The 274,263-nt window shown below is 47.6% G+C and overlaps 3 protein-coding genes, 2 long non-coding RNA genes and 3 pseudogenes across 8 annotated transcripts; 4 read left to right on the forward strand and 4 right to left on the reverse strand.

Annotated features, from left to right (window-relative positions):
- Positions 1-52,652: 52,652 nt before the first annotated feature.
- Positions 52,653-105,348, forward strand: UNC5A (unc-5 netrin receptor A). Of its 2 annotated transcripts, XM_036014129.1 has the most exons (16): positions 52,653-52,934; positions 92,274-92,495; positions 95,752-95,895; positions 96,131-96,234; positions 96,354-96,534; positions 97,112-97,279; positions 97,693-97,857; positions 98,851-99,039; positions 99,142-99,444; positions 101,915-102,002; positions 102,255-102,423; positions 102,527-102,760; positions 102,843-102,992; positions 103,078-103,242; positions 103,813-103,991; positions 104,227-105,348. In XM_036014129.1, the coding sequence occupies exons 1-16, from the start codon at positions 52,865-52,867 to the stop codon at positions 104,390-104,392; spliced, it is 2,697 nt and encodes an 898-aa protein (XP_035870022.1). In that variant the 5' UTR covers positions 52,653-52,864; the 3' UTR covers positions 104,393-105,348. The 2 variants fall into 2 exon arrangements, with proteins under 2 accessions (XP_035870022.1, XP_028384302.1); XM_028528501.2 differs by lacking the exon at positions 97,112-97,279.
- Positions 105,321-121,573, reverse strand: HK3 (hexokinase 3). Of its 3 annotated transcripts, none has more exons than XM_036014127.1 (19): positions 121,470-121,573; positions 118,448-118,568; positions 114,554-114,716; positions 114,194-114,348; positions 113,978-114,097; positions 113,790-113,885; positions 112,819-112,918; positions 112,558-112,741; positions 111,938-112,093; positions 111,552-111,785; positions 110,913-111,208; positions 110,664-110,803; positions 110,444-110,563; positions 108,423-108,518; positions 108,154-108,253; positions 106,398-106,581; positions 106,129-106,284; positions 105,729-105,962; positions 105,506-105,650 (listed from the first exon to the last, which is right to left on the reverse strand). In XM_036014127.1, exons 2-19 carry the CDS (start codon positions 118,541-118,543, stop codon positions 105,506-105,508), a joined length of 2,775 nt encoding a protein of 924 aa, XP_035870020.1. In that variant the 5' UTR covers positions 118,544-118,568; positions 121,470-121,573. The 3 variants fall into 3 exon arrangements, with proteins under 3 accessions (XP_028383828.1, XP_035870020.1, XP_035870021.1); XM_036014128.1 differs by lacking the exon at positions 121,470-121,573 and adding an exon at positions 121,261-121,428 and having other exon boundaries at positions 118,448-118,581; XM_028528027.2 differs by lacking the exon at positions 121,470-121,573 and having other exon boundaries at positions 105,321-105,650; positions 118,448-118,543.
- On the forward strand, positions 111,497-131,215 carry LOC118497915. Its single transcript, XR_004900430.1, has 3 exons — positions 111,497-111,507; positions 124,593-124,596; positions 130,809-131,215. It is a non-coding gene; the product is annotated as an uncharacterized LOC118497915 (long non-coding RNA).
- On the reverse strand, positions 127,987-239,809 carry UIMC1 (ubiquitin interaction motif containing 1). Its single transcript, XM_028527312.2, is given in 16 exon segments — positions 127,987-128,565; positions 129,084-129,126; positions 130,109-130,172; positions 131,438-131,609; positions 134,256-134,334; positions 174,813-174,966; positions 184,021-184,124; positions 187,790-187,866; positions 189,870-189,934; positions 197,326-197,721; positions 197,723-198,069; positions 198,380-198,485; positions 199,201-199,325; positions 215,015-215,102; positions 234,552-234,706; positions 239,433-239,809. Coding segments are annotated over 15 exon segments (2,178 nt in total). The 5' UTR covers positions 234,699-234,706; positions 239,433-239,809; the 3' UTR covers positions 127,987-128,354.
- Positions 194,150-194,638, reverse strand: LOC118497916. The gene is made up of 2 exons (XR_004900431.1): positions 194,278-194,638; positions 194,150-194,197 (listed from the first exon to the last, which is right to left on the reverse strand). It is a non-coding gene; the product is annotated as an uncharacterized LOC118497916 (long non-coding RNA).
- On the forward strand, positions 194,207-194,292 carry LOC114510517 (annotated as a pseudogene).
- Positions 239,810-246,776: 6,967 nt separating the features above from the next.
- Positions 246,777-247,245, reverse strand: LOC114509163 (annotated as a pseudogene).
- Positions 247,246-256,553: 9,308 nt separating this feature from the next.
- On the forward strand, positions 256,554-257,789 carry LOC114510366 (annotated as a pseudogene).
- The last annotated feature ends 16,474 nt before the right edge of the window (positions 257,790-274,263 follow it).

The following is a 274,263-nucleotide window of genomic DNA, read 5'->3' on the forward strand; positions in this document are numbered from 1 at the left end:
AATGTTTCGCTGTGGAAACTATTCGGATGATTCGGAAGACCGCAGTTATGGGCAACTGGTGACTGGCAGCTTCATCATGACAGCATGTCTGCTCATGCACCATGTCTTGTACAGAGTTTTCTGGCAAAACATCAAATCACCCAGGTGACTCAGCCCCTCTACAGCCCAGCTTTGGTGCCCTGTGACTTCTGGCTTTTCCCAAAATTAAAATCACCTTTGAAAGGGAAGACATTTCAGACTGTTGATGAGATTCAGGAAAATACAGCGGGGCAGCTGATGGAGATTGGGAGAACTGTGTGAGGTCCCAATGTGCCTACTTTGAAGGTGACTGAGGTGTCATTGTCCTATGTACAGTGTTTCTTGTATCTTATATCTTCTTCAACAAATATTTCTGTTTTTCATAGTACATGGCTAGATACTTTCTGGACACACCTTGTATTATTCATCCTTAAAAAGGAAGGAAATTCTGACATATGATACAATGTGGATAAACCTCGAGGACATTATGCTGAGTGAAATAGCCAGTCACAGATGACAAATAGTGTATGATTCCATTTATATGATATACTTAGAGTGGGAAAATTTACAGAGACAGAAAGGAGAGTGGTGGTTGCCAGGGCTGAGGGGAGGGGAGAGTGGGGTGTCATTTAATGCGGAGAGAGTTTCAGTTTTGCAAGTTGGAAAGAGCTCTGTGGATGGGTGGAGGGGGTGGTTGCACAATAATGTGAATGAAGTTAATGCCACTGAACTGCACATTTAACAGTGATTAAGATGAGGACTTCTGGTCAAGATGGCAGTGTGGACAGACATGGCTTGCCTCATTACACAACCATGTCAAAATCACAATTAAAATATAGAACAACCATTGTGCATAACTGTCAGAAATCAAGTTGAATGGAAGTCTGATAACTACAGAATTAAAGAAATCTCATCTATCTAGACTGGTAAGAGGGGCACAGTCAAGGAACAGGCTGGTCCCTCACACACGTGTGGTGGATAAAAATTAAAGAAAATTATCTCAGAAGCAAGGAGTCCCAGCCCCACACCAGGCCCTCCAGCCCAGGGCCCCAGGGCCAGGTAGAGAAGTCCCCACAACTTCTGGCTGCAGAGACCGGCAGGGATTGAGTCGGCAGAAAAACTGCTGGAGGCCCAAGCAGTTCCTCTTAAAGAACACACACATGGTCTTATCTACTCAGACTCACTCCCTCTGAGCTCCAGCACCAGGGTAGTAGCTAGAAAGACACCACTGGTACACAGGGAAGGACTGAAGTGTCTGGTATCGAGGTGAGCAGAGGACATTGTCCCTTTTCTAAACCGTCCCCACATAAAACCAACAAGCTGGTGCCATATCTGAGACTCCATCAGCTTGGCTAATACTGTTTGACTCTCCTTGAAGATCCCCAGAGACTCTGCCCTACCCAACTTATGGGCCCACCCGAGCTGTTTTTCCTTATGAATGGCTGATCTGGGCTCATGCTTCACACCTTCCTAAATCCTGTCAAACAAGCAACAGCTGGCCTCAGTGAGCCCCAGGCCTGGCACTAAAACCAGCCATCTTACAGTCACAGATTGGCTTTGCCTGGGAACCTCCAAGCCCAGCACAAGAAGCAGCCATCTCAGATTGCTTTATAGCTCAGGCAGGGTGACCTTAGGCAGAAAATAGGTGGGGGATGACCTTGGCCTGCACCACCCAGGAAACCCCAGAGCCAGCACACTCAGTGGACAGCTACAGACCACACTAGAGCACCAGCACCCTGCCCCTGCACAGCTGATCCTCCACAGAGGGTGGAGGTTCCTGGTTAGTGGCCACAGCCAGCCTTTGCAGCTGACTGGCCTGGGTTAATCCCTCCCATTGATCTGACAACAGCAACCAAGGCCAACTACAAAAGAATGGTATACTCATCCCACACAAAGGGTGCATCTAAAGTACCCAGCTTGGGTGATAGGGAGGCTGTGCCAGCAGACCCTATAGGACACCTACTACATCAGGCCCTGCTACCAAGACACGGAGTCAAAGCAGCTCTACCTAATACATAGAAACAAACACAGAGAGGCTGGCAAAATGAGGAGACAAAGAAATGTGGCCCAAATGAAAGAATAGATCAAAACCCCAGAAAAAGAGCTAAACAAAATGGAGATTAGCAATCTATCAGATGCAGAGTTCAAAACACTGGTTAGAAGGATGCTCAAGGAACTTAGTGAGGACCTCAGTAGCATAAAAAAAAATCCAGTCAGAAAGGAAGGATACACTAATTGAAATAAAAAACAATGTACAGGGAAACAATAGTAGGGTGGATAAAGCCTAGAATCAAATCAGTTATTTGCAATATAAAAAAGCAAAAACCAACCAATCCAAATAACAAGAAGAAAAAAGAATCCAAAAAAACAAGGATAGTATAAGCAGCCTCTGGGACAACTTCAAATATTCCAACACTGGCATCATAGGGATGCCAGAGGAAGAAGAGAAAGAGCAAGAAATTGGAACTCTATTTTAAACAATAATGAAAGAAAACTTGCCTAATTTGGTGAAAGAAATAGACATGGGAGTCAGGAAGCACAGAGAGTCCCAAACAAGATGGATGCAAAAAGGCCCACTCCAAGACACATCATAATTAAAATACCAAAGGCTACAGAGAAAGAGAGAATCTTAAAAGCAGCAAGAGAAAAGTAGTTAGTTAAATGCAGGGGATTTCCCATAAAACTTAGCTAATTTCTCTAAAGAAACTGCAGGCTAGAAGGGATTGGCAAGAAATATTCAAAGTCATGAAAAGCAGGGACCTACAGCCAAGATTGCTCTACCCAACAAGGCTATCATTTAGAACTGAAGGGCAGATAAAGAACTTCCAAGACAAGAAAAAACGAAAGCTCATCATCACCAAAGCATTATTATAGGAAATGATAAAAGCACTTATTTTAGAAAAATAAAAAGATCAAAACTATGAACAATAACTTGGGGAAAAATACAAATCTATCAACAATTGAATCTGAAAAAACAAACTAAGCAACAAGAAGAAGAGAGACAGAATCACGAATACAGGGAGTGTTTTGATGGCTGCCATATGGGAGGAAGGTGTGGGGGAATGGGTGAGGAGGCGAGGGGAATCAGAAGTACAAATAGGTAGTTACAGACTAGCCATGAGGATGTAAAGTACAGGAAATGGAGTAGCCAAAGAAATTATATGCATGACCCATGAACATAGACAATGGCAGTGGTATTTTCTGAGGGAGTCGGGGGTGCTGCTTGGAGGAGGGGGGAAGGGACAAAAATTAGAAGAACTGTAACAGCATAGTCAATAAAATATAATTTTTAAAAATAGTTAAGATGAATTTTTTGTATATATTTCACCATGATTTAAGAAATACAGAAACATTGGTAAATAACTTAGGCATTTCATTTTAGACCCCAAAGGGCAATGCCCCACTGGTAAGTGACCCAGAACTAAACCAGCCCTGCTCTCAGGGACAGCAGGCTCCCTTCAAATCATCTCGGCTCCTGATTGGATAAATGCAGCCTGTGAGGGCTGGTGCTCCCCGGTTAGGCAGAAGTCTAAGTCAATTCTCCTGGAGGAAGATAACAACATCCAGAGCCTCAGATGATCTATTCCATGTTCCTCTATCATGTCTGACATGCAATGAAAAACAAGAATACAAAAAGAATGGCACAGAGTTGAGAGAAAAATCACACATTAGAAACATGTCTGTGGGCATGCAGATATTCGAGGCGTCAGGGCTGGACTCAGGCATAAGTGTGATTAATAGAGTCAACACATTAGATGAGGAGATGGAGAATTTCAACAAGGAACTGGGAACTATCAGAAATAATCAAATGAAAGTTCTAAAAATGATAAAAGGGGATGAGATGTGCAAGACCCACACGTTGCTGAGAGAGTCAAGGAGCTATAAATACACAGAAATACATTGTGTTCACGGATGAGAAGACTCAGCGTGGCTCAGACGTCAGCTCTCCCCAAATGGATTTATAAATTCAATGCAGTATTTTTTGTAGAACTTGACAAGTGGATTCTAAAATTTATATGGAAATACAAAGGACCTAGAACAACCAAACATTCTGAGAAAAAAGAGTAATTTGGGGAACTTACACTACCTTATTTTAAGACTTATAAAGACATTGTAGTATTGAAGTAAAGATAAACGTAGACATCAATGGAGCAAGAGTCCAGAAGTAGAATTAATGAATAAAGGACATTATTTTCAACAAATGGTGCTGGAACACTTGGATAACCACATGCAAACAACAACAACAGCAACAAACCCCACTTCATTTTAACCTTACACTGTACACAAAAATTAACTTGAAATGTATAATAGATTTAAATGGAAAAACTAAAACTACAAAGCTTCTAGAAGAAAAATATTAGTGGTCTTGAGTTTGGTAAAGATTTCTAAATATGTCACAAAAATGAAATATAAAAGAAAAAAATCTATAAATTGGATTTCATCAAGATTAAAGCTCTTCAAAAGACAGTGTTCTGTCCACCAGGGTCTTAAGTTCAATGCCATATGACCCAGCAATTCTATGTCTGCAGAAAGTCCATGTGAAGGCTGGCATGCGAATAGTCATAGCAGCATCACACATAATCTGCCCGGCAACTGGAGACAATGCAAATGCCCATCAAATGGCGAGTCCATACAATGGCGCAGCACTCAGCAATACAACAGGAGGCAGTTATGGATAAATGCAACACGATTCAGGCACCTCCACAGCATTTTACCAAGTGAAAGAAACCAGATAGCAAAGAATGTATGTTGATGTTTTTATGTTTATGAAATTGCTGGAAAAGGCAAAAAACACAGATAGAATAAAGATACCAGTGACTGGCTGGGGCCCATGCTGGGGTGGGGAGAGTGTGAACAGGCGCAAGGGGATCTCAGGGTGGGGAAAGAGCTCTGAAACTGGACTGCGGTCACAGTTTGAAAACTCTACTACATACTAGAAATTATTGACCTGTACGCTTACAGTGAGTGAATTGTACAATATGTAAATCACACTTTCATAAAACTGTTCAGAGTGGGAGGGAAACACAGTGTTACAAACATTAAAGGCAAGCCACAGACCAGGAGAAAATTTATATATATATATATATATATATATATATACACACACACACACACACGCACACACATATCCTATTTTTTATTTACGTGTGTATATATAGTCCTATACATATAATAATCCTATTTTTATACATAATAGGATTATTATATATAGGATTATTGTTATATAAGATTCTGTTGTTTTTATTATATAAGATCATATATAATTATATAATTATTATATAGGATTGTATATAAGATTATTATATATAGGATTATTGTATATAATAGGATTATTATATATACATATATATAACTTGTATCTAAAATATACTAAAAACTATTACCACTTTATAATAACACAACCGAATTTTAAGAATGGGCAAGATATTTATTCAGACACTTCACCATAGAAGACACATGGTTGTCAAAGAAGCACATGAGAAGATGCTCAACAACATTAGTCATTAAGGAAATGCACATTAAAACCACAGTGAGACCCCACCACACACCCACCAGAGTGGCAAAAATGAAGAACCCTGATCCTACCAAGTGCTGGTGAGGGTGTGCAGCGGGCAGCACTTTCATGTGCTGCTGGTGGGCATAGAGGTCGGTACACTTATCTTGGACAATGATTTTTCCATTTCTTAAAAACTGAAACACACAACTACCATAAAATCCAGCCATTCCCCTGCAAAGGGTTTGTCAGGAGAAGTGAAAGCATGTATCTGCACCAAGACTCGCGCATGAATATTCGTAGTGACTTTATTTGTAGTAGCCTGCAACTATAAAAATCTGAAGGCCAGCAATGAATAAACGCACTGAAGCATCTCCACACAATAGAATACTTCTCAGCACCATAAAGGCATAAACTATTGATAAAGGGGGATGATGCATGTTAATACAACAACATGGATGAATCTCCAAATAATCATGCTGGGTTAAAAATAAGCCAGACCAAAAATAAACATATACTATATGATTCCATTTCTGTAAAATTCTAGAAAATGTAAATTTCTTGACAATGATAGAAAACCGACCAGTTATTGTCCAGAAGAGGGGGTGGGAGGGCACAGACAAGGGTGCAAGGAAACCCTGGGGGGTGGCTGAGCTCATTACACAGAGCAGGGGAAGTAGGCGTTCAGGTGTGAGCGTGAGAAACAGGGTTTATTTTTGTATTATCATCTATTAATTAATCATTGTATTTATTATTATTAGCCTGCTTTTGTCCACCCCGTGTTCCTTACGGTTATGGCTCCACCGGTGTGCACATATGTCAGACCTGATCAACCTGCCCACTTTGAACATATGCCATTCTTTATCCATCAGCCATGACCCAATCCAGCTGTGTAAAATGGAAAAGATTATTTTAAAACACAGTAACTAAACTCAAGAACTAAATAATTGGGTTTACAGACTGCCAAAGGGAAGACCGTGAAACTGTAAGATAGACCAGAATGAAATATCCCAGATCAAAGTACGACAAAAAAAAAAAATACAGAATGGAAAATGCGGGAAAGACCCTAATTAGGAGACATGCACTAGTCATGGTGAAGGGGGCCAGCGTGGGAAGTACTTGGAATCCAGGAGGGAGAGGAAAGAAGGCAGAAGAAGAGCAGGCAGAAACAATACTTGAAAATGCAGTGGCTGGAAACTTTCCGAAAAGAACATACAGGAGATAACATGTCAAAGCTGCAAGCAGAGCTGGGAAAAACCACACCTCGGCGTGTCAGTGTAAACCCCTGACAGTCAGAGACAAAGCAAAATCTTAAAAGCAGACGGATAAAATGCCAACTACTTTCAAAGGGCAGAAGTTAAGACTGATAACTGACTTCTCAAGAGCAGACCCTGAAATCAATAAGATTTGATTTCAAATCCTGAAAAGTGCTGGAAGAAAATAACGGCCAACCTCAAATTCCACTGAAAATATTCTCCAGGTAATGAAAAGGCATTTTCAGCAAAAAGTGAGATAATTCATTACCAGCAGACATGCCCTGAAGCAAATACTGGAGTTTTTCAGGTAGAAAGAAAATGACGCTGAGATGTAGGAAGGAAAGAAGGGCAACAGAAAAGGTAAATATTAAGGAAAATTAAATTATTATCGATTCTATAAAACAATAAAAATGTCTTTTAGGGTTTAAAATAGAAAATCACATTGGAAACGGTAACAGCATAAAGGTGGGAGGGAAGTGATTCAATTAAATGTCCTGTGGGGAGGGCTGGAGTCGGGGGGAGGGGAAGGGGGAACACAGAAAACTGTACTTGAGCAACAGTAAAAAAAAGTAAAAAGAAAACCCCACAAACATTAAGTGTCCTAAGCCCCTAAAAACTCCGGGAAGTGACAAAATTAATGTACATTAGACTTGATTACATCAAGGATGAGATTTTAAGCTGATTGCTAAAGCTAACAAGGTAATAGAGAAAGGAAAGGAAAATTAAATAAAATAACTATTTAATTAATGCAAAGGAAGGGACAGATGGGGCACACACAAAAAATGTAGGAAGGCAGATTTAGACCCAATTGTATAAACAATCACATTAAATGTAAATGAGCTAAATATTCCAATGAAAATGAAATATTTCAATCATTCCAATTAAAATCCAACAAATACTGTTGAATTGGATTTTTAAAAAGTGTGTTATTTACAAGAGACAAACCTTGACTATGGAATGAAAAGGACATGCCAGGGCAATTCCGACAACAATAGCGAGTCAAGTGGTTGCGTCAGGGTCAGAAAAAGGAAGTTTTTAAAAAATATTTTATTTATTTATTTTTATAGAGGGAAGGGAGGAAGAAAGAGAGAGAGAGAGAGAAACATCAATATGTGGTTGCTGGGGGCCGCGGCCTGCAACCCAGGCATGTGCCCCGACCGGGAACCGAACCTGCGATGCTTTGGTTTGCAGCCTGTGCTCAATCCACCGAGCCATACCAGCCAGGGCAGAAAAAGGAAGCTTTAAAGCTAATATTTAGCTAAGTATAATGACATACAACTCATAATGATACAGGTTAAATCTACTAGGAAAGAATAATAATCACATATTTTATGCACCTGATTATTAAGCCTCAAACTATATAAAGCAAAAATAAACAGAGGTGAATGGGGAAATGGCTGAACTCACAGCTATCACTGGGGTGAGGAGTGATTTGAACAAACCACTCTCACTAACGCTGAAGACAAACAGGCCAAAATGTCAGTGAGGACAGAGAATGTTCGGTTAACAAAGTTCACAAATTTGACCTAACTGACCTACGAAATACACCGAGCCCTGAGACTGCAGAACACACATACTTTTCACGCACACACGGGGCATTTAGCAAAGTGAACCACATGTCACGCCTCAAAGCAAGTCTCAACCAAGTTCATGATATTGAAATGCCTGGCCATATTGGACTTAAGCTAAAAACAATGAAAATTGGAATTTTAAAAGAAAATGTCTAAATTTTGGAAATTATATTCTTCTAAATGTCCTGGGCTCAAAACTGAAATAATCAGGAAAATTTAAAAACATTCTAAATAAAATGATAATAAAACACAATATAGTAAAACCTATAGCCATGCTTAGGGGAAATGTACAGCCTTAGGTGAGGAAAAGTTTAAAAGGAAGAAAGGTTGAAAATATTAATGTAAGAGTAAAAAGAACAGCATATTTCTCTTTTAAAGAAATGTAGAAGGAAAGAAATAAAAGTAGAATTAATGAAAATGTAAAACAAATTTAGAATAGAGAGGATCAATAAAGTAAATTTTTTAAGGACTAAGAAAATGATATACCCTAAGGAAGCCTGATTTTTAGAAGAGAGCAAGATAAGACACAAATAATTAATATCAAACATGAAAAGGGGATACCATTACAGCTGCTCTTGTGAATAATGATAAAAAGTTCTGTATACTGATAGAGTTGAAAATACATATGACATGGAAGAATTGCTAGATAAACACAACTTACCAAAACTGACACAAGAAGAGACAGAAAATCTGAAAATTCTTATGTCCGTTAAAGAAATTGTATCTGTAACTACAATCCTTCCCAGAAAGAAAACTCCTGGCTGATATGTTTTCACTGAATAATTGTTCCAAACATGTAAGGGACAGATATTACCAATCTTACATAACGTCTTCTAGAAGCTAGGAGCCAGCATAATCTTCATACAAAAACTTGATTAGGAAAAGCATAAGAAATGAAAATCTCTTTTAGGAACACGCCAATCTCTTTCATGGACATATGCTCCTAAATCAATTATTAGTTAACCAAATCCAGAAATACAGAATAATACATCACTATTAAGTTAGATTTTTCAGGGAAGGCAAGGTTGGCTTTAAAAAATCAATATAATTTCCCATACTAGCAGAATAGCAAGAGGATAAAAATTGTGTGATCATCTTAATAAATGCAGAAAAAGCAACTGATAAAATTCAACATCCACTTGTAATTTTAAAAAATGTCTCAGCACACCAGGAAAAGATGGAAACGTCCTTACTATGATAAAGTGTACAAGAAACATATAGGAAGTACCATAATTAATGATGAATGTCAAATATGCCTGAGATAATAAGATGAGACAAGAACACCCCCTCTCTCCATTTCTCTTCCACATTGTATTGGAGGTACTAGTTAGTGCAGTGAGGCCAGGAGAGGACATGAAAAGTAGAATTGAAAGGGATAACTAAAGCTGTTATTATTCACAGATAACACAATTGTGTCTGGAGAAAATCCACAAGAATCTATAGATGAGCCACAGGAATTAATAATTGAATTTAGCAAGGCTACTTGATACAAGGTTGATATTTTTATATACCAGTAAAAATTTTAAATGAAAATTTAACAAGTGGTAACATTTATAATATAATAATATTGAAATTTCTAGGATAAATTTAACAAAAGAGGAATAAAATGTCTATGCTAAGATCTATTAAACATTATTGAGAGAAATTAAAGGTGACCCAACTAAACAGAGATTATGTTTATGGAGTGAAAGACTCAATACTATTAAGGTGTCAATTTCCCTAGAATTGACTTATAGATTCAATAAGATTTCTCTTAAACCTCAGTAGGTTTTGACTGAAATCGATAGGCTAGTACTAAATGTTACATTGAAAGGCAAAGGGTGAAAAATAGCCTGCAAGAAAAAAATCTTAAAGATTTTTTTTCTTAAAGAAAAATAAAGAGGGAAGATTTATACTATCAGATACCAAAACTTAAAATATAAAGTACTGCCATTAAAAAAGTATAATATTGGGACTTTCAGCTAAGATAGAGGTATAGGTAGATACACTTTGCCTCCTCACACAACTAAAAGAAGGACAACAAGTTTAAAAATAACCACAACTGCCAGAAAATAAAACTGTATGGAAGTCTAACAACCAAGGAGTCAAAGAAGAAACATTCATTCAGACCTGTGGGAGGGGCAGAGATGGGCAGATAGTACGGAGAGGAGGCCTGGCAAGCAGCAGCTGGTGGACCAGACAGGCAAGACAGCGGCTGGTAGACCAGGTAGTCGCACATTTGCATGTGGATAAACCAGGAGGAACAAATGGGGAACAAAACAGACGGTACAACCCAGGGTTTCAGTGCAGGAAAAGAAAATCTCAAAACCTTAGGCTGCAAAAATCTGTGCAGTTAGAATGGTGGGGGAAACTCCTAGACTCACAGGAGAGTTTGTTAAAGAGACTCATGGGGTCTTAGAATGCACACAAGACCACCCACGTGGGAATCAGCACTAGAAGGGCCCAATTGGCTTGTGGGTAGCAGGGGAAGTGACTGAAAGCCCATCAAGAGCCCAGCAAGTGGCACTGTTCCCTCTGTGATCCCTCCCCCACATAGGGTGCCACAACACAGCAAGGTGGGTTGCCCCGCCCTGGTGAACACCTAAGGCTCCACCCCTGTTATGTTGTAACAGGTGTGCTGAGAAAAAGAAATATAGCCCAAATGAAAGAACAGATCAAAGCTCCAAAAAGAGAACTTAATGATGAAGAGATAGCCACCTATCAGATGCAGAGTTCAAAACACTGGTGGTCAGGATGCTCACAGAAATGGTTGAGTATGGTTGCAAAATAGAGGAAGAAGTGAAGTCCATGAAAAGTGAAATAAAGGAAAATGTAAAGGGAACCAACAGTGGCGGGAAGGAAACTGGGACTCAAATCAACGGTTTGGAGCAGGAGGAAGAAATAAACATTCAACAAGAACAGAATGAAGAAACAAGAATTCAGAAAAATGAGGAGAGGCTTAGGAACCTTCGGGACAACTTTAAATGTTCCAACATCCTAATCATAGGGGTGCCAGAAGGAGAAGAGGAAGAGCAACAAATTGAAAACTTGTTTGAAAACATAATGAAGGAGAACTTCCCCAATCTGACAAAGGGAATAGACTTCCAGGAAGTCCAGGAAGATCAGAGAGTCCCAAAGAAGTTGGACCCAAGTAAGCACACATGAAGGCACATCATAAATAAATTAGCCAAGATTAAAGATAAGGAGAGGATCTTAAAAGCAGCCAGAGAAAATGAAAGAGTTACTTACAAAGGAGTTCTCATAAGACTATCAGCTGATTTCTCAAAAGAAACCTTACAGGCAAGAAGGGGTTGGAGAGAAGTATTCAAAGTCATGAAAGGCAAGGACCTACACCCAAGATTACTCTACCCAGCAAAGCTATCATTTAGAATGAAAGGGCAGATAAAGTGCTTCCAGATAAGGTCAAGTTAAAGGAGTTCATCATCACCAAGCCCTTATTATATGAAATGTTAAAGGGACTTATCTAAGAAATAAGAAGATGATCAAAACTATGAACAGTAAAATGACAACAAACTCAAAACTATCAACAAATGAACCTAAAAACAAACAAACAAACAAAAGCAAAAACAAACTAAGCAAAGAACTAGAACAGGAACAGAATTACAGAAATGGAGATCACTTGGAGCATTGTCAGCAGGGAGGGGTAGGGGGGAAATGGGGGGAAAGTACAGGGAATAAGAAGCACAAATGGTAGGTAGAAAATAGACAGGGGGAGGTTAAGAATAGTGTAGGAAATGGACAACCCAAGGACATGCCCTAAGGGCGGGGGGAATGCTGGTGGGAGGGGAGGCACAGAGTGGAGGAGAATAAAGGGGAGAAAAAAATGGGATAACTGTAATAGCATAATCAATAAAATATATCAAAAATAAAAAAAAAGAAAGTGTAATATTGGCATTTGGGTAAACAATAAACCAGTGGGACAGCATAAAGTCCAGAAACAGATATACACATATTTAGAGGGATTTGTATTTTTACAAAGGTTCTATCACAGAGCAGTGAGAAAATGATGGCCATTCAATAAATGGAGCAGTGTCGGCAAGATATCCAGATGGAAAGAAAATGAAGCTCTTAGAAGAAAGCACGGGAGAATATCTGTGTAACTTTGGGGAAGACAAAGGTTTATTGAATAGGATACAATGGCACTAACATCAAGGGAAACACGATAAGTTCAACTACATTCACATCAAGTGCTTCTGTTCATTCAAAAAACACTATCAAGACTGGAAAATCAACTCACAGTGGGGAAGAGGGTATTTTCTGACATATTACTGGAAAAGGATTTCTGTCTAGTATTTAGGAAGAATTCCAACACCTCTAGGAAAAGAAATAAGACAATAGAAAAATGAGCAAAAGACTTGAACAGGCATTTCACAAAAGGGAGTATCTAATTGGTCTAATTAGTCATCTTGGAAATATAACTTAAAACCACAGTAAGAAAACTATTATAAAAATTAAAAAGATTGGCATTAACAAGTATTCATAAGGACAAGGATCTGCTGGAATTCTCATCACAGTGAGAGTGTAAATTAGGAAACCCACTTTGGGAAACCAGGGGGCATTATCTACTAAAACTGAATATGCATATTGTATGATCAGCAACTGCACTTCTAGCCATACTAGGGGGTACCCAAGACCCCTGGAATTTATTTATAAAAAAATTGTGCATTCGCCCTGGCTGGCGTAGCTCAGTGGATTGAGCGCGGGCTGGGAACCAAAGTGTCCCAGGTTCGATTCCCAGCCAGGGTACATTCCTGGGTTGCAGGCCATAACCCCCAGCAACCGCACATTGATGTCTCTCTCTCTCTCTCTCTCTCTCTCTCTCTCTCTCTCTCTCTCTCTCTCTCTCTCTCCTCTCTCTCTCTCTCTCTCTCCCTCTCTCTCTCTCCCTCTCTCTGTCTCTGTCTCTATCTCTATCTCCCTCCCTTCCCTCCCTAAAAATAAATAAATAAAATCTTTTAAAAAATTGTGCATTCATTCTTACATGTTTAAATTTCAGTCACCTTCCAAGTACTCTCCATTTGATGCCATACACCTTCCAAGACATTCTTTCCACTGCTCAAAAACAATTTTTGAACTTGTCGATTTTGATGCCTTTTAGTGCTTCTGCTGTTTTTTGCTTCACCTCTTCCACATCAGCAAAACATTTCCCTTTGAGGACTTTGTTTCACCTTGGGAAGCAAACAAAGAAATAAGTTGCCTGGGGAGAGGTCAGGTGCATAGGGAGGGTTCAGCATGGGAGTCATACTGTTTTTGGTCAGAAACTGCTGACCACTCAGTGCAGTGTGGGCAGGTGCACTCGTAAATCACCCATCATGATATGGGCAAATGTGTTGAAAGAGCCTTCCAAAAAAATTCACTGAAGCCAGACACAGCCTCTCACAACAACGCCAGCTGGTGAACTAATATAAATGGGTTCCTAGAACACTCACACAGAGGGGGAAGCCTGTCTACAAGGGGCCTGCTCTCCAGAAGATACTTCCAGTTTTTTGGGTCCCCTCACATACCCAAGAGTTACAAGTGCATATTGCACCAGGGTCATGTACAAGAATGTTCATTGCATCACTATTTGTAATAGCTCCAAACAGGAAATGACCCAAATGACCATCAAAGGTAGAATGAATAAATAAATTGCAGAATAGTCCCTCAGTGGAATATTATACACTAATGAAAACAAATGAACTACAGCTACACACAACATGAATGAGTCTCCCAAACGGTGTGTTGAGTGAAAGCAGCTGGACACAAGAGCAGATACTATAAGATGCCATTTCTATAAATGGCAAAAATAGGCAAACTGATCTACAGCAACAGGAGTCAGGTTCCACACTACCACACGGAGGGGAGACAGGGACCAGAAAGGGGACAAGGAAGGTCTGGGTGCTCTGGTAATGCTCTATAACCTTGATCTTGTGCTGTTTACTATACGCATTCACTTTGTGAAAATTTATCAAAGTGTTCACTTATGATATGTGCTTTTTTTTTTGGCATGTCGGACTTCAAGAAAAACTTCTTTCTTAAGAAATGACACCCAGACACTGAAAACCAGCTGAAATCCTGACGTGGATGGCGCCCTCAGCCGGCGCGTGGAAACGGCATCTTGCTGGTGTGCACAATGCCTGTGAGGACGATCCTCCAGTGTATGTTCGTATCTTCTTTTGAAATTAATAGACTTTGTTTCTTAAAGCAGTTTTAGGTTCCTGGCAAAATTGAGTGGAAAACACAGAGTTCCCTGATACCACTGCCCTGGCCTTCCCCACCATCCACGCTTGGCCTCAATGGGGAGGGCGGGGGGGCCATTTGCTGAGTCCGCTCCGGCACTGTGCTGTCAACTGGAGTCCACCCTTTACAGTAGGCTCACTCTCGGTGTTGTGCTTCTGCGGACTGTGGCCGATGCGTGGTGACGCCTCTCCACCACCACAGCATCGTCCAGTCTCCCTGCCCCCAAACAGTCCCACCCCACCTGTCCACCCCACCCTCCCCTGGCCACCACTGACCTCCCTTTCCCAATTGTGGTGAAATCATAGAACAAAACTCACCATCTCAACCATTTCTAAATGTGCAGTTCAGTGGCATCCAGTTCACTCACACTGTTGGATGCCACCACCACCGTCCACCCCAGAAATCTTTTCACCTTGCAAAGCTGAAACTGTACCCATAAAACATAAAACTGCCCATTATTCCCTCCCCAGCCCCTGGCAGCCACCGTCCTGCTTTCTGTCTCCATAAATCTGACCCCTGCAAGTACCTCCCATAAGTGGAGCCATAGCACATGTGTCCTTTAGTGTCTGGCTTATTTCACTAAACATAATGTCCTCAAGGTTCATCCATATTGTACCATGTGTCAAAATTTCCTTCCCTTTTCAGAATGAATAATAGTCCATTGTACTTATAAACCATACTTTTTCTGTCGATGGACACTTGTTTCCAAGGTGAGGATGTTGTGAATAACGGTGCTGTGAACACGGGTGTGCAACTATTTCTTTCAGGACTTTTAACTCTTTTGGAAACAAACCCAATGGTGGCATCGCTGAGAAATCACCGCACTATTCTCCATCGTGGCTGCACCACGACCCATTCCCACCAACAGTGTGTGACAGTCCCAATTTCTCCACATCCTCGCCAACAGTTATTATTTTCTGTTTTTTTAATAGTAGCCAACCTGATGGTGTTAGGTGTTATCTTATGGTGGTTCTGATTTGCTTTTTCCTAATGATGAATGATTTCGTGTATCTTTCCATGTATTTATTGGCTATCTGTATCTCTTTGGAGAAAGGTCTATTCAAATCTAAAGGAAGACCGTTTCTCTACAACACTCTGACACCAAATGTGTGCGAGTCTTTTTTTTCTCCCATACCAAACAATTTTGCAAATCTCTGGATACCAGATGATTGCCCCATCATTTAATTCAATTCTGACACCAACCGCCCGGCATCAGTGGCAGACCCCGCAGGTTAAGGTTCAGTCCCACAAGGCTTCCCTCCCGTCAGAATGCCAGTCGTAAGCAATGGGTCCTCAGGGGACCCACTCTTTGGCTGACGTGGTGACAAAATCAAGTGCTCCCAAGACCCACCCACCCCAACCCTTACGTTCCAAATTCACTGGAGCAGCTCACAAGACCCAGGAAAACATTTACTGGTTTGTTATTAAGGATATTGTGAAGGATACAGATGAACACCCAGAGGGAGAGGCACCTGGACAAGGTCTGGAAGGGTCCTGAGTGCAGGAGCTTCTGTCCCCAAGGAGTTGGGGTGCCCCACCCCCACCCTGGTCCATGGATGTGTTCCACTCACAAGCTTTCTGAACCCTGTTAATTTAAGGGTTTTGGAGGTTCCATTATCAAGGCAAGGTTGATTAAATTATTGGCCATTGAAGATTAACTGACTCTCCAGACCTTCTTCCCACACTACAGGTTGGCGGTGAGGCTGAAAGTTTGGTTCCTCAGGTCACCAGCCCCTGCCCTGCAGCTGTCAAGCCCCCTAATCTCCTCCCAGCAGCGTAGAAAAGACACTGTATCCTGCAGAGCACAAGGTCTTTGAAACTCTTCTGTCAGGACCAGAGATGAAGACCAAATAGAAAATATTTCCTAGCATATCACGACGTCACAAAGTCCTTTGCCTGTTTTTGATCAAGTTGTTTGTTGTGGTTGAGTTGTAGGAGTTCTTTATACATTCTTGCTGTTAACACTTTATCAGACGTATGGATTGCAAATATTTCCTGGCTTTCACTCTGTTGATTGTGTCCTTTGATGCACAGAAGGTTTTCATTCTGATATAGTCCAATTCACTTACTTTTTGTTTTATCATCTGTGCTTTTAGTGTTATATCCAAGAAGTTAATGCCAAACACAATGCCGTGAGTCTTTCTTTAAAGAATTTTATAATTTTAGCTCTTACGTTTATTTATGTAAAGATTATATTTCTTTTATTCTTAGAGAGAGGGGAAGAGAGGGAGAAAGGAAGAGAAACATGAATGTGTGGTTGCCTCTCACACGCCCCCAACCGGGGACCTGGCCTGAAACCTGGGCATGTGTCCTGACTGGGAATTGAACCAGAGACCTTTTGGTTCTCAGGCATGCGCTCAATCCACTGAGCCACACCAGCCAGGACAGCTCTTACATTTAGATCTTTAATCCATTTTGAGTTAATTTTTAAACATGTAAGGTATAAAGTAAGGCTCCAATTTCATTCTTTCGCATGTGAATATCCAGTTTTCCCAGCACCATTTGTTGAAAAAACTATCTTTTCCCCATTGAGTGGTCGTGACATCCATGTCAAAAATTATTTGACATATATGTGAGGGTTTATTTCTGGACTCTCTATTCCCTTCCATTGGTCCGCATGTCTGTCTTTATGCAGGTACCACATTATTTTGATACCATAGCTTTGTAGTAACTTTGGAAATGAGGTGGCGTGAGATCTCCAACTTTGCCCTCCAATCACTGATTTTATTTACTGTCTCCGTGGTTTTGCCTTTCCAGAATCATACGGTATATATGCAGTCTTTTCATGTTGACTTCCTGTTTTTAAAGCATATTTTATTGATTATGTTATTACAGTTGTCCCAATTTTTACCCCAATCCCTCTCTGCCCAGTACCACCATCCCTCTAGCCCTACTGTAGTTCATGTCCATGGGTTGTACATATAAGTTCTTTGATTCTCCATTTCCTATACTACTCTTAACTTCCCCCTATCTATTTTCTACCTACCAATTGTGCTTTTTAATCCCTGCACCTTTTCCTTCATTCTCCCCACTTCTCCTCCCAGCTGATAACCCTCCAAGTGATCTCCATACTTATGATTCTGTTACTGTTGTTCTAGTTGTTTTCTTAGTTTGTTGTTGTTTTTAGATCCAGTTGTTCATAGTTATGAATTTATTGCCTTTTTAATGTTCATAGTTTTGATATTTTTTCTTAAATAAGTCCCTCTAACATTTCATATAATAATGGCTTGATGATAATGAACTCCTTTAGTTTTGCCTTGTCTGGGAAGCACTTTGTCTGCCCTCACATTCTAAATGATAGCTTTGCTGGATAGAGTAATCTAGGTTGTAGGTCCTTGCTTTTCATCACTTTAAATACTTCTTGCCAGTTGCTTCTTGCCTGCAAAATTTCTTTTGAGAAATCAAAAGGTGATAGATCTATAGGAACTCCTTTGTAGGTAACTTCTGCTTCTCTCATTGCTTTTAAGATTCTCTCTTTATCTTTAGCCTTTTGCATTTTAATTATGATGTCTTAGTGTGGTCCTTTTTGGGTCCAACTTGTTTGGGACTCTCTGTGCTTCCTAGCTTGTATGTCTATTTCCTTTGCCAAATTCGGGAAGTTTTTTTCATTTTTTTTTTCAATTAAGTTTTCAATTTCTTGCTTTTCCTCTTCTCTTTCTGGCATCAGATGTTGATGTTTGGAGCTGTCCCAAAGTCTTCTTATACTATCCTCATTTAAAAAAAAATTCTTATTTCTTCTTTCTGTTCTGGTTGAATGTTTATTTCTTCCTTATGTTCCAAATGATTGATTTGAATCCTGACTTCCTTCCCTTCACTGTTGTTTCCCTGTAGATTTTTTTTATTTCACTTAGTGTCAACTTCATTTCTTCCTTTATGTTGTTGCCATACTCAAGGAGTTCTTTGAGCAACCTGATCACCAGTGTTTTGAACTCTGCATCTGATAGGTTGGCTATCTCTATTTCATTTAGTTCTATTTCTGGGGTTTTGTTCTGTTCTTTTATTTGGCCCATATTTCTTTGTCTCCTCAATTTGGTAGCCTCCTTGTGTTTGTTTCTGTGTGTTAGGTAGAGCTGTTTTGACACCCTGTAAAAGGCACCTGTAAATTGTATGGATGCAGCCTTAGATAATCACCAGGGTGAGGCAGTCTGCTTCACTGCTCTTTGGCTCTGTGTGGGGGAAGGGCTTGGAGAGGGAACTGTGCTGCTACCTGGGTGGTGGGGGTTTGCCTGGCACTCACTCCATTTCCATTCACTTCACCCACTCCCTGTATGTGATTGGTGCCCTTCCAGCTATTGCCCTTGTGGGTTTGCATATGTTTTAAGACCACATGGGTCCCTTAAGTGGAGTTTCCTGAAAATCTGGCAGTTTCTTCTGCTGCCCAAACCCCCACTGGTTTTTACAGCCAGAAGTTATGGGGCTTTATCCTGCTAGCACTGGAACCCTGGGCTGTGCGCTCTGGCCTGGGGCTGGGATGGCTCTCTTCCAAGGTAATCCTCCCAATTTTTATCCACCACATGTGCATGTGGGACTGCCTGTGCCCATTCTGCCCCCACTGCCTGTCTGCACTACCCTGCATTTCCTCACCTCTCTGCCCCTCCTACCTGTCTAGATGAATGTGGCTTCTTTAAATTCTTGGTTGTCGGACTTACATACAGTTTGATTTTCTGACAGTTCTGGGTGCTATTTGTTTTGAGATTGGTTGTAATTCTTTTTGTGGTTGCACGAGGAGGTGACGTGTGTCTACCTATGCCTCCATCTTGCCCAGAAGTCTCCATATTGGCTTCTTTAACTTAGCAATATACATTTAAGTTTCCTCCATGTCTTTTCATGGCTTGATAGCTTATTCCTTTTTAATGCTGAATAGTATTCCATCATCTAGAGGTACTGAGGAACATTTTGGTTGCTCCCAAGTTTTGGCAATTATGAATAAAGCTACTATACCACAGACATTTGAAATGGTAATTGATAGAGTTGGATTAATATCTACTATATTTGTTGCTGTTTTCTATTCATTGTCCTCATTCTTTACTCCTACTTTTGTCTTCTTTTTTTTTAAATGGTTCCTTTTTTAAAGATTTTATTTATTTATTTTTAGAGAGGAAAGGGAGGTAGAAAGAGAGAGGGAGAGAAACATCAATGTGCGGTTGCTGGGGGTCATGGCCTACAACCCAGGCATATACCCTGACTGGGAATCGAACTTGCGACACTTACTTTTGTCTTCTAATATTTTTTTGTCTTCTGTGGTTTTAGTTGAGCATTTTATTTAATTCTATTTTCTCTCCTTTTTAGCATATAAATTCTTTTTCTCTCTTTAACTTTAGAACTAATCAGAGTCCACTTTCAAATAACATTATACCATTTCACCAGTAGTAATTCTTGCTTTCATCCCTTTATTTTTGGCTTCCATTTCACTTACCCATAAGCTATAATCATCATATACATTGTCCCTATTACTATTTTTAACAAATCTGTTAGACCAATTATAAATTAAAGGAGTTAAAGTTTTTCTTTTACTATCACTCATTTTTCTCTAGTACTTTTTCTTTATGTAGATCCATATTTCTGGTTTATATCATTTTTCTTCTCTCTGAAGAAGTGCTTTTAACATTTTTTATAATGTAGGTTTGATGATGACAAATTCCCTCAATTTTTGTTTCTCCTTATTTCTCCTTTACTTCTAAAGGAAAATTTCCAAGTTAGTGGAAGGGGGGATGGTTTCTCTCAACACTCTAAATATTTCATTTCACTAGCTTCTTGCTTGAAATGTTTCTGAGCAGTTGGATGTAATTCTTAACTTTATTCCTCTATAAGTAAGATGCTTTCTTCCCTCTGGCTGTTTTCAGGATTTTTTCCTTGTCTTTGACTTTCTGAAGTGTAAGGTAATATGTCTAGGTGTAACTGGGGGACATTTATTTTGCTTGGTGTTCCCTGAGGTCTCCAACTCTGTGGCTTGGTGTCAGGCATTAATTTAGAGAGATCCTCAGACATTATTGCCTCCAACCTGTTTCCTGTTTCTTTCCTGCCTCTCTTCTCCTCAGGTATGCCCACTACGTATACAGGCATCACACCTTCTGCCTTAGCCCACAGTTCTTAGATGATCTGTTCTATTGTTTTGGGTCATTTACTTGCATTTTAGTCTGGGCAATTTCCATTGACATGTCTTCAAGCTCATCCATTCTCTCCTCAGCTGTGTCCACTCTACTGATGAGACCAGGCAAAGCCGTCTTCATTTCCGCTGCAGTGCTTTCAATTCGTAGCATTTCTGTTTGTTTCTCTCTGAGAATTTCCATGTCTTTGCTTATATTACCCATCTGTCCTTGAATGTTGCCTAATTTTCCTTCATCATCCCGTAGCATGTTAACCACAGTTAGTTTAAATTCCTGATCTGGTAATTCCCAACGTCTCTGCCAGGTCTGAGTCTGGTCTGATGCTTGTTCTGTCTCTTGTGTTCTTTACCATTCAGTGTGGCTTCTGATTGTTTCTGTTGTGGAAAGCTGGGCACGGTGTACTGAATAAAGGGAATTGTGGTCGATAGAACTTTAGTGATGTGCTGGTAAGGGGTAGGGTGAGAAGAAACATTCTATAGTCTCAGGATTAGTCCTGTCTTGTTGGAACATGAAGAGGTTGGAAACAAAGTACATGTCCATCAAGAGGGGACGAATTAAATACACCAGGAAACATCCTTGTATTGGAGAACTACCCAGATGCAGAAATGACTAAGAAACCATGTTAATGCACCACTATGGATTATTCTCCAAAATACAGTGCTAAATGGGGGAGAAATCCACCAAAATAAAGCAAAAGGAAAGGATGCACCTCGTACACTGCCCTTTGCATAAAAAAGGGGAGGGATGACACGAACATAGTTTTTTTCATGGGTGCCTAAAGTATCTCTGGAAAGATAAACAAGACACAGATGACACTGGCTACCTTTGCAGATAGGAACAGGATTCTGGGGACAATGATGCCAGGGAGATTCTCACAGTATGTTTTCTACTTTTTGATTTTACATTATGGAAATACATTGCCCAAATGAATTAATGAATAGATGAAATCTAAAAGGAAGGCAGGAAACCCTTTCTCCTGCAGCTTGGAGGATAAGGAGCTTGTGCATGGAGAGACCCACACATTGTGAAATACCCACGTCACTGGGTCAATCTACTCATCACATACGAGTAACGCCCCCAGTGCCTCTGGAAGGTATGTGGTTTACGCCCATGTGACAGATGAGGAAGCTGGGTCTCAGGGAGAGAAGAAACTTGCCTGAGACTGGCTGCCCCAAGTAAGTTGCTAAACTGTCCTGGAGCCCAGGTCTGACTCTGGCTGATCTAGCTCATTTCCTCGTGGGGAGTAGACAAGGCAGCTTGACTTCCTGTACTACAGTGAAGAGGGCAGGGCAGAACTGCCAGATCTCCAACACGGGCTCAAGTGGCTCCCAGGGGAGCCAAGTCTACTGTGCAGGCAGAGCCCCCGTGACTTCCTTCGTGTTCGCCCAATCCCCAGGCAGAGTCACGTGCTTCCTTCCCCAGAGACATCAGCTGCTGGATTAATCCCAATGTTCTCACTTCCTCCACCTCTGAACACAAGATCCAATTTAATTTAGGGAGGAAAAAATTCACAAAAGCCATAACACTCAGTTTATCCCTTGAAATGCAATCAGCTGAAGGAAAAAATTAATTTTTAATTCCATCTTAATTGCTCAGAGAAATAATTTAGCCCTGGCTGAGAACCGGGGGTCGCCAATTCAGTTCCCAGTTGGGCACGTGCCTGGGTGCGGGCTTGGTCCCCGGTTAGGGGAGTATGACAGGCAGCCACACATTAATATTTCTTTCCCTCCCTTTCTTCCTCCCTTCTCCTCTGTCTGAAAATGAATAAATAAAATCTTTTAAAAAAAAAAAGGAAGAAAGAATTTATTGGCCGAGCCTGGTCCTGAGATGCCCTCCTGACCACTGCCTGCTGCCATGGGCCTGAGCTCCTTCCAGGCACTGACCAGTGGGGACAGCCCCCGGGCCAGGCTGGTGCTCCTGCACAGGTGTCCTTTGCTGAGAGAATCGTGAACTGAAGAAAATTACGTTATCTTTTCTCCTTCCACCTCTCAGATTTCTTTAATAAAGCCATGAGATTTTTTAAATTAAAAAAAATTATTTAATTTTAGAGAGAGGGGAAGGGAAGGAGAAAGAGAGGGAGAGAAACATCAGTTGGTTGCTTTTTGCATGTGCCCAGACCGGGGACCAAACACACAACCCAGGCATGTGCCCTGACCAGGAATTGAACTCACGACCCTTGGCTTTGCAGGATGACAGCCAAACTGAGTCATGTCAGTCAGGGTAAAGCCATGAGATTTATTCCTTGGAAGGGCATAACGAAGGGGTCGACAGACTCTGGGCTGAGGAGATGGGGGCTGTGTCTTCCTTATTATCCTCTTTTGTTAAGCAAATATTAATTGAACACCTACTATATGCCAGCATCTTGTGGGAGCTGGGAACCCAAAGAACAGGTCCCAGCACTCCTGGAGCTGACATTCTAGGGAGAGGAGACACAGACAGTAAACCGTAAGCAAACAAATACGATCATCTCAACTGGTAAAAAGTACTACGTGGTACAGAAATGAGGCAGTGGGTTGGAGAGTGATGGGCGAGGGTCTGCAACAGCAGATGGGGCATCAGAGGAAAATCTTCCAGAAATGGGTGTTGGGGGCTGAGGGCTGGGTGGAGCAGCCAAGCAGGGGAGCCAGCAAGTGCAAAGGCCCTCAGGCGGGGACAAGACCGTGCTGAGTAGAAAGGTTGGTGTGGTGGGATTGGCTGAGCCAGGCAAGGGAGAGAGTTGCAGGCTTGTCCCAGGGAAAGCCACTGGATGCAGGCGCACACACACAGTAGGTGCTCAGTAAGCGCTTCCTACAGAAACAGCACCTGCTGCTCCAACAGCATTTGGGAATGGATTTGTTTCCAGTTGGTCCCTTCCCTGCTGCCAGGGAAATCCGGATAACCATCGATGTCCAGGAAGCCGCCTTCACTGACACTGTTGTGATGTGTTAACAACTCTTAATGAGGATCCTAATGAGTCACTAAAAATGGCATCATTAGGATGAGAACAGAACAGTCTACACAAGCAATCTCCAAAACAACCCGGCAATTAGTCAGGGGCAGACACTGCCCTAGCCAGCCTGTGCTGGGCAGCTGCCCCCCGAAAATGAGCAGGGAGCCCGGAGCCCTCGGTTCTGCTGGCCTCTCCCTGGGCTGTGAGCCCCCAGCCCGAGTGCAGTCACGTGCTGTTTGTCACTACCACATGAAGCTATTAGTCTAAGAACTGAGAAAAATGCAAAAAAAAAAAAAAAAAGAGAGAGAGAGAGAGAGACTGTACAGGGGTGAGGGCTGCAGGCTACATTTGACGCCCAGAGTTTTATTTGGCCTACACAGCAGTTACAAAAATTTAAATCACTTGCCTACTTTCAATTAACGGGAGAATTTCCATTAAAATGTGGATGTTCAGCTTCCCCTGAAAAGCTGGGTGCTGTGGCAGCCCTGGACCCCCATGCTGCCCTGGGGTGGGTAATGGGGGGTCCCTTAGAGCTCTGCCCTTTTTGGCACAGCCCCAGGTGGCCTCCAAGGTCTCCCCACCCTGAGGTCAAGGGTCAGGTACCATTTATCAATAAGTTTTCCCGGTTGATTTTCCCTTTGAAGATTTAAGAAGAAAGGAGTATATTTCTCAAATCTCTTCTTTATCAAAAGTAGGCAAACAAACCACAGATCAAGAGAGAGAAAAGAGGAAGGAGAGATTTCTTGAGGAAATGGAGTCAATTTCAATTGTCACAGGTTTAATATGTTAACAGGGGACCCACTGAAAGCATCCCTGGAGGACCCGCCACACCCAGAGCTGGCCCCCAAGGGACCCGGGGACTACTGCTAGGGCACGGGCAGCCCTGGGAACTGAGTTTCCACTACTGGGACGTTAAGTGTGTAACTTGCCTTAAGTCCACTGTAATATTATGAGTATCATGAGTTGTATTCTTAGTGAAACTGGGAGCCACCATTTTTCACTTGAATATGAATGTCACACTTCATCAGGGGTCCTGCCTGACCCCTGCTATGGGTCCAGCTGTGGAACCCACTGAAGACATTCACAGCCAACCCCTGCCTGGGGAGCAGATCTTTGACCAGGGCCTCACGTCAGGACAGTTGGGGAGACGGCACGTGCAAAAGACCTTTGGATGGTGCCCAGAAAATTGGCTTGCTGGATTACGTGTTGCTTGAAGCTTGTAAAGATAGATAAGGCTCAGGCAGTTGGAGTGCCATCCCATGCACCAAAGGTTTCAGGTTTGGTTAGCAGTCAGGGTACATATCTGGATTGCAGGTTCGATCCCTAGTCATGATGGGTGCAGGAGGCAACCAATTGATGCTTCTTTTTCACGTCGATGTTTTTCTCTCTCTTTCTCTCTTTCAAATTGATAAACATATCCCTGGGTGAGGAATTATTTAAAAAATAGGTAAGACGTGCTCTTGGGAAAGAAGGCAAACAATACAGAAAGGGTTGCCATGAAAAGCAAGTCTTCACTCACCCAGATCCGGGTCTCTTGGTTTCTCTTCCCAGAGGCCTCTGCTCTCCCATGGAGCTGGAATCTGACATGGAAATTGATGTCATTTTACTATTGATGATGTTATGTTAGAAAAGAGTTTTATTAAAGGGTATAATCAAATCACACTTACGAATTCTACCAAAAGATTATTTTTATAATGAGAAAAAAATTATGGTCCCCCCCAAAATATGCCCTGATCCCTGGTACCCGCGAGTGTGGCCTTGTGTGGTGGAGAAAGCTCTTTGCAGACATGGACTAACTAAGGATCTGGAGATCAGGAAATTAGCCTGGATAATCCAGATTTGGCCCTAAATCTAATGAAAATATCTTACAAAATAGACTCGGGGGCGAGGAGGAGGCAGTGTGGTCCTGGAGACAGAGGCTGGAGTGAAGGAGGCACAGCTGAGGCAGGCTGGCAGCCACCAGACCCTGCGAGGCGAGCAACCGAGTCTCTCCCGTGACCTCGGGAGGGAGTGCGGCCCAGCTGGCCCCCGCATTTGACTTCAGCCTCCAGAACAGCGAAACTAAATCCCCAGTTTGTGATCATTTTTCTTGGCGGCCACAGGAAACTAATCCAGTTACCATCCATCTCTCTGTATTTCTCTCTCTTGTTTTCAAGCTCAGTTACCTCTTCCGCCTTCTTTCATTTAAGTGGTGTTTGACAATCTCACTGACAGCTGCCACGGCCTTCTTTGTGCTCGGGTAGCATTCCACCCTCCCCCCAACCCCACCACTTGGCCTCGCCCCTCCCTTACTGATGACACTGAGCTTGTCCCCAATCTCTTACCACCACCGTCAGTGCCGGTGATGGGTATCGGTTCCCCCACAGTGGTGTGTGTGTGTGTGTGTGTGTGTGTGTGTGTGTGTGCGCGCGCAAAGGCTGGCAAGCCCGGGTCCCACAGGCGAAACTGCCTCCAAGAGCGCGCGCCTTTGCTGGTTTCATGGGTAACTATTTATTACCAGACCGCCTTCTAAGGAGGCCGCACCAGAGGTTCCTTTTTTAAAGTGCACTTTTCTCGTTATAAAAGTAATCTTTTAGGAGAATTCTTAAGTGTGATTTGATTACACCCTGTAACCAAAATCTTTTCGATCAGAACATAGTCAATGGGGAAAAAAACATCAATTCCCTGACATTTTTTTCTGGCTGGGTTGGCTCCCTCTGTTAAACAAGGATGCTCCAGTTAGGTGTCTGTCTGTCCCCTCCATGGCCGCTCCATCTGGGGCTCTGGAGCAAGGCCTAAGGATGAGGCTCTTTGAGCCTGGGTGGTGGTCTGAAAGGCCCACTCCCCTCTGGTGATTGACTAATCCCCACCACAGTCCCCCAGCCCCTTGCACTCTCTGTGACAGGAGAAGGAAGGCAAACAGGAAGTCACTTTCCCCATCCTGAAGCTCCCATGCTGAGGGTTGAATGTCCAGCTTGTCCATGGTTTTTGTGTCCCCAGACCAGCTTTTGGCACAGAGGACAGTTCAGGGCCTGGCTCCCTGAGGCACCGCCCAATGCCTCCCGGGGCAGGCGCTGGGGGCCTCTCTCCTCTGCTCTTGGCCCCAATCAGCCACCAGGACAGATGGCCTCCTCTGTGGCTTCCCTCCCTGCTCAACACCCTGCAGTGGTTTCAGAGCTGAAGAAACCCTAAAAGACTTTCTTGTTCAGTCTCTCCCTTAAGGGATCGGCCAAGGCTCTGGGGACGAGTTGACTGGTTCCCGGCCACACCCAGAAGGCCCCCAGTCACCTGTTGGTGAAAGAGGTGAGTTCTTTCCCTGCAATCAAGGGCCCAGATGTGGCTCCTACCTTCACCTCCAGCCTCATCCCCTGCCACTCACGGTGGCACCTGAAATCACTGGAATAGTCAAAGGCGTTGAAAGTCCAGCAGCTGCTGCCCTCCCTCCACTGGGTGCCCCAGGCTGTGCCTCACCTCCAGCCCACTTTCATACCAACGCTGTCCCTCCTCAGCTTTTCCTGGTCAATGCCTTCTCATTTTTTATGACTCAACTCAGAGATCCCCTTCTCCAGGAAGCCTGCCCTGATTTTCCCTTGCTGGGTTGGGTACTTGTTCTTGGTGCCTTAGCACTTAACCCATTCATCACGGTCTGGCCTGGACTCTGTCTCCCCATCGCTCATGCACTGAGGTCTTGGAGGGCTAAGAAAAAACTGAGGTCTCCTGTGTGTCGCCAGTAACACCTTTGTGGGATGAATGAATGACCAAACTGGAAGTCAGGGGACAGGCACTGCAGCGGAGTAGGAAGAAGGAATCTCGGATTAGGTACCAAGACACCTTTGCTATTTACTATTTATACATTATTGGGCAAGTCTATTCTTGAAGCCTCAGTTTCTTCATCAGCAAAATGGTGTTCCTCCGTCAGCTGTTGCTAAGCAACAGATAATGATTAGACTGGATGATGCTCGGCAGTAAGCTCTATTTGGCTTGTGGCTTTGTGGTTGTTGGGGCATTGATGGATTCAGCCTGGGCTCCACAAGGTGGCCAGGTGGCTGAGTCTGCCTCTGCTCCGTGGGGGGCCAGGTCGTGTCTTTAAGCAGTGGTGGCACAGGCACAGGAGCCCGAGTGGAAACATGAAGAGGCCTCTGAAAGTCCGGGCTGCCCACATGCCGCTGGGCAAAACTGGCATACGGTGGAATCACAAGTTCAAAGATGGGGGGCCTTCGGCTTCAGGGGGTGGGAGCAGGAACTGCGAAGTCACATGCAAAAGGGTGTGGATACACAGATGCTGAGAGATGGGCACCCACAAACCGGTCTGTCCAGGCACCGTGGTCCCTACGGCCGTGCGAGGCCTGGCAGGCGGCAGCCCTGGGAGAACCCAACCCCTCCGCTGTGCCCCTGGTGTCCTGCTGCCTGTGGGACTGCCCCCTGCTTCTTGCTGCCCGGGTCTCTTCCAGTGAAAGTTCGTGCGTACCTTTCAGAAGAAGACTTCTGTCTTCTCCCCTCCTCGGCCTGCTGTTTTCACCCTGTTTGAAACGTCTGCTGAAATCTGCCCCTCCTTCGGCAAAAGCACAACGGCCCACCCGTCCTCTCTAACCAGAAACCTGGCGTTCGCCTCCCTCTTGCCAAGCCTCTGACTGTCACCTCCTTGGTGCCCCCTGACCTGCCACCTCCTCCAGTCCCACCTGCTATGCCTTGGCCCAGGACACCTCATGGCCCCTGCGTCCTGGCTGGGCTCCCTCCAGAGGCACCCTCCTTGCGCTCACCTGCAAACTCTTTGTAGTAGGTGGATCTAACCAAGCTACAAACGCTCTGTTGGGTGCTCACTGCCGAGGACAGGGACAGCCAGCCAGGATGTGTCTGGCTTTGAAGGCACAGGGTGGGTTCGATTGTTTCTCCTCCCCCAAAATATGTTGGAGTCCCAACCCCCAGCACTTCAGATGTGACCTTATTTGGAGACAGGGTCTTTCCAGAGGTAATCAAGTTGCAATGAGGTCCTCAGGGTGGGTCCTAATTCAATATGACTGGTGTCCTTATAAAAGAGAGAAGTTGGGATGCAGACAGACATGCACGGAAGGCACAGAATCTGAAGATGGAAGGAGCCCCATCTGTGGGCACACCCAGGGCCCCCAGAAGTGAGGAGGGCAGGGGACAGACTCTCCCTCACAGCTCTCGGGAGGAACCAACCTGCTGGCATCTTGATCTTGGGCTTCAGGCCTCCAGAGCTGTGAGACAGTAAGTATGACATGTTCACATCACTCAGCTCACGGTACTTTGCTACTAGGCAGCCCTAGGAAACTAGCACAGTGTGGGAACAAAGCCCCAAAATATTAGTGAAGCGGTGGGTAAGTGATACTGGGAGGCACACAGGGTCCTTAAATTGGGGATAAACAAGCAGAAGAGTCAGAACCAGAGAGATGGCAATGGAGGCTGGACTCACCCCTGCTGCCTGGGAAGGTGGAGGAAGGGTTCACAAGCCGAGGAGTGTGGACGGCCTCTGGAAGCCAGGGAAGGCAGGAAAAGGGATTCTCCCTGAAAGACTCCAGAAAAGAACGCAGCCCAGGTGACACCTCAGTTTCAGCCAGTGAGACTCATTTTGGACTTCGGACATCTGGACCTATAAAAGAATAAATATGTGTGTTCTAAGACACTGAGTTGGTGATAATTTATTACAGCAGCAACCAGGAACCGTTTTAGCACCCTTCCCCACCCCCACCCACTCTGCCGCTCTGCCCCTGCTCTGTCAGCCCTGGGCCTGGGAGGCTGGCCTCCTGGCTGCACGCCCAGGCCCCTAGGTCTCCTGCTTACAGCTGGGTGCAGCTGCGGGAGCTCTGGGGCCAGAGGTGGGGAGTGGCACCGGCTCAACAGGCACCCAGCGGATGCGCTCAGGGAGCAGCAAGCAGACGGGGTGCCTGGAAGGTACTGGGTAGCATGGCCCAGAGGCATCTAGAACCAGGGCAAAAAACTTTGGATTTAATTCAATAGGCTGCTCTGTGAGGGGTTTTGAGCAGGGGGTGGGGGGAGAGGATTAAGAGGATCATCCCTGGCAACTTCCTTTGGAGAATTTTTCAAAGCCGTCTGTGCCTGTTTTCCTTATTCAAAAAGGGGAGATAGAGGTAGGTAGAACTCCCGAAGCACTTTATTGGCAGCTCATGTCCTGAGAGCAGTTCTTTCCTGGGTGATATGCCCCCAGGTAGACTGGAGGCTCTGATAACGTGGTGTCCAGCAGTGGGCTGGGACCAGGCAGGGTCGCTGCACCAAGTGCTCTGGGGGAGGGCGCTCTACCCAGTGCTGTGCAGGCAGCACAGCTCCTGGGAGACCCAGAAGGAGGATTCATGAGGGCTCTGACTCATGGGGCACCTGACTCACAGCCCCTGCTCCTCAGCCCCTGCCCTCTGGGCACAGAGCTGTGTGGCCAGCCAGCCTCAGGCTCCTGCTAACGCCTGGTGCTTCATGCATTCCCTTCAACAGGAAAGGCAGGCAGAACCTTGGTGCAGTTTTGTTGACTAGCTGCCACTGGGTAAATGAGGTGGTGGACACCCACCCATCACGTCAGGGTCAGGGCGTGTGCCAAACTCGAAGATAAAAGCACCATTCTGTGCTACTCAGGGTCTGGCCTGCACAGACGGGCCAGTCTCCCCTCAGTCATCAATCCTGCTAATTATCTTGTCTGCTATACCAGTCATATATATACCACATAGGCATCTTATAAATTATTGTCATTGTAATTTCCTTAAAATGATTTATTTGGGATATTTACTCTATTAATCAGTACCCTTTTTGTGTGTCTGAGTCAGTACCCCAACTCAAATAGGCTCAACAAAACAAGGGAACTGAGCAGTCAGAGTATGAGTTGCAGCTTCAGGCATGGCTGGATCCAGGTGTAAAACACTCTCATCAGAGTTTTCTTCCCTCTCCCCACCCAGGTTGGCTTCTACTGTGTTGGTTTCATTCTTTGGCAGCCTCTTTCTCCACAGTGGTCTCCAGTAGCTCCAGGTTTATATTCTACAGGCTGAGTATCTCAGAGGAAAGAGAGGACTTCATTTCTAATGGATGTGTTAAATTCTCCAGAACAGAACTCTTTGGGCTCATCCAGGGTCATGTGTCCACCTTAACATCATTGTGTCAGGGTCCGAAGCTCTGGGTTGGCAAGGCTTGGCCAGATGCCTGTCCCAGGTGCCCATCTCCTGAGAGGGACAGTTCCAGGGGAAAGTATTGGGGCACAGAGAGTGAGGAGAAGGGGGAATGCTGGGCGGAGCAGTAGTGCAGGAGCCCTCTACTCATTCCTAATTTCCTTTTTCACTTTCAGCAGCCCAGTGTGCCTTCTTATGCAAGAACATCTGCACTGACAGACCTACATGTAACCATGACTCACCAGAGAAAACACCAAACTCCGGGCCTGGCTAACCTGGCTGTCTTCCTGCTAACCGCTGCGGCAGCAGGGTCTGGGAAAGCAAGTACGGACCTTAAGAGGCATGGACAGTAACAGCTGGAGCCTTCTGCTCAAGGCTGTTGTCCCAGAGAGACAGACTCTCTGGGCACCCCTGAAAGCCCCACCGTTTACTTCAGAGGGTAGAAGGGACAGAGCCAAAGGCTGCGGCTCAGGCAGGAACTGAGGCTGCTCTGTGCAAAGGGGCTGGGAGGGACCTCCAGCTTCAGCTGGTCTCAGAACTGCTGTATCATTCAGAATCCGTTGGTTGCAAGTGAGAGAAGCAAAATTCAGACTGGCTGAAGCAAAATAGTAATAGTAAAATTACTATTCACAATATGTAAATCACAATAATTATATAATCAGAAACAATTATATATAATATATGATTTTACATAATATAATTTACATAATGACATACTACTACTAGTAATTACTATAAACAATAGTATTTCCTGGATCGTGGAACTTCCGGCATGGCTGGACCCAGGTGCTCAGAAAACTCTCAGGAAGCTGTAAGTCCCCACTCAGGTCACTTCCCTCTGTGCTGGCTTCATCTGCACGGCTCAGCGGTCCCCGCAGAAAGAGAGGACCCGTCCCACAACCCCCTGATTCACCCAGATTACAGTTCTAGTACCCTCCCTATCTCCAAACCATTCTCTGTAACCGGGGTGATGAGATACACACCCGCACCCCTCCCTACGTGATCGGCTTCCTCTGAACCCCGAGAACTGAACAAGGGGGAGGGATGGTCCCACAGAGGGGGACTGGCGCCTGCAGAAAACAACAGCAGCTGTCCCTCACTCTGGGAGCGGAGTGGGGAGAGTGTTTGAAGGCAGCCTGCCAAGCCCGAGAGGGAAACTGTTGCTGGGGGAGGAGTCTGAGTGAGGAATGGGCTAAGGAGCAGGTGCGGGGTCGTAGCTGGCAGGGGTCTCTGCAGCGGAGCCGACGGGCAGCCCTGAAGGCTGGACAGAGACAGAAGCTGGGGTCAAAGGCCCAGAGAGCGGTGTGGAGCCGCCGAGAGAAGCCCTGCCCTCTGTGGCTGCAGTCTGGCCTGCCCGCTCAGGGCCCCTGAGGCTCTTTGCTGCTGGGAAGCCCCTAGTAGGCAGCCAGTCTTCCTGGGGTCTCCCCGGATGGCCTTGGGTGAGAACACGTGTCCTCTCCCGGAGAGGGGGGTGGGTCAAGGCTGCTGCTCAGAACAGACACGGTCCCGGCCTGCGGACGTTCACTGTCTAATTGGGGCCAAGGACACGCCCTCGCCCTTTCGCCCGGCTCCGCCCCCAGGGTCTGGCTCCGGGAGGAGGGGCTTTAGGAACTGTTTGCGGAATCAGGGCAGCAAGCTCGCTGCCTCGGAGAGAAGCTGCTTTCAGTCCCCCCGACTCCAACTGCCTGGGTGACCTTCACTTAGCCCAGTCCTTCTCTGGGCCCCCAGGCTTCTCATCTGTCGAAGGAGGGGGTTGGAGCGGTCGGTCCCCAAGTCCCTGTCCAGCTCCGACCTTCTCTGGCTCTCTGGCCCGCCCCCCTGCAGAGAGGACCCTGCCCTGGCAGCCACAGTCGCTCCATCCCTTCTGCCGAGAGCCAGCTCCTGCCCCGCACCGCCCGGCGGCGGGGACAGGCATCCGAGGCCCTGTGATTATTGTAAAGAGGAGAGTTTAAGTGTTTAGTTTTACGAGGTAGCCGGCCCTCTCTGTCAGCAGAAAGCCGCGCGGCTCCCTGGGTGTGAGTTAATTTCCTCCGTGGCTCGTTTCCTCGCCCGCTGTCATTTTTCCTTGGCTGCTTTATGGCTTTCAGGGCCTTCGGAGCAGAGTGTGGCTGCGGTGGCTGCGCGCACTGGAGCCAGGAGCCTCCTGCATCACCCCCACACTGAGCCTGTGGGCATCAGGCGCTGCAGTGGGTGTTGCGGCCGGTGACCTCTGGGCTGGATGAGACTCCCAGTGGCAGGCTGAGGGCAAGAGAGGAGCCAGAGGCTGGGCCAGGCTGGCCCCAACCAGGCCATGGCCCCTGGTACCTCCTTGTCCAGCTTGCAAGGAACAAGTCTAAATTAAATGCCAGTCAGTCCAGCCTTGGAGCCATGTCCAGTGCTTCCTTTAAACGGCAAAAGACTTTGCCCTCTGGTTCACAGTGGGCCACAGAGGGGGAAACACATGGCCTGTGGCCTCAGACAGACATGGATTCAAATCCTAGCCCTGCCAATGCTGTCACCCCGACCAAGTGACTCCATCCCGAGCTACCATTTCCTGGGCTGCAGAGTGGGGTTGCCTGAGGCACTCATCTGGTGGAGCTAAGGGGATGAAAGGTGGTCATATATGCAAAGCATCTGAGATAGGGGCTGGCTTTCTGAGCCACACTGACACTCGGGACCGTCTCCCAACTCCTTTGTGGGCCATGGGGAAATCTTCCCTACACTGGGGAGAGGCAGGGTCTTGATGAGCAACCTCTCAAAGACGCTGCAGATCTGCCAAGACCAAAAGCAGCCTCTTACCTGTATCAGGCCTGGCCCCCCACGGAACTGTCACAACAAGGACCCGTGAGGATCTGCTAAACAGCCTTGCAAAGGAAGGATTGCTAGTCCCATTTCAGGTTGAGGGTCCTAAGCCCTGAGAGGTGACACCGCATACTGAGAACCAGCGGGCTCACAGGACGCCAAGCCCGGCGCCTGGCAGTGCCCGGGAGAGCATCCTTATTGGCACACAAAAAAACAGGCTCCCTTTTCAAGGCCACAAACTGGCAGTGTCATGACCCTGTCGGCTGAAGCCAAGTACCTGGGTAGTTCTAAGTAAGGAGTGGTGGTGATTAAATAGAGGGAAGCAGCTTCTTGTTCTGCGAAGAAGGGCTGTGTGGAGTCAGAGTGGACTTTGAGCCCACCATGCCACTTGTGACCTTGAGCCAATCATGGATTCTGTCATCTGCCAAGCGGGGCTGGCAGCTGCATCCCAGGGCACACGGGAGGCTCCTGTTGAATGAGAATAGGCATGTGGACTGGCTTGCACGCAATGGGAACGTGGGTGGTGCCAGCCCTCCAAGGCGCAGAGGGGCAGGGGGGGTGAGAGACCAGGTTCTCTTCTGGATTCTGCTTCCAGCTCTTGTTCGCCCTTGAGCATGTAGCTGCCCCTGTCGGAGAACCTTTTAGGCCACAGACCCTGTGAGACTTCATCAAGTTGTGGATCCTTTGCCCAACAAAGTGCACACGCAGGGCCCCATGGACCTGACAGGGTCCTGAAATCTGTCCACGGGTCTTTCGTTGAGGCCCCTGAGCTGATGGCTCCTCCATCCCTTCTGTGGTCCCAACCTTCTATGTCTTTGTAGGGGCCTGGAGGTGGGCCCCACACGGTTAATTGTGTCCTTTCTGGACCCAGCATCACGCCGATCCCCAGATTGGGCCAGTCTGTAGTCCCACTCGACCGCACCCAGGGGAGGAAAAGAAGCTGTTATAAAAGTCCAACCAGCCTCACAGTGCCTGCTTGACTCACCTGCCCCACACTCAGGACGTCTGTGGCTTGCCGCCAGCATCCATCCCTCTGCCTCTGGAAACAGATCTCCCAAACTCACCTTGGGAACACACCTCCATGTCTCAGCCTATGATTGGTGAGCTTCCTCCACAATCGCCTTTAGGGGCAGATCCTGATTGGCTACTCAGCATATCCCCGCCCCCTGGCAGTAGCTTCTCATAACCAAATCACACCCAAATCAGCAGCTTCTCACCTCCTCCCCATCTCCAACTCCAGGTGGTTAGGTAACCCAATCAGGACCAATAAGACATTACAATATTCCCAAAGTGTCTGGGAAAGCAAGGTCTCCTTCTCTTATGTGGACATCCAGAAGAGATCTTCATTGTCCTCCTAAGTGATGCGGCATAAGATCAGGACGAAGGCAGCTATTTTGCTACCAGGAAGCAGTAGCCTGGAGACGCTCACGGTGGGGGTGAGGGTAGGCTCTGGGAGGAGCCTGAGGTGAACCTCACAACATGGAAGTCAGACCAGAGAGATGGAGAGAAGACAGGACTGGTGGCACCTTTGGAGCTGCTGGACCAAGCCTCGCCTGATGCTGATGCCACCTGCAGACTAAAGCTGTATAGCTCAACAAACTCCCCCGTGATGTGATCAAGTAGACCTGTGTTTTCCCATCACTTGCAGCATGGAGCAGCCTTGCTAAAACTCCCTGTGGGCTGGACCAGACAGAGAGAAGATCAGGAGGGAGCTCTGGGGAGTCAGGAAGAGGAAATTCTTCTGGAGGAGGTGGGAGGTTGGAGTATCCACCCCTCACCCCACCTGGCACTGGAAAAACTTCAGGAAAAAGCCCAAGCTGAGTGGGCAGGTGAGTTTTTTGGTAGTAGTAGTCTAGACAGGAGCAAATGTTGGCTGTTTGGAGTTGGATCAATGACCAACTCCATTCAAGTCCACAAACATTTCCTGAAAGCCAGTCATACTGGGACGCTCTGCCGAGCGATGGAAGACACATGTCCAATCAGGACAGTCCCACAGCGGGGAGCCCCCCAATCAGGTGAGGACGGCAGGCTGGAACAAAACTCACCGCGATACAAACAGAACAGACTAAATACTGAGGTTGAGATATGACCCACAGGCCCGGGAGCCTGAGGGCAGGATGACGCAGGAAGACAGGATCCAGGGAAGAGAGTGTCACCTCCACCCAGAGAGCACCTGTGCCCAGTCTTCACAAGGACACCTTAGGTGCCAGAGCAGCCCCAAGCACCAGGGGCACTGTGGTGGAGGTGGTCTCTCCACACCTACCCCTACGGAGTTCTCCAGATTCTGAGTTCCTAGGAAGAGGACTGTGGCAGGGTTGGATTTTAGGTGGGCCTGAAAAGGGAGCCAAGTCTCACTATCTCACTCAGACGCTGAGAAAGTGAGTCCCTATGCAGTCTCTCCGAAACCTTCCACCAAGGACAAAGTCTCGGTTTAGTGCCTCTCCCGCCCTTGCTGACCGCTCCTTCCAACAGAGAGAGGGAGAGTGAGAGAGAGAGAGAGAGAGAGAGAGAGAGAGAAAGAGGGAGAGAGCGCCTCAGCCTCTTGCCTTCTACAGGCAACAGGCTTTTGCTCAGATTTTTTCACACTGTTTTATTTTTGTGGCATTTATTTTAACAGTTGTCTTCTATTTATGGCAAGTAATATTGGCTTTCCATCTATGACAGTGATAAAAAGCTTCCTTTCATATTTCATTTCTTAAGTTGTTTAAAGGTGGCTGGTTGAAAGACAAATATTAGACAGGACCAGCGGGACACAGGCATGACCACAACTGTGAGGGCGGGGCGTGAACAGTCCCAGGTCGAGGAACATGCACAGGCGACGCTGGCTGCCTGCTGTGTGCAGATGCGGTGACACAGCCCCGGACCACGCAGGCAGAACCCCTGCCCTCAGGGAGCTTCCTGTCTCATGGGGACAGGAAGAGGAGAGACAAACGCCAGGGAAGTGTTAGCTGGTGGTCGGTGGCCTGCATGCCCATGAATCGGGAAGGGGATGCAAACCCCCTGAAACCTGGCAGCCAGGGAGGCTGGGAGGCGAGGCCGTGGCTTCAAAGACACCCCAGGAGGGACCGCAGCAGGAGGAAGACAGAAGAACCCCGCCTTGCTGCCAGCGTTCCTGGATGAGGCTGGTTTTGGAGACTCATGCTGGTCACGATGACACACTGAAGGAAACCCATGTCAGGGCAGAGACCAGAGGTGTAGCCTAGCAGGAAGCCCCAGGGCTCAGCAGAGCCACTGCGGCTTTGTCCCGGCCCCACACTCTGCACAGGAGTGGCCCCATGCATACGAGCGATCAGGACCCAGCATGAAAGGACTCGGAGAGTCTCTGAAATCATCACCTTCTGAGTCATCCGATTGCCATTGACTTGCAGTCAATGACAGTATGGGGTGCAAAGTGGACTGTTATCCCACTTGTTTGAAAATTGGTCATCCATGGCCCATCTGCAGCCTGGTGGGCAGCAAAGCCGCGAGGCAGATCTGAACCATGGCCTCCCCGCTTGTGAGCCGTCTGCTCCTGGCCAGTGCCCTTCACTCACTCGAGTGTCTATTTCCCTGCCTGTGCAATTGGGTAACGCGTTGAGTGAGGTCCTCGTACAGCTCTCGGCATGAGTGGCCGGTCAGTAACTGTCCTGTTCTTCCACATACCTGACTCTGAGTTTCCGGACACCCCAAGTCCCTTCCACAAATGGGAGCCGGCAGGAGGAGATGGGCAGGAAACCCATTCACTCCCTCAACGAGCACACGGCAGTGCACACCAGATTCTGTCCCGGCCCGAGCAAGTAAAGCAGCAAAAGAAACGAAGACAAGTCGTCTCCTAATCCTGTGGGAACGTGCCATCAGAGCGACGTGGGAGATTCCAGCTTGTCACAAGGAGCCCACGCAGACTGGACATCCAACAGGCCTCCACCTGAGAGGCCCTGAGAGCGGACACTGGGGTGAGCAGGAGGACCTTGGCAGGGTTTGGAGGAGAGCGCCCCAGGCAGAGGGCAGAGCCGCCTTCCCTGCGAGTTGTCTTCAAGGCAGAAAGAAGGTCCGTTGCTGTAGGAAGTGTGTGCTGGGAGTTTAGTGGGAGAAAGTGGGGGCCATCAGCCCCTGTTGGAGAGGCCTGGGGGGTGGCTGCCTGGGCTGGGGTACATGAGGAAGCCTGCAGTTCCCATCGGGGGCCAAGGTCCCTTTGACAGCGTCTTTAGAAAACCCCCACCCATTTGAGCGACACCCTGGTCTCCCACCTGCTGCCCACGCCACCCCCACCCCCTCCCTCTGGGGTCAGGGTCCTCTCTGAGCAGACACCTGGGCACCCACATGCTGGCTGATTCCCCTCCCTGAACTCCAGCCCCCCCACCCCACCCCGGGGCTGGGAGAAATCTCTGTGGTGCTGACAAAGGGAGGGGCGAGGCGTGGGGGAAGCAGCGTGTGTCTGCTGGCACGAGAATCACAGCACAAGCCAGTGCTGGAAGCCATCCCGAGTAGTTAGAAATTAAAATAACAAAAGAAAACTGAGCATATGGAGTTTGTAAAGTGCAGTCCATCTTCAAGACGGGACCGGCTTGCTCAGAACGCACGGGAGAGCTGGCATCCGGGAGGACGCGTCCATGGGGTGGGGGCAGACATCCGCCTGGGGGGAGCAGGGGCACAGTGTGGGAATCCCCTTTGGGTTGTATTTTTGGAAGAGAAGACATCCCCAGTCCAGGGAATGGCCCCTCCCCAGGGCTCAACCCCAAGCTTGTCTTTAAGTCTTCCCTTTCTGTCTACAACCCCAGAGCAGTTGTGCACGCTGACCTCTGAAAGGCACCCACCCGAGTCAGCGCTTCTCCCCTCCTCCCCACCTGCACTCCAGTCCAGGAGCTGCCTCGGCCTGGTGGCCCGACGCCTCTCCCGCCTGGTCTAGTGTGTCCTCCCCACAGCCACCAGGTGGGCCTCTCCTCCAAGGCTCATCCTCCCAGTTAGGCTAAACTCTCAGCTCTTCCGCCATGGCCTTCAGGTCCTGCACGATCCAGGCCTCACCACCCCCCGCACCACTGCCCTTCCTTCTGTCTCCCAAACAGGCCAAGGTCATCCACCTCAGGGCCTTCGTACATGCAGGTCCCTCAGCTGCGAACACCCTCCTTCTCCTTTTTATGATCAGCTCCTCACTCAGGTTCCATCCCCAGTGCCACCTCCTCAGGGCAGCCCTCCTCAGGCAGCCCTCCCTAGCCGCCTCACGTAGAAGGCCCCCTCTCCCATTCCCTTTGACATCACTGTGTCCCTGCTCAGTCGGTCCCACCTGAAACTGCCGTGTTTGTTTGACTTGCCCCCTACCAGGTAAGCACCGTCAGCCCCGGACTCCGTCCTCTTTCCTGCGGTGCCCTCACACCGGGAGCGGTGCCGGGCCCAGAGCAGACCCTGCAGAGGTGCCTACGCAATGGGAAACCAGTGCATGCCGCAGGTGCCTGCTTTATTTGGCCGTCCCCTGGGCACGCAGGCGACACGACGCACAGCCTTGCGATGGCTGCATGGCAAACCTTGCCTCGCTCAGGCCGAACTTCATAGTTCTGGTGGAGCCCACGTGAACACTGCGGAATGAGCCTGCCCTCAGCTAAATCGCCAGACACCCCAGCGGGTGTCCAGGGCTTCCGTCCAGACAGAGCACGAAGCCAGGCAAGGAAACTTGGACTGCTGCCCAGGGGCTGGGAGCCGACCTGGGGGCCCAGGTGCCTCCCTCCACCCTAGGTGCTCAGGTGTCCCCTCTGCCAGGAAGCCCAGCTGGCACAAGCCGGAGAGGTGAGCTGGCTAGGAGACATGGGCAAGCAAGACGAAAGGGGCAGGCAGGTATCTGGTGAGCACCTTCGGGGTGGGAGCCCTGGCCAGCCTGTGGGCTCAGAGGGCCTGGGTGTGCGGAGGTGGTTCCGTGGGCACGTGCAGATGCCCATGGGGGAAGAGCAAAGGGGCCTGTCCTGGGGTGGCTGAGCCTGTGGAGCCAAGGGGAGGGCCCCCCTTCTCTCCCTCTCCACCCCCCTCCCCGTCTGGCTGCTCCTCTCCCGCTCTGCTGCTCGCTGGCCCCTGCAAGATGAATGTTCCTGGCTGTGCCAATCTTGCTGCCACCTGTTCGCGCTGTGCCTGAGCCAGCACCATGGCTCCGCTTCAGACCCAGAGCAGCTGGGAGAGCGGTTGCCAAGCCTCGTTCCCCTCGCTCTTCTCCTTTGTGGCGGCGGCAGCGGCCTGGGCTCTGTCACCTGCTGTCAGCTGGGCAGCCCCTTCTCTCCCTGCCACACCCACTGGGCCCCTCCAGACCGCCTCAGGCCTCAGCCCCCCCCGTCCCCCCGCCACGCATCAGGCTGCAGAGCAGGGCACGGGCAGGATGTTCACAGACACACTCGCCACCTGCCTGCCCGCCCCCATCCCACCCAGGCTCTCAGTCCCCTTCCCTTCCCCTGCTTCCTGTGGGGTCCCCCAACTTCCTGCTCCAGGGAGCCTCCCACAGGAACTCCAGACGAGACTGAGGGCTGATGCTGGGCTCGGGGCCTGAGAGAGCCAGGACGTGTCCCGCTGAGCCCGCTGAGCCCGTGACGGAGCATGTGCCAGCGGCAGGCAGAGAAGTTCTGAACCCCCGGGAGCTGGAGATTCCTGTAGCAGTGGTCCAGCCCATGCTGAGGCCAAGTCCCAGCCCTGCCCCTAGAGCTGGCCCCAGGCTGCACCCCTTGGTGAAGCCCCTTTGAACTGCAGCGTCCTCAGCTGCACTGCCCCGCAGTGTCACCACGAAGACACACAGAGGACTGGTGCCTTGAACTCCTCTGGGTACCAGGCAGGGGTATGATTAAATAGGCATGGGACAGAGAAATGCACATTGTGAAGTGGGGTGCTGCTGAGGCATGCATGTCACTCTTCCCCTTGGGGTGTGGACCAGCGTGGCCGTGGCCATGGCCTCGGCCGCAGCAGGAGTGTGCCCAGCCTCTGCAGGTGGCGTCTGTTTCCAGAACTGCAGCTCCCACGGAGGGGGCCTCTGTGGGCTGAGAGAGAGACACGTCGGAAGACGTGTGGACAAGGCAGGGGCTCGGGCTGGCGGCCCTGCTCCCCCTGTGCCCCTGCCGTGGGTCCTCCCACAACTGCCAGGCTGCTCTTCCGAGAACGGCCCTCAGGTCAGTCACTTTCCGGCTGCCCTCCCCTGCCCCAGGGCTTCCCCTTGCCCACGCACGTCGTGAAGCTTGAACTGCACCCGTGGTTTCGGAGGGCCAGGGCCTGCCCTGCCAACCTCTCCTACCCATGCCCCGGCTCCCCCTCACTCACCACCCTCCTTCTGCACCGGCCTCATTGGTCCTTCAACCAGGTCCCACCTCAGGGCCTTTGCACTGGCTGAGCTGTCTGCCTGGGACACTCAATCGCCAGCTCCTGCCTTAGTTACGTCTTCTCTTTATTTAGGTCTCAGCAGAGAGGGCTTGCCACCTGCTGACCAGCGCCCCCTCCTTCACCTGGCGCTATTGCATCTCCCTGGGGTTTTGCTCATTTGTTTTTTGATTAGCACGTAACCCCTACGTGAGACTATCTCCTTCGCATATTTTTAATCTGCCTTTTCCCTCTAAAATTAAACTGCTGTCTTGTTTGCTGCTGTTTCCCACGGTCTGGGGCAGAGCCTGGAGCACACAAGACATTGGACACGTTCTTCTGTGGCCCTGGCCAGTGTGGCTCAGATGTTGGAACGCTGTCCCCCAAATCCCAGTGTCACGGGCTTGACGCCCAGTCAGGGCACACGCCTGGGCCGAGGGTTCAGGTGCAAGCAAGAGGCTGCCGATCAATGTTTTCCCCTCACACCAATGTTTTCCTCCTTGTCTCTCTCCCTCCTCATCCCCTCCTTTGAAATCAATAAGCATGCCCTTGGGTGAGGATAGATAAATAAATAAGTAAATTCCTCCATGAACGAGTAAATTGTGGAGGAAGTGTCGAGTGGCCTGGGACCGGGGACAACAAGCCCAAGAAACGGAGGCTGCGCCGGGACCGGAGAGACCACCAAGAGGTTCGTGATGCCGGTGCCCGTTCCACCACGGGTTCCCTCCGTTTGCCTCACGCAGTGCTCACCGTCGCCCGAAGCTGGGACACTTTCAGCCCATCTCCCCTCGGGGGCAGCTGAGGCTCCCAGGGTGCAGAGCCCCCCAGCTTCTGGAGCCGAGTGGGCTTGTGCCTCCGCATGCCTCATGCTCCCCTCCGTGGTGCACGACCTCCTGGCTGGTTAGAGGAAGGTCCTGGGGGCCCCTTCTGTCTCCCTGGAGTCACTCACAGTCACACTCCTTAAAGGGCATTGCCTGCTTGAGGGGGCAGTAGACAGGGGTTGTGGGTGGAAGCCTTACGAGGACCCTGGGCAGAAGTGGGCAGCAGCCGGGAAAGAGAAACCAGAAAAGTGAGTCCAGGCCCCTGGGGGGCAAAGGAAGGGTGAATAGGGAGGGGGTGGCTGTGACTGGGGAGAAGTCTCTGGAGGTGACCAAGGTCCTGAATCAGAGTCCCAGCCTGCTCGGGCAGCGCGTCTCCTCTGTGGAATGCAGATTAACATGTACCTCCCACCCAGAAGTGAGCCGAGCCCTATGTGTGAGAGTGTTTTCACAACCAATCCTCCAAGGGTCGTACCAGGTGAACTGACGAGGCCCCCTTGGCTTCAAGGGTCAGAAATCCACCTCAAACTGGCTCATATTCCAAAGGGTGTTCATTGGCTCTTATACCTGAAAAGCCCCCAAGGCAGGGTCAGTGTGGTCTCAGGCATGGCTGGATCAAGGTGCTCCAGCAGAATGAGTCTCCTCTATGGGGCTCCCTTCTCCGGCAGGCTTTTCATCCATGGGTGGTCATTTGCCACCACAGGCCCCTGGGCTGACAGATGACCAATCCCACCTGGAAGGGAGCATCTCTCGTATAAGGCCCAGCGTAAGTCCCAGGATTGATCCTTGTTTGTACAAATTGCAGCCCCACCCTGAGCCAACCACTGTGGAAACCAGGAGCCTGGGAAGCTCTGACTGGCCGCACCTGGAGCCAGGGGCAGGAGTGGTTTTCTCTGAACCACGGAGCCACCGAGCAGTGGCGGGGAAGGCTCTCCAAAGGAAAAGGGAGCCCCACTGCCAGACCAGAGGGTCTGGAGTCTGGCTGGCAAACAACATTTGATGACAAGATCCATGGTGCACCCTCCCCTTGCAGCTGGCACCGCCCCCCAAGGCTCCAACCTATGCTGCCCCATGGGGCTTGGAGGAGGCTGCTTCCCTGGGACCATATTGACTGGGGCCGCTGTGAGACTTACATAGAACCGGTCCACAAACGTGATTTGAAAACGGTGAAAATATCCTTCACATGCTACAGATCATCCTTAATGTTGTTGTAGAATAGGAGCAGGGTGGGGACTTCAGGGTTTTGAAAGGGGCTTAGAAATCACTGGCCGCACACCCTCTCACAGTCATCACCACAAGGCAGCCGGAGGAAGGAGTTTCAGACAGAGATCCCCGCCTCGCCCTGGGCCTGAACCTCCACTGGCTTCCCTTTGCTCTTGGAATGGTGGCGATTCCCCTGCTGGCTCAAGGGTGCCTGCTATCTGGTCTCCTTCCACAGTCAGACACCTCCCCCTGACACCCCACCCCACCCCCGGCCTTGTCCCCTCCTGCTTCCTTAGGGGCTCCAGCTGCACTGCCCTTCCTCTGGTCACACAACACCAAGATCCTTTCCTTCGTGGATGCTTCACACTTGCTGCCCCCTCTGCCCAAAACACTTTCCCCCCAGTAGCTGCCACCTTCTCATCACTCCGCTGAAACATCACCTCCTCAGAGACTTTCCTAGCCGCTGCAGAACGCACGCCCCCCACACCTTCTCCCTCTACTGTCTCACTTTACCCATTTTAGATCCTCCACCAGCTGGAATTATCTCCTTGGTTTGTTTGTTGGCTTATTTATTGCTAGTTCCTCTCCTGCTTGCCACCTGCACTGGGAGAACCAGGCCCAGGAAATGGGCTCTACATGCAGCAGCACAGGCCCTGGCCCGTATCCGGGGACCAAGACGTACTTGGTGTGTGAATGAGTGTGTGGCTGGATGGGTGGAGGGTGGAGTGGGGGGTGCATGGCTGGGTGGGTGGGTGGGTAAACGGGTGGCTGGGTGAGTGGACGAGGGAATGGATGGATGCACGGCTGAGCTGAGCTCATCTCTAACCTGTTTCTTGTCCCTAAAACACTGTGCCCTGTTACCCCTTTAGAACAGGAATTGACTTGGAGCTCCGGCTGCGAAAGACCCTACCTCACAGCCACTCACGCACGGCAGCCTCAATGCCGCCTGCTCAGGTCCTGATTCACCTGAGGTCGAAGCCCATTCAACCGGCTGGTCGCCAGGAGGTTGATGAAACCCCTTCCCTTGCGTGGGCTCACACCCGCCTTCGCCAGAGGCCTGCTGCCCACTGGCTGGGTACTGGCTGGGTGCTGTCACTGTCCCCAGGAGCAGGAAAGAGCTTGCCACCCCCTTTCCTGGCAGCCACGCAGGTGAGTTCAGCCCTCACGACAGCCTCCAAGGAGCTGTGTTGGGCAGGCCCTGTCCCCCAGGGCTGTTTTGGGAGGTGGGTAGTAGAAGGTGGCCTGTCCCTTTGAGGATCTCTCACCTAAGCTCAGGGGCCTGCAGGGTTGGTGGGGTGGCTGTGAAGTGGTGTGTGGTTCCCCCCCGCCGCCCCCGCACACAACCCACTGCGGGCTGCCCTGGAGCTGGAGTCTCTGGGACAGAGGTTGGGGGAGAGAGGGGGTGCCACTGTCACCCTAGCTTGTTCCAGTCCCTGAGGAGAGACAGGGTCCGGAAAGCGTTCCAGCAGGCAGGGCCATGAGCAGTGGCCCTGTGGGGGACAGGAAGGACCCACTGGGCTGAGACCAGTCAGGAGCGCCGTGCTTCGGGTCCCAGGCATTCTGAGCATGAGGCCCCAAGTACAAAGGAGGCTCCTCTCCCTATCTGGAAAACCCCGTCTCGGTGGATGAAGAAATCACCAGCTGTTGAGTGGCGGGCTTGCGGGGAGCGCACCGAGGAGACATGTGTGCAGTAAGGCGCCACACTGTAAAACTCTAAAACTAAGCAAAACTCTGTCCAGTTACATCAACATATATTCTTGTGAATATGCAGAGAAAGGCCCAGACTACATGCCAGCCTTCCACCAGAGAAAAGCCTGAGGTTTAAAGCCCAGTTATTTGTAGGCATTTTTTTTGTTTCACAAAAACAAGGTATTCATGTTTAATATGTGAAATTTCAAATTAATTTTAAAAGATCCCTCCCCCCCCAACCGCGGATGTCATTTGCAGTGTGAGGGTCAGACCTAGCTGCAGAGGAGTGGCAGAAAGAGTCATGAAAGAGCAGGAGAGCGGACCCCCTGGTACGAGAGCCCCGCCCCCACCTCCACTTGGGCCCCGCCCTGCACACAGCCCTCCGAGCTTCCCTGGGACGAGTGCCTCCAGCTGCCCTCCCAGACCTAGCCACCTAGCAGCTGCCTCCTAGGGAGGCTGAGGCAGGCCCAGAGTCAGTTCCAGGACTTGGGGAGCAGGGAGAGCCGGGAGCCAGGCCCGGAGGAATCGGGAGCGTTCTGCTCCACCGATCTCGCAGCGCCCGGGCCGCCGCATTTGTGCTTCCTCCCGCCGGAGTGACAGCGTCCACGTGCTCCTGCAAAGGGGGTTATTTTATTAACCAGCTAGATTAAGCATCTCTCCTTCTAATTACCAGTTTAATTAACCTTGGCACACAGTATATACCAACCCCCGAGGGACTGAGTCAGAATCGCTGCACTGGGTGAGCATCGCCTGTCTGCAGTTCGCTACCCTCAGCTGGCCCTGGGGGTCAGGGCTGTGGGCTCTGGGTGCAGGGGGTGGAGCAGAGGAAAAAGTGGGTGCGGGTTGTCAGAGCCTTTTAGGAGAGTGTTGCCGTGGGTTCTGGATTCCAACATAGCTGCCTCTTCGGCAGCCTTTCTGCATGTGACCCTGCGCAAGGTGGCTGCAGAGAACTCAGCCTGGGCCTCCCCACTTGGGTCTCCCAAGTTCCTGCAACGTGCGCTGGGCAAAGCCTGGAACCGACTAGAAGACATTGTCTGACTACCACTTACTGGGCGCCGGTGCCACAGATGCTGCCTCGATTGCCCCGAGCCTCAGTTTTCTCATCTGTAAAATGAGTGCAGTTGTTTGTAGGGCATGGGACCATTTATGAGGTTTCGTTAAGAGAACAGAGGTCGGGATGCCTGGTAAATAACATCCATTTATTCATTCGTTCATCCGCTCATTCACTCAGCACACACTGCTGGAGTGTGCCTGCATGGCACGTTGACGCAGAAAGCAACGATGACCGGGGAGAGTTTGGAGACCCAGTGTCTGGCAAAGACCTGAGAGTCACCCCCACACGCACACGCTTTTGCAAGCACACACACTCCTTCCTGACCAGCCCCCACCCCACACTCACCACGCACTTCCCAGATGAGTGCACACCAGCTGCAGGTACACCATTGACCCTCACAGCCACGAGGAGAGCACACGGCACCGCAGAAACACGCCTGCATGTGGAAGACGCCACGGGGCTCCTCTGCTCTCAAGAAGCGTGAAGGCGGGGATGTCACATTACTAAGAAGTGAGAAGGCCCAGGAAGGGGTTTTTCTATATTTATTTATCTGAAAGCTTATTAAATCCTCACCTAATCTCCTGTTCATGAACGCAGTGTTACTGGAGCCTCCTGATGCCCGTGTGGGGGGAGGGGGAGGCTGGGTGTGCGTGCACCTGCATGTGCGTGACAGAGAAGCCTGCCCGTGCCTTTGCGTGTATAGGGCACATGCAGGTGGGCATCTGTGTGTGTGTGCGGGTGTGTGTCCGCGTGTGGAGCGGGGTGTGCATTATGCACTTGTTTTTTAGGACCTTTCTCAACCTGTTGTGTTTCTCTACCTATTTTTCACCATCACCTCACGAGGAGCCTTGTGGCCATTTTTTCTCTGCCACCTTCCTCTCTGAAGTTGTAATGCCACAGATACACTGCAGGTCTGTTTATGTACCACAAATAGATCTGTGCTTTATAAGGAAAAAGATGTTTTTCTCCCACCTCCATCCCCAAAGAACCAATTTCTGCCCCTTTAGGGGCAATATTGTCCCTGTTGAGAATCCATGGTGCAGAGCAAGAGATTCTGTGACCCCAAGGGCCTGGGACCCTGCCAACGTGCACCGTGATTCCCAGCCTCATGGGCCCAGCTGGACCCCTCTGAAAATGCAGATTCCTTCCCCTCCCTTTTGCAGATCCTGCAGTAGTACTGGGAGGGAGTCCAGAAATCCAGGTTTTAGCAACCTCCCTGGGGATTCTGGTGCCCTGGCTGGGGCAGGACTCTGGGGCAGAAGGGAGTTTAGGACAATCAGGGGCCACCTAGTCTGTGGGGGAGAGGGTCTGTCTGGAGCCCCGCCCAGTCCTGAGAGCTCGGAATCAACCCACAAAGGCTGGGGTCTTGGCCATCAAGGGCTTCCTGTGTCAGAGATACCCCAGGGCTCCCCAAAGGAGATTTGGCAGCTGGACCAGAGTCCACCCCACTGACCAGGACTCACAGAAGACACAGATGGAGTCTGCAGTCTGAAACACTCACCCAGGGTGCCCGCACCTCATTCTCCATCTGTTGGGTAGGGCCACACATGCCCTTCTCCGCTGTCCTGCGCCTCCCTCTTGGAAGCCCCAGCCTCCTGCCTAGTCCTGGGGTCCCAGTGGACCAGACACTGGGAGAGGAGGCAGGTTTCCAAGCCCTGCCCACTGGACCAGCCCTGGGATTGGAATGAACCCCATCTAGAAGTTGCCATGGAGCTGGTAGCAAAATCAACCAAAATCAGAGACCCCCTACCTGGCCCTGCCCTTCATGGGTGCCAGAGAAAGGCCCTGCCTCTCTGGAGGGCTGGACCAGTGCTAAGCCCCAGACCTGGGTGTCCAAGTGGTCAGAACACAGGGGACCAATCGACTCTCTGTGGCCAGTGGTCCAGCAAGAGCAAAGGAGGGGACATTGTGGTGGCTGAGGGGGGTGGGCTGAGGGTAGAAGTGAGCAGGAGAGGGGGAGGTGAGGTGCAAGGGAGGAGAGATAGAGATGGAGGGAACCTGGAGAAAGAGCATTGGGGGTCTTGGGGGGGGGGTGCTGCAGTCTGGTAGGGAAGCCAGGAGGGCGTCCCTCTCCCTTTCTTATGCTTTTAAAGGCATCAGAGCATCTTGCTAATTGTTCATCTCCCAGAGATGCTAATGAAATTAACTCTGCAAAATGCTCATCAGGTCATCTGCGGAGGGCACAGTGCCAGATTTCCCCTTGGCCCAACCCCAGCCTCCTCCTCTTCTCCTCCTCCTCGGCTCCTGCCCCCTTCCTGACAAGTTTCTGCCCCCTTCTTTGCACAGGCCCCTCAACAGGGCTCGCCTCGCCCCCAGACCTGCCTGAGCACCCAGGAGGGACACTAGAAAGGGGCTGTGCAGCCAGGGAGACCTGAGAGTCCCAGGTGCTGCAGAGCTCATGGAGCTGCAAGGGTTGTCTCTGGGTGTATTTCTGTGTGTGTGTTTCTGAGTATGTGTATGTATATGTGTGTGTGTGTGTGTGTGTGTGTGTGTGAGAGAGAGAGAGAGAGAGAGAGAGGGAGAGATAGCACATACACCACAGGAGCACGTATCTCTAATAAAACCATTTGTTAGAACATTCTTGCGATCATTCAGCAAATGACAATCTAGAGCAGCCTTTACACTTAAATCCTTGTTCCATTCCTGACCACGTGGGTAAATTTAGGCAAGTTACATCCCCTCTCCGGGCCTCAGTTGTTGTGTCAGTGCAGTGAGCACGATCACAGCATCTACTTCATAAGAGGCTGTGAGAATCGAAAGACATACACCAGGCAAGGAGCTCAGTCCTGTGCTGGGCACGCGGGAAAGGCTCAAGACGTTCCAGGTGCTGTCCTTGGTCCTGAAGGCTACAAGGCGTGGTCTCAGTTTCTGGGCGTAGGCACCAGGGAGGCACAGGTGCGAAGTTCTCAGCAGCACGAGGCGCCGTAGAGAATGGGCAGGTGAGTGGCCTCTGCAGGAAAGAAGCAGGGTCTGTGGACATGTTTTCACATGTATGTTGCAGGCATGCACCTGTGCGAGTTGGGTGTGGGAAGTGCATCTATGTGAGGAGCAGAGACTTGGTGGGTGTTGGCATGCTATGTGAGTGTGCGTGTATGTGTTCGTCTCAGGGTATAGGGATTGGGTGATGGTGTTCAGTGTGCAAAAAGCACTGGTCCAGACGATGCTGGGGGTCCTCTGAAGGGGGGTTGTTCCCAGTTTCATTCTCCCACGCAACCCCACACGTGTTCGCCTGCCTCAAGGCCAGGCTGTTGCCCCACCCTGACCCACACCTGTGTGCACACGTGTATTCTCCCACGGGTGGCAGCTTCCCCCAGTGGGTAGCACTGAGCCTTGCAAACAGTGTGCACTAACAAGTGCCTGAGCCTGCCCTACCCTAGGAAAAGCTCTAGAACAGGCATCAAGAAAGGATAATTCTGTATCATTTTTTCAAATGCAAAGGAAAGAAAGTCAAATGGGCTTAGACAACAAAAGAGGGGAATGTATTGGCTCATGTAACTGAAAAAGCAGGGACATATCTGACAGCTTCAGGAGTAGCTGGACCCAGGGGTCTGGACTGATGAAGCAGGGTCCGGCACCTCCCTCCTCTCCAGCCTCTGCTCTCCTCTGCCCAGTCTCAGACGGGCGCTCCTCACATTATGGCAGCTCCAGGATTTCCTCTTCCTGCAAGAAAAAATGTCTTTCTCTCATCACTTCCAACAAAAGTTCTAGAAGTGAGCTTGTGCACCAGGCCACATGGGCAGGTGATGCTCCAGCCCTCTTCAAGAGATGCCTTCCGAGGGGCAGCCCTGCAGGACAGCAGCCACGCGGGCCCCGGAGCCCTGCTGCCATGCCGGTGACAGCAGCAGAAATGTTTGGCCCGGGAGAGGGAAACTTCAGGGTAGACCCAGACGTTGTGTTCTGAAGTAAAAGAAGAAAGAGTCTTCTGAAATAACAGAAGCAAAAGAGGGCTCACACATGCTTGGTGTGGCCCCAGAAAGTAAACCCAGTGAGAGGCAGATCCTTGCTCCCTGGAGAGACTCCTGGCCAGGACAACGGCAGGAGGTGACAACTATGCCCTGTCACTGGGATATTGCAAGGAGCCTATAGACATGCGGTGACAGGTACCACCTAGTTGTGGTTTGGCCCCTCCCTCCCCTGGAGTCTGGAGGTCAAGGGCAAAGGAAGTTGGGGATGTCAGGGACCTTCCTCCCATTTAGCCGTTTACCTCCAGGTCTGAGACAAGGCCTTCCTGGCAGCCCTCCTGATTCTTAAGCAGAATTCAGGTGAAACACGCACCCCCCCATCTCTGCAAGGGCACTCTGCCCCTTTCCTGGACACCCCCTGAGGACTACTTGGGAGGGGACAGCTGAGCTCAGATCTGTGTGACAACACGGAGCCAGGGTGTGATGTTCTGGGGACAGAGTGTTCCCAGAAGTGAAGCAAATGGGAAATCCCAAATGTGGAGATGAGCTTGGATGCCGGGAAAACACAAGGAACGCCACGTGGCCGGGACAGAGCCAGGCAGGGGCAGGGCTTGAACACCGTCTGTCACGAACACTATAGTTCATGCATTTCCATGGCTGCCTTCGGGGCATGTGGCAGGATTGCTCTTTCTGACCCTCTTGCAGTAGGGCTGGGCGTGGGGGTCAATGAATTGTGGGTGAAAGCGATATGTGTCATTTGTGGTCTGAGCCTTTGATTGCTGGTGGGTGTGTTTCTAGAGCTCCCTTTTCCTCTCCCGCACTGACCAGAGGATGACTGCTTCATCAGCCTGGGTAGGCGAGGAAGGATGATCGGGAGCAGCAGACCCATATTGGACAAATGAGAAATAAACCTTTACTGATCTGAGCCACTGAGACTGGAGGACCAATTTGTTACCACAGCATAACCTAGTCTATCCTGACTGCTACAGGGCTGAAGAGAGAGAACCAGAGAAGGGAAGAGATCAGTCAAACTGAACAAAGGAGAACCTTTCCTTTCCAGTACCCCAAACCTTATTCCCAAATTTTAATCCCAGAGCAGAAATTGTGGCAGGAGGAAATGGAAAGAGAGTGGACATTGAAATTGAACTTCCCAGGGAGCCATCTGGGCTAGCCCTGCAATCACGGAGTAAGACAGGGCTGGCCATGGGCATTAGGCACTGCCCTCCAGGTCAGCCTGAGTCACCTGTACAATGGGGATAGAATGTTTACTCACCAGGACTGAGTGTGAGGAACAAACCAGATTACAGATGTCGGAAAGGACCTAGTGGAGCCCCGCAGACACCGTTATGCTATCATATCACAGTCCGGCCCCCAAACTCAGTTTTCCATCCTCAGCCCCGCCCCGCCAGTGCCAGCACCCCAGTTCCTAACCCTGCCCTCCTCTTAGAGGCCCCAAGGCAGGTGCTGCTACTGTGCCACCTTACCTACCCAGCTCTTCCCTGGGACAGGGTGGGGCTGGGCACACACTGACCCCCCTGAGGCGGCGCACAAGCACACGTGCACAGTCCAGTTGGCTAGATCAGGCCCTCCTGACAGAGCACGTGCAAGCAACCCCCAAAGCAGAGCTGAAAAACCAGAAGCTGGTGCATATTTGTGGACATTTTGACAAGTTTAAATATCCTTTTATTTTTCAGTTAAAGATTTTAAATCAAAAGATTTCACACACAATGGTTTTGTGTTGAAATCTGTAGGGAAATTGGAAGGTGTGGCCTGTCCTGGGTTATAGTCCACTCCCCCCAACTGGCACGTGGAGCAAGAAAAGCCAGCTGTCCCTTTAGATGAGATCCTGTCCGCAGTCCCCAGAGCTGGTGTTGTCCCCCCCTGGCACTGAAGCCCTGAGCCTGCAGATGTGTATCTGGACATTGGCTGATGTTTTTTACAGGAGAGTTAAGAGGAAGGCAAAAACATTTCTCATAACCCTTTTCTATCAATAGTGGGAAACAAAAGACCGAGAGAGGGCCTCGTGTATCAAGAAATATAGAAGACCGCATATCTCTGTGGAAGCGAAGACCATTCTTACATCGCCCAGCGTGCAGCTCCAATTCACATTATCGCCTGGCCGCTGCAGGCGTTTCCGTCTGCGAGCCTGCCCTCGACCTTCTCATACCCCTCCCGACCCAGAGCAGGACTAGATTTTTCTGACCACTCGCCTGGTGCACTTGGTGCGCGTTTGTCATTTCCTTTCTCTTTCAAGGCAACCCTCTTGTTTATTTTAACACGGTTAGGGGATGGGGGTGGGGAACAGGAAATTCCAGCGGTGGTCACTATTGGAGGCTTTGGTAAATGACTCGACTTGCCCAAGGTCAAAGAGCTGGAAGGCGGAAGCGCCTAGAACCTACTCCAGGTCTCTCTAGTTCCCAAAATCCAGCCGGTTCCTTCACGCCCACGTCTCCAGCCTGTGCGCGCTCAGGGCGCAAATACCGCGCGCCGTCAGTTGTGCTGCGCCCTGGGGTTGTTTTCCTTTGGCAAACGTCGCCGCGGGTTTAGGAAAACCTTGGGTAACGCTGGGGTCCACCAGGCTACGTGCTTGGGACTGCCGGTGGCCGCAAGTCTGGCCTGCCAGGGCACCTCTGCGGGCTGGCCGGGAATCCGGGTGCTCTCCCGCAGTCCCTTATCCAAGCAGCGGGCTGGTGGCGTACCGCAGCGCGCTGACGGCCTCCGAGCGCGGCCGGGAGGCGGAAGTCGTGTGGGGTGGAGGGAGAGGACTGCAGCGGAACCTGCCCCGCGCACCCCTGCCCTGAGCTGCTCTCTGCAGGCTGGCGCTGCGCGGGGGTCGCCGCAGCCCCCGGCCCCTCCCGAGCCACCTGTGCGCAGGCTGACTGGCCCGGGAGAGCCCGGATCCGAGAACTGATCCACCCCGGGTTTCAGACTTCTGGCTCGGTCCCTGGAGACCGCGAGGGGCGGTGGGAGGCCTCCCCGCCCACTACCCCAAACCCTCCCCGGAGAGCCCAGGGCATTGCCGAGAGGGATCCCCGGAGCCGGAGGTGGCCCGCGAACGCAGCTCGGGGCGGCCCGGCCCCTCCTTCCTCCCCCCTCCGCCCCGCCCTGTCACTGCCCGCTCCGTGACTCCAGTCCTGGTTTTCCGGCGCCCGCCGGCCGGCTCCCCGGCTGCGGGGTCCGCGCGGCGGCTGGTCTGTGCGCGGCGCGGCTGGCGCTGCGCTCCGCCCCGGCTGCATTGCTGAGCTCCAGGTGCCCAGGGGAGCCACGCGCCGCGTGCGCCCCGTAGCCGGCCGCCCAGAGGCAGCTCAGTCCGCTGGCATGGGCCCGAGGGCGCCCCGGGCTGGGGCTCTGGGCTGAGGCTCTGAAAGCCGCACTACCGCCCGCGGGGCGCCGTGCCCGGCCGGCCCGCTCGCCCGCGGCCATGGCCGTCCGGCCCGGCCTGTGGCCAGCGCTTCTGGGCATAGTCCTCGCCGCCTGGCTCCGCGGTTCGGGTGAGTCACGTGCACGGAGGCTTGCGGGGGACCGTCCGTGCGAACGCTTGGTTCTGGGGGTGGGAGGTGTCCCTGAGTCGCGTTGCTGAACCAGGTTGGAAGCCCCCCGAGGCCAAACTTTACGAGGAGGGACGCGGGGGCCGCCTCTCGTTGCTGCGCAGCTTCGCCGCGCGCTTCCCCAGAATCCTGGGTTCTGCCAAGTCCGGGAGCTGCTGTCAGCACGCGAGGCTGGCGAGTGTAGGTGCCCCACGCCCCCGGGCGGGGGAAGTTTGCTGGCCGCAGGGCCCCAGAGCAGGGTCAGGGGTTTGAATCAACGCCGGGGGAAGCCTGACTTGGAGGGTCTCATATTAGAGGGTTTTGACCACATCCTAGTCCCCAGGAAATCGAGGAGGGTGGTTAAGATACCTCTTCCCGGTAGCATCTGCCTCAGCTACTCACAGTTCCCAGCTTGGCACCTGGCCTCTGCCCACGTCCAGAACACAGTGTCCTCCTCTGTCCCCACCACACACGCTCGCACACGTCCACACTCCTGCGTGGAGGCGCATACACTAGCCCCCAGCTCTTGCAGCCCTTACAGAGAGAGCACTGTGAGGCCGGGCTGGGGCTCCTCGCCCCCTTGGTGGGAGGAGGCGGAGTTTTGTTCCGTGGGGCCACTGCTGCTTCCCCTTCTCCCTTTTACTACACAGCCCTCTCTCCTGCCGTCTGTCCTGTTGATCGGCCACCCAAACCTGATCCACAGCTCAGCAGCCCAACTCCTCTGTGGGGTGGGGGCGAGTCCCCAGCACCCTTTGTCTGCTCACCCTGAGCTTGCACCCAGGCTGAGCTGTGGGTGCCTCCTGATCTCTGCCCCCACCCATGCACTCAGCAGAGCTGAACTTATTTATGTGTATGGGGGGGAGGGGTCACTGATGTGAAGGAGAGGGCATGGGGCTTGCCCTAGCAATTCCTGATTCTTGCTGCCCCAAGAACCTGGGAGATGCCCCTCTGCCTGGCCAGGCCATTTTAATCCCAGGGGAGTCAGGAGGGAGTGTTGGGGTTCCTGGGATTCGAAGCCAGGCTGATCAGAGATCAGTGAGTGATCACTCAGAGACCAGCCCGGTGATCGAGGCGGGTAGCTGTTTTCTTAAAGGGACTCCACGCAGCGCATCCTGCACCCACCAGTGCCTGGCCACCCTCCCAGCCTGCCTCCTCAGTCCTCCCTCTGCCCTATCACATCCCCTCTGTCTCCCTTCTCTGTCACCCCATCATCCCCCCCCAAATCCACCGAGCAAACCTTGCTGCCCCATGACCTCCCCTTCTAATCCTGACCGAGCCAGAGGCTGCACTGCCGCTGGGCGTGTGTTCATATTGCACACATGTGCGTGTTAGGAGTGTGTGCGCCACACGCAGGGGGTGCAGATTGCACCATTGACCATGGTGAGCTGGGGGTGTTCATGCTCTTCACCCAGGGAAGGCGTTGCCAGGTACTGAGCAGGTGCCCAGGGAAGGCTTACTGAGTCGGATGTGGGAAAGGGCTGTGTGGCCATGTCTGCATGTTGCCCACGTGAGCAGCGTGAGGACTGTGGGTTGGCATGTGTGCCCACTGATGACGGGGCCTGTCAGGATGTGCAGCGCTGGTGCAGATAAGGGGGTGGGGGTGCTGGCAAGACCGAGAACCACAGCCATGGTGGGGGGCTGCCACATGGGAACCTCAGGAGGCTGCAGAGTCAGGGAGCTGCATTCCTGGTTGGTGGGGCACCTGTTGGCCTGGCCCGAGGTTGTCCGGGCAGCTGGCAGGTGGGCCCCTGTGCCGCAGGACTGCCCTGGAGCATAGCTGGCCTCCTGGTACCCACTCACAGGCCTGTGGGAGGGGACCCCTTCTCTCCCGGGCCCCTTATTGTTGTTCCCCACAAGCTCCGGGCATACGTGCCCAGAAAGGCTGGCCCTGTGGTGACCCGGCCCCTCCTGCACCATCATCAGCTCCTCGTCAATGTCAGCCGGGGAATTCTAGTGGCCGAGGGAGGGACAGCCAGCCAGGCGGCAGGGGGTGCCCGGGGCCAGCACAATGGCAGCCTCCTGCTCCCCAGGCTGAGTGTCCACCCTGGATCACACAAAAGCCCGTGCCTTCTCCACACTCTCCCTCTGGGCCCCTCTGTGCCACCTGTGTCACAGGATTTTCCCATTCACATCCAGTCACACAGCTGGCACCTGCCTCCCAGTCCCTGTGGGCCCTGCACACCTGTGGGTTTCCCTGCACTCAGACCTCCATGGTCCAGGGGGAGGGGCCATGGGGAGCTGGCCCATCCTGACCCCGAAAACTTGTCCAGGTGGCCTTTTTCTCAGACCCCACCTCCATTCTCAGGGCTGGTCCTGGACCCCTCTGTCCACTCCTCACCCCAAGACTGGAACAGTTAGCAGGGGGGGGGGGTGTCTTAGTTCTTTAAGGCTATGAGATACGCTGCTCTTATTCTGCCTTGGGGACAGGACGGACGAGGCTTTGCCCCACCCGCCTCCAGGGGTCTCCAGAAGAGGGCTGCTTTTCTGACTCCCCTTTGCCTGTGTAGTGAGGGCCTTCCCTCAGGAGCCCAGGGACTGGCAGTGATGCTGGTACCAATCCCCCAACCAGAGGTGCTGGCCTGGTGTCCAGGAGCAGCCAACTTTGGCCTCAGCCAGGAGCCAGCCCTCCCCCCGCACCACACACCCTCGGACTTGCATCCCTTCCCCTGACCAGCACTGCTCTGGGCCACAGATCTGCAGACTCAGGGTGTTCAGTCTTGAAGGCGGGAGCTGCCCTGGGCCCCAGGCAGCAGACCCCTTCTCCAGGCGCAGGCCCCAGTGCTGGCTTGGCTGCCACCTGGGGACACATGTCCACATGCATGCATGCCTGGGCCTGCCCATCTCAGGCCCAGCGTCGTCTGCCGCTCCTCCCTCCCTCCCGAGGGCCCTGCCATCCCACCCCCATTCCCCAAGCCCAGGGCTGGAGACCTTAGAGTCTCCCTCAGCTCTCCCTTCTCCTTCATGCTTCACTTCTAATTTGTCACCAAGTCCTCCAGCTCAGGCCTACTTGTGACATTGCTCATGCCCCTCCCCTCCTGTGTCACTCCCCTCAAGCCCTTTTGTCCCTCGCCCGTCTCACCTAGACCAGCGCCGTGGCCACCCCCATTCATCCAGCTCCTGAGTCCCCTCCACTCACACGGATGCCCCTGGTGCTCAGGCTGGGAGCTGTTTCTCCCTGTGCCTGCCTCCAGCCCTGAGCCTGGGGGCCCTAGGGAAGCCTCCGAGTCACCACACTTCACTGGGTGTCCTCCTGGCCCTGCCTCCTGGCGGCTGTGCCTCCACACCCCCAGGCAAGGTCCAGCTCCCTCACTGTAGCTCCCCCATGTTGCAGAGCCTTGTACCCCTGGCCCTGCCAGCCACACTCCCCCCCTACACCTCAGCATCCTCTGCTCTGCCTGGGCCGTTCTGCTTATCTCAGCCCCCAGCTTCCATCCAGTCCCTCCAGAAGGCCTCCCCCACTCCTCGCAGGGTCCATGCAGGGGCCAGAGTGCAGCAATGAGCTCCAAGGGGCTACAGGACAGAGGCACTGGTTCCTCAGCCATGCAGGGGTGGGCTGCACAGCCTGGGGCCTGAGCCCCCCACTCACTCCAGTGCCTCCCACGGGTATGGCCCTTGTCTGTGGCGCCAAGACCCCGCTCTCAGCCCCCAACATGCCCCCCATCCCGGCCAATCAAGTGCTTTTCTCTGTTTCCTCCACTTGGGTTTGGGTTCTCTGGCCGGGCATGGGGTGGGGCAGGGAGGGACATGGGGGAGACTGCTGCAGCTGGGGGAGTTGCTTTGCCCCCGCAGCATCCCTCCCCACGCCTGTCCCCAAACACAGACTGCCCTGCTCCAGGGGACTAGAAATGGCACCCGTCCGGGGCAGGGGGGAGCAAGGTGAGACCCCACCATGGGGTGGTTTTGCCCTGGCCCCGCACACAAATGGCGAGCCAGCTATCATGAGTGTCCGTGTCTGTGGGTCCCTCACACAGATGGTATGTCCGTGTCTGTTGACTAGGAACCTGTCTGCCCACTGCCACCCCTCCCAGGCACACACGTCCCCAGATGTGTGTCTTCCTGTGTGAATAATGTCACTGGGTCCCAGAGCTGCAGACCCAGGTCCCTGGAAGGTGGAGCCGAGGGCCCGTGCTGAACAAACACCCCCTGCTGGTGGCCTCCTCAGGCCCGCCCTCACGCTCAGGGCTGGGTCAGCTCCAAGACTTGGGCTGCCTTGCGCACCACCTGCTTGGGGCTCCTGGTGAAGAATAGCCCCACACAGCCCAGCCCGACCCCAAGCGTCCTTGCCACCCAGACGGGTGCTCAGCTTCTGTGACCTGTCCTGCCAGCCCACCCCTTTGTTCCTCTGGTCCGCTCCCATGAGAGTGGCATTGGCAGGCCTTCCTGCCTTTTGGGGAGCATCAACCCCCCTCTTCCTATCAGGTGGGGTAGAAAGGGCGGGGACTGTGGAGGCAGGGCAGCTGGGGTTTCAGGCTAAGCCTCCTGACAAGGAACTTTTACGTCCACCCAGACGGTTCTCCGTCTGCTGAACGGGGCCACGCCTGCTGCCTGGGGTTGTGATAAGTCAATGGGCAACGCAGGGAGCACCTCAGGGTGGGCCCTGATGGGGAGCAAGCACCTATGACTTGTTGCCGCCTTCTTCCATTTTTCCAGCATTTGAAGGGACACAGTTTAGGGCAGGTGGGGCCTTAAGCTTCGTCAGGACCCGAGCCCAGAGGTGGGAGAGAAGGTCCCTTGTGCATGAGCTGCTTCACCTCTAACTGCTCCAGCCCCCTGCAGGAGCCACCCCCCTCGGGAGTTGCTGCCACCCCCACCCTGTGCCGCCCCCCCCCCCATCCCCCGCAGGGGCTCAGGCTATTTAGACTCAGAAGCCTCCAGTGTGAACAGATGAACAGAGCTTGTTTGGGGTCTGTGAAGAGGGTGTTTGGGCTCAGCTTGTCCCGGAACGTGGTGGCCAAGGGGGGTGGGAACCCTGGATGGAACTCTGTTCTAGTCTTGCTCTGCCATTTGATGGCTTTGTGATCTTGGATTAATCACTTAACCTCTCTGGGCTGCTCACCTCTTTGTATGGGAAAGGACTGGACTTGGTGACTCCGTCAGGGCAGAGGCTGGTGCCCATGGAGGCTGCCTTGGGATTCTGGGTTGGCCCGTGCACTCAGCAGCAGGTTCCCCCAGGAACTGCTCACACCTGCCCAGCACCTGCCAAAGCCACCAACCCCCCTGGCAGCTGCTGCCTGCATCGCCTCGGAGCCAGGTGGCTGCTGCTGCAGGGCTGAAGGGGGCTGTGCGGCCTGCCCAGGAAGCAAGGTTCTGTTTCAGTGGGTGAGCACTCCCAGGGCATGCACAAACAGCCCTTCTCAGGGCCCTAGGAGGTCAGAGCACCCGCTCCCGAGGCCCACTCTCTCAGGCACCCACCTCAGAGGCAGCAAGGAGCCTTAGGCCCCAGGGGCCAGACCTCCAAGCATGCGGAGGAGGTGGTGAATTGAGCTGGCAGGTTCTAGGGTGAGGCCCAGGGAGGTGCCTTGGATGCAAACTTTAAGTCATGCCAGTACGGGTCAGCCCCTGAGCATGTGGGTCAGCCCTGGGCCCCACCCAGTCCTGGCTGTGGGCCCACTCCTCCCTCGTACTTCTCCAGCTTTCCTGTCAGTCAGACAGAGTCATGAAAGGACTGGCCTCGTGGGTAGTTGTGCAGATGAGACAGCCTGACCCCTGTCAATCCTAGCACCCGCTGGGTACTCAGTAAGCGTTTGAGATTGGTGCTGATGGATACGGCAGAGGGCACTGTTCCATCCTGGCCTTGGAGGAGTGGGGTGGTCCTTGGTGGCCCCTTTGTAGGAGAGAGTGCAGCTAGGGGTCCAGGCGGGAGGGAAGAGGCCTGAGGGAAGGTCTCCATTTTGGGATGAGGCCAGGCCTGGCCTCTTTTCTCTGCCCCTTTGATGCTCAGGGCCAGGGCATATAGAAGTGGTAGAGTCGCACCTCCCAGGCGTGGTTGTTGCTGGCCCACTCCAGCCCTGTCTGAGGCAGAGAGAGGGGGACACTGCAGGCATCAGGAGTGGCAGCTGCTCACTCCCGAGTAGGTCACAAAGGGACAAGTTTTAGGTCCCAGGCAGGTGGGGGAGGGACCCTGCCATCCCTGCCTATGAGTGGGGCCATGGTGAGAGCGTGGGGTGCCAGCATCCTAGTGGGTGAGTCCCCAGACCAGGCCCTCCCCATGCCTACATGTCAGCGCTGTGTCCGTCTGGAAGGCTCAGGGTCACCTTGAGCTCCAAGCAAACATGTGGCTGGGACTTGGGGAGGAGTAGACAGTCTAGACGGACTGAGCCTGAAGGAGAGCTGCGGGGCTCCTGGGGAGGCCTGGACGCCATGTCCCACCTCTGTCCCACACCTCTCCGGCCAGGGCGGCAGGTGGCATTCCCGGCTTCCCACCCCAGCATGTCCAGCTGGCAGTCTGCAGGAAGGTACACCCCGAATTAGGCCCTGCCCCCTCCTAATTGAGGTGGAGACCAGATGGAGTTGAGGGGCTGTTGGTTTTTTCCATGTCTGCATCTTTCCAGCCCCTCTTTCACCACTATCCCCCCCCCCACCCCCCAAAAAAAGGGTGCCAGACGCAGGCATGTAGGAGTGCTAACTTAGCGTCCCTGGCGTGACCAGAACTCACCCCCTCCCCAAAACAACCCGACCTGGTCTTCTGCGTACTTGGCGGGCGGGGTCTTGGGCTAGAGGCCGAGGCCTGGCGGGCTGCGGGACGCGCGAGCAGCCCTAGGGCGGCGGCGCCTGGGCCAATGAGAGCTCGGGTCCCGGTGGGGACCTGCGCATCATGCCCGTCGCCCCCGCCTTCGCCCCCGCGCCGCGCGGGTCAAGAAGGCGCAGCGAACTCGGCGGCGGCGCGGAGCAGGGGCGGGTCCCTCCGCCCGCCTGCAAGCCCGCCCGCAGCCGCCCGCCGGATTAGTGGCTCTTTGTTCGGGGCCTGTTAACAAGTTCCTGGCTGAGCGCTCGGCTGCCGCAGGGGGAGCAGGCGTCCAGCCTCGGGGCAGGCGGCTGGCGGCCTCCGCCTCCCCCGGTTCTCGCACCAGCTGCAGCCCCCGCTGGCGCCGCGCCCCCGCCGCCTTCGCTGCCCCAGGACGGGGCTGGACGGCGCCCCCCGCCCCCGCCTCGGTTCTGCTCCCCGCAGTGTGGGGTGTACGGGGCTTGCGGAGCCCTAGCTGACTTCTCTGAGGAAGGGAGGCGAGCGGCCTGCCTCCAGCACCTGCTGGAGGTCCCGGGCCTCGAGTGCACCGCGGCGGTCCTCCCAGTTCACAGAAGCGGGAGGGCGAGGTGCTCCAGCTCCTGGCCGCCCCGGGGTTCCAGTCCAGCTCTTTCACACCCAAATGCGCTCTCCTGCTGAGAGGAGAGAGGACTGGGTCAGTCAGAGCAGAAGCCTTTTGGCTGTCACGTGTTTTATCTTAACTAATTTAGGAGTAACCGAGGTGGGGTTGGTCTCCGCCCGTGGCATCTGACAACAGACGGATAGGTGAGATTGGTCCCATTTTTCAGGTGAGGACACTGAGGCTCAGAGAAGTGACAGAGCTGAGACCCTGTTACTGCTCTGCAGGACTCTTGGCCCACTCTGCCCCTACGGTCATTTTCTGTCAGGGCCTTGTCTGGTGCCCATGGATTTGAAAGACCCCAGGAGAAAGTCAAGGCACCTTGATTCCTAGTCCACTTCCTCCCTACACCCCCGCCCCCTCATTTCCTCAACCTGGGCAGGGCTGTTGTCCAGATCACTGGGTTTTTATTACAGACCCGCCTGGGGGTTGGCTTTCTGACTTGCCCAGGGCCACAAATCTTCAGATGCAAAGCCACTGTCTTATAATGAGGGGGAATCCTCTCCCGTAAGCTCCCCAAATGGCTCTTCCTCCTGGGGCCACTCAGGATGGCTTCCCCCTTTTCATGCGTTTAAGACAGAGCTCCTGCTTGGCGCCTTCAGCCCCCTCAGCAGCTCCGCAGTAGCCAGGCTCTGAGCCCCTCCCAGCCTTCCACATCCTTGTCACCTGCCTCTGGGTAGCAGTCCCAGGCACTCACCCCACTGTGACACAGTGCCCAGCATGGACCAATAGCCCAGCACAGGATGCTAAATGTATCTGCTGCAAACATTGGAGATCCCAGCCTGAACTGGCTTAAGCCAAAAAAAAGAAAAGAGAAAAAGAAAAAGAAAACCCAAGATTTACTGGTGCATATAACTGAAATGGCAGGGGTAGCGGCTCTGGCTTCAGGCATGGTTGGATTCAGGGAGACCACTGTGATCGAGATCCATCTCATTTCTGCTCTTGGGGTGCTGGTACCACTCTCCAACAGCCTGCCCTGGGAAGTCCTAAGGTGGCTGCCAAGAGTTACCAGAGCTACATCCTTGCAGGCCAGTGTGGGCTGCAGGGTGAGGGGACGGAGACCATGCCTTCCCTCAGCCGCCAGCAGATGTCCAGGCCCTTCCTCACTGGCCCAACCCGAGTTCTGAGCCGGGTGTGAGCCAGCCTCGCAGCCCGGGGTCATCGTTATGCAGTTGAGCTTGGGCCTGAGCCACCCATGCCCCTGTCCTGCTGCTTAGGACATTTGCCACCACTCACAGCTTCCCGTCCACTGCAGAGGGATGGGCACAGTGGCCACAGCTGTGGCCAGTGTGCCATCGGTACATCCGGCCCAAGTATTCAGTGCAGAGGTTGGCCGGCACCAGGGGCACAGCCTGAGGCTCAAGGCAAAGACCCGAGTCAGGATCCACATCGGCTGCACCAGAAAACAGCAGTGGGCGTTCGACAGGTTTTGCGTCCCCTCACGCGTGCTGTCCCCGGCTCCACGGACCCCCTCCCCCCGGTGGTCCTGAGATGTTGTTGTACCAGGCGCCTGGCTGAAACCCAGCCTGGCCCAGACCTGCCGGAACAGGAACCCTGGAATAAGGGGAGCTGGCCTGGCGTGCCGCGTCCAGGGAGGTCCCAGCGACTCCCTCGGTGTTCCCTCTTCCCTTGGTCACCTGCAGCTGGCTGAGAAGCCCTGCCAGAATATCGCCTGAGGTTTGCATCAGGTTCACCAAATTCCAGTTGGTGGGTTTTGTATCTGTTCAGCTTTCAGCCCCAGTCCCCTCAGAACGTGGCCTTCGCGGGCATTTGGGGGCCCCTTCAGCTCAGCAGCAGGGCCCAAGCCAGACAAGCAGGTCACCCCCTGCCCCAGGACCTTTTCTGTTTCAGGGCCCCCCTTAAAGCCTCTTTTTCCTCCTCTTAACAACCCAACTTCCCGCCGGTACTTTCCCTTTTTTGCTTCAGTTTATGAGCATCGGTTTCCGTTGCTTGCACTCAGTGAGTCCACCTAACTGCCGCCTTCGCCGAATCCGACTTTCTTTTTTGAAAACTACACCACAGCCCGTATATCTCCTGCTCCATGGCCACCCCACCCCCACTTTCCCAGAGGTCAGTGGCGGGCTCTGCAGGCCCTCTGCCAGGACCTGGAGACTTACCGGACCGGACCAAGAGGCCTGACCACACTCGGGACAACCACTCAGCCCATGCAGACCCCACCTTCCTCCTGGAATTTGCCCTCGCTCTCCACTCAGTGCCCTGGCTGCCCAGTGCCCCCAGTCAGCAGGCCCACCCTTCTCTGGTCCCCCTCCTCCAAGCCCCCTCTGCTCTCACACAGTTTTTGCATTTCCCAGAAGCCTCAGCCCCCCTTGCTCAGTTCTCTGCCCCCTGCCTCTCATTGGCCCCTCTGTGCTGGTTTCAGGCCACCCTCCCGTGCTGGGCACATCTGGCCAGGCCCTGAGCCTGCCTCCGTGCCGGCAGCTGCCCTGACACTTTTCTGGACTCCTGCTCCCTCCAGACCCCTTGGGTGCACACAGCCAGGGGTCCCTCTACGGGGCACCCACCCTGCCCTCTCAAGACCCCTCTCCTTTCAGAGCCCTGGCCCCACTGGGGGCCTTGTCTTGGTGTGAACTGGCCGAAGCCCACCCCCCAGGAGCCAGGACGAACCCTTCTGAGGGTGCTCAGCATCTCCCGGCACAGACATGCTGGTGATTTCAGCAGTGGCTCTCTGGGGGGCTGGGGACTGCTCTGCCAATTTCCTTGGTGTAAACACTCCCACCACAGCCTATTTTAAGCTACCAGTGTAATGTCAACCGGCTCGCAAACTTCCAGAAATTTTAATGATGGGATCTCCTAAGCCAGGCTGAGCTGGTTCCAGCACATTGCTATTCCCTGGTCACAGGAAGGGAGTGACAAAGGCTCCTCAGGCCTCTACCTCCCACAGGCCCCCCCAGGCTTGGAGGGGCTACTCCGTCCAGGCGCAGGCCTGCCAGCGGACCGAGGGGTGGGGAGTCAGCTAGGTGCCCAAGGGTGGTGGTTGAGAGCCCGAGCTCCAGGGCTGACGGTGACTTCTGCTCTCAGTGCCTCGGTTTCCTCGTCTGGAAAGTGCAGGAAAGAAAGGCCGCTACCTCAGCGGGCTGCGAGGATGAGAGGGGCTGCTCCGTGCGGAACCCTTAGCCCAATGCCAGGCCCTCAGTGCGGCTCTGGAAATGGGAGCTGCCACCCCTGCTGGGTGGAGGACAGGGCGGAGCTCACACTTGACCTCCCTCTGTGACCACCCCTGAAGTGTGTGTGGGGTGTGGCGGGGTGGGGGCACAGGGTCCTGGGCTGATTGCACGGTGGAGCATCACCAGCAGGGCCTCTAATATCTCGTGAAGTGCTCATTTGAGGGGACAAGCTTTCAGGAGGGGGCTTGAGAAGGAAGCCTGATGCAGTAAAGGGTGACTCAGCCAGGGTGACTTGTCCTCGGCCAGGTGTGACTCCTGACAGCCTGGGGGCCAGGGCGTCCCCGGGACATGCAGGGGTCACAGTGACATTGGAAAGCCCCAGTAGGCCAGGCAAGGAGAGCCCAGCTGCTGGCCTGCAGGTGGCCTGTGGCTTTGGGGCTGGGCCCTGGCCAACCGCCTCATCCTCTAATCCCACATGGCAGGGGCCCCAAGGCCAGAGGTGGAGAGGGACTCTGCCCGGGACTCGGCATGTGGTGGGGTTGGGCCAGACAGTAAGGGGACAAGGACGAGCGCACAGGCACTCCCTGGTGACGGCGCATGTCCAGGGGAGCAGGAGGTGCAGCCCAGCTGCAGCAAACAGGGCCTATGGGGGACCAGCGAGTGACAGCGCTGGCTCCGCTGTTGAGCTGGGCAGCGGCAGGCAGTGAGCGGTGTTTAAGGAATATTAATCTGGCAGTGCGTGGACGATGGATGGGAGCAGGGAGAGGCTGGAGGCAAGGAGACCAGCCAGGAAGCCCAGCGTCATCCAGGCAAGAAATGACAAGGGCTCGGTTCCCAGGGAGCAGGAGGCAGGGATGAGCAGGAGAGAGGGAAGTGGGAGACCCTGGAGAGGAGGAGCCTCTGGGTCTGCGTGAGGGGGACAGGAGAGGCAGACACGATTCGGGCCTTTCGAGCCTGGGAGTCGATGTCAGGAGTGGAAAATGCACAGGGAGCCATCAGGAGGGAGAGGCCAAAAGAGCAAGAGGGCTCCTTGGGGTGGGGCCCCACCCCGAGCAGGGCTGTCAGGCAGGGCGCTTTGCCCACAAGCAATGGAAGCTCCCTGCAGCCAGGTTAAGTCAAGGGAACGTAACGGTGTGACAGCTGGCGAATTTGGTGGGTGACAGAGGGACAGGTGTGAAGTCCTGTCCCAGGAGAGAGGTCCTCAAAAGGTCTAATGGGCAATGGGCCGTCCTGTTTGATTCAGGACACTGGAGGCAGGAGAGATGCGGGTTGGCTCTGTCCTGTGCGGCCCCGAGGGCAGGGCCGGGACAGCAGGTGAGACCCGGGGGCTGAGAAAGTCCTTCCTGACTAGCAGTGAGCGGTGGGAGCCAGGAGGAGCTCCAACTTTGAGAGGAGGGGAGGCCGCTGCGAGGAAGGCTGTGGGGAGAAGCCACTCAGAGGAGGCCTGGAGGAAATTGCGCCAGTCCCCGGAGGAAACCTGTGCCATTCGGAAGCAAGAGGAGTCGCTTGAGGGCCAGTGCTCAGAGCCCAAAGCCACCATTAGAGCGCTGGGGAAGAGGGGGGCAGGCAGGACACAGAGGCACCTTGGGATTTGTGGGACTGGGACCGAAGTCTTCTCTGGAGCCAGAGAAGGCAGGGGTCCTGCAAGGCTTCAGAGGGGCAGGGGCAGGAGCAGAACAGGCAGGCTGAGTGCTTACCGTGTGCAAAGCTCCCTGCAGGAAGGCTCGGAGGCTGAGTGAGCAGAGTGACGTGCTCAGGTCCCAGGGAGGCCACCGAAAGTCCAGCCAGCCTGGTCCCTCTGAGCATCCATCTGGGTGAGGGGGCCGGGTGGCAGGCCCAGGGCCCATGAGCTCTCGAGGGAAGTGAAGAGGATGGATGGTGGGGGGCGGGAGGCAGGGTGAAGTGAAGACAGGCCTTGTGGGCAGGTTAGCAGCATCAATGGAGCCCCAACCGTGTGCCTGGCCTGTGCCAGGTGCTACGATGCACAGCAGACAAGGCGGGCACGGTCCCCACCCTTGGGGAGCTCATATTCCAGTGGGGGGTTGTGGCCAAACAGGACAGTCAGAGCCGGAGAATGCGGGCCTCACCTCAACAGTTGGAAGGCAGCGAAAAGGGCCTCGTGGCCAAGCGGCCACAGCCAAGCCAGATGTGGGCGTGGTGGGCGGCAAGTCGGGCTGGCCAGAATGGTCAGGCCGCCCCGAGGCAGCCCTATGTGAGCTGAGACCTGAGTGCCTGGAAGGAGCTGGCTGTGGGTGACGCTGCGGGGATGGAAGGACTCCGTTCCTGGAGGGTCCACAGGGCAGCGTGGCACTGGGGGAGGAGAGCAGCGTGCCTAACCCATGTTCACTCAGGCTGCACTCAGCCCCTCCACTGCCAGTAAGGCACAGAGTGGCCAAGGCAGGTCTGGTCAGGCCAGCCGGGTGAGGGAGGTGGCTCAGAGGTGGGGGTGCTGCACGAGAGCCCAGGTCTGGGGACGCTGGCCTCAGCCCTGGACTAGGGGTTGGGAGGCCCTGCCCCAGGTCTGCTGTGTGTTCAGAGTGTGAGCCCTGAGCCAGACACGCTCTCTGGCCTCATTTGTGAAATGGGGAGAATGATCCAGAATGACTGGGTCTGGGCTATTGTGGAGCTGATCCTGAGGTGGAGGCGTGGGGGGTGGGGGGGGGGACAGGGACAGGGAGTCTGTGGAAAGAGGCAGGGCAGGCCCCTCCACCCGTCTGCAGTCCCAGTGCCTCTGTCCCCATTGCCTGCCAATGCCAGCCGCCAGTGCGATGAGCTGAGGTCCGATGAAGGGGAGTCTCACCCCCTGCTTGAGCACTTTGATATATCTGTTTGATATATAAATATATGTATGTTTAAGGCAAAATTTGTACAATATAAAAGTAACCATCTTAAAGCTCCCAGGGTAGTGGCATCTGGTACATTCAATCACCACTTCGATCTGTTCCAAAACACTTCCATCACCCCTGAGGGGACCCCATTAGCCGTTCGTTACTCCCCATTCGCCCCGCGCACCAGCCCCCCGGGACACTAGCCTGCTTCCTGTTGCTGTGGGTTTGCCCACTCTGGGTATGTCACGTAAATGGAGGCCTGCACTGGGTGGCCTTCTGTGGCTGGCGTCGCTCACTTGGCGCACTACAGCCGCAGTGCATCCGTGGCGCATCCGCGGCGCGGCGCAGCGTGTCAGCACCGTGCTCCTTTTCAGGCCGGATAACGCTCCGCGGCATGGACGGACCACCTCTGGTTTATCCGCTGTCACCCACTCGGGTCGTTTCTACCTTTTGGCGATCGTGATTGATGCTGCTTTAGACACTGGTGTGCAAGGACCTGTTTAGACACCCGTGTCCGGTTCTCCCAGGCTCATGGCTGGGAGTGGAATTGCCGGGTCACATGGACTGGCCAGACTGTCTCCCTCGGGAACCGCACCCATCCATGCTCCCACCAGCAGCGTACGAGGTTCCAGCTTCTCCCCAGGCTTATTGCTGATATAGTACATTCTTTAAGGAGTCTTTTTTAAATTGACTTTTGAGAAAGAGAGAGACATCGATTCGTTGTTCCATGTATTGATGCCCTCATCGGTTGCTTCTTGCATGTATCCTGACCAGGGATCAAACCTGCAACCTTGGAGCAGGGCAAGACGCTCTAACCACCCAAGCTGCCTGGGCAGGGCTCAATGTGTTAAATCCTTGTGGAAGTTATTTTTTCTCCTTTCTTGGTGCTCACGCTTCTCAAGTGCTTGCGTCTGGGTGGAGCCTGGCACTAGGCCGCGCAACCCGGCCTGGTGCGGGTCTCGTGGTCCAGGGTGGGCATCTAAGGGCAGGCTGGGGGACATAAGCCCCCTCTAACTCTCCCTGGCTCTCAAACCTCCAGTAGTGGGCCAGGCTGACTGTCAGGGGCCTCACTGTGACCCGCCCACCCTCAGGACCCCTGCTTCCTCCTCCACTTCCCTCTTCCTCGAACGCCTGGCCTGGAGCTGCTAGGCTGCTCCCTGCTCCACTTGGTGTGTGAGGCTGGTCACCAGGACAAATGCGGCTACAAACAGTGCGGCAGGCTGGGTGCTAATTTGTCAGACGCAGTGTGTGGCTGTGATTCCGAATACATTAACATTTTCACATGAAATCATTTCAATTTTTAGTGATTAAGAAGTATTTGTTTTAAAGCATCAGGGTGATTTACTGCAGGCCTGGGGGACAGTGGGGGCAGGGGAGCCCCAAGTGTGATGTCATTCGTGGGCACCAGCGCCAGCCGAACGCTCGCCCGTCACCAGCCTGTGCCCGCTGTGGGCTTCCCAGGCGTGGGGCTGCAGGAGGCAGGAGTGGGCGAGTTTCAGGCCCTGGGGTGGGGGGAGAGCGTAGGGCCTGAGGGTCCCTGGAGGGCTCAGGGCCCAGATGTCTCAGCCCCTGCCTTCTCTCCTCTTCACCATGTCACTCCAGCCTCACTGAAAGTCACCTCCTCAGAGAGGCGCCCCTCAAGCAGCAGCCTGATGCTGTGTGTGTTGGCCTCTCTGAGGCACTAGCTGACATCGGGAATGACTTCTTTATTGACGGGCGTCTTTGTTCTCTACTTCCCCACCCCCTGATTAGAGCATAAGCTTCTTGAGTGACTGTAGGCTGCTCACTATTGAGTCCCCCCGTGCCTAGAACAATGCCTGGCACTAGAAGCTCAGTATTTGTTGGCTGGACACAGATGGGTGGATGATGGATGGATGGATGGGTGGGTCAATGGGTGGGGTGGACGGATGTATAGGTGGGTGGGTGGATGGATGGGTGGGTGTATGGATAGGCAAGTGAGTGGGAGGGTGGGTGGGTGGGAGGGGGGGAGGCTGATTGTTCGGGGGACACAGCAGACCCTCACCGTACCATGTGTCCTATCATCCTAGAGTCAAGCTCCCTCTGGGACCGGAGGAGCCCCAGCCCACCCCAGGCCAGCACCCTCTGGTGTGCCAGGCTTCCAGGCAGCTGGGAAGTCCAAGCTCGTTAACACTAGGGCCGGAACTCACAAGCCTGCACCCCTCCCTCTCCCTCCTCACCCCTGCTCTTTAAGGTCTGTCTGTGCCTCCCTCTTGAGGAACCTGGGAGCCACTGAGGCTTCCCTAGGACTTTGGACGGACCAGCTCCCCCAGGTCCCAGCCTCTGCCAGCCTTCTTGGCCAGGACCCCTCTCCTCCCCTCCCGGGGGCTCTCCAGTAGGGCGGCCCTCTCCAGAACAGCTCTCAGGACAGCTAAGGACTGGGCATGAAGGACAAGCCTGCAGGGACCGGTGTGTGTGCATCTCTGCCCGGCGCAGTGGTGCCAGGACGAGCTCAGGGCTTAGGCGAGCGAGCCTCGGCTCCTGCAGGCCTCTCTCTGTCAGGGCCAGACAAGAGACCCTTCCTCACCCTTTTGCACCCCCAACTTCTGTAGCCCTGCACCCCACCCTGGAACAGACCCCCCCCACCACCTACCCCAGTGAAAGGAAAATAACTGGAAGCTTTTATTGTTCAACAGAAGCAACATCGGAAAACAATGATTGTTTCCTTTACCTGCTGTCTCCTACAAGAGAGCCGGGCTGCAAAGTACGATGAACCCTTCTGTGTGAGCGGGCTGCACCTGGTCCAGGGTGCGAGCCACAGCACTGCAGCGGGCCCCTCTGGTCAGCTGGGGTGGGAGTCCCTGGGGCCCACTCCCTGTCCCTGGGGCCAGGTCTCCCAGGCCAGGGCTGGGGCCCCTCCCGTGCACCCCACTTGTACCTACACAGGCACACCTTCTCAGGCTGGGACTGCTTGGCACAGCTCACACACAGGTGTGTCCCGCAGGCCCTGCCCTGCAGGGCAGGCCTTGGATCGGCCCTTCCATCTGCTCCTCGGAAGACTTGTCGGTGTTGGGGTGCATGGGCTTGTCTTCCGGAATAGGGGCCCTCTCCCCACGGCCCTGTTCCACTGTGGCCCCCGTGCAGCCTCAGCCACTCGGGACCAGGGCCCTAGCACTGTCCGGGACTCCTGTTCTGCCCTGGGCCTGGTAACCTTGAACCTGTCTCCTCCCCGCCACCCCCCTTTACCTCTTAGAGCCTGACCCCTGGCCACTGCCTTCCTCATCTGTCATCCCGTCCCCACTCACTGTGCCTGTGTCTCTCTGAAGCTCAGGGACTGCCCTGTGTTGTCCTTAGCACTTGCACATGTGGCCTCTTACAACAGAGCCCTGGGGGGCGCCCTACTCCTGTTTCACAGCCTCCTCAGACGCTGGCCGGGGGTGGAACAGGCGGCAGTCTGACTCAGGGGGGCGCTCTGAGCACCACATGGGGCAAGTGTCGGGAGGTGCTTGTGGCCAGGACTGGAGTTCGTGCCGAGTGCACTTTCTTGGGGTCGTTCCTGCTGTTCAGCTTGGAGCAAATCACTCTGCTTCTCCCGCTGCACTTCACTTCCTTCATCTGTGACATGGGGTGGCGCTCGCCTGCCCGGTAGGGGGAGAACATCTGTGGTCAGCTGGCGACAGCGGCTGGGGTGAGGGCCGGGGGTGGGTAAGGAGGAAGACCTGTTAGCTGCTAGCCTTGCTGCTGCCACGGTGACCGGGGCTGGAAGTTGAGGCTGAGAAGACAAGTGGAGTCCGAGGCCCTCCATGCCGCACCAAAGAGCCTCACGCCGCTGCGGAGAGTGGGACTCTGCGGAAGATGTCAGATCGGGCAGCCCGCGTGCTCAGGTCCAGGTTGCAGAGGGAGCTTGGTGGCATGTCCGTCAGTGCGTGAGAGAGCCAAGTCAAGACCGGAATGACCCAGATGAGGGCTGGCAGGGCCAGGACTGTCCAGCCGTGCTGAAGGTGGGCAGGCAGGGCTCAGGGTCACCCCTCAGGCAGAGGCAGATTGAGGGGACAGTCACAGTCTGCATGGGGCTGGCCTCCGCCTGGACACTCCTCTCTTCCCTGTCTGGTGCCAAGGACAGAACTGGAGCACGTGGAGGCCACTCTGGCCTCCGGGACATGGGTGAGTGGCTAAGCCCAGGGCCCAGCAGGAACCCCTGGGGCTGAGGCCAAGTCAGAGTTGAGGGGAACTCATCTCAAGAGGATCTTTATTTTAGGCCCCTGCCCAGCACTGGGGTGCAGTCCCTCTGAGTGAGCTCTGGAGCCTGGCTTTGTCTTCTGGCCAGGCTTGGGCGCAGCAGGCTGGAAGGAGGCGGGTGACAAGCCAGGGGGTGAAGAAGAAATGAAACCACTGCACACTGCCGGGAGGGCAGGAGGGAACCAAGGAGGGGCTGAGATGGCCCCCCATCTCTCCTCCTCTCAGTCCCTGTCCTGTCTGCCTGTGAGAGGTGGCTGGCACTCCCCGACCCTGCCGAGGTGCGTGCCCCACCTGCCTCCTGTCTCCCCAGGTAGCTGCCCCAGCTGGGCCACCACTCAGCTGTCTGATGCATTCCCCAGGGCCCAGGGAGGGACCATTTATGTAAAGATCTTCTGTGGACCTTATTCTCTGGGGACCCTGAGAGGAAGAAAATTGCTGGAGGGGGGGACCAAAAAGAGCAAAAACCACCTGCTTTCAGAGCTCTGGAGCAGCAGCACTGGTGCAGAAGGGAGCAGGGCCCTGCTTGCTTGGAGACGGATCTGTCCGGAGATCTGTCCGGAGGTGTCAGTGCCTCCCGCCCTCTGTCTTGCCCTCTGCCTGTGTCCCCACAGGCATCTGAGCCCGCCAACCCCTCCCCCTGCCCCACCAAGGTGCTGGGAGATGGTGTTCCTGATTGTCCTCTAGTTGGCTGGTGTTCCTCCCCCATTGCTTCCAGTTCTGTGTGGGGCCACAGCATGCTGCGAGGGTTCCTGTGGGGACCGGCCTCATGTGCACCATCCTCTGTGGCTGGGCCAGAGGGGCTGGCAGGCTAGGCCCACCCTGTGCCAGGTGGCTAGGGGAGAGACAGGTGCTGGTGTGCCTACCCCGAGCAGTGTGGAGTGTGAGTGGCTGACTCGAGTGCTACGGGCCCTGGCGGGTGCTCCTGTGTCTCTCTAGGCTGGGAAGCATCACCCGTTTGGGATTCCAGAGGCAACTGCTTCTCACGGAAGCATTTGGACACTCCAGGCCCCCACCTTGCACCATGGGCAACCCCTGTGTTCTGTAGGCAGTGTGGCCAGGGAGAGAGGGGGTCTCAGGGTGGCCTGGTGGGATGACAATGTTCTCATGCATTCCATGAACCTAGGAATGGGGCCTCCGGCCTGCAGCTGGTGTGTGCACCTGGAGGGGGACATTGGCATTTTTGTGATGGAGGAAGTGTGCACCCGTGGGTGAAGGTGACCTCCCTGCAGGCTCAGAAAGCATGAATGCCCACCCCTCGAGGCTGGCCCCTGGGAGCACAGGACCACCCGCCAGGCCTGCCTCTTTCCTCTTCCTGCCTGGTCTGGCGTGAGCTCAGTGTGTGACTCTCACATGAATGTTCCCAGGTGGGCGCCCTGCCCACTGCTGAGAGGAGCCCCCTTCCAGGACTCTAACCACCCAGTCCAAGTTCCAGGGGAATCCTTGATCCTCTCCCAACAGTTCCAGATGCTCTGGAGCCTCCGATCCTTTTCTCCCACATGCTGGCACCCCTACCCGGCCGCGCCCCCTTCCCTCCTGTCGAATGTGAAGTCACTGGGCTGCTCAAAGGGCAGCGTGACCGCCTGCTCCGCATGCAGGCATGTGAGCAAGGGGGGCGTGGGCGTGGGGACAACCTATGCCTGAGCTCAGGTGCCGAGGCACCCGCATCGGTACCCGTGGGTACATTGATAAAGGGTGTGTGTGTGTGTGTGTGTGTCCTCCTGTGTTTATCTACCGTGTTCTGGGTGTGGATTTCCCAGAAAATGGATTCTTTGGGAACTCAGAGCACCTGTTCCCTCATCGATGAGGGGCTGACAAAGCAAGGAAACAAAGGTCTGAATGAATAAGTATCTTCAGGATGGAGAAGTGTGAGATGTGAGCTCAGCCAAGAATTGGAGCTGATCTTTTTTTATTTTAACATTTAAATAAAAGATCTGGAAGAGGATGTGTACAGTGAAATCACCAAGTTTGCAGTGAAGTCTAAACTCTTCTGGGGAGGGGGTGTGCCAAAATGCCACACCTTTGAGGGGTTCGCTTCAGGAAAATCTCGTCCTGAAAGGCAGCAGGCTGGGCAGAGGATGGCCAGCAAGTTTTAGTTTGGGGAAAAGATGGGGAAGGTGTCTAGGGGAGGGTGTTTGGAGCTTCCTTCCTAAAGAGGGACCCAGGCAGGTGACAAAAGGTGGCGCACGGCCGGGAAGGGAGTTTGACACCAGCCATCCCCTTCTGTGTCGGACACATGAGTGAGGGGCTCCTGCATCCAGCCGTCTAGTGTGCTTGTGGTTGTGCCTTTTTAGGGGAGCAGCAGGCTGAGACTGGGGGAACCTGGGTTTTCATACAGACTCACATGAGGTGGATGATTCACTTTCCTCCCTTGACCCTCGGTCTGTGTGCCTGTGAAATGGAGACAGAGATCCCCGGGGCCCGCTCCCCCGGATGTGAGAGAGACGGGGCTCACGCAGAAGACCGTGTGTGGTGCCCCTGTGAGTGGTTGTCGTCAGGAAGAGTTGTGATGAGCAGGGAGCTGTCATATAAAGCCACTAGCCCGTCTGGGACAACTTCAGTGTACGGAGAGAGGCTAAGGAGGAACGTGGCTGAAACCTATAAAACCAGAAAGGGCGCAGAGCAGGGGACGGGGGTTGGTGAAGGACCAAAGGAAGCCTCCCCGCTCCTGGGTCCCCCAGGCGAGGTGAGTTTAAACCCGGTAACAGGAAACCCCACAGCACTCAGCAGGGAATAAACTTGGAAAATAATTTCCCCAGAGGTGATACAAGCTGGAACTATAAATTGCTTCCAGAAAGGTTTAGATAAGTTCATGGATAGCAGTTCTTGGGCAAAATTAGACTGTCGGGAGGCCTCACCCTGTGAGGATGGTGTTGTGGGGAAAGTCCCCAGCAGAGCCACACGCCCAGCTTGTCTCTGTCCCACGAGGATGGCTGCCCGCTCACCCCTGCCTTTACTTCTTTCCCAGTCCCTCACCCCATTGCCAGGCCCTCACCTCTTAAACTCCATCCCACAGAGCTCCCTAGTCCCCCTCCCAGGTCCCCTCCCTCACAGTGCCCACCTGCACTCCTGCTCGCCTGTCCCCCCGGAGCAGCCACCCCCCTCTGCGTGCTGTCTTCCAGTGCAGGCACCTTGCCTGGGGGTGCCTGGGGGCCGGTGAGGCCTGGAAGCTCCTGCCAGGCCGTCCAGTTAATGCTCTTGGCATGTAGCCTGTCTCTCCGGCTGCCTGCCCAGAGCTTGTCTCTGACTGGCTGCCTCGCCAGGGACCCCTGCAGAGGCTGGCTGAATCAAGGCTGGCGTCCAAGCCCCTCAGAGACCCACAATCTTGGAGAGGGTGGGCACCTGAGGATACACAGGGTCACCACCAGGTAACAGGACTGCTCGGGTCTATGCCAGGTTATCTGTCTCGTGCAGAAGGTCCTGGGGGACTGGACTTAGCAGGGGGCGCAAGGTTATGGAGCCTGCTTCCCCGCCGTGGTTGCTGAGGTGCCTTGAGCCCTTCCCACGTGGCCGCGGACGGGCTGTGCAGCTTGCCGAGAGCTCTGTTTCAGCACCGCGGAGAGCGTCCTGGGACGCGGCGGGCGCGCTTTCAGCACAGCGGACAGCTCCGCTCGGTTGCACCGCCAGTGTCTGGGCCTGCGCCTCTGCCGGCTCCCCCGGGGAGATCCCCACCGCCACCCCCAGAGAAATCACTTTTCCACTAGCCAGGATTTACTGAGCACCTGCCTACTCTGAGCCAGTCCCCGTTTTAGACGCCGGGAGCCTCCATTCTCCGGGTCGTGGACCCCCACCCCACAGACCTCCACTGACATCCCTAGAGCTTACTGCAGGCACGGTGGCCTGGCAGGCCCGCGCAGGGCGAACAGATCATGCTTTTCTGTATATCTGCTTCTCTGCCCAGCTCTCGAGAAGGGGCTGGAGAGGTAGGGAGCAGGGTTGGTGAGGCCAATTCCGATGGTATTTTAGGATGCTCGTGTGATCCAGCCATGACCTTGCCGAAGAGGCTTGCAGGTTCCCGAGTGCCCATGGAAATAAACAGCGGTGCCCGCCACGCAAACCCTTGGGTAGAATGTTCCTGCTCCGTCTGGCCAGCTCTAGTTTCTTACCTCTCTTCTCCATCTCTTACACTCCAGCCGAACTGGATTCTCAGTCAAGAATATTTTGGTTGTAATATGACAGAAGGACAGACTTAAACAGCCAGTGGACGTTACTGAGTCTTGTCACTGGGGAGCCCCCAGGTGTGGCTGACGTCAGGCGAGGCTGGGTCCACCAGCCGCAACGCTGTTGCTCTGGACTGCTCTCTCCAAGCCTCTGCTCTGCCTTCTCCGGTGCTGGCCTCGTCCTCAGCCTCTTCGTGGAGGCCCCTGGCAATTCCAAACCTGCCCTGTCTTGGAAGCAAAATGACTATAGCAGCCCAGACCTCACACCCTCACCCCTCACCCTTCAGGGGAGCAAGTGTCCTCATGGACTGGTTCCCATGCTTCTCCCAAACCAATCACACAGCCAGGGCAAAAAATACAACTAGTTTAAGCCAATTAGGGCCCACTCCTGGAGCTAGGGGGGAAGGGAGGTCATGTCCATCCAATCACACAACTAAAATGGGAAAACAGGGGATCCCAGACGGACACAGCTGCTGTTTGGAGGGATGGGAGAGCTGGAGGCTAGGGAGGAGGCAACAGGTGTCCTGGCACTGTGTGTGCTCTTTGTTCTCTGCTTCTGCGATTTTTCACCTGCTGGTCCCCTGTCACCCCGCCTCCTGATAACCCTGTGTCACCTTCAAAGCTCTTCTCAGATGCTGCCGACTTCCCGACACCACCCTGTCACTCACTCCCTCCGGGAGTCGCGTCTGCCTGCTCTGATCCCTGCCTGTACTTGGCTCACTCTCTCCCTCCTGTCTCCTCACCAGTCCCTCTTGGCAGGCAGTGAGGGGAGGAGGGGACATGCTCCCCAGGGCACGTGCACTGGAGCTGGGTGACGGATGGGTGCTGTCAGGTTGGCTCAGTGGGGCGGGATAACCACCTCGCTGAGCTGCAGGCAGGTTTGGGGCTGTCCCCGGCTGTCGCCCCCAGTGAGAGTGTGGACCTGCCCGGTCTGTGGGTTGAGTCTTTGCCCCTGAAGCTGCCCTGGCAGAGCCAGTCTAAATGTGACAGGGTGACAGAGGATGCACGTGGAGGAGGTGGCCTAGCCTCAGTGAGCGCTGAGGCACTTGGGGGCAGGTCTGTGGGGGCCCAGAGCAGATGCTAAGATGCAGGGTCCCTCCTTCTCCTCAGCGTGGTAACCTTCTTCAGGCCCTTCTGGCAGTGGCCAGGGGTGGGGGAGTTGGTGAGAGAGGAAGGACTTGTAAGGACCTGCTAGTCTCAGGGAGGGGACACTGGAGCTGAGTGTCAGGGGGAGGAGGGAAGGAACTCAGAGGCACTGGGAGGGGCAGATGTGAGAGTGTGCAGTGATGGGCCGGGCCAGGGGCTGGGGAGGGGCCAGAACCATTTCGTTCATTCCCCACCAAGCCTTGTAGCTTCCCTCCACACAGTCACAGTCACAGTCACATCAGCACCTTCCCTTCTGGGCTCCAGTTCCAGTGACAGGGCAGGCTCAGCCCCGGGCGACCACATCTCCTGATCTTCTCTGTTTGACAGGGGACCTGCACCCAGTCTAAGGGCCCTGGTCTGCAGCAGAGCCCAGGGTGGCCGAGGGCTCATGTGAGTGACAAGTGGGGGTTCTCTGTCCCTCCTGAGCCCTGTGAGCACTGCCTAGAGGGAGCTTGTGGATAGGACAAGAGAGAGGCTCCTCCCCAGCCTGGCCCCAGGCCTCCCCACCGACCACCTTCTCAGTCACTCACTGAGGGTGTTTAGTGTGTCCAGGCCAACTCCGTTCTACAGTGGACCAGATGGGACCAGGTGGAGGAGACCTGCCCCGGTGACCCCACTCTGATGACCTTACAGAGGTGGAAGAGGGCTGGGGCTGGGAGAACACCCTGCTTGCCCCGCTGCCGCTGGGTGGCCTGGCCAGGGTGGGGAGTGTTGCCGCCCTCTAACCCCCTCATTCTGGGTATCTGGGCCTTGGTTCCCTCACTGGGAAACTTCGTCCTCCAGACAGAGGGCGCCTCAGTCCGTTCCCACTGCCGTAACAGAAGTGCCACAGGCCTGGAGGCTTAGGAACGGGCATTTACTGTATTTCTCACAGTTCTGGAGGCCGGGAAGTCCAAGATCGGGGTGCCAGCAGGTTGGGTGCCTGCTGAGAGCTGCTTCCAGGCTCGTAGCCAGGCCTCTTGTCCCTGTGTCCTTGGTGGTGGGGGCGAGGGAGCTCCCAGGACCCCTGTGACTGGTTATAGGGGCACTGATCCCGTTCAAGAGGGCTGCTCCCTCAGGACCTAGTCACCTCCCAAAGGCCCCACCTCCCAATACTGTCACCTTGGGGGTTAGGATTTCAACATAGGAATTTGGGGGTGGGGGACATAGACATTCAGTCTATAGCAGAGATAGCAGAGGCGTTGAATGGACGCAGTGTGACTCAGTCGTGCGTGGAAAGCCATGGCAGGCAAGGTCGGGAACCATTCCTGTCTCTTCTGCTGAACTCGTGAGGTCCTGGGGCCGGGGCAGCGTGGTGATGCTCTCGGAGCTAGAGTTCCAGGGAGCAGCAATGGTCCTCGAGCCCTGGGGCTGCTCCATGATGCAGATGGTCGTGGGCGACGTTTGCGGGCGGGGTGTTCCAGAGGCTGAGGCATCTGTGCGGGACTGTCACCGACTCCAGCCTCCAGCTCCAGGTCAGGGCTCCCGAGCCTTACCCCGGGCGGAGTGGCAGCATAGCCGGAGCCTTAGAACACAGCCTAGAGCCAGGCTGCCAGCTCTGCCACATCCAGTTGTGTGACCTTGGGCGAGGTACTGCCTCTCTCTGAGCCTCCGATTGTCACCTGTAAGGTGGGATGAAGATAGTACCTGACTCACAAAGTTGAGAGAACTCAACTTCTGTACAAACGCATCTGGTACAGGAAACAAAGACAGAATCTCTAATCAAGTTAAATGTGTGCTGCGCCCAGGGTAAGGCTCGGGAGCCCTGACCGTATGCCCTCGCCATCCCTCCCCTACAAGAAGGAAGATGTGCCCACCCGAGGCCGCTGCATGAGGGTTTGCAGCAGCGTGAGGTTCCCAGCGCCTGCACACAGCACCGGCGGGCGGGCAGGGCAGCTGTGGCACGGTGGGACCCACTCAGCAGTCACAGGGGCCGGGGCCCGGACCCGACTTAGGCGACGTCATGGCCCTCAGACGCAGGGTGCGAAGTGAAAGAAGCCAGACACAAAAGACTGCACGCTCTGATTTCGTTTCTGGGACATTCTAGGCAAGGCAAAGTGGCGGCCACAGAAGGGCCCGCAGAGGCCGGGGCTGGGAGAGGGGCTTCTCGGCACGGGGCCCGAGGGGCTGTGTCTACGGGGACAGAACGGTTCTCCACCTTGACTGTGGTGGTGATAATATTGGCGGAAACTCACCAAACCATAGATGTGAAGGGGGTGAGTTTTACTTTATTTGGCAAAAAAAAAAAGGCAATCCTGATTTTTAAAAGCAGAGCCACCCTGGCCCTGGGGCTCAGTTGGTTGGAGCATCATTCCGTGCACAGAAAAGTGGCCAGTTCGATTCCCAGTCAGGGCATATGCGCAGGTTGCAGGTTTGATCCCTGCTTCGGGAGCTTACAGGAGGCAACCCGATAGATGTTTCTCTTTCATCTCTGTCTCAAATCAGTCGAAACATGTCCCCAGGTGAGGATTTAAAAAAATAGGCAGAGTCGGACAGAGTAAATACTGCATGTCAGCTGTTACTAACACTCTTGTCACTGGCACTGCTGTGACAAGGCTCTGGGTTGGTCACTCACCCCTGGCCCTGCCCTGGCACCCGCCCTCCACGCACTTTGCCAGAGGAAGGTCTTCTCGTTCTCGTGGCCCCTGGGTGTGGGCAGACAGGAGGGGCGGCGCAGTCGGGGTGGGGGGTGGCGCACTCGGGCTGGTGCTGGGGGTGCTCGGCTGGTTCCCCAGCCCGGCTTCCCTCCTGCTGATCCTGTGAGGCTCTCAGCAGTGTGTTATCAAGAAAGACGCCAGGAGAAATAAAGTTTGTTACGAATTATTCTACTTAGGGCTAATTATAGGCACAGAGGACAGGATTATTTACAAGCAGGAGGCAGCAGGGAGGTAGAGGGGCCCAGAGGCATGGGAACCAGATGGAGGGCTGGAGGGAGCTGAGCTGTGTTTGGAGGAGTGCAGCTCTTCTAAAATAAAAGCTGTAGCTAACCTCAGGTCCAGGCTGATGCAAGCATCTTGGCAGACGGAAAGCTGGATGCTAGATGGCGAATTGGGAGGACAGTGGCCTGTGACACCTGCAGGGAGAGGAGAAACAAAGACAGAAGAGGCAGGTCCAGCAGGTGTCTAGCAGGGCAGTCTGCACGGGGGCTGGCCATTTGGGGTGGCCACGTAGCAGAGCTGAGGGGAGGCATCCTGAGGGGATGGGCCCAAATGTCCTGCAAGTGGGGTTTGGGAGCCTTCGGCCCCGGGGTTCTCGTGGAACCCTGCCATTCCCCAGGAGCCAGGGACCAGCAGGTCAGAGGGTGGTGGGCAGGGAGAAGCCTCTGCAGAGCCCTGAGGGCAAGGGTCCTTGGCAAATGGGCAAAAGGGTTTCATTGAGGAGCTGGAGGGGAAAGCCGGACTGTAAGAGCTGATCTGGAACCAGGTGAAGGGCGGAACTGGAACCCAGCAGGCGAGAGACAGGACCCAGTCTGGAGGGAGGCAGTGTCAAGTGCAGTTTTCCTGTCCTTGATGGAAGAGAGTCAAGCACCCTTGGAGACCCTCGGATCATCCTGGCATCTCCAGGATGCCTCAGATCAGGCCCCCGCCGGGTGCTCTCGCTGCCACCGGGGCCTCTCGGGACCGCTCGAGGGTGAGTCCTGAGCCTACTGCTCTGGCCCGCAGTCAGCGTCTGTCTCCCACAGGTGGGAGAGCTCCAGAGAGGGGCCGAAGCCCAGGGCTTGTCAGGGAGGGCGCAAGGGCAAACAGGCACAGTCCTGGTGACAGGTGCAGAGGGGGCCGAGGCTGCTGGGGAGCGAACTCGCTCAGGAGGAGGTCATGCCGACCTTGCAGCGAGCTGGCCTGTGGCCTGAAAGTGCATCTTGGCAGGGGGTGGACGCAGCCGCTCTGCAAATGCTCTGCCTGCCTGGAGCTTCCCCAAGGGCACCCTTCTCCCACCCCCGCCCCCACCCAGCTGCCCACCCAGCCCGACCCCACTCCACATGTGCTGCTCCGACCGCAGCACCCCCGCTCTGGTCTGGGGGCAAATGGAGGTCCACCTTGTCCACGTCCTGCCAAAGTTGGGCTCTGGCCGATGGTCCACACACAGCAGCTGGGAGGCCCACTGCCCCCCAGCGCCCCCTCTGGGGCAGGGCTTCAGGAGAGGGTCAGGGCTGGCTCGGGCAGGACAGCTGGTGTGCGTGGGCCGAACACTGACCTGTGAGCCCTCCTCCAGGGCCACCTTTGGGTGGAGACCCCCACCAGGAAACGGGGCCGAGGTGGGAGGCCCTCAGCAATCTCAGCTTCCCTCAATTCTTTAAGACCTGCAAGTTTCTCACTGACATACTTCAAGTTCGTTTTAAGGGGAGCAAGCGCAGAGATAATGGATAATGAACCCTCAGTTAATGCCCTGGGTTTACTGCGTGTGATTTACACCCGCTGATAGCGTCACTCACTCCCAATTACCCGTTTAGCTGCAGCAGTAACAGCAGTTCAGTCAGACCGATACCAACTTTTACATATTCCAGCCCCATAGTAATAACTACCCACACAGAGACTCCCTGTGCCCAGTGTATTTTTTATTAAGATTTAAATATTCATGCAATTATTAGTGATTTATTAAGAGCTAATGACTCCTTCAAGAGGCTCTAAATGTCTGCCCAAAGAGACCCTGGCGCTCCCTTCCCTCTTTGTCCCCATCTCTCCTTACCGCCCCACCCCCCCAGATCGGGAGGGCTGCTTTTCTGTAGCCCGTGACAGCAAAGCATCACCCACGTTTCCATGGTGATGGCCAGCAGATGCGGCAGAGGCCAAGGGTGAAGGTCAGGTCCAGGGAGGGTCTGGGCTTCATGAGGGTGCTCCTACTCCCTCTCCACCAGACCTGGGGGAAATGGGGACAAGGAGGCCCCGCCATGTCTCAACCAAGCAGCAGCCCCCACAGGGCAGTCTCCTCCGAGCTGGTCTCCAGGAGTGTCCCCTCTCTCCCTCGTTCTGCCATTAATGTTGCCCCAGCACCCTCCCCTCACCCACCCCTCCCACCCTCATGCCTTTTTTTAATATATTTTTAATTTTTTATCCCCTCCCCCACATCCCCTCATGCCTTTCTGAGCCTGCCTGTCCCTTTAGGGGCCCTCGGGGGGTGGGGGGCACCAGCGTCTCTCTCCTCTGCTGCCCTCTCCCTCCTTGTGTTCATTTTGAAACCTCCCACCCCGGTGGCATCAAGGTACAAGAAGGTGTGCAGGGATCTGAGGCTCTGGGATTCAAGGCCCAGAGAGGGCAGCAGCTGGCCTTGGGCTGCACAGCAAGGCCAAGGCTGCCTCCCTTTCCTCTGTGTCCCCTCTCGTGCCTCCTGCCCCCAGTCCCCTCTTCCTCCAGCCCCCCTCCTCTACCACAAGACCTCAGGCCCCATTAAGGGGGCAGGAAAGATAATGAACAAGCCAAGAAAACATGAAATCAATATCAGGAGAAAAACTATGGCTGCCATTAAGTGAAATAAACAAGGTAGTAATTATTTGGACAGTAGGTAATTAAAATGGGGTGAGGACTCATTACTGTCTTGCAGGGGTGTTTTGGGTGCAGCCAAACACCCTCTTCCCAGCTGGAAGGCCGAAGCCAGGCCTGGGCTCCTGCATTTTGGGGGTGTCCCTGTGGAGTGCCTCCCCCACCACGCACACCTGCCTGCCTGCGTCCCCAGCTCTGGCAGCGTCCCCCTGGTCAGGGCCTCAGGCCCCACGCACAGGCAGGCAAAGCGAGCCAGGCCTCGGTTTGTCTCCCTCTCCCGACGCCACACTTTGTCAAACAGGGATGCTCCAGGTCCCGGCCGAGGGTATAACATGCGCTGAGGACTAAATGCCGACCCCCTGGGGTGATGGACAGTGGGCCCCTCCACCCTCTGCCAGGTGCCAGGGGGCTTCCTCCAGCAGGTTGTGACGAGGCGGGTCCCGGGGAGAGGAATGGATGGCTGGGCGCTGGCAAGGACGGGAAGGGTGAGGGAGGGCGGGAGACCAGAGCTTCGTCCTGCTGTGCATGACCCCGCTCCTCGGGCCTGTGAAGTCAGAGGAGACCTTGGACATTGTCCAGTCTGGCTTTGGCCTGCCAGCTTGTTTGGCCCACAGTGTCTAAATGTTTAAATTAGTTGTCAACATTTTAAACAAGAAGTTTCTCATAAAAATGGATTTCCAGCTTCTCCTGAAAGGAAAAAATCTGGCACCTCTTGGCTGGCCGGCCTCGGGTGGCAGCAAATGGCCTAGCTGAGCTGACCCCTTGGACGGCCATTCTACTCTCCACTTTTCTCAGCCCCTCCCAGCCCCCAAGGGCACCTGAATTGGCCTGAGGCCCAGCGAGGACAAGGGCTTGCCCACAGCCACACAGCCCGGCAGAGGCAGAGTGCACAGGGACTGGAGACCCAGTCTCCTGATCCCCTCAGTGAGTGCATGCCGTGGGCCAGTTGCTGACAGGGACAGACCGGACACAGTGTCCACCCCTGGAGCTTGCAGAAAACGGGGTGGACACCAACTCAACCGTAGTCACTGCCCCCCGGCTTACCAGTCGCTGAGTCGGACACCGCTGAGCAGAGAGGGCTCGGGCTTGCCGCACACACCTGACGGTGCCCAGTCTGCTGGAGGAGGCAGCCCCCGCCCGCCCCGCCCCACAGAACCAGCCCACACCAGGCAGACAGCGGTCTCGCAGCCACAGCCAGGGCAGCAAGCTGTGTGTAGAGGGACTGGGAGGGCGTCTGGGGGAGGTGACACCTTGCATTACAAATTAACAGGTGGGGGCATTGGAAGTGAGCAGGGTTCCCTGCAGGTGCCCAGTGAGCAGGGAGTGGGGGATGAGAGGCTGCGCCGAGCTGGCTGCCAGGTGTGGGCCAGCGCCCAGGGTGAGGCTGCTGTGTCGGGTGTGGGGAGTGGGAAGCTGACCTTCACCCTGTAGTCAGTGAATCCCTTGCAGGGGTTTGAAGTATGGGATCAGATTTTCTTTCTAGAAATAGCTCTGTGGCAGCATAGCTGACAATGGCACTGAAGCCAGCAGGTGGTCACAGGAAGGCCCACTGGGGGGCACGCTGAGTGAGTTGGGCACCCATGAAGTGAGAGAGGACGGAGTGGGTAGGGAGGCTTGGGGGTACTCGGGGGCTGCAGTAGGGGACGTTCCAGGGAGCACGGAGGTTGGTGAGATGCACCCTGAGGCGGCACGGGGTGTGGCCCTGCTGACAGCACCGACCCGGGCGCAAGTGACGGCAGGTGGGAGGTCCTTGGGGACATCCAGAGACCAGAAAAGCGTCGGGATGGAGTTCAGCAGAGCAGAGCCAAGGGTCCCAGGTGGGGAGCCATGTGCAGGAAGCTGGCATGGCGGGGGGCAGGGGGTGCAGAGGCAAGGTCCCCAGGAGAGGGAAGGGCACAGCCAGGCAGCGGCAGTAGCAAGGGGTGGGGGGAGGCTGGGGTGTGTGCCTGCCGCTGCTGCCGCCACCAGCAGAGGCTGGACCCGTGACAGGCTTTCCCTGCAGGCCCCTGTAAGAGGAGGAGCCAGATGGGCTGGCTGCTGAGAATGGGTTCCAGGGTGACCAGTGACCAGTGGCTGCAGGGTCGCTGTCCTGGAAAGGGAAGCAGCCATCCCAGCCAGATTCAGCCTGGAGGACAGCGGGCAGTGGCGGTATGCATGGCGTGTACATGGAGGCATGGTGCACGTACCCAGCCCTGGGGAGGTGATTCTGGCATGCCATGTGCCCAGGGCTTGCTGGGTGGGGCTGGACACCCCATGAGGTGGGGACTGGAGCCACCTTGGTCACTGTTGTTTGGCCTGGGCCTTGCACAGCCCCTGGCACATTGTATCCATCACACTTGGGCTGACCGCCTGTGTCCTGGTCAGGAGCATGGGGGCCCTGTAGCCAGGCTGCCTGGGTGGGAATCCATCCCTCCCTGCTGACTCCACCCCTCTGTGCCTCGGTTTCATTGCCTGCAAGTTGGAGATTTAAAATAGTTCTTTGGCTCCTAGAATAGTCGTGAGAGTTAAGTGAGAAAATCCTTGTGGATTCCGTTGTGGTGGTGCAACTGTGTGTGCACGTGCTGGCCGGGGGTGTGGGCAGGGCCTCCCAGAGGCAGGTCGCCATGTGGCCTCCCTGCCGTCTGGGCTCCATCGGGCTGCTGCTGTCCTAGCCTGTGGATGCTGGGCGGAGCCAGGCTGCTGGGGAGCAGGGCAGCTGCTCCTGGGCCACCCCCACCCCTGCCTCTGCTCTGGCCAGGCTCCCATTAAACCACTGAGATATGAAATGCCGCCATATCTGGGACAGGGTCTTTAATTAAATTAATTGCTAGCAACATTGTAAAAATGCTGATGGGTCATAAATGGCAAGTTGGCGGTGCCATTCATCATCCCCTTGGACTCACTGGGGCTGGGGCAGCGGCAGTGTGCTGGGCTGAAGCCGCCAGGAGGTCTGCACCCACCAGGGCCTCGGGTGGGAGGGCTGGCCTCAGAGGAGGGGATGGCAGGTGGGGTGGGAGCACCTCGTCTTCGGGGTGCGTGTGTGGGACAGTCACCCATCCTTACTTAGCTTGTATTTTGACCTGGGGAAGGACATGAATGGAAATGGGGGAAGATGCCTGGGGGCCTGGTGGGATGGGGGGCATCCTCCAGCTTCCTGGCCAGTCAGAATCACCTTCGATCCATGCGCAACCTGCGGATCTGGCCTGGCCTGGCCACTGATTGCTGTGTGACCTTGAGCAAGTCCTTCCCATCTCGGAGCTGTCTTCTCATTAGAAAGACAGGAAGGCCACCCTCCTGCAGGGAGCTGTGCCGGAATCCTTTTATGTCTCTTTCAGCTCGGGCTGCCACAGACCCTGGTGGGGCTCAGAGCCTGGGTGCCCACCTCGCCCCTCGCAGTGGTGAGGGGGTGGGGCCAGTCCCCCCCAACCCTGGCTACCGCTGCCAGGTGGAGGAGGCCGGTCGCGCACAGCACCGGCACGCATGCGCAACGCACCGGGACCAGAAACACGCCCCCAGCAGCGCACTGCACCAGTAGAAGATTCCAAAGCAGGAGAAAGCCTTCCTTCCCAGTTCTCGCTGGGCTCTGCGACCACATAATTACCCTGGATTCCATTCTATTTAATTGCAGCTTATTAAATCCTAACCAGCCAATTATCAGCCACAATTATAGCTTAATTCGGGGACACAATAGCTATTTTATCGTTTGTTAATCAAATGCTTATTTAGGCCTCAGCTTTATTAACTGTTTCTCTGGTCTGAAGTAAGGCCCCCGGGCAGGCAGGAGCCCCGGGAGGCGTCCCCGGGACAGTCCCTCATCACAGCACACGCTCCCGGGCATCGCATCCCGGGGGGTTTCAAAGTCCCCTTCACTGCAGGCATGGGACTCTGAGCGAGGCAGAGGCGCGGCACCGGCGTGGGCACTGGCGTGGGCTCCGCTCACAGTAGGGAGGCTGTGGGTTCCTCCGAGCTTCCAGCGCGTTTACGAAGCGTCTGCTGTGGGCCAGGGCCTGGGCCGGGTTCTGGCACTGCAGCAGTGAGGACAGCAAGCGTGGTCCCCATCATGGTGACCCATTTCAGGGGATGGGACACGGACAGTAAGGAGATGAGGTGAGACGGTGGTGAGTGCTCTGAGGAAAATGGACTGAAGAGGTGGGAACACAGCAGTCAGGGAGGACTTCTGGGAGGGGGCAGCATGAGAGCCGAGACCTGGGGTTGGAGGGAGCACCCACAGGAGAGCAGGGGGAGGTGGGAAGAGCACGTGCAAAGGCCCAGTGCTGGGCTCGGCTTGGAAGGTTTGAGAAACAGGGGTGGGCAGTACAGGGAGTGAGTAGGGGTGGTGTGGTGGGAAGGCCAGACGTTGGTCTGGGAAACCCCAGACCCCTGCCCACACTTTGCCCTCCTTGCCCTGGGAGGCAGGGAGAGCCCCCGCTGCCCTCTGTGGCTGTGCGACCCCAGGCAAGTCCTGAGCGTCATGGTCATTATGCACAGCTGCCTGCTCGGTGGCAGCTGGGGGTGGGCACCGACCCGATGTGAGTCTCCTGAGCTGGTGAGGTGGTGCCTCCTCCATGCCCCCCACCTCCTTTGTCCCTTGCCGTTTAGCGTGCGCACATCCTCCTCGTGGTGCTCGTCTGTCCCCGTGACACGGCAGGGCCCCGGAGCCCGCTGGCAAAGAGGGTGACTTTCCTCTGATGGGGAGGTGGTGGCTGCTGCTGACACTTTCACACACACACATTACCATGGAAACCAGAGTGCCACACACTCGCGTGTGTGAGCACGGGTCAGGAGAGCAGCCCTCCCTTCATACGCACACCCGGTCACCTTCACCCCTGCATGCTCCTCAGCAGCCAGAGTCCGCAGTCACCCCTCCCTTGTCCCCTGAACACCCCCCACCCCGGGCAAAAGAGCCTGCACTCGGACCTGCCCCTGCCTGCCCTCCAGGAAGTCCTTGCTGTTGGCACTGACGGCCAGAGAGAGAGAGAACTAAGAGACAGACCCAAAGGCTAGGAAGGGTGGGTGCCACGAGACCCCGGGCAGGGTGCCCTGTCCTGGTGCAGGGTGAGCCCCACACGAGGAAACGAGGCTTGAGAAACAGGCATCTCGCTCAGGCGCAGGAGCGGGCTGTGAGCATCAGGAAGCTGCTGGCGGCCAGTGCGGGGGTTTTATGTGCTGGCTGTGGCGGAATTCTGGGGTGTGCACCCCAGCTTGCTCTGGTCCCAGTGCGTCCTGCCTTCACCTCCAGGTAGGCCCTGGAGCTGCCGGGTATTTTATGATCTGTAGTCTTGGGGCCTCCCCACAGCTGTCTGTCTGTCTGTCTACCTGCCTGTCTAGCTGACAGCAAGTGCAGATCCCGCCTCTGCCCCGCAGAGCCCCTGAGGGAAGCTCCTCCATCATGGACTGTCCCGAGTTTAAAAAACAACTCAGGAGACCAGCTCGGGCCACCAGGGTACAGGAGACGCAGCTCCCCACCCCCGCGCTTCTGCTTGCGTCCCCAATCACTCCCACCACCGGGAGCACCATCTGCCTCCCCTGGGTCCCGCACAGGTTTCTGATTGATTGGTCGATTGGAATCTGAATGTGTGTCCTCCATGTCTGACCCTCCTTTCTGGGCTCTGGTCCCCAGTGAGGAATGCTGTCCAACATTCATCCAACAAACGTGCTGGGCCCTCCCTGTGTGGGACCCTGGCCAGGGTATACAAAGGGTGGGCAATGTCACCACTCAGCCCCTGCTCTTAGGTGCTGACAGAGTTGTAAACAGTGACAAATAGGAGTAATGCGAGTTTGCCCAGGGGCTGTGAGAGCTCAGGGGACTGTGGCCAGCCGCTCTGTCTGGAGTCAGGGAAGCTTCTGGGGAGGGGGCGTTAGAGCAGGACTTGAAGGGCAGAAGAAGTGGGCCAGGCAGGGAACAGATGGGCAGGTGAATCCATGCGATGCAAGGTCTCTCTGCAGCCAGCTGTGGCCAGAGAGGGGTCCAGGCTCAGTGGGAGCCCAGGCCCAAGGCCACGGCCCCTCTCTTCCCTGGTGGCCTCTGCACGTCAGGTCCGGCCGGCCCTCCCCTTCTACCAGGCCTCCCTGGGACCCACAGCACTAGCCCTGCAGAATGAGGTTCTCTCTTCCAGCAGCCCAGCCCAAATCCCAGAACCCCACCTGCTGGGACGGAGTGACCTGCTCTGGGAACCAGTCAGTGTTGTGTGCTCACCTCTGGAGCCAGAGACAGAGTCAGCCCGCCTGCACTGAGTGACTGGATGACCTGGACAGCGTGGGGGTGGGCACTTCTGCTGAAAGTCCAGTGCTGTTAACTGAAGGGGGCGGATCTGGGACCAGAATGAACACAGCCCTTAAGGACTGCAGACAGTCTTGAGGCCTCCCCAGAGGGCATGTGGCGTGCATTCCAGGCGAGGCCAGGTGGCAGGTCAGGCCCCTGGTCAGCAGGGCCTCCAACCCCAGGGGAAGGGTGAGGTGCATGGCCCTGGGCTTGGGCACTCTGCTCCACCTGCCTGGGCCTGTGGAGCACAACACCCAGGCCCCAAGTGCACCTACCAAATGCATGTCTGCAGGCAAGGCTGGCTGGGAGTCCAGGCCCCCGGAACGGGTGTTCAGTGCTGCAGGACGGTGGGTGTTGGCGGTTGGACTGGTGTAGGACAGAGGCTGCTGGGCCCCAGCCCCCTCCTCCAACCCACTGCAGAACATTCTCAGGGAAGTAGAATAAGTGGGGGCTTGCCACCCCATCCCCTTGCTTGTCCCTGAGGTGGGGGGCTTGGAGGATGAAAGGGGCCCCCTGCCCCTAGCCAGCCTGCCCCTCTCGCTCCCAGGGACTGAGTCCCTCACAGCAAACACGAGCTGGCTAATAGCTTGATTAATCACACCTCATATTTTCATGGTGCCTTTAAAAATAAAACATTTGAAAGCACTTTCACACCCACCCTGGGCCTCCGAGTTGCAGGGGAGGTCTTATCATCCCAACTGCAGGCTAGAAGAGGGGACTCAACTCAGCGTCGGAGCAGCAGCACAGTGGGTGGGTGGGCAGCCTGCGGTGCAGATCCCTCTCCTGGCCCGCCCGCAGCTCTGCTCTGGGCTGTTCCGCACCCCCTTGGGGCTCCCTGCAGAGTAAAAGGGCCACTCGTGGGCAGACCTTCTGAAATTCAAGGGAGAAGAAAGGGTGGTCATTCAGTCACTCAGCAAATACTCCATCAGTATCCAGGTCAGACCAGGCTTCCTTCCCCAAGCAGGGGCAAAGGCAAATAAATCCATCCCGGTCCTGAATGTGGTGTGCACCCTGGAGGGAAGTTCAGAGGACAGGTAGGCACTCGGGCAGGTAACTAAGAGTATAGATTCAAGAAGGCCTCCTGGAGGAGGTGACACATTTGCTGAAAGTGGAAGGCTGGGTGGACGTTCCACATGAGGTAGGCCCACCATTGTCCACCCCGCTGGTCTCTCATCCCTCCACAGCCCCAGCCTCCCTTCACACATGGGCACACACTCAGACTGGCCTTCCCAGGGCCAGCAGCGGGCCACGGCTGGGATCATGCCTGCCACCCTGAATGGAGCTGCCAGAGCAGAGGCGCCAATGCCTCCTGAGACAGGTGGGGGCCAGCAGACCAGCCCCAGGGCTCACTGAAAGTGGGGTTCCCACTGCAGGGGCTGAGCCATCTGCAAAGTCCCAGTGACCAAGAGCCCATCAGGATGGCTAAGTGAGCAAGGGAGATCTCCTAAATCGCTGGGCCCTGTTCTGTGACAGTGGGAAAACTTTGGGGGGGGTGGAGCCTCTGGACAACTGGGGGGTGGGGTTTGGGAGGTGGTGGGGCCACATAGCCAGTGGGTCCTGCCCCCTGCAGCCCTGGGGTGTCTACCAGGGACAGCATTTCTTCCATGTTGTCACCTCAGCAGCCCCCCCAAAAAGTGGGGACAGGCACCCCAATCTAAGTCCCCAGTCACCGACATGAGACTAGGCAGCCTTGGACTGGGTGGCAGGGACCACGGGTGGACAGGCTGGAAGTGGGGATGGAGGCCGAAGCCCCTCGCTTGCCCTTCCTGTGGTAGGAGCTGCAGCACAGTGAGGGCTGGCCCCGAATGCAGGGAGGGCTGAGTGGCCCCAGGACACTGGGGGGTGATGTGGGGGCCCCCTCTTCCCAGAGGTAGTGGCCATGGAGTTGGGCCCGGAGGAGAAGGTGGGAGAGCGTTGGCAGAGGCGGAGGGAAGGGGTTTCAGACAGATAGCAGACCATGAGCAGAGAGTGTGCAGGGGGGGGGGGCAGGGGGGGGCAGTGGGCGTCTGCACGGGAAGGCAAGAGAGTTGACTGGGCTGGAGCAGGGGGTTGGTTCAGTGATACCAGCCAGAGGCACTTGGCATCATCCCGAAATGCCTGTGGAAGCCAGTCAGTCAACAGAAATAGAAGAAGCAAACCCAGAGCGGGGCAATAGGGAGGGGTAGGGACTGCGATGAACTACCCAGCCTGCCCTGTTGAAAGGATCGTCGATCATTTCGCAGTGAGCATGCACTGCCTTGTATTATCTTTGATAGGCAAGTGCAGGATTCCCCTCAAAAAGTACTCCCTCTGGTAGCCCAAAGTGTGGAGGGGAGAGGCCTCATTGGGACAATGAGGTATCAGTCAGGCTAACAGTGCTAACCGCCGGGCAGAGGTCATGAGTGGGCTCAGGGCCCAGAGGGAGGTAAGGTGGTCCTGGCTGCCCAGGCAGCTTCTGTAGCCCCAGGAGGACACCAGGGGGCTGGGATTGGCCCGAGCCCGTGTCCTTGGAGTGCCCTTGCTGCAGAGCATTGCAGTCACCCAGAGGGTCCCCCTCAGGTTCCACCCAACAAGTGCGGCCCCAGGGTAAGAAGGGGAGGCTACACCAGTGTGGCCTGACAGAGGCCCCGGAGAAGTGAGCTATGTCACTTATTGGTCACAGTACATTTATTTTTCATTAGCAGTTAAATGCAGACACGAGGGATGGTGCTGGGTTCAGTGGGCAGCCACCGTGAGTGGCGCTGTGATGGACAGAGGGGCCAGAGGGCCACTTGCCCCTCCCCACCTGTGCCCCCAGCCAGGACCCCTGCCCACCCAGGCCCAGCCAGCAGGCAGGTGCAGGCCACCCTGCGTCTCCGCACAGGGCAGTCCCAGGTAGGCTGGCATTGCCACTGTGAGCTCCCACACCCTTCCCAAGCCTTCGGCCCCTGCCCCCGAGCCCCTGCAGGCCCCACTCAGGGGTCCGTCTTGGCCCAGAGTCTGCTGAGCTGCTGTGGCTTCCCCGAGAAATGTCTCAAGAGGCCACTTCCAGCTCCCCACTGCAGGTCCACACTCAGGAGCTTGTCCATTCTCTGGACCTTGCAGCCTGAGCCTTCACCCTGAACCCCCCGCCCGGGTCAGGGGCGCACAAGCAGCTGCTGAGTGATGGTGAAGAGCAAGTGGAGGGCACGAGGCTGCCCCGAATGCTTTCTGAGTCCAGGGCTGGAGCCAGGGTGTCCAGGGTGACTGCTCTCAGACCTCAGAGTCCCCATTAGTAAGGTACCTAAATGGCTTCTCCCCTCTGCCTGCATCCCCACTGCCCTCATCTTGTGGGCAAGGCACCGTCAGCTCTGTGCCTCAGTTCTCCTCATCGGTTCTCCTCATCAGCCCACACCCCCAAAGAGACACTATGAGGGCTCCTGAGCCAAGGAAGAGGCAGCCCTTTGCCATCATCACACAAGAGCCCTGGGTGTTGACAGCGGCCGGCGCTCCCCAGCCCGCACTGACACCTGGTTCCGCATCAGCCTCTCAGCAGCCCTCGGAACCGGGTGCTCTCTCCCCATTCCTCGGAGGAGCAAAGTGGCTGTGGGGTCGGGGGGCTTTCCTGAAGTTGCACCAGGCTTCTCAGCCTCACAGTGGGCTTTCCCAGCCCACCTGCCTGGCCCAGGACACCCACACGACCCCACACAGGTCCCATCCCCAAAACTAACACTATAGTCTTAGGGTGGAGGGGGCCAATTCCCACCTTAGAAAGGTGGCAGGGGAGGGCCGTGTGGATGCCTCCGAGGGTGGGCACAAGCCCTCCGGGAGTTAGGGCTGCCCGTGGGAAGGGTGTGGAGCCGGAGACTGACCTGGCGAGGCACCTCCAGATCCCCCCGGGGCAAACGGCACCTCAGCCCAGGTCACCACTAGCAGGGGACACAAGTGGCCTCTGAAGCCTTTTTCCCATCTTGGCGTAGAGGCCGCTGTGGACAGAGTGGGTGCTCATGGGGACATCCCTGCAGCTCTGAGGGAGGCCAGCCATCCGGGACCTGTCTGGTGGGCAGCTGGGTGGAGAGACTGAGGGTGCCCCCCTCCTCCCACCACCTCCTTCACCCCACTCCAGCCCTGCCCTCAGGGGCCCTGCTGGTCCAGCGGCCTGTCAGACTTCGGGGCTTTACCTCCACCAAAGCCTCAGAGCCAATTACCTGTGTAATTAGCAACAAATGACTTGTGGGATGCTTGTGGTTTTCGGTTAAAATTAGAAGGAAGCCCATATTCAGGTCTCCTTGAAGGGTGGGATGTGGCCCAGGTCCCTCAGGCTCCCAGACACCGTCCTGGCTCCCATACCGTGCCAGCCCAGGCCACCAGCCCTCCCTGGGGCCTCTCCTCTAAGCTCTGCCCACTCCCCGCCTTCATTCACTTGGTATTTTCTGAGCACCTACTGTGTGAGGGGCCAGGAATGGGGATCAACCCAGAAGCTGCCCAGAGGCAGCTGGTGCAGAGGAAGGGACTGGCACCCCTGCTGGGGTCCTCTTCCCCCACCCCCAACCCTAGCTTTCTCCTGAATATCGTTGACTCGCCCGATCCCCGAACTTCTACCAGGGCCTTGACAAGCCTGACTACTGCATCGCCCCACAGTCTTCAGAAGTGGGGGGTTGCTCTTCCCCTACTTTACATAGGGGGACTCTGAGGTGGCGGCAGGACACTTAGCAGCCCAGCCTCACTCCTCCCTCTGTCCCCGGTGGGCTCCCTTTGGCCCAGCCCTACCCTTGAATGGCAGGGAGTCCCCAGAGGGTCCCCCAGCCCAGCAGAGTCCTGGCTCACCCCCGCCCCCCACTCTGCCCTGCTGCAGGTGCCCAGCAGAGCGCCACAGCGGCCAACCCGGTGCCCGGCGCCAGCCCGGACCTGTTCCCCCACTTCCTGGTGGAGCCCGAGGACGTGTACATCGTCAAGAACAAGCCCGTGCTGCTGGTGTGCAAGGCCAGGCCCGCCACGCAGATCTTCTTCAAGTGCAACGGCGAGTGGGTGCGCCAGGCGGACCACGCGATCGAGCACAGCACGGACGGGGGCAGCGGTGAGGCCCGCTGCGCGGCAGGCAGGCCGCAGGAAGGGGGGCTCAGCCAGGGGCCTGCAGGGCACCACCACCGAGGGCAGTGTGGGGTCAGGGTGTTGCCAGCTCTGTCTCCACCACCCAGATCCCCAGGAGAAACTGGACTCCACTGAGGTCTTCTGTGCATCCCCCAAGACCTGCCCCAGAAGCACCCCACCAGTCCACACAGCTTGGTGGGGGAGAGGAGGGAAGGCTCCCAGAACCCCCGGGGGCCCTGGATGGAGGAGTGGGTCCCCACTGCCGTGTCAGCCCAGGCAGCTGTGCCCACAGAGAAAAGGGGTTCAGAGGGAGTGGGCCCCAGATGACGGAAGGGCTCACAGACCCCACACTCTGTGATTCCTTTGTTTTTGTGTCCACTCATTTATTCACCCTTTCCACACTCCCTGAGCACTTGCTCCATGCTGCGGACACAGCCCCCACGGAGAGGTGGGCAGCTCAGCAACCTGGGAGCGAGGGCTGGGGACTGTGGCAGCCAGAGGAGAGCAGGCCTGCGGCTGCCTGGGGAGGTGACATGGAAACGGAGTGGGGTGAGCACCTCGTCAGGGAGAGAAGAGGGGCGGGGTGTGCCAGGCTGAGAACAGAGTCCTCCCACTGCTGTGTCAGGTCCTCCAGGGAAAGGACAGGTGAGGAAGAGGAAGCAACAGAAGAGAGACCTGCCTTTCTGCAGCCTTGAGGGTCTGTCCTGGACCCTCTAGAAGGCCCCAGGCCAGCCCCCCCGGGGCTCCCCGCCTCCCCTTCCTTGTCTCCTGCTGTCGGGAGGTGGGGGATCCCTGGCTCTGCTGAGTCCCAGGCCCAGCCCGCACACCATGGCCCCGCTGGGCTCTGTTGGCCTTGCTCCCTTCCAGCTCAACAGTGCGCAGAGCTCACGGGGACATGTCCCACCCGTACGACCAGGACCCTCCTGCCCGGAGCACCCCACCTTAGGTCTCCCCTGGCCAAGAGCCTCTGAGTTTTTATTGATCTTGATTTCTCAAACCAAAGCCACCGAGTGCTTTGGAGGTCGAAGAGAGGCTTCCCTTACTTACCCGCAAATACATCTCATCCACAGCGCCATGCAGACACGCAGACACACAGCCCCCGACCCAGAGACGGCCTGTGGTCAGGCAGATGTGGTGGCGATCAGAGGTCAGCTCGCATGGGTGGGGCTGTAGGGGTGGCTGAATGGCACCCCATCCCCCCTCACTTGCCCCCATTCCCTAACCAGGAGACCAGGGGTTAGGGACCCGAACCTACGGTACTGGAAAAGCATGAAATCTGCAAAGTCAAGCACTGGAGTCCAGCCTGGGGGTATCATTTACTGTGTCCCACAAACTAATTGGTCATTAGATACAGGTTGGCGAGAAGGGAGAGCCTGAGCCCCCACCCCACCAATCCTCTAGACCCCAAAGCACTCAGCAGCCCCTTGGGCCTTCCCACATGACCCCACTCCCACCCACCACTCCTGGACCTGCAGGGACCCCTCCCCGACCTGGCATCTGCTCACAGTACAAGACATAGCTGTGCCCTCAAATCCTCCCAGGGCTCAGGCTGCTCAGTGACCCACAGGGAGGCAGGCACAGCCCCACACCTCCTGGACCGGTCACACAGGGCCTGAGTCTTCCCTGGGTCCACCCCGCCACTGGAGCTCCTGGGGCTCCAAGGTGCAGCCTGGAGGCGGTACACACTGGACATACTTGGCCGTCATTCCTGGCAGCAGGAAGGAGGCGAGGAGGTGGCAGGACAAGGCAGCACAGGAGTGGGAGGAGTGGGGAGAAAGAAATAGGCACACTTAAATTTAGCCCGGCTTCCCCAGCTGACTTGCTGGGCGGTGCGTGCGCTCCCCCACCCCCGACGGGGATGGATTGGCCCGTCCTAGACAGTCCGAGACTTGTCCTCCAGGGAGGAAGACTTCCCAGCTCAGAAGGTTCTGGAGGCCTGCGTCTCTGGGTGCGTGCATGTGGCTTGCCCTCAGATGCCTCAAGATTCAGTGTGTTTGACAGGTGGCCGGTGCCCAGGGCCCCTCCTGTACACAGGCCCGGGGAGGGTCCCTCATTTCTCAGCCCTCCCCCCACCCCCAGAGAACCCCAGGTAACTACCTTGTCCAGAGGCACCACCCGCCTCCCAGTCTCCTGTGATAACTAGCCAAGGGCAGGGCAAGCGAGCGTGGGAGCCGGGGTGGGGGGAGGCGGAGGAGGGCCGTGGGCAGGGGTCAGGGAAGACGCGGCGGGAGAAATTAAGAGAGAAGCCGGCCTCCCTGCTCAGCTGGGCTGCTGCTCCTCCTGCAACACAGCCCTAATTGAATTTCTCTGTTAACAATGGAAACACGTTGCTTCAGGCCTCTCTCCCTCTTTCTGATAAACCAATGACCCGAGGGAAATTGGGGTCAGAAGGAGGAGAAATTGGAAACAGTCTTTTCTCACTCTCGGGACACTGTTTTTGGCCAGGAGGCTGGAGGAAAGGGCTGCTGTCCTCATCTGGGTCCTCGGAAGGTCTGGGCCCTCCTGGTGCCCCCGCCCCTGGGTCCCAGTGTGTTCTAGGGCAAGGGCCTGAGCCCGTGCTGGAGAGGGGTCCCCTGGCCAGGTGGCACAGAGTGGGTCCCAACACCCGTCACAGCCCGGGCCTCCCCAGGGGGACCCCAGGGCACCCTGAGCATGCTCCACAGTAGGGGGACCTCTGGCAGGCCCCTGCTCCTGTGAGCCTCCACCCACTCATCCAGGAGGGAGGGAGCGTGTGGTCCAGGGACGGGTCAGCGGACATAACAAGCCAGCATGTGGGAATTGCTTGCTAAGCCCAGGGGTCTATTATCACACTAGGCAATGGCGTAATTATATTGTTAATAGCCGCTATTACATTATCACTGTCAGGAGCCACCTGCTAACCCCCAGGGAGCTGAGCCAGATCCTTCCTCACCCTTTTATACCCTTTTATACCCACAAAGCCCTCAGGACTGGCCAGTCTGCTCCACCCGCTCTCCCTAGGGTCCGGGAGGCCAGCCCCTGCTGCCCAAAGCCCTGCTAGGGACGTTTCTGTAAGCAACTGCAGGGAGACAGGCCCCTGGGTAATGAAATGTGAAGAGTGGAAGTGCTCAGAATCTACTCCCGGCCATCAGGGGAAATAAACTGGGCTCCCCGTGGGTCCCCCAGAGCTCCCTGCAGGCTAGGAACCACCCCAGTGCCCGCTCTCTGGACTGGAGCGGGAGGCTTGGCTCAGCTGGGCCCTAGCTGCGCCCCCTCCCTCCCAGGCCTGCCCACCATGGAGGTCCGCATCAATGTCTCGAGGCAGCAGGTGGAGAAGGTGTTTGGGCTGGAGGAGTACTGGTGCCAGTGCGTGGCCTGGAGCTCCTCGGGCACCACCAAGAGCCAGAAGGCCTACATCCGCATCGCCTGTGAGTGCAGGCCCACCCTCAGGGGGTGGCACGGGGGAGGGTCCCTTTCAGAAAGCCTCAGGTCCTGCCTCGATGGTGGGAGTGTCTGTGGGCACTGCCCAGCCGCCCCCCTGACCCCCGGGTACTTGGCACATCCTCCCGCCATGGGCCATGGCCCCTGCGGGGCAGGAGGGCAGAGCCGGCCAAGCTGGCTGGCGTGAGGTGCTCAGGCCACAGGACACTCTTGTTCTTCCAGATTTGCGCAAGAATTTTGAGCAGGAGCCGCTGGCCAAGGAGGTGTCCCTGGAGCAAGGCATCGTGTTGCCCTGCCGCCCGCCGGAGGGCATCCCCCCCGCAGAGGTAAGAGGGCTCCTAGGCTCCGCCCGCCCACTCAGCCCCCCAGGCCATCCCCCCCAGGGCCACTGTCACCTGGGCAGGGCCAGCAGGGCGGCCGTGCAGGGTGTGGCTCCCTCCCCCAGGTGGAATGGCTGCGGAATGAGGACCTGGTGGACCCGGCCCTGGACCCCAACGTGTATGTCACTCGGGAGCACAGCCTGGTGGTGCGGCAGGCCCGCCTGGCCGACACGGCTAACTACACCTGCGTGGCCAAGAACATCGTGGCTCGCCGCCGCAGCGCCTCCGCGGCTGTCGTCGTCTACGGTGGGCCCCGGCTTGGCGGGGCGGGGGGGGGCAGGGCGCAGCTGGCACGAAAGGGGTCCTCAGGGCAGCACTGCAGCCTGTGCTCGAGGGAGCCGGGGTCAGGTGGGCCCCACTGTGGCTGTCCGGGAGCCACAGGGTGTGTCTGGGCGAAGGTGTGGGGTGGGGTGGTGGTCACTTGTAGCCACAGCATCTCTTGACTTCTCTGTGGGCAGGAGTGTTGTGCAGAAGGAGGTGAGGGCTCAGAGGGAGACTAGGAAAGGTGATTGCAGGTGGGAAGTAGTGTCCTGGGCACCCCTAGGAGCAGGCAGAGGGAAGGGGTGGGAATCGCCCCTGTGAAATGCTGGGGTCTGAGCCAGAGGGGCCCAGAGCTGCAGTCAGGGCTGGCTGCCCCTAGTGCCCATGGCGCCTGCTGGTGGAAGGAAGGGGCCATGGAGTGGGTGCTGCCAGCCTGGGGACAGCTGGCAGAGCATGGCCTCCCCTCCAGGGCTTCCCTTCCAGCCCTCCTGCCCCAGCCTCGAGGCCAGTGTGTCAGAGGAAGCCCCCGCTCCCTGACCCCAGTCCTTCTCTGTCTGGCCAGTGAACGGTGGGTGGTCGACGTGGACCGAGTGGTCCGTCTGCAGCGCCAGCTGTGGGCGCGGCTGGCAGAAACGGAGCCGGAGCTGCACCAACCCGGCGCCTCTCAACGGGGGCGCCTTCTGTGAGGGGCAGAATGTCCAGAAAACGGCCTGCGCCACCCTGTGCCCAGGTACCAGCGGCCGCCGCCTTCCGCATCGCTCTTCACCGCGCCATCTCTGCGCCCTGGCTCCATCGCGCCCACCAGCCTGCCCCCAGGGCTCCATCCCACCTGCCCGTACACAGGGCCAGGCTCAGTCTGAGCCCAGGATGGTTCCGTGCGCCAGAGGCGGGGCTCCGCCCACATCTGGCTCAGTCTCCACAGGGGTCTGCATCCCAGGGCCCCAGGCAGAGTCAGGACAGGTGCAGTCAGTGTGGGGCAAGGGTCATCGTGCCTCCCGTCATTAGCATGCGTCATCCAGGCCAGCTGGACACCAGAGGGCCTGCAGACCGCTGGGCCTGGGCCTGGCCTCTCACCAGAGCCCGAGCTGGCCGCCCAGGCTGACTGCGCGGTGCCCTCTCTGTCCGTGTCTGTCCCTCATCCAGTGGATGGCAGCTGGAGCCCATGGAGCAAGTGGTCGGCCTGCGGGCTGGACTGCACGCACTGGCGCAGCCGCGAGTGCGCGGACCCGGCGCCCCGCAATGGAGGCGAGGAGTGCCGGGGAGCCGACCTGGACACCCGCAACTGCACCAGCGACCTTTGCGTGCACAGTGAGTGCTCTCTGCCCTGAGAGGCCTCTCAAGTTGGCAGAATAGTCCCTGCCCAGCCCCAGGGAGGTGGTGGTCGAGGGAGTCAGTCCCCTGCCACAGGCTGCACCCCCTCTCCCAACTCATGACTCTGGGAGACCTCCATCCATGAACACCCACCATGTGCCCTTGCATGCCCCAATATGTCACCCCCACCCCCTGGAACATGCGTACATTTGAGGCTTACTGTGCGTACTCGGCCAGCCGCAGTACACGTCCCACACCCGCCCCGCCCCTCCTGCAGCTTCGCCTCCTTCCCGTCCCCCAAGTGCACATGCAAGTCCTATGGGGACACAGGCTTGTGCGGCCGGTTAATTACAAGGCCATAACTAACAATTAAAGATCTCGGTTGGATTTTTTTCCCCTGGAACACCCCCTCCCCCATTCTTTCAATTAAAAACCTAATTATCTGTGTCAATTCCTCTCTGATGGACATTTCTTCCATTATGCAAAGCCCTTCTAAAATCAATACCACTTCCTCCAGGCACTCAATCACCCCTCCCCACCCTGCCCCAGGCCTGCAGAGGAAGACAATGACAGGAGCCCTGGCAGGGACCCCAGGAACCAGATTGGCAGACACCCCAGGAAGCAGCTCCCTTGCTGTGAGGATCCTGGGAGGTCCCCAAGCCCCAGCTGCCCCGGGGCCCCAGAAGAACGGGTTCAGTCTGGCAGCCCTGCCCCAGGCCATCTGGGGAAGTGTCTCTCTTCCCCACCATTCTCTGGGTGCAGCAACCTCAGCCTGAACTTTGCCTCTGAGGGATGCGATTTGCTGGGAGGAGTGCTGCTGTGAGGTGGTGGCCGCTGCAGGGCTGGGGCTCCACGCTCCCTGGGCCAGCATCCGCTGCCCGGAGTGCGCATGCCCAGGAATGGGGCCTCACCCTCCTGGGGTGGAGACCACTGGCCTCTCCTCCCCTACCCCCAACACCCGCCCCTCCAAGGCTGCGCTCTCTCCCACAGCTGCTTCTGGGCCCGAGGACGTGGCCCTCTACGTGGGCCTCATCGCCGTGGCTGTGTGCCTGCTGCTGCTGCTGCTCGCCCTCATCCTTGTGTATTGCCGCAAGAAGGAGGGGCTGGACTCGGACGTGGCTGACTCGTCCATCCTCACCTCGGGCTTCCAGCCCGTCAGCATCAAGCCCAGCAAAGCAGGTGTGGGGCCCCTGCCCCGGGCACTCCTGCCCTAGCCCCCAGGTCAAGGGCCACCGGGGGCCACCCCCAGTGCCACTCCCTGAGTCTATCTTTGTCCCGCAGACAATCCCCACCTGCTTACAATCCAGCCAGACCTCAGCACCACCACCACCACCTACCAGGGTGGCCTGTGTCCCCGGCAGGAAGGCCCCAGCCCCAAGTTCCAGCTCAGCAATGGGCACCTGCTCAGCCCACTGAGTGGCGGCCGCCACACGCTGCACCACAGCTCGCCCACCTCCGAGGCGGAGGACTTCGTCTCCCGCCTGTCTGCGCAGAACTACTTCCGCTCGCTGCCGCGCAGCACCAGCAACGTGGCCTACGGGACCTTCAACTTCCTCGGGGGCCGGCTGATGATCCCTCATACAGGTGGGGGGCTAGGTGAAGTGCCCCAGGAGCTCTGAGAGGCAAGACTAGCCCCGTACCCCTCATGTAGGAGGAGGGGACATCCCTGACGTCCTTCCCGTGCTGCTCAGCCTCACCCCAACGCTGGGCCAGGCCGGCAAGGAAAGGAGGTAGTTTGGGAGACAATGCCAGCGTGGTTGGCAGGGGGCCGGCACTGAGACCATGGCCAGGGCTGTTTGCTTTCTGTGACCTAGGACACAGGGCATCAGTCCACTCCTGCACACAGCCAGCCAGCCTCCGTGTGCTGGGCTCGGGGATGGGGGGTTCCTGCCCTGGAGCTAGGCAGGTGAAGGGACAGCAGAGGACCGATGCCTAGACTAGACAGGGGGTTCGTTCACCCACCACCTCCCAGAAACCCCTCTGACAGGGTCCGAGAGACACCTGGATAGACAACCCACGGACCTTTTCTGTGGTCATCTTTTGTGGCCTCTGTGGTGTGGCTGGCTGTTCCCCCCCCTCGAAACTCTCTTTTCCCTCATCTTAGAGGAGCCTCCAAGCCCCGGTTTTCTGGTCCCTCTGCAGCCGCTCCGGAGGCCTGTCCCCGGCCATAGCTGTCCATCAGTGCCCCTCCCAGCACCCTCCTGCACGCACTCCATGGCTGTCATCGCGGCGTCTCTGCCGATCACTCCCACTCCGAATTCCCAGCCCAGTTCTCCTGGGTGACAGAATCGCACACCCAGCTGCCTCCTGGGCAGCTCCATCTGGATGTCTCACAGAACCTCACATTCCTGGTGCCTAAAACAGCACCGTCTCCCACCTCCCCCAGAGCCTCCTGCTTCCTGGCTTTCCCCACCTCAGGGACGGCACAGTCAGAGTCAGAAGCTGGGAATCACCTTGACCCCCTGCTCCTCTTCACCCCCCTGCCCCACCTCTGCACCAGCTTCAGGCGCACAGCCATCCTGTTGCTCCTCCTGCATCCTCATCTTCCCTCTGCACCCCCACCCAACCCAGGCCACCACACCTACCTGTCACCTGGTTCACAGCTCCTGGCATTCACCCAGTGAAGCCACACTTCATTGTGTCCTTCCCTTGCTTGAACTCTTTCTGGGGCTCCCTAACACCCCCTGCAAAGCCCAGGCGACAAGTCCACCAGGGCGCTCAGCCCACCACATGCACCATGCCTCTCTCTGCACCCACGAGGCCCTCTCCCCCACCCACCAGGCCAGGGCCCGGCAGCTCTCTCTCGCTCTGTCTCACATCCCTGCCACGGGGATGAGGCAGGACGGTCCATGCCAAGCTCTTAGGAAGAGGCAGGTGCATGTGGGTGTGTAGGGACCGTCTCAAGGTGGTCTCACCCAGCACCTAGGACTCTGTCTCCCCCCTCCCCCCGCAGGCTGGGTGCTTCTGAGAGCAGGGCCCGTGGTTTCCCCTCGCTTCTTGAATGCCAATGCCGGCACTCAGTGCGAGCACTCACTGAGTGAGAACTGGGGTGTGTTCGTGCTCAGAGCTCTGGGACTGTCACCCATGCTGGGAGTGGCCCCCCACAGGCGGCAGGACTGGTGGAGGGAGCAGTCACAGTGAACACCCCATCGCCGGCTCCCCTCTCCCAGGCGGCATTCCAGCCAGCCCACCGGGTCCCCACTCTGGAGGGTGTGCCTGTGCTTTCGGACTTGGTGGGATAAAGTCATAGGATTTTTTCCCCTCCTTCTAATGTGAGGGTTTCATGTCCTAAAAGGGCAGGAAGGTGGGGCAGGGCTACCACTTGCCTCCCCAGAGCAACACCCCAGCCTCTGTCCCTCACGTCCAGCCCCACCGCCTTGCCCCTGGAACACTCAACAGGCACTTTCTGATGCTGTCCCTGCAAGACACTAGGGCCACCAGTGTCTTGTAGGGCATGTGTGCGAAGGCTCCCAGACCAGGGAGGAGCACCAAAGCAGACAAGGCCGCTCAGGGCCCTGGCCCCACCTGTAGGAGCCATTGCTAAGTGCGGAGCAAAGTCCAGCAGGGTAGCTGAGAGCAGCCATCCCCAGAGGTGGCCACGCCAGCAGAGGTGGGGGAAGCCTGAGTGGGGCAGGGGGCGGGGCGGTGGCCCCAGAATGGTGAGTGTGCAGCACAGGCTGGGCTGGAGGTGTGGAAGGCAGTTGGGGCTGGAGGTGTAAACGCCAGGCAGGGTGCGAGGCTCGGGTAGGAGTAACGGGAAGGTTTTAGGGAGGGTGTTGGGGGAGGCAGGTCCGGCATACCTGGTGCCTTTTGTTTTGGTGTTTTCTGTGCCCAGGACATGCTTTTCCCACCCGAGCTCCCTTGGCCTCTCTCAAGGTCACTGTGGCTCAGCTTTCTGTCTGTGTGGGTAGTTGGACTGTCCCTGTGGCACCTCTGTCCCGGCCAGCCTAGCACCAATCAGTCCTTAAAGGAAGGCTCATGCGGGGGCAGGCAGATGGGGTGTTCGATGTCCTCACAGACCCAGTGAGCCCAGACCCCTCTCTCTCTGTCACAGGGGTCAGCCTCCTCATTCCCCCTGATGCCATACCCCGAGGGAAGATCTACGAGGTCTACCTCACGCTGCACAAGCCAGAGGACGTGAGGTGTGGGCAGGGGCCCTGGACCAGGGGCTGGGGGAGGGGGGGTCCATCCTGACCTGTGGTCACCAGGAAGCCCCTGCCCAGTCATTGTCGGGTCTGGACTGGTCTGGCCAGACAGGGGCCCAGGGAACAGCTGCCCCTAAGCCCGACCCAGCTATGCCCCCGAGCTGGGTGCCGCTGTCCAGCCACATCCTGCCCAGGTCCCAGACAGCCCACTGACACCTTTACCTCCCCACCCATGCTTCCCCACTTGAGGTTGCCCCTAGCTGGCTGTCAGACCCTGCTGAGTCCCATCGTTAGCTGCGGGCCCCCCGGAGTCCTGCTCACACGGCCTGTCATCCTGGCCATGGACCACTGCGGGGAGCCCAGCCCCGAGAGCTGGAGCCTACACCTCAAAAAGCAGTCCTGCGAGGGCAGCTGGGAGGTGAGTCCTCTGCCCCCTGGGGAGCCAGGTCCCTGCCCCCAGTCTCTGGCCAGCCCTGGGAGCTGCAGGGGCCCTGAGCCGATGCATCGGGCCCTGCCCACAGGACGTGCTGCACCTGGGCGAGGAGGCACCCTCCCACCTCTACTATTGCCAGCTGGAGGCCGGAGCCTGCTACATCTTCACGGAGCAGCTGGGCCGCTTCGCTCTGGTGGGAGAGGCCCTCAGCGTGGCCGCTGCCAAGCGCCTCAAGCTGCTGCTGTTTGCCCCTGCGGCCTGCACCTCCCTGGAGTACAGCATCCGGGTCTACTGCCTGCACGACACCCGGGACGCACTCAAGGTACTGCCCTGGCCCCCAGGGATTAGGAGTGGGAGGGGGCTCTCCCTGCCTCCAGGCCCACTGACCACCTGGGGTGCTGCAGGAGGTGGTGCAGCTGGAGAAGCAGCTGGGGGGACAGCTGATCCAGGAGCCTCGAGTCCTGCACCTGAAGGACAGTTACCACAACCTGCGCCTGTCCATCCATGACGTGCCCAGCTCCCTGTGGAAGAGCAAGCTCCTCGTCAGCTACCAGGTGAGGGCGCTTGAGGTTCCTGCAGCCAGGCACACCTGCTGCCCGGCACACCTGACACCACCACGCCTTCCTCCGCCCCACCCAGGAGATCCCCTTCTACCACATCTGGAGCGGCACGCAGCAGCACCTGCACTGCACCTTCACCTTGGAGCGCGTCAGCGCCAGCACCAGCGACCTGGCCTGCAAGGTGTGGGTGTGGCAGGTGGAGGGGGACGGGCAGAGCTTCAACATCAACTTCAACATCACCAAGGTGGGTGAAAGTGGCGTCAGCACCGCCTGTGCGCCACACCCCGGAGGCCTACCCTGACCCCTCCTTCCAGAAACCAGAAACCTTTTGGCCTCTTCCTTCCCTCAGTCGGAGGGGCTGGGAGGTGCAGGTGCAGACAGACAGCTGCAGGCCTGCGGCGGGACTGGGGGAGGGGCTGAAGAGAGTGTGGGCGGAGCAGGAAAGAGACTTCAGGCAGCCCCAGGAGGGACTTTGTACAGGGTCTGGAAGGACCAGCAGGAGTCAGACAGACAGCAGCAAGGGAAGGGAAGCGTCTGGGGCAGTGGGCGGGGCTCAAGGACACAGGCAGGAGAGGAGCGCTGGGCGCCTGTGTGCTGGGCAGAGGCCTGGTGGGGAGGGGGATGAGGCGGCTCCGGGCTCACCTGGCTTCGGGCAGGTCACACTACACCTCTGACCGCGGTGAGTGGTGCCTGGGAAGCAGCGCCCACACGGCACCCTGCTCTGAGTAGTCTGGGTGTGCCTCCAGCAGGAAGGTGTGGTGGGCCTGGGTCAGGGAAAGTGCTAACAGTCTTCTCCACCCCTTCTCCTGCCCAGGACACAAGATTCACTGAGCTGCTGGCTCTGGAGAGTGAAGGGGGGGTCCCAGCCCTAGTGGGCCCCAGTGCCTTCAAGATCCCCTTCCTCATTCGGCAGAAGATCATTACCAGCCTGGACCCACCCTGCAGCCGGGGTGCCGACTGGCGGACTCTGGCCCAGAAACTCCACCTGGACAGGTGCCTGGGAGATGGGCAGGGAGGGGCGGCCAAGGCCACCTGCAGCCCAGCCTGGCAGGGAAGGGTGGGTGGGGTGGACAGGATGATGGGTGGGGCCTATGCCCCATCCACCAGCAGCCGGGGCATCCAGCATGCTTGGCAGAGGGAACGCCCTGCCTTGAGGGGGGTTGGGGGGCAGGAGGCAGCAGCCTGGGGTGAGGACGGCACTGACGGCCCTCTTCCCTCCCCTCCGCAGCCATCTCAGCTTCTTCGCCTCCAAGCCCAGCCCCACAGCCATGATCCTCAACCTGTGGGAGGCCAGGCACTTCCCCAGTGGCAACCTCAGCCAGCTGGCTGCGGCGGTGGCCGGCCTGGGCCAGCCCGATGGTGGCCTCTTCACAGTGTCAGAGGCCGAATGCTGAGGCCAGCCAGGCCCCCAGCAGCACCACTCTCACCAGCTTTGGGACCCATCAGGGACAGGCGGAGGCCGGGTGGGGCCCCGCCCCCACACCCGGGGAGCTGCGAGGGCAGTCCCCTCCTGGTGGACTCAGTCCCTTCACACTGGCCCTTCAGACCCTGCCCACGCTCCTGTCCCTCCGTGGCCTGCCAGGCCAGGCTGGCACTGCCCCTGCCCCCAGGGCCCAGGGTGGACAACGCCGGGAGCTGGACCAGCCCCTGCCCATCTGTGTGTGTGTGTATGTGTGTGTGTGTGTGTGGCTACCTCTCCTCCGGCCCCTGGCCGGGGGCCGCGCACGCACAGTGCGCACACCCTGGGCTCGAGACACGGCCCCCAACTCCTGTCAGAGCCGGACCTTATGCAAACATTTCTGTGCCTGCCGGGCAGGGGCACATCTGAGGGGCCCGGCTCCAAGCCCGTGGGACCGAGGGCCATAGCCGAACGGGGGGCGGCCCCTGGATTCAGGCACACGACCTCCACACAGGCATGTGCCCACGCATGTCTCGTGCGCCATCTCACCCGCATCCCCCCTCGAGCACATCTCACGCTCTACACCTGGAGGCCGCTCGCGCCTCTCACGCCCGCCATCAGCCCGCATCTGCCTCACATGCTGCCCTCCTCCCACCCACCCAGGGACACCCCACGGCTCCTCCCCGTCCTCCCCTGCCCCCCACTGAGAGGAGCCCTGCCCAGTGGGGCGTGTGAATATGCAACGGGAGTTCCGGGCTGGCCGATGGCGAGTGTGCGTGCTGTGGTGTGCCCGCTCCCGGGCCTGTCGTGTGAAGCTCGTGCCCTGACTCTGTCTTAAGTGCGTTCGTGCACTTACACTTGGCCTTATGTACACAGCCTTGCCCGGCCGCCGGGGCGCGTAGGGATTTTAGCGGAAGCGAATGTAAATAAATTATATATATATATTGCTAACCCGAGTGCCACTTCTCTACAGGAAGCCAGAGGCTGAGGCCAGTGGCCACAGTGGGGTCACGTGAGGGCTGTGCTGGGAGTCCCAGGGGGCTGGGCCTGGCTGGGAACGGGTGGGGCCCAGGCCCTGGTCCAGTGCAGCTCAATCCTGGAGACTCCTTCAGACAGGGGCCTGCTGGGCCAGGCGGCAGGCAACAGCGGTGACCAGGGCTGCACCTTTGCCTGACCCATCCTCCGACTGCAGGAAGGTGACCACACAGCGAGGGGCCAGCTCCCGCACAGTGGCCGCCACCAGGCCAGAGAAGCTGTGGGAGAGGGGCGGAGGTGAGCCTCAACAGCCAGGCCCTGCCCAGCCTCCCCACCTGGCCGTCGCCCAGACTCACTGGGGGTGCAGCTTGTAGAGGGTCCCGTCCACACCCACGGACACAGTCAGCTTGTCCAGGCCCCGGTTCTCACGGATCTTCTCCACCACGGCAGCCACACCCGCCCCACAGAGCTGGGCGGCCCGCTGGGACACGGCCTGGCACACCTCTAGGACCATCAGGGCATCATCCGAGGTCAGGGGCAGCCCCAGGTCCTCTAGGATGGCTCGGACCTGCCTCAGGGCCAGGCTGTCACTAGGGACAGGAAGGAAGAGAGCTCAGACAGGCAGGGTCTGGCATCGGCTCCCGCTCTCTCATGACCTCTATCCCCCGGGGTGGAGCTCCCTCTAACCAGCCTTCCACCCAAAGAGAACAGAAAGACTCTTTGGGAATGGGGAGGGGGTAATGCAGATCTCAGCACCTTTCGATCTCAGAGAGAAACTTGGTCTTGAAAATGTCCCTGGTCTGAAGGCGCTGGGTCTTCTGACCCCGGAAGAGAACTCCAAGGCTGGTCAAATGCAAGAGGATATGGCGGACAATCTCCCCCAGGTACATGCCGCTGATCATCTTCTCAAACCTGCATGAAAGTATGTTGTGCCCACAGGGCGGGCGACCCCACCGACCACCAGCACCAGCACCAGCGGAGGCCGCCAGCCGCCCTCGCCCGGCCCGGCCCGGCCCGGCCCGCACCTCTGTTTGCCGGGGTTGATGGACGCCTGGTCCACGAGTTCGTCGAAGCAGGTGGTGAGTGTGCCCAGAGAACCGTCGTCCCCAAAGGCGCCCCACTCCATGTTGATGCACATGAGGCCCACGTCCCCGGCCACTCCTGCCACGTTCTGGAGCTCCTCCATGTAGCAGGCATTGGTGCCGGTCCCTGAGGAAGACCGGACAGCGTGGGAGCCACTGACTAACGCACACAAGACCCCTCTGAGCCCTCTGCACCCCGAGACAGCAGAATTTGGGCTCATTTTTTACCTCTGCGGCTTCTCACACTCATGCCCTGCCCTGGGTCCTGGCCATCCTTCCTAACCTTCCTTCCGCAGACCCCACCAGCACCAAGCCCTTCGGGCCTCTGCTACCCCCCTGCCAGCACCGCCATCAGTGAGCCTCCTGTGCTGCCCCAGGGCTCCTAAAAATGTCACCAGTTGTGTCATTCCTCTGGGAGATGTGTAACAGCCCCTGCTGCCCACAGGTGAGAGGCCTAAGCAACCTACACTGGCCTTCAGGTCTTTAGTCAAAGCAGCTGGAGCTGCACCGAGTGCCAAGGACGCAGGCAGGTCAGCGTCAGGCCAGCAGGGCCCCACAGAGGCCAGAGGCGGGGCAAAGAGCAGCCAGCTTGGATTCGGCCTGTGTGTGCCCCAACAAAGGTGCAGAGAAGAGCACCGTGGGAGCCCTGGGCACGGTCAATCTTCCCACCTAGAGGGTCAGGAAAAGCTACAGAGAGGACGTGAGGTTGGGATTTGGCCATGAAGCTGGGAGTCACGGAAAGGAACGGCATTGCAGGCAGAGGCCAAAAACAGCCCCTTCCTCTCCCCAACGCAGTCAGCTCTGGGCAGGTGGGCTCCTTGTCCGCCCCACCTGGAACTCCTCCATCCAGGGGTTTATTCCCACGGCAACCTGGGTGCACCTGTTCTGGAAGCTCCTGGACCCGTGAGAGGTTGTCACACACCTCAGTCTCCGAGACCCATGCCCAAGGGCCTGCAGACACCCTCCTTCCCCACCGAGCCAGATCCCTTCTTCCCAGGCTTCCCTTGCAGGTCTCCCTGATCTTGCAGCCCCTTCCTTTGTGAGCCCAGCCTTGTCGCCCTGCCACAGAGAGGCAGGGTCAGCTCTCTGACCTCCACGTGCTGTTCTAGGCTCAATGCCTGCTAAATGGTCAGTTTTGAGAAGGCAGGTGTCTCCCACCTTCTTTATGCATCTTTCTGTCCCTTCATCCAGCCCCCAGCTGGCCACAGGACAGGTGCTTAATAAAGGCTTCGAATCTGGGATAGCCTGAGTGACCCTCGCAGCCCACTCCCTGTCTACCCCCGGCCCCGCAGCACAGGCACTGAGACTGCACCGCCACGAGGCAGGCGCTGTGCCTCGCTTTGCCTCAAGATAGGCACCGTTATCATCTCTGTCCTAGAGACGAGGAAAGCGAGGCTCTGGTGACCTGCCCAAGGCCATACAGGTGCAAGTGGCAGAGCCAGTATTTCCCCCTGGAGCTGATGCATTAAACAGAAGGGCAAACCGAGGCTCAGAGAGCATCACTGAGTCAGCAGCTGAGGTGGGATGGGTACCCCCACTCCAGACTCCTGGCCCAGTGGGGGGTTCCAGGGCTCTGCTGGGTGGGACGCGAAGGATCCCGCGTCTCCAAGGCCAGGGGAACGTCCAAACCAAGGAGGCAGCCGGGGGCAATGAATTAGCATCAGGCAGCGGGGGCACAAAAGAGCAGCGTCCTCCTCACCGACGATGAGGCCGACCTCACAACGGGGGTCTTCATAGCCACAGGACATCATGGTCCCCACCGTGTCATTGACAATGGCAACGACATTCAGCTTCACTGCCTGTGCACAAAAGGATGCTGCTAGTTGCTGGGCAACATGGTCGTCACGGCAACCAGTGCTGGACCCAGAGGTCTCTACTTCAGAGGGTCCCCATCGCAGGAAGCAAGAGACCCTTTGCTCCTCTCCAGGCACGCCACATCCCAAAGAACCCCAGAGGCAGATGCCCTACCTGTTTGCGCACAATGGCCTGCCGCAGCAGCCCCACGACGTCCTGGCCCTCGCAGTCCGAGGCGCTGAAGCCCTTCGTCCAGTTCAGGAGGATGCCCTGGCGTGGAACCAAGTGGGACAGGGAGCTGGATGCCCCTTGGATTCTCACTGGGCCTCCCACAGAGCCTCCGTCCCCTCAAGCACACAATGTCCGCCGTCCCCAGGCAGGGTCCCAGGCCCACTCGCCCATACTGGTGCCCCTGCAACTCCTCCAGCGCCTTCCAGTGTGAAGAAACCTGCTGACAGCCGCCTGACCCGTGTCTTCTGTTAGTTCCGGGGTGCTCAGGGCAGGGCTTCTTTAAGACACTGCCCAGAAGGAATGGCCCCTTGTGAGTGGGTTAGGGAGAGGCAGAGCTGGTCACAGGAGTGCTGTGGGTGAGGGGGTGGGCAGAGAAGACTCAGGCATCCACAGCAGCGGATTCTGCTCTTTTGGGAAGACCTGGCCAGGGTCGCCTGACAGGAGGACTTCTCGGAGCCAGGACGGAGCCGGAGCCGGGTCAACAAGAAATTCACTTGTGTGTGTTCCAGATAGGAGGGACCCATAGAAAAGCCGAAGCCCAGACACCGGCAGGAGGTGCGGGGGACCAAACAGATGCACCTTTATCGTGAGCAATTGGCCTTAAATTGTGAACTTCGGGACTGGCCTTGACTGCTTTTCTCCGTGTGCTTCCCCTGAGGTAGGGCAGGGGAAAGGACGGCTCTGTCCTGGGGGCGGGGCAGGGGGGCAGCAGGGCGCTGTGAAAACACCAACTGACACTGTGCCTAGCAACAGTCCCTGTCACCCCCTTTCCCATGTGACCACCGCTAGGGTGTTCTGCCCCCCAAACAGGAGCCAGCAGGCACAGAGAGGGAATGAGAGGCTGGCGGAGGGGAGCCAGATCGTGAGGGTTCACTGAGCTTCCCTGTTCCCAGACTGGATAAGGAGCCCCCACCTGGGGTGGGGCGCTGGGCAGTCAGAGCCAGGCTTCTCACGGCTTCCTGAGAAGGAGTTCTACACCCTCCTCCCTGGGCCCACCCTTGGGGGCAGAGAGGAGACCACGGATTCTGGGGGTCTGAGAGCAGAAGAGACCTCGCCCTCCTTCCCCAGGGAGGTGTCAGGACCCCGGAGAGGGAGCCTGGGTGTTTCCCCAAAAGCTTCTCCCTTGTGCCTGCACTTTCTTTACAGCTGAGGCCAATCGCTATGCAGCCAAGGGGCCCTGCCTAGGGAAGGGCCCCTCTGAAGACTAGGCTCAACACAGAGATGCAGCTCAGTGATAGATCGATAGAACCCTGTTTCTAGCATGCCTGATTTTGCATCTTGAGTCTACCTGCCTCTCACACCTTACAAGACATAATCAAAGGCACCAGCCGCTTAACCTGGAGCGGGGACCAGCAGAGAGACGCTGTGGGCGTGGGCGCAGAGAGGGAGCAGAGTGCAGAGGCAAGCGCCAGACAGGTCGGAGCAGGGGCAAGCAGATTGTGACAGCCACGGGGGCTGCTCGGAGCCGCAGGTGGGTGCACACAGTCTAGCCTTCTTGTAGGAGGGCTTTGGGGTGTGTGCTGAATACCTGCTGCTCTGCCACCCCACAGCCAGGTGCTCACCCCCAGCGGGCACTGGCAAGGCCTGGCACGGGGGAGAAGGCAGAGAGCCCGTGTGAGCACAGCCCCTGCAGGGACGGGGGCAAAAGCTGGTCCCCGCAGGTCCCTCCACCAGCACGCCAGCACCAGGGGCAGCCGGGATCAGGCCTATCCCACTCCCAGGGGCCCAGACCTGACCTGGGGCCCTGTCCACCCCAGGCCTCTTCATGAGCCTAGGTTCCAGGCCCCTTCACCACACCCATCCACCTGGGCACACCACGTCTAGGGAAACTGAGGCTGGCTGTAGACTCAGTCCAGTGGTGCCTCTGCCTGCCCCTCCTCCCTTCATCCTGCCCACTCCCTGAAGGGCATGTGGGTGGAAAGCCCCTGGGTATGGCTTCTCCCAGCCCTGCCACCCTCTCTCACCTGGTCCAGGCCGACCTGCCTGCAGGGGAAGGAGAAGGTGAAACCCAGCGGGAGGCTCTGCCCGCTCAGGCCCTGCTTCTGCTGGAAGTTCAGGATGCAGTCCACGATGAGGTCAAAGAGCTGAGCGGAGCAGGCGGGGTGGGGTAGGGGGGACAAGTCAGCATGGGTGGAGCCCTGACGCTTGCCCGCCTCCCTGCACTCAGCCCCAGGCGGCGGGCACCTGCTCTCCAGGGCCCTGAGCCACATGCTCAGGGATGGAGTAGATCTCGCTAGTGATCTGCACACCGCTCGCAGCCACACGGACCAGGAGGACTCGGAAGTTGGTGCCCCCGAGGTCCAGTGCTAGGAAGTCCCCTCGTTCTGTGGGGCAGAAACTCTCAGTGCCAGGATGGGGTGGGCAGCTCCCTCCAGCACACACTGTGACCCCCAGGAGCCCACCTCCCAGCCCCGCACTCAGGCCGGTCCTCACCGCTGCCATCAGGGGTGGCCCGGACGTAAGTGGGCAGCATCCGGAGGGAGGAGGCCTCCCCTCGGAGCCCCTGGGCCATGGCCTCCCGCATCTGCGCCTGCACCTGCGCCAGCTGCTCATGGTTCAGCCGGAACAGGGCCAGGGTCTCCTCCAGCATGCGCCGGTGGGCCGCCACTCGGGCAGCCACAGCAGTCACCATCGCCACACCCCGACCACCCCCGTCCACAGAGGGGGTGAAGGAGACATCACATTCGGGGGCCAGGAGCTTCACGGTCTCCCGCAGGACACTGAGGAACCTACACAGACACACAGCAGACCACCCTGTCTAGGCACCGAGCCCTGAACCCCAAGGGCTCACTGGAGCCCAAGCCCCACCATTCCAAAACAGTTCGATTCTCAATGTGCCTGTGCACTCACTGCACACCCAACCCCCAGGGACCCCTTGCACACCCAAGGAGAAGTGGAGTTCCCGTTCTCTAGCCTCTTCTGGCCCCCAGCCCCCATCTGGCCCCACTCTGCTTGGGTGTCATCTGCACCCACTGCCCTGCAGTCCCAGTACCAGAGTGCCCTCTGGGTGGGTGTCTCACACACGTGTGTTCTTGCTCCCTGCTCACACAGGCTCCTGTGTTTTCTCCATACCTGGGGTGTCGCTCAAACACTTGGCCTCCGGTGGCCACCGCGATCTGCAGTGTCTGCTGCTCCCGGCCGTGCTGGAGGCGGGTGAGGACGGCGGCCAGGGCGGCGGCGCAGAGGCGGGCTGCTCGAGTGCACACGGCCGCACACACGCGCTGCACCAGCTCAGCGTCCTCGGCCCCCGGACTCAGGCCCAAGCCCTGCAGGATGGCTCGCACACGGGCTGTCCCAGTCGAGGGGCTGGGGGACAGGGTGCTGATTTGAGGCTCAATTTCCCAGATGCTCCCTGTCCCTCTTCCCCCAAAACCCCATGGTTACGTGGGGGACAGAGCATCCTCTCTCCCCCAAGCAGAGAATCCAGTTGTCTAACCCCGCTGGCTCCCCGCACTCACTCCTCCATCTCGGCCACATGCTCCAGGAGGACACCCCCTTGGCTCAGCAGGGCTGGGGAGGTGCGGCCGCCAAAGAGGACCCCGTGCTGGGCCAGGTGAGCCAGCACCTGCCGCACCAGCTCGCCCAGGTACAGGCCGCCGATCATCTTCTCAAACCTGCAGGCAGGAAGGATGGCTGGACAGAGGTTTTCCTAAGCCCTTGGCCGAGGCCCAGCTGCGGGAGCCCTGGAGGAGGGGTTGTTTTCTTTGGGGTCACCAGACTGGAGGTTCCAGAAGCTAGTGGTCTCCCAGGAGACAGGTGGGTGTTTACCCAGACCCACTGCCCCCTCCAGCTTAGGTTGGGGTTAGGGGGCTTCTGGAGGGTGACAGGGACCAAAGGAGGGTGGGAACAGTTTGCCCAGCTACCTAGTTGCCAGCTCCCGCCAGGGCTGGCCAGAGCCAGGAATAAAGGTGGGCCAAGGGTTGAAAACTCTGAGTTCTAGAACCTTGAGCCCTTCCTTCCTTGAGCCTGGCCAGGGCCCCCAGGGAACAAGAGGCTGGGCCCCGAGGGCTGAAGCACAAGGACAGCGGCAGATGGGGCGCAGAGCAGGGTCAGGGCCAAGAGCAGAAGGCCAGGGCACCTTTGAGCGCCGGGGTTCAGGGACTCCTGGTCCAGGATGCGGTCGAACGTGGTCAGCACCGGCCCGAGGACCCCATCGTCGCCGAAGGAGCCCCACTCGATACTGACGCAGACACGGCCCCGGTCCTCGTCCAGCACCGCCACGTGCCGTGCCTCCTCCATGTAACAGGCGTTGGTGCCGGTGTCTGGCGGGGATGACCCCGTCAGGCCTGCCCACAGGGCCCCCTGTGTCCCACCCACTGCCACAGGCGGCCCAGCTCACCTACGACGAGCCCGACCTCACAGGGTGCGCTCCCCGGCCCACAGCCCATCATGGTGCCCACCGTGTCGTTCACCACAGCAACCACGTCGACGCTATAGGCCTGCGTGTGCGAGAAATGGCAGAGCAGGGAGGCCTGGGGCTGGGTGTGGTCCGGAGCCTATCTCCAATGGAGACACCCTGAGTCCCGGGAACACGAGTGTCCGCATGCCCAGACCCCCCAGGCCCTCCACCTCACCGAGAAAGGCCTTCCCTCCATCCCACGCCCTTTGGCTCCTTCACCCCAGCTCAGGCCCTGGGGAGTCGGTGGCCCCCAACCTCAGCCGTCCTCCCCAAAGGACCAGTGCCCCCCAGGACCAGGGCCAGGGGGGCCAGCACGGCACCTTGAAGACTTCGCTGGAGACCCCTCGCTGGCTCACCTTCCTCTCGACCTGGCTCCCCAGCTCCTCCCTTGAAGCCCTATCTTCCGGCTGTGCACACAGCAAGGCTGGCCAGCTGGGTGGCCACTGGTCTGGGCAGACTGGCCTTCCCAAGCACCCAGACTTTTGCCTGTGCCCTTCTCTGAACCTGGATCCTCCCCAGCCCCCAGCCCCCAGCCCCCAGCCCCAGCTCAAGCACCTGGCAAACTCCTCCTTTAAGTCCCTGTTCCAGTCCCAGTGGGCCCTCCCCTGTGCTCCTGGGGTCCCCGGAACTGCCACTGCAGCAGGGACGGTCTTTGATTGGAATGCTTCCCCACTAGGCGGTGAGGTCCTTGAGGAGAGGGACAAGCATCCTCATCACTGGTCCCCAACCTGCCTGCCCCCCACCCCCCAAGTCCTAAGCACTGACGTGGCCTCTCTTGGCCTATCGTCTTCATCTGGAAACCAGGACAAGTGGCGGCCCGAGTCATGCTGGACCAGGCACACAAGCAGGAAAGGCGAGCAGGCCTCCCAGAAACAGAGGGCAGGCCCCCAGGCAGCCCCGCCTCCACTCACCCCCTGCCTCTTGATGGCATCTCGGAGCAGCTGGACGACGTCCTGGCCTTCCACACCGCTGCACCTGAAACCTTTGGTCCAGGAAATGAGGATGCTCTGGGGGCAGAAAAGTGGGTCACTCCTACAACAGCCGCCATGGGGCTGCAGCCCCTCCTCCACCTCCCACCCCCAAGTGCATTCTGCCTCACCCTGTCCAGGCCGGTTTGGTGACAGGGGAAGGAGAAACTGAACCCGAGCTGCAGCCTCCGGTTGCCCACAGGGAATGCGTCCAGGAACTCAGACAGACAGCGAGCAGCGAAGTCGAAGAGCTGTGGGGCATGTGGGGGCATGAGGGTAGCTTGGCTCTGCCCCCACAGAGCCCCGGCCACACCGCAGGTCCCTGAGCCCCAGCAGAGAGCCCTCACCTGCTGGCCAGGACCCAGCATCAGCTCTTGGGGGATCAAAAATTCCTGGCTGCGGGGCTCCATCTGACACCCCTCCATGCCGGTCAGGGTCACCCACAGAACACGCAGGGAAGCTCCGGTGGCCCCCAGCTCCAGCACCAAGAAGTCCCCTTGCTCTGAGGACAAGCAGGTCACAGAGAGGCATGCAGCTAGGGAGACCAAGCCTTCTGCCTCCCAGAAACGTGCCCAAGGCCTGAGTCTTGTCAAGAGACCTTAGAGATGGGAACCTCAGAGACAGGCACAGGGATAAGAAACGTCCCCTCCCCCAAGTTACAGCCCTCTCCCCAGGCCCGGCTGCCCGCTGGAGTTGGTGTCACCCACCAGTGCCATGTGGGATGGACCCCACATATGCGGGCAGCATCCGGACAGCAGGTACAGGGCTGGCCTCGCCTCTCAGGGCTAGCTCCATGGAGCCCAGGATCCTGGCCTGGATCTGCCGCAGCTGTCGCTCTGTCAGCTGGAACTGGTTCAGGCACTCCCGCACCTGGGGGAAGACAGGCTGACATCTGGGCAAGAGCCCTGATGGCCTAGCCAAGTCCCCCAATATCAGCCAGGACAAGTCAGCCCTGCCCAGCTCACCCTCCCCTTGGCTTCCCCAGGGCTGGCCTGAGCCCACTCTGAGCCTTGCTGGTCTCCCCGCACCACGCAGTCCGCCTCTTACCTCCTCACACCCTGGTTCTCTGGCCGCCTACAGCCTGCACCCAGCTCCAACACCCACAGAAGGCTCCTTTTGGGAGGAAAGATTCACCCACTTCCTCCTGCTCCATTCCCTTGTGGCTTCTCAGCCCACAATGCCCCCAGCCCCTTCTACGTCACAGAATCCAAGGTTTGGTGAGAGCCTTCTCCCATCACGCCACGACTGTTTGCTCTGGGTCCCCAGGACCCAAAGCCAAGCTGCTCAGTGAGTTGTCACTGAAGAATCAAGTGAATGAACACACGTGTGAACAAACTTCAAGTTCAGGTGCTTTCCTCCCAGGTCCACTCAACTCTGGAGCCTGAGCAAGCCCAGCCCTCGCTGGCTTTGCTTTTGCTTTAGCACAGCATCACTGTTTATTATTCTGCTCTCCCGGACAGACCAGCGCTGAGGCTGGGAGGGGCTGGGCCTCCATGAAGATCGGTCCATCTGGGGACCCCATGTGGTCACCCAGGGGTGCTCTGGCACCTGGTGGGGGTCCTAGGGCCTGAGAGTCTCCCCTACCCCCAGTCTGTCCCTGTCCAGAACCCTGTAGGCTGGGGCTATGTCACACATGGGAAAAGCTCCCTATGTGGAAGAGCAGGACCTGTGGAGAGAGGTCACGTGAGGCCTGGAAACCTGCCAAGCCGAACATCAGCGTGTGACAGGAAGGAAACCGAGGTAAGGGGGTAGAACGCAGGAAAGCAGGACAGGGAGTCTGCAGGTGAAGTGATGAGGAGAGTCTGGAGGCCGCACTCCAGGGTTCAGCCCTCGCCTCAGCTGGCCGGCCCCCCAACAATGGGGGGCGAGGCCCCCTGTGTGCCCAGCACTGTTCTCAGCCCCCAGCCCTGCACCGCTAGCTGCGGCCTGCCCGGAGGCACCCACACTCTAGAGGAGGGGCAGAAAACAAGCAAAGAAACAGACGGCACAGTCTTGTAGTGATGCCAACTATCCTTTCTTTAAAATACAGAAATGGAAGTCCGAGAGTGAGCAGGGAGTAGAAGCGTTTCTGGACACCGGCCAGGGAGGGCCTCCCCGTGGAGGTGGCCTAAATGAGGGGAGGGAAGGAGCTGTTTGAACCCCTGGGGAAAGAATATAAAGGCATGGGATTTGGGGAGGGTTCGGCCGGGAGTGGATCAGAGTGGGGGAGGGGAGAGCAGGCAGGAGACAGGCCACCCCGGGTCCTTCTCCACCAGGAGCTGTTGTGGGGGAGCTCAGTAGAGCCCCGCTACCTGCCCCCTGTAAGGAATCCCCCGGACAACCATCTGGCCCGCCCTTCGAAGAGGCCCAGCAGCCTGCCCGGGGTTCATGGGAGGGGCCCAGCCCGAGACTCTGTTCCCGGGCCCCCACCTTCTGTTGCCCCGCACTGGACCCGTCCTTGTAAAGCAGCCAGTAGGGCACCTGGATGGGGAGGCCAGGAGAGACTGGGAAGGGAGGCTGCCCACTGAGGGAGACAGGATGACTCTGTCTCACCCCGGCTTCAGGTTGCCATGGGAAACAGATCCCTGAGGCGGCAAATGGCCCCGACAGAAGTGCCAGAGGTTCAGTTCTCTGCTCACGGTATTGCAGATGCTCACAGCAGCCACAGGGCTCGCTTGGGGGGCTTCCTTCAGCCACGGGTGAGGAGACCGAGGCTCAGCCAGGGACGGGCACGTGTAGAAGCCAAGCAGCTCCGAAGGCACAGGACGGGATCTAAGCCCTGCTCTGTCTGACTGCAGAGATGCTTCTACCTAATTGTGAAGCCTTATAAAAACCAGCAACTTCTGAAAAGAACCTAAGGCTGATGGAGTTGCAGCAAAGAAACCCCATGGGACCTGGGAAGAGAAGAGTTACATCCAAGTCCTTGTCCTGCCACTTCCCGGCTGTGTGGCCCTGGGCAAGTCACAGCTGTCTCTGAGAGAGTCCCCAGGACCAGGCGCCATGTCATACAGCTGCATGTCAGAGCCACACGGGCTGGCGCCCAAAGCTGACAGCACCCAGGAAGGCTGTGTTGATTGAGTGGCTGCCGGGACATAAGAATTCAAGGGGACCCTGTACGTGAATGTGTAAAGTGCTGTTCAGGTGTGAGGGGTGTGTTTTTATTGCTCAATGACAGTGGTGGATGCACAGCAGCCAGGAGGAGCGAGGGAGTGCCCCCTGCCACCACCCTCCCCCAGGAGGAGTGGAGCGAGGCCTCAGTCAGGAGAGCGAGAAGCACAGCATTAGAGCGAGGCTGCATCTGACAGGCCCCTGGACCAGCTTGCACTTGGTCAGCCAGTTGGGCCAATCAGTCACCCCTCTGAGCAGCCTCCCTGCTCTGTCCAGCGATAGCAAAAGCAGCACCACTTTTTCTGGGAGGACTGAGAAGGGCTACAGCGGCGGTGGCCTGGAGGACATGCTCACTGATACAGGGGTTTCCTCTCCTCAGAGCAGGAGGAACGTGTCAACCGCTGGAGAGCCTGAGGTGTTACTGCCCCTCTGGCAACAAAAAGACACCTGGGGATGGGGTGGGGAAGGGGCTCGGGGAAGGGGCTGCGCTCAGATCGCACGTGGTTACTAACCCACCGCCCTGGGGGACCGTGGGAGGGGAGCCAAGGGGAGTCTGTGGGGGAGTGTCTATCTTTAAAGGGCAGGTGTGTGCAGTGAGGCCGGCACAACAGGTGCCAGACGGGCGTGGGAGCCTCAGGAGGCAGGGGCAGGAAGTGGTGGGAGAAGGTAGCTGGGGCCAGGACCCGCGGCTGGCCCGGCTGCAGGAGGTGCACAGAGAGAATGTTGACAGTGGGGTCTGGGGTGGAGGTGGGACAGGGTGAAGTGGGAGCATGAAGTACAGTGAGGGCGACACCCCCACAGTGGGGACAAGGGACCGAGTCCAGCAGAGGTCAGAACAGGCTGGCAAGCTGCTGAAGCTGCAGGGAAGGACTGGAGAACCCTTTCCCGGGGCCCCCTCCATATTCTCTCCTGTCACTCACCCTCTAGGGGCTGGGAGGACTCAGCGGCTTACACAAGTGTTTCCTGCTCAAGGGTGTGGCATGCAAGGGCTTAGAATCTTGGTCAAGACCACAGAAGGAGGAGACTCTGGTCAGAGCTAGCTGGGGGCAGGCGGAGTAAGCTGGGCTGTGACCTGGCTCTGCCTGGCTGCGCGGCGTGTAGAGGGAGAGACACCTGCAGAAGTGGCTAGGGATGTGGGGACAGCAAGGGCCTTGAGAACACATTTCTCTACCAGAAAACCACAGAAGGTCCTTGCGAGGCTGTGTCAACCCACTTGGGGCAGAAGCACCTGGGTGGCAGGGTGGCCAAAGTAATGCATTTGGGGCTGAGACACCTCAGCTCCACTCAGGTGTCTGTCTGCCCCCTCTCTGAGGCCCTCTTCCTGGGCTGTAAGGTGGGGGGCTAATCCCCACCTTGCATCTGTGTAGGAGACTGTTACCAGATCAGATGGGAAAGCCTTAGAAAACTGGAAGGGGCTACCTTGGTGTGACCCCATGACCCAGAGCCATCTTCAGCCAATTCTGCTCCTGGCAGCCCTGAATGGGCATAGGATGGGAACCAAGTGTCGAACTTACCAGCTCAGAGCTGTCCGGGGGGCAGGGCAAGCCCTCCTGGGGGCAGCCAGGGGCTCCTTCCCCTGGCTGCAGCTCTACAGACCCCTTGGAGTCCATGTGGTTCCACAGTGGGGGTGGCCGCCTATGGGAGGAAAGGACAGCTTGGGTGAACCACTCATTCGACAGGCTCTAGGAGGCTGTGACTCAGACCTTTGGGCACAGGAAGTCACAGCCAGAGCTCAGAACCTCTGACCATCAAAGATCACTAAGTAATCAAAGAGGAGGCTTTCAGTTTCCAGGGGCGTTAATGAGAGCGAGCTGGGAAGGCTGCTTTCTGTTCCTAGCACTTTTCACTCATCCTGGCATTCGGTCTTGTTTACCAGCTCCTGATGCCTGCTCTGTGAGGTGCGGGGGCACAGACGGAGCCAGTCAGAGCCCCGCCTTCAGGGCCTCACAGCCCCACAGCGGTCCCAGGAGGTGCACACAGGCACCGATTGAGATGGATGTGCTGCTTTTGGGAGGAAGGGGGTGATGTGCTGGAGAAACGGGAAGGCTGGACTGCAGATGGTCCTTACGCCAAGCTGAGGGGCATGGATTTCTCCCTGAAGATATGAAGACGGGGTGGGGGTGGGGGTTCCCACTAGTGGCACAAACATTAGCAAGTCATTTATGACTTCTTGGAATTTCAGTTTCTTCATCTGTATCACAGGAGGGAATATCTACCTGTGCATGGTGGTTGGGAGAAATACCATATTTTTTGGACTATGAGACACGCTCCCCCCAAAAATTTTTTGGAGGAATAATGGTTGCTAATGCTGCTGTTAAGTTCTGTTTACATTTACATTGGTGAAATACTATGTTATTTGTTATTAAATATTTTACCACATTTTTTGCATAAAAATTTTTTTTATTTTCCTCTAAAACCTAGGTGCATCTTATGGTCCAAAAAATATGGTAAATGGAATCACACCTGGGCAAATGCCTTGGGAACTTGAATTTAAGCCTCAGCTCCTGGGTGGGTTTGGAGAGGGGCAGCAGGGCCCGTATAAGAAGGGCTCTGTACCCAGAGCCACTGCCCCAGGCCGCTCGGCCTCAGGGCCTGGTTTTGCTTCATCTGCCAAATGGGACCAACAGAAGCCAAAGGGCTGTGCAGGCAAATGAGCTGAGAGCAGAAGAACCATGCTCAGTGTCTTTGGATTATTTAGCTGAATCTGAATGGAAACTCGAGGAACCTCAGTTTCCTCTTCGAGGACAGGGAAAGAAAACGCAGCTCTTGTGAGGAGGATTAAAGGAGCCAATGGTTCTGAAAGTCCTTCGCACACTGCAGAAATGTCAGGGGTCGTGTTCACTCAAGCTAGAGGCAGTGCCACTGCTCCAGCAGGGTCCCCAGGGGGCCTCCGTGACCCCGGCACCCTTCACGGGTGAAGGAAGCGAGGAATGCGGTGGGGCGCCAAGGGCGGGCAGCGGGCCATGTCCACGGAACCACTGCACCTCTCCTCCTGGAAGAGCAAGCTGCCGGAAAGACACATTCCCACCTGCAGCCCTTCCACCTGCTACTCCCATCACCCACTGCGGTCACCTACAGTCAGTCTCCCAAGGGCCCAGTCCCGGCCTTTTCCTGATTCGCCACTGCTCGGCCCCCTCTCCAGCGTGCACAGCCATAGGCATTCTCTTCACCCCAAAACCTCTGGTCGCTTGGCCTCCACAGCCAGCTTCTTCCGGAGTCTCTCATCGTCTTCGTAACTCCTCTCCTTCCCCTAAACAACAGGGCTCCCAGTCTCGGATAGCTCTCCTTTCCACATTCCCTCTTCATCTCACTTGTCCCCAAGATTTGACTGAAGACGTCTGTGTGAGGAGCTCCGAAACATGCCCGCCCCAAGCCACATCCCACGTGTGGATAATCTGATTCCCGACCCGGATGCTGGAGAGGCTCCTTGAATTCAACAAGCCACGTTCATTTCTCTTTCACGTTGCCCACGGTGCGTCCCCCGTCCTCCACCTGCCCACCCAACCCACTCCCAACACAACACCAGAGTGGCTGTGCTAAAACAGATCTCATCACATCACTCCCCAGATCTCGTCCCCAAGAAAGGACGTTGGCGGTCCCCTGGGGATGGATCCCACGGCAGAAAGAGAAGCCCCAGACTCTGCATTATGGCGTCACCGGCCCCTCACGCTGTCCTCCCACCAGCTCCCTTCACTGCTGCCCTTCCCGCTCAGGCTGCACATTGACCCAAGCTTCCCTGCCTCCTGCTGTCCAGCCTTCGCTCGCCATGGTCCCCGAGTCTGGAACCACCGTATCTCAGTCACCTCTGCATCTTCAAGGTTCCAGCACACGGTCTGACACAGGCAGGTGCTAATGCAACTCTGTAAAACTGGGGGTGGGTGAGGAGGTCCTACTCAGAAACCAAGAAACAGTTCCTAACAAACCTCTGCAGAGCCACAGACATCGGTACCTGCACTCAGTTTCTAAACCTGTCGAATGGGAACATCAGTTCCACATACATGGCAAGTCTGTTGCAGGCACAGTAGGGCACCTGGGCGATCACCTCTGGAAACGGCTGAGGACGCACACCAGCTGAGCTGCCACCCGCGAGGCCTGGCAGGTGTGGCCGTTCACTCCCTCACCCTCCTTCACTCCCTCTTCTCTGACACTCGTTCAGCACTTCTCCACACCAGGGACTGTGAAACTTGCCCCAAGGAGCCCTGTGCTCACACCCTCAGGCACCGCACCCACATCTGTCTCCTCCAGCAGAGTGTCCCTGTGGGGGAGCACGTGTCTCTCCCATCACTAGGTCCCCAGACCTCAGTCCAGGGTCTACACACACCCAAGGAACTGTGAGCCTCTTGGCTTCTGTAGGCTGAGTCAGCTAGACGGAACAGACCTTCCTGTGGAAAGGAACTCAAGGATGCTGGCTGGGTGGGGAGCCTCCATTGAGGACCAAAGGTGTAGCCTTTCCAGCCTCCACTCCTGCAGTAGGGGCCGAGCAGCGGAGCGAGGGTGAGGGGTGGGCAGGAACTAAACAGCCATGGAGGGTCTTACCTGGAGAAGAAGCAGCAGTGGGTCAGCCTCCTCAGGCCTGAGCTCTTCTCTCAATATGAGGCACCCCACTCACCTCTCAATATAAGGCACCCAAAAGTGAGTCATAAATGGCCTCAGCAATAATGTCCCCAAGCCGCACCCTCTTACTGAAACAACAGCTGATTCACTTCCTTTAGTATCTGTCCTAAGAGGAAGTTGGAGACCTGGGCCCAAAGGGCCCCGGGACGTGCCCTCTGCAACACTGGGTTTTGAGGTGGTGGTTTCCCTCTGAAAATTTGGAGAGGCCTGGTCCGTGAAATATGCCATCTAATGGACAATTTTGAAAATGTGCAAGCACTAGTGAGCAAGAGATAACTCGGGCTCAGAAGAGGGAGAGACCAGCCCTGCCCTGGCACGGGTGGGCAGGCTGCAGAAGCCCAGCCTGGAAGGAACAGTTGTATTCCGGCAGAGGCGGTCCTCAGAAGAGAGAGGAGCACAGGCAGCATCAGAGTGCAGGACGCATTGAGGAATGAGGTGCAGCTCCAAGGGCCTCAAGAGGAGACATGCAGATGGGGCTACACGGTGGGAGAGGTGGCGGCTAGACCTCGGAGCTCAGCCTTTAGTCTGTAGGCCAAGGGGGAGCACAGGCTCATGACAGGGGTCTTCTGTGCTGAGAGGGGAAGGGGGTCTCGGGCTGTGGTCAAGCTGGTGGCCACCAAGTTAGTTCTCTCCTGGTCTGGTCTTCTTGCTCACTGCTACAGTATGCAATGTGTGTGTCCCTCCGAAACTCATGTTGGAAACCTAACGCCCAAGGTGGCGGTATTTGGAAGTGGGGCCTTTGGGAGATGACTATGTCCTGAGGGTGGAGCCCTCGTAAATGGGATGGGTCTCCTCTTCCAGGAGGGGTCCTCCCGGAGGGGTCCTCCAGAAGACCCCTCTTACTCCTCTAGCCACGCTGGGGACAGAAGTCCACAACCAGAAGAGGGCCCTCACCTGATGGTTCTGTCACCTGATCTCAGCTTTCCAGCCCCAGACTGTGAAAAACACATTTCTATTGCTTCCAAGTCACCTGGTCTGTGGCATCTTATTATAGCAGCCAAAACAGACTGAGACACCTGCCACGGTAAGAGACAACACTGCACCAATTTTTGCTTTAGGGAAACTGGTGGGCAGATACTTTAAAACTTCAGGCTCATCAGCAATAACCCTACTGCGGTCCACAGAGAGTACGTGACTTCCACATGGCACCAGGGTGGAGACCAGGGGCAGTATCTCTTGTATTAGTTTCAGTATGACTGCTGCACAGATACCAATTCAGGCTTTCAAAGGCAGGGAACCCAAGGATGGGGACAGGAAGAACAGTCACCCACTCCAGAGCGTCCTGCCTGGCCTGGAGTTCCAGCCTCTCTCGACTTTGCTCACATGGGAGAGAATATGGAACTGAGTGCCAGAGCCCAGCTGTGGTTCACGCCCAAGGCCAGTATGCAGCCTCCCGAGCCCACACAAGGACACGCCCCTGACAAGCAACACCAGGGCTCCCCGTCTGTTTCTGGAAATCTTGTGTCCATCTGCCCCCGGAGGAGGGGTCCCAGAACCCAGGCTGGTGTCGGGGCCTTTGGAGGGAGGAGGCAAACTGGACCCAAGGTCTGTGAACAGCTGGTAGGCCCAGCTGTAGCAGAGGCACAGCAGCGGCCAACAGTTCTCTGCCAACACCAGATGGCCACGGACCAACAAGGGAAGAGCAGTCCTGCCAAGGCCCCCTCACAGCCCCTTAGTGCCCATCTCCAGCAGTCCAGAAGGAACTGAGAGATGGGGGGAGGTGGTCAGTGGGAGGAAAGGTGGGCACAGCCAGAGTGCCACTGCTGGGTTAGGAACCAGGCCCTCCCTGCTCTGAGCTACTCCCAAGCAGACAGTGCCTGGCAACAAGGCAAATGGGCTCTGATAAGCCCCCCACAATTCCCTCCATGCCCTTTCGCTAGGAGGTGCCTTCCAGCTCTCCTATGTCCACCAAGCTGCTGCACTCTTAGGTCTCTATTCACACTGATTGCTCTAGGATGACTCCCTCTTTGCCCTCTCCAGCTTTTCACCTTTAAATTACACCTCGGTCAGCACTGATGCCTGGGGAGCCTTCCCTGTTAAGCTCCTCCTGGCCCTGACCCCAGCTGACTGTGGCCTACGGATCCTATGGTGCCTTAGATTTCCCCCACCATTGCACCAACAGCCGTGGGCTCCCGGCAAATGCTTCTTGCTCATCTTGTGAGCCCCAGGGCTTAGTTCTAGACCCGACAAGGAAGAATGGTAATAACTTGTTAAATTGAAGAGCCCTCCCACAACTGAGAGGAAATTGGTAAGCTCTGCCAGCCCTCCTGGAGCACGTGACCTCAGCAGCCTTCCCACTAGGGTTGCAGGTGTTTCCCTCTTCCCACCGGAACTACCATCCACTCAGCACCACCTGCCTTCCCCTCGCCTTTGTCTATGTCTGCTAAAGCAACCCAGGGCCTGTGACCCAGGAGCTCCAAGTCAGGGAGCTGCACTTGCATTTGCAATATTCTGAAAAGACCACCCAGAGGACCAGGTGGGGCATGCTGTTTATTACCAGGGAGTGCACCCATGGCAGCGGATCGGGCGAGACCATGCCCACCTCTGGCCTTGGCGCTACTTATAGGGTCAGGGAGAAAACAGCGATTATGGGCAAAAGCTTTACATTTTTGTGATACACAGGAGCCTCGTGAGGGCCGAGACGTCCACATGCAGATGTTCTCTTCATCCCTTAGGGCTGCTGCCCTGGCAGCCCTCTGTTCTCTGAGGTCGTGGAGGGGCATGTCCTCAGTCACCCCCCAGGGCCAAAGCTACCCTGCCTCACAGGTGAGAAAGAACACATCCAAATCTGAAATCTCCACTGAGTCCTGTGACTGGAGGGAAAGGAAGGCAGTACCACAGTGCAGTAAAGAGAGCATGAGCTCTGCTGGCAGGCAGGCCTGGGTTCAAATCCCATCCCATTTACCAGCTGTAGGACCTTGGGCAAACTTCTCTGCCTCCCTGAGCCTGTTTGTCCATGGGTAAAACACAGGGAGACTCACTTCTCCATAGGATTTGCCTTAGCGTGGGTTCCCCTGGGATAAGATCAAATTTGAGTGCAGACAGTTAAGTTGGGAAGGGATGCAGGGCAGGGCTGGGATGCAAGCGATGTATGTGAGACTCTGTGCTCCCCAATGTCAGGGGGCCCTCAGGTTCATGAGCCCGGGAGTGAGCAACTTCCAGCCAGCTGGTGAATCGAAAGCCCTTATCTCCCCTCAACAAGGACCCCTAAAAGCAAACAGTTTACACCTCTCCTCCCTAACTGGAGAACACATAGCTTACACCTCCCTGGTCTGGGAAATAGGGAGCCGAGACCCAATTAATGCCACATGTGCCAGCTAAACTCAAGGACAGAGTCAGGGGAGCAAATAACAAAAACCCCATTAAAAGCCAGATAGATCCAAGATAAAAGTAAAATAGTGTTAACAGACCAAAGAATAATCCCAAACCCTCCCTGAAGATTCTCATGTGCAGAAGACACAAAGACCTCAGGATGCAGACTTAGTGTGAGTTGATTCCAGAGCACGCCCATGCCCCTTCCCTGGCATGAACCTCATTTCCTCCTAAACTCACAGGGTCCCCATGACACCTGCAGCCAGGGGAGAAGCAGGCAGTGGCAGCTCCACACAGGTTTACCCCGATCCTGTTTCCAAGGCCCCTTCTTTCTCTGACTCTCCAGTGAGCTAAAGAGCCCTGCCTCGGCCCACCCCTTTCCTATACATTTTCTAGGGAGCCGAAGCAGAGTGCCGCCCAGGCTCTCTCCTATTGCTTCTCCCATCCCAAGTCCTTCCTTTGTCTTGCTGTCCCCAGCTTTAATAAATGTGCTCTCAGAATCACCTGGACTCATGTTGGGAAGTCTTTCTCAAGCGAAGTCAAGCACCACACACTACAGGCCAGCCTGCTGCAGACCAGCGCTGGGCTAGTCCCTGTCCAGTAGCACCGAGAGGCGAGGAAGCTGGGGTGCTCACCCTCTGACTTCCAGGTTCCACTGGCTGAGGGCCGCTTCAGGACCCCGATCATGTGGCACTCCCAGCCTGTGCCGCATGCCCAGAGAAGGGCTATGGCAGAGTCACAGGTTCTTGCGATAGGACTGTATGGGGTTACGTATGAGCATGTGAGTACCCAGGGCAAGACGACGAGGCACTGCCTCTGCTACAGGGCTGTTGTGAGGATGCAAGAAAATCACCACCACCACGCCTCACATAGAGAAGGGCCCCTCTCCCAACTTATGGCAACTGCTTGTGAAGGTCAGGGAGCTTCCTACATCTCCACGGTTCAGCAACACCAGAACAGCTGCTTCCCATCTCGGAAGACACGGAAATCCCACCGGGCCCGTAGGAGAGCTCTCAACACCCAGGACTGCAGCTTACTGTGCAGAGTGGTTGATGGAGTGAAGGTAGAGGACTCACCCATCTGAGAACTGTTTCTTCCTGCATCTGCACCCCGCCCTCTGTGGCTTCTCCGCCTCTCATGCTAACACTCCTTAGGACACACAAAAACAGCACCACGTGAGTGACCACAGCTGCCATGGCCTCGTCGTCTTGTGACAGGTGCTATGTCTGTACACACGCTATTTAACCCCGAGGACCCTGTGTGATTTTCCCCACTTTACGGACAAGGAAACTAGATCTCCAGAGAGAGTGACCTGCATCAGAATCAGGGGTTCAGACTCAGGATGGTGGGATACTCTTTCCACGGACTTCCTTCCTTCACCTTCTCAGCAATGCCCCTCCCACACAACCAGTCTTCACCAGAGACAGTGGAAGGTGGGGGGCGGGGGCGCCTGGAGAGAGGGGCTGTTTCCCTTTGACTCCCCCATTAGCTAACAAAAAGCCTATTGTTCCTGGTCCTGCTTGTCCACACCCTCCTCCAACAATGTGCCACTGACCCACATTCTAGGTAGACTGCTCCATTTTAAGCTAAATATCCACTTTGTAAAATCAGCCCTTTCCCTTTCTTATCTTCAGACAGAGAAGCAACATGCTACCCCGTTTACAGTTCTACCTCCAATAAAATGTTATTTCATGAGAAGACTAGTGGGAGTTAAGCTGATGGGACATCACTCATTTACATTAGAAGGAAAACAGGAAAATAATCAATACTTCAGTCAAAATAAAGCATTTTCTTTTCCTGGATTTTTAAAAGAACATTTTATTTATTTATTTTTAGAGAGGGGGAGGGAGGGAGAAAGAGAGGAAGAGAAGCATCAATATGTGGTTGCCTCTTGCACGCCCCCTACTGGGAACCCGGACTACAACCAAGGCACGTGCCCTGACTGGGAATCGAACTGGCGACCCTTTGGTTCACAGGCTGGTGCGCAATCCACATCAGCCAGGGCTATAGCATTTTCTTTAGGAGAGAAGAGGCGGCCATGGACAAAAGTGGCTTTATTTGTTCTTCTCAGCCTTTGTTTACTCATCTGAAAATCAGGAAGGATAATACTTACCTCACAGGATTGCTGCAGGAACTAAGGGATTAAGTGCACTGAATGAACCACAGAAGTTGCTCAAAAACTAAGTGGCATTACTCATGTGGAGCTGGCCTCAACATCAGTGCCGTCCAACGCCAAGTAACAGGCAGAGCGCCTGCCATCCTGCCTTCGAACTCAGAACTCAGAGATCGTGAGCACAGGGCACGCAGGCAGGAAACTGTGCCTTCGGTCCCAGGTATCTTTGAACTCCCTGGTCTAACACACACCTCATTTGCATGAAAGAGAGAGAGGGGTGGGGGGGAGGGAGGAAGGAAAAGGTAACACTGACTCGATACATCAGAAGTTGGGAGAGTCCGTGTCCCTGTTCATCCTGTCCCACAACCTCTCCCATTCCTCAGCCACCCCCACAACGATGTGACATCTCCACGTCGGTTTGAGCCACAGTCAGCTTTCCGAACGTCCTCATCTGATCATCTTCCTCGGGCAGGTGCTCCTGCCATGCAGCATCCTCCCACGACCGCCCACGCACTGAGGACAGACCCCGTCTCTGTTCTGCTCCGGAAGCTCCTGGGCAGCGTGGCTGAGAGTGTGCACTCCTCTACTAACGTACTGAAATGGAACCTATTTCCTGTTACTGTTATGGTCTCTGACAGCAAGAGATCCAACTGTGCTTTTAACAGGTGAATATGCCTGGCATCCCCACTGGTTATTCCAGGAAGGAAAAATAATTGCATTGAAACTAACTAAAACCAGAGTGTTCACTTACAAATTCCTGAGCAGAACAGCAGGACTCACCCCTTAAAGGTCCTAAGCTCTGGCTGAGAACGCATGACTGGGCGAGGCATCGAGATAAAGTAACTGGTCACTGAACGGTAGAGACAGCAGAATAAGGAGCAGGAGTCAGTGCGCTGGCTGGCACCCCGCAGAGTGATGTCAGAGAAGGTCGAGGGGATAACCCCATAGTATCTGGAACTGTGCACCACACAGTCAGTGAGTATAGGCTGCGTATCAAAGACGAGTAAAAAGTCATTCAGAAACATGAAATTTATGTCTGAGAACTAGCTCCACAATTCAAATAGCCCCTCCCCAGACCCTGTAATACAGAGGGGAAAAAGGAAGCTCCATCTCACTGAAATAAGATTTCATACAAACATAGATAAATATATTTAAATTTTCTTTGAACTATAAGCAAATTCGAACAGGCTGTTATAAAACAGAACACTATACACTGATGTCCGTACAGATCATACAGAACACGAAACCGGAACGCCGAGCGGGTGCTCATGGTGGGGACTGCAGGGCCACAACCTGCTCAGCAATGAACTGGGCCACCAAGACTTAGTGAGCATGGCCTCCCCTACTCCTCATGCTTTTGTCAGCCTCCAGACCCTAGAAATTCAGGATTTTCTCCTTCTTCCTCTGCCTGCTTTGGTCCGTGTCCGGCTACCTGGCCGGACAGTAAACTGCTTTTTAAAGTCAACTAAGCAATCTGTGGCTTCTGAAATGGAAACGAAAGACTTGATGGGAGACTCAGTTAAGTCGAGCTGTGCGAGGGAGCTCTGCACGTCTCTGCTGCAGCCAGCCTCTTCCATCCCCGGTGAGGGCACCCTAGAGAGAAGGGGGAATTCAGAATTTGATACACACCACTAATAAGCAGTGTCATGTAGTATAGCAGGGGCTTTTACACATATTATTGATTCACATAACCGTTGTCATCATCCAACCAGACAAGTCCCATCATTCCCCTTTTACAGATGAGGACATTGGGTAAATCGTATACGTAAAGCTACACAGTTGGACGGTGAGGGAATGAGGATTCAGAACCAAATTCCCAAGCGGCTGGAAATCCAAGTCAGAAGACCAGGGTTGGCTGGGGATAGAGGAGTAGAGACAAGTAAGAAATAGCTTTTGCTTTGCTAGTTTTAACACAGTAAGTGAACTGAGTTGCCCTCGAATTGTTAGCCCAGATATGAGGGTGTCACAGAGGTATACAGAGAGAGGTCATACAGTTCCAGTGATTTCTACAGTCAACAGTTTGAAAACCACACCATACACAGAGCCCAGGACCAGGCCTGTCCTTTCCTAGAACTGGGGACAGCCACACCCCAACGCACACCCCAATGCACCTGAAAGCCACTGTTTCTGAAGACTTGGTCTTTATCTCTGCATCTGTAATAGGAGAAAAACAGGAATAATGTTGTTAGTAGTATCGCAATCATACCACTGGCTCACTGATCATGTGCTTCCTGTGTTCTGGGCACTGCTTTTCGTCAAACTGATCCAGGTGGCTCAGCGCCAATCCCCACACCAATGGAATGTGAGCATTTAGCATCCAACAGGCTCAGCTGCAGAAGTATGGAGGTGAACACTTTTGAATGAATGACCTCTGCAGAAACCTACTTCAGATCTGGACCTGAAGAACACGGAGTTGCCAACCACCTGCAGAGAATCACAACCTGCTGATCTAGAGGCAGCAGGATGAGGGGCTCAAAGAGGCCGCCTTTTTAGTCATCAGAAAGGCTTAAGCAAAAGTTCCTCTTCCATCTGCATCTAGTGACTTTTAACAACAGCAACAAACAACCACTATAGTAATAACAGCAGCTAACATTTATCAAGGGCATATCTGGGCCAGGGGACATGTGTGGAGCTTTACTAGATACAATCTTTACAGCCCGAGACTGGCACTACTCTATGCAATGCACATAACCAGCCAACTCTTACGTTCCCTAAATCCTAGGCACAAAGAGACAGGTACTTCCTACAAGACGTCAGGGGCACAGGTTTGGACATTAAACTCAAAGTAACACAAATAAAGCACAAAACAATGGGAGGAGGCAGTAATGCCGGCGTGTCTGCTTTTCCATGCCTTTTCCTGTGAGGGTATGTGGGGCTCATTTCTTTGTCCGGTCACCTGGAAATGTCTTTTCCCAGTCCAACAGGCTTTAAAAAGCCTGAAATGAAATGTGTGATGCTGCAGACAGGCTACCTCCCCATCTTCCTCAGGGAGAGATGGCCCAGACCGAGTCTCAAAGGCTGGCTACTCCGGCCAAATGTGCATCCACCTAGCTCCAACAAACAGGGAGGTGGCAGAGGTTCTTTTCACTGGAAGGCCTTAGCCAGAAGCCCGGAAAACTGGTCCCCGAGTCCTTACCTTCAGTCTTCTGTTCCGACTGGTCTAAGAGACTGAGGAGTCGGCCTTCACTGCGCCCTTTTTCCTGTGACGCAGATAAATAAATGAAAGGGAAGGGTTACCTCATGGCAGAAAATCTAGAACACTTCTTTAGCCCAGATCACACCTGTCTCCAGGAGAAAGAGGTGTGGAGGCGCTCCTCGAGGGAAGCCTTTTGCTTTCTAATAAATGAGGGTGCACAAGCAAAAAAGATAACCAGGGTGAAGAGAATACATCTTCATGCCAGTATTATCCAAGAACAGAAACCAGAGTGAAGGCAAGTTATTCCCCCAAGATCCTATTAAACAACAGTAGCCTTTGGCCTATGACTGATTTGGAGAGATTTAAAATAAAAAATAACAGTTCTGAGGTACGTTCTAGGGGTAGGAATGCCAGAAGAACCACCTGGCTCTGTAGTCCGAGCCCCAACTCCAAACCACCACCTCAGAGCCATCCTGTTCATGCAGGGCCCCCTTCTCATGTCCTGACAGATAATGGCTTCTTCCTCTTAGTGTACACTGATGACTCTAGGCCTGGAAAATAGAGCTGTTGTGTTTTATTTTTCATTTCTAAGCTAAGACTTGCTCTTCCTAATCTCTAATCACAAAGCCCAGAAAACACATCCACCTTCCCAATGACCAAAGGCCACACCCCTCGGCCTCCTAAGACCAGGAACGCAGAGCAGAGCTGGTCTCGGCTCCTGGCAAGGGGGTGTGACTGGAGAGACTTTCTGCAGAGCAGTTTGACTGTGTTTCATCAGATTTTTAAATGTTTATGTCCACTGCCTTAAAAATTCCACTTCAGGAAATCTATCTAAGGAAACAATCACTGGTACAAAGACTGATTAATGTTTTAAACAGTTTTATAGTAGAGAACTGGAAAGAACCTGAATGTCCTATAATAAGAACAGTTAAGTGACTGTGTGATATAAACATTCAGAGTAATTTTAAAAAATAGTTTAAAAATAAACCAAGATGTTTAAGCTACATGTTCAGTGCATACACACATATAGTACGGTGCCAACTACATTAAAAATGCATAGAAAAAACACTGGAATTTTCCCTAATTCTTCGTATGTTTTTTAAATTTCATTTTTTAATTATAGTTTACATTCAGTATCTTCACTTTTAAAAGTATTTGCTGTACTTTCTACAATGAACATATAAGTATTATTTTTTTAATTAAAAAAGTGTTAAAAAGCACAAATCTTGTTTCAAGACAAACAAAAGAAAAAGGAGGCAGGAAGGGAGGGGAGAAAAAACCCAGAACAGAAATGTGGAGGGTCAGTCTTTCCTCGAACACCCCCCTTACCTTCAGGTTCCTCGGCCACTGCTGCTGCTTCCCCTGCACAGCTGAGTGTGCTCTCCCACTCTCTGCAGGCCCGTCTCCTTGGTCACACCTTGCAAGCCGGAGACAGGACTCAACATGACACTGGTACTCTTTGAATGGGACTAGGGATTTACAGAGATAACACTTCTCATTCCTAGCCAATCAGAAGAAAGACAGATAAAGCAGTTTTAAGACTTGCTTTTGCCGCTGGGCTCCTGATATATCTCAAATTGTGTTTTTACATCTCAAAGTTATTCTGTGGAGGAGGCATGTCAACCAATGCAGAGTTGCTCAGCGGGGCTGCTGATAAAACTAACCCACCGACAATCAAAAGGATGGAATGATTAGTGGTTTTCCCTTGCTGTTTCTCTGTGCCCTGCTGTCGCAGCAGTTGGATGGCAATAAAATCAACTCTTCTATCTCAAACAATGCTGATTGCTCTTCAAACATAAAATATTCTGTCAAACTCTTGTGAAATTAAGTATAACAGTTTTTTCAAAGGTAAGTTAAAATTTAGACAGAAAAGGGAACACCAAGAACATTTATAATCAAGATTACAATTTTTACCCAGGTAGATGAACTTGTCTGATTAGTGAATCAAGTCTGTCCACATGCCAACTTCCTTAATTCTACAACCTGCAACTAGGAAGTTACCAAAACCATGTGGTTCTGCCAGAGGCTTCCGCATGAATTCATATACATAATTATTTTTTAAATTTTTATAACACTTGAATTTGTGGAAAGACAGGGTATTGTGTCCTTGAGGTAAGGTTTATTGGACATTGGTGAAAATGGAATCACTGGGGACAAAGGAAGAAAATGAACATTTATTAAGTATTTCTTCTGTGGTGAGAACTAGTAGAAGGTGCTTTAAATACAACTTCTCAATTAATTTTCCAGCCCCATTAAGAAGGTGCTTTTCTCTCCAAGGTCCTATAGCTAACAACTGTCAGAAGCCAGGTCTGCCTGACTCATAAGAAGAGCATCTTAGTTTTAAGAAGGTAAAGCAAACTTTCCAAAGTTTGCTTTCTTAGACTTCTCTTTCTGGCTGTTACTCTTCAATTACTACAGCAAGGGAAATTGGATTCACTCTAAGGAAGAATTTCTCTGGAGGTCTTTGAAATAGAAGAAATAAGTCTCTCAAGTACTTCATCATCTGAGAGAACGCCCTCTTCCTTACGAGAAGAGCTAGATGAGTGTATCTCTCACGGTGTAGCAGTTAAAGCAGAAAGCACCTACTCATCCCCTACTGTGTGAGGGACAGCAGCACTGGGGAAGGGGCATAAGTCAGGCAGGCTTTGCCAGTTCTGGCCACATGATCTCAACCAGTTATTTGCAATTTCTCTCTAGTTTCTTTACTAAAAAGACAAAAAAAGAGTAACCACCTTCCTTACCATCCATTGTGAGAGTGATATAGTAAACCAAGCATCCAGCACAGGGGCTGGCACACAATATTAGGTGCTCAACAAACAGCTTTCGCTCTTGCTGCTGTCTCAGACACATTTCATTAGCTGCTGGGGAACAGAGTACGAATGAAGGCGAGTATCTGTCTTCAAATAACTAACAGCCTAGCCAAGGAAACAGAAATGTCAAAAAAAAAAATGACTACAACACACTTGGATGAAGTGTACTGTCGTGATGATACAGTCCTAGAGGAATGTCCACACGATGGTAAGATTACAAAGGTAGCAGTGATCACCTCTGCTCAACTGGATTAGGGGAGGAACTCTAAAATGTGTTTCAAAGATAAAGGTTTCTGCCTAATGACTAACTATTCTAACGGACTGTTGGTAATGTCTTTACTTTGGGGAGACAGCACTTCAGCCTGACTCCCCCAAGTCCACCAGAATGTGCTTTCTTAGTCAGGCTGCAACCCACAACTCAAGGAAGTCTTCTACATTGCCCAACCTTTTGCAATTCAACTTCTGTATCATTACATCACAAAGTAACTCACTACTTCCCAAAACACCAAATACCAACATGCAAATTCAAAGAAAATAATTTTTTAAATTTCAAAATTAGTTGAATGCAGCCAAAACAGTGGGATTAACTATACATAATAAACTATTATACACCTACATACATCTACACATATACATGCATATATAGATACACATATATTTTAAGTTACAGGGAATAAAGTTTATTTTGGCAGACAGTGTTAAAACAAAATTAAAGTTGTAGACATTAGTAACCTAACTCAATATCCTTAGTTTGGTATAAGTGTGACACATTTTCTTGCTTTCTTATATTCTATTAAATCACCATAACCTAAACCACTTTAAAAACTGATAAATTGCTCTGGCTGCTGTGGCTCAATGGATCGTGCAATGGCCTATGAACCACAGGGTCGCTGGTTCAATTCCCAGTCAGGGCACATGCCTGGGTTGCAGACCAGGTCCCCAGTAGGGGGCATGCGAAAAACAACCACACATTGATGTTTCCCTGTCTTTCTCCCTCCCTCCCCCTCTCTAAAAATAAATAAATAAAATCTTTAAAAAAACACAAAAAACAGGCTGATGAGCTGAAATTTAGCTTTACTGTTTTCACTTATGCTCTGATTCCAAAGCTAAAAGCAATGTGGAAATGGAGCAGGCAGCAGGCTTTTTTAGGGTAATAGAAAGGGATATACGGAGGCCACACACACTGACACAGACTGGGAATAAGAAAGTCGGGCATCCAAGGGAACAGTGATTGGCAGGCCAAAGAAACTCAGGGTAAGAGAGGAACTGGTCTCTCTATTCAGTCTAAGCCACGACATGTTGAACAGGAGCTCCCTAAACACAGCGAACCTACTCACTTCTCAATGTCCAGGGGAGCCAGGGCAGCCGTCCCACTGCCGCTCTTGCTCTGGGCCTCTATTTTTCTCCAAGTCAACACTTTCAACACGAAAAGAAAAAAGAAGAAGAAAAACCGTTAGTTGGCAGCAGACTCTGAATATAAAAGAGGAAATGTAGAGGAAGAAGCAAAGTTTAAAATCTTATTCCACTGGGAGGCGTGCACTTTCTGGGAAACCTCTGCCTTTCTAATACAGAGAGTAGCCCCTGTCACCATATGTACTGCAACTGCCAGATGCAAGATATGCCCATATTTGCTAGTGAGATCTATTTACCCCCCCATTTGCCATGAGATCTAAAGACCCAGTCCACACCAAGAAAGGTTTGTGTGTACTATCCCAAGCTGCAGCACCCAAAGGAGGTTTTGTACTTTTCCAGCCAAAATTCTGACTGGCTTAAATTGAGCTTAAACACAATTAAGGTCCATCCCCTACCTTCCCAAATCACTTTCAAATAATATGTTATTAAGACAGGTGTCCTAACTCTATACGTATATAACTACATTGTTGGGTATTTTTTCCCTTTAAATACAGGACTTTAGAGTTGTCCCTGTTCTTTTCAGGTGAACATTCCAGTCTGTTGAGTTCATTTGTGGTCTTTTTTTTTCTTTTTTTTAAGATTTTATTTATTTTTAGAGAGAGGGGGAGGGAGGGAGAAAGAGGGAGAGAAACATCAGTGTGTGGTTGCCTCTCGAGCGCTCCCTGCTGGGGACCTGGCCTGAAACCCAGGCATATACCCTGACTGGGAATCAAACCAGTGACCCTTTGGTTCACAGGCCAGCCAGCACTCAGTCCACTGAGCCACACCAGCCAGGGCTCATTTGTGGTCTTGATTCTGTCATCTGATGTTATTAGCTCTCTTTTCCAGCTTTGTGTCATCTGTCCATGTAACAAACAGGCTTTCTACATCTTCATGCAACTCACTGGGGGAAAATAGTTTTAAAGGATAGGGCCAAGGACAGAGAACTGTGGCATGTTACCAGAGAAACCTGTCTTTTCCTCCCTGGTCCAAGTTTCTTTTAAATACTTAATCAAGCAAATATTTACAGGGAATCTTTGATGTGCAAGTAATTTGGGGAGATAGAGAAAATTATAAGGAGGGGTCCTAAGGAGGGCATAGTGTATTAAGGGAAACAGCACACACACTCAAACAACTATAATACTAAGTGTAAAGAGATACACATAATGAAACCAGGTCATACACACAAGCAGCTATGAACAGTGTTTGTCTCTGGAGAGAATGGGAGGAACACTTGAAGACTGGAATAGTAAGGAGGCATGTTTTTCACTACATACTTTCTGTACTGTTGGAATTAAAAATTAAAAGGTAGAAAAAAAGATCAGATTACAGAGAGTAGGCAATCTATTTCTAAGGTTCCTTCCAACCCAGAGATTTTGTAAGTAAAAATAAAGTACTGCCGGAGAAAAACATCCTCGACATAGTTGTATAACCACCACCAAATCCTCCTCCTACTCTATCAGCCAGCCCACATTTCTCCATCTTATGTACAAGGACTTCATGAGAGATTTTATCAAGTGCCTTGCTGAAATCAATTCTTAAAAGGTTGGCACCTCACAGATTACAGAAACCTTTAAGAGTTGTTTTTTCTCTCTCTCTTTCCATTTGTCCCCAATCTTAACTACCAAGTATTTTTCAAAAAGGAATACTTGGAAACCACTCCACAGACAGGGCTAGAGAAGAATTAATTGCTTCTAGCACTTTATATACCTCTATTGCACTCAGCACAGTCCTGTCACTTGTTTGTGTGCCAGTTTTTTTTTCTACACCATGTATCTTTCTGAACTCAGAGATTCTGTTTTGTTTTGATCTCTTCAGCATCCCCAGCAGCATATAGCACATATTAAATGCTAACAAACATTTGCCCAATTAAATCATAGCAATGGATTCAAGGGGAAAAAGAGCTCTTGTTGTACAAGGACCTACTCTGTACTGGGGAACTTATAATCTCTAATCCTTAAAATAAAACCCTACAAGGCATATATCATCTGTATTTTATAGATGATGAAATAGTAAATAACCTGATCAAGATCTCAAAACTAAAACAACAACAAAAACCCAGTAGAATGCAGTGCAAGTCTGACTTCAAAGCAGCATATGTTCTTCCACAGGAGCAGGCTGCCTCTCCTGAGAAGTAAGAAGGTAAAGGATGGGAGAAGAAGGAGTCTAAGTGGTGAGGGAGTGGGCAGGTGAAAAGGAATGTAAGTGAGTGGAGAGACCTGGCAGGTGGCTGGGAACTGTGTGCTAATTCTCCTATTTAATGTCATGGCCAGGGTGAACTGGACTGGGCTTGCAGCCCAATTTTTTCCTCTGAAACCCACTACCCTTTACAAAGGAACAGAAAGTATAAGTAGCTATTAAAGGAGCCTCCAACTCCAGTTTGTGAGGGTTGAGACAGCCATTTCAAGTAGCTGCAGGCAGAGAATCCAGTCTCTGAAATCCGAAACCCTTGTTGCTGGTGACAATAGCCAAAAATTCAAAAGGGAACAGCAGAATCTGAGGAAAACTACCAGGAAAACAACTATCAGGCCAAGGTAAGCAAAATGGTGAGGAAAGGTGTCACTAAATGCTGGGAGAGCCACCTGTAAACCTACGACCACTAACTCAGCCCTTTTTATACCACTGGATGGAAACACCCTAAGGAGCTGCACTAGGGACTCGCCTTGGCACTGTCAAGATGCAAGGAAGGAGCAGGGCCTAGGGGAATAAAGTACACCGACTTTAGAGCTGGCAAAATGGTGTCCAAACTGAGACTCTACTAGCTGTTTGCCACAGGCCAATAACCTGAGTGCTACTGTATTTTACCATGTATAATGCGCACTTTTTTGCCCACATTTTTGAAGGGAAAATAAGGGTGCACATTATACATGGGTAGTGCCTGAAAGACCTTGTACCTGTTCTTGTGTTTTGTAATTTATTTGTTACATAAAATTTCTAGTACCGTAATATGTTAAAAAATGCTAAAATTCCTTTATAATATGAAAAACGAGTATCTAAATATACATAATTGAATTTAAAAATTCAAATGAAAGATTTTTTTCATGAAAGTTTGGGCCAAAAAGTTGGTGTGCACAATACATGGCAAAATACAGTGTATTAGCTGACCTACCTACAAAATGAGATGATGAAGCATCTCCCCTCATGAAGTTGGTAAGGATCACATCAGATAATTCAAATTAAGTTGTGAGAGTGTCCAACCCACAGAAGGCACTCAGCAAACACAAACTGTTAATTGTCATTATTATTCTTCCTGACTTATTTCTTAGACTTATCCAAAGATTCAAGCGCATCCTGAGAATAAGCACTTATCAGCCTGTCTATAATTTGGATGAGTTATTAGTCTTAATTGGTTCCCATACTAACTTTTACAAACTGAATGAACAGTAAACAACCAAAACATTACAGAACAGTTATTTATCAATACATACTATGTAGACATCAGCACATTTGTTTCCAAAAACCCAAAGACAAGCAATCATAAATAAAAACACATGGCCTAGAACCAACAGTGGAAACAATGGCTGCTTGACGGGAGTAGAAATTATATATACAAACAAGAGACTTGGCAGGATGGCAGAGGTTAGGATTCTCAATATATCTCCCTCAACCTCAAAACCACCTCAGCAGAAAGTAACAGGAGGCCACACACTTGAGGGTATTCCTGTTGAAAGTGCCTCTTCTCCAGCCAGGCTCTTCCTCAGCGGGATGTAGTGAGAAAGGGAAGGTGCATTTCACCAGCATGTTGCCTGCCTCAATGCTACTGGCCTCCCCTAAGAAACTCCAAAAAGGGTTATCATTAGAATTAATTATCTACCATTCTGAGTGATGTGGCTTTTAAAATTTAGATCTTAATTAGAATTAAATATCATTTAAAATTCAGCTCCTCAGTCCCATGAGCCACACTTCACATGCTCAATAGCCACATGTGACTGTTGGCTTCCATACACGACCCCAGAGATTGAGAACATTTCCGTCACCGCAGACAGTTCTACTGGCTAGCACTGCTCCTTTAAGAGATAACCAGGACTAATACAACAGTATCAGGCCTTAAGTCTGTTTACCTTGGACACCACAAGAAATTCAAGCCTCCTTGGCCTCGCTCACCACCTAGCTTCTCATCCCCACATGACTCTGATCTGTCATCTGGGGGGACTTCTCTAACCTGACTCGGTTGTCCACACCTACTCTGGAAACAAATGCCTTCTGGAATTCTGGTGATTTGTACTGATCGACAAAACCCCTGACGTGCTCAGCCTCCTCTGAAAGTTCTCAATTTCTTGCTCTCACTGAAAGAAGGCTGTCCTCTGAGGAGGACACTGCTTCCCCTTGTCCCTGCTCAAGTACTGGATTGCTTCTTCTTCTTTACACTGCGGCACTACTGACCTGGAGCTGGGGTAGATATCCTCTTCCTCCTTGTCGTTGCTTCCAGTCTACTGGGAAGACCTAGTTTGAAGCACAAACCACGTGTTACCCCTGCTACCCACCCCAAAGTAATCAGCTCCTATCCTCCTGGTTGCCGGTCCCCTACACTTCCCGCCATTCACTGAAAACTTGAACATGTCACTTACCGTCTTTCTCTTCACCACTGCAGCCATCATTCTTGGTGATTTCAGTATCTACAAACTGTATTAAGACTGAAGCGTATGAAGTTGCAGTTTCTATAGGTTTCAACCTAAGGTATGCTCCATCCCCTACGCTTGCCTCTCAGTTGCTTGGCTAGTCCTGTAGATCATCCCATCCCAGCCTTCTCGAGGGGAATCTGAGAGAGAAGCAAACCTAATGCCCTAAGGCATCCACTGTATGTGATGAGTTAACCTCCCTCTGCTGCATTTAGAATGGTTGGTCCCAGTTCTGTACCCTCCTTGGGAGAAGTAGAACAATCTGTTCATTTTCTATGTTTCATGGTTCTGCTGAGAAGCCCTGGCTGAGCCTGTCAGTAATAATTGTGCCACTTGCGCAAATTTCTCAGTTTCAGAAGTCCCATTCTCTGATCATCACCACCTGCCTTTTCCAGCTCATGCTCTCTAGTACCCTAACTCTAATCATTTTTCAGCCTCTCCAGGACATCTAATTCCAGACTGTCATCTTTTCCATGTCCATTACCCTGTCAGGTCCTCAATTTCCTTCTTACCTAACTTAGATCTCATGGTTATCACATTAACAATTCCCTTGAAGAGTCCCTCAACTTATTTCTAATCTTTCTCATGCTCCACAGCAAAACCCAATCTTGGTGAAATGTAGCCTTCCACCTGTTCTATGTTCCTACCTAAGCAGCCCAACTGTGCCGACTGGGCTCACATCATATTGAAGACTGGAAACCTCAAGTGGCCCGTCGGTACAGCCCAGTGTTTCCACAGTCAGCTTATTCTTGTGCTCTCCCAGAGGCTCGTTCACATCTTCTCCACTGTCCTCTCCACTATCCTCACACCTCTAATACCCATCCTGATTCTGCTGTCATCATTCTTTTTTGTTTCAATATAACAACTATAGCTTCAACATATGAAGCTATAATTCACATATATTCGATGGTTTTCAGCATATCCAGAGTTGTACAACCATTACATCAATTTTAGAACATTTTCATTAACTAAAAAATAAATCTGTTCTTATCAGTACTCATTCCCCATTTTCCCCCAAACTCCCAACATAGGCAACCACTTATTTGCTTTCTGCATCTATGGATTTGCCTCTTCTGGGCATGTCCTATAAATGGGATCATACAATATGTGGGCTTTTGTAAGCGGCGTCCTTCACTTAACCTATGTTTTTAAGGCTCGCCCACGTTATAGCATGTGTCAGTACTTCATTCCTTTTCTCCCATTGTGGTTGCATCATGTCACATTCCCACTGACAATGTACTGGGGTTCCAATTTCTCCACATTTTTGCCAACATTTGTTATCTTCAGGTTGGAGTGTTCGTTAATAGCCATTCTAGTGGGTATGAGCTGTTATTTCATTATGCTTCTGACTACTGACTAATCATGTTGATCATCTTTTCATGTGCCTGTTGGCCATTTGTACATATTCTCTGGAGAAAAGTCTATACAAAACCTTTGGTTTAATTGGGTTATGTTTTTGTTGTTGAATGGTAAGAGTTCTTTATATACTCTGGAATCTAGACCTGTACAGACATATTTGGAAGTATTTTCTCCCATTTAGTAGGTTTTCTTTCACTTTCTTGATAGTGTCCCCTGGTGCATGATAGTTTTAAAATATGATGGAGTACAATTTATTTATTTTTTTCTTGCTGCTGGTACTTTTGGTGTCTAAGAATCTAAGACTCCATTGCCAAATCTAAAGTCATGGAGGTTGACCCCTAAGAGAGTTTCATAGCTTTTGCACTTACATTTAGGTCTTTGGTCCATTTTTTTAATATATGGTGTGAGGTAGAGCTCCACCTGTGGATGGGCATGTGGATATTCAGTTGTCCCGGCCACATTTATTGAAAAGACTACTTTTCACCCACTGAACTGTCATGCCCTTGTCAAAAACTGTGCATAAATGTATGGTTTTACTTTTTGACTCATAGTTCTATTCCATTGATCTATATATCTATCCTTATGTCAGTACCACATTGTCTTGATTAATAAGTTGCAAAATTAAGATGTGTGAACTGTTTTTGGCTATTCTGGATCGCTTTATCTCCTAATCCCCCAAAATGGAGTCATCAGTAAGCCAGCTGCTTGGGGCAAAACCTTGGCATAACCTGAGTTTCCTCTGTCTTACTCCAACAAATCCTGTAGATTTGACCTTCAAAATACTTCCCAAATTGGACAACTTCTGCACCTCACAGCTATTACTGTGATCCAAGTAAGCACTAGCTCTCACATGGACACTGCAATGGCCTCCTGCTTAGTCTGTTCACTTCCACTTTTTGTCTCCTGTCCCTCAGCAGACTGTTTTTTCCACACAGTGGCCAGAGTTAATTATATCACTCCCTTGCTCTTAACCCTTCTGTGGCTTTTCATCGTATCTAGAATGGAGTGCAAAAACTCCACGTGAATTGACCTCTGCTTATCGCTTTTCTCTTTTTCCCATTGTTTATCCCACTTCATTCCTTGTGGCTTCCCTCTACACTAAGACACATGCCAAAAAACACTCCTGCATTAGGGCCTTTATACATATTCCCTTCACCTGGAATGACTCTATTCAAATATCAACTCAAGAAGTCTTCCTTACCCTGGCTGGTGTAGCTCAGTGGATTGAGCGTGGGCTGGGAACCAAAGTGTCCCAGGTTCGATTCCCAGCCAGGGTACATGCCTGGGTTGCAGGCCATAACCCCCAGCAACCGCACATTGATGTTTCTCTCTATCTCCCTCCCTTCCCTCTCTAAAAATAAATAAATTAAATAAATAAATAAATAAAAGAAGTCTTCCTTAATCTTTTTATTTAAGAGCCCCCTACCCCAATCTTTCCTGCTCTGGTCATTCTCTATCCTTTGTTCTTGCCTTATTTTTCTTAATTTTTGACATCTATTTCCTCCATAAGAATGTAAGCTTCATGAGAACACAGATTGCTCTTTTATATCCTCAGCTTGTATCACAGTAGCTGGGTTATAGTAGGTGCTAACTAAACACTGGACTGTCAGTTAAAGGAGGATAAATAATACATTATAAACAACACAGTCATCTTGTGAATTATTCAAGGCAGCTCTCTAAGTTGAGCATCCAACAGTGGGCTTAGTAAGAACCCTGAGCCAAAGCTGCCTTCTCTCATCCTGACCCTCAGTCACAAAGTCTGATTGATTCTCTCATCAAAACATTCTCAAATGTATCCACTCCTACTGACCCTGCTTCATTACCTATCTCTCCGTTTCCAGTCTCAGTCCCTCCCATCCTGCTTTTGTTCTACTCAAAGAACAACTCAGGCCCAGCATTAGCCATGGCAGAACCCCAAAAGCCTTCCCTGACTCAAGAAGGCCCCAAGGTCTACAGGTGAACAGCACCCCACGTGCATACCCGTCATAGCACTTCTCACACAACATTCTAGTCACTGCTTTACCTACTTATCTCCCCCAGCAGAATCTCTCTTTATCACTGCAGAATTCCACATTTCTGGCATAAAACTGACACTCAATATAAATATATATTTAATGAATCAATTTGTAAAGGTAGTTTCTTATTCACAAGTTTGATGGAGTATTTTCTTGGCTTTAAGAACAATAGGATATTCTTATAACTTAGATGAAAATGTCTCTACAGCCTGATCTGAAATAACTCTTGAAATGGGAAGGCCCTATCTGCCTCATTCCACTCAATAAATTCTTATTGTTCTCTCAGGTCTTAGACTTGATAATCTTATTCTACTAGAGATAGCTTCTAACTCAAAAATCCTAATGATTATGTCAACAGTTCCTAAGGATAAACAACCCTAAAAAAGTTAGGCATCCCTAAGTCTATTTTACAGATGAGCAAGTAGGGGCTCAGAAGCTTCAATCCTGTAAATACCTGGTCTAGGCTATGATTCCAAGTCTGCTAGACTCCAAAGCCAGTACAGTATCAAACTGCTTTCTTTGCTGCTTAGAAGCCACAGAGGATCCCGTCCCTACTCAAGTTGTAGTAATTTCAAGTTTAGACATAAGCTTTATTTCTCAACAGGTACACCTGAATGTTGAGCTCTTGACCTTAACCTCCAGTGCTGCTGAAGTCAGTCCCTGCGTCTGAGGTGTTAGCATGACTTGTTTACCACCTTTCCATACAAAGATAACAGTACTCACATGAAAATATCTTAGCAGTGCCTCCTACCTTGAGGCCAAAGGGAAGAGTCAATACTGAGAAAATCCTTAAACCATACAATTCCTATTTAGGATATAAAAATAAAGGGTCTAGAACCATTATATTTCTAAGAACAAAATTTCTGTCTATGAGGTATTGAATAATTTAGAGGTCTTAGAAAAACAGCCACTTGTCTAGTTCATAGTACTTGTATACAATATTTATAGCTCAATCTTTTTCTTTAACAGCTGGAATTTTTATTTAAGCAATTCAACAATATATATCAAGAATTTAAAAATAACTTGTATCTTCTGACCCAAGAATTATACTCTGGGAATCTACTCTGAGAAAATCATCTGAATTTAAATGAGATCACAAGACAAAGGTATTTTATCAAAGCATTATTGATAACAGTAAAAAAACTTAAGCCAATGTTCAAACAGAATAAAATACTATGCAGGAATTCAAAATAAAGACTGAAAGAAGACTTCTGGCCAAGATGGAGGAGTAGGTAGATATACTGTGCCTCCTCGCACAACCAAGATAGGGACAACAACAATTTAGAAACAGGATAACAACCAGAACTGACAGAAAATTGAACCGTATGGAAGCTGGACAACCAAGGAGTTAAAATAGACCTGTTCATCCAGACCAGTAGGAGGGGCGGAGTCCAGCAGCCGGGCAGAGAGGGGTCTCGCAGCACAAATTGTGTTGGGACCAGGTGCGTAAGACCGCAGCAGGCGGACCCTGTGCACACAAGCGGTGGCTGGCAAACCCCAGCCAAGGGGTGGCAACTAGCAGACCCAGTGAGGCAATGATTGTGAAGCAAGGCACTGTGCGCAACCCAGGATCCCAGTGCTGGGAAATAGAGTCTTGGGGCAATGATTGAAAACACCTGTGGGGGGTTGAGGCACAGGGAGAGACTCCCAGCCTCACAGGGGAGGTCGTAGAAAAGACCCATGGACTGCACAAGCCCACCCACACAGGAATCAGCACCAGAAAGGTTCAGTTTGCTTGGGGGAAGTGGCGGAAGAGACTGAAGTCCACAGAGAGCAGAGCAAGAGCAATTGTTCCCTCTTGGACCCCACCCCCACATAAAGCGTCACAACCCAGTGACTGGGTTGCCCCACCCTGGTGAACACCTAAGGCTCTGCCCCTCATACATAACAGGCGTGACAAGACCAAAAAAAAAAAAGAGAGAGAGAGAGAGATGGCTCCAACAGAAGAAGAAATGAAAGCTCCAGAACCGATCCTTTTAAGTGACTGAGAGATAGCCAACCTATCAGATGCACAGTTCAAAACAATGGTGATCAGGATGCTCACAGAACTGGTTGAATTTGGTCGCAAATTAGATGAAAAAATGAAGGCTACAATAAGTGAAACGAAGAAAAATACACAGGGAACCAATAGTAATGGGAAGGAAACTGGGACTCAAATCAATGGAGTGGACCAGAAAGAAGAAAGAAACATTCAATCAGAAAAGAATGGAGAAATAAGAATTCAAAAATATGAAGAGAGGCTTAGGAACCTCCAGGATATCTTTAAATGTTCCAACATCTGAATTATAGGGGTACCAGAAGGGGAAGAGGAAGAGCAACATATCGAAAACTTATTTGAACAAATAATAAAGGAGAACTTCCCCATTCTGGCAAAGGAAATAGACTTCCAGGAAGTCCAGGAAGCTCAGAGAGTCCCAAAGAAGTTGGACCCAAAGAGGAACACACCAAGGCACATCATAATTACATGAGCCAAGGTAAAAATGAAGGAGAGAATCCTAGAAGCACCAAGAGATAAGGGGACAGTCACCTACAAAGGAGTTCCCATCAGACTGTCAGCTGATTTCTCAAAAGAGACCTTGCAGGCAAGAAGGGGCTGGAAAGAAGTATTCCAAGTCATGAAAGGCAAGGACCTACATCCAAGATGACTCTATCCAGCAAAGCTTTCATTTAGAATGGAAGGGCAGATCAAGTGCTTCTCAGAAAAGGTCAAGTTAAAGGAGTTCATTATCACCAAGCCCTTATTGTATGAAATGTTAAAGGGATTTATCTGCCCTGGCTGGCGTAGCTCAGTGGATTGAGCTTGGGCTGTGAACCAAAGCATCATAGGTTCGATTCCCAGTCAGGGCACATGCCTGGGTTGCAGGCCACAGCCCCCAGCAACCACACATTAGTGTTTCTCTCTCTCTCTCTCCCTCCCTTCCCTCTCTAAAAATAAATAAATAAAATCTTCTAAAAAATACAAAAAAGGGACTTATCTAAGAAAAAGAAAATAAAAAACGTGTATAGTAAAATGACAGCAAACTCGCAATTATTAACAACCACACCTAAAACAAAAGCAAACTAAGCAAACAACTAGAACAGGAACAGAACCACAGTAATGGAGATCACATGGAGGGGTAACAACAGGGGAATGGGAGGAGGAAAGGGGGGAAAAGTACAGCGAGTAAGTACCATAGATGGTAGGTAGAAAATAGGGGGAGGGCAAGAATAGTATGGGAAATGTAGAAACTAAAGAACTTATGACACATGGACATGAACTAAAGGGGGGGGAATGTGGGTGGGAGAGGGTGTGCAGGGTGGAGGGGAATGAAGGAGGGTAATGGGACAACTGTAATAGCATAATCAATAAAATGTATTAAAAAAAAGAAAAGAAAGACTGAAAGAAAATACTTGAATACCAAAATATCAACTGTAATTCAGGGGGAGAGAGGTTATGTTTGGAGTGATTGTTTTGGGATGATTATTTTTCTATGTTGCTGATTTTTTTTCAATGAGCATGTAACATTTTAATCATTTAAAAAGTTTAAACATCAAGGGACACCCTAAAGGAGAAAACAGGTCCAGGCAATGATCAACAGTCACTGTCAGCTGAAAGCCAGGCTTTCTAATGGACAGATTAGTCTGACCCCACTAATCAAAGGTAACAAGAGAGTATGTAACCCCACAAACTGATACAATATAAAATATAAAATGCTTATAAAGTACTCTTGTCAAAAATTTAATAAATGAATCCGATCAAGCCTCAAATCTAACTAGAAGTTTCCAGAAATTATAGTCTAGAACAGAAGAATATTTTAGAGATAGAACAGGGATATAATCAGCAAAATCCAGGTGGGAAATTCTAAAAGACAAAAAGCTAGTCTCCTTAAACAAATAAACCATAAAGAAAAAAAGAGAGGAGGATAACAGATTAAAAGAGACTTAAGAGAGACATCAGCCAAATGTATTGTATAAACCTTCTATGGACCACAATTTGAACAAATCATTAAAAAAATTAAGAGATAACTGGGGAAAAGGAGATGCTGACTGGTGTAGTAATGGTACTGTGGCTTTATTTTTATTTAAGTAGTCCTTATCTTTTAAAGATACAAAATATTTATAGATCAAATGATAGGACTGAAAATTGCTTCAAATAAATCAATTGGGGGAGCAGATGAGAAACACATCAGAGGTGAAAAGAGACTGGCCATATGTTGATAATCACTAAAGCTGCAAAATGGGTTCATAGGGATTCATTATACTGTTAAACAATAAAAATTTAAAAACTGGCTCAAAATAAAATCTGCTGTTAAAAGCTAACTATGTAAAACCAAAAAAAGTAAGGTAAAAATACACATCAAACTGTTTGTTCACATAGAGCGTTGGACTGAGATGGACCATGGATGAATTTTTTCTAAGTAAAATTTCCCTAAAATCTTCTATAGTAAGACGTACTACTTAAAAAAAAATTTGTTAGAAGGCAAACAATCTAATGATTAAGAGTGGAGCCCGCCCCTGGATAAGTGGCTAATTCCAGGGCTGAAGCAGGAAAAGTCAAGGTAGCCCCACGACCTTTTGCTCAGAGAACAGATGGGTATGTGCCAAACGGGGACAGAAGACAACTTAAAGGGACTTTCAAATTTGGAACAATTTGAAGATCAAAATGACTGCTGGAAAGAATGAATCATAACACAATAAATTGTAAAAATGAATCCAGAAGTCCATACCGCATTTTAAAAAGTACTGACAGAGGAGGAGAGAGATAGTTCCTGTCTACAGAAGGATGTCAGCTAATTAATGTAGAGATGACAGGAACAAAAATAGTCACCATGTACTACTATAGTAATAATTTAAGCAAGAATCGCCAATGGATACTAAAACCATAGGTGAATGCGTGTTTGAGAATAGGATATCATACAGCCTCAAAGTATTACCCCACAGATAACATTACTGATCACAAAGGGAAAAAAAGTACTTTTACAGAAAAAAATCTGATAGATACCACCTATGAATTTTAACAGTCCCAATAGCACAAACTAGTATCTCTTGCTCCCTGATGTGTTATGGACTGAATGTTTGTGTTCCCCCAAATTCTTATGTTGAAATTCTAATCCCTAATGTGATGGTATTAGAATTTGGGGCTTTGGGGTGATTAGGACATGAGGGTGCAGCTTCCCTGAAATGGGATTAGTGCCATCACAAGGGGCTGAAGAAACCAGAATTCTCTCCGTCCACCACCTGAGGACACAGCAAGAAGTCAGAAACCTACAACCCAGAAATGGGCCCTCACCAAGACCCAAACCTTGATCTCAGACTTCCAGCCTCCAGAACTGTGAAAAATACGTTTCTGTTGTTTAAGCCACTCAGTCTACGGTACTTTGTTAGAACAGCCCAACCTGACTAAGACGTGGTGCATTTAAAAGAATGCAACATTCCCATCGTTATGTTCCTGCCAAAAATGTTTAACTTGAATCTAACCAGAAGAAAACATCAGACAAATCCAAACTAAGGAATATCTGGGGTGGAAAAACCAGAGAGGAGAAGCTCTACATTCTGTGAATAAATTCTGCTCATGTCCCTTGCTGTCTCCAGAAATACTCATGTACTAGGTAGACTCTTACTAAGGATAAAATAACCAAACTAGTTTAAAGTGCAGTTTGATTCCAACCCACTTAACTGTCTTATGAAACAAACAAATAAAAATAATAATTTCCTGAGGAATAAAACTGACTCTAGAATATCCACAATATAACATTCACAATTGTCTTAGGATACCATCCACAATTACTTAACATACAAAGAGAATGAGGAATGTTTACAATTGATAGGGGGAACAACAATCTGAATGGCTACAGATTTCTTGTCAGAAACTAAGAATGCCAGGAGATAATGGAACAAAATCTTTCAAGTGCTAAAAGAAAAAAACAAACAAAAGAACCCATCACCCAAAATTCTATATTCAGTGAAAATATCCTTCAAGAATGATAGTAAAATCAAGACACTCTGAGATAATAAGAATGCTAAGGAAGCTTGTTGCCGGTAAACTCACACTGCAAAAATGCTCACAGCAATTCTTCAGGCTGAAGGAGGTAACACAACATAAACCAGGTCATCAAGACAACTGAAGAGTATCAGAAATAATAAATGTCTAGCAAATATAAAAGACTATTTTCCTCTTAATTTCTTTAAGAATACAAATTATTGTTTAAAGCAAAACTATAACATTATTTGATGGGGTTTATAATATATGTAGATGTACATATGACAACTACGGTATGAAAGGAAGGGGAGGGTAGTAAATGGACATGTGTAGTTACAAGATTCCTAAATTTTATAAAATGGTATTAACTGTAAGTAGACTGTGAAAAGCCTACCTTCCCTAGAGTAGTCACTAAAAATTCAAAAAAGTACAGAGGCAGGAAGGACAGAAGGAAAACAAATTCTATAACATATTCAAATAATTTAAAAAAAAAGACCAAAAAATAAATAAATAAAACCCAGAAATGGACAAAAAAACAGTAAAATGGTAGGCCTAAATCCAACCACATCAGTAATTAAGTTAAATGTTAATTAATGAAATTTCCAATTAAAACTTAGAGACAGAATGAGTGAAAAGCATCACCCAATGGTATGCTGCCTAGGAAAAACACACTTTAAAGATAAGAACATAGATGTGTTAAAAGTAAATGAATTGAAAAAGATATCCAAGCCTACAGTAGGCATAAAGGAGCTGAAATTGCTAGAACCATGTCTGGTTGCTCTAGCAGATGAAATACACATCAAGAAAAAGTATATTACCAGAGGTGAAGTTGGAAACTAAACAACACATTTACAATTTGGCTCTAAAATACATATGGAGCCCTGGGTGGTGTGGTTCAGTGGACTGAGTGCCAGCCTACAAACCAAAGGGTTGCTGGTTTGATTCCCAGTCTAGGGCATATGTTTGGGTTGCAGGCCAGGTCCCCAGTAGGGGGCACATGAGAGGCAACCATACATTAATGTTTCTCTCCCTCTCTTTCTTCCTCCCTTACTCTCTCTAAAAATAAATAAAATCTTTTAAAAGATAAAGTAAATAAAATATATATGGAAATAGAATGAATAGAAGCCACACTGAAACTGATAGGAGTGGAGATGTTAAACAGCTGGGCAGTTAAGAATGCAGAAGGAACTCTGGCTGATGTGGCTCATGGACTGAGCACAAGCCTGTGACTGAAAGGTCGCCAGTTCATTCCCTGTCAGAGCACATGCCCAGGTTGCGGGCCAGGTTCCCAGATGGGGATGCGAGAGAGGCAACTCACCAGTGTTTCTCTCGCACATGGATGTTTCTCTTCTTCCCTTTCCCTCTCTCTAAAAATAAAAACAAAATCTTAAAAAAAAATGCAGAGGGATATCTCCTCTGCAGATGTCCCCTATTGTGGAGCCTCACATCTGGCTCCCCAGCCCAGAGACCAGTGCCAGGAAGAGTCCCCACAACATATGGCTGTGAAAATCAGTGGGACTGCATCCAGGTAAGATGAAGGGCTACTGGAGACCCAGGCTTCTGCTTAAAAGGCCTGTGCAGAGACTCACAACCACTTGCCCTGTGCTCCAGCAAAGGGACAACGACTCAAAGAGTACTCGGTACATATGGGGAGGAATGAACAAGAGCTGAAGGGACGGCTCTCTCCTGGACAGAACTGCTTGGCAGATGCAACAGGTCCTTTGTTGAGCCCACCCACCCACCCTGCAGACAAAGGCAGGCACCAAACCTGAGTCTCAGTTAAGGTGGCTAACACTGCTCACCTCACCCTGCTTATTTCTGAGATCACACTTCACCCAACTAGAGTACTGGCTGCTCCTCACAATCAGCTGGCCTTAGCCCATGCTGCAGACTTTCCTTAAAATCTTTCAAAGGTCTACAAATCCAAAATAAGCACTGGCCTCAGTGTGCCCTATACCTCTTACTAAGTGACCCCAAGACAGACACTAGTGGTAGCTGACTTAGCTTTATAGCATGGCCTCTCCCATGTGCCTCCAAGCCCAGAACAGGGAGCACCAACCACAGACCACTTTATAGCTCCTACCAGGTAGTCCAAGGACAAACACAGGCAATAGCTGAATTGTGCCAGCACCAGAGCAGACCCCAAAACCAACACACCTGGTGGCTGGCTTCAGACCACACCAGAGCATCACCTAATTAGCTACATAAATGACACACCCAGAGGATGGACTCTGCAGCCACCAGAGCCATGATAAAGCAAATCCCACTCCGTGGGGCACCCCTGCACAACAGCTCGCCCACTGCAGTCCTGGCCAGTCATCACGGCCAGTCATCCTGAGGGCCAATCACCCCAATTATGTGTCAACAGCAATCAAGGCTCAACTACAACAGGAGGGGACACACAGCCTACAAAAGGGACAACCCTGGAGCATCTGGCTCAGATGACCAAAAGTTCTCCACCACTGGGCCCCATGGGGCACCTACTATATAAGGCCACTCTACCAAGATCAGGAGATGTAACAGATCTACCTATATAGAAACAAACACTAGGTGGCAACAAAATTGAAGAAGCAAACAAACGTCACGAATGAAAGAATAGGACAAAACTCCAGAAAAAGAACTAAATAAAATAGAGGTAAACAACCTACCAGATACAGAGTTCAAAACAATGGTTATAAAGATGCACAATGAACTTAGCAGGAGAACAGGTTGAGTCAATGAGAACTTACACAAAGAGATAGACACCACAAGAAAGAACCAATCAAATGAAGGATACACTAACTGAAATGAAGAAAACAGACGGAATCACAGCAGATTAGATAAAGTAGAGCACTGAATCAGTGACTTGGAAAGCAACAGAAAAGAGGAACCCCATTGGAACAAAAAAAAAAAAGAATTTTTAAAAATGAGAACAGTTTAAGGGACCTCTAGGACAACATCAAGCATAATCACATTTGCACCACTGAAGTGTCAGAACAGAAAAAGCAAAAGATTGAAAATCTATTTGAAAAAAATGACTGAAAAACGTCCCTAACCTGATGAAGAAATAGATATACAATTCCAGCCCATAAGACACATCATAATTAAAATGCCAAAGGTTGACTTCGGCCAAGATGGAGGCATGGGGAGACACACTGTGACTCCTCACACAACCAAAATATGGACAACAAAAATTTAGAAACAAAAAAGCAACCAGAACTGACAGAAAATTGAACTGTACAAAAGTCTGACAACCAAGGAGTTAAAATAGACACATTCGTACCAACCAGAAGGAAGGGCGGAGTCGGGCGGCCTGGTGGAGAGGGGTCAAGGCACAAAAAAAGCGGTGCCTTGTGGACCCTGGGCATGCAAGGCAGCAGCTGACGGACCCAACGTGTGCAGGCAGTGGCTGGCAGACCCTGGGCTTGGGGTGGCAGCAGGCAGACCCAGTGAGGCGCGCCAGACAGCCAGCTGAATGGGTGGTCCCACATTTGCAGGCAGATAAACCAGGCAAAACTGGGGAGCAAGACACACTGTGCAACCCAGGGTGCCAGCCTGGGAAATACAGCCTCAAAACATCAATTGAAAACACCTGTGGCTGTTGAGGCACAGGGAGAAACTCCCAGCCTCACGGGGAGAGTTCATTGAAGAGAGCCATAGGGTCCTAGAATGTACACAAACCCACCCACACAGAAATTAGCACCAGAAGGGCCCAGTTTGCTTGGGGGAAGCGGGGTAAGTGACTGAAAGCTGGCAGAAAGTGGAGCAAGCACCACTGTTCCCTCACTGACCCCTCCCCCACATACAGCGTCACAACCTAGCAACATGGGTTACCCTCCCCATGAACACCTAAGGCTCCGCCCCTCACTACATAGCAGGCGAGGCAAGACAAAAAAAAAAAAAAAAAAAGTGGCCCAAAAGGAAGAACAGATCAAAGCTACAGAAAAAAATACAACTACGCTACAAAGAGATAACCAACGTATCAGATGCACAGTTCAAAACAATGGTGATCAGGATGCTCACAGAACTGGCTGAATTTGGTCAAATTAGATGAAGAAATAAAGGCTACAATAAATGAAATGAAGGAAAATGTACAGAGAACCAATAGTGATGGGGGAAAAAAATGGGACTCAAATCAATGGAGTGGACCAGAAGGAAGAAAGAAACAACCAAACAGGAAAGAATGAAGAAACAAGAATTCAAAAATATGAGGAGAGGCTTAGGAACCTCCAGGATATCTTTAAATGTTCCAACATCTGAATTATAGGGGTACCAGAAGGAGAAGAGGAAGAGCAAGAAATTGAAAACTTATTTGAACAAATAATAAAGGAGAACTTCCCCATTCTGGCAAAGGAAATAGACTTCCAGGAAGTCCAGGAAGCTCAGAGAGTCCCAAAGAAGTTGGACCCAAAGAGGAACACACCAAGGCACATCATAATTACATTAGCCAAGATAAAAATGAAGGAGAGAATCCTAGAAGCACCAAGAGATAAGGGGACAGTCACCTACAAAGGAGTTCCCATCAGACTGTCAGCTGATTTCTCAAAAGAGACCTTCCAGGCAAGAAGGGGCTGGAAAGAAGTATTCCAAGTCATGAAAGGCAAGGACCTACATCCCAGATTGCTCTATCCAGCAAAGCTTTCCTTTAGAATGCGAGGGCAATCAAGTGCTTCTCAGAAAAGGTCAAGTTAAAGGAGTTCATCATCACCAAGCCCTTATTTTATGAAATGTTAAAGGGACTTATCTAAGAAAATAAGATTTAAAAAAACATGTATAGTAAAAGGACAGCAAACTCACAATTATGAACAACCACACCTAAAGCAAAACCAAAAGAAACTAAGCAAACAACTAGAACAGGGACAGAACCACAGAAACGGAGATCACATGAAGGGTTAGCAACAGAGGAGTGGGAGGAGAAAGGGGGAAAAGGTACAGAGAATAAGTAGCATAGATTGTAGGTTGAAAATAGATGGGGGGGCGGTAAGAATAGTATAAGAAATGTAGAAGCTAAAGAACTTATAAGTATGACATATGGACATGAACTAAAGGGGGGGGAAGTGGGTGGGAGAGGGTGAGCAGGGTGGAGGGGAGTGAACGGGGAAATGAGACAAGTGTAATAGCATAATTAATAAAATATATTAAGAAAAGAAATATTAAAGGGACTTCTTTCAGAAGGAAAATAAAGAGATCAAAAATATAAATAATGAAATGGCAATAGCTACACATCTATCAACAATTTAAATGTAAATAGATTAAATGCTCCTCCAATCAAAGGCCATACAGTGGCTGAATGGACAAGAAAATAAGACCCATATGCAGGCTGCCTAAAAGAGAGCTGCTTCATATTGAAAGACACACACACACAGACTGAAAGGTAAAGGGATGAAAGTTACTTCATACAAATGAAACAAAAAAAACAACCCCAAAACCTGGGGTAGCAATACCTGTATCAGACAAAACAGACTCTAAAACAAAAGCAGTAACAAGAAACAAAAGGACAGTTCACATACAATAGCCAACATATGGAAACAACCTAAGTGTCAATCAACAGACAATTGAAAAGGAGATGTGGGGTGTGTGTATATGCATATATACACATATGTGTGTGTACATATATGTGTGTAAACTGAATTTTGCTAAACTGAATTATGACACGTGTGTGTGTGTGTGTGTGTGTGTGTGTGTATGAATATTACTCAGCCATAAAAAAGAATGAAATCTTACTATGTGCAAAACACAGATGGTCTTGCAGGGTATTACGCTAAGCAAAATAAGTCAGAAAGATGGACAAATACCACATGATTTCACTTATATATGGAATCTATAAAACTAAATAAATGGAACAGCAACAGATTCATAGATACAGAGAACAAACTGATGGTTGACAGATGGGAAGAGGGTTAGGGAGCCAGATGGAAAAGATGAATGGATTGAGAAGTACAAGTTGGCACTTACGAAAGTCATGGGGATATAAAAATACAGCAAGGGGAATATAGCCAGTAATATTGTAATAACTATGGTATCTATGGAGCCAGATGGGTGACTAGATTTACCAGGGGGATCACTCTGTGTATTATATAAATGTTCAGTGTATTATATAAACATTTAACCACTATGCTGTACCACTGAAACTAATATAATATTGAATGTCAACTGTAATTGAAATTTTTTTAATTTTAAACTATAAAAATACATTTTTTTAAATTAAAAAAAGGTACCTGACTTTAAGACTTACTATGAAGCTACTAGTCAAGATATTTGTGGGACAGGCATAAGGAAAAACAAACAGACTAATGAACTACAACAAAGAACACAGATGTAAGTCCTCACTTATATAGTTACCTGAATTTCTATAAAAGCACCAAAGTAATCCAATGAAAGGAAAGTCGTTTTCAACAAATGGTTAAAAACTAGATAGATATCCATATGGAAAAAATAAACCTAAATCCTTAAACCTCAAACCCTATACAAAACCTCAAGATGCATCATAAATTTAAACAGAAAACAATAACCATAAAGGAAAACAACTGATAAATTAGACTTCATTTTAAAACTTCTGCTTATCAAGACACCATTAAGAACATGAAAAGGCAAGTCACAGACTAGAAAAAGTACCTGTACAACATATTTGACAAATGACTAATATTCAGGACGTATGAAGAACTCCTAATCTCAATAATAAAAATTCAAACAATCCAACTTACTAACTTCGTGATTTGACCAACTACTTCTCCCTAAGGATGATAAAATCTAATTTGTAAGGTTACTGCAAAGATCAGATGAGATAAGGGTACAGTCCACCTTTACCACCCATCTCACCCACAGTTCTTTTATGTATTTTATATATACATGTATGTATGTATGTTGTGTTTGTGTGTGTATAGTTTCAAATGAGACTTTATTTAAAAACAGTATTCTCTTGTTTAGGAAAAAGAAAGGTTGAAATTTATGGGTCTACAACTCACTCCTGGTCTTTGTAACGACAGTGACTACAATTTCTACTGGTTTGTGCTAGGCATTATGCACTATGTCCTTATATCAGGTTGGCCAAAAAGTTCGTTTGGTTTTTTCTGTAAGATGGCTCTAAATAGCGCTTAGTTGTCTTTAACTTCATTTGAAACAATTTTGCTAAACTGAATTATGACAGCTGTCCTATCATCATGCATTTAAGAAAGCTTATCAAAATTGGTGAATTTTTGTGTAGCCATTTTAATATTGAATATGGAAGAAAATATGCAACATTTCCAGCATATTATGCTTTATGATTTCAAGAAATGTAAAAATGCAACTGAAATACAAAAAAACATTTTTGCAGTATATGGAGAAGGTGCTGTGACTGACCAAATGTGTCAAAAGTGGTTTGTGAAGTTTCATACTAGAAATTTCTCGCTGGACAATACACTCCATGGTCGCGTAGACCAGCTGAAGTTGACAGCGATCAAATCGAGATATTGAGAACAAGCAATGTTATACCACGCAGGAGATAGCTGATATACTTAAAATATTCAAATCAATAAAGTTATTGGTGAAAATGAAAAATGTGTCTTTTATTTTACGGAAAAAACTAAACAGACATACATATACATATGTACATGCATATACATACATATACATATATGTATATATAAAACACATAAAAGCAGAACTATGGGTGAGGTGGGTGGTAAAGGTGGACTGCAATACCAATACTAGTCCTGTCCATCCTGCCCTTTTCATACCTCCTTAGAACCGGGGTGGTCTTCAAAACACATTGTAGAGAACCAATGCTGTAGAATAGGGGTAGAAAAATCATGGGCTGGCCACCTGTTTTTAAAATTAAACTTTTATTGGAAAACAGACACCTCGTTCATTTATATATTGTCTATGGCTGCTTGCACGCTATAACAACAGAGCTGAGTGTCTGTGACAGAGACCATATGGCCTGCAAACCTAAAATGTTTACTATCTGTCCATTTAAGAAAAATGTGTCAACTTTTGCTTTAAAAGAGTACATTTTCTGAGAGCTGAGCTGTGTAGCACCATGTTAAGATGCTGTGGAGGAAATAAAAATGGCTATGACACTGTTAATAACAATACTAAGCTTATGAGTGTAAATCATTAAGGTTTCACTCCAAAAAAGGAAATTTGGGGGGTTTGACTCTCCTACAAATTAAGAGAGACTAAGATATTATCATCAAAAACTCTCTGTAATGTGTGAACCTTGTTTGGGTCCTGATTTCAACAAACCAACTGTAAAAAACAATTATGAGAGTCAAGGAGATGTTCAACAGACCAGACATTGGATGATATTAATCAAGTGTAACAATATTATGGTTAGGGTTTTAAAAAGAGAGATCTTATATTTCATTATCATATAATAAAATGATATCTGGAATCCGATTTGAAATAACCTGGGCAGGGGAGCTGTGGATGAACTAAATGCAGATAAAACAGCAGTGACCATAGTTCATAATTGGGTGACACAAGGGGGTTTCAAGGCAATACTATTCTCTCAAGTTTTATATTTCAAATTTTCTGTAATTAAAAAGAAAATGAATACACACAAAGTCCTTCTGCAACAGAACAATCAAGGTAAAACTGGCCATTGTCTTTTGAAGAAATCAGTATTACAGTCAGGTAGGCACAAATATAAGGACCTAGAAAAACACCAAGACACCTCTTTCTAAAAAATCATTAATGGCAGTAAAATCCAGTGGTTGCATATTGTCATCAGAGCCTAAATTAAGATAATACTAAATGAGTTTCATATGTATGAAAAACTCTGAATTCTGAATTTTAGTGGCTGCTTTATCAAAGTTCCTATGAAAGTGAAATGAATGACAATGGAACATAATACAAACGTAAACTTTTAAAAGTTGTCTTATAATATGTACAAAAAAATATATATGCAAATCAGCCACCCAAGTTAAGATCTAGACCGATTAGCTGTGTGCTCCTTTCTGATCCCATCCTTTCTCTTTACACATCCCCACCAAGAAGCAGCCTTTATTCTCAAAATCACTATTACTTTGTTCTTATAGCAGACAGTCTTACCATAACTTCTTTAAACAATATGTTGACTATTGTATTGGATTTAGTATTCTCACACTTTTTTAAAATCTGAATTTTCACGGATAACTCTTTGGAACGTAAGCTTTTGAATTGAAGCTGGTTGTGTATCCCAGTTTTTGCTGCTTTCTAAGCATGTAATCTTGGGGAAATTATTTTTCTTGTCATGCCTCAGTTTCCTCTTCTATAAAAGTAGAATAATATCTGCTTCCAAAGTTTGTTGTGAGAATTAAAACAGAATATACAAAAAGCATAGCTCCTGAGGGGAGAGGGGGCATAAGACAACTAGAGGTAATGGGAAAAAATGTAATAAAGATTAAATTTTTTAAAAAAACACAGTTCCTAATACACAGCAGGTGCTCATAAATGGTAGCTATAGTTAGTTAAAATTAAATAAGATTTATAAAGATGTGGCAAATTAAACCCTATTTTTTAATGAGAAAACTGATATCTTACTGTTGAGAATTTCTTTTAGCCCTGACCAGTGAGCTTCAGTTGCTTGGGTGTCATTCCACAAAGCAAAAGGCCAGATGGATTCCCAATTAGGGCACACGCCTGGGTTGAGGGTTCGGTCCTCAGCTGGGGTGCATATGAGAGGCAACCAATCCATGTTTCTCTCTTGCATCAATGTTTCTCTCCCTCTCTTTCCCCCTACCTTCCCCATCTCTAAAAATAAAGAAGTTAAAAATTAAATGAAAAAAGAACAGATATCTTTAAGAAGGGAAAAAATGAACTTATGAAAAAAGGTTTCTTTTATATTAGGCCCTTAGAAAAATTCCACAGTAGCCAGTCATTCTGTGACTGGTCAATCTCCACAGCCAACAGAGAAGTACTGGTACAGCTCGTCTAACCCTTTGACATTGCACACATGTTGTACAGAGGTGACTTATGTTGCATTGACTCAGTTCGTCAAGAAAGAGTCTGCATCCATCAAACTGTTTCTTCCAGGTAACGGAAAAGCTGGCAAGGTCAACTCTGATGATATGATATGATATGATATGATATGATATGATATGATATATGATAAGATAATGATATGATATGAGGTGAGATTTCATGTTTGCATGCAGGGGTGAAGGATTCTAGTACTCCACCTTCCTGAAACTGACTTAGACTGCTCTGGTCTCAAACTTTGCCCTGACTGTGCATGTCCTTGTCTCTATGCATGGGAAGGCAGAGAGAAGAGAATGATAAAGAATGATGCCAGCTCTGGAGTCAGACCAGCCTGGGCTCGCAGGTAAACTGGAGGTAACAGCACTCACCACCTAAGGCAATTATAGGTGGTGGACTGTTGTGGCTCTACAACAGTTCTAATGGGGACGGCTGATCTAATATTAATTCCTGGACCTTTCTTCTTTCTTAAAATGCTCTAGATCAGCGATTTTTAACCTCATGGCACAAATAAACGAATTACTAAAATTTTGTGGCACACAAAAAAGATATATTTTTGATGATTTGACAAAAAAACAGGCATAATTTTGATTCATTCACACCAGATAGCTACTGTTATATTGGCTGTTGTCACTTTTTAACTTGACAATCTAAGGGAAAAGAGGTCAGTGCCCCTGACCAAACATTCAGGTATTGCATGTTTTAAAAATTCTTGCAGTACACCGGTTGAAAATCACTGCTCTAGGTACCTAAATTAAAAACTATGACTAGATCATGAAGTGAGAGAACTTCTTTAAAGTGGTTTTTAGCCATTAATATTCCTTCAACACCTAATGCTTTGGGTATTAGCTCAGGTGTTAATAAGAGCTATTTTATTTTTCAAGAAAGGAATAAGAACATCTGGCAGAAAAAAACCTGCTAAAAGAAATCCTGAGGCCTGGCTCTTCAGCAGTGTGGCACAACGAGCAGAAGTAAGCAAACACAGTCAGTGTTAAGAGGAACGAGATGGGAACAGCGAAGGCGGTGAGGACCCGAGCAGACAGAGATGGCATTCGGACTGCTGTTTTATGTGCCACGCCACACAGCAACTTTATTAATGCACCAGGGAGGAGATGCTATGAGGACATGTCCTACAGAAAGGCTGAATGCAAGTTTTCAGAAAACAACTAAGATGACCCCTGTACCATCTTAGGTCATCTAAGATGACCAGGTAGGTGTACATCTCCTTCTACTTTTTAGCCTCCTCCTCCCATTATCAATGGCAATGAATTCTTTATCCTTTCCCCTTGCTGCACACTCCCCCCTTAATTCTGCATGGGTTCCAATACTCTTCTCCCCGTATCAGTGCCACTTCTATCACACCAACTAGATCTTTCTGCAGGATCAGCACTGCTTCTGCTTGAAGAAATAAAAGCTTTGACAGCATTCACAAAAGAAGGGGGTTGCCATCCCAGGCAGTATAAATCTAGAAACTTGGTAAAAATTGATGGGTGGGTGGAAAAAAACTTAGAAACCACCTTTTTAAAAAATATTTTTTATTGATCATGCTATTACAGTTGTCCCATTTCACTCTCCTCCACCCTGCACACCCCCTCCCACCCACATTACCCCCCTTTAGTTCATGTCCATAGGTCATACATATAAGTTCTTTGGCTTCTACATTTCCCATACTATTCTTACCCTCCCCCCTGTCTATTTTCTACCTACCATCTATGCTACTTATTCTCTGTACCTTTTCCCCCTCTCTCCTCCTCCCACTCCCCTGTTGATAATAGAGAACACCTTTGAAGCAAAAGGCAAATGTTTTATAAGGAACTCATATAAACTGATAAGAAAAATACTAAGAAATCAATACTCAGGCAAAGTTCAGAGAACAATTCTTTGGAGAAGAAATACAAATTGACTTTTATAAAAAAATAATTTCTACTTCACTACTAATCAAAGAAATATAAATTATAATGAAATGTCACTGATTACCATAAATATGCCGTGCTTTTTAAAAAGAGTTATTTCTCAGTATTTGAAATGGTGTGATGAGAGGATCACTCATCTATTAGAATTTAAATGAAAATAACCTTCCAAAAAGCAATCTGAAAACTTTATATATATAATCCAGTGATTCCACTTTTAATAATCCCATTTAAAGGAATAACTTTTATCAGCAATTCAGACAATTTATACATTTCAAGGCTAACTGCTATTTTAGATGCATACCTGTCATAGAAAAAAAATGGTAAAAAACCTCATGCTTGATATTAGGGAACCAACGAAGTAAGAATCTGTCCTTTTTCTCACCAATCAGAAGGAGTCCCTTCCTCCTCTGTGAGTGGTTAGTGCTTCTACTTAGCACTTCAACTGATCTGTAGCACACTTAGTTGTGTCTAAGTCTGCTTGTCTCACTGAATTGTGAATTCCCTGAACACAAATTCCAGGTCCTACTCAGTTCTGTATCGTATCTCTTACCATCTCTTGAGCAGCCCCAGCATCTAGCACAATACTTACTTCACTAACAGCAGGACACAAAAATTTATGTTAAGTTGATTCATTGTACAGAACCAATTAATCAATGACTTCAGAGATAGTTTAATTTTATACACACAAAGCCATTTGAACACACATAACAGATAGGAGCAAACACAGTAGTGATAACTGACCTAATTCTACCACAACTTGGAATAAACTCAATTCCACGAGATTATAGGAATGAGTATAATTAGATTGCATTCTCACGTGGTAATAGTAGCAGTGGTAGTAGCTGTCGTCAGAATCTACAGTCACTCCCTTTATCCTTTCTCTTTCTGCCTGCCTGGAACACAGATATGAGGTCTAGGGATGCAGCAGTCATTTTGACACCATGGGTCATGAAGCCACAAGTGAAGGACTGTAGAGCCGTAAGATAAAAGCCTAAGTTCTCGTTACATCACTGAGCCACTGCCTCACTCTAGACATCTTGTTATGTGAGAAAAAGAAACACTACATGTTAAACCCATTGTCAATGGTGTTTTCTGTTATTGTGGTTGACAGAATGTTCTGATAGACTGTGAAGGATTTTCCATTACTTGTTCTGACTTATAAACGATACACACCCATCCACCTGATCACAATGGCTACACCAAGATTGGGCACTTAAATCAAGTCAAGTCAATCAGTCTTTCTGCAGACTGACTCATGTGGTCTCCTTGACAATAAAGGCTAAAAGTCCATGGCTGCTGGCAGTCATTATGCCTGCCCCTATCTATTCAAGATAGACTTGAAAAAGTCTATCTGTTAAATACAGACAAGTGGAGTCAAAAGATGGAGAGCGAGACATCAGCTCTGCCTGAAGCCTATACCAGACTTCTCAACTATTATGCAAACTTTCTCTTTTTTTGCTTAAGGTTAGTTGAATTATATTTCCAACCAAGAGTCCTACATATTACAGTGAGGAAGGCATACAAGTAGTCATTTTACAGCTGGAAAACACTTTGTCCTGTATTAGCCCACTTAATTCAAGTTACATTTATTGTTCTCTAATCGTCTACTATTTCCCTTCATACTGCTTACACCACAACCACATTGAACTGCTTGCTCTTTCCTGTACACTCTCCTCATTTTTCTGTTTATTTGATTTTTGCTTACTGTTCTTTTATATTAATGCTCTTCCCTCTCAATCTGTAATCACACTTCCTCTGAAACACCTCAGGATTTTATCTATATGTCCCTTAGTAGACTTGACTTTGTAGTAGTTATTCATGAGCATGTCTTATCTATCCAAACACATTGCAATCTCAGTGTGTTTGGATTTGTGCATCTCCCCATAAGTCAATGTCTCCCAAATCCATGTTTTTTCTATTAAACCTATGCTATTCCCCACAAGCACATAGTTAATACCTCAGTAGTTGGGTGTCAATAGCAATATACTTCATCTAATTGTCCTGGGTATCACAAAAAGCCACATTGATACAAGCGAGAGGAGTAAATGGAGTACAAATTATATTCAGGTAGGTAAACAGAGTGTATTTAAAGAAACAAATCAATTTTGTGCAATTTAAGAAATGTCTTATGATTTTTGCTGAGTCACCCAAGCCATGCCTATTCTAGGCCTCAGTCCTTTTCTATTAGCTCAACCCAGCCACTTTCACACCCTTACTTTCCCAGGAGCAGTCCGTGGAGAAAAAAACCTCTCCTGGCAGCACCCAGACTCTAAGCCACAGCCCTGTATGTGCACAGTTCATGCCTCCAGCTTCCCTAACTTTCCTATGACCTTTCTCACTGGCTGGTTCTTACCATTTTGACTATCAGACTGCATTTCCCTGTCTTTCATCTGTCCCTTAACTCTGCCTGGCTGACTGCTTATCCTTTAGGTATTAGCACAAAGAAACACAAACTTCACCAAGAGTACAAAGGCAAGAATATTCAATAGTAACAGAAGCTACCATTTACTGTGTGCCTATTACAAGCTAGACACAGGTACTTTATAAAGTGTTTCTGATTCTCATAGCAATCCTGATGACATCAGACTAATGTTAGCAATCAGGCACCTGATCCTCAAAGAGGTAAGGTAGTTTCTCAAATATCACCCAGCAACAGTATTCCAGCTCCACCTAGTTCCACAGCCTGTTTCTCCCACTCTACCATATTGCCAAAACTAAAACGCTGGCTGTTCTCACAGCTTCCACCCTTGTCCCCCATCCCAACAATCTATCACAGCAGCCAGAGTGATTCTTCACTCAAATACCAATTCATTCTTTGCTCAAACCCCTCTAATAGTTCCTCCTTTGCTCAGAGTAAAAACCGAAGTCCTTACTATGGCCTAAGAGTCCTATTCACTTGTCCCCTCCTCAACTACCTGTCTGGTCTCATTGTTCACCTCTCCTTTAGTTCCTGCACTCCAGCCACACTGGCTTTTGTCACTCCTCATACACACCAAGCCTGTGGGTCTTTGCACTTACTGTTCTATCTGCCTGTAATATCCTCCCCTTTCCACCTTGAAAAACTCTAAGCTTATTCCCTCATTTCTCTTAGGTCTCTTGCTCAAATGTCACCTTGAGGGACCTTCCCTGACCACCTACTTTTAAATTGCTACCTCCTGTCCTCAGACTCTCTATTCACTGCCCTGCCCCCACTTTCTCTTTTTCTCCAAAATACTTAACATATTGTTTATTGTCAGTATCCCACTGCTAGAATATAAGCTCCTTGAGAACACAGACTTTGTATATTGTGTTTACTGTATCTGCTATTTAGTAGGTACTTAAAAAATATTTATTGCATGAATAAATGGAGAGCCTTATTCTTCTTAGGTGTTTAAATAAAAATAATCTTGAAGACATTTTCCAGAAAACAAAGGCAACCTACCTTTGTCCTAGTCTAGATTAATTTACCAAATCCTCTCCCCTCAAACAATGCTTTTAAAGGCCACTCTCTCTAATTTTCCCATAGTGTGAATAGATAGCCATGTCACCGAGCAACAGTGAGCAGACTGAGCCAAGTTAACCAGAGTGTAGTATTATTATCACATAAAACTTACAGCAAAGTTAATCAGACACATATTTAATGATATACATAACTGTTATTGTGCTGCACGGTAACTAGGCATAAATGGTAGACACTTCATGTAAATGACTCTAATTACTATTTTTTTTTACACAGCCAAACCAAGCATGTCTAGGATCAGATTCAAAGGAAAGCAGGAAGGAGGGGAAAGCTGGATACTTAACTCTGGGGTGTCCCTCTCTTATTCCATACCCGTAGGCATTGGGCTAATTGGTTTCCCAGCCCGGGTTATGTGCCTTCGGGAGTAACTTTTTCAGGCACTCCACAGTGGGAGAGGCTTCCTTTTATGGGAGATAATGAAATTAGGCTGAGGGTCTGCTCTACCTCCAGATACCAAGCTGACAGGAACCAGAACAATCACTACTGTCCCTGGCAAGGATGACAAGGGTGGGCAAGCTGGTAGTGAAACCAAATACACAGGAAACTTATCAAGGACCTATGCCAGGCACACTAGTAGGTACTTTGCATAATTTCCCTAACTCCATCCCACCTGCAGCTCCCAGTTCTGTCTTCAGGAAAGCAGGAGTAAGCAGGGAAGGGGACAGTTCCAGTGAGGACTCCCTCTGCCAAATTCTCTCCCAGGGCTAAAATGGCACCAGAAAGGATAATTTAGGTGAGCAAGCTAACATTACTAGGAAGATGCAGAGGAAGCTGTTGTTTAGTGCTGTCTTCCTCACTTCCTCTCTTATCTACCCCATAACAGGACACAGGGCCCTCCACTTTCCCATAGGTCTATGCAAACCTACCCAGCCATTACACACCAGGCTAAGCCCACTGTCTCTGAGACACCATCCTTATTCACTGCAGCTCCTCTTTTTCCTATTGCACTTACTGTCAGGGACATTCGTTTGGGGACACAAACACTCACTTTGTGTCACCCTGTAATTAATTTCTTAGGTTAATGCATAGCTCCCCAGTGAGAAGCTCCTTAACTGCATAAACCTTGTCTTCAACTTCTTTAGTAACCCGCATAAAGTCCAGCATGGTTAAAAAAAAGTGTTCCATAAGTATCCAGATGAATTAAAGTAGGAAGGCAGTAGGTGATAGAAAGGAATCAAGTTTCTGATTTTAGGTAGACAAGCTGGAGTTGAAAGAAGTCTGTCTTTATTATACTTCTGAACTAATTTTTTAAAGATTTTATTTACTTATTTTCAGAGAGAGGGAGAGCAGAAAAACAAGGAGAGAAACATTGATATACAACAGAAACATCAGTTGGTTGTCTCTCGTACACCCCCAACCAGGGGCCCTGCCTGCAGCCCAGGCATGTGTCCTGACCAGGAATTGAGCTGCAAACCTTTTGGCTCATAGGCTGGTATTCAATCCACTGAGCCACACCAGCCAGGTCTGAACTAATTTTTTAAAACAAATTTCCTTATGAAAAAGAAGTGTGACTGTCATTCAGGATAGAACACACATCTTTGGATGTCATCTGAGACATTTGGATCAGAGTTACAAGAAACACAGTGCCAAAAATTTAAGAGCTTCCAGTTACATCAGAAAACAAACATCTATAATGTCCATAAGAGCCATCAAGACCACAGTGCAAATCCCATCAGACAGCATTAGACAGGGTCACTGACCTTTGGCCCAAGGGAATAAAGGGAACCTAAAAGGCTTTCCCTGAATGGATGGTGATGCAAAACTCACTCTCCTTAGCCCAAACCTGATGGTGTCGCTTTCTCAAGTTCAATGAGAACAACCCGGTTTTGTGGTAGAAATCTGCATTTGGTTTGAGAAAACTCAGAAACAACCCTGAATCAATTTCAACAGCAAGTATTTGGGGTTGTGAGTTACCACACCACACCTCAATAAGGAAGAACAGGATTTTTAAAAAGCAAATAGCAACTTCCAGTCAGGATGGCAGCATAAGTAGACATGGCTCGACTCTTCGCACAACCACATCAAAATTACAACTAAAATATAGAACAATCATGACTCAGAACCATGACAAACCGGGTTGAATGGAAGTCTGATAACTACAGAATTAAAGGAACCACATTCATCCAGACAGATAGGAGGGGTGCAGCCGCAGAACGGGCTGGTCCCTCACCCAAGTGTGGTGAATAAAAATTCAGGAGGGATATGTGGGAGGGAGGAAGGAGTCCCAGCCCCATACCAGGCCCCCAAGCCCACAATTTCAGAAAGGTAAGTCCATACAACTTCTGGCTGCAAAAACCAGTGGGGTGGAAGAAACTGCTGGAGCCCCAAGCAGTTCCTCTTAAAGGAACCCACACATGGACTCATGTACTCAGACTCACTCCCTCTGGGCTCCAGCACCACGTAGAAACTTGAAAGGTACCAGTGGCATAAAAGGAGGAACTGAAGTGTCTGGCATCAAGGTGAGCATAGGACATTGTCCCTTTTCTAAACCCTCCACACACAAAACCAACAAGCTGGTGCCATATCTGAGATTCCATCAACTTGGCTAACACTGTTTGACTTGCCTTGAAGATCCCCAGAGACTATGCCCCACCTAACTTTCGGGCCCACCCAAGCTGTTTTTCCTTATGAATGGCTGGTCTTGGCTCATGCTTCACACCTTCCTAAATCCTCTCAAACAAGCAACAGCTGGACTCAGTAACCCCACAGGCCCAGCACAAGCAGCAGCCATCTCAGATTGCTTTATAGCTCAGGTGGTGCTCTCAACAAAACACAGGTGGGGGCTGACCTTGGCCCGCACCACCTGGGAAAACCCAGGGCCAGTGCACACTGTGGACAACTACAGACCACACTGGAGCACTACCAACTGCCCTTGCACAGCTGATCCTCCATGGAGGGTGGAGGTTGGTGGTCAGTGGTCACAGCCAGTCCTTACAACTGACTGGCCTGGGTAAATCCCTCCCATTGATCTGTCAACAGCAACCAAGGTTCAACTACACGAGGAGGAAGTACTCAGCCCACACAAAGGGTGTACCTTGAGTACCTAGCTTGGATGACAGGGGAGGCTATGCCACTGGACCCTACAGGATACTTCCTACATTAGGCCATGCTACCAAGACACAGAGTCAAAGCAGCTCTACCTAATACACAGAAACACACACAGGAAGGCTGCCAAAATGAGGAGACAAAGAAACATAGTCCAGGACTTCCGACCAAGATGGAAGTGTTGGTAGACACACTGTGCCTCCTCGCACAACCAAAAGAAGGACAACCACCATTTAAAAACAAGAAACAACCAGAACTGGTAGAAAATTGAACTGTATGGAAGTCCAACGACCAAGAAGTTAAAGAAGACACACTCATCCAAACCAGCAGGAGGGGCGGAGATGGGTGTGCAGAGAAGATTCACCACAAGGCGGTGGCTGGAGGACTGGGGCAGGTGAGGCAGTGGTTGGTGGACCCAGTGCCAGATTGTGGAGTGTGGTGGGCAAGGTAGTGGCTGGTGGAGTGGGCAGTCCCACATTCACTCACAGATAAACTTGGAGGAACAACTGGGGACCAAGACAGATGACGCAACCCAGAGCTCCAGTACAACCCAGGGTCCCAGTGCAGGGAAATAAAGCCTCAAACCACTGATTGAAAACACCTATGGGGATTGAGGCGGCAGCAGGACAAACTCCCAGCCTCACAGGAGAGATCGCTGGAGAGACCTACAGGATCCTAGAACAAGCCAACCCACCCAGGAATCAGCACCAGAAGTCCCCAATTTGCTTGTGGGGAGAGGGGGAAGTGACTGAAAGCTGGCAGAGAGCTGACCAAGTGCCACTGTTCCCTCTTGGACTCCTTCCTCACATACAGCATCACAATCCAGCAACATGGGTTACCCCACCCAGGTGAACACCTAAGGCTCCGCCCCTCACTACATAACAGGCACATCAAGACAAAAGAAACAATGGTCCAAATGAAAGAACAGATCAAAGCTATAGAAAAAATACAACTAAGCTACAAAGAGATAACCAACGCATCAGATGCACAGTTCAAAACAATGGTAATCAGGATGCTCACAGAACTGGTTGAATTTGGTCGAAAATTAGATGAAAAAATGAAGGCTACAATAAGTGAAATGAAGAAAAATACACAGGGAACCAATAGTAATGGGAAGGAAACTGGGACTCAAATCAATGGAGTGGACCAGAAGGAAGAAAGAAACATTCAATCAGAAAAGAATGGAGAAATAAGAATTCAAAAATATGAAGAGAGGCTTAGGAACCTCCAGGATATCTTTAAATGTTCCAACATCTGAATTATAGGGGTACCAGAAGGGGAAGAGGAAGAGCAACATATCGAAAACTTATTTGAACAAATAATAAAGGAGAACTTCCCCATTCTGGCAAAGGAAACAGACTTCCAGGAAGTCCAGGAAGCTCAGAGAGTCCCAAAGAAGTTGGACCCAAGGAGGAACACACCAAGGCACATCATAATTACATGAGCCAAGGTAAAAATGAAGGAGAGAATCCTAGAAGCACCAAGAGATAAGGAGACAGTCACCTACAAAGGAGTTCCCATCAGACTGTCAGCTGATTTCTCAAAAGAGACCTTGCAGGCAAGAAGGGGCTGGAAAGAAGTATTCCAAGTCATGAAAGGCAAGGACCTACATCCAAGATGACTCTATCCAGCAAAGCTTTCATTTAGAATGGAAGGGCAGATCAAGTGCTTCTCAGATAAGGTCAAGTTAAAGGAATTCATCATCACCAAGCCCTCATTTTATGAAATGTTAAAGGGACTTATGTTAGGAAAAAGAAAGATAAAAATATGAACAGTAAAATGACAGCAAACTCACAGTTATTAACAAAATAATACACACCTAAAACAAAAGCAAAGTCAAACTACGCAAACAACTACAACAGGAACAGAACCATAGAAATGGAGATGACATGGAGGGTTAGCAACAGGGGAGTGGGAGGACGAGAGAAGGGGAAAAGGTACAGAGAATAAGTAGAAAAGATGGTAGGTAGAAAATAGACAGGGGGAGGTTAAGAATAGTATAGGAAATGTAGAAGCCAAAGAACTTATATGTACGACCCATGGATGTGAACTAAAGGGGGGGAATGTGGGTGGGAGGGGGTGAGGAGGGCAGAGGGGAATGAAGGGGGGAAAATGAGACAACTGTAATAGCATAATCAATAAAATATATTTAAAAAATAAAAATAAAATATTTTTTAAATAATAAAAATAAATTTTAAAAGCCATATCCTTGGACATAATTTTTTAAAAAGAGAAATAATAAATAAACTATAGCTGGCAAAAACAAAAAAGGAGAAACATGGCCCAAATGAAAGAACAAATCAGAACTCCAGAAAAAGAGCTAAACAAAATGGAGATTAGCAATCTATCAGATGCAGAATTCAAAATGCTGGTTATAAGGATGCACAAAGAATTTAGTGAGGACCTCAACAGCATAAAAGAGATCCAGTCATAAACACAGGATTCATTAATTGAAATAAAGAACAATCTACAGGGTAACAACAGTAGAGTGGATGAAGCCAAGAATCAAATCAATGATTTGGAATATAATGAAGCAAAAAAACCACCAATGAGAACAAGAAGAAGAAAAAAGAACCCTAAAAAACAAAAATAGTGTAAGCAGCCTCTGGGACAACTTCAAGCATTCCAACACTGGCATCATAGGGGTGCCAGAAAGAGAAGAGAAAGAGCAAGAAATTGGAAATCTACCTGAAAATCAATGAAAGAAAAATTCCCTAATTTGGTGAAGGAAACAGACATGTGAGTCCAGGAAGCACAAAGTCCCAAACGAGATGGATGCAAAGAGGCCCACTCCAAGATACATCATAATTAATATGCCAAAGGTTAAAGATAAAGATCTTAAAAGCAGCAAGTGAAAAATAGTTAATTACATACAGGGGATTTCCCATAAGACTGTCAGCTCATTTCTCTAAAGAAACATTATAGGCTAGAAGAGACTGGCAAAAAATACTGTATTTTGCCATGGGTATAATACACTCCTGTGTATAATGGGCACCCATGTTCTTGGCACAAACTTTCAGGGAAAAAAACCCTTTCACTTTAATTTTTTAATTCAATTTTTTAATTCATATTTAGAAATAAAACCGATTTTCATATTCCAGAGTGATATTTTGCATACAGATATTGTTATTACTTTCTAGAGTGATAGTTTTAATGCATAAGCATAAATAAAAGAATTAAAAACATTTATATAGGTAATTAGTACAACCCATGTATAATGTGTGCCCTCATTTTTCCCTAAAAAATTTGGCCAAAAAGTAAACATTATACATGGCAAAATATGGTATTCCAAGTCATGTAAAGCAAGAACCTACAGCCAAGATCGCTCTACCCAGCCAAGCTATCATTTAGAATCAAACATCAGATAAAGAGCCTCCCAGACAAGAAAAAACTAAAGGAGTTCATCTCACTAAACCATTATTATATGAACAGTTAAAGGGACTTATTTAAGAAAAAGAGGACTTCCAGCAAGATGAAGGCATAGGTGGACGCACCGTACCTCCACGCACAACTAAGATTAGAACAACAACAATTTAGAGCCAGAATAACACCCAGAACTGACAGAGAATTTATCTGAATGGAAGTCGGACAGCCAAGAAGTTGAAGTAGACCCATTCATCCAGACCAGTAGGAGGGGCTGAGAGGAAGAGCGCGCACGGGTCTTGCAGCACAGATATTGGGGAGAACTGGGCGCGTGGGGCAACCGGGAGCGCGTAGGCCTTCCGGGACGCAGCGGTGGACGCTGAGTACATAGGCAGCAGCTGGCGGACCCAGTGAGGCAGCATTGTGGACCAGGGCAGAGTACGCAACCCAGGATCCCAGAGAAGGGACTGAGATCCCAGGAGACCGAAGCTACCACCATTGTTCCCGCCCGCACTCGTGCCCACATACAACGTCACAATCTAGCGATTGGGGTGCCCAGCCCAGGGGAACATCTAAGGCTCCGCCCCTCACCGTAACAACAGCGACCAGACCCGGAAAAAAAAATTTTTTTTAATTAAGAAAAGGAGAGAGAGAGAGAGAGAAAGAGAGAGACATGTGTCCAACAGAAGAACAGATCAGTCCCCCAGGACTCATCCTTTTGAGCGACCAAGAGATAGCCAATCTATCAGATGCACAGTTCAAAACACTGGTGATCAGGAAGCTCATGGAATTGATTGATTTTGGGCACAAATTAGATGAAAAAATGCAGGTTACCATAAAAGAGATGAAGGAAGATGCATGGAGAAACAAAAGTGAAGGGATGGAAATTGGGACTCAAAACAATAGAATGGACCAGAAGGAAGAAAAAACAATCAAGGAGGAAAGAATTAAGAAATAAAAATTCAAAAAAAAATGAGGAGAAGCTTAGGAACCTCCTGGACATCTTTAAACGTTCCAACATCTGAATTATAGGGGTACCAGAAGGGGAAGGGGAAAAGCAACAGATTGAGCACATATTTGAACAAATAATAAAGGAGAACTTCCCCACTCTGGCAAAGGAAATGGACTTCCAAGAAATTGAGGAAGCTCAGAGGGCCCCAAAGAAGTTGCACGCAAGAAGAAACACACCAAGACACATCATAATTACATGAGCCAAGGTAAAAATGAAGGAGAGAATCCTAGAAGCAGCAAGAGATAAGGGGACAGTCACCTACAAAGGAGTTCCCATCAGACTGTCAGCTGATTTCTCAAAAGAGACCTTACAGGCAAGAAGGGGCTTGAAAGAAATATTCCAAGTCATGAAAGACAAGGACTTACATCCCAGATTGCTCTATCCAGCAAAGTTCTCATTTAGAATGGAAGGGCAGATAAAGTGCTTCTCAGATAAGGTCAAGTTAAAGGAGTTAATCATCACCAAGCCCTTATTTTATGAAATGTTAAAGGGACTTATCTAAGAAAAAGAAGATAAAAAATATGAACAGTAAAAAATGACATCAAACTCACAGCTATTAACAACCACACCTAAAACAAAAGCAAACTAAGCAAACAACTAGAACAGGAACAAAACCACAGAAATGGAGATCACATGGAGGGTTAGCAACAGGGGAGTGGGAGGAGGAGAGAGGGGGTAAAGGTATAGAAAATAAGTAGCATAGAATGTAGGTTGAAAATAGGGGGAGGGTAAGAATAGTATGGGAAATGTAGAAGCTAAAGAAATTATAAGTATGACACATGGACATGACTAAAGGGGGGGATATGGGTGGGAGAGGGTGTACAGGGTGGAAGGGAGTGAAGGGGGGGAAAATGGGACAACTGTAATAGCATAATCAATAAAATATATTTAAAAAAGAAAAAGAACATCAAAACTGTGAACAACAAATAAAATGCAAAAAAATACATATCTATCAACAATTGAACTTTGCAAACTTAGCAAACAAGAAGAATAGAGCCAGAATCATGGATACAGAGAGCATTTTGATAATTTCCAGATGGGAGGGAGGTATGGAGGGGAATGGGTGAAGATGTGAGAAGATGTGAGTAGATTAAGAGGTATAAATAGGTAGTTTCACAATAGCCAAGAGATGTAAAGTATAATATAGGAAATGGAGTAGCCAAAGAACTTATACATGTGACCCATGGATATGAACAATGGTGGGGGGATTGCCTGAAGGAGTGGTATGAGCTGGGTGAAGGGTTACAAAGGGGGAAAATTAGGACAACTGTAATAGCATAATCAATAAAATATAATTTTTTAAATAAATAAATTTTAAAAAGCAAATATATAGCTTAAAGATGTCTGATCACAGTAAATACTATAGCTTCCTGTTTGAGCATAAACTGTCCAAGTTCAGTCTGGAAGGTGTAAGTAGGAGCTGCTCTATAGTACTCCTTATCTAATAACTCTGACCAGAAGAAGGTCATCTATTCCTAGAGCTCAAGGGGCATGTAACTCTCAAACTCATTTATTTCTGTACCTCAATGCTGAGTAGGCTGTTGACTCAGACAAGTAATACCACTTGGGTAAGCATGTTCAGTGAGATACACAAGACAGTCTCTTCCTTTTCTGGTCACCAAATGCCCAACCCTAGAATTCTTTCAGTCACTGGAACTCTCTGCTAAAAATGAGACTAAAGAACTATGTTAAATTAAAAGTGCATCTAAAATCCTAGGCCTTCAGTGCTCTTCTAGTAAAAGATGTTGATGGCCCTGGCCAGGCAGCTCAGTTAACTGGAGCATCGTCTCATACACCAAAAGGTTGCAGGTTCAATTCCCACTCAGGGCACATATCTAGGTTGTGGATTCAACTCTCCCCCTTTCTCTCTCTCTAAAAATCAATAAACATATCCTCAAGTGAGAATTTAAAAAAAGCTGATGACCAGTTTTAGGTCTTCACCTTTCACTGTATTTAAAAGACTACAATCCTACTAATAAAGACCCTTAAAAATGACGACAAAATCTTTGACCTAGTAATTCCACTGCTGGGAGTAGTAACAACAGCTAAAAGTTCTTAAGTACTTACTATGTGGTAGGCACTGTGCTAAGCATTTTCCTTAAAATATCTCATTTAACCTCACAAAAACCAAGTAAGGTCATTACTATTACCAGACAGATGAAGAAAGGGAAGCTTGGAAACTAGCACAGGTAACACTCTAGTAAGTGACAGAGGTGGGACTCAATCTCAGATGGTTGGACTCCGGAGCCCATCTTTTTTACTAGCACCCAAATTAGGAATGTATCCTTGGGAAATAACCCCAAAGTACAGCAACAACTTAAGGCATAAGAGGCTCAGTGCCGTGTACATGGCAATTTGAAGCATTCCAAATACACAACAGTTAAGTAAATGGAGGCAATTCAAATTACAAAATATTACGTAGGCATTAAAAATATTTTTATATCTAACTTTTAGTTACTCATGAAGGAAATTTTATGCTATTAGTAGAGAAAGCAAAATACAAAACTTTACACATAGACCTCAACTACGTAAAAGTTACCTGCACATGGAAAGACCTAAATTCACTGCTATATAAAAAAAGACAAGTTACACAATAATATATACATGGCATGGTCCCACTTATGTAAATAGCACCTGACTCACTTTAAGTATAAATAAATGTAAGCCATTATTACTATTATTACTATCACAATTACAATTATGATTATGATAACTACAGTGGACATGTACTACTTTTCAATCAGGAAAAAAATCAACAAATTTATTTAAATGATAAGTTTTGGTATTTTCCTTATTTAAGAAATAAGAAGTGTATTGCTTCAGGAAAATTAAATAACATATCTTTCTTTCCCAGAAATCTTAACTTCTAAACTAGCTCACAATTTCAGATTAAATACCTCTAACTTATGGGAATCAAGTAGCACTGAGAAAAACATTGCAATACCACCAATCAGCTAAAGTATGGTTACATTCAGCATGTTGGACCACAGAAAACTGTACTGATAGTATCATATGTAGAATTTAAAGTCACAAACAGAAAAGCAAGATTGTGGTGGAACTTCAAGGGCCAATATCTCACACTGGGGTTTTGGTGCACTCTTTTTTTAAGAGACAAGAAACAGCTTCAGGATGACGCAGCAAAAACACACAGGACACGAAATGGGGATTAGAAATGTCTGTCAACTGCTGTCTTCAGGTAGAATTTACTTACACGCATATACACAGAAACCTACGAGGTACTTTTTTTTAAGATTTTTCATTTGTTTTTAGAGAGAGGAGAAGGGAAGGAGAAAGAGAGGGAGAGAAACATCAATGTGCAGCTGACTCTCACACGCCCCCTATTGGGGACCTGGCCCACAACCCAGGCATGTGCCCTGACTGGGAATCGAACCAACGAGTCTTTGCTTTGCAGGCCGGCACTCAATCCACTGAGAACAAGGGAGTTATTCTGAACTGAAAATGGGCAACTCTAAAACTTAGTTCCTCAAGTTCCATACAAGTTTCAATATTTAAACATGTAAGTTGAAATGAAAATTCCATGGCACTGTCATGAATTTCACCCTAACTATGGCAAAGAAGAAGATGCAACATTAAAAGATAAAAGATTTTTCCCTTCCCCTTCTCCTCAGGTATGTGCTACAGAATGACATACCTGCCAAAGTAATAAAGAACATGAAAAGTAATAAAGAATTAACTAGATAGAAAACAAACAAAAACCCCCCTGTAACTTTGAAGAATTGTCTCTTTTTCCTGTACTGTATTGTCCAGAATTACAAAACCATCACACAGTTAGTCCTTACCTGTATCTTGCCCCACCAGCCCATTGCAGTACATGGCATGTCGCTCAATCTTCGTGGGTGGGAAGCCTTGGTCACATAGTGGGCAGGATACCTTGGTACTAGATGAGAGGGTAGCAATAGGTATTTCCTTCTCAGCATCTTCCCTGTTACCAACCTGAAGAACATGACAAACAGCAATTGTTAACAGCTTTACTTCATAAAATTATTTCCCCCCAAAGAACTACAAGAAACTCTATCCATACTTCATTTACTATTAAACAGACAACTCGAGTCAGTTTGCAAATTCTGGACCGAGGATTGAGAGATACAATGACACAGTTAATACTTACTCAGTGCCTGCCCGCTATCTGCTAAGTACTCTGAATGTAATACTCATTTGATCCTCGTAGTAATCTAACAAAGGTATTAACACACCCCTTTTATACATGAGAAAAGCGTTGTTCAAAACAGTAAAGCAACCTGCCCAAAGTTACAGGACAAGGAAGTAGCAGAGCTCCAAACACTGAGGACATTCCTCTCCAAACCGCGGCAAGTCACTGTTCTCCCTGCGTCAGTACGCTGTGCCTGCAATGTTTCTACAGTCTATGGAGCAACATCATCTTAAAGACACTTTTCCAACCTCATGAAAGGACTGTGACATTGTACTTGACTTGAGACATATATAAGGAGTTAGAAAACAAAAGAGCTCTAAGCAAAAGCAGGACGACTAAAATTTAAGAATCTAGGTCTCAGCTTACACCAACGAGACATACCATCTCTTGTGTTCTACTTACGACTTTCAGATTGAAAGAAGAAATACAACTAAGACCCAAATATTCAAGAAGTCCAAAGAAAAGTCATTAAGACAGTTCTGCCAAAGCCATTCTTATACCTTATCTCTCCTTTTCCTCCCATTGTTCTATAGTCATCATTTTTCCAATAGTTGCCAGTATCTCTCAGAGGCAGTTTTATTTTACCTTTACAGGTCAAAACTGAGAACTCTGCAGTGATTAATTCAACAGTATGTGTGAGCACTGCAGCACTACTGCCTAACACTCACTTCAAAGGACGGCGTGTCCTATCCAATCAATGTGAAACTGTCCTGCACAATCACTGCTTCCATTTCAGAGCAAGGAGCACCTGGACTGTCATAATGCCTTACTACAGGGAAAAATAAACCATCTTCTGCTACAAGAAAACAGGACCAAAACTTCAATGAGTGGATAACCTGAGCTCTGAGCAAACTGGGTTTTGGAATGGTTTTTTGTCTCTTAAGTTTAGGACATCCCTAAAATCTACTACTGCTTGTGAATGTGACCTAGCAGAGAGGAAAATAGGCCATCAAAATATCAAGTCACACAGTTTCTACAACTGCCAGAAAATGCTGTTTTCAACACACATGTCTTGTACTTAAAGAGACATACTCTGAATGAGAAAAAAAGAAAGATGAGAAAGGAACTAACAGTGGTGAGTTCCTGTACTATGCCGGGCCTGGCTAAGCATGTTCCATATCCATCACAACAACCCAACAAGTAAAGGTATCACTAGCTCCAGTATTACAGAAAAGGAAACTGAGGCTTGGAAAAGCAAAGTAACCTACTGAACACAAAGTCAGTAAGCAGGCAATCTAGACTTAAGTCCTGTATGGCATCAACCCTTCAGCATTTCCACTCCACCATGGTGTGGCAAAAGCAAAAGGCATCTCCTCCCACTTTATTTCTGGTAGCTGGCTCTGCCAGGTATTGGGAGACTATATGGTTCTATTCTTCTCTAGGAGGTGGGGTCTAGAAGTTCTAGGTGTTATTTATTCCAAGTTTAGTTAATGAGCTTCTTACATATCCAGGTTCCTCTGTTCATAAATTTTACAATGAAAAGTCATCTTGTGCATGCAAGGCCATTTGAGCAGAGGGGGGAAAAAATCAAATATGCCTGATAATTTGGAAGTGGTCTTCAGGTACTGAAAGTTAGTGTCTTGGCCTTCTGAAGTTCGCTAAATGCAGAAATACTATATAACATGAATGTCTCGGTACTCAAGCCTAGCTCTATAAAATACAGAAAATGTACCTTCAACTATTAACATATTCAAGAGAGAGCAGTCTGTCTATTATCTTATTGTAAAAACAAAAAGCACTTCCAAACACACTCATAGGCAACTCAGGTTTCCAAATATTTTTATATTAAAATAAAATGTTTTCCCAACACCATTAAATGGTCTATTTAAATATTAACTATAATCAAGGAACCTAAAGAAAAAAAAATACAAGCAAAGCAACTTTTATTAGGACCATGCACTCAGGGATTAAGTCTCTGCAGAACGGCTTATACTTCTTTTAAAATACTATACAGCCATTTCTCAAGAAAGGCAGTTGTACACCAAATCTTGACCTCTTAAATGTCTCTTACCTTCTGGTCTCAAAAAAAACTTCACCTCAAGCAACAGAACAAAAGTGCACCCTACAAACCACTCCCCCTCCCCCACCCGTGTGCTGTGTGACTGAAAAAGCTGTCTGTTTAGCTATTTTCCCTTTGACCACAGGTCCCTTAACACAATTTATTTAAAAAGCAATGGACTAAACCAACTATTTGATTCTGAATAACATCCATTAACTCTTCTGAAAACTGATCATCTGAGATTCCATCAAGGGAAGCTCTCCTAAGAGTAAGATATTCAGAAAACATTATTTCCAAAGAAACCTGACCACTGCAGGAAATCAAATCAAGAGGGATTATAGTTCTGCCCACAGGTACTCCAAATACTCAAATGCTATCAAGCAATTTGCTGTCATTAGTAAGGTAATTTCACTGAACAACCACAAATACATTACAATGCAGTAAAATAATAACTAGTTCCACATGCATACTTCTGCCAAATCCCTACTATAGTCTTCACCTAATTTAATCTTCAGAAAAACCCAGTGGGTATCTCCATTTTACATATGAGAAACTGAAGTTCGGAAAGGCATTCCTATTTGGTGCTCCCCTAATGACCTAAGCCTCTCTCTATCATTGTATTTCTCAGACCACATGAAAATTATAATTTTCTGTTTATATATCTGTCTCCTCCCTTAGCAGGGCTCTTTGAAAACATGGACTTTTTTTTTCTTATTTAATTGTATGTCTCATGAGTCCAAAACAATGACTAGATCCAGTATACTAATTATAAATATCTGCTAAATAAATGACTAAAATGATTAATTAAGTAATTTGTGCAGCCCTGGTCAGTGTGGCTCAGATTGGTGAAGCATTGTCCTATAACCAGAAGGTTATGGGTTTGATTCCTGGTCAAGGCATATGCGTAGGTTGCAGGTTCAATCCCTGATCTGGGCATGTATCAGAAGCAACTAGTCAATGTTTCTCTCTGTCTCTAAAAGCAGTGAAAAAAAAAAATGCCCTCAGGTGAAGATGAAAAAAAATAACAACTTGTGCAAGGTCACGAAGTTAAGTGGTAGGACTGGTATTCAAAGCCATGTCTTCTAATTTCAGTGCTCAAGCTACACTTGCACTATACCATACCACTTACCAATAAACAAGAAAACCCAGGACAAACAATCCTATACAGAGATTCCAAGGGCAAGAGTACATACCCATTATACTATCTTTGTGTACATAAATGTACAGATTCTATCTTTCTAATAAGTGACTTATATAACTAGGAAGTGATTACTCAACAACTTAAACACTACACTATCTCCAGTTTCTTTTAATGAAAACTTCTAAGACTACAGACATCCACGGATATCAGCAAACAGCAATTCAAAAGGAGGACATTCAATGTGAGAAAGACCATACAATTCCATCCATTTGATGTGCAGTGATGCAGATGTACACACTATAAATTCTAAACAGTGTTCATGCTCTTTACCCCAAACAAAGAACAGTCTCCTTTGCAGGCATGCATGGGTAAAAATCAGGCCTGAGTAACCAAAGGCTTTGCAGAGCTTCTTCTACACATTAAGATGACTGTGTCAATAACACTCTGTTCCCCCTCTCTCCGTGTAGAAGGTTCTGGTCCCTCATTAGGAAAAGGACCTGAGGCCATTCTGACATTATCTCGCAGGATCTGTCCTCAGTTGCTCTGTGCTGCAGGGAGTGTCATCATCTTTTCTATCACCACTGGCATCAGGGAATCTGGGTCTGTCAGCTGTGACAGATCAGGTTCCAGGGAACCAAGCAATGTGCATGATTCATGAAAGCAGCATTTCTACCCGGTTATCTGCAGTGCAGAAAACAGGGAGGGGATCTAACTTCAACTGTAAAAACTGTTTTTAAAAAAACTTACAATATAAAAAGGAATAAGAGGATGAATCCATTTTAAGGTCCTCAGAACAAGATAGTATAAACAAATGTAACCAAAACCTTTATTTCCACAGAAATACTAGTTTAATTCTCAGGCTGCCTTCACAACAACAGATTTTAAAGACTTTAAGTTCTTTTTAAAAAAATTCTTGCCCTGGATGGTGTGGCTGAGTGGATTGAGCGTCAGCTTGTAAACCAAAAGGTTGCTGGTTCAATTCCCAGTCAGGGTACATGCCTGGGTTGTGGGCCAGGCCCCGAACTGGGGACACACAAGAGGCAACCAGTAGATGTTTCTCTCCCTCCTCTCTCTCTAAAAATAAAATTATTTTTAAAAAATTCTTGTCTTATAATTAAATGTTTTATCAGACTCAAATATGAAAAATAAACATTGAGAATCTTCATCAGAAGCATGAATTTGGGCTTCTGATCAAGATGGTAGCATAGGAAAACATGGTACTTACCTCTGCCCACAATACATCAAAATTACAACTAAATTAAAGAATAAGCATCATTCAAAATTGACTGAAATCTAGCTGAACAGAAGTCCTACAACTAGCAATTTAAAAAAGAAGCCACATCGCCATGGCTGGTGTAGCTCAATGGACTGGGCACCAGCCTGCAAACCACAGGGTCACTGGTTTGATTCCCAGTCAGGGCACATGCCTGGGTTACAGGCCAGGTCCCCAGTAGAGGGTGCACAAGAAGCAACCACACACTGATGTTTCTCTCTCTCTCTTTCTCCCTCCCTTCCACTGTCTACTTACAAAAGAAAAAGAAAACAGAAGCCACATCAAGACAGGTAGGAGGGGTGGAGATGCAGAACAGGCTGCTCCCACACCCACATGTGGCAGATAAAACTCAGGAGGGATATCTCAGCTGTGGGTATCTCATTTGAGGAGCAAGGGGTCCCAGACCCACACCAGGCCCCCAAGCCCAAGGTTTCAGTGCTGGGAAGAAAATTCCCCAAAACTTCTGGCTGTAAAAATCAGTGGGAATTGAAGCTGAGTGAGACAGAGGGTTCCTCTTAAAGGGCTGGCACAAAGATTTATTCTGACTCACTGCCTCTGAGCTCCAGCGCTGAGATAGCAGCTCAGAAAGCACAAGGACATATGGAGAAAAACTGAAATGTCAGGCATCAGGGCAAGAGCTGAGGGACAACTTTCTTCCAGACAGAAGTGTTTATACAGGCCATCATTTCTTTTCTGAGAATCCTCACCACAGACCTGGCAGGTGGGCACCATATCTGGGTCTCCATCAATCTGGCTATCACTGTTTGCCCCACCCTGATGATTCCCTGAGACCCTGCCACCCAACTTGTGGGCCCACCCAAGCTGTTTTCCAGTGTCTTTTACATACAAATGGGCTGGCTGTCTTGGCTCACACTTCAGACTTTCCTAAAATCTCTCAAACAAGCAAAATCTGGCCTCAGAGAGTCCTGTACCTCTCGCTAAGTGGTCCCAGGCCTAGCACTAGCAGCAGCTGACCATGATTAGCAGCTTAGACTCTCCTGGGCACCTCCAAGCCCAGCACAAGTAGAAGGCCACTACAGATGCTTTGTAGCTCAAGCTGGGTGGCCATGGGCAGACTACAGGGAGTGGCTGACCTTGGCTACACCTCCCTGGAGGCCCCAGAGCCAACGCACCAGGTAGACAGCATCAGACCACATCAAAACACCACCCAACAACCTCCACAGCGACACACTCGGGGGCAGATTCAGTGGGCACCAGAGCCCTGCAGAAGTAAGTCCTGCTTTGTGGGGCAGGTCCCTGCACAGCTGATCCTCCACAGTGGTTGCAGCCTGTCCTTGCAGGGGACTAGCCTGGGAGTAAATCCCTCCCATTGGCATGCCACCTTCAATCAAGGCTCAACTACAACAGGAAGATGTACACAGCCTACATGTGGGTAGGGGGAAGGGAGCTTGCAATTGGAGTGCCCAGCTTTGGAGATCAGGGAAGGCTGTGCCACTGTCACTGGACTCTACGGGACACCTACTAAATCGGGCCACTCTGCCAAGCCTGGGAGGCAAAGCAACTCAACCTAATACATAGAAACAAATGTAGGGAGGCTGCTAAAATGAGACAAACATGTCTAAAATGAAAAGAAAATAACAAAACACCAGAAAAAGAGCAAATAAAACAAGAGACAAGCACTGTCCCGATGCAGAGTTCAAAACACCAGCTATAAACATGCTCAATGAACTGAGGGGAAGAGTAGTTGAACTTAAGAGATAACTTCAATAGCATAAAAAAGGACATGGAAACCATAAACAAGAATCAATTGGAAATGAAGAAAACACTAACTGAAATGAAGACTAATTTACAGGAAATCAACATCAGCTGAGTAGATGGAGCTGAGAATCAAATCAGTGATTTGGAATATCAGGAAACAAAACACACTCAATCAGAAAGAAAAAAAATCCAAAAAAAGTAAGGATAGTGTAAGGAGCCTCTGGGACAACTTTAAGCATTCCAACATTCACATCATGGGGGTGTCAGAAGGAGAGTACAAGGAATTGAAAACCTATTTGAAAAAATGACAGAAGACTTCCCTACCTAACCTGGTGAAGGAAGTAGACATAAAGTCCAGGAAGCCCAGAGTCCCAAACATGATGAACCCAAAGAGGCCCACACCAAGATATATCACAATTAAAATGCTGAAGGTTAAAGACAAAGAGAAAATCTTAGAAGCAGCAAGAGAAAGATGGTTACCAACCTACCAGGGAGCTCCCATAACCTGTCAGCTGATTTCTCAAAAGAAACTTTGCACACTAGAGAAGGACTGGCAAGAAATATTCAGTGATGAAAAGCAAGGACCTACAACCAAGATTACTCTACCCAGCAAAGCTACCATTTAAAATGGAAGGGCAGATAAAGTATTTCCCAGACAAGAAAAAGCTTAAGAAGTTCATTACTACCAAACCAGTATTACATGAAATGTTAACGGGTTTTCTTTAAGAAGAAAAAGATTTAAAATATGAACAATAAAATGTCAATAAATACATATATATCAACAAATGAATTTAAAAAACAAGACAAAATAAATGACCAAGCAGAACAGAGACAGACTCATAGAGAGAATATTTTGATGGTTGCCAGATGGGGAAGGGTTGGAGGGATGGATGAAAAAGTTGAAGTGATTAAGAAGTACAAATTGATACTTACAGAATAGTCATGGGGACATAAAGTGCAGCACAGGGAATACAGTCAATAGTATTCTAAATCACAGGTGGCAAACACAAGGCCCGCAGGACAATTCAGCCCCCTACCATGTTTTATCTGGCCAGCACCTTGTTTCGACCCTGCCTAGGAGCTCTCTCACTTAACTATTAAGGAGTAGTTACATTTATACAGTCCTAAAATTACATTCTGCCCTTTGAAGGCAACCTCCAGGCTGATGTGGCCCCAGGGGAAAATGAGTTTCACACCCCTGCTCTAATAGCTATGTATGGTGTCAGATGGGTACTAGACCTATCAGAATGATCACTAAGTAAGTTTTTTTTTCCTTTTCTTTTTTCTTTTTTACAAACCCCTGTGTCAAGGGCTAACTTTCAACAGACGGCAGTGAAGGAGCTGCTCTGCTATGTACGAAACCCTGACTCACATAGTAAATTATATAAATGTCTAATCATTTGGGTGTACACCTGAAACTAATATAATACTGTACGTCAACTGTAACTGAAAAATTAAAGTGACTTAAAATTTTTTAAAAAGTATAAACTTCTATCAATCAGGTTTACAATTAAAGCCAGATATGTGAAGTTAGGTAAGGTCATACTACAAATAGAGACTTGCTTATTTTATCACACTGCTGTTCTGACTTTGCATTTCTGATCACACCTAGAAATTAGGGCTGAAAGTTAGTTATCTCATAATATGTTAGGCCTGTCTGGAAAAAGTCCAACCATTGTTAATATAACAAGAACGGTTTGTGCAATGTCAATGTAACCTGGCATCCAAGGAGAGTGGAATGGAATGCACATGTGTGAACAATGAAGACATCACCTTTCGAGTCAGTGAGGGCAGTAGAAAGCATTGAGTGAGCACGTGTACTGTGCAGCTGTCGCATTCAAAATGACTAAGTGAGTAAAGCATTGAATCTGCATCAAATTTTGCATTAAGTTTAAATGTTTCCCTGTGGAAACTACTGGGTGATTCAGAAGGTGGCAGCTATATGGGCAACTGGTGATTGGCAGCTTTATCATGACAACATGCCTGCTCATGCATCACAGCTCATGCAGAGTTTTTTAGCAAAACATCAAATCATCCAGATGACTCAGTCCCCCTACAGTCCAGACTTAGAACCCTGCGACTTCTGGCTTTTCTAAAAACTAAAAATCACCTGTGAAAGGAAAGAGATCAGACCATCGATGAGATTCAGGAAAATACAACAGGGCAGCTGACGGTGATTGGGAGAACTGTGTGAGGTCCCAAGATGCCTACTTTGAAGGGGAACGTGGTGTCATTGTCCTGTGTAAAGTGTTTCTTGAATCTTCTTCAATAAATGTCTCTATTTATTCATATTACATGGCTGGATACCTTCTGAACAGATCTTGTAAATATAGTGACTATTTTCAAGACTGTTCATCTCTATTACTTATCAGTATATAATGGAAAATATCCCAGATTTAGAGGCAAATCTATGTTTAAATTCTAACTCTACCATTATTAGCAGTTTGAATTTGAATTACTTAAACACCTTCAGCCTCAAATTCCCCATCTGTAATAGAAATAATAAAGCATATTAAAGTACTCACAAAACACTATGTTAATTTTAGAAACAATGCTGAACTTAACTGTAAGAAACCTCTTCAAGATAAGTGTCCCAAAAACTACAACCCCATCATCTAAACCTTTTCAGTCAAGGTCAATGTGACATCAGACAGAGGACTACCAATATAAAGAAAACACTGAGAAAAATTAGAGAGAATATTCACCTCCTTATCTGCCATTATTATTCTTACTTCATCCAGGGACTCTCTGCTACCTGGAGAGACTTCTCTTTCAAGGTCAAAAGTTTCAGGGGAACTTAGCTGTGTCTCTGTAATTAAAAAAATGTAAATCTCATTAATTTTCATTTTGTATTTTCACTGTTGAAATAACAAACACCTGCCTTGGCTGGTGTGGCTCAGTGGGTTGAGTGCCGCTTTGTGAACCAAAAGGTTCGATTCCCAGTCGGGGTACATGCCTGGGTTGTGGGCCGTGTCTCCAGTTCAGGGCATGAGAGAGGCAACCACATGTTGATGTTTCTCTACCTCTCTTTCTCCCTATCTTCCCATCTCCCTAAAAATAAATAAAATATTTTTTAAAAATTAAAAAAAAAAACACACCTATCTTCCCTAAAGTTTAGGGTATGATAATACAGTGGTAGCCATATTGATCCAGCTTGTTTCTTTTTAAAGCTTTACTGACACATAATTTACATACAGAATTCACCAATTTTCAGTATATAATTTGATGAGTTTTGACAAATTTATACAACTTATACATGTATCATTTATACCACGTAATTAACCACCACAATCAAGATATAAAATATTTTAACACTCCAAAAAGTTCTCCCTTTCTAGCAACCCAAAAGGGTGCCCTTTGTAGTCAATCCCTTCCCTCTTGGCTCCTTGCACTGACCAATCTACTTTATGTTGCTATCGTTCTGCCTTTTCTAGAATGTCATCTGGTGTGTCATCTTCTGTGTCTGACCTCTTTCACTTAGCATAATGTGTCTGAGAGGCATCCCTGTTGTCACATGTATCAGAAGTTCATCCCTGTTTACTGCTGAGTAGTATTCCTCTGTGTGGGTATATCCATTTGTTTATCCATTCATCACCTGATCCACCCGGCTTTTAGTTTTAAAGTATATTTATTTTGACAGAAAACAAAAACCTGACAGTGTTAGTTCTGAGGTCAAAGGGATGATTAGAGATGACAAAAAACTGGAAGCAGAAATAGAAAATACATTCTCAACAAGGATATGCCTTTCTTTAATACATTCTTCAAGCAGCATCTATTCATTCACCATTATTCAACAAATATTTATTCAACAAGCTCCAGGCACTTTACAGGCTACTAGAAATATGGAGATGAAAGATGGGGGCCCCTCATTGTCACAGGTCAGGGGTCAGCATTCTATATTGCTCATGGGCCAAACTCAGCCAGCTGCCTGGTTTTGTTAATACATTTTTATTGGAACACAGCCACACTCATTCTTCCTTGTATTGTCTATGTTTGTTTATGTGCTAAAATGGCAAAGCTGAGTAGTTTCAACAGAGACTGCATGGCCCATAATGCCTAGTGTTTACTATTTAGTCTTTTATAGAAAAGTTTGCTAACCTCTGGTCTAGACCCCTATCTCTTAATTTAACAAAAGAGCAGTAACTATTTCAAAGAAGGACAATAAATCTGGAGAAGAAATTTATTTCAGAACACAATTCCAATGTTATTTACACTATACACACTGTACATCTAACTGGTATTTCTGTGCTTCTCAAACACAATGAGTGGTTGATGATGGGCAAATAAACTACCTGTCAGACACTGAGGTATCTCCTCAATCATCAAAGAAGGATTAAATGCATTTCTAGTATTAAACATATTTTAATAAACCATAATTTTTGAAGATTGGATATATACACACACAATCTTACCACTTTATTGGAAAAAAGATTATAGTGCATAAACTTTAAAATCTTTGTCAAGATTCCTTGAGAGATATTAATTACCAAAAGAGACACTGAGTCTATCAAAAACAACAGCTGCTCACTGCTTGCTCTACTGTAACAATATAAAGACTCTAATTAAGCTTTCTGTAAAAGATGGAATGCTCAAATGTAAAGACAACTTAAAAGGGCATTAGCTCCTCAGAAATAAACAATGCTGGTATCATATACAATGTGGACATAGGGCTAAACTTTTGCTTCTTCAATGAAGTGACTAACTCTAAAAGGATGTTGTAATTTTGAATATCAGGCCCCTGGAACTGTCAAAAATATGGAAAATAAAATAGGTAAGATGGACTACTACACTCAATCTGTGTTTCACTTTTGTAGAACAAAGTTTTCAGACAATTCAAATGCACAGCTTTTAAATTACACATTGAGGAGAATTATGTATTTAGAGACTCAGGAGTCTGGCTCCACGGAGAAGGAGTTATACTTTCTTAGCAAAAGGAACAGGTTATGAAAACCTTCTGCAATCTCATTTAGAAGTGGTTGTGTCAGCAAACAGTTGGACTTAATTAGTAGGGTAATGAGAACAAGTCATGATGTAAAAGTTACCTAACCTCAGTCATAAAGGTCTTGTTTTTCCCTCTCTCACTAACTAGGGTTTTAAAGATCATTGTATTTGCAGGTTCCTCCAGCGAGATCCCAGGGTGCTATCACATGCCTTCATCCCAAACAGGCAGACTGAGTGACTCTAAGCAGAATGGCATAAGTCAGAAGCCCCGCACAGAACGGGGGCAAAGCTTTCTTCTCACAAAGATGGCACAGCATTCCTAAGTGTTCCTGCCAAAATTGGAGCACTTGATAGTGGGGTTTCTGAGTAGGCAGTAATCCAAATAAATATATTTCAAATGAATTAAGAAATCATTTTCAATAAACGCCAACACAGTTAAACTTTAAAATGAGTAAAGAAGTCCTTAATGGTATGCTGTCAAATATTTTAAAATATTTACAGGACTTAACAGTTTTCTTATTTTGATTTCTTTCAGGTTTTTTCCACAGAAACTCAAACTTATTTTATACTAGTCTCTCTGACCCTAACAGGTTATATAAGACCTAGGAGAAAACTAGATATGATTAATGATAATATTTGTACAATGCCCAAGAGTTCAAACATTAATAGGAAGTCCCTCAGTCTCACATGAATGAGGTTACTAAAAAATATAATGGGTTCCACTTTTAAGAAAAGCCGAAAAAAAAAAAATACAAGCTAAAACAAATTGCTAAAAAAGTAATGGTTCATGTCATAAAGTAATTCTTCATTGTATAGAATGATTCAACCCAAGAGTTCTCTTAGATCATGCCTATCTTAGTTCATCTAAAATTATTTGTATATCAAAATCTACGCATGTGCATCTTTGAATGAACAGCTTTTGTATCTAAAGCAAGATACACATCTTTTCATCTCTGCAAAGAACAAAAAGCAAAGTGCAAAACTTAACCAGGTTAAGTATCTTGTCTGAGATTAAAATATAAGTCAAAGACAGAACTGTGCACAAAATGCAATTTCTCAACTCCCTATGCAATAAGATCTTGTGAATGGCAATGTAAAACTAACTAGTGAAATCCTCTGAGAAAAATCTGCTCAATGTCAGGCAGATTTAAGGACAGCCCAAATTTGAGAATCCATAAACCAAAACATAAAGTCCTCTTGGCTCTGAATGTACAATTAAGTACTATTGCTGATGCTTTGCTGCCATCTCTGATGAGGCTGGTCGCAAACACGACAAAGGAGCTATGTTAATTTCAAAACTCAAACATCTCTAAGAGAAAAGGTTGAGAATCATAGCCAATGTTCATTCATAAAAAGTGTGTGTGCGGAGGGTATACATATGTATGTGTGTGATGATACACACACACACACACACACACACACACCCAACACAAATAAAACTCCCTGGGAGTGGGATGGAAAAGTCAGACAAATAAATAGGCACAAAGACAGCTAGAGATCCAAAATTCAGTAAAATCACAGTGGGATGCTTACCAGGACACACAGTGATTTCCTCGGCAGAACTCTCTGGCATAAGGACTAAGCTTCTCTTACTGGCCAAAGCAGCAATGCTGAAAAAGAACCAAACCCCAGGTGAATTCTTAGGTAAATAAATCAGAACACAGCACCTAAAGCAATGGTGAGTCATTCACAATGCCAAAGGTAATCTGATACCTGTGATCCACTACCTCAAAAGCACAACAAGGAAGCAAGGAATCAGTAGTGAAAACTCCAGGCCAGAAACAGGGGAAATAAACATGCTTACAACTTTGGTTCCAGTGAAACCAAAGAATGAAAAGAACCCCCTTTTGGAGTCTTCACAAAGGAAGGTTGAAGGGTAAGCACTACCTATGAATACCACAGAAGACAAAAATTCCATTTCAGTACAAAGATGTCAAAGGTGTTTCAGACCCATTTCAGCCTTCTGAAGACTAGAGATCTGGAAATGCATAAGACAAAATACAGAGATTCTCCTGACAACATACTAGCTTCTCCCACACCTTGCAGTTAAATTTTCTCTTTCCTCAAAATGTGGCTTTGTAGGCCACAAAATCAAGACACAATTCCAAACTGCCCTACAGCAAAAATCTGCCCGTAAAAATTGATTATTTCTTCTGAGAAAAATATAATTATGAATGGCTCCCCCCATCCGATGTTCTTGTCTGCTCATGGAATGCAATCTCTTCCTGACAAAGGAACACATGGCTGAGAGATCGGAGCATCAGAGCTAGCCCCCTCATGCTTCAGAGAGCTTTATGATTAGTTTGATCAAGTGTGCAAGAGGACACAAATCCTCACATCAACCAAGAACCACAGAGAAGAGAAAATAACCACCACTGATTCATGACAAATAACTAAATCCTGATGGGAAACCACAAGTGATTTCTCTGTCTAAATAAAACATTTCATAGCATTTGTTATAAACCCAAGCCAGACACCGTTTACTCTGCATGTAACATTAGGGCTCTATTCAAAGGGTCCATCACAAAACAATTTGCTGACATTTATAAAATGGGCTAATCAATTTGAAGTCAAACCGCATTGCCTGCAATTCCAGTTCTCTCCTGGTGACAAAGCGTATAATCATTTATTAAAACCTTCATCTGCTCTGCACAAGGCTCACTACAATAAAGCAGAGAGGCCTGCAGGAAGCAGAAGCCCTACTCCAGTTAAAACCACTTCCAAAACATCTTAACAGTAAGAGACTCAAACCAAAGCCATATTCTTCAGCTCAGGAAGAAATACCTAGTACCATTAACCAAAAACCTAAGAACACCGACTAAATTACAGCAAAAGGCAACTGGGCCTCAACTTCCATATGGGTGATGAAGGTCACTCAGCACAAGAAGATTAAGCTTTGAGTAATCCCTGAAGGTCAACTACGGATAAAGGGAAAAGTAACTGGAAGCTTGATTCAGTTAATATTACAGTTTATAACCAATCAACTACTACATATTAAAGTAAGAAGACCTAAGAAAGTAATCCCATTAATCAATCAGTGAGAATAATTAATGAGGTAATACAATTACAAGGGAAAGATGAGATACAAACGAATGAAAAGTGGCATAAGACAGGGAGCGAGAGTGGTACAGGTTCCATGTGGCTTGAATAATATGAATGCTTCAAAGAAAAGGAAAGTCTTAAGAGTAGACTTAAAAGATGTATACGGTTTAGACATGCAGACAAAATAAGCATAAGTAGAGGGAACAATGGAGATAGGAGGACTAGAAGATCATAAAGAAATCAGCTTACAGCCTTCACATTGGCTTAGGAAGCTAGCATAGTTGGTTCAGAGAGTAGCAGGATATAACCACTTTTCAGAAAGTGTAAATGGGATTTGCACTAGACGGCTGGATTGGACAAGATAAACCAAGATTTCTTCCACCCAAATATTCTAGGCTTCTATATGATGCATGTATAAGAACTGGCAGATAATGATATCTCCTAGTCTATGCTTATAAAAGAGCTAAAAACGTCCCCAACAAGCTGATCCCCCAGGCTCACTCAGGTGGTTTATCTCGTACCCCGGCACCATCAGAGGGGAGTTCAGACCCATAACAACACGTAATCTCACCTTTGAGAGGCAGGTACAGAGTTTCCTTCTTCTGAAGTTTCCTCTGCAAACAGCCCTTGGGAAGACTACAGAGAAAAACACATGACACCTATTAGATATACAAGCACAGGTGAACCAGTTTCTCTTTCTTTTAAAAAAATTAATTGTTCAAGATTACCACTCAGCAGATAGCAATAAGAATAACATTTTATATTGTCAGTAAGCCTCAGTAAAAAGAGCATATCTTGTGGAGTAAAAAGACTGAGATTTAAATCACAGGTGAATCTTCTATGAACTTTGTAATCTTGGTTAAGTCACACCTGAATCTGTTTCCTCATCTTAAAATGGGTATTAAGAATTGCTTCAAAGAATGTTGTGAAAACTGAACCAGGTAAGATATGCAATGCACTTCATGAATGTAAGACATAAATATCAATTGGTAAGTCAAATGAATTATGATTTCAGAAAAGCTGTTATAAAGCTTTTGCTCTGGGAGGAAGAGAAAGAAAGAAAAGTTCAGTTTTCAGTGGAAACACTAGGTTGGGAAAAACATTGTAATCCATGAAAGACGTCTCTCTGGGCACAACGGAGTCACAACACAAAACATCCCAAAAAGAAAGTCATAAAGATTCCTTTTACTCGCCCTGGCTGGGTGGCTCAGTTAGTTGGAGCATTGTCCCATACATCAAGGTTGTGGGTTCAATCTCTGGTCAGGACACATATGGGAGGCAACTGATCAATGTTTCTCTTTCTCCCTTCCTCTCTCTCTAAAAATCAATAAAAACATATCCTCGAGTGAGGTTTTGAAAAAAAGATTCCTTTTACTAGAAATCTGCCATAATGGTTTTTGAATTCTGGGAAATCTTTTAAGAAACATAACAAACAGGAACTAGGTAACGAAAAGACTATTTTCTCTGATTAATGGTAAAGTTGTGCAATGTCAACTCATTAAATGCAGGTACACAAAAGAGCACAGAAAAAGCAGCTACTGCTGATGTAGGTGGACTCTAAGGAAGTGCCTGGGCTATAAGGCTTCTTCCAATAGCTGTAAAGCTACTGGCTGGAGTTTACAGGGTCTCCTAGCAGGGTATAAATACCCAAACCAAGTCAGGCATCTCTTCACCACTCAGGTAAATGATGAAATATACTAAAAAACAGGAATCCCTTCAGTCAAAGGGAAGATAAAACTGTACAATCATCAGGAATGCAGCCATTATCAAAATAAGAGTTGAGCCCTGACTGGTGTGGTTCAGTGGATTGAGCGTCATCCCACAGACCAAAGGCTCACTGGTTTGATTCATGTGCAGCACACATGCCTGGGTGGCAGGCCAGGTCCCTGGTTGGGACAGCCAATTGATGTTTCTCTTGCATGCTGATGTTTTTATCCCTCTCTCCCTCCCTTCTCCTCTAAGAATAAATAAATAAAATCTCTTTTTTTAAAAAAGCAAAAATAAGGGTTAGACAAAACTGCCAAAAGTACTAAAACACAACTATAACAAATACTTCGCCTATTAGTTTGAACTCAGTAGTGAGAGACCTGTTTCATTCTTGAAATATCAGAAAAAGGTAAATACTGACACCTAGTGTCCATTTAATAGAATTTTACCTTCTTAGAATGATTTGTTGACTTAAGCCCTTGGATTTCAGAAGTAACCAAAAGACACTAAGTTACAAGATACCTCCACCTCAGGAAAAAGTGTGTCTACCTTCCCCAGAGTAAGTTTTTTAAAAAAAGATTATTGTGTATCTATTATATGCCAGGCCTATGACAATCACTTATATGCATTATCTCCTTTAATTCTCACAAGAAATTTTTAAGGAAAATGATCAAATTATTTTAGAAATGAGGAAAGTGAAAAGTTAGGTTACATAATTTGCCCAAAACCAGACTTGGTCAAAAATAGAACTGGGACCTAACTCCCAAATCCATACTCTAACCACTACTGTTATGTTGTTGTTTACTCAAATGACCATCTTCCCAACCATGTTAACACATCCCAAGAATGTCTTCATTTGTTTTTTTCTTTAAAGGTTTTATTTATTTATTTTTAGAGAGAAGGGAAGGGAGAGAGAGAGGGAGAGAACACCAATGTGTGGTTGCCTCTTGCATGCCCCCTACTGGGGACCTGGCCCACAACCCAGGCATGTGCCCGTGCCCTGACTGGGAATTGAACCAGCGACCCTTTGCTTCACAGGCCACTCAGTCCACTTAGCCACACCAGCCAGGGCTTCATTTCAATAAATCATTTTTAATTTCTAAACATATACCTTAATAGCAGCAATCTGAAGATGGGATAAAGTGAGGTTCTTCCAGAACAGGAAAATAACATAGTAAATCAAGCAAACAAAATTCTATTTCAATACCAAATTTAATCGAGGTGGAGAAAAAAGCACAACAGCAATGTGACTTTAACTAAGGGAACAGTGGCCTAATCAAGACACAGCACTCTGCCTGAAGAAATATGTTAATGGAAACATGATAGTTTACAAAAAGATCTTAAAAAAAAAAAAAGGAAAGACCCAGAATCAAGCAGTGTCTTCAATATCATGGCCTGGGAAGCAGAAGTGAACAGAGTGAACAAACACATCATCTGGTCACCATCAAAATGTCCTCAGCTGGCAGGCACTGGTAGCTTATCAAGTCTTTCAATAGACAAGTTGAATCACCCCTTAAAATTTCCATTTTGTGATTACTATTTCAGTTTTCAACACCCTTCATTCTAGAAGGAGATGACAGTAGATGACAGACTGGAGTATTCCAGTCACCACAAATGTCTCTCTTCAACAATAAATTAACAAACTGTCACTTGGTGTACAAGTTGGCTTGAAGTCTGGCTAGTCACAGTCAGTCCCCACACCCCCACACAATTTGATCCTTCCTGGGCAACAAATTCCAGTATATGAACTAAAAAAATTAATGATCAGACACTGAAAATTAAGACCACATTAGTATACTACCTCTCCACTTCCTTGCTGCACAGTCATCAAAATAAACTCTCCATCTTCATTAACAATTTCCTTATTATTTTGGTGATGCCAGAAACCAGTTATCATCCAATTCTAAAGCTTTTATAACCTTTATGTAAGCAATCTGCCCCAGGGTGAATGTTTTTCTGAATCATTATTTCTGGAACTGTCTTGTCTCTACCAAGTTGTCTCAAATGTGGGCAACTTCATCAAAGCCAAAATCAATAGAAAATATTTAACAAAATCATAAATTCCTTCTACCCACAGTTCCTAAAGACCAAGACAGAAGGTGAAATTACAATCATAGCTCTTTCATTATTTGCCTACACAATTAGTAAGTTCGTTGCTGTAGGTTTGTTAAAGATACTGTTCTATGTGGGCAAGGCTGCAGTGAAGGAGGTATTCTGGTACATTGCTGGAAGGAGGGAGTACAATCTGAGCAACATTTCTGAAAAGCACTCTGACAATAAATAACAAATCTTTTCTTACATTCATAACTCTTTAACCCAGCATTTTTCCTCATTCTCTATTCCTAACACTACTTTTAAAGTAGTGTTAATACTACTGTGTTAATAAAGAAAAGTTTTTAGAAAGATGTTTATCACAGACAAAACATCTGACAATAGGAAAATAGTTAAATATTACAGTAAATTTCTAAGCCAGAAAATTAGATAATCACTTAAAAAATCTATAATTTTAACATAAGAAAATGTTTACATGTTAACTTTAAAATTCAAAAATATGATTTAAACCATATAAAAAAGGTCGGATTGTGGATGCTTCCAACTTTATTCTTCAAACTTTTCAGCATTTTTCAATAGTTCTAAGTGACCTCTAAAATTAATATTAATGACCACCCTGGATACTCACCAGGCTGTATGCCCAGTCTCCTGTTACTGATGACTGCCCCTCAGTGCCCCGGCTGTACTACATTATCACAGCCATTTGCACAACATGACACATGCCCGCTACAGGCCTCTGACAGCTGAGGGCTATTAACCTCAAATAGGCCTTAAATTCCTTTTCTAGAAATCTGAAAGTGAACTGGGAGAGAGTAAATCTCCTATAATCTGTATTTAACTTTGAGGGCTGTGGGATCAGCATTTTCACCTACCATGTGAAACAGAAGCAAAGGAAGACAGTCTGCAGGAGGGAAAATGAAACAGATACAATACAGCATTGAGACCCAATTGCAGATGATTTTCTAAACTCAGTACCTCCTCTGGGCTTGGTTACCATCCTGTTTTCGAATTTATGAGGTAGCATGTTTCCTTATGATAAAGTCCTCTTTTTAATTAAGACAGCTTGGTTTGAGTTGTAGCCAAATAGTTTGAATTAATACTATTTGTAGCATTTTGTAGCCTGTTCATGAAGTAAAAGACCTTCAATCTAGCTTTGTGCAGTGGCAGTATCGTAGCCAATGAGGTTTGTCCGAAGCGCGATTATTGCTAATTGAAAAGACCTTCAATCTAATAAGGCCAGCCACTAGGGTCTGACCACACCCACACTATTCCAAAGGCACTCCTTCCAAACTTCAGAACTTGACAAGCCTATGCTCTATAACACTGGCCCCGGGGGATCTTTCAAGCTAACAACTTGAATTACAGTAAATCATTGTGGAGTTAGTTTATTCTTTTATGGGAAAGCATCTCTAAATTGAAAAAACTAAGAAATGAAATGTTATTATAAGCACAACCTTTCATTTGGAAAAAAGGCAAGTCACTATAAGTACTCTTAAGAAAAATGCCTTCTAGCCTGGCTGCTGTGGCTCACTGGGTTGAGTGCCAGCCTGAGAATCAAAGGGTCACTGGTTGGATTCCAGGTCAGGGCACATGCCTCGGTTGCAGGCCAGGTCCCCAGTAGGGGTGTGAGAGGTAACCACGCACTGATGTTTCTCTCCCTCTCTTTCTCCCTCTTTCCCTCTCTAAAAATAAGTAAATAAAACCTTTAAAAATTTTTAATAAAAAGAAAAGAAAAATACCTTCTCTTTACATAGAGCAATCTTCCCATAATGTGAATGAAGAGGATGCTAGGAAAGAGTGATCCCCAAAGGTACTCTCAGTGAGTGACCTTCTGGTCCCCTGCACAGAGATACCATTTACTGAGTGTCTTAAGCATTATACTAGGCATTTTATACAATTCACTTTAACCATTAAAACTATGTGACTGACTATTACCATTTTACAGATGTAAAAAACAGATTCAGGGGGTTACATGGTTTCTTCACAAGGCACACAGTTATTACTAAAACAAAAAAATCAAAATTCATACTTCAAATCCACACTCTCTACATTATGCTATGAAATTTCTCATCATTATTTCCTAAACCCTTATCAAAACAGACAGAACAGGATTAACAGCAAAACAATACCAAAAATAGAAATAGCAACAAAAAAAACAGTAGCATTACAAAACAGAATACTCTTTCTATTTACAGTTTATTGAGTTTGACATTATACGGTTGCTTTTATAATATTAAAAAAAAAACAAAAAACTGCCCTGGCTGGCGTAACTCAGTGGATTGAGTGTGGGCTGCGAACCAAAGTGTTGCAGGTTCAATTCCCAGTCAGGGCACATGCCTGGGTTGCAGGCCACAGCCCCCAGCAACCCCACATTGATGTTTCTCTCTCTCTCTCTTTCTCCCTCCCTTCCCTCTCTAAAAATAAATAAATAAAATCTTAAAAAAAAAAAACTGACTATAAGCTCTCATATATGATACAATCTAGCCATGTCAGAAAAAATACAAGGAACTGTTTTCAGTAAATTATAGAAAATTACAACAAGCAAAACTGGAAATAGGCTATTATTGTGAGGGGAAAAATAAACAGGAAAACTATCTGTACTTCCCATCACAAAGGCCCACTTCCCCTCATACATGAAGAATGCCTACAAACCACTAAGAAAAAGACTGTCAAAAAGAAAAATGCCTGTAAGATCTAAACACAGAAAAGGAAATACAAATAAATCTCAACTACACATAAAACAAGAAAAATGCAAATGAAGATTACATTGAGAAAAAATAAAAGATTTCACCGAGATATTTTTTCTCTCTCAGATTAACAAAGATCAAGAGGTCCTGATAATGCTGCACTGGGGAAGCTTGTACTCAGATACTGCAGTGAGTGTAGATTTATACAACCTGTATCAAAGGCAATTTGACAATAGCTAATAAAACTGTAAATGCATGTACATATTCTGATCCACCAATTACATCTACAACAAATTATTCTACAAATATCTCCCATGTGAATGAAATATCTTGTATATAACAGTAATTACTGCCATAGTGTTTATAATAGTAAAATATTGGAAATAGCCTAAATGTCCACCAACAGAAGCACTGGATAAAATAAAACTCATCACACATGATATACTACACATCCAAAAAAAAAAAGGAGAGAAATTTTCATGTACTGTTAAAAGAATGATCTTATAGAGACAGTAAATGAAAAAAGTGCAGAATAATGTGTAGAATATGCCATGATCTGTATAAAAGAAGCTGCTTGTACTACATAAAGTTCCTTGGAAGGATACACTAGAAAACTAGTCAAAAAGGTTGACTCCAGGGAGGGGCACTGGTTGGCTGGGAATGGGGATAGGAGACAGACGTTTTATTTACATCTTTTTTGAATGTTGTGCCATGTGAACACTACTACCCATTCAAAAACTTAACTTTTTAAAAACAGTAAAAATTTTAAAACACGCAAAAATAAATGTTGGTATATTCATATGATACAATGTTTTCAAATACAGTTAATAAATCAGAAAAGATCTAAGATAAACTATCAACTGGGGGAAAGGAAAAAAGTTTTTATAAGAGAGTTTTCATTTTGCTGAAAAAGTAAACAGAAAAAAATTTAAAAAAAAAAAAGATTTATTTATTTATTTATTTTTAGAGAAAGGGTGGGAGAAAGAGAGGGAGAGAAACATCAACGTGTGGCTGCCTCTCGAGTGCCCCCAGTCGGGGATCCTGCCCACAACCCAGGCAGGTGCCCTAACTGGGAATCGAACTGGCAAACCCTTGGTTCACAGGTCAACGCTCAATCTACTGAGCCACACCAGCCAAGGCAAAAACAAATTTTTTAAAGATTTTATTTATTTATCTTAGATGGGGGAAGGGAAGGAGAGAGATGGAGAGAAACATCAATATGTGGTTACCTCCTAGGCACCCCTCCATTGGGGACCTAACCTGGTCCACAATCCAGGCATGTGCTCTGACTGGGAATTGAACTGGAGACCCTTTGGTTCACAGGTCAGTGCTCAATCCACTGAACCACACCAGCCAGGACAGAAAGAACATTTTTTATGCACCAAAATAACGATTGCCTCTCTCAGTGCTGGGATTACAGGTAATTTTTTCTCCTTTACACTTTTTTCTCCTTTCCTAATTTTCCATAGTGGGCATGTGTTTTGTTCAAAATAAGGGGGGAAATGCCACAAAAAGAATGGCTAAAATCTTAGTTTAATCTGTAAATAAATCATCTTTAATCATAGCATCACTGACACTTACCTCATGACTGGTTGTTGGTTCTTCCTTCAACAAAAGTTTCTCTTTTAAGCTTTTAATTGGGCTTTCCTGGAAATTCTTGGGCTTTGAGTGCCAGGCAGATGCCCTAGACTCCTGCCTCTCCTCCTCTTTGTCTTCGTCTCCTGTATCTTCTGAGACACCTTCATTTTTTTCATTTTCACTAGCCTGATTGCCTTGGTCAGAGTCATTCTGGATCAGAGAAGGAGGTCTAGGTAACACTGGTTCACCAAATCCTTTTTTTTTTAAGAGCTGCCTCTGAGCCATTTTCAGGCTCTTTTGATAAACCTCCAACTGGCAGAGAATGACCTTGGTATACTGGTTAGGGTCTATTCCAGCTGGGCAAAATGGAATACCCCAGAAGTAGTGCACAGTGCCCCCCCCTGTTCTGGAGACCTTGTGCATCTGCCAAGGCAGACAGACAGTGCCTAGATGTGTCCCCCCTGCCCTGGGCAACTTCATGAAAATCACATCCCCTCCCAGTACTTTCCTGTGGCTTCCCACACTGTGTGTGCTCAGCCAAGTGGCCAGTGCATCTGTCAAAACATTTAACGTTCTCTTTCTCAACTACTGGCTGGCTTGACTGGTCCCAGCTTCCTGAGTTGCCAGAGACCGGCTCCTCTTCAGTGTTTTCAGTGTGGTCCCAAGGCTCCTCTCTTTCCTCAGCCTCGTTTCCCTGACTGATATGTGAGCCTTTAAACAGTGATGGAGGTACCAGCTGCCATATGCCTGTAGGTATTTGAGAAAAAGTAGGGCTAAGGACAAACTGATTTTGTTAAGAGGGCTTGGTAAGTTCTCACTTACCAAGAATTACAAAATGTGGGTAAAAAAGGCTCTTCTTAGGGTTTAACCAAATGTTGGCTTTTCCTTGGAGGTACAAGTATGCTGGATATTAGTGAGATCTCAACTACTTTCTGATTTAACCTCTTTAATATCACCAAAGAAATCTGGGGAATTTCTTTATATCTACTCTCAGCATGAGATCCCTGTGATGTGGTTATACTCGATGAGTACAAGGAGTCAGAACAGGGAGACATGCCTTCAGTGGTCCCAGAGTCTGTGGTTTTCTCTTGGTGGGACTGTGAAGATGGTCCAGTGGCCAAAGGTCGAGATCTGGTAGCAGAAGCATCAGAAGGCCGGCAACTCTGAAACAAGTGATCCCACACCAGACCGGGTGTATTATTACAACAGCTAGACATAAGGGTCACAGGAAGGACAACAAGGGGAGGCCATTGTCCCTAAGAGATTCTCCTCTTTAAAATACAGATGCTCAGGCAAATGAATTCTACAATGCACAGTACTATGTGCAAAGTGCTGCACTAGATCACTAAAGTCTTTCCTAATACAGAGATGCAGACAGCATAAATGGCTCAGGACCTGCCACTGGCAAATATCCTTGACATTTAAAATAAATTTCAACTACACATATTCAAATCACAATTTAACATTATTTGAAAAAATTCTGAACTACCCATTCTTTCTCACCACAACCCACCTCTCATTCTCATTCTCTTTGCTCTCTCTCCACAAAACAGGGGAGATAAGTACCTTATCTTGCCCCTTTTGGTCTCTTGGTAATAGGTCATTCTTTTCAGAAGCTGCCAACTACTATGATTCTCTTAAACCATAGACTGAACAACTGCAAGGTGCAAGAAATCTCTTTCACACGATATTAGCAAAACACTTCAAATTGGGATCACCAACAACTCAACATAGGCTTTAAAAATTACTGTGGGAAATATTTTTTGGTTGAAAACCCCATAAACTGCTACAGCTAGCTCCAATGCAACCACAACACTGCAGAAGTAGGAGAAGAGTGCCTGTCAGTCCTCACCAACTCTTTCAACAGGGCATATTTACATTCAGGCTCTCCTCGATGGCCTTCCTCAGGAGTGCCTCTTCTTCCTCCTCCTGGCTGTTTACCTCTCTAGCTTCCTGCTCACTCATTTTGACAGCCAGAGCAAACTGTTCTTCTTCTGTCATTTCTGTAAAAGGACAAAGAAAGAGAGGGGAGGGACACCGCAAACATTGAATAGGCATGGAGGCAAGAAATAGAATTATTAAATTTTTCAAATGAAGACATAATAAAATTTTATAATCTTATAAGCGAAAAAAGCCCCCAAAAGTAAGGTGTTGGCCAAGATCAGTAGAAGTTATAAGAATCCTGGGTTAACTAGACTGTGACCTCCTGTGAAGGTAGAGTTTTTACCTGTTTTGTTCACTGTTGTATCTCCAGCATACAGGGGTGGGCAAGAGTAGGTTTACAGTTGTGAGAATGCAAAACGGTTTATTCTTATATTATTTATTAATTATTGTATTATTTACCACTATTAATATACTTTTGCCCACCTCTGTATAAAAGAAGGTCTGGCAACTGGTAGATACTCAAATATTTGATGAATGAATAAATAGAGGAAAAGGCTTTCAGGCCTTTTGCTACATATCACATGTAGCTTTATGCTCAACATTTAAACAGAATAATTCTACTCATCAGAATCCTCTTGGTGGGACTGTTTCTTTAACCAGCAGAAAAGACCATCACTAGTGACCAGAATGTGATGACCAAACATCATTTCCCATTAAAAACAACTGGGATACCTTGACGAAATGGCTGATTCAAAGTCCAGAGCTAGACAAGTAAAAGATAAACTAGAGTATGTTTCACATCTGTGAGCAAGGAATCTATCAGATACTAGTAGGGTCACATCAAAAGAAATTAAAGGCCAACTTAAAAAGGCTGTCACCACCCAAAACTGGAACAACAGTAACATCAATCAAAATAATGAATGCAATGAATTAAAACACATTAAATATGTTTAAATCTAGGTGTTTAAAATGATAATTTTTTAAAAGATTTTATTTATTTATTTTTAGAGAGGGAAAGGAGGGAAACAGAGAGAGAGAGAGAAACATCAATGTGTGGTTGCTGGGGGTCGTGGCCTGCAACCCAGGCATGTACCCTGACTGGGAATCGAACCTGAAACACTTTGGTTCGCAGCCCACGCTCAATCCACTGAGCTACACCAGCCAGGTAAAATGATAATTTTTAAAAAGTACAACTAACTGGTCATCATTGAAAAATGTTAGTGAATAAATTATTTTGAAAACTAGTAAATAAATGAATAGAGAATCAAATTTTTGTCTTACTCTTCCAACACAAGCTACACTGCTGGGTAACCAAATAGATGAAGAGAAGTTTCAATTTAAAGGATTCTTCCAGCTAATAAAAATGTTTTTGTTTTTTTTTAATGATAGACTATCACCATTTTGTATAATGTCTATGGAAAGAATTTTGACAATTTCTAACAAACTACATATATGACCCAATAATCCCAATTCTAGCAATTTACTCTAAAGACATACTTCCAATTAAAAGAAAAATAAATATGCACTATATATATATTTTCACTGCAGCACTGTTTGAATTTGTGAAACACGGAATCTACTTAATGACCAACATATGACATTGCCTGAATAAACTCTAGTACAATACATGTAACTGTTAAAAAAAGGGTAACAAAGATACCCATAGACCAGGAATAAAATAATTTCAGGGATATAATATTAAGTAACAACAGAAAAAAAAGTGTATGTATAGCGGTCTACATTTGGTATAACAAAGGAGGAACACCAGAAATACATATACCTGTTTATTTTGCAAATGGTAACACAAAAAAGGTAAGTCAGATAATAATCCAAGTGGGTTAGTTATAGATGGTTGAGAGCAAAGTAAGAGAGGGAGTGACACTTCTTTGTACCTTTTTGTATGTCTTTGACTTATAAAATCACATGAATAGTATACATATTTTTAAAAAGCAAAATAAAATCAATAAGGATGATGGATCCCTAAATTTGAATCCAAACATTAAAAAATGCACCCAAGTGAATTTGAAATAACCTTAATTAAGAATGAAAGCATAACAAAAAAATTTGTGGGATGCACCTAATACAATGTTTACAGGGAAATGTAGAGCTATACATGATCACATTAGAAAAAAGAAGTTTAAAATCAGTGATCCAAACCTCCTACTTTAAAAAAATAAGAGTAAAATTAACCCAAAAGTAGAAAGAAATATAAAAAGTGGAAACCAACAAAATAGAAAATGGCATACAATAGAGAAAAAAATTAAACAACAAATTGGTTCTAGCAGAAAATTCCTAGAAGAAAACAGGCAGTAAACTCTCTGACATTTCTCTTAGTAATATGTCTTCTGACATATATCCTGGAGCAAAGGAAAAAAAAGAAAAAGAAAAACCAGATGGGACTACATTAAACAAAAGTTTCTGGACTGCAAAGGAAACCATCAACAAAACAAAAGACAATCTACTGAATGAGAGAAAATATTGATTCACCAATGATACATCCAATAAGGGATAAGGGATGTATAAGGGATGTATAAATCCAAAATTTATACAGAACTCATATATAATTCAACATTCAAAAACAAACAATCCAATTTAAAAAACAGGTAGAGGACTTGAAGACACTTATCCACAGAGGACACACCTATGGCCAACAGACATATGAAAAAATATTCAATGTCACTAATCACTAGAGAAATGCAAATTAAAACCACAATGAGACTCCCGATCAAGATGGAGGCATAGGTAAACAAGCTTTGCCTCCTCACACAACTACAGAAAAAATTAAAACTAGATCTCAAAACAAAATAACACCCAGAACCATTAGAAAATTGAGCTGCACAGAAGTCTGACAACCAAGGATTTAAGGAATGGTCTCACAGTCATGTGTGGTGGGTAAAAATCAGGAGGGATGCTTTGGGAGCCAGAGATTCCAGCCCCAGGAAGATAAATCCCCATAACTTCTGGTTGTAAAAACCAGTGGGGGTTGAGGGAAGAAACTGTCAGATTTTCAGGAGACTCTGCTTAAAGGGCCCACACAGACATAAAACTTATGCAGACCCACCACCTCTGGATTTCAGCACCAGGGCAACCACTAGAAGGATACCAGTCGCATACAGGGAGTAAGTGAAGTGACTAGAAAAGGGGAGCATGCCAGGCAAACCTCCAGAAGCCAGGCAGCAGCACTGTCCTCTCTCCGAGCCCCCCACAGAGCCACAAAGTGGTGAAGCAGGTTGCCCCACGCCGGCAACTTCTTAAGGTTCCACCCCATACAACTTACAAGTGTACTTTTCTATAGTAGGCCACACTACTAAGACGGGGAGTCAAAGCAGTTGTACCCTAATACACAGAAATAAACACAGGGAGTCTGCCAAATTGAGGAGACAAAGAAATAGGGCCAAATGAAAGAACAGAATAAAACCCCAGAAAAAGAATTAAATGAAATGAAGATACCAAATCTATCAGATACAGAATTCAAAACACTGGTGATAAGGATGCTCAAAAAACTTGAGTACAGCAACAGCATAAAAAACACCCAGGAAGAAATGAACTTATACTAAGTGAAATAAAGAAAAACTAGAGAGAACCAACAATAAAGAGGATGAAACCAAAATTCAAATCAATGATTTAAAATATAAGGAAGTTATTCAACCAGAACAGCAAAAAGAAAAAAAAAATTTTAAAAACCCAAACCCTAGGATAGTTTAGGGAGCCTCTGGGACATCTCCAAACATACCAACATCCAAATCATAGGGATGTTAGAAGAACAGCAAGTAATTGAAAACTGCCCTGGCTGGCATAGCTCAGTGGATTGAGCGCGGGCTGGGAACCAAAGTGTCCCAGGTTTGATTCCCAGCCAGGGTACATTCCTGGGTTGCAGGCCATAACCCCCAGCAACCGCACATTGATGTTTCTCTCTATCTCTATCTCTATCTCCCTCCCTTCCCTCCCTAAAAATAAATAAATAAAATCTTTAAAAAAAAATCGTCTTTAAAAAAAAAAAAGAAATTGAAAACTTAATTGAAAAAAATAATAAAAGTAAACTTCCCTAATCTGGCAAAGGAATACAAGTCCAGGAAGCACAGAGTCCTAAACAAGTTGGACCCAAAGAGAACCACACCAAGACACATCATTATTAAAATGGCAAAGGTTAAAGACAGAGAATCTCAAAAGCAGCAAGAGAGAAGCTACCTACAAAGAGGTAAGAGAAAGTTACCTACAAAGGAGTTCTCATAAGACTATCATATCAGCTGATTTCTCAAAAGAAACTTAGCAAGCAAGGAATGACTGGCAAGAAGTATTCATAGTAATGAAAAGCAAGGACCTACAACCTAGATTACCCTATCCAGCAAAGCTATCATTTAGAATCAGAGAGCAGATAAAGAGCTTCTTAGACAAGGTAAAGCTAAAGGAATTCCTCATCTCTAAGGCATTAGTACATGAAATGTTAAAAGACGTATTTAAGAAAAAGGATCAAAACTATGAACATTAAAATGGCAACAAATTCACAATTATCAAAAACTAATCTAAAAAAACAAAGCAAACAAGCAGAAGAGAAATAGAATCACAGATGTGAAGATCATTTGGAGGGTTATCAGCTGGGAGGGGGAAGAGGGAGAATAGGGGAAAAGGTACAGGGATTAAGAAGTACAAATAGGTAGGCACAAAATAGACAGAGGGATGTTAAGAACAGTATAGGAAAGGGAGATGCCAAAGAACTTACATGTATGACCCAGGGACATGAACTAAGGTAGGGGATTGCTGGAGGGAAAGGGGCACCTGGGAGAAGGGGGCAAAGGGGAAAAATTGGGACAACTGCAATAGCATAATCAATAAAATATATACATTTTTAAAAACCACAATGAGATATCACCTCATACCTGTCAGAATGGCTATCATCAATAAATCAACAAATAACAAATGTTGGAAAGAATGTGGAGAAATGAGAACTCTCATGCACTATTGGTGAGATTGCAAATTGATGCAGCCACTGTGGAAAACAGTATGGAGGTTCCTCCAAAGATCAAAAATAGAACTACCTTATGACCCAGCAATTCCACCTTTGGGTATATATCCAAAGAAATCCAAAACAATAATTCAAAAACATATTTGCAACTCTATGTTCATTACAGAGTTATTTACAATAGCCAAGATATGGAAGCAAGCCAAATACCCATTCAATGGATGAGTAGATAAAGATGTGGTACATACATACACAATGCAACATTACTCAGCCATATAAAAACAATGAAATTTCACCATATGTGACAACATGAATGGACCTAGAGGGTAGTATGCTGAGTTAAATAAGTCAGACAAATGAAGACAAAAACCATATAATTTCACTTATATGTGGAATCTAAAAAACAAAATAAACAGACAAAACAGAAGCAGATTCATAAATACACAGAATAAACTGAGGGTTGCCAGATTGGGGGTGGGGGAGTGATTTGGATGAAAAAGGTAAAGGGATTAAGAAATACAATCTGGTAGCTACAAAATAGTCACAGAGATAATAAAGTACAGCTTAAGGAATATACTATAATAACTACATATGGTGCAAGGTGGGTATTAGAATTATCATGGACATCACTTTGCAAATGATACAATTGTCTAACTACTATTTTGTACACCTGAAACTAATAAAAATTAGTATTAAATGTTAACTAAAATCAAAAAATAAAATGGGGGGTGGGTATAGGTGAAAGAAAGCATGGGGGATAAATGATAATGAAAAAAGAAAAAAGAAAAATAATAAATTGGTATTATAAAAAATTTGGTTCTATGAAAAGGTCAATAAAATTTATAAAACTCTAGACTGATAAAAAATACAAATTAACAATATCAAGAATAAAAGAGGAGATGTATCACTATAGATTTTAGAGTATTGAAAAGAGTAATAATGGAAAACGTGGACAGTTTTATGCCAATAAATTTGACAACCTGGATCATACATTCTCAACAGGGATGACATCATCTCCAAGAGGACAAGAATTGGTTCTTAGAGGTCAAAAAATCTTACTCTCTTATACAGAAAAAAGATATACAATCAGTACATAAATAGGATATAGAGCCTTACCTGTGGTACTAAAAATTCATGGGGTGGTTAGGAAAAAAATGTCTAAACAGGATCCTGTTCAGAACAACAATGAAAAAAGGATTGAGAAACAATGATTTGTGGAAACAAACTAAAACAAAAATGAAAAACACATTATTAAAACACAGAACAGAAAATATGAATAGCCATATACCTATTAAAGAAATTGAATTTGTAATTAAAAACTTTTCCATAAAGAAAATCCCAGAGACATCTGACATTCATCACTGGTAAATTCTACCAAAGAATAAAGAAAAAGAAATACCAAAGTAATTTAGAAAATAAAAAACCAATTCTCCCAAAATTGATTTATAGATTCAACAAATATAAACAAAAATCCCAACAAAGCTCATTTAATGAAACATAATAGAAAATTCAGAAAGAGATTCAGGTTGATTTTCAATAAGAACAGACTGTTCAACAAATTGTACTAGAACAACTGGATATTCTATAAAGAAAAAATAAACTTTAAAACCTTTATCTCATACTATATTAAAAAATTAACTCAAAATGGATATGTCTAAATGTAAAAGCTAAAACTGTAAGAATTCTAGGAAAAAAACATGTGAAAACCTTTATAAATTTGAAGTAGTTAAAGGTTGCTTAGACAAAAATCCAGAAAGAAAAAAGAAAAAAAAATCTAATCAGGATTTAAAACTTCTCTTTAAGAAAATAAAAAGGTAAGCCACAAAATGGGAGAACATATTCACAAGACACATAATCAGACAAAGGACTTGTATCCAGAATGTATACCGAAATCCTGCAACTCGATAAGAAAACAAGTAATCTAATCTTTTAAATAATGAGTAAGCGATCTGAACATATATTTCACAAGAGAAAATATTAGAATGACCAATAAGCACATGAAAAGGTCATTAGTATCAGGAAAATGGAAGTTAAAATGAGACACCGCTACAAACCACTAGGCTAGCTGAAATAAAGACTGACATTCCTAACGAAGTCACTAAGTCATAAAGAAAAAGTTGATTACATCCTTTATGTTCAAGAGAACCCAAAACCACGTAATACAAAAGAAGTCTGAGTTCTTTGTAATACTTTGCTTTTCAAAACATCCTATTCTCTAAAGGTTTTGGAGAGATGAGGCTTTGCTACATTACCTGAAATATTTTCCAGACTCTGCTGCTCTCCTTGCCCCACTATTAAAACAAGAACTTAAATTAGTAACACAGTGTGATTCTGTTTTCTAGGTCATATGAAGGAAGTTCAGAGCCAGAAAACTTGGGTTTAAATCTTGATTTTGCCATTTCAGTTGTGTAATCTTGAGCAGATAATTTATACTCTGTACCTGGATACTGGTGCTGGTCTCCAATCTCCCTTAAGAAAAATGCCAGCAAGTGTGAACCTTAGAATCTCCAAATGAAGTGGCCAACTCAGCTTATCAAATGATTCTGTTAAACTAAACACAGAGCAGTACACAATTTGTGTGAAACTGATTATGCTGGTCAATAACTTATAATGACTAATGTCTCCCAACATTCAAGTTAGCCTCCCAATGAGATGTGCAAACAGACTGTTAATAATCCAGAACATAAAACTGGATAGTACATATCAAGAGAATCTGTATTATTTGTGAGTATTTAGAATGGCTGAAAGAGAACATCTCATATAATAAAAATATAAACCTGATAAGTTATTTTCCCACCCAAATCTTTTCCTAAGAACCTTCATTTCTAAAACATGGCTCTGCAACTGTGGTAAAGCTGATATACCTATATATTGCGAGTCAGAGTATAAATTTATTAAAACATTTTTTAATATTTGAGTGGTTTAGTATTTTTTAAAATATTTTATTGATTATGCTATTACAGTTGTCCCATTTCCCCCCTTCATTCCCCTCCACCCTGCACACCCCCTCCTACCCACATTACCCCCCTTTAGTTCATGTCCATGTGTCATAAGTTCTTTAGCTTCTATATTTACCATACTATACTTACCCTCCCCTTGTCTATTTTCTACCTACCATCTATGCTACTTATTCGCTGTACCTTTCCCCTTCTCCCCCTCCCACTCCTCTATTGATAACCCTCGATATGTTCTCCATTTCCGTGTTTCTGTTCCTGTTCTAGTTGTTTGCTTAGTTTGTTTTTGTTTTCATTTTAGGTATGGTTGTTAATAATTGTGAGTTTGCTGTTATTTTACTGTACATATTTTTTGTCTTCTTCCTAGATAAGTTCCTTTAACATTTCATATAAGGGTTTGGTGATGATGAACTCCTTTAATTTGACCTTATCTGAGAAGCACTTTATCTGCCCTTCCATTCTAAATGAAAGCTTTGCTGGATAGAGCAATCTGGGATGTAGGTCCTTGCCTTTCATGACTTGGAATATTTCTTTCCAGCCCCTTCTTGCCTGTAAGGCCTCTTTTGAGAAATCAGCTGACAGTCTGATGGGAACTCCTTTGCAGGTAATTCTCTCATTTTGTCATTTTGTCTTACGGGAGAATTTAAGATTCTCTCCGTATCTTTAATCTTGGGTAATGTAATTATGATGTGCCTTGGTGTGTTCCTCCTTGGGTCCAACTTCTTGGGGGCTCTCTGAGATTCCTGGACTTCCTGGAAGTCTATTTCCTTAGCCAATCTGGGGAAGTTCTCCTTTATTATTTGTTCAAATAAGTTTTCCACTTGTTGCTCTTCCTCTTCTCCTTCTGGTACCCCTATAATTCGGATGTTGGAATGTTTAAAGATGTCCTGGAGATTCTTAAGCCTTTCCTCATATTTTCGAATTCTTATTTCTTCATTCTTTTCTGACTGGATGTTTCTTTCTTCCTCCTGGTCCACTCCATTGATTTGAGTCCCAGTTTTTTTTCCCATCACCATTGGTTTCCTGTACATTTTCCTTTATTTCACTTATTAGAGCCTTCATTTTTTCATTTAATTTGTGACCAAATTCAACCAATTCTGTGAGCAACGTGATCACCAGTGTTTTGAACTGTGAATCTGATAGGTTGGCTATCTCTTCCTCACTTAGTTGTATTTTTTGTGTAGCTTTGATCTGTTCATTTGGGCCATTTTTTTTTTGTCTTGTATGTGCCTGTTACATAGTGAGGGGTGGAGCCTTAGGAGTTCACCAGGGCGGGGCAACCCAGTCGCTGGGTTGTGACACTGTACCTGAAGCAGGAATCCAAGAGGGAACAATGGCACTTGCTCCACTCTGCCAGCTTTCAGTCACTTCCCCCGCTTCCCCCAAGCAAATTGGGCCCTTCTGGTGCTGATTCTGGTGTGGGTGAGTTTGTGTATATCCTGGGACCCTGTGGGTCTCTCCAATGAACTCTCCTGTGAGGCTGGGAGTTTCTCCCAGCAATGCAACCCCCACAGGTGTTTTCAATTGATGTTTTAAGGCTTTATTTCCCCATGCTGGGACCCTGGGTTGCGCAGTCTGTCTCACTCCCCAGTTTTGCCTGGTTTATCTGCACACGAATGTGGGACTGCCCTGTCAGCCACCTTGAGTGACACGCCCCCTTCCACAATCCACTGCCTCGCTGGGTCCGCCAGCTGCCACTTTGCTCGCCCGGGGTCCGCCAGCCACCCTGCCACAAGCCCTCTACGTCCAGGCTCCCTGACTCGGCCCCACCCCTCCTATGGGTCTGGATGAATGTGTCTACTTTAACTCCTTGGTTGTCGGACTTTCATACAGTTCAGTTTTCTATCACTACTGGGGTATTTTGTTTTTAAATTGTTGTTGTCCTTATTTTGGTTGTGCGAGGAGACACAGTGCGTAAACCTACACCTCCATCTTGACCAATAGTCGTTATAAAATATTTTTGAAAGCAGTAAGGCACTGTGTCAAAACCCTTATAGATGCACATTCTCAAAATGATACCAGGGAATTTAACCCAAACAATCACTGAAAAGTGCTATACACAAAAAGATGTTCAGCACACTTTATAAGAACACTGACTTAAATGCCTAATAAAACAAGGCAATAATTAAGTAAACTATGGCATGTTAACTCAAGAGACTCAGAAGTTATTCGAGTGCTAATCATAAAGATACAAAAATGGTAGAGTATAGAAAAGCCAAATGAAAATATAATGGGGCCCACATACCAATTTCTGGTTCATAATGAGTTTGTAAATTCCCACTCTGTCCTAATAGCAAGTACAAAGCTGAACAGACTGAAAAGCCAATAACTTTTCTTGGATCCCTGAAAGAAAAGGACACAGGACAAACAGATGCCCCAAGATGGAGAAACAGACGGGGAATACAGAGTCATGGCTTGTCAGAGCAAGGGTTCAAGAGTGGAAACCACATCAACCAGCGCCAGGATACAAAAACCTAAACTGCAAGTGAAAAATCGCTGGAGGCTCAGTGTGGACAAATTTAAGAGTTAAAACCTCCAGAGGAATTCAGTCATAGAGGGTCCCCACATTTTTGTGAGTTTTACCTCTAAAAGCTCAATCAGGTTCTTACAATAAATGTTGGGGAAACTTCCTCTTAAGCATCCCACAGAGGGAGGAGAAAAGGAAATACTGAAATATGCCAGAGTACTCTGTTCTTTTCCACAAGGCCTGCCCTAAGAGAAACCAGTCAACCAGAGCGTAAAGTGTCCCAGTCTAGCTGACCCGAGAAAACGGAAATGCCAAACTCCAATCTATTCTCGCCATCCTGTCCCATCTAAGGGGGAGGGAAGGAACTGAGAAACACTTGCCATGTTTGAAGACCAGAGGCACAGGCTCACTGGAAGACAGCCCTGATCACAAAACCTTCAAAAGTTTTACCTGCCCCCTCACTTTACACTACATTACTGAAGACCTATTTAATAGCAGTTTCTTTTGCCTGGAAAATCATATCCAACTATCAAGAAAAAACAGGAAAAAATTACAAGACATACTAAAATACAAAAAAAACACAATTTGAAAAGACAGAGTAAACATCAGAAACAGACATAGCTGAGATTTTGGAATTATCAAACTGGGAATTTAAAACAATTATGATTAGTATGCTAAGACCTCTAACAGATAAAGCAGAGAGCATGCAAGGGCAGATGGGGACTGTAGACAGAGATGGAAATCCTAACAAAGATCCATGAAGAAATATTACAGATCAAAAACACTGGAAGAGAAATGAAGAATGCCTTGATTAGTAGACTGAACACAGCTGAGAAAAAAATCTGAGCTTAAGGACATAGTAATAGAAACTTCCAAAACTAAAAGCAAAGAAAACAAAGAGTGACAAGAATAAAACAGACCACCCAACACCTTGGGGGCAATCACAAAAGGAGTAATAAACATATAATAGAATTACCAGAAGGAAAAGAACAAAGAACAAAAGAAATATGTGAAGCAATAACTCAGAATTTCCCAAAATTATTGTCAAATACTAAACCACAGATCCAAGAAGCTCAGACAACACAAAACTGGAAAAATGCAAAAACAGACAAACAAAATGTCCTGGCTGGTGTGGCTCAGTGGAATGAGTGCCAGACTGCAAAGCAAAGGGTCACCAGTTTGATTCTGTCAGGGCACATGCCTGGGTTGCTGGCAAGGTTCCCAGTAGGGGGCGCATGAGAGGCAAACACACGTTTCTCTCCCTTTCTCCCTCTTTTCCCCTCTCTCTAAAAATAAAATAAATAAAATCTTTAAAACAAACAAACAAAAAACATGTACCTAGGCATATCATTTTCAAACTATATAAAGAAAAATTTCTGAAAAATTTCACCCATAGAAAAATAAAGATAAGAAGTACATCTGACTTCTCTGAAACCATGCCAGCAAGAAGAGAGTAAAAATAAATATTTAGCTATTGAGTCTTCATTTAGTTAGATCTTCTTTGATTGTGTTCATCAAAGTAGAATTTATCCCAGGAATGCATGGCTGATTTAACATATGAAAAGCAATTAATACATCAAATCAAGAATATGAAAGACAAAACCCACATGATTATCTCAACAGAGAAAACATTTAACAAAATTCAACAACCCTTCATAATAAACATTTTTAAATGGTTAAAATAGTATAATTTATGTTTTGTGTATTTTACCATAATAATAATGCTTTTTAATGAACAGATCTGAATAGACATTTCTCCAAAGAAGACACACACAGGACCAACAAGCACATGAAAAATGCTCAACTCCATTAGTCACAGAAGCGTGCGCATCACAGCCACAGTGAGACACCACTGCACGCCCACTGACACGGCCACTAAGAAGTGTTGCTGAGGATGAGGAGGAGTAGGAACCCTCATGTAATACTAGTGGGAATGTAAAAGGTGTGGCCACTTTAGAAGACAGTCTGGCAGCTTCTGAAATAATTAAATATTGAGTTACCATATGAACCAGGAATTCTACCCCTAAGTACATGCCCAAGAGAATAAAAACCTATGTCCACACAAACACTTGTACTTGAATATTCAGAGCAACTTTAGCCATAATAGCCAAATAGTACAAACAATCCAAATGTACACCAAATGATAAATGGACAAGCAAAGTGTGGTATAGCAATATAATAGGATATTACTTAGCAATAAAGAAATGAAGTATTGATACATGCCAGAACATGGATACAGCTGAAAACATTAAGCTAAATGAAGGAAACCAGTCACAAAAAAACCACATTATGATGAGATTCCAGATACATGGAATGTCCATAACAGGAAATGTATGTAGACAGACCAAGGAGATTTAGCAGTTGCTTAGGGCTGGGTGGAATGAGGGATGAAAACATTCTAGAATTAGACTGTGGAGATGACTGCACACTTGTTAATGTACTAAAAACCACTGTACACGTTAAATGATGAATGCACTGTATGATGAATGAATTATATGGTATGTAAGTTGTATCTCAATAAAGCAATTACCATAAAAATAAAGAAATAAAGACTTTCTTTTTTTTTTTTTGGTCCAATATCTTATTGAGGCAGCAATAGTAGCAGCTGCTCTTGGAGTTTTGCTGTGCCGCCGGAGGACAACACAAAGGAAGACAGATGCCGAGGAGTCAGCCGAGAAGGACAAAGGCCCAGTGGACAAATCGGGGACAAGGCTGAAAAGAAGTGGTAGTCCAGGAGCAAGGTTCAGGACACACTCGGTAACCTAGTCCTGCCTGACAAAGCAACACACGGCAAACTCTGTAAGGGAGTTCCCAACTGTGAGCTTCCAACCCCAGCTGGTGTCTCTGAGAGACTGAAGACCCATGGCTCCTGGGCCAGGGGAGCCCCTCAGGAGCTCCTTAGTACAGGACTTAGATTCACAGCACAGAGCACAAAAAATTTACGCCGGAAATATCAAAGGTGGGGATGTCCCAGTTGCTGATAAAGATGCATGAACAACAGGTCCTACCAGCTGTACATTTTGACAAATAAAACATTATTAAATTGTTTAAAAGAGGCTTTCTGAGACAAACAAAAATAGAAAATTGGCAACATATTTACATTACAAGAAGTGATAAAAGAAATTCTTTCAACAGAAAAAAATACAGTACTGGACAGGAAATGAGATTTATACAAAGAAATAGCCCTTGAGATGGTACAAAGTATGCAATTCTTTATCTTTTATCTCCATTGCTCTAAAAGAAAACTATCTGAAGCAAAAGAGTGTCAAGTACTGTCATTTATAACATATGCAAAAGTAAAATATATGGCAAAAATAATACAAAGGATGGTAGAAAGTAATTAGGAGTAAACTCTTATACAAGTCTACACCACACCTGAAGCAATTAACAGTATTTGAAAGTGTAATTAAATGTGTATTGTAAACTCTAGGGCAATCACTAAACATCTCTTTTTTAATTCTGAAAGTATGTTTATTAAAGCAGGGGACAGTGAAACAAAGAAAGGACTTAGGATAGAAGAAGCAACAGGAAAGAGTTTAAGCAGGGCTGCTTTGACTCTGCAGAAACATTACAGGAAAGAAGTGAGCCAAGGTAGGGCTCCTCTGGTTCACTGAGAAGTCAGAGGAAAGGGGGCCTTGGCGACAGGTTCAGGGGCTCAGTCAGAGAGGAGCTGCTGCCGCCCACTGCTCCCCCAGGTGCAAGTCTCTCGGGGTCCTTCCTTTAGACTTTAGGAGATGCACATCTGAGAAGAGGTGGAAGGGAAAGGCACAGGTGTGCTCCCAGGATGGGGAGTGCCTAAACATTTTTAAAAGACATATAAATAATAAGTCAATAGAAGTTGAATGGGATCATAAAATAATACTTAACAAATACAAGGACAGAAAAAGAAACAATTAGAACCAATAGCTTTCAAAATGGTAGGTTTTAACAGAATCACATCAATGTAAATGTAAAAGACTGAAGTTGTCAGATTGGATAAAAAAGCATGACACTACTAAAAAACAAGTAAAAACCAATTTGACCACAAAGATCCAGAATTACTAACCAGACAACTGTCAACAGGCTAGCAGTGGCAGCAAACACTTAACCATCAATTGATAAAGATTACTGCATCTCAGAAAATAATTATTGTTGATAATCTCAAATCTGAAAGTAACAAGTACATCAACAGATCAACCATATTAATAGCCACCTCTAGAAGTAATTCAGTGATTTAACAACAAAGCTGTTTATGGTAAATTTACAAGGCTGAGAATTATACATTAAATCATCAAAATGCAAGTTAACGGTGAAAAAAAGTCTTGTTTATTTTCAGTCAACTATTTTAATAATTTCAACTAGTTATCCTTTTGAGAAGTTCACTGAAATATGTGAACATTTCACATAACATTAAAATGCAAAAATGTAATTATTAGCCCCTGCACCCAGTCCAGCCAGCTCACTCCAGTCTGAGGAGCTGTACAGTGTCCCACTCCCTCCTCCCCTCGCAACCCTGCCAAAAAGGTGCTACACATTGAAAGAATGGGCCACCTCAGTGCTCTGACCGCTCGGCCCTGGGGAGGGGCTGCTATTCAGGCATCAAACACAGGCCCACTCTGCTCTCAGTGTGTAAATTCACAAAGATTAATAGGTAACAACAGAAAATGTTACTGGAACAGTAGGAAACAGTAGTTTTGTAAAGGGGGCAATGGGAGCAGGGGAACTGTTGTTTACTGTAGTTTCCCTGAAGTTGGGACAAAAATGACGAGTTTGGTGCTTTAGAACGTGTGAAACCTGCTAATGAATTCTGTTCTCTATCAGAAGAAGTAACTGAAATTAATGAAGCTCTAGCAGAAAATCCAAGACCTGTCAACAAATCTTGTTGAGAAGATGACTGGCTGACAAAGATGACATTGAATAGTCCTTCGGAACTAGAGGAACTAACAAGCCCTTAGCCTGGGGGTAGTCGTGTGGGATCAGAACCCAGTTAAATTGTAAGACACCCAGTCTGTGTCTGCCGGAGTTGGAGAACTGCTTGGTGTACGGAAAAAACCCTACATATTTGATGACCAGAGTGCAGAGTTGAGAGCAGAGGAGATGCACAGAAGAGTTATTCCCTCACCATTTTACTAAGTAACTTTCTAAGGGAGTGGTATTATCTGTATTTTATTGACAAGCAAACATAGGTAGGCTGAAAGCAGTGACTTGGCTGAAGTCCACACACTCAGGGTTGAAGAAAGGACTCAAATCCAAGAGTGCCTAAGTCTGAAGGCCACATTTGTAACACTCTGTCTCAGGTAATTGTGACTCCTTAAAATTTTAATGGGATCCAGAATAAACAAAGCACATACATCCTTATTCAGAGAAATCTTTTCCTAATGAAGAAACTAATACCGATTCTATGACTTACAATTTCTAAACCATTCTCAACACAAAAATAAAACATACGTGCAATTTTTTTTCTTTTAGCCAAACATCTTCCTCTATTCGACTGTTTTGTCTTCATTTTCTGCAATCCATTTTCCTCCTTCGGTTCCTGTTGCAAAACAAGAAATATGATTAAGATGGCTGTCATTAAAAGTAGTACTCTTTCAATCTCCTCTATAGCTAAGAGGCCACTGAGTGTCTAAAGAATCAGTGGTTGTAAACATTCACAGAAAACACCAGTAAAAGATCTTTTACAGCACAAAAGTAGATCTGGAGCCAATAAAAATCAAAATGTATAGTGTACTGACATTATCTGGCATATATATGCCTATGTAAAAACTGGCCCATCTATAAACAGCAGTAAGCATGCACCCAACCACGTTCAGAAAAGGCTTGATTGAAGGTTTACAAATCAGTAATAATGTTTTAACTCAGTGCATATACATTTTTCAAATCAGTACTTTAAAAAGCAACAGGACAACTTGGGTCAAGTATGCAAAATATTCATCAGATGAAGGGTTAATTTTCCTTATCCAGTCACACACAGCATAAAGACATTCCAGTTGACAATGGACTACATATACTAAAGTGGTCTCATAAGGTTATATTTGAACAGCCCTGGCTGGTGTGGCTCAGTGGATTGAACACCAGCCTATGAACCCAAGGGTTGCTGGTGTGACTCCCAGTCAGGTGCACATGTCTGGGTTGCAAGCTGGTCTCCAGTGGGGGTGCACAAGAGGAAACCACACATTGATGTTTCTCTCACTCTTTCTCCCTCCCTCCCCCTCTCTCTAAAAATAAATAAATAAAATCTTTTTAAAAAGATTATAATGGAACTGAAAAATTTCTATCTTTGAGTGACACCATAGCCATTGTAACATCATACACAACACATTACATGTTTGTGGTGATGCTGGTATAAACAAATCTACTGTGCTGCCAACTGTATAAAAGCATAACACATACAACTGAAGAGTACAGTACATAATACTTAATAATGACAATAAATGACTATGTTACTGGTTTATATATATTAAACTATACTTTTAATCATTATTTTAGAATGTTCTCTTTCTACTTATTTTTTTTTAATCATTGTTCAAATACAGTTTTCTTCTTTTTACTCCCAATCCAGTCACCCCTCCCACCCCTCCCACTTCCCTCCCATTACCACCCTCCCCTTAGTTTATGACCATGTGTCCTTTAAGTTTGTTCCTGTGAACCCTTCCCACTGTCCCCTTAAATTCCCTCTACTCTCTTCTGTGGGCACTGTCAGCCTGGCCTCTATTTCAGTGTCTTTGGTTATATTTTGCTTGTTTCTTTGTTTTGTTATTTAGGTTCCTGTTAAAGGTGAGATCATATGGTATTTGTCTTTCACTGCCTGGCTTGTTTCGCTAAGCATAATGTTTTCCAGCTCCATCCACGCTGTTGCAAAGGGCAGGAGCTCCTTCTTTCTTTCTGCTGCATAGAATTCCATTGTGTAAATGTACCATAGTTTTTTGATCCATTCATTTGCTGATGGGCATCTTGGCTGCTTCCAGCATCTAGCTATTGTAAATTATGCTGCTATGAACATTGGGATGCATAGGTTCTTTTGAATTGGTGTTTTAGTCTTCTTAGGATAGAGTCCCAGCAGTGGAATTGCAGGGTCAAAAGGCAGATCCATTTTCAGTTTTCTGAGGAAGTTCCATACTGCTCTCCATAGTGGTCTTTCTACTTATTTCTAAAAAAGTTTACTGTAAAACAGTATGCCATGTTATACCAACAGTAACCTCATACATTTTGTGCTTACTGTATCTTTTGATTGAACCATTTTTTTCTTATACTTCTTTAATCTGGTGTTGTTCTGTACAGTAACATGCTGTACAAGTTTGTGGCCTAGGAGCAACAGGCTATACCATATAACCTAAATGTGTAGTAAACTAAACCTTCTAGGTTTGTGTAAGTACACTCTATGATGTTCACACAGTGAAATCTCCTAACAATTCTGCATCTCTCAGAATGTGCCGTTAAGCAGTGCATGACTATATATAAAGAGCTCTTACAAATCAATAAAAGACCAATATTTAGCCTCTTCCCATAGATAGGACAAAATAAGACACTTCATAGGAAAACATACACAGCAGCTCATAAGTATATGGGAAGATGCTCAACTTCACTTTAGATATGCCAATCAAAACAATTACGTTGACTTTTTTTTTTTACCTACACTAGGTAAAAATAACGTATTTTATAAAACACTGTGGGGAAACAGATACTCACATACCACTGATGGGATAAAGTGGATGCAGTATGTTTAGAGGGCTAACTGGCAATAACCACTAAAATCATAAATTTACACGCTCTTGTTCAGCAATACTTCTAGGAATTTATTCTAAAGATATGCTCACATATTAACATAAAGATGTGTGTACAATAATTTTCAGAGTAGAATATTTTGTCATTGTAAAAGACTGTAAACAACCTCAATCAATGCTACTCAAAGTACAATACACAAGTGACAGCACACTGCTTGTTATTAGTCTGCAGCAAAATAAGCATAGAAACTGAGAATGAACATTTACAGCAATTTGACATTGCTAGAGCATCCATGTAGGATAATACACCTTCCATGGTAAAAGCAGCAGACTAGTCATTTGCAAAAGCACCAAATTATAATATGTGATAGTTTAAGATTAGTTATTTATTAAAATTCAAAGTACATAAATATCTGGAAAAAACAGACATTTATTTGCAACATTATATTAACTATAATTTTAATTTTTTAATAAAGCCTATTTTTTAATTATACTTTATACTGTTAGTTAAATAAGAAAAGTTCATAGCCCTGGCTGGCGTAGCTCAGTGGATTGAGTGTGGGCTGCAAACCAAAGTGTCGCAGATTCGATTCCCAATCAGGGTACATGCCTGGGTTGCAGGCCATGACCCTCAGCAACTGCACATTAATGTTTCTCTCTCTCTCTCTTTCTCCCTCCCTTCCCTCTCTAAAAATAAATAAATAAAATCTTTAAAAATAAAAAAGAAAGTTCATTATGACCCAGCAATTCCACTTCTGAGAATTCATCCAAAGAAACCTGAAACACTAATTCAAAAGAATATATGGACCCCTATGTTCTTTGCAATGCTATTTACAATAGCCAAGATTTGGAAGCAGCCCGAGTGTCCATCAATAGATGAGTAGAGAAAACAACTATGGGACATGAACATAATGGAATTCTACTTAGCCGTAAAAAAAGAAGAAAATTTTGCCTTTTGCAACAGTATGGATGGTCCTGGAGAACATTATGCAAAATGAATAAAGCCGGTCAGAGAAAGATAAGTACCATATGATTTTACTCATGTGTGGAAATCTAATGAAAAAATTGAACTAACAAGCAAAACAGGGATGGATTCATAGGTAGCAAACTGACAGCTCATGGTGGGGTACCGGCTGGAGGGTGGAGGGACCGAGCAAAAAAGAAAAAACTCACGGACATGAACAACAGTGCAGTGATTGTGGGAGGGAGGCCATGGGTGATGGTGGAAGAGGACATAAGAGGAATAAATGGTAATAAAACTATTCTAAAAATGAGGACTTCAGTAAAGATGGCAGTATAGGCAGGCATGGCTCACCTCTTCACACAACCACACCGTAATTACAACTAAAATACAGAACCACCATCGCTCAGAACCATCAGAAATCAAGTGTAATGGATGTCTGACAACTACAGAATTAAAGAAACCACATCCATCCACACTAGTAGGAGGGGAACAGACCAGAAACTGGCTCATCTCACACCCATGTGTGGTGAATAAAAATTCAGGAGGGATATGGGTGGGGAGGGGAGTCCCAGACCCACACCAGGCCCCCCAGCTCAGGATTCCAGTCCCCACAACTTCTGGCTGCAAAAGCCAGTGGGGATTCAGTCTGTGGAAGAAACTGCTGGAGCCCAAAGCAGTTTCGCCTAAATAACCCATACACAGACTCCCCTACTCAAGACTCACTCCCTCTAGCTCCAGGACTGGGGTAGCAACTTGAAAGGCACCAGTGGGTATAGAGGGAGAAACTGAAGCATCTGGCATCAGGGCAAGCAGAGGCCACTGTTCCTTTTCTAAACCTTCCCCACACTGAGGCAGTAGACTGGTGCCATATCTGAGACTCCATCAACCTGGCTAACACTGTTTGACTCACCTTGTAGAGCCCCAGAGACCCTGCCCCACCCAATTTATGGCCCAACCCAAGCTGCTTTTCCAAATGAATGGCTGGTCTCCATATGAAGTTGCTTCACAACTTCCTAAATCCTCTCAAACAAGCAACAGCTGACTTCTGTGAGCCCCAGGCCTGGCACTAGCAGCAACCAGATTAGAACCACAGCTTGGCTTCGCCTAGGAATCCCTAAACTCAACACAAGTACCAGCCATCTCAGACAGCTTTATAGTTCAGACAGGGTGGCCCCAGGCAAAAGAGGGCAGGGGGTAGGGGGGGCTGACCTTGGCCTGTACCACCTGGGAAACCCCAGAGTACGCACACCCAGTGGACAGCTACAGACCACGAAGGAGTTCTACCACCCTGCCCTTGCACAGCTTATCCTCCATGGATGATGGAGTTTGGTGGTTAGTGGTCACAGCCTGAGTAAATGAACTAGCCTGAGTAAATCCCTTCCACTGACCTACCAAAAGCAATCAAGGCTCGACTACAAGAGGAGAATATACTCAGCCCACAAAAAGGGCACACCTTGAGTACCCAGCTTGGGTGACAGGGGAGGGTGTGCCACTGGACCCTACAGGACACCTACTACAATAGGCCACACTACCAAGACATGGAGTCAAAGAAGCCCTACCTAATACATAGAAACAAAGGGAGGCTGCCAAAATGCAGAGACAAAGAAACACGGCCCAAATAAAAGAACAGATCAAAACTCAAGAAAAAGAACTAAACAAAATGGAGATAAGCAATCTATCACATGCAGAGTTCAAAACACTGGTTATAAGGATGCTCAAGGAACTTAGTGATGACCTCAGCAGCATAAATAAGACTTAGTCAAAAAACTAAGGATTCACTAATTGAAATAAAGAACAATTTCAGGGAAACAACGGTAGAGTGGATGAAGCTGAGAATCAGATCAATGATTTGGAACATAAGGAAGCAAAAAACACAAAGAACAAAAAGAAAAAAGAATCTCCCCAAAATGAGGTCAGTATAAGCAGCCTCTGGAAAAACTTCAAGAGGTCCAACATTGGCATCATAGGGGTGCCAGAAGGAGAACAGAAAGAGCAAGAAATTGAAATCTCTCTGAAAAAATAGTGAAAAAAAAAGTTTTCTAACTTGGTGAAGGAAATAGACATGCAAGTGTAGGAAGCACAGAGAGTCCCAAACAAAATGGATGCAAAGAGAGGCCTACTCCAAGATACAGCATAATTAATATACCAAAAGTTAAAGATAGAGAGAATCTTAAAAGCAGCAAGAGAAAAGTAGTTAATTACATATAGGGGATTTCCCATAAGACAGTCAGCTCATTTCTCTAAAGAAGCTTTGCAGGCTAGAAGGGACTGGCAAGAAATATTTAAAGTCATGAAAAAGCAGGGACCTAAGCCAGCATTACTCTACCCAGCAAAGCTATCATTTAGAATTGAAGGGCAGGTAAAGAGCTGCATAGTCAAGAAAAAACTAAAGGAGTTCATCATCACCAAACCATTACTATATGAAATCTTAAAGAGACTTTGTAAGAAAAAGATCAAAACTATGAACAATAAAATGGCAATAAATACATCTAGCAATAGCTAAATCTAAAAAACAAACCAATGAAAGAACCTCTGGGAGAGCACAAGAATAAGCTGACTGTGGAAACATTGGGCTGTACTGGTGGGCCACTTGAGGTTTCCGGTCTTCAATATGATGTGAGCCCAGTCGGCACAGTTGGGCTGCTTAGGTAGGAACATAGAACAGGTGGAAGGCTACATTTCACCAAGATTGGGTTTTGCTGTGGAGCATGAGAAAGATTAGAAATAAGTTGAGGGACTCTTCAAGGGAATTGTTAATGTGATAACCATGAGATCTAAGTTAGGTAAGAAGGAAATTGAGGACCTGACAGGGTAATGGACATGGAAAAGATGACAGTCTGGAATTAGATGTCCTGGAGAGGCTGAAAAATGATTAGAGTTAGGGTACTAGAGAGCATGAGCTGGAAAAGGCAGGTGGTGATGATCAGAGAATGGGACTTCTGAAACTGAGAAATTTGCGCAAGTGGCACAATTATTACTGACAGGCTCAGCCAGGGCTTCTCAGCAGAACCATGAAACATAGAAAATGAACAGATTATTCTACTTCTCCCAAGGAGGGTACAGAACTGGGACCAACCATTCTAAATGCAGCAGAGGGAGGTTAACTCATTACATACAGTGGATGCCTTAGGGCATTAGGTTTGCTTCTCTCTCAGATCCCCCTCGAGAAAGGCCGGGATGGGATGATCTACAGGACTAGCCAAGCAACTGAGAGGCAAGCGTAGGGGATGGAGCATACCTTAGGTTGAAACCTATAGAAACTGCAACTTCATACGCTTCAGTCTTAATACAGTTTGTAGATACTGAAATCACCAAGAATGATGGCTGCAGTGGTGAAGAGAAAGACGGTAAGTGACATGTTCAAGTTTTCAGTGAATGGCGGGAAGTGTAGGGGACCGGCAACCAGGAGGATAGGAGCTGATTACTTTGGGGTGGGTAGCAGGGGTAACACGTGGTTTGTGCTTCGAACTAGGTCTTCCCAGTAGACTGGAAGCAACGACAAGGAGGAAGAGGATATCTACCCCAGCTCCAGGTCAGTAGTGCCGCAGTGTAAAGAAGAAACAATCCAGTACTTGAGCAGGGACGAGGGGAATCAGTGTCCTCCTCAGAGGACAGCCTTCTTTCAGTGAGAGCAAGAAATTGAGAACTTTCAGAGGAGGCTGAGCACGTCAGGGGTTTTGTCGATCAGTACAAATCACCAGAATTCCAGAAGGCATTTGTTTCCAGAGTAGGTGTGGACGACCGAGTCAGGTTAGAGAAGTCCCCCCAGATGACAAATCAGAGTCATGTGGGGATGAGAAGCTAGGTGGTGAGCGAGGCCAAGGAGGCTTGAATTTCTTGTGGTGTCCAAGGTAAACAGACTTAAGGCCTGATACTGTTGTATTAGTCCTGGTTATCTCTTAAAGGAGCAGTGCTAGCCAGTAGAACTGTCTGCGGTGACGGAGATGTTCTCAATCTCTGGGGTCGTGTGTGGAAGCCAGCAGCCATGTGGCTATTTATTACTTGAAATGAGGCTGAAGCAACACCCGCAAAGGTAAAGAGAACTTCAGTGAATTGTGGGACTATTTCAAGCAGCCAATACATAGGTAACTACAGTCCCTGAAGGGGGCCAAGGGCAGAAAAAATATTTGACAAAATAATGGCTTAGAATATTCTAAACTTAATGAAAACTAACAATCTATAAACCCAATAACTTCTGTGAACCACAGGCACAAAAAAAATCAACATAAATAAAAAATACATCATAATCAAACTGTTTAAAACCAAAGATAAAAATAAAATCTTAAAATCATCCAGAGAAAAAATAATATATCAGATTTCTTGTTCACAACAATACAAGCAAGAAGGCAACAGAGCAAAATCTTTCAAAATAATGAAAGAAAAAAGTTATCAACCCAAAATTCCATAGCCAGCAAAAAAAAAAGGCTACTAAAGGTAAAGTGGTATCCTAGATTGGATCCTAGAACAGAAAAAGGGGAGTAGTGGAAAAACTGAAAAAAACTGGTGAAATCCAAACAAAGTTTAGAGCTTCATTAATAGTAATATACCAATTCTAATATTGTAATTCCTTTTTTATTTTATTTTTTAATTGCTCTAAAAGGAAATTTAATCTTTTTTTCTGATTTTTTTTCACATTTTTTATTGTTGTTCAAGTACAGTTGTCTCCATTTTCCCCCCATCACTTAATGTCTTAGTTCTGACAAATGTACTATAGTTATATAGAGGGGAACTTAGGACACAGGTAGTGAATAGTATCATTCCAGTATTTTTACAAAGGTAAATTATTCCAAACTAAAAATTTTACTGAAACGTAAAGATGAAATGAAGACTTTTCAGATACATTAATGCCGAAAGAATCCATCACCAGCAGACCCACTCACAAAAAATGTTAGATCTTCAGGCAGTAGGGAAGACGATTATGGATGGAACTGTTTCCTCTACAGAACACATAGAGAGTGCTAAACCCCATTAGGATGGGATTTAGAGCTCTCTCCTTTGAGGGTAATTATCGTCAGATGAGATCCTGACACTGGGCCCTCATGATGGGATCTGTGCCCCTACAGGAAGTGACACCCAGTGCACACAGGGAGGAAAAGCCACATGGGTACGCAGTCAGAAAGCAACCACCTGCAATCATCAGAGGGAATTCTCACCAAACAATGACCCTGGTGGCACCTTGCTGTTGGACTTCTAGTCCACACGTTGGAGAAAATAAATTTCTGTTAAAGCTATGGTATTTTGTCAGGACAACCCCATCAGACTAAAGCAAACATGATACCAGATGTACATATGAAGTTACACAAAGGAATGAGGAGCAACTACAAAACGGGCAACTACATCATAAATATATTAAGATTGTTTCTCTACTCTTCAAAAGACAAACTGTCTAGCCCTGGCCAGGTAGCTCAGTTGGTTAGAGCATCATCCCCACATGTAAGGTGGCAAGTTCAATCCCTGGCAGGGCACACGCAACAATCAATGAATGCATAAGTGGAACAACAAATTGATGTCTCTCTCTCTCTCTAAAAATCAATAAATAAAAAAATATAAAAAGATAAACTGCCTGTTTAAACAAAATAATAGCAATGTATTATGGGGTTTAGAATGCAGGTAACAAGTAAGATACATGACAATAGTAACAAAGTTCAGGGGGAAGTAACAAAAGCAAACTATCATAAGATGCTTACATTACGCATAAAGTAGTGTATCATCACTGGAAGGTAAACTGTGATAAGCTAAATATGCATACTAAAAACCCTAAGCAAACCACGAAGATAAGCTTTATATCAAGTCAAAAATAGAGATAAAATGAAATGATAAAAAATACCTGATTACGGTGGGAGGTGGGGGGGGCGATGGAGACAACTGTACTTGAACAACAATTAAAAAAAAAAGCTTGATTAATCCACCCTGGCCAGGTGGCTCTGTGGTTGGAGCATCATCCCATACACCAAAAGATTGTCGGTTCAGTCCCATCAAGGCATATACCTAGGTTGGGGTTTGATCCCTGGTCAGAGTGCATAAGGAGGAAATCAATCAATGTTTCTCTCTCATATAGATGTCTGTCTGTCTGTCTCTCTCTCCCCCGTAACCCCCAGCAATGAAAATGTCCTCAGGTAAAGATGAAAAAATAAAAGAGTACATACTGATATCTAAGCTATCTTTCTTAGTGGGGTAAGCAGATACTAAAAGCAAAACAAATGCTGTGAGATTCCAGAACCTATCCTCTAAATGATAGGGGACTTTGAATCTTGAAAATGTGGAAATGAAAATTGAAAAAGGTAAGAATAAATAAATTAAATTCATTGACTGGTCCCATGGACTATTTTGGTACTAAAAATATCCACTGGTTACTGACCCTTGTGGGCATCTTCTTTCAGGCAGTGAGCAAACGCTCCAACTAGTATCAAAGAAGTGATTTTGTGACACAGCACATTTTTTGTATTCTCTTACATAAATGTGTCTCTCATAAGTCTACCAGCTTTAGAGAGGAATGATTTGAGGTGAATTTCTTATTTTTACTAACATACTATATTAAGTAGCACTTTGAATCTAGAAATATTGTATAAATTTTAAAAGATTAACTGGTAATTTATACACAACATTTTTTTGTCATAAGATATCAACAGAAGCTTTTTAAAATAACAGTAACAACAGTTACCATATATTGCACACTTATTGTGTGCCAGGCACTCTATATACATTACCTCATTAATTCCTCTCAAAACTCCTGAATGAAGAACATCACTGCCTCCACTTCACAGATGAGAAACTGAGGCCCAGACAGTGTAAGTCAAGAACAAAACTAGTTCTGTCCAACCATACAACTCCAGGTATTCTTTTCTTTCCCTTTTGATTTCTTGTTATTACTTTGTTAACATGAAAAAAAAAATGTAAGAGGAAAAGACAACTAAAAGGGTTTTTACCAACATAAGTCAGTTAGCTTTATTCCCATCCTGAGACTATATCCTGAACATTTACAATATCGGTTATCATCTACTGAAGTACCACTCTAGAAAATTTTACTTATGTTATGCCTAAGCCTTACAACAATCCTACAGTTTATTAGTAGTTTTATATATAATAAAAAGTTCAGAAAGGCCACATAATAAATGAGAATTCTAACACAATGCAGGGTTTCAAAAGTGCATTTTGGATCTCTTGGGGATTTGATGAGCGTGAGAATAGAATTGATCAGTCCAAGTAACTACTCAGCAAGGCAAGCTATGACGAAGCCCCAGTGATATCAGGTTTGTGCCATTATCTGTTAAAAAAAAAAAAAGGACATTTTCTGGCTTCTTTTGCACCAGGAACTAAGACATTTTCTTAAAGAAATGTTTAAGAAAGCACCAACGAGTAAAATCTGATACAGATATTTTTTTGAGAATGCCTACTAGTGCAGGCCAAGCATTATTATTAAGTATTCCAGACAAAGAATTCCTGCTTCCAGGAAATCATGGTGCAGTAATGAAGGCAGGAAAACACAATGGCAATTTCAAATAGTGTGACAACTAATACTAAAGAAATAAGCATAGGTTCTGCAGAAGCATAATAGATGGCCAATTGACCCAGTCTTGGAAAACCTGCAAGGATCCCCAAAGGAAATGATATCTGAACTGAAAGACAAATTGGAGTTAGCACTGTCAGTAGTGCAAAAAGCAAAAAACAAACAAAAAAAACTAACCCCCCAAAAATCAAATAATTCATTCAATTTTCAACTTCCAAGGCCAAATAACTGTGTTCCCAAATGACTCTACCATCTATTTATTATATTCTTTAAAAGTCTTTTTAAAAATGAACAAAAATATCAAGACATTAAAAGAACATAAAGTATACATTAAAAATTAGTTAATAGGACAGTTTTATGAGCAAGTGCTAGTAAACCTTAAAGAACAGATCATTCCCTTACTATCTAAACTGCAGTAGAACATAAAAAAAAAAACAAAACGAAAAGCTTCCCTTCTATTTTATAGCATAAACTGGGAACAAAAATATGATATAGTACCAAAAAAACCCCACAATTATGCAAAATCAATGCTACTAGGAATATATATGCCAAACTCCTAAATGATACATTGAGAAAGTAAATTCAATATTATGTTGATGTAATAATACTTCATGACCCAGTAAAATTTTCTCCAGAAATGCAAAGATGTTCCAACATTAGAAAATGTAATGTCCTGGCTGGTGTGGCTCAATGGATTAAGCACCAGCCTGCAGACCGAAAGGTCACCAGTCTGGTTCCCAGTCAGGGCACATGCCTGGGTTGCAGGCCAGGTCCCCAGGTTGGGGCATACAAGAGGCAACTGATTGATGTTTGTCTCACAAGTCAATGTTTCTCTCTGTCTCTTTCTCCCTCCCTCCCCCTCTCCCTCCCTCCCTGTCTCTCTAAAAAATAAATAGGTAAAATCTTTAAAAAAAGAAAAGAAAAAGAAATTGTATTAATGAACTATTTATTAACTGATTAAAGGAGAAAGGCTACATCATCATCTTGCTAAGTAATGAAAAGGTATTTGATTAAACATCCATTCCTAAAAGTACTAATAGAAATAAGCAATTAAAGGATATTTCTGTAATATAATAAATAACTAACATGAAACAAATAGCAAAACATCAGAATACTTCTACAATTAAATTCAAAACCAAGATAAAGATGTACTCTATCGCTGATAATAATCAACATTATTCTGGAGGCTATAGTCAATGTAATGAAACAAAAAATTAAGTGTAAGTACTAGAAAGCACAGAAAATAATCATTGATCATTATTAGCAGATACAAGTGCCTACCTAAATAACCCAAGATAATCAACTAAAAAATTATTTCAAAATATGTGACGGATTAATAGATCAAAATCAAAAATTAAAAAAAGAACATTTACAGACAAGATTTTAATTTACAATAAAGATAAAATTTCAAATCTTTGGAAAAAGGATAGATTATAGAAAAATGTTGGTAGAAGTGTCTAACCACCAAGACTGTTTTGCAATATATATATGCACATGGTTTAAAGATACACATAAAAATGGCAGAATCGTAAGGAAAAGCATGGAAAGATACAGTGGTCACCTTTACATGGGTGGAAAGGGATGCAATTGGGGATGGTCATACTAAGTCTAAGGGGCTTCTCAGATGAAGACTGCAGCTACTCAGATTATATTTTAAAACTATACATTCATGCCCTAGCCAGGCGGCTCAGTTGGCTGGAGTGTTGTCCCGTACACAAAAAGGATCCAGGTTCAATCCCCAGTCAGGGTACATACCTAGGTTGTGGAATTGATTCTCAGTCTGGGAGCATACAGGGGGTAACTGATCAATGTTTCTCCCTCTCTTTCCCCCTTTCCTCTCTCTCTAAAATCAATAAAAACATATCCTCAGGTGAAGATTTTAAAAAACACCGATGGAAGAAATTGAGGAAGATACAAGTAAGTGGAAGAATATGCTGTGTTCATGGATTAGAAGAATTAACATCATTAAAATGTCAATACTACCCAAAGCAATCTACAGATTCAACACAATTCCTATTAAAATACCAATGGCATATTTCATAGATCTAGAACAAATATCCCAAAAATTTATATGGAACCAAAAAAGACCCTGAATGGCCTCAGCAATTTTGAGAAAGAAGAACAAAGTTGGAGGGATCACAATACCTGGTATCTAACTATACAAGGCCACTGTAACCAAAACAGTCTGGTACTGGCATAAGAACAGATGCATGGACCAATGGAACAGAATAGAGAGCCCAGAAATAAAACCAAATCTCTATGGTCAATTAACATTTGACAAAGGAGGCAAAAGCATATAATGGAGTAAAGACACTCTCTTCAATAAATCATATTGGGAGAACTGGTCTAGTATAATATTTGCAAAAAAAATGAAGCTAGACCACCAACTTACAGCATACACTAGAATAAACTCAAAATAGATAAAAGTCTTATATTTAAGTTGCAATGCCATAAAAGTTCCAGAGGAAAACATAGGCAGTAAAATTTCACATACCTCATGTAGTAATATTTTTGCCACTATATCTCCCAAGGCAAGGGAAACAAAGGAAAAAAAATAAACAAATGGGACTACATCAAATTAAAAAGCTTCTGCAAGGCTAAAAAAGCCATCAATGAAATGGAAAGTGAACCTACTGTATGGGAGAACATATTTGCCAAGAATACATTGGACAAGAGTTTGTTTGTTTTTAAAATTATGTTATGGTTGTTCAAGTACAGTTGTTTGCATTCCCCCCCACCCCTGCAAGACATCCCCTCATCCCTCCCCTAATGCCACCCCACCTTGGTTTTATCCATGTGTCCTTTAGAGTTGTTCCTGGACAAGGGCTCAGTCTACAATCTACAGGGTACAATTCATATGACTCAACATCAGAAACACAAACAATCAGATTAAAAAACGGGCAAAGAACCTGAACAGACACTTCTCCAAGGAGGACATGCAGAGGTCACAGAGACATATGAAAGGATGCTCAATATCACTAGCCATCAGAGAGAAGCAAATTAAAACCACAATGAGATACCAACTGACACCTGCCAAAATGGCCATCATTAATAAACCAACAAACAAGTGTTGGCCAGATTGTGAGAAAAAAGGGAACCCTAGTGCACAGTAAGTGGGAATGCAGACTGATGCACTCACTGTGGAAAACAGTCGAGTTTCCTCACAAAATTAAAAATGTAACTGCCTTTGGTCCCAGCAATTCCACTTCTGGATATATATCCAAAGAATCCTAAAACACCAGTTCAAAAGAATATATGCACCCCAATGTTCATAGCAGTGTTCTTTACAATAGCCAAGATTTGGAAACAGCCTAATTGCCCATTCATAGATGAAGAGATAAAAAAGCTGTGGTATATTTACACAACAGAACACTATACAACAGTAAAAAAAGAAGGAATTCTTACCTTTTGCAACAGCATGAATGGAACTGGAGACTACTATGCTAAGTGAACTAAGCCAGGTAGTAAAGACAAATCCCATATGATCTCCCTTATAACTGGACTCTAAGAAACAAACTAAACTAACGAACAAAACAGAATCAGAGGCAAGGCACAGAAACAAGGAATAGACTGAGAGCTGTGAGAAGGGAAGAGGGAGGTTGGGACTGGTGAAAGAAGGTGAAGGTGTTAGACAAAAACGTAAACGCATCATCCATGGACATGAACAATGGTATGAGGCCTGACTGTGGGAAAGAGGATCTGGGGGGAGGGGGGGCAAAGGGAGAAAATTGGGACAACTGTAATAACATAAACAATAAAAAAACTAGTCACATTTTATGTACTTTCCTATATGCATGACATAGTTGACCATTTTTTTTAATTTTAATGAGATGGATACATATGTGCTGTTATAGAAAGAGCTCCAAGAAATATTAAGTGAAAAAAGCAAAACTATATGTGTAGCATAATGGTATACACATATTTTTTTTTTGACCCTGACCAGTGTGGCTCAGTTGGTTGGATGTCATCCCACAAAGCAAAAGATTGCCAGTTTGATTCCTGGTCAGGGCACATGACTAAGTTGAGGGTTCCATCCCTGGTAGGGGCATGTATTAAGAAGGCAACCAATCAATGTTTCTTGTTTCACATCAATGTTTCTCTACTCCTCTTTCTCCCTCCCTTACCCTCTCTCTAAAAATAAATAACTGAAATATTAATAACAAAAAGCAAAAAAACCCTACCCTGGCTAGTGTGGCTCAGTGGATTAAGCACCAGCCTGTGAACCAAAAGGACGCCAGTTCAATCCCCAGTCAGGGCACATGCCTGGACTGGGGTGGGGAAGGCCTGGAAGGGCAGGGTGGGTGGGGTGGGGGGGAGGTGGAGGCCTATGAGAGGCAACCAATTGATGTCTCTCTCTCACACATCAACACATTGATGTTTCTCTCCCTCTCTTTCTCCCTCCCTTCCCCTCTCTCTAAAAATAAATACAATCCCTCCCTTCCCCCTCTCTAAAAATAAATACAATCTTTAAAAAAAAAAAATTTTTTTCCTGAAACAATACAAAAGAAATGCATGCTGACTGAAGTATACCTCTTCATTGCATACCTTTCTATACTGTTTTGTTTTCAAACAGTATTTATTCTGTTTTGATTTTTCTAACATGTATATAACTTTTCAACATATCTGTGTGTGGTAGAATTGATGGGCTGTTTTTTTATACTTTTACACTTTAAAAAAACTATTTTCACAAAAATCCTAATTAAAAACTGATGAGGAAATTCAAAAAAAAAAATAAACAAATACCCAACAGAGGTATGAAAGAATTCTCAATCTTGCTAATTATTAAAAACATACAACTTTTTTCATTAATGAAATAGGGAAAAGTTTAAAGAGTGAAATAGTCTTAGCAAGGGGACAGACGAGGAAAATACTGCTAATAAGAATATAAATAAGATTATATAAACTAGATTGTGAAGGTTCTGATAAAGTATATGATTAAAATTCTAAATTGATCTTGTAGGTATTATGGTCATAAATTTTTAAACAATCAAGTACAAAGATCTAAAATCTGAATTCTTTAAAAGACAGAGTGAGCTAAGTGAAATGTTGAAAGAAAAAGCTGAAGGCAGAGAACCAAATTCAGAGTCTATTGCAAGAATTCAAATAACAGAGTTAAGAAAAGAAGTGAAGCAACAAGAATAAACAAATACCTAGGAATAAACTTAACAAAGGATGTGAAAAACCAATAACACTGAAAACTACATCAGGAGAAACTGAAGACACCAAGAGATGAAAAGACATTCCATGGTCATAGATTGGAAGAATCAACATAATTAAAATGGCATACTACCCAAGGCCACATACAGATTCGATGCAATCCCCATCAAAATCCCAGGGGCACTTTTCAAACAAATAGAATTAAAAAATTGTAAAATTTTTAAGAAACCACAAAAGACCCCAAATAGCCAAGACAATCCTTACAAAAAAGAACAAAGTGGAAAGTATCACACTCCTGACTTCTAATTATACTAAAAAGCTACAATAACCAAAACAATATGGTACTGGCAGAAAAACAGATACACAGACCAATGAAACAGAATTGAGAGCCCAGAAACAAACCCACATGAAACGGGCAACTAATTTTCTAAAAAGGAGCCCAAAATATACACAATGAAGAAAAAAATAAGAAAAATTGTAATACCTTGACTAAGTATTCATTATACTTAAGAAATTACGATTCCCAGTCAGAGCACATGCCTGGGTTGCAGGCCACAGCCCCCAGCAACCACACATTGATGTTTCTCTCTCTCTCTCTCCCCCTCCCTCCCTCCCTCCCTCCCCTCTCTAAAAATAAATAAATAAAATCTTAAAAAAAAAATTAAAAAAGACAAATACTTCAAAAAAAAGAAAGCCTCTTCAATAAATGGTGCTGAAAAAATTGAAAAGCTACATGCAAAAAGGTGAAACTACACTGCTATTTGACACCCTATACAAAAAACTAACTCAAAATGATCAATAAAGTAAATATAAGACCTCAAACAATTAAACACCTAGAAGAAAACATAGGTACTAAACTTATAAACCTTGGTCTCAGAGAGGATTTTATAAATTTGACTCCAAAAGCAAGGAAAGTAAAAGCAAAAATAAATGAATAGGACTATTTTAAACTAAACGGCTTCTACACAGCAAAAGAAACCAACAACAAATCAAAAAGAAAACCAACCAAACGGGAGAAGATATTTGCAAACAATACTTCCAATAAGGGGCTAACATCCAAAATATATAAAGAACTTACGCAATGCAACAGAAAAACAAACAAAATTAAAATAAGGGCCAAGGACCTGAACAGACTTTTTGCAAAAAAACAAACAGCCAACGAACACATGAAAAGATGCTCAACTTCACTAGCTATAAGGAAAATACAAATCAAAACCACAATGTGGTACCACTTGTCATGCCTATTATCAACAAGACAAGAAATAACAAGTATTGGAGAGGATATGAAGAAAAAGAAATCCTCATACACTGCTGGCAGGAATGTAACCTGGTACAGTCACTATGGACAGTATGGAGGATCCTTGAAAATTGAGAATATAGCTACCATATGACCCAGCAATCCCTCTTCTGAGTATGTACCCCCAAAATTTGAAAACATTTATTCATAAAGATGTGTGTACCCCAATGTTCACTGCAGCATTATTCACAGTAGCCAAGACATGGAAACAACCCAAGTGTCCTTCAATGGATAAGTGGATAAAGACATGGTATGTAACTATTCAGCCATTAAAAAAAAAGATGAAGCACTGCCATTTGAGATGACACAGATGGACCTTGAGAGTATAGGGACAGCACCAGGGCCTGGGTCCCGGATCCCAAGGACACCAGGAGGCCAGAAGAAATACCCAAAAAGCCCACCACCCCTTCAATCCCTGCATGAAAATTATTGCAGAATTTTATTTCCCTTCTAAGCGGTTGCTTCTCCAACCCTCATGTGGAAAATTTCCACTCTCCATTCAAAGTTTGTGTGAGCCCTCCCCTCCCTCACCAATATAAGCCTCCCCCTAGGCTATTTGGAGAGCAGCCTGAAACCTTGTTTCTCTAAGGACTGTCTCCATTGTGCTCAAGCATAAGCTTAAGAAAATCTGTCTGAAAATTTCTCTGCAGTTTCCTCTTGATTTCTATCTTGCAAAACCCAAACACCCTAATACCAGTAACAGTGTAAGTCAGAAAAAGAAAAGCAGCACAGGGTTTCACTCATTTGTGGGACATAAAACAAAAACAAGCAAATGAATGAACAAACCAAACAAACAAACAAAAAGCAGCTCTTGGCACAGACAACAGTATGGTGGCTACCAGAGAGGAATGGGGGAAGGCGGTGGTTAAAGAGGATAAAGAAGGTCAAATATATGGTGACGGAAGGAGACTAAACGCTAGGTGATGAACACACAACGCAATATACAGATGATGTATTATAATATTGTACACTTGAAACGTATATGTTCTTATTAACTAATGTCACCCCAATAATTTTTTTTAAAGAACTGGAAATGAAAGTAGACAGATCTGTGTGTCACTTAGGAGGTAAAAACTAAAGGATGTGGTGAACGATTAGGTATAAAAGATGAGAAAAAGGAAAAAGTTAAAGATAATTCTGAGCTTTGTAACTAGAGACAAATGTGTAATTGTACCATCCAATGAAGTAGAAGATAAAGGAAAAGGTAAGTTGGAGGGAAAAAAATGATTTGATTTACTGCCTTATTGGATGTGACCTACAAGGTGGAAATCTGCAATAAACAAATGGAAATAGGAAACAAAAAAGAGACATTAAATAGAACATGATTCAATAAAGCCTTCTACAATCAACAGATGAATGGATAAAGAAGTGGTATACACTCTGACCAGGTGGCTCAGTTGGCTAGAGCGTCATACCACACACCAAGAGGCCGCAGTTCGATCCCCCGTCGAGGTGTGTACAGGAGGCAACCAGTTGTTGTTTCTCTCTCCCACCAATGTTCTCCCCCACCCCCATTCCTCTCTCTCTAAAATCAATAAAAACATATTCTCAGGTGAGGATTAAAAAAATAAGAAAAAGGTGTGATATATACATAAAGTATTATTCAGCAATAAATAATGAAATCTTTCCATTTGAGACAACATGGATGGACCTAAAGGGTATTATGCTAAGTGAAGTAAGTCAGAGAGACAAATACTGTATTACACTCATGTGAAATCTAAAGAAACAAAACAAAAAACAAGAATAAACAAAGCAGCAACAGACCCATAAATATACAAAACCTTCAGATAGTTGACAAAGGGAGGAGTAGGAGGAGATGGGCACTAAAAAAGGTTTCTACAATGAGGAAAATGTTCCGCTGTTTCATACAGCAGATACTAGACTCATGTGGCTTTCATCACTTGGAATGTAACTAGCAACATAGGAACTGATTTTTACCTTTATTTAACTTTAATTTAAATAGCTACAGGTGGCTAGTTGCTACCACATTGGACAGAGTATATCTAAAGAGTTAAAGAGTATTTACATCTCCTTTCTCTCATTCTCCAGACACATGAAAATTAAGATTTACATTTGATGTAGATTATTTAGGTAGTTTTAAAATATCATCTTCGGTTAATAATATTACAAATCTGAAGAACCATGGTCCCTTCTCAGCCAAACATTATGAGTACTTTCTTTTACATAATTCTCAATTCCATTTACAAATCAAAATGAAGCTGAGTAAAAATTGCATGAACTGGCAAGGTAGCATTAAGGTTCAGTTGCAACACACACCAGTCTTGAATACTAAGGCCTAGTATGAGACCTAGAGTCCCACTCTTCAAAATACTGACCTCTCCATCACTATCAGATATCACAATGAATGCATCCTCAAATTTACGCTTCCTCTTCACGGTGACCGAACTGGCAGTTTCTGCCTCTTTATTCTCCAGGTTCTGAGCTTCAGAGGCTTCTCTAACTTTTTTCTTTCTCCGTGGCATCCTTCTTTCTGAAATACAAGGACAAATAACTCACTCAAAGTATACGTTTTCTAGATGCTATTGGTAATTTATACATATAAAAGAAAAAGATATCCACCTAACAGAAGTAAAACTGGATTTCTGAACTTTTCCACTTCTCTAATGAAATTTCTATAGTAACAAAACAATAATCTGTCCTAGTTCCTTAAACATTGAGTTAAATAATTGATTTTCCTGACTGTAAACTATCAAAACTATCATCATTTGGAGATGATATAATTTTGTAATTTAAAGAAAAGGAATACACACAAAAAATTGTAACTAATGAACAAATCCAGCAAGATTACACGATATAGGGTCAATACACAAAAATCACTCATACTGCTATCCACTAACAATAAACAACCCCCCAGATTTTTCTTTTTAATATTTTATTTATTTATTCTTAGAGAGAGAAGGGAGGGAGAGAGAGAGAGAGAGAAACATCAATGTGCAGTTGCTGGGGGTTATGGCCTACAACCTAGGCATGTGCCCTGGCTGGGAATCGAACCTGGGACACTTTGGTTCCCAGCCCGCACTCAATCCACTGAGCTACGCCAGCCAAGCCAAAAATTTTAATTTCTAAAATGAAATCTAAAATTTTAATTTCTAATAGCTTAGGAATAAATTTAACAAAGGAAGCAGAAGATTTTCAAAATACCACTGAAAGAAATTAAAGAATGCCCTGGCTGGGTAGATTAGTTGGTTGCTGTACACCAAAAAGCTGCAGGTTTGATCCCCAATCAGGGCACATACCTAGGCTGTAGGTTCACTCTCCAGTCTGGATGTGTAAAGCAGGCAACCCGTCAATATTTCTCTCTCACAATCAATGTTTTTTTTCTCTCTCCCCCACTCTTCTCTCTCTAAAATCAATAAACAGCCCTGGCTGCGTGGCTCAGTGGATTCAGTGCCGGCCTGCAAACCAAAAGGTCATCAATTCAATTCTCAGTCAGGACACATGCCTGGATTGCAGGCCAGGTCCCCAGTTCAGGGCTCTCAAGAGGCAACCACACACTGATGTTTCTCTCCCTCTCTTTCTCCCTTCCTTTCTCCCTCCCTCCCCCTCTCTCTAAAATAAAAAAATAATAATAATAATTTTTAAATGGGCAAAGAATCTGAATATACATCTCTCCAAAGAAGATACACAAATGGCCAGTAAGTATATGAAAAGATACTCAACACTGTCAGTCATTAGGAAAATGCAAAGTCCACTATGATGGCTATCAAAAAAAAGGAAAATAGCCCTGGCTAGCATAGCTCAGTGGATTGAGCGCGAGCGGGCTGGGAACCAAAGTGTCCCAGGTTCGATTCCCAGCCAGGGTACATGCCTGGGTTGCAGGCCATAACCCCCAGCAACCGCACATTGATGTTTCTCTCTCTCTCTTTCTATCTCCCTCCCTTCCCTCTCTAAAAATAAATAAATAAAAAATCTTTAAAAAAATGAAATAGTGATACATACTATAACATGTATGAACTTTGAAAAATACAGGGTCCAGCACAAATAAGGCCCCTTTTTTTACTACATAAAAATCTTTTATTACAAAATCATAAGCATGTAATTCTGTAACATAACATCACACTCAAGCACACCATATGACAATTTAGGTGAATTTTTCAAATCGCTGCCCATCTCGTGTGAGACATTCACATACCCTACCAACCACACTCAACGGTGTTACTTCTGCTGCACCCTGTATGTTACGTGAATGAACTAATTACAAAAGCCCAAATCTGTATAATCATTTGGATGAATCATTTACATGAAATATCCAAAATAGGCAAATCTAATCTATAAACAAAAAAGATTAAGATTACTAGGGGATGGAAGAGAGGGAAATGTGGAATGAGTGCTTAATGGCTACAAGATTTCTTTTTGGGGTGATGGAAATGTTCTGAAATTAGAAAGTGGTAATAGCTGCACAACATGCTGAATGTACTAAAAACCACAAAATTGTAATCATTTTAAAATGATTAAAATGTCAGGTGTTATGTTTTGTAAATTTTACCTAAATTTAAAAAAAATATTTCCCCAGATGATTTTATTTTATAACCAGAGCTTAGTCACTGATTTAAATAGACCAACCTTAACTGTGTTACAAACTTCTCAAACAGTTTAAGATGATTGTTACATCTTATCAAAAGGAATCTATACAATCCTACCATTAAGGAAGGACAATAATGTAGCCAGATGCTTCCATTCTTAAGTCCTTCACAAAATCATTTCCCATCATAAAACGGAAGCATAAACACAAATAAATATCTTTTCTATTTTTTTTATTTTTTTATTCAAATACAGTTGGTATTCATTATACTGGTTATATTAGTCTCAGGTGTACAATATAGTAACGTGACATTTTCATACCCTGCAATGTGATCAGCCCCCTAATTCTACTTATAATCTGTCACCATGCAAACTTGTCACCACAATATTGTTGACTATGTTCCCCTTACTCTTTTCACCTGTGACCTCACCCCCTCCCTTCTGGTCACCATCCCTTTGGTCTCTGTTTCTATGAGTGTGTTTTCTCATTTGTTTGTTTGTTTGTTTTTAGAGAGAGGGCAAGGGAGGGAAAAGAGAAGGAGAGAAACCGACTGGTTGCCTCTTGCATGCATCCTGATAAGGGGACCAAACCCGAAACCCAGACAAGTGCCCTGACTATAAACTGAACCAGCGACCTTTCGTTCTACAGGCTGGCACTCAGTCCACTGAGCCACACCAGTCAGGGCTCAAAGTGGGTTTTCAAAGAATCATAGCAGATAAGGGATCAATAAGAAACACTATATAGAGGCACCCCACAGGTATGGATTACAAAACTGCAGCGCTTCCTGAGATGTAGCCACACTGTTCACAAAGTAAATTCTAAGAGTAAAAAAGGTCACTGCTCAGCCAATTTGAACAAGCCAGCATATAATTCAACGACTATTTCTTTCAGTTTTTGCCTTTCAAAATGAAGAACTCACTAAAATAATGGCTTATCTTCAATTACTTGCACTGAGACCACAGAATGAATTACCACTAAGTGCTTGCAAAGGAGGAACAGAGTCTGGATACCAACAGCCTCTTCATAACCGTGACAGTAGGGAATACAATGATGACTCCGAAAAAATGCACAAGTAGGAAAGATGACCCAATAACGAGACTTTTTATTTCACAGATAGCATTTTGGTAGTGTCACTAAAAATCTCCAATTTGGAATGTTATCTGTCTTTTTCTTTCAGCACATCCATCATCTTGATCTATTTGATGAAAAATCACTGACAAAATAATTTAGAATCTTAACACTCTACCTGCTAAATCTGTCAAAACTGCTTTGAAAGCTTGGGGGTATACAGAACCTTAACAATAGTTTATAAATGGTTGACTCTTACCCCTATATAAGTCGCTATGCAAAAAATTTGGTACCAGGCTTTTTATCGCCTGACCACACCAGCCTGGCTGTTTCTCAAACTTAAAAAGGAAAAGTAAATACACACCTACACCTACCTACACCCAGACACACACACCCCTGTTCATGCTCAACCTCAGCTTACAACAAATGCGTAAAAAGAAAAGCAAAACATGTTTTGAGTAACAATTAAACTGTGACTTTTTTTAGATTTTTTAAATTTATTTTTAGAGAGGGGTGGGAGGAGAGGGAGAGAAACATCAATATGTGGTTGCCTCTCGCACACCCCCTACTGAGGGCTCGGCCGGCAACCCAGGCATGTGCCCTGACTGGGAACCAAACCCCGGAGCCTTTCCTTCACAGGTCGGCACTCAACCCACTGAATCACACCAGCCAGGGCTCCACTGTAATTGTTCACTAAGTCCTTGGGAGACTACTCTAGATACCTTAAATGCATTCTAGAGGTTATTCCTCCCCATAACTCTGTGATAGGTATCATTATTTTACACTGCTTTTATAAGCCATTTGTAATACTATTTTACACGTTGGGAAAGTTACTCAAAGGGGGTCAGGCTGGTGACTGACTGTTCTGAGAACTGAAGCCCGACGCGCCTGACCCGAGAAAGTCATTCTCTGACAACCACAAAGCACTGCCCGTTCCCTGACAGGAGAAAGTGGAGTTAGTAAAACTTCCCCTGGTCCCAGGGCGCTACCGCCAACTCAGAACGCCACAGCGACCCTAAGCCGGCTCGACCCCTTCCAGGTGTGTCTTTGTCAGCTGCGAAGTACAGCCAGCGGTCCCGCACCCGCTGGTGCAAATCGAGCACTCGTGTGCACACAGGCAAAACGCGCCAGTCCTGCTGGAGGGCAGAGCGGTGAACACCCCTAAGGATTTCCGAGGAAAACCTTCCCCCCTCCCCCTGCTTCCCGCTCAGACGACGGCCACTGCAGGGAGGGGCGCGAGGAGGCGCAGTGAGCGGCCCGGGCCGGCTCCGGCAGAACCTCCGCCCAGGCTTCCTCCGCCTGGGGCACCTCGCAAGTCGGGGCGCCTGCGGCGGGTGGGCGGGGAGCGGAGCCCCTCCGAGGACAGGACAACCACGGGAGCACTGCGAAGTGGGGCCCCGGGAGGAGGATCGCCGCACCTTTGGCGAAGGGGGCGGACCCGGCACCCAGGGGCGGAAGCCCGCAGGCTCCCCGAAGGGCCCACCCCGAGCTCCCGAGGCCCGCCTCAGCGTGGGGTGGGCCCTGCCGGCGAACAACGCCGGCCCGTCGGGTGAAAAAGAGGCGGGAAGAGGAGGACTGGAGGTGTGCGGAGGCAGCAGGTACTCACCGACCAGCGCGGGTGTTTGGCCGAGCCCCTCCTCCCGGTGCTGGGGTCACGAGATTTGGCACCACGTCAGGAGCTGGGCGGCCGGAGGACTGGCGCCTGAAGCTGGGCACCACCGGGAGGAGAAGAAGCGCAGGCGCAGGCGTCACGGGGGCGAAACCAACGCACACCGCGGGGGGAGGGAGACACCGCCAGGATGTACCAACTGCAGGAGGCGAGGGGCGCCACCGCCCGAGGTGGGTCAAGTCTCCAGCACTCTGGGCCGTTGCCGGTGTTCTCGCGGTGTTTGTTGGGTTTTATTATCTGCTAGCACTGGTGGAAACCAAAGAGTAGCACGGAGCCCCCAAAACACTGCACCTGATCCTTCAAAGCTTTCTCTACCATATCAAGCCTCCTCTGGCACTGAATTTATGTGTTCATATGACCACTTGAAAACTCTGGGAACGATAAATGTTAAAGTCGGATCATTCCAGGGGAAGGGGAAAATCTGGGAAACTCTTCAGAATGTCAGGTGAAGCATAAAACCAGAACAAGCCCTGGCCGTCGAGCTTTAAAGCATCGTCCCCATTCTGCAAAGGTTGCAGATTCGGGCTGGATCCTCAGTCAGGGCACCTACAAGAAGTAACCAATAAATGCTTGAATAATTGGAACAAATTGGTGTCTCTCTCTCTCTCTCTCTCTTACTCTCTCTAAAAATAAATAAAACCACAACAGCCACTTTTGGTGAAATTTATTTTTTTTAGGTGTGTTGTGTGGGTTTTTTTTTTTTTTGGTGAAAATTGAAATGTGCATTTTATGACCCAGCAATTTCATGTCTAGAAAAATACAGGTGATTGCACAAAAAGACATGGTCATGTTCAAGCCTACTGCCTTGCAAAAAGTAAAAACAACAGAAATGTCTGATAAGACATAGATGATGTGATATGTTCCTAAAATAAAATATCAAAACAAATAAAACTCAGTCACTTAAGTAGCAACATTTGATAGCTCATGAGTTATTGAAATAGTGTCATGACAACAAATAATGAAACACACAAATTTAAAAATACACAGAATGACAGTATGTCTTGATTATGGAATATACATGTGTCTGCAGAAAATGAACTATCCCCAACTGGTGTGGTTCAGTGGGTTGGGTGTCATCTGCAAACTCAAGGGTTGTCGGTTCGATTCCCAGCTAGGGCACATGCCTGGGTTGTGGATCAGTGCCTCAGCTGGGGGTGTGCAAGAGGCAACCAATCAATGTTTTTCTCACACATTGATGTTTCTCTCCCTCTCTTTCTCTCTTCCTTCCCCTCTCTCTAAAAACAAATACATATTTTAAAAATAAAAAATTAGCTCAGTGGATTGAGTGCTGGCCTGCGAACCAAAGGGTTGCAGGTTCAATTCCCACTCAGGGCACATGCCTGGATTGCCAGCCAGGTCCCCAGTGTGGGGTGTGCAAGAGGCAACCACACATTGATGTTTCTCTCCTTCTCTTCCTCTAAAAATAAATAAGATCTTTAAAAAAATAAATAATATAAAAATTAAAAATTAAAAAATGAGCTAGATGGATAGATGAACACATACCATGATAATGATATGAGGTCAGGAGAAGGGAAGGCTAGAAGCCAGGATGGATGGGGAGAGGGAACAAACAGGAAGTCATATAGATCTGTCATGATTTCTTCTTAAAAAAGAAGAAACCTAAAAATTAACATAAAATGTTAAAGATTTGATAGTGGTACTTAACTATACATTATTCTCAGCACTTTTGTGTAACATTTAGTTCTAGAATGCCCTTTTCCTATCTCCCCAAGTTGTCTTCCTCCAAAGTCCAGCTAAACAACTTCATTTGCCTCCTCTAACTCCAGTTCATTTCTCCTGCTCGCTTCCTCAGCTTCTGGGACATTCAATCACCCATTGTATAGTGCAATTATTTGCTGTATGTATCTATCTCTTCTGTAGGACTTGTTAGCTTTCTGAAGGCACAATCCATGAAACCCTAGCAAGTAGCAAAGAGCCTGGCCAAAAGCAAATACTCAATACATTTTGACTGAATTGAATTGTGAGGAAGGGAAATCAAAAAAGGTTTCAATGCAGAGCCAGAAAGGTCCTTTGGAACCTCTTACCTCCTAGAAGAACAGGGATGCAATCATCACAGTTGTCATTAGCAGCCATCTGACAACACAGAGGGGAGCCAGTGTGAGGCAGGCAGTCTCTAAGGTGGCTCCCAATTGTGACGGAATGAAATGCTCAGTCTCTGTGACTCTGTCTTAATTCTAGCCTGCACCTTTCCCATGGCCTTCAGGCCTTCAGGCAAACAACTCTTGAATATAGATGATAGATATAGATATAGATATAGATATAGATATAGATATAGATATAGATATATGTATATATGATTAACATACATAGAATTCTACTGGAAAATTCAGTTTTTGGAAGAACAGCTCCTTGCCAAAAAGATACCTCTGCTGAAAAGGTAACTCAGGCCCTGGCTGGTGTAGCTCAGTGGATTGAGTGTGGGCTGCGAACCAAAGTGTCGCAGGTTCGATTCCCAGTGAGGCCACATACCTGGGTTGCAGGCCACGGCCCCCAGCAACTGCACATTGATATCTCTCTCTCTCTCTCTCTCTCTCTCTCTCTCTCTCTCTTTCTCCCTCCCTTTCCTTTCTAAAAATAAATAAATAAAATCTTTAAAAAAAAGAAAGAAAAGGTAACTCAGGTCAGCAGGGGCCAAGAGACCCACACCAGGAACAAAGAGATTTCAAGATTTCTCACTCTTCCTCGGATTCCTGCAGGTGCCCAGATGTCTAGGTCATCAGTCACCTCTTTCCCATCTCTTTCTACCTTCCTCTGACATAAAAGGATCCTGAATTCTGGACTCTCTGAGGATGGATTTGAGGACCTGTAAGTGCCCCCATCTTCTCAAGCAGGCACCTTCCCCATCAATAAACAGTTCTTTACTCCAAACTCTGATGTTGTTAATGTTGGCCTTTTGAAGCATCCAGCACACAGACTTTGAACCGGTGAGTAACACAATCACCCAGCCTCCTGGCAATCACACTCTTGTGTAATCCCTTCCCTCCCCTTGAGGGCAGGATATACTTCATGACTCACTTTTTTAAAATATAATAAGGCAGACTGATGGGATGTCATTTCCACACGTAGGTTATAAAAAGACTGTGGCTTCCTTCCTGGGTACTCTTCACCTCTGGATTTGCTCAATTTGGGGGACTCCAAATGCCATGCCATAAGGCCATTGTGTGAAGAGACCCACATGTTGGAAAGGATTACCCCCCATTCTCTGCCCACCCAGTCTGACAGCTTAACCACATCCTCATAAGGAACTTTAAGTCAAGAGCAACTTTGGGCTAAGCCGTGCCCAGATTCCTGACCCACAAAAACTATGTTTATGTTCTCAGCCTCTAATTTTGGGGGTAATTTGTTACATAACAAAACAATTAATATACTACTTAGAAAATAAAAAACTTAAAAAAAAAAAACAGGAAATAGCAGGATGACACCTCTGATCATATATATGAGTATATATACATGGAGATCATACCACTTCTGGTTTTTCTGTAATGTGAGATAATAAATATCCTTAATATATACATCACTTTGAGACAAATTTATGTTACCAACAGTAGACAACATCCTACTCAATATAAATCTGAATGTCCGTCAGTACATAAATGATATATTACATAGTATGGTATATTTGTATACTGGAATAATGGAACGATTAAAAGAAATGAATAAGATCTAAATGTGATATCAAAGATATTAAAAAATTAACTTTAAAAACATGTTGCAGAGGACTTCCAGTCAAGATGGAGGTGTAGATAGACATGCTTTGCACAACCATAAGAAGGATCACAACTAACTTCAAAATGAAAAATACCCAGAACTGCCAGAAAATTGAATTGTATAGAAGTCCAACAACCAAGGACTTAAAGAAGCCATATTCATCCAGATGGGTAGGAGGGGTGGATGTGGAGAGCCGGGGCCAATAGGATGCAGTGTAGCAGCAGTGAGGCAGCTGGTGGAACAGGCAGTCCCAGATTCACATATAGTGCATGAAATCAGGAGGGATACCTCGGGAGCTCAAGATCCCAGCCCCAGGCCAGGCCACACAGCCCAGAGCTCAAGGACCAGGAAGATAAAGCCTCATAACTACTGGCTGTAAAAACCAGTTGGGGCAGTCAAAGATACTGCTGGTCTCTTGGGTGAGGCTGTTTAAAGGGCCCACACTGTCCTAGAACAAATGCAAACCCACCCACTCTGGGAACCACCACCAGGGCAGCAGCTGGGGGGTGACAGTCACATACAAGAAGGGAGTGAAGTGAATGGAAATGAGGCCAGTGCTGAGCAAGCCTCAACAGCACTGTCCTCTCTCCAACCCCTCCCCCTCCCCCACATACAGAGCCACAAAGTGGTGAAGTGGGTTGCCTCACCCTGGTGCATACCTAAGGCTGTATGCCATACAACTTAACAGGTGTGCTAACCCAGGGAGTCAAAGCAGCCCTACCTAATATACAGAAACAAACACAGGGAGACTGCCAAATTGAGGAGACAAAGAAATATAGCCCAAATGAAAGAACAGAACAAAACCCCAGAAAAACAACTAAAGGAAATGGAGATACCCAATCTATCAGATGCAGAGTTCAAAACACTGGTGATCAGGATGCCCAGAGAACTCACTGAATATGGCAAAAGCATAAAGGAAGAAATGAAGGCCACCCTAAGTAAAATAAAGAAAAATCCACAGGGAACCAAGAGTGAAGGAAAGAAAGCCAGGGTTCAAATCAACAATTTGGAACATAAGGAAGAAATAAACAATTAACCAGAACAGAATGAATAAACAAGAATTCAAAAAATAAGGAGAGAATAAGAAGATTCTGGGACTGTTGGGAACCCCCTGCCTGGTTTCAGAAGCTGTAACCCACCCACCCCCACACCCCCCATGGCTAAGGCTGAGTGAGGAACCTTCAGACCATAAGCCACTAAGGAAGCAAAGCTTATCTCCCTGGCAGGAGCACCACTTCTGCTCCTTTGTCTTCACCCTGCCTGGCCCCCAATGCTTGATCAGTTCACCGATGATGAGTAAGATTCCCCAAGTGGGAAATGACCTAAGACAGGCATGATCATGGGGAAGCCCAGGAAAGGACTTGGGAGCTATAGCAAAAGGGGGTGATGGACCCTCACCCCTCAGCTTTGACATAGCCTGAGTCCTCATTCTCCCTGTGAGAAGTCTCCTAATCTCTTGCCTACCTTACTTCCACTGCCTGATTTAAGCCTGAAACAATGACAGAGGGTGGTGCAGCCCTATGCTGGAAAGGGCTTGTTCCCCGGGTGATCAGGCCTAAGAAAGAATACATAAAATCCTGTGAAACCTGCTTTGCTAAGAATGTTCTCAATTAAATGATAAGGGTCCAAGCAGGAAATGAGTTTGTTTCCCAAAGTTTTGTAGCCCTTTAGCTAACAGACCCTGGCTCAGAATAAGCCCTCATAGTTCTTTATATGTTATCTATTGTTTGATCCTTACTGCCTAACAATGATTAATGAGTTTTACCTGTATTCCTATGCAAAATGAACCCAATAAAAGCCCATTGAGGAAAAGGCTCTTGGCTCTTCTCCTTTGAGAGATTGGCCACCTTTCCTCCCCAGGCAGATCATATCTTGGTAGACTTATTCTCATCTGTGGTGGCCCGAGGAGGGGGGTCTGTGGGCGGAGTCCTCCCACATGGAACATCTCCAAAAGTGCCAACATTTGAATCATAGGGATGCCAGGAGGAGAAGAGGAAAAGCAAGAAACTGAAAACTTAATGAAACAAAACCTCCCTAATTTAGCAAAGGAAATAGACATTCAAGTCCAGAACACACAGAGAATCCAAACAAGATGTATGCAAAGAGGCCCACTCCAAGACACATCATAATTAAAATGCCAAAGGTTAAAGATAAAGAGAGAATCTTATAAATAGCAAGAGAAAAGGAGAGAGTTACCTACAAAGGAGTTCCCATAAGACTGTCAGCTGACTTCTCAAAAGAAACATTGCAGGCAAGAAGGGACTGGCAAGAATTATTCAAAGTGATGAGAAGCAAGGACCTACAACCAAGACTACTAAGCTATCATTTAGAATTAAAGGACAAATAAAGTGCTCCCCAGACAAGGTAGTTAAAGGAGTTCATCATGATCAAGTCCTTATTACATGAAATGCTAAAAAGTATTATTTAAGAAAAAAAGATCAAAACTGTGAACATTAAAATGGCAACAAATTCAAAACTATCAAAAACTGAATCTAAAAGAAACTAAGCAAACCACTAAAAGCAGAACAGAATCATAGATATGGAGGTTATTTGGTTGGTTATCAGCTGGTAGAGGAAGAATGGGGGAAAAGGTTCAGGGATTAAAAAGGCACAATAATTGGTAGGGAAAAAATAGATGGAGGGATGTTAAGAAAAGTATAAGAAATGGAGAAACCAAAGAACTTACATGCACAACCATGGACATAAACTAAGGGGGGATTGCTGGAGGGAAGGAGGGTACTGGGTGGAGGGAGACAAAGGGGGAAAATTAGGACAACTGTAACAGCATAATCAATAAAATATACTTTAAAGAAAACAAGTTGCAAGATGATGTAAGTTCCAAGTGAATAGGAAGTTTATTTTGCACGTTGTATAACCCTAGCACTTAGAAGAGTAGCCAGCAAATGGTAGAGACAAGTGAATGACAAGTCCAGCCTTAATCCATTCATGTGAACACAGACTCTTACACAAATAATATCATGTTTTTTAAGGTAATAGATACACTGAAAGTATTTTTATAGGCCTAGGGAGATACAGGGATACATAATAAGCAGAAAATAGAGGATACTTCTTTTTTTTTTTTAGTTTAATGTATTTTAATAGCAAACTTACAGGAACAGCACAGAAGACAGACAACATTAAAAACATACTTGCATGTAGGAGAACTCAGTTAGAAAAGTATAGTGAATGGATGGAATCTACTGTATGATAAAAATGCTACAAACACCATTTAGTTGCCATCAATAAGAATTTACTTGTTTTAAAAAAATCCAAATGCTGGCATTGTCCAGAAAAATTTAACAGGTTTATTTATATTGTTATAAAGTTGAACTGCTTGAAACTTGTTCACTGAAACACCTTGACTTGCATTAATGATTTATGTCCCCGCATTTATATTTAAAAAAATTCACACACAAATGAAAATGGAAAAACAGCCAATACCTGATTTCTGTCCCCTATTTTCCACTTGCAATCATATACTTAGGTACCTTTTTGACCCCATGGAAAAAAAATATCTAACGTTCAGAACTACCAGTAACAGGAAGAAGAGAATTTTTTTTTTAAAGAATGAAATGTTTCCCATCATAGTGGATTCTTAAGCACGTTCTCCACGTATGCGGAGTGCTAGCTGGATGTCTTTTGGCATAATTGTTACACGTTTGGCATGGATAGCACACAGGTTGGTGTCTTCAAAAAGGCCAACCAGATAGGCTTCACTTGCCTCCTGCAAAGCACCAATAGCTGCACTCTGGAAGCGCAGATCTGTTTTGAAGTCCTGAGCAATTTCTCGCACCAGACGCTGGAAGGGAAGTTTGCGGATCAGAAGTTCAGTGGACCTCTGATAACGTCCAATTTCACGAAGTGCCACAGTACCAGGCCTGTAACGATGAGGTTTCTTCACCCCTCCAGTAGAGGGCGCACTCTTGCGAGCGGCTTTGGTAGCCAGTTGCTTCCTCGGTGCTTTACCACCGGTCTATTTGCGGGCAGTCTGCTTTGTACGAGCCATGGTATAGGGACCTCTTTACTTACCCCCTTCTCCTTCGGCTGGAGCTCGGGGAGCTGGAGGAGGTGCTGGCGTTAGAGAGCGACGGCGGCTGCGAACACCGAGGATACTTCTGAAAAGGTGGCTAGAGATCCAAAATTGGAATCAAAGGGAACCTTAATATAGCCATAATGTTTTCATTTTACTTTTAGAACAACTGTGTAATTTAAATGAATATATATTTTAAAGCAAAACTATCTCCTTTTAGTCATTGCTGCATTCCGTGGTACATGTTTCAGTGCTGATCTCTTTCTTTCTAAAATTCCTCTTGCCATATCTAAGTAGAACTTCTTGTTATTTTTAAAGTGTGTTGTTTATTAATATTGGGAAGATCACTTCTTTACAATTTCCCTCACTCTGTGTGGGAGCACCACAGTCAGTGGAATAATCTTGGCCCCCCTCAACCTCTTCACTCGCTCTCCTGAGTACAGCTAACTTACACATCTGGTAGGTTTTAGAAAAGGAAATGCGCATGCTTCACTCAGCTCTTTCCTGACTCCCTGACCTGCCTGCCTGCCTGCCTGCCAGCTGACATGAAGCACACATTCCCTGTTCTTCTCGACTATAACTATTTTGGCACATCACACCACCCCTCACCTCTCCCAACTCCACCAAGAAATGCCAAGACTGTTTAGATGTGCCTATAATGGAGCAAGTCCAATTCAGGGTTGAAGTATAAGCTAGCTCACATAGCTAACACACTAATCTGTCAATTTGGTTCCAATCTTGGGCAAGGAACAGAAGTCTTATTTATTATCCTCCTCAAACCACAATAAAGAGGAAGCTGGCAGTGCACTTTTTAAAAAAATGTAAGGCTATATTGCTCTTGTTACATTGCTCAGTTGGTTGGAGTGCCATCCTGTGCACCAAAAAGTTGCAGATCTGATTCCTGGTCAGGGCACATGTCTAGGTTGCCAGTTCCTTCCCTAGTCAGGGTACCATACTGGAGTCAACTGATTGATGTTTGTCTCTTACATGAATGTGTGTGTGTGTGTGTGTGTGTGTGTGTGTGTGTGTGTGTCTTTCCCTCTCCCTCTCTCTCTCCCCTTCTCTCTTTTTTCCTCTCTCTTTCAAATCAATAAACATATCTTCAGGGGATGATTTCTTTCTAAAAGTAAATATATATGTGTGTGTGCGTGTGTAAAACTGTAACAAAAGAACAGTACCACAGCATATGTGTGCACAGAATTCAAGAAAATGCCAGGTGAGTATCAGGTATATGCACACAGTCATGGTATAACCTTCTGGGGAGGTCTTAGCATTTATTGTAGGTTTTGGGTGTTTCTTTATAAGGAATATACACCTTTAGATAGCATTCTTGATTCAATTTTGAAACAAAAACTCTCTTCTCTTTTAAAGCTTTCAAATCAGTTTAAATGAAGAACAGCCTGAGATTGCAAGCAAGCTATTTTAAACTGTTATAATTAACAAATACTCATCTATGGGAATCTAGATATTTTTAGATATTGTGAGTCAAAATAAGAGACATATGCCTTCAATAATACAAAAATGCATAAGGTTATTCACTGGTGACTTAAAAATACTGAAAATAGCCCCGGCTGGTGTAGCTCAGGGGATTGAGTGCTGGCCTGTGAAGCAAAGGGTCACTGGTTGGATTCCCAGTCAGGGCACATGCCTGGGTTGCAGGCCAAGTCCCCATCTGGGGCCATGCAAGAAGCAACTGATCAATGTTTCTCTCACACATTGATGTTTCTCTTCCTCCCTCCCCCCTCTCTAGAAATGAATAAATAAAATCTTTAAAAAAATACAAAATAAAATTCCCACAGAACATTTGTTAAATTAGCACAAACAAATAAAACATACAAAACTCAATGCAAACAGCGTTGTGAAAAAATAAGTATATTTCTGCATTGGGAATGCAATATAAATAAGGATCATATAATATTTTTAGAGAGAAATTTGGCAATAGCTGTCAAATATCACAAAAATGATCATACTCGCAACCTGGGTAATACCACATTGGGGAATATATCTCAAGGAGATGATTCACAAGCGAGAAGACTAGATTTGAACAAAGACGACTATAGCTGAAAACTAGAAACAGTCCAAATGCTCACCCGCGGGAGAAAGGCTAACTTGAAACTGGCTATGGTAGAACAACACACGAACAGATTATTACATTATCACAGGGAATTCCAGAAAGAGAACCTTGTGGAAATGTGGCAAGAACCCTATCAAATAAGGAGAAGCTGAAGACAACTGAAGCCCAGGAGACCCTTGCACAGCACCACAGCTAGCAGACGATTCGCATGTAGGTGCCCAGGAAACAATGGGTTTGCAACGTGCAGGTGATTTTTACTTGAAACCTTATTTAAAAATAGAACTGACATTATTTAATGAAATCCATGTACCAGAGAAATGGGAAGGGCGATCAGGGCCAGACCCAATGACTATGGCCCCTCCATCTTAACACAACAATGGGGCAGTGTCTCTTGCTTTTTAGAAACAGCTTCATTGAAATGCAATTCCCGTACCATAAAATTCTTCCAGGCAGAGGGTCAACTTAGAGCATGACAGAGTGATGTCCACATAAAAAAATCCAACCCTGTAAGAATTTTTATAAGCTCATTTGTGCCAAACTGACAACAATTGCTGGGAAGCAAAACCTCAATGGATTGAGAAAATGCTCTGGAAAATGGCAGCGTTGCACCTTATTGTATACATTACAGTCAAAAGAGGAGGCTTAAGGGAGTTACAAGAAATCCACTGGTGGTAGGCTAGGGAGGCAGGAGGAAGCAAAGAGGGGGACCTCTGGCCCTGGAGGGACACCTTCTTGTGTTACACAGGCGGGTACTGGATAGTTAACAGGCAACAGTTAACATGAGACAATCACAATGGGGGGATGGGCAGTCTTCCCTGGTGCAGTGCCTGTGCTTTGAGGGGTCTGGAAAAAAGGAAATGTGACATTTCAAAGGTATATTATTGCAGATTCAAAAAGATAACAGACAGGCCCAGTTAAGGTAAAGACTGACCTTTTGGGGGGTGGGGGGGGAATACTGACCTAGAATGTGACTACCTGCCATGACATGCTTTTAGTTAGAAAGTTTCTTTTTATTTTTTTAAAGATTATTTATTTACTTTTAGAGAAGGTGAAAGAGAGGAAGAGAAACACCAATGTGTGGTTGCCTCTCACACACCCCTTACTAGGGACCTGGCCCACAACTCAGGCATGTGCTCTAACTGGGAATCGAACTGGTGATTCTCAGTTCACAGCCCAGCACTCAATCCACTGAGCCACACCAGCCAGGGCTAGAAACATTCTAATTTCAGACCACCCTATGTGGTTACTTGAGGTCTCTGAGTTTGTAAGGCCACCATGCAGGTTCCCTGAGCTTGTCAGGTTTAGTGTGTGGCCCTTTTTCATCCACAGTGAAGAGTTCTACTGACACGCACCCCTTGTGAAAGCCATGAAAATTATTTTAAAACAACCATTTCAAGCCTCTGGAAACAGTCCTTAAGGTAAACAGTAAATTTTTTAAATCTACTAAAAAAAAAAAGTACCTTACTGGTGTGGCTCAGTTTGTTGGGCATGATCCCACAAAGCAAAGGTTGCCAGTTCTAGTCCTGGTCAGGGCATGTGCCTGGGTTGCAGGTTGGGTCCCTGGTCCGGGCACTTATGAGAGTCAACTGATCCATCTCACAACGGTGTTTCTCTCCCTCTCTTTCTCCCTTCCTTTCCCTCTCTCTAAAAATAATAAATAAAATCTTGTTTCAAAAGTCTACAAGACATTCTGTGAGAATCTGGGTATTTGAATGAAAATCACTCCTTCCTTTGCCACGCCCCACCCCCAGCTCAGTGAGGCAGAGATTCCTCTCTAGCCTGCAGCAGCCAAGAGCACAGCTTTCCCTCCTCATACCCCCTAGCTTCCAGGAAAAGGCTTTCCTCCAAAAGGAAGAAAGGAGCAGGACATCAGCATTTCTCGTTCTGCCCCCAGCTACCTGTTGCCTACCATGCAACACAGGTGAGAAGCTGGGGCTGATGGAGTGGAGGCAGCACACTGAGCATTCTAAGGCCCTGATCACCCCCTTGCCTCAGCCTGAGAGAGTTAGTAATTCCACAACAGGATAAGCAAGGCAAGAGGTCCTGGGGCTGCCACTCTGCCCCAATGCCAAGTCCTCATACTCTGGGGCGGGGGTGGGGGGGGGGGCGTTGTCTCTCAAAGAAAATCTTGTCATTGTTCCACTCTTTCAGAGTTCCAGAGTCTGGCTTAGAAATTGTGCATGGAAGGAAAAGCAGCCAGGGATCGGGGGGGAGGTGGGGGGAACATAGCTCCTAATCTTTTCCCAAAGTAACCGACTTTATTTACAACAAAGTCTGGAGAAGTGGAAGCCCAGGAGTGCTCACTAGAACTGCAGGCACTGTGGTGGGAAGAATCTAGATACAGAATAAATTGTAGGCCAGTTAGCATGCAGGCAAAGGCCAGGAGTAAGACAGCTGGGAGGAGTCCAGACCTTCTGGAGTCAGCACAACTATCAAACACTGACCTCAGAAACTATTCTTTCAAAGGAGGCAGCATTTCACTGGATTATTTGTAGAGCGATTTTTGCCCCAAGGCATTGTTGAAAGTAATAGAGCAATCAGCTGTCAATTAGAGGAGTCAAACAGCTGGGCACCTTCAGAAAAAGAGGGAGTCCTGCCAAAATCACTGGTGTCCCAGGATGCCCGGACTTATACAAAGCTGCACTTCCTTCAGGAGCAATATCAGCAGAGGGAGGGGAGGTGGGTGGAAAGTAAACTTCACTAAAATAATCCAGCCAGTCACTAAAAGAATAAGCAAGCAAACAACAATAAGTCCTGGAGAGCTGAGGAGACCAGTATGCAGAGTTGCTGTATTAGAGTCTCCAGAGACAATGAACCAATAAGACATAGGTAGGTAGGTAGGTAAATAGATTAATTGATAGATTAGATTAGATAGATAGGCAGGTTTATTATAAGAAATCAGTTCACAGAATTAAGAAGATGGACAAGTAGAAGGGAGGGAGGGAGGGAGGGAGGAAGGAATTAGCTCACACAACCACAAAGATGGACAATTCCAAGATCTGAAGGATGTGTCAGCAAGCTGGAGACCCAGGAGAGCTGATGGTTTACTTCCCATTCAAACCCAAAGGCCTGAAAACCAAGAGAGCTTTTGGTGTAATTCTCATCCAAAGGCTGGTAGGTTAGAGATCCAGGCAGAGTTCATGTTTTTTAGTTCGAGTATGAAGGCAAAAAAAAAAAGCCAATATCCCAGTTTAAAGGGTGTCGGGTTGGAAGAAATCTCTTTTACCTCAGGGAGAGGTAGCCTTTCTGTCCTACTCGGGCCTTCAACTTATTAGATGAGGCAGAAGTATATCAGGGAAAGTAATCTGCCTTAGTCTACCAATACAAATATTAATCTCAACAAACCACCCTCACAGAAACATTCTCAATAATGTTTGACCAAATATCCGAACACTCAGTCAAGTTGACACATAAAAATAACCTAACGTAAAGGGAAGGAAAATGGGACAACTTTAATAGCATAATCAATGAAACATATGTTAAAAAAATAACCTAATCTAATTGTAAGTTACCTAAAATAGCTAGTTTCCAACAACAACAAAAAAAATTACAGGGCATTGAAAGAAACACAAACGTATAATCCATATGATGGTACAAAGTAGGCAACAGAAAGTGTGAAAGCAATCATATGTTAAGATACATCCAAACAAGAACATGTTCACAGAACCAAAGAAAGCAATGACTAAAGGGCAGAGGAAGGTAAGACAACAGTGACCCATCAAGTAGAAAATATTGCTAAAGAGATAAAAGTTATTTTAAATGAACTGTTACAGAACAATAGTGGGGGGCCAAAGGGCAATATACTATTACTGAAAAGAACCCCCCAGGTTTGTTATGTCCGCCGCTAGAGGAAAGACATCTCTCAATGCCAGAGATTTGTTTAAAGGAAAGGAAATGTTTATTTAGTGCTGTACAAACTTAAAATAGTGACCTAATGTCTTCATCAAAATCCCAAAGTCCCTTAAAACACCCACAAACACACACAGTCCTTCTCTCCCCCTTTGCCCAGTCTGGGGTACTGTATCTCAGGAAAAGAAATAGAAGTCCGTGGCTCCGGCAGCCCCCAGTTCTTCCCAGTAATCCATCTCAGCTGATAGGCCTCCCTCGGTTCCCAGCACCATCAGCTGTGTCACCAGGACCTCTGCTAAAGCTGGGTGGTGGTTCCCCCTTCTAAAGCTGTGGGGGTCCCCACTCTGGCAAAGCCATGTGGTTCTCCTTTCTATTGCCACAGCCTCATGGTTCTCTGCAGTGCCACAGCCAAGTGGTCCTCTCTCAATGGCTGCCGTGTCTGGGTTTTAAATCCCTGCACCAATCTTTTTCTGAAGCCCCATTTCCGACTCTGCCCACAATTGGCTACACTTGCCAGCACTCTCATATCCTTCCAGCTTTACTAGGCTGCCATTGTGAGTCTGGGTAGGTCTTGGCCCCATGTCATGGAGCCAATCATCTCCAAGTTCACACAGGTGCTGTGACTCGGGGGCCGGGCCCCCAGTTATGTCTTGGTGGGGAAGTTACTTCCATTTTCCTGGCTCAGAGCATGGCCACAGCTATTTAACATATCTATGTAACCAGTTAAAGGTTATAGATATGTTAAATGACCATGCCAGAGGGTAGCTGCAAGGCTGTTGCTATGCAAAACAGCTCTCAATGGCCCTGCTCCATTTGTCCCCTCCCCCAACCCACACCTGGGGGTGGTGCGGGAGGACATCCTAATATTTCCTGAACACCCTGAGTTCTGGACCCCATTCCAAATCCCTATCTAGGGCCCTCCTCTTGGCTGCACCCTGTTACAATCCCTCCTTTCAGATTTATACCCACTTTATAATCTTATAAAGGACAATGGATGAAGGTCTCATCTTCTTGTAACTACTTCCGGCTGGACACGGACGTTGTCCTACCTACCCTTGGGTCAGGGGTGCCCTGAAAGGGAGGGGGCTGCAGCACGGAGGGAGTCCTTCCTGTAAGGGGAAGGACCTTACAGAATCCTGGTCAGTTGGCTGTCACCAGGAAGTTGCAGGCTTGGTGTCCAAAGGCTGTCATTACTGGACCATTGGTATCCTGGTCATATTCTGGAGGTGACAGATTTGGAAAGAGTTGGAAGGCACAATTAAATCATAACCACTAAATGACAAAGGCAGGGACTTAATGGCTTATCTGGAGGAAGGTGTACAAGGCATGCTACACCTATCCAAAACTCTTGTGGCCCACCATACTTCATCTGGGCTGAGGGGAATATATTAGGATTTCCCTCCTTTCAGATATCTGGGCCCTTTCTGTCCAAGCCATCAAGACAGAAAAGGGAAAATCAGTTCTAAAGAGAAGCCCACAGATTGCCCGATCTCTTCACCAACCCAACCACTTAGTTCAGCCAAACCGTTGAGTCTCAGGGGATAATGATGAAAATGGGCTCCTTAAGTGAGGCCTGTATTGCAATCAACCAGTCAGGTAATGAAGTCATAGCCATACGTCCTGTGAAAACAGAAGAACACACAGGTTAATTGACACAACAATCCCAAAAACAGTCTCTGTGCCTGTGAGACTATCTTTTGGGAAGACATTCAGTTGCAAGGCCCTTCCTGCAATGACATTTAGCAATGGCAATTTGACAGGTCCTCTGTACCTGTAGACTGTACATCTTTGGTGATATTAAAAACCCAGTTTCATCTTTCAAATGAAAACAAATTTTTAAGACAGTTAGCTGCACCATTCTGATATCCAATACTGAGTATTGTGATTTTCCTTGAACCACAAATTTTCTCCTTAAGATCACCCTCACCATTATTAAAGGGACTACTTTGAGTCCTGCTTTTAATTTTGACTGTTCATTTGCATAAACACACCAAGAGCAGCCTGGATCACTTATGATCTTTAAGTCTGCTTTGCTGGAACTCACACAGGGAACCTTTAGATTGGCTTCTCGGTCCGCCCCTCAGGGCAAAGAAGCAGAGCCACACATCTGCCATCTGGCTTTGTGGGTACCATTTGTTTCACTCAGATCCTTGAGGCTTTCATTGTGCTTACAGGTTCCTTTTTGGACATCTTTCAGGGAAGCAACCTTTGTTCCTTCCCTGGAAAGACTGCCATGAACCGCACAACCAACCAAAGTACCAGGCTTTTCTCGTGGGCTTTTGCTAGCTTCACAAGTCAATCCCAGTTCCTCAGGGCTTTCTGGTAATGACCAGAATCCATACATGCCTCCTTCAGGCGTGACATTCCAGTCAAAGTCTTGGTTAACAAAACCACTGTTAACGACTGGTCTTACTGGATTTATGCAAAGAAACTTTATGTCATCATTCACTCCTTCAGAATGCCAAATTCTGGAGGGATCAGGTAGGGAGAAAAATACAAAGTGTGAAGGAAAATCCTTTTCCTTCTGATATCCACCAGGCTTCTCAAAACTTTCCAACAGAGTGTGAAGTTTCAACCTTCCCTGGAATCCTCACTTTCTTCTTCAGAGTAGATACAGAGCGAAATCTAAAATACAGAGTTCCAGAACAATACACAGGTATAGGCATTCTCTTGCACCAATGCGTCCATTGGTGCCTCACAGAGACATGCTCTTTTCCCATCCAGTCTCATGGCAGAGACATGCTGCTTTGCCTCAGGCTGAAGCACCCATCAGCCCCAAATGACCCTTCCTGGGCCCCGAGTGGCAAAGGCATGCTCCCCAACCGGTTACAGTGACCTTTCCTTGGTCTTATGGCCACCTTTCCCAGGTCTTACAATACAGAAGGTTTCTGATCAGAAACAAAATCAATATTAGAAATTTGCTCTTTTCCCATGAAACTAGAAAATAAGCAGTCGAGGTTTCCTTTACTCCAGGTTTAAAACTTTCACATCCTTTATACATATTTCTACTCATCCAGATTTAACCATCAATATCTTTTAATCCTGGTTCCTTTCCCACAATGGGAAGGACTGTACTTAAACTGAGTACTTAAACTCAGTATGTGGCAGCTAAAAGTCCCTAACACTACAGGTACCTTCCACTAAAAGTCCCTAGATTCACAGGGACATCCTGCAGCTTTCTGAAGCTTATACCTTGCAAACACTCTATATATCATATGGTCACCCTTGGACCTCAGTTAATGACCTTCAGAACCAGAGCCATTCCTATCAGAACCAGTTACACAGAGAACCCGACTGATGCAATGCCCACACAGCAGCAGCATACAGCCCATAATCTGAAAAGAACACTTAGCCCACCACCTTGTCCACTTCCAAGATGGCAGTGCCCATGCACACTGGGTCATCCAAGATGGTGGCACCCATGCATGCCGGGTTGTCCAAGATGGTGATGCCCATGCACGCTCAGCCCTCCACGGTGGGGAACTCACGTGGTTCATCATCCATTTTACCCAAAATGGCGGCACAATCACATGGCTTGCTGTCTGACTCTCAACATACATGCAGGCTTGGCTCACAGAGCCTAGAGGTTTGCTTCCTCCCCAAACCTGAGCACAGGTTCCCTTAGTGCCACCTGGGCTCACTGAAACTGTTAATGAGCAGACAGGGGCAACCTGGGAGCAGCATACTAAACAAACCATTATCCACAACTCCATTGTATAAAGAAGGGGCCCAGCCCACCAACCTGCCTCTGAGCAGAAGCTGGCTGCACCTCCCACATATATAGGTAGATCTTGGGAAATCTGCCAGGGACATCTTTGCCAAGGCTATGGATTTAGTTTAATAAAACTCAATTTGAAAACAAAATCTGAGACTAGAGTGAAATTTACAGGCTCAGATCCAGCCAACACTGAGAGCCCCAAAGTGATGGGCAGTCTGGAAACCAAGTCTGGATGGACTGGATAGGTCTGACGCTTACGGGGAAATGGAACGCCAACAACACACTGGGCACAGAGGTGGCTGTGCAAGATCCACTTGCAGGTGGACTGCAGCTGACCTTATATTCATCCTTCTCACCAAACACTGCAGGTGGAAATGCTAAAATTAAGACAGGGTACCAGCAGAAGCTCATCAACCTGGGCTGCCAGGTGGGTTTTGACCTCGCCAGGTCTTCCATCTGGAGTGCTATGGTGCTGGGTTACGAGGGCTAGCTGGCTGGCTGGCTAGCAGATGAATCCTGAGACTGCAAAGTCTCAACTGACACAGAACAACTTTGAGGTTGGGTACAGGACTGATGAGTTCCAGCTTCACACTATGTAAGTGATGGAACAGAGTTTGGTGGCTCCATTTATCAGAAGGTTAACAAGAATTTGGAAACCATAGCTCATCTCACCTGGACAGCAGAAATAGTAACACTAGCTTGGGGATAGCAGCCAAGTATCAGATGGCCCCTGATGCCTGCTTCGGGGCTGCAGTGAAGGACTCAGGCTCTACAGATTTAGGACATGCAGGCACTAAAGCCAGGTGTCAACTGACACTGTCTGCTCTGCTGGCTGGCAAGAATTTCAACACTGGTGGCCACGAGTTTGGTCTAGTACTGGAATTTCAAGGATAAAAAAAGACTATACAATCGTTAATTTTTTAAAAAATTTTAGAGAGAGGTGAAAAAGGTGGAGAAAGAGAGAAACATCAATGTGAGAGAGAAACATGTATTGGGTGCCTCTCCTGTAGCACCCCAACCAGGAGGAATCTGCAACCTTTGGCTTTGAGGGATGACACCCAACCAACTGAGCCACACCAGCCAGGGCACAACCATTTGATTTAAACTATTTTTCAGCATAGCTACCTTCAGAATTTAGTGTGCCTTTTTGTTGGGAACTGCCCTGCCTGGTTTCAGAAGCTGTAAGCCCCCCAAAGGCTAAGACTGAGGGAGCAACCTTTGGACCGTAAGCCACTAAGGAGACAAAGCTTATCTCCCTGGCAGGAGCACTGCTTCTGCTCCTTTTACTTCATCCATAACTGGCCGCCAATGCTTGGTCGGTTAGCCAATGATGAGTAAGATTCCCCAAGTGGGGAACAACCTAAGACAGACACAATCATGTGGAAGGCCCCCAAGAAAGGACTTGGGGGGCTACAGCAAAAGAGGGTGATGGACCCTTGCCCCTCGGCCTCGACATAGCCTGAGTCCTCATTCTGTCCATGAGAAGTCTCCTAATCTCTTGGCTGCCTTACTTCCACTGCCTGACTTAAGCCTGAAACAATGACAGGGTGGTGCAGCCCTATGCTGGAAAGTGGGGGTTCCCCGGGCAATCAGGCCTAAGAAAGAATATGTAAAATCCTGTGAAACCTGCTTTGTTTAGAATGCTCTCAATTAAATGATAAAGGTCCAAGCAAGAAGTAAATTTGTTCCTCAAAGTTTTACAGCTCTTCAGCTATCTGACCCTGACTCAAAATAGGCCCTCAGAGTTCTTTGTTATCTATTGTTTGATCCTTATTGCCTGACAATGATTAATGAGCTTTATCTGTATCCCTGTGCAAATGAACCCAATAAAAGCCCATTGAGGAACAGGCCCCTGGTCCTTCTCCTTTGAGAGATCGGCCACCTTTCCTCCCCAAGCAGACCATGCCTGGTAGACTTATTCTCATCTGTGGCAGACGGGGGGGGTGGGGGGGGTGCGGGGGGGGGGGGGCTCTTCAGGCAAAGTTCTACCACACCTTTTAATGTTGTAGGTCTGGGATGCAAGTATTGCCAAGTATCATGTTAGACCTCCAGGTTTGAACATGATTCAGCTTTAAGGTGTTACGCTTTCAGAGGTACAGAAGAAACCCGATTCCAGCTGTAGACTTGGGAGGACTTGGCAGCCCCTCTAGAGATGTCAGGTTTCTTTTTCATCTAGAAGTGGCTGCAAGTGGATGCTGACAGTTTGTAAGCACTTTGTAAATTTGTATTGCTTCAGTGAATGAACTTGTGACTTCCAGAGAATTGACCTTGATTTCCTGCCCTAAGTGAGAGAGGCTCCCTGTTCGATGGTGTGTACAAACTCATCCGAAGGGACTTTCTTAGACTGATCTTCATGACCTGTTTCCACCCTGGTCCATCACCTCTTTTACATCAAAAGTAGTCTGCAGGGTGTGGTAGTTGTTTCTTTTGTGCCATTTTGGGGCAGAGAAGGTGGATGTGATGAAGCCAATTATTCAGGACTTACTCCCTCTCCCGAGGTGGTTTTTTGCCCGTGCACGAGAGTATAAAATCATAGAGCCCCAGCTGTGAGCTGGGAAAAGTCTCTGTGACTGTCATCACGTGGTGACAACACTTGGAACCTAAATTAGACTCCTGTTGGATCCTCGCCACTTGGTTTATTTTTTAGTAGTTTAATGGGTACATTGTAGAGTCTTCCATTGTGTGGGATTAGATCACCCCTTTTTTTCTTAAGTTTATTTTATTTTTAGAGAGAAGGAAAGGGAAGGAGAGAGAGAGAGAGATACATCGATTGGTTGCCTCTCTCACACCCCCAACCAGGGACCCAGTCTGCAACCTAGGCATGCGTCCTGACTGGGAATCAAACCGGTGACCTTTCAGTTTACAGGCCATAGCTCAACCCACTGAGCCACACCAGCCAGGGCTAGATCATCCCTTTCAAATGCTGCCATTAACATCACTTAAAATAAAATGAATAAAATCTTTAAATTTTCATTAAAAAAAGAAGAAGAAGAACCAACAGGAAATTCAGGAGTTGAAAAATACACTAACTGACCAATTAAAACCACAATGTGATATCACCTCACACCTGTCACAATGGCCATCATCAATAAATCAACAAATGACATGTGTTGGCGAGGATGTGGAGAAAAGGGAACCCTCATGCACTGGTGGTAGAAAGGCAGACTGATGCAGCTGCTATGGAAAACATTATGGAGGGTCCTCAAAAATTTAAAAATGGAACTTCCTTGTGACCCAGCAATTCCACTTCTGGATACATATCCTAAGAAACCCAAAATATGAATTCAAACTAATATATGTACCCCTATGTTCATTGCAGCATTATTTATAATAGCCAAGATAGAAGCCGCCCAAATGCCCATCACTGGAAGAGTAGATAAAAAAGTAGTGGTATATTTACCAAAATGGAATATTACTCAGCCATAAAAAAGAATGAAATCTTACCATTTGCAATGGCATGAATTGACCTAGAGGGAATTATTCTAAGTGAAATGAGTCAGTCAGATTAAGACAAATACCATATTATTTCACTTATATGTGAAATCTAAAGAGCAATATAGATGAACAAATAACAGAAACAGACTCATAGGTACAGAGAACATACTGATGGTGCCCATTGTGGAGAGGGGAAGGAAGGCTAGGTGCAAAGGTGAAAGGACTGAGGAGTACACATTGGTAGTTACAGGTAGTTGTGGGCATGTAAAGTACAGCATAGGACATAGAGTCAATAATATTGTAATAACTATGTCTGGGGCCAGGTGGGCACTGAAAATATTGGGGCAAAACTTTTGTCAAGTAAATGATTGTCTAACCACTGTGCACTACACCTGAAACCAATACAAAATATTATTGAATGTAAACTGTAATTGAAAAAATAAATATTTTAAAATAAAATAAATATATTAACTAAAAATTTAAAAATTCACTAAATTTTTAAAATATATAAAACCTTAAAAGAAAGACTATCAAAACTTGAAGATAGATCAACAAAAGTTTTGCAAATTAAAAACAGAAAAGAATTGAAGAAAAATCAACAGAACCTCAGAAGAATGTGTGACACCATTAAGCACACTAACAAACATAATTAGAGTACCAGAAGGGGAGAAGAGTGTGAGAAAGAAAGAAACAAGTATTTTAAAAAGTTATGCCTGAAAACTTCCCAAATTTATTGAAAAATAATAACCTAAACATCTAGGAAGTGCAACAAATTCCCAGCAGGATAAATGAAAAAATGTCCACAGACACTTCATAGTAAAAGTGCTTAAAGTAAAAAAAATAAGACTTCTGGTCAAGATGGTGGCATAGGCAGACATGACTCGCCTCTTCACACAACCACATTAAAATTAAAACAAAAATATAGAACAATCGTTACTCAGGAACATCAGAAATCGAGCTGATGGAAGTCTGGCAACTACAGGATTAAAGAAACCACATACAACCAGACTGGTAGGTATGATGCAGACTGGTAGAATGGGCTGGTCCCACATCCACATGGATAAAAGTTTGGGAGGGATATCGGGGGAGGGAGCCCAGCAGCAAACCAGGCCCCCCAGCCCAGGATTCCAGTGCCAGGAAGAGAAGTCCCCACAACTTCTGGCTGCAAAAGCCAGCAGGGATTCAGTCAGTGGAAGAAACTGTTGGAGCTCCAAACAGTTCCCCTTAAACAACCCACACACGGACTCACCTACTCAAGCTCACTCCCTCTGAGCTCCGGCACCAAGATAGCAACTTGGAAGGTCCCAGTGGTATAGAGGGAGAAACTAAAGTGTCTGGATCAGGGTGAGCAGAGGCCAATTCCTCTTTTCGAAACCCTCCCCCCACAGAGCTGCTAAGCTGGTGCCATATCTGAGATTCCAGCAACCTGGCTAACACTGCTTGACACTCCTTGGAGATCCCCAGAGGCTCTGTTCTACCCAATTTAGGGGGCCACCAAGCAGCTTTCCCATATGAATGGCTGGTCTTGGCTCCTAAATCCTATTAAACAAAAAACAGCTGGATTCAATGAGCCCCAGGCCTGGAACTAGCAGCAGCCAGATTAGATTCACAACTTGGTTTTCCCTGGGAATCTCCAAGCCCAGCACAAACAGCAGCCATCTCAGATTGCTTTACAACTCAGGCAGGATGCCCCAGGCAAAACACAGATGGGGGCTGACCTTGGCCACACCACCTGGGAAAACCCAGGGATGGCACACCCAGTGGACAACTACAGACCATGTCAGAACACCACCACCTGCTCCTGCACAGCTGATCCTCCATGGAGGGTGAAGATTGGTGGTCAGTGGTCACAGCCAGTCTTACAGCTGACTGGCCTAGGTAAATCCCTCCATTGATCTGTCAACAACAACCAAGGCTCAACTACAAGAGGAGGGAGCACTCAGCCCACACAAAAGGCATACTTCAAGTACCCAGCTTGGGTGATAGGGGAGGCTGTGGCACTGGACCCTACAGGACACCTACTACAATAGGCCACACTACCAAGACATGGAGTCAAAGAAGCTCTACCTAATACATAGAAACAAACAAAGGGAGGCTGCCAAGATGCAGAGACAAAGAAACATGGCCCAAATAAAAGAACAGATCAAAAACTCCAGAAAAAGAGCTAAAACAAAATGGAGATAAGCAATCTATCCACATGCAGAATTCAAAACACTGGTTATAAAGGTGCTCAAGGAACTTAGGACTTCCACAGCATAAAAGAGACCCAGTCAAAAACAAAGGATACACTAATTGAAATAAAGAACAATTTCAGGGAAACAACAGTAGAGTGAATGAAGCTGAAAAAAAGATAAATGATTCAGAACATAAGGAAGCAAAAAACAACCACACAGAACAACAAGAAGAAAAAAGAATCTCCCCAAAATGAGGTCAGTATAAGCAGCCTCTGGAACAACTTCAAGAGGTCCAACATTGGCATCATAGGGGTGCCAGAAGGAGAACAGAAAGAGCAATAAATTGGAAATCTATCTGAAAAAATAGTGAAAGAAAAGTTCTCTAATTTGGTGAAGGAAATAGACATAGAAGTCCAGGAAGCACAGAGTCCCGGTTAAGATGGATGCAAAGAGGCCCACTCCAAGACATATCATAATTAAAATGCCAAAGTTTAAAGATAAAGAGAGAATCTTAAAAGCAGCATAAGAAAAGAGGATACTTACCAGGTAGTTGCCAGATAGAAGGGGGGAGAGGGAGAATGGGTGAGGAGGTGAGGAGATTAAGAAGTACAAATAGGTAGTTACAGAATAGCCATGGAGATGTAAAGTACAGTATAGGAGATGGAGTAGCCAAGAACTTGTATACATGACCCATGGACGTGAACAAAGGTGGGGATTGCTGTGGGGATTGCTGGCAGTGTGTGATGCTGCATGGAGGAGGGAAAAAGGAGAAAATTCAGGACAATTGTGATAGCATAATCAATAAAATATAATTTTTAAAAGATATAAAGTCAAAGACAAGGAGAAGGCTTGAAAGCAGCAAGAGAAAATATTGTTTGCATGCAAAAGAACCACAATAAGCCCTGGCTGACATGGCTCAGTGGATTGAGCACCAGCCTGTGAACCAAAGGGTCACTGGTTCAATTCCCAGTCAGAGCACCTGCCTGGGTTGCAGGCCAGGTCCCAGTATGGTGTGTGCAAGAGACAACCACACATTGATGTTCTCTCCCTTTCTTTCTCCCTCCCTTCCCCTCTCTCTAAAAATAAATAAATAAAATCTTAAAGGAAAGAACCCCAATTAGATTAACAGACAACTTCGTATTAGAAAAATGGAGGCCAGAAGGCACTGAGACAACACATTCAAAGTGCACAAAGAAAAAAATCTGTCAACCCAAATCCCTATATCCAGCAAAGCTATCATTTGAAAAGAAGGTGAAATAGAGACTTTCCCAGGTTAAAAAAAAAAAAAAAAAAAAGGCTGAGAGAACTGTTGCTAGCAGGCCACCTTACAGGAACTACTAAAGAAGGTGTTCAGCCTGAAAGTAAGTAACTCCAGGCCTGGCTGCCTTGGCTCAGTAGATTGAGCACCAGCCTGCTAACCAAAAGTTCGCCAGTTCAGGCGCAAAGGCAACTGATGGAGGTCTCTCTCCTTCTCCTTCCCTCTCCCTTTCCTTCTCTCTAAAAATAAATAAATAAAATCTGTTTGAAAGAAAGCAAGTGAGTCCAGGTGGTTTTCATCTGATGTCTTTGTTTTGACTTCACCAAAATTAAAAACTTCTGTGCATTAAAGGGTAGCATGAAGAGAGTAACATACTGGATCACCCTCTTCATGAGGGTGAGGGAGAAGATTTCACCAAGGATGAGGATGAGCACAAGAATCTACAAAGTGGAGAGAAAGGAAGAAGCAGAAGGGCCCACAGCTGGGCTCCATGGGTCTTGAGCATGGACATGTAAGGATTATGCCAGCGTGGAGCAAAATGGGGTGGACCTGTACCACTGTGCTCTGTGGAAGGCTGGATTCTCTTGGTCACTGGAATCATGAGGAGCCACCAAAAGAAGACATCCAGACAAATTTGCAGAGTACGGGAAAATAAAAACATCCCCTCAATCCGGACAGGCCTACAGGATACCTGAAAGGGTGTACTCTAGCTGAGTAAGAACCATACAAGGAGGCTAGGCTGCTATGGAGGAAGGATACAAAAGCCAAAATTTAATGGGACAGCCAATCAAGATGCACTGTGTTTTGTGCAGGGTCCACCCAAGGGCAAGAAGAGAGGTGGCCAAAAATGCAGCAGAGTCAGGCTGGAATTGTTGCTGACAGGTCCTCTGTAGTCCAGGTGGTTTTGGCAGAGATTCCATTGGACCAAGCAGCCTTGGAGAAATATGGCTGGAGTGGAACTCACTGTTTGTGTTTAGGTCTCTTACCCTAGTGCTTAGTGGTATTTTCTGAGTTGTGAATAGATGTCCATTTTGTTCTCTACTTTTGAAAAAAATGAAATAAAGAGACAAGCAAGAATCTACAGGATCAGAACAACATGCCAATACTCTAATGCCTGCCAGAAAAGTAATTCTAATCCTTTTGGGAGTAAGATAATATAAACCAAAACATCTAACTTTTTTTCCCCACAATGTCCAACATCTAATCAAACTTAAGAGTCATGCCCTGCCAGGTGGCTCAGTTGGCTGGAGCATAATCCCATGCACCAAAAAATGTGGGGGTCGATTTCCAGTCAGGCACACACCTAGAGTTGCAGGTTCGATCCCCAGTTGGGGGGTGAATGGGAGGCAACCGATCTGTGTTTCTCTCTCACATCAATGTCCCTCTCTCTCTCTCTCTCTCCTCTCTCTCTCTCTCCTCTCTCTCTCTCTCCCTCGCTCTTTCTCTCTTCTTTCTCCCTCTAAAATCAATAAACATATCCTCAGGTGAGGATTAAAAAACAATAATAAAATAAAACAAAAACTTCTGAGTCATGCTAAAATGGTAACAAATGACTGAAAATGGAAAGAACAAAAAATAATAGAACTATATCAACAAGTGAGTCAGACTGTAGGAATTATCAGAAAGCGGCTTTAAAGTAACTGTTAAAAGATGCTCAAGAAAATACTTGTTTTAAAGTGAGGAAACTGCAATCAGACAACTGGAATCTAAAAGTAAGAAAAATGGCAAGTGTAAATTCTAAAACTAAAAATGCTATATCCAAAATTTAAAATACTATAGACAGATATAACAGGATATTAACAGTAGGACAGAGGATTAGTGAACTAGAAGAAAGGACAGTAGAAAATATCCAGGCAGAAGCACAGGGAAAAATAATATGTAATACACATTGAGTAAGAGACTTACAGCACATGGTGAAAGTTCAAACACATGTGAGTAGTAGGAGTCCTAGGAGAAGAGAAGAGAATGAAACAAAAATAGTATTTGAAGAAATACTGGGGCCCTGGCTGGTGTAGCTCAGTGGATTGAGCGCGGGCTGCAAACCAAAGCATCACAGGTTTGATTCCCAGTCAGGGCACATGCTTGGGTTGCAGGCCACATTCCCAGTGGGGGCCACATGAGAGGCGACCACACATTGATGTTTCTCTCTCTCCCTTTCTCCCTCCCTTCCCCTCTAAAAATAAGTAAATAAAATCTTTTTTAAAAAATAATAAATAAAAATAAAAGAAATACTGGATTTCTTCAAATATTTTCTTCAAGAATTCACAATATTCTTCAAGATTTTCCAAAACTGCAAAGATATCAAACCATAGATTCAAGGAACTCACTGAACTTCAATCAGAATAAATACAAATAAATACTACAAAATATAAGAACATATCACACCAAACTGCTAAAAGCCAAAGATAACAGAAAATCTTAAAACAGTCACATATAAAAGATACATTAATGATCGAAGGAGCAAGAATAAGATTAGTGACTAACATTTCAACAAAAACAGGGCAAAACAGAGATGGAACGGAGCAGAATGAAAAAACAGCACTTTAAATCCGTGAAAAAAACACATCTATCAACTTAGGACTCTATACTCAGCCAGAACATCCTTCAAAAATGAAACGGAAAATAGCAAAATGTTGACAAAGATGTGAAGAAATTGAAACCCTCATACATTGCTAGTGGGAATGTAAAATGGTAGCCACTGTGGAAATCAGGATGGTGGCTCTTCAAAAAGTTAAACAATAAAATTTACATATGACGCAATTTCATTTTTAGATATAGACCCCAAAGAATTAAAAGCAGGAATACAGCTCTGGCTGGTGTGTGGCTCAGTGACTGAGTACCAGCCTGTGAACCAAAAGGTCACTGGGTAGATCCCCAGTCAGAGCACACGCCTGGGTTGTGCGCCACATCCCCAGCTGGAAGCATTCAAGAGGCAACCGATCAACCTATCTCTCACACATGAATGTTTCTCTCCCTCTTCTTCTTCCTCCCTTCTCCTCTCTAAAAAGTGAATAAATAATATCTTTTTTTAAAAAAGCAGGAGTTCAAACAGATATTTGAACACCAATGTTCATAGTAGCATTATTCCCAATGGCCAAAAGGTAGAAGCAGACCAGGTGTCCACTGATGGATGAATGGGTGGGTTAGACAAATGTGGTATGTACATACAAGGGGGGACCCCCCCAAAACAGACTTACCTTCTGGGGGGCTGGCCGCTTGTAGTACAGACTTCCCACGCTAGGTTAGTGTTCTAGAAACCCATCAGTATCAGTGTACCAGCTGGCATTGTTGTGAGAGGCTGCGTTTGTCTTCAGTGAATGTTTTTTGAAGATTCTTTCAATGTGTTTGCCCATCTCATATTGGGGTGATTTAGGACAGGACTTGCCCAAAGTGAGTGGACTGTTCAGCAGTTTTTGACCAAACCACCCTCCCTAGTCACCCAATCGCCCTGAGCTGCTTCTTATTTCCCTAGATAAAAACGTCCTCAAAGGGAAACATTTTGCTGATGTGGAAGAGGTGAAACAAAAAATGGTAGACGCACTAAAAGGCGCTAAAATTGATGAGTTCAAAAGCTATTTTGAGCAGTGGGAATAAGTCTCAATAGGTGTAATGCATCAAATGGAGAGTACTGTGAAGGTGACTGACATTTAAATGTGTAAGAATAAATACACAGTTTTTATAAATAAATTCCGGTTTTGCAGGGGGTTCTCCCTCATACAATGGAGTATTATTCAGTCTTAAGAAGGAAGTTCTGACACATGATACAACATGAATGAACTTGAAAACATGTTAAGTGAAATAAGCCAAATACAGAGGGGTAAATATCATATGATCCTACTTATATGAAGTACCTAGAACAGTCAAATTCATACATACAGAAAGCAGAGTAGTGGATGTGGTTATGGCGGGCTCTGGGGAGTGGAGAATACAGAGTTTGTGGTCATGGGGATGCTGGGCAAGCTCTGCAGGTGGAGAGTGGGACGACTGCCCCATAAGATGAATGCGCTGAATGCCGTTCCACTGGACACTTTTAAATCATTAAAATAATCAGATGTATGGTGTGTATATTTTACCAGGACAAAAAATAATGAAGGAAAAATAGGACATTTTCTGACAATCAAACACTGAGCTGATTCATCACGAGAAGACCCGCCCTGCAAAAAAAGACCAAATGAAGGGAGGGAGAAAGAGAGAGAGAAACATCAATGTGCGGTTGCTGAGGGTCATGGCCTGCAACCAAGGCATGTACCTGACTGAGAATTGAACCTGTGACATTTTGGTTCGCAGCCCGCGCTCAATCCACTGAGCTATGCCAGCCAGGGCGAGGACACACTTTATATATAAGGTTATCAACATTTTAGAAAAGAACACAAAATAAGAGAAGGATATTGAATGCATTTGGAGAAAACAGGAGGCTCAGTTGGTGTTGCAATATGAGTATTTCAAATTTTTACCACTAAATAGTATTTATAAAGATTTTGGACCTCTGGTGACAGATATTCTTTAACAAAACACATTATAATGAATACTTGGGAATGGTTCCTGTCTCTTTTCCTGAATAAATATTTACCTTGATTCATGCTCAAAACAAAAAAGAGGATGGAAATATACATACCACACAAATACGAACAAAAGAGAGATGGCGTAGCTAAATTAGTATCAGACAAAGTAGACCTTAAGGCAAGTATTGCCAGAGACAGGCAGGGCATTTCACACTGATAGAAATGCCTACCTAACTGAAAATATGACTTTCCTATTATATATTTAGAAATGAGATCCATGAAGCAAAAATAACAGAACCAGAGACTTCTGGCAAGATGAAGGCATAGGTGGATGCACCGTACCTCCACTCACAACCAAGATTAGAACAACAATTTAGAGGCAGAATAACACCCAGAACTGATAGAGAATTTATCTGAATGGAAGTCGGACAGCCAAGAAGTTGAAGTAGACCTGTTCATCCAGACGGGTAGGAGGGGCGGAGAGGAGGAGCGGGTGCAGGTCACGGTGTGCGGAGATCGTGGAGAACTGGGCATGTAAGGCAACTGAGCGCATAGGCCTTCCGGGACGTGCAAGATTGCAGCGCAGTGGTGGACCCTGAGTACACAAACGGTGGCTGGTGGACCCAATGAGGCGGCATTGTGGACCAGGACAGGGCGCACAACCCAGGATCCCAAGGGGGTCACTGGGGCCCCAGGACAGCGGAGCTACCACCATTGTTCCCTCCGGCCCCGGCCCCACCCCCGCCCCCACATACAACGTCACAATCTAGCTACTGGGGTGCCCAGCACCGGTGAACACCTAAGGCTCCGCCCCTCACCGTAACAAAAGCGACAGACCGAAAAAAAAAAAAGGAGATTGAGAGAGAGAGATATGTCTCCAACAGAAGAACAGCTCAATCCCCCAGGACTCATCCTTTGAGCGACTAAGAGATAGCCAATCTATCAGATGCACAGTTCAAAACACTGGTGATCAGGAAGCTCGTGGAATTGGTTGATTTTGGGGCACAAATTACATGAAAAAATGCAGGTTACCATAAAAGAGATGAAGGAAGATGCACGGAGAGCCAATAGTGAAGGGAAGAAACTGGGACTCAAAACAATAGAGTGGACCAGAAGGAAGAAAAAAACAACCAAACAGGAAAGAAGGAAAGAAATAAGAATTCAAAAAAATGAGGAGAAGCTTAGGACCTCCAGGACATCTTTAAACGTTCCAACATCCAAATTATAGGGGTACCAAAAGGGGAAGAGGAAGCAACAGATTGAGCACGTATTTGAACAATAATAAAAGGAGAACTTCCCCATTCTGGCAAAGGAAATAGACTTCCAGGAAATCCAGGAAGCTCAAAGAGCCCAAAGAGTTTGGGCCCAAGAAGAAACACACCAAGGCACATCATAATTACATTAGCCAAGATAAAATGAAGGAGAGAATCCTAGAAGCAGCAAGAGATAAGGGGACAGTCACCTACAAAGGAGTTTCCATCAGACTGTCAGCTGATTTCTCAAAAGAGAGCCTCAGAGGCAAGAAGGGGCTGGAAAGAAATATTCCACGTCATGAAAAACAAGGACCCTACATCCCAGATTGCTCTATCCAGCAAAGCTCTCATTTAGAATGGAAGGGCAGATAAAGTGCTTCTCAGATAAGGTCAAGTTCAAGGAGTTCATCATCACCAAGCCCTTATTTTATGAATGTTAAAGGGACTTATCTAGAGAAGATAAAGAAAAACATGTATAGTAAAAGGACAGCAAACTCACAATTATTAACAACCACACCTAAAGCAAACCAAAAGAACTAAGCAAACAACTAGAACAGGGAACAGAAACCACGAAATGAAGATCACATGGAGGGTTAGCAACAGGGGAGTGGGATGAGGAGAGAGGGGGAAAAGGTACAGAGAATATAGCATAGAATGTAGGTTGAAAATAGATAAGTGGAGAGTAAGAATAGTATGGAACATGTAGAAGCAAAGACGTACAAGTATGACACATGGAACATGACTAAAGGGGGGGGAAGTGGGTGGGAGAGGTTGATCAGGGTGGAGGGGAGTGAAGGGGGGGAAATGGGACAACTGTAATAGCATAATCAATAAATATATTTTAAAATAACAGAACCAAAAACAGAAGCAGACAAAATCCAAAATCAACAGAGATTTGAACACACACACACATACACACCCATAATTGATAGAACGAGACAGAAGTCAGTAAGGATATAAAGATCTGAATATATCATCACCACATTAACATAATTGAATATTTATACTACACCCAGCAACTGCAAAATACACATTCTTTCAAATACAAATGACTATTCACCAAATAGTCCATATGTTGAAACCATAAAACAAATCTCAGAGATTTCAAAAGACTGAAATCTTAGAAAGTATGTTCTCTGATCAGAATAGACTAAATTAGAAGTTAAAAACACTAAGAAATTTAGAAAAGCCTCACATATTTAGAAATGAACAACTCACTTATACAAAGTTCAAAATCAGGCAAAAACTGATCTGTAGTGTTCGAGTTCAGGACAGTGATTTCTTTCCGGTGAGAAGAGGCACAGTGAGTGCTGTGGGACTGTACAGATGTTCTATATCTTAACCTCAGTGGTAGACACACAGATGTATTTATACATAACATTGTCTCGAGGTTTGTATTTGTATACTTTACACCTCAATAAAGAAGTGAATTAGAAAAGACATTAAATTTCCTATTACCTAAGAAAATATCTAGTCACTGAAGATGCTTAATAAATATTTAATGAATTTAGAAAGGAGAAAAATAGCCCTAGCCAGTGTGGCTCAGTTTGTTTGGACATCATCCTGCAAAGGTGAACGGTCACGAGGTGGATGCCTGTTCAGGGCACACGCCTGGGTTTTGGTTTGGTCTCCAGTCAGGGCACAGGCAAAGGCACAGATCAATGCTTCTCTCACACATCCGTGCTTCTCTCCCTCTCTTTCCCTTCATATCCCCTCCCTTTCCCTCTCTCTAAAAATGAATAAAATATTTTTTTAAAAGATGAAAGATGAAGGATGGGATGGAAAGGTCTAACACACATCTAATGCCATTCACGCCCACCAGACTGGCAAAAAAATAAAGAAGTCTGGCAGTGCCAAGTGCTGGAGAGAGTGAAAATCAATGGAAACTTTTATACTTTGCTAATGAGAGTACAAATTGGTACAACAAACCACTTTGGAAAATAATTGGCATCAGCTTGTAAAGTATAACATTCACATACCCTACTACCTGGCAATTCACTCCTACGTGTATATCCTACAGCAGCGGTCACCTGTGTTCCCCCCTCCCGAAGCCCTCTTCCACAAAACCAGTCCCTGGTGCCAAAAGGCTGGGGACCACTACCCCAGAGAAACGTCTGCACACATACACTAAAAGATAGTATAAGAATGTTAATAATAGCACTGCTTTTAATAAAAAAAAAAAACTGGAAACATCCAAATGTCCATCAATAGTGGAACATATTAACAAATTACGGTGTATTCACACAATAGAATACTATCCTACAGTGAGAATGAGTAAACTACAGTGACTTGCAACAACATAGATATTAGAACTCAGTGTTGAGGGAAAAAGGAAATCACAAAAAAATACAAATAGCATGATATCATGTTTATGAAGCTCAAATGCAAACAAAATTACACAATATGTTATTTAAGTATATATAATTGTTCTAATTTATTTATTTGTTTTTAGCCAGGGGAGAAGGGAGGGAGAAAGAAAGGGAAAGAAACATCAATGTGAGAAACACCAACCAGCTGCCTCTCACATGCGCCGTGACCAGACTGAACCCTCAACCCAGGCCGTGCCCTGACCCAGAGTCTTCGCTTTGTGGAATGATGCCCAACCAAGCCACACTCAGGGGGCAAATATATATAATTTTTTTATCCTCACCCAAGGACATTTTACTCCATTGTTTGTAGAGAGAAAGGAAGGGAGGAAAGAGAGGAGAGGAGAGAACATCAATGCAAGACAGGAGCATCGATCAGCTGCCTCCCACCTTTATATGCCTGGACTGAGTATCGCACATGTCCCCAACCAGGGGCCACAGGCACCACGCCTGGACAGGGAGCAAACCCACAAGCAGGCATGTGCCCTGACGAAGAATCAGACTTGCGACCTTTCAGGTGTGGGATGACGCTCCAACCACACCGGCCAGAGCAAGGATGGAGTTGGCCAAGAGTCCGTGTGTTTTTTTTCCATAAATTAAAAACAACTTTTCATTTTCACCAATAACTTTTATTGATTTGGATATTTTGAGTATGTTGGCTCTCTCCCATGTGGTATGATGTTGATCGTTCTCAATTAGTGTCTTGATTTGATCACTATCAACTTCGATTGTTCTCCCCGACTGTGGAGCGTCATCCGGTGAGAAATCTCCAGCACAAAAGTTCGCAAACCACTTCTGACAAGTTCGTTCCATGATCACAGCACCTTCTTCACACACTGCACAAATACTTTCATGTGTTTCAACTGCGCTTTACCTTTCTTGAAATAATAAAGCATAATATGCCAAAAATGCTGCATAATTTCTTCTATCTTCAATATTAAAATACCTACACAAAAATTCACCAATTTGGTAAGTGTTTAAAAAAATGCACAATGACAGCCCCTGGCTGGCATAGCTCAGTGGATTGAGCGCAGGCTGGAAACCAGAGTGTCCCAGGTTCGATTTCCAGCCAGGGTACATTCCTGGGTTGCAGGCCATAACCCCCAGCAACCGCACATTGATGTTTCCTCTCTCTCTCTCTCTCTCTCTCTCGTCTCCTCTCTCCTCTCTCCTCTCCCCCGCCTTCCCCTCCCTAAAAATAAATAAATAAAATCTTAAAAAAAAATGCACACTGAGATGACAGCTGTCACAATTCAATCTAACAAAACATTCTGAATGAAGTTAAAGACAAGTAAGTGTTTATCAGAGCCATGTTACAGAAAAAAAAAACAAATAACGTTTTGGCCAACCCTATATATGTAGGTGTGTGTGGTATGTGTACAGTTTTTAAAGCAAGTAAATTATAAGCACAAAATTCAGAATAATGAAGAAGGGGTAAAATGACAGGTAATGTTCTAGTTCAAAACTGGGTGATGAGTTCATGGATATCATTATTACTTTTTATTCATTTATATGTAATTTTTATACATATTAAATATAATTTAAAATATTTAAATAAAAAAGGCAGTAGAAATCAGGAGACTTTCATCTACTAGGTTTGTCAGGGGTCCCCCAGGTCCCCCCCAGTTTGGTGATTCACTAGGACTCACAGGACACAGCATGTAGTTGCAGTCATGGCTGTGATATTCGACAGCCGAAGGATACAAAACAAAAGTCATTAAAGGGAAAGGGCACAGGGGCCAAGGCCCTAGGGAAAAGGCAAAGCTTTCAAGAATCCCTCCTCAGGGGCATCACACGGGACACTTAGTCCCTCCAGCATGCAAACATGCCAGCACTTACAAAGTGTCATCCCTCAGGGAAGCTCACCTGAGAGTGTCTGTATCAGGGTCCAGTCACATAGGTGCTCGGCCTGGCATGCCCTGAAGTCCCAGACTCCCACAAGGAAAAATAGGTGTTATTGGTAAACCATACAGTTTCCAGTGAGCCACTCTTGTATGTCAGGGAATTTAGGGACCCTCTGAAAACCCAAATTCCCAGAGACCAGCAAAAGGCCAACCCTGAAAACAGACCTTCCAAAAAATATCAGTCTTGTGCCTGCTTGTGTCCACTCTTTCCAGCAAGAGTAGGTAATACTACGGCTGAGACTTGGGGTGAAACTTGAATAAGTATGTCAAATGGAAAAGACAAGATGGAGGAAAGGGTGTTAAAGGCAGTGGGAACCGCATGTGCAAAGGCAAAGAGGTGTGAAAGGATGACCCATCAGGGGACAAGCCACAGTGCTGAAGTCCAGTCAATATGGCTGCAGCACAGATGCTTGGGAGAGTATCAGAAGACAGTGAAGGGGGAAGGCGTCAGACGAGGAAGTAGGACATTTTAAACT

This window comes from Phyllostomus discolor, chromosome 13, assembly GCF_004126475.2.
Source record: "Phyllostomus discolor isolate MPI-MPIP mPhyDis1 chromosome 13, mPhyDis1.pri.v3, whole genome shotgun sequence".
Taxonomy (NCBI): domain Eukaryota; kingdom Metazoa; phylum Chordata; class Mammalia; order Chiroptera; family Phyllostomidae; genus Phyllostomus; species Phyllostomus discolor.

Coding starts and splice junctions, on each gene's coding strand:
- UNC5A (XM_036014129.1), top strand. CDS start 52,865: ATGGCCGTCCGGCCCGGCCTGTGGCCAGCGCTTCTGGGCATAGTCCTC. Junction 103,243..103,812: donor TCAACTTCAACATCACCAAG/GTGGGTGAAAGT, acceptor TCTCCTGCCCAG/GACACAAGATTCACTGAGCT. Junction 103,992..104,226: donor CAGAAACTCCACCTGGACAG/GTGCCTGGGAGA, acceptor TCCCCTCCGCAG/CCATCTCAGCTTCTTCGCCT.
- HK3 (XM_028528027.2), bottom strand. CDS start 118,543: ATGGACTCCAAGGGGTCTGTAGAGCTGCAGCCAGGGGAAGGAGCCCCT. Junction 112,094..112,557: donor CTGAACCCCGGCGCTCAAAG/GTGCCCTGGCCT, acceptor TCCTGCCTGCAG/GTTTGAGAAGATGATCGGCG. Junction 106,582..108,153: donor TGAGGTCGGCCTCATCGTCG/GTGAGGAGGACG, acceptor GGTCTTCCTCAG/GGACCGGCACCAATGCCTGC.